The 225,887-nt window shown below is 40.5% G+C and overlaps 15 protein-coding genes across 28 annotated transcripts; 5 read left to right on the forward strand and 10 right to left on the reverse strand.

Annotated features, from left to right (window-relative positions):
- Positions 1-1,863: 1,863 nt before the first annotated feature.
- cald1b (caldesmon 1b) lies at positions 1,864-43,766 on the reverse strand. Of its 7 annotated transcripts, none has more exons than XR_013491593.1 (18): positions 27,126-27,332; positions 26,756-26,859; positions 21,044-21,169; positions 20,329-20,665; positions 20,203-20,244; positions 19,454-20,119; positions 19,008-19,043; positions 18,847-18,914; positions 16,982-17,222; positions 16,661-16,789; positions 14,837-14,880; positions 14,650-14,728; positions 12,785-12,916; positions 12,575-12,706; positions 9,969-10,040; positions 9,849-9,870; positions 8,002-8,036; positions 1,864-5,365 (listed from the first exon to the last, which is right to left on the reverse strand). XR_013491593.1 is itself a non-coding variant. In XM_078167770.1 (18 exons), the coding sequence occupies exons 3-17, from the start codon at positions 26,827-26,829 to the stop codon at positions 8,004-8,006; spliced, it is 2,211 nt and encodes a 736-aa protein (XP_078023896.1). In that variant the 5' UTR covers positions 26,830-26,859; positions 30,031-30,149; positions 43,664-43,721; the 3' UTR covers positions 1,864-5,365; positions 8,002-8,003. The 7 variants fall into 7 exon arrangements, 3 of the variants coding, with proteins under 3 accessions (XP_078023896.1, XP_078023895.1, XP_078023894.1); XR_013491594.1 differs by having other exon boundaries at positions 9,841-9,870; XR_013491595.1 differs by having other exon boundaries at positions 9,849-9,873.
- A 1,843-nt stretch (positions 43,767-45,609) lies between these two features.
- bpgm (2,3-bisphosphoglycerate mutase) lies at positions 45,610-49,050 on the reverse strand. Its single transcript, XM_033634079.2, has 3 exons — positions 48,934-49,050; positions 47,803-48,425; positions 45,610-47,233 (listed from the first exon to the last, which is right to left on the reverse strand). The coding sequence occupies exons 2-3, from the start codon at positions 48,401-48,403 to the stop codon at positions 47,058-47,060; spliced, it is 777 nt and encodes a 258-aa protein (XP_033489970.2). The 5' UTR covers positions 48,404-48,425; positions 48,934-49,050; the 3' UTR covers positions 45,610-47,057.
- Positions 49,051-50,343: 1,293 nt separating this feature from the next.
- LOC117262270 (troponin I, slow skeletal muscle-like) lies at positions 50,344-53,581 on the reverse strand. The gene is made up of 5 exons (XM_033635111.2): positions 53,423-53,581; positions 53,162-53,293; positions 52,331-52,420; positions 52,005-52,178; positions 50,344-51,391 (listed from the first exon to the last, which is right to left on the reverse strand). The coding sequence occupies exons 2-5, from the start codon at positions 53,270-53,272 to the stop codon at positions 51,305-51,307; spliced, it is 462 nt and encodes a 153-aa protein (XP_033491002.2). The 5' UTR covers positions 53,273-53,293; positions 53,423-53,581; the 3' UTR covers positions 50,344-51,304.
- A 1,861-nt stretch (positions 53,582-55,442) lies between these two features.
- Positions 55,443-59,519, reverse strand: LOC117262271 (troponin I, slow skeletal muscle-like). The gene is made up of 5 exons (XM_033635114.2): positions 59,366-59,519; positions 59,004-59,135; positions 58,819-58,908; positions 57,518-57,691; positions 55,443-57,419 (listed from the first exon to the last, which is right to left on the reverse strand). The coding sequence occupies exons 2-5, from the start codon at positions 59,106-59,108 to the stop codon at positions 57,330-57,332; spliced, it is 459 nt and encodes a 152-aa protein (XP_033491005.1). The 5' UTR covers positions 59,109-59,135; positions 59,366-59,519; the 3' UTR covers positions 55,443-57,329.
- Positions 59,520-63,600: 4,081 nt separating this feature from the next.
- Positions 63,601-68,231, reverse strand: LOC117262272 (troponin I, slow skeletal muscle-like). Its single transcript, XM_078167775.1, has 7 exons — positions 68,105-68,231; positions 66,586-66,739; positions 66,450-66,491; positions 66,203-66,334; positions 65,668-65,757; positions 64,210-64,383; positions 63,601-64,020 (listed from the first exon to the last, which is right to left on the reverse strand). Exons 4-7 carry the CDS (start codon positions 66,317-66,319, stop codon positions 63,934-63,936), a joined length of 468 nt encoding a protein of 155 aa, XP_078023901.1. The 5' UTR covers positions 66,320-66,334; positions 66,450-66,491; positions 66,586-66,739; positions 68,105-68,231; the 3' UTR covers positions 63,601-63,933.
- Positions 68,232-68,408: 177 nt separating this feature from the next.
- LOC117262273 (troponin I, slow skeletal muscle-like) lies at positions 68,409-70,698 on the reverse strand. The gene is made up of 6 exons (XM_033635116.2): positions 70,574-70,698; positions 70,329-70,460; positions 70,163-70,252; positions 69,900-70,070; positions 69,121-69,211; positions 68,409-69,023 (listed from the first exon to the last, which is right to left on the reverse strand). Exons 2-5 carry the CDS (start codon positions 70,431-70,433, stop codon positions 69,125-69,127), a joined length of 453 nt encoding a protein of 150 aa, XP_033491007.2. The 5' UTR covers positions 70,434-70,460; positions 70,574-70,698; the 3' UTR covers positions 68,409-69,023; positions 69,121-69,124.
- LOC117262269 (interleukin-17 receptor A) lies at positions 69,969-84,835 on the forward strand. Of its 2 annotated transcripts, XM_078167772.1 has the most exons (12): positions 69,969-70,108; positions 77,236-77,297; positions 77,409-77,430; positions 77,981-78,124; positions 78,282-78,406; positions 78,494-78,614; positions 79,303-79,350; positions 79,449-79,603; positions 80,413-80,487; positions 80,585-80,654; positions 82,008-82,103; positions 82,187-84,835. In XM_078167772.1, exons 4-12 carry the CDS (start codon positions 78,067-78,069, stop codon positions 83,203-83,205), a joined length of 1,767 nt encoding a protein of 588 aa, XP_078023898.1. In that variant the 5' UTR covers positions 69,969-70,108; positions 77,236-77,297; positions 77,409-77,430; positions 77,981-78,066; the 3' UTR covers positions 83,206-84,835. The 2 variants fall into 2 exon arrangements, with proteins under 2 accessions (XP_078023898.1, XP_033491001.2); XM_033635110.2 differs by lacking the exon at positions 69,969-70,108 and having other exon boundaries at positions 77,075-77,297.
- Positions 84,836-84,975: 140 nt separating this feature from the next.
- Positions 84,976-94,381, forward strand: LOC117261663 (uncharacterized). The gene is made up of 20 exons (XM_078167771.1): positions 84,976-84,993; positions 86,138-86,196; positions 86,284-86,386; positions 86,495-86,609; positions 86,691-86,865; positions 86,978-87,089; positions 87,418-87,524; positions 88,970-89,096; positions 89,197-89,317; positions 90,020-90,105; positions 90,272-90,396; positions 90,476-90,535; positions 90,633-90,696; positions 90,786-90,880; positions 90,981-91,109; positions 92,399-92,513; positions 92,607-92,744; positions 92,906-93,072; positions 93,157-93,239; positions 93,433-94,381. Exons 3-20 carry the CDS (start codon positions 86,308-86,310, stop codon positions 93,626-93,628), a joined length of 2,094 nt encoding a protein of 697 aa, XP_078023897.1. The 5' UTR covers positions 84,976-84,993; positions 86,138-86,196; positions 86,284-86,307; the 3' UTR covers positions 93,629-94,381.
- A 1,982-nt stretch (positions 94,382-96,363) lies between these two features.
- Positions 96,364-107,129, forward strand: cnot4a (CCR4-NOT transcription complex, subunit 4a). 3 transcript variants are annotated; one of them, XM_033635525.2, is made up of 13 exons: positions 96,364-96,596; positions 98,830-99,052; positions 99,380-99,577; positions 99,883-99,969; positions 100,319-100,420; positions 100,654-100,779; positions 100,901-101,025; positions 101,117-101,323; positions 101,633-101,690; positions 101,787-102,042; positions 103,220-103,729; positions 104,007-104,249; positions 105,371-107,129. In XM_033635525.2, exons 2-13 carry the CDS (start codon positions 98,879-98,881, stop codon positions 105,700-105,702), a joined length of 2,418 nt encoding a protein of 805 aa, XP_033491416.1. In that variant the 5' UTR covers positions 96,364-96,596; positions 98,830-98,878; the 3' UTR covers positions 105,703-107,129. The 3 variants fall into 3 exon arrangements, with proteins under 3 accessions (XP_033491416.1, XP_033491418.1, XP_033491417.1); XM_033635527.2 differs by having other exon boundaries at positions 104,007-104,240; XM_033635526.2 differs by having other exon boundaries at positions 96,588-96,738.
- A 3,915-nt stretch (positions 107,130-111,044) lies between these two features.
- On the forward strand, positions 111,045-223,192 carry ldhbb (lactate dehydrogenase Bb). 5 transcript variants are annotated; one of them, XM_033635456.2, is made up of 11 exons: positions 111,045-111,168; positions 118,775-118,901; positions 199,061-199,258; positions 215,522-215,743; positions 217,952-218,088; positions 219,019-219,136; positions 219,652-219,825; positions 219,900-220,073; positions 220,196-220,313; positions 221,078-221,201; positions 222,738-223,192. In XM_033635456.2, exons 5-11 carry the CDS (start codon positions 217,960-217,962, stop codon positions 222,903-222,905), a joined length of 1,005 nt encoding a protein of 334 aa, XP_033491347.1. In that variant the 5' UTR covers positions 111,045-111,168; positions 118,775-118,901; positions 199,061-199,258; positions 215,522-215,743; positions 217,952-217,959; the 3' UTR covers positions 222,906-223,192. The 5 variants fall into 5 exon arrangements, with proteins under 5 accessions (XP_033491347.1, XP_078023900.1, XP_033491345.1 ...); XM_078167774.1 differs by lacking the exons at positions 111,045-111,168; positions 118,775-118,901; positions 199,061-199,258 and adding an exon at positions 211,632-211,744; XM_033635454.2 differs by lacking the exons at positions 111,045-111,168; positions 118,775-118,901; positions 199,061-199,258; positions 215,522-215,743 and adding an exon at positions 217,248-217,558.
- On the reverse strand, positions 130,683-135,156 carry LOC117262467 (potassium voltage-gated channel subfamily A member 1-like). Its single transcript, XM_033635451.2, has 2 exons — positions 134,599-135,156; positions 130,683-133,979 (listed from the first exon to the last, which is right to left on the reverse strand). Exon 2 carries the CDS (start codon positions 133,720-133,722, stop codon positions 132,247-132,249), a length of 1,476 nt encoding a protein of 491 aa, XP_033491342.1. The 5' UTR covers positions 133,723-133,979; positions 134,599-135,156; the 3' UTR covers positions 130,683-132,246.
- On the reverse strand, positions 136,310-139,577 carry LOC117262468 (shaker-related potassium channel tsha2-like). The gene is made up of 2 exons (XM_033635452.2): positions 137,987-139,577; positions 136,310-136,839 (listed from the first exon to the last, which is right to left on the reverse strand). The coding sequence occupies exon 1, from the start codon at positions 139,446-139,448 to the stop codon at positions 138,018-138,020; it is 1,431 nt and encodes a 476-aa protein (XP_033491343.1). The 5' UTR covers positions 139,449-139,577; the 3' UTR covers positions 136,310-136,839; positions 137,987-138,017.
- LOC117262568 (galanin receptor 2a) lies at positions 162,126-165,423 on the reverse strand. Its single transcript, XM_033635574.2, has 2 exons — positions 165,321-165,423; positions 162,126-163,428 (listed from the first exon to the last, which is right to left on the reverse strand). The coding sequence occupies exon 2, from the start codon at positions 163,418-163,420 to the stop codon at positions 162,497-162,499; it is 924 nt and encodes a 307-aa protein (XP_033491465.1). The 5' UTR covers positions 163,421-163,428; positions 165,321-165,423; the 3' UTR covers positions 162,126-162,496.
- pthlhb (parathyroid hormone-like hormone b) lies at positions 167,924-170,274 on the reverse strand. The gene is made up of 3 exons (XM_033635458.2): positions 170,069-170,274; positions 169,737-169,853; positions 167,924-169,129 (listed from the first exon to the last, which is right to left on the reverse strand). Exons 2-3 carry the CDS (start codon positions 169,838-169,840, stop codon positions 168,739-168,741), a joined length of 495 nt encoding a protein of 164 aa, XP_033491349.1. The 5' UTR covers positions 169,841-169,853; positions 170,069-170,274; the 3' UTR covers positions 167,924-168,738.
- tmpob (thymopoietin b) lies at positions 206,390-211,371 on the forward strand. The gene is made up of 6 exons (XM_033635453.2): positions 206,390-207,025; positions 207,150-207,267; positions 208,207-208,362; positions 208,591-208,700; positions 209,106-209,206; positions 209,398-211,371. Exons 1-6 carry the CDS (start codon positions 206,792-206,794, stop codon positions 209,786-209,788), a joined length of 1,110 nt encoding a protein of 369 aa, XP_033491344.1. The 5' UTR covers positions 206,390-206,791; the 3' UTR covers positions 209,789-211,371.
- Positions 223,193-225,887: the final 2,695 nt, after the last annotated feature.

Consider the following 225,887-nt stretch of genomic DNA (forward strand, 5'->3'; position numbering starts at 1 on the left):
GAGGGGGCCACTGAAAATCTTGCAGTGACACCAAAACCAAAAGCCATAACTGAATTTCAGGAATCCTATTATGCTGTTGAAATATATGGGCTTGTTTAAAGCCATGCCGATATGGAGAGTTAAAGAATCGCTTACTGGTATGCTTTGGTTTCTTATTTAACATTTAATATGACAAACCATTTGGCACTGGACATCATTACGATGTCAGCTGGACAGATGTTAAATTTGGGTTGGGATGAAAAGCAGGTTGACGATTTTAAATATCTAACGATATTAGAATTACTTAACGATAATAGAATCACTTTGTGTTGACGTTAACATTATGACGTTTTGCAGACGTTAGGTTTTGTTCTCCATACCTTACAACTAAATGTCGTTTCTATACATCAAGATGACGTTACAGCTTTCAACCAACAAATTATTAACATTGTCTGTTTTCAGTATTCTGTGTCAAATTGCTGTTGGTATTAGACGTTGTCCTGACATTGAACTTTAGTCACCTGACGTCACAACCTAAATTCAACCTAATATCAACGTCTGACAACAATGGCAGCCCGCTGGATAATTATCTGATGTGCATAGAGTTATTGCGTTACCAGCATCGGTAACGTGTGTTTAGGTAATTAATTGTCCTTCCAATAGGCTGGTTGTCGTTCTCTTTAAAAATACAAATACACAACTTTAATTTGAAGAGGTACAATGTGTAAAATGGACAAGACATTTACAGGGAACAAGACTTCTCATGTTTAGGGAAACTCGTGGGTACCCATAGAACGAGTTTTCATATCTTGAGTTGAGAGTTCAAAGGACCCCTTCGAAAATGGCAATGCCTGTTGTTCCCTTACCAAGATTAATTCTGAATTTGGAGTAGTATTTAGCCCACTTCCAGACAAGCTATGCCGACATGGTTGTTGCAAATGGATGCCTTAGGGTGTCTAGTTTTACAAGATACACCTGCCCTAGCTTAAAGAATGAGCCACGGGTTCTTAAAAGACAGTAATGTCAGTCTTTGGTTATATTCATTAAGGGGCACCAGTGGAGGGGGCCGCAAGTGTATTAGGGTGGTCATGGCCCCCACTGGTCCCCCCTTGGGGGCGCCATTGTCAGAAAAGTAACCAGTGACAGCTGTCAGATCGTTTTGGTGAAATAAAAAGGAAATTTCCCCTAAAATGTGTTTAAGTTCTATAAAGTACCACAAAAAATAACTTTACCCCAGTGAAGTACAACTTTAATATTAATCTAAGGTTATTACTCTACAAATATTAAATTTACTTTGTGTCAGAGCAAGGTAGGTTTACTGTATGGCAGTTGTAAATACTAATCTATTAATTAACATCAGTACCACTATCATGAGGAGCAAATAATCTCAACCTCTGTGTGACAGGTTATAGACACAGTTCAGCCACATTAACAATCCAACAGAACGATCAAGAAATACTTTGTGGACAGCAATTAAATTTCAAGATTTATGACTAAACCTTGCTGTAATTTCAAGTATCAGCGCTGACATTAGAGTCCTTACCTGTGACCCAGACAGAGGGAGCTCAGAGACGAGCAACAGGCTTCAGCTCCTTGAGGTTCACAAACAGGTTGAGCATCAAGGATACATAGTCCAGCCCTTCTTACTCATGTGACTACAGCACCCTATGGCTGGTCAGTCTATTGTTAGACAGCTGGATGTTAACGCTCTGTCTCACACACACTAACACACACACACATTCTGCAGGTACATTCCCACTGTGGTAAAATGTCATATCCATTCAAGCTTTCAGCAGCCACTCACATTTCAACACTGCCATAATTTCACAAGTGGTTAGGAGGGGTAACATTTCATCCCAACAGCTAAAACCAAAGCAACAGAACTTTGTTCCTTTATTTTTTTTTATTGCTGAAGCAAATACAAACAATAATATCAAATATTCAAACAAAGCAACCCTCCGCTGAAACACTCACAATACATTTTGGCAGGATTCAACTCATGTGCACAGCTGACTGACAGGAACACCAGGATACAAGTTAAAGTTAATTACAGGCCTTGTTAAAACAGAGTGCACATTGCCATTGTCTTTTAACCTCTATGTCTGTTGCAGCTGCTGCAAATAAACTGCATTGTTAGTGGCACGTAAACAGATGATAGTAAAGCAAGACTGCTACCAGCCTGTTAAATAAAACAGTAAATTTGGTCACTGAATAGTTGTTACAGTGGATACTTGCTTACACTCGTATTCATAGACTTTGTTGGTGCTTATATTACACAATAATGTGATTTTTAAACTGCCAAAAGTTTAAAAAAGGTAACAAACCCATGTGTTGTTGACAGAAACATTGAACGGCGTGCACAGTGTTTCTCTGGCTGCAGTCCTGGGCTGAATGTGCCACTTCATAATAAGACACTCTTTATAAACTTAGGTGCTTATGGCTCTCATTTTCTAATAAGCAATTGACTCTGTAGTTAGAATTGCTAATAAGCCATTAATGAAGAATACTTTTACAATAATCTATTCAATTTGTATTATGGGCACTGAGTGGTCCAACGGTCCTTCATAGCTGACAGGACACTCTGTCTGCTCTGTGAGGCTGTACTTCTGCAGCAAGCTAACGGTTGCTGATTAATACCAAACACAAAGGTCAGTTGAGGCTGATATGAATATTATTTGTGCAGGTATTTGGTCATAGACAAAATGTTCAGCTGATGATGGCACTAAATGAAAGGCTGGGGTTACTGAAGTTCATTCCAAGGGAAACATGAATGTGCGTACCATGTTTTATAGCAAAACATAACATGTTCCTGGATCAACATCCCAAATTGTATTCCTGGACCAATATTACAATCACAATCACAGCCCTCTGACACATCAGTGTGCTGTGGGTTAGCTTGCTAACTAAGAAGGTTATGCTAACAAGTAGATTTGCCAATAGACTAGAATATTAGCAAGTTAGCTTGCTAATTCAGAAGACTATGCTAACAAGCTAACAGACTAGAATATTAGCGAGTTAGCTTACTAATTAGATAGAGTATGCTAACAAGTAAACTTGCCAATGGACTAGAACATTAGCGAGTTCGCTTGCTAACTAGGTGCTATGCTAACGACTGAGTTTATAAATAGGCTAGAATTTAGCGAGTTAGCTCGCTAATTCAGAAGTTTATGCTAACAAGTAAACTTGCCAATAGATGAGAATATTAGCAATATAGCTTGTTAACTGTGTAGGCTATGCTAACAAGTAAACTTCCCAATAGACTAGAATATTTATGAGTTAGCTTGCTAAATAGGTAGGCTATGCTAACAAGAAAACGTGCAAATAGACTAGGACATTAGCGAGTTAGCATGCTAACTGGGTAGGCTATGCTAACAAGTAAACTTGCCAATAGACTAGAATATTACCGAGTTAGCTTGCTATTAACATAAGCACTGCAGTCTTCATTAATAGGCTATAAAATGGAGGGAAATATGTTTATTACAAGTATTTGCAATTGAAAAATTATATTATCCGTACTCTTTGTAACTGAACAATAGTCTAGCTTACTGGAAAACTTAATTGTTAGCATGACCTAACTTTACCAATTTAGCAGGCTAACTCGCTAATACTGTAGCCTATCGACAAGCCTACGTAGTAGCATAGCTGACTTAGATAGCAAACTACCTGGCTTATATACTAGCCTATTGGCAGCTTACTTGTTAGCATAGCCTAGCTTACCCACTTACCAAGCCGCCTCACTAACCCTGGAGTAGCTCATAGAGGTTTTATTCAGTGTTGCTGAGGATATTGTTCAATATAACCAACCAACTTCAATTTGGAAAAATAGCTTAGAAGATGCACAAAGGAATTTTGAAGGAAGCACATGAGCAGCACACTGACAATGTCACAGGGCTGTGATTGGTTGATCGCAACGTGGGAAGTTGATCTAGGAGCATTTCCTACTTGGCAAAATCACATCATGCCAGAAGGCTTTACCCTCAGGAATGAGTGCCAATCCATCCATTATATTTTTGAGATATTTCACTGGATAAGTGAAAAGTTTGACCTGCTGGTGGCGCTATTTGAAGAGTCAGGGGATCATCACTGTCATTAGGATTCATCCTCTGGGCACCATGAATGTCTGCACCAAACTTCAAGGCAATGCATGCAAAAGACATGGCAACCCAAAAACTGCTCTCATTACTGACTTATCAACCACTATTAACCATTAATAAAGTCTTAAGTTACTATTCATAAACCCTTAATAAAGGCTGCCTTATTATAAAATGGTGCTGACTTGAGAAATGACTCTATTATGTACAGGTTCGTCACCCAACATCCAGCTCAGTGGCAGTTTAATCTAAGCGGTGAGATGCACATTAAACAGCCTTGGTTATCACATGGAGTCAAAACAGTGACTGTCATCCCAAAAAGCAGTGAGTGTGTATGACAATAAAACACAAATGCCTATTATTTGGATTAAGCTATATGACAATACACGACAAGAAGAGCAGACATGTCAGTGAGCAATATAACATTCAGGCACAGCCATCTGAAATTTGTAACCTTGATAAAATAGCTGGACACTACACAATCCTTAACCTACTAAGCATTAAACATGTGGCACTTTGTCCTGAAAAGCCTTACTAGCAGCCCAGTCAGCAAAAGAAAATGTTGGTCTATGTTTCTGCAAACTATGAACACGTTATATTTGCAAAACACCCAAATATGGGTGTTTTTAAGGATCCATCACTGTGGCTTTTAAGGCTCGAAGAGTGGTTGTTTTTTGCTGAGGCATTGCTGCTTTTCCGGCAAGAATAGTGGCACTAACGGTGGTTGATTTTCAACAAGACATTGCTGCGTTTCCAGCAGGCATAGTGGCAAAAAAGTGGTTGATTTTTGCAGATATCTCTGCTTTTCCTGCTGCGAATGTGCCCCCGAAACTGGGTATTTTAAGCCAAAACATAATCTTTTCCAAACCATAACCAAGTAGGTTTTGTGCCTAAACCAAACCACACCTTAACCACAGCATTGTTGAAACATATTTCCTACATAATGACAGACAAGATGTAACATATCCATGGTTTGCAGAAACGTTGCCAACATCTATTCTGGCGACTGGGTCGTCACTACGTATAAAATCGACTTTTAATTCCTTAGTAAAAAATCAAGTCAAGTCTGATGAAAACATAGTTTTTTTTTAACTTTTGAGGAAAAATCTCTGGAGACATTGATGCTGGGAGTCACTTATCCTGGTCCTTCGTCTTTTCCTCACTCTGGTGTGGACTTCATGCAAAGCACAGGTAAGTTGAGGGGAAATGGATGCACATACAGTAGCAGAGCCTTGTGTCTGGACAGGTGAGGCTTAATTTAAACGGGGATGTCAATGCTTCGGTTTTCACGCCTCCTAACAGAGAGAGACAGACATTAAAGATCTATCAGGTAATGCATACATCAATTTAGAATTGCATAACCTCTCAAAGTTTATTAGGTGTTGAACGAGATTATAGCGTCAGGGCTGTTATTCAATGTGTTTACCTTTATACTCTATGTATATGCTGTATGTGCATGTGTTTGTACATCAGAGGCAGTTCTACTGTTGCTGACACATACCAGGACTCTTTTATGTGTGATTGAAAGCTGTAACTTTGTCATTTGCCCTTTACTTCATTCCTCAGTGGTCTATTTCTGATGAAGAAGCGGGGATTGCTATTTAGGGTCTGAGCTGACACTCGACAAACACTTTTCCACTCCTATTGTCCACGCTCTGGCTCCAGCGTCAGGGGCTTGGTGTCAGAAGAAATGTGACTTTATGAGCATGGAGAAGAAAAACAGTTTTACTACGCCAACATCAGCTCATGTTTAATGTATTTTTTCATGATTAATGACCAATTAAACTGTCTCCACAGACTGCAGGGATACATATGGGGACTTTATCGGTAGCACTGAGTGAATAAGCCCGGTGATCGAGGCTGATTTGCTGCTTAAACCGGTAGTAATCCTCCCCAGCAGTCAGCTGTAATGTGAAAATCAAGCAGCTGCACTGTGGTATGCCTAACAACTCGCCAACACCGCGGCACTAGACAGCCCAGGTGGCACTGGGTGAACAGTGCACTGCAGAGACACGTCAGCCATCCCAGGAGTCTGGAAGGTTCTTTATACTGGGAAACAAGGTCAGGGTGAGGGTCTTTTTTTAAACACAGACCAGAGTGCCACAGAGCTGAGCCACTGCCCAAAAATCTCCCACAGCAGATTTGATTTAGTGTGAGCGGCCACTCTGGCGCAAAGGACAGTCAGTGGGTTGTAGTGATTATGAGTCCACAGAGGGCTATAAATCAGTCTTAGCCCGTCCCCACTGATTTAGAAAATGGTGTGAAGGACAGACACACCTCATCTAAACTCTGTTTCCTCCAAGATGGATCAGGATAAATCCTGGTTTAACATGTAGAATGTGCACATTGACAAGGTGGGTTCAGGTTGGTTAATTAAGTAAATGTAGAACTACATGAGTACACAGACACTTTATTATGCGTAAAAAAAGTTAAGTGTTATTGGCAGCAATACTCAGCTACAGTTTACGTAAGTTTGACATGCTTCTTTGATCTCTTGCCAAGAGTTAGATGAGAAGACTGATACCAATCTCATGTGCAGCGACCACTTGCCTCTGGCTGTCTCAAGATCAAGGTTGAGGCACAGAGGAGGACGTTCCTTTGTGGTTGTAGCCTTCACACCAAGACCCAGGATAGCACCGGGCTTCAAAGTCAATTTTAAAAGTGGCCAAACTGTGGTCCCGGTCCATCATGTGATGCCATAGGGCCCAGAAAGACTTTTTCCCATAGACTTAGATCATGAAAGAAATGTCTGTAAATTAGTGGACGCATTTTTTTTTAGCATCACAATCCACGTTAAATGACTTGTTTCACTATCAACGTTTGACCCATTTTGGTCCAGTAACATTTGGAAAGTCTAGAAGAGCTGCACGATTAAATTACTTTATACCCATTGAAGTTAGCAGAGTGCTAAACTGGAAGTAAGCTGCTTGACTGGCAGAGTCTCTAGTGCACTTGATGAGCCCCATGATGTGGGAGATTGTTCAGTTGTTTTTGGCTTCATGCACCACTGAGCAACTTTTAATAGGAATGTAGGTAGACCCACCTTTATTGCTCTGTCCAGTTCTCTTTATACATCCATTTCCAAACTCTGGAGCGATTTGCCTCTGCATGTTAGGCTGGCCCCTACACTGTCTGTTTCTAAATATCGTCTTTAAACACATCTCTGTTGCTTGGCTTTTAATTCAGTGTGACTGTTCTTTTGGGTTTTTTAACTGGTCTTTAGGTGTTGTATATAGTTTTAATTATTTTTGATTGTAAAGTACTTTACTAAAATGTCATTCTTATATGTTCCTTATAAATACATTTAGATTAGAACTGATTTTGGATGTTTGTCCTTTCAATATAAAGATGTAGCAAGTCACCTGTCAGTCTTGCTTAGCACCAATTAACTTAGACCTGGAGTCTTAAGTCAATCGACTCCAGGAAGTCTCACTGCCCCCAGCCAAGAATTCATCCAGCACACAACGCCCTGTAAAACTGCAAATCATTGGGGTGCCAAGTAGATCATTAGGTAGAATGGGTGCCCTGTTTACCCATGTGGGCTATGTCCCCTTTCATTCTGAAGCTTACCTATCAAAAAAGCCAAAAAATTGCAAATTGTTGTTTTTATACTTTACTAATGAATGAGTTTTGGCAAGAAAGCAAATACGTGTTTCCCAAAACGTCCCATTATTCCTTTAAAGAATGAAAAGTAAATGTACTCATTGTGCAGTAGAATGGCTCCTTTCATGTTGTCATTTCATGCTGATATTTCAGCTGTCAGATAAATGTGGCGCAGGAAAAATTACAGTATTTTCTTCTGATAAGTACTGCAGTGAAAGAATAGAATAATCACAAATACAGAATCTCTGAATTTTTCTTAAGTACAGTCTTTGAGTAAATGTACTTATTTACATTCAACCATTTTTACAAGTTTACTTAAGAAACTTACCATTAGTGAAATTTGCTCCTGACTCCAACTGCCACCTGGACAGAAGGAAAAAGATAGAAATAAAGGAAAGAAGAAAGAAAATGTTAACAAAATATGCAAACTACATTTAGTACTGCCTATTCTGGGGTTGTTTTTGAGTTTGGGTTGCGTCACTGAAGCAAATGGGGGTCCTAATAAAGGAAATCTTTTATAAAGCTTTGTTTCATCTGTGGATTCATCTTAGACCAACATAGGTGGGGTGGTGCAGTGATGAGATAAATATTTACTATATAAAACATGTCATAAAATAGCACTAACACTACATATATCAGGTATGTTACTTTATATACCATTTGACACTCTCATATGAAAAAACAGGGGTAAATCCTACATCAAAGACTACATTCAAACCACTCCTGGCTTTAAAAATAAATCATAAACAATATTCAAACATAACCTCTTGCACTCCACCATAATATCCTCCTAAAGCTGTGCACAGTGCAGCCACATGTCCTGTAGCAATATACAGATCATATTCATGTATGAAAGTCACCCATGTTTCAAAGGAAAAACCACATCAGAGCCAAGGAATACTATTTATGTCCTCAAACGCAGTGTGGGAACTATTAATAACCTACACATGATATAGTGCATATTACAATACGTATGTGAGAGGGAGGAGGAGGGGTAATACAATTCTGTAATACAGAAAAACACACCAGTGGCAGCCATCACATCTTCATCACATCAAATTCAGTTCAGGCAACTCAAAGGGAGGAGTTTAATTCAGTTTATGTCCCATTTTTAACAAGAAATAATGATCATATACAGGCTAATGAGTTACTGACTGTGTTAAAATGATTAAGAGTGGGGGCAGCAGGCTGACTTTATGTTTCAGTTTACACAAGCAAGGGCGTCCCTCAGTGTTATTCTCTTCCTTGGCTCTTCCCATTTACTGAGAGAAAAACAGCTACATCCTCCTTCCAAAAAAATAAAAATAAATAAATAGTAACAGTACTGAACTGATGCAGTAACTTAACCATAAAAACTGAAACATGTAAGATGGTGTCATCTGCATACGACCAAACATGTCTTTAATGACCTGTTGCACATTTAGAAAAATAAAAATGAAAATAATTATAGAAATTTAAGGAAACTCTGGAAAGTGGATAAGTTTAGACCCCTTTATTCACCCCCATTTTGTACAGTCCATTACTGAAACATAATGTGTAAGACTGTAATTGAATTATATGTTTACCTTTTGAATTGACTGAACTGAAGAATAAATAACCCAGACAGTGTTGCCAAATTTTAGAAAAGGAGCCCAATCTAAGACCAAAGTTAGCACAATTATCACATTTTTAATTATTATAACGTTTAATTATATGGATAAATAAGAGGATTCATAACATTAGATGAAATTAAGGTATTTTAGAAAGTATTACATTAAATGTTAAAGGTTTTTACTATTATAAACATACGCTTTCAAGTCTTTTGTCACAGAGGTATGACAGGATAGTATTTGGAGAAGGAAAAACATTTTATGATAGTTTTAATAAACTAAAACGACTCAGACAATTATCACTTAGTGTGTTGAGCTGAGCTGACTGAACTCAACTTTTTGTTGGCTGAAAACTGACAGTTGGAACAAAATAAAGCCCAAATGATCACAACTCCCTTAAACAATTTTATTTGCAAAGTTAAAGAAAAAGTAGCACCAATGGGCAAAAACTGGCCAATTTGGCAACACTGACCCAAATCATAAGTGTATTGAGGCAATATGAAAACATCACACCACACCACAAACACCACAAACACCAATCACTCTGTGTCGGTGAAACGTGCATTGAGTGTTCTCACCACATTACCTCTTTCACCCTTCTATTAGGTCTACTGAATGAAACAAACAAACAGGACCAGGTCACTGTAAAGACTTTAAAACATTAATCTGTCCACTCCTTTGCAGTACAGGTGTATGTATGTGTTACCTTGGCAGGTGTAGAGCTCTTCTTGGTTTCCCACATGCCACGCTTGTTACCGACGTCACCTGGTTTCACATCCTGAGACAAATAAGACCAACAATGGCCCTGTTAGTCTGATGCAGTGGTGGAGGAAATAATAAGATCTTTTACTGAACCAGTGGCACCCCCAGAGATTTTTCAAAGCTGACACTGGGCGAGAGGCGGGGTACACCCTGGACATATCGTGGGATTATCACAGGACAGACACATAGAGGAAGACAACTATTCATGCTCACATTCACACCTACGGGCAAATTTAGAGTCACCAATTAACCTGCATGTCTTTGGACTGTGGGAGGAAGCCGGAGTACCCTGAGAAAACTTATGGGTACCAATAGAACCCGTTTTCATTCAGATATCTTGAGGTGAGAGGTCAAGGGACCCCTTCGAAAATGGCGATGTTAGTTGTTCCCCCACAAAAATTTTGCCTAACCTTGATGCCCCCTTGTGGACAAGCTATGCTGACATGGTTGGCACCAATGGATGCCTTAGTTTTTCTAGTTTCAAGAGATACCACTACCTTAGTTCGAAAAATGAGTGCACCACAGCTTCTTAAAGACAGTCATATTGTAGCATCCCCTAACAATGAGGCTACAAGGCATGAATTCATTTTGCTGGCTTTTTATTCCTTCACTTTAACAAAGGGTATTGTGGGGCCATAGCCAACGCCAAAACAATAAAAACCTGTCTACTTTACAAGGAGTTCTCTGTATAAGCGGCTACCTCAACAACTCCCACTCCTCAGCTTACACACACACTAGCAGGAATAACAACAACACTACCTCCTCAAGCCTCTGTCAATCGATGTCATAGGTGCTAGTGTTGACTGACAGGCTTCCTAGCATCTAAAAACACACGTTCACTGACTCTACGGAAAACTCTGTAACTGCCATAACAGACCTTTTTACTGTGTAACATAACACATTCTTAACAGTGACAGAATCCATGCACTTAAAATCACATCACTCAGTCCGTTAATGTATATATATCAGCACTCATTTAATGTATATATATCAGCCTACGATTAATTACACCAGGGGTAATCAGTGGGAGGGCAGTGAGTTGTATCAGGGGGGCCGTGGCCTCCCCATCACCCCCTTGGGGGCGCCACTGTACAGAAGCAAATGTACCTAGACTGTAACCAGTGACTAACACTCTGAAGTAAATCTACTTGAGTAAGCAGTACAAGTTCCCTCTGAAATGTAGGGAAGTAGAAATGGAAACACTCAAGATACATACCTCAAAATTCTACTAGTACAGTACTGGAGTGTATAAGTTTTATTATTTTCCACCACAGGCTGTATGCAAATGTTTAGAAACCATGCTATGATTCTGATTATTAGTGGTGGTAGTAGTAGTGAAACATATGTAAAAAGATACCTTTACCAGTTTGAAGAGCAGGCAAAGAGACAGCAGAAGTTTAAGTGAGGAAAGCTGAAAAAAGCAGTGCAGTTGGAAAGAGGAAAGAAAAGCAGAAGAGAATTAAGCAACAACACAGTAAACACACAAAAGAGAATCCAGACATGAGCTGTTGGTCTGCTGTGCAGCTTCTTTCCATCAGGGGGAGGTGTTGCAGCATGAGTGAGGGCAAGGTTACAAGCACTCCTCTGCGAGACGGCCAAGACGTTTGACACTAAAGATATCTCGCTCATAAATTTCACGTTAGGACAATGTCATATGTCATCCAGCAATGCTGCTGCATGTGGACATCGTGTAATGTCTCCAGAAAACGTGGTAAGATTAGCAGCTGGTGTCCTACTTTAAGATAAGGACACAGTGTCCACCAAGCCCCCAGTTCAAAGCCCCATTTGATAATAAATAACTTAATCATACTTCTTACTTCTTTGGTTGTTTTGTCAGTGTTTTAAAATAGGATGATAATGTGTCTGTGTGAGACAAATGTGAACGGACCTGACCTTTTACCCTTGTCTGAAGGAGACTCTAAATATGGAGTCGCACTTAGATTAAAATATCTAGTTTTTTGGCTTCAAGTGAGTTAAATCCAAAAACAAAAAGTGAGATAACTGTTTAAAAGTACTGTATGTTTTATGGGTTATATGGGCTGTAATATAATCTTGAAATACCCACAGAGGCCAAAGTGATTGATGTACAGAGGGGTGTAGAAACGGCTGTGCAAGAAGGCACGTTGGCATTCAGCCACCTGACACACAACTGCTGCAGCTCACTGCTTTGTCGTTGGACTGTTGTAGGCAACAATGAAAGTAATATTCATCTTCCATTCAATGATTTTGCACATGTTTAGGGTACAAAAACATATATTAGAAACTTTCACATCAGGTAAAGATTAATACACAGAGGGTAGTTTGGGTTTTGGTCGCAGGTGTTGTTGAGTAAACTGTCCATGTGGTGTCACTAGACTCCAGACATGTTTCCCAGCCCCGGAGCTCAGATATATAATGGCTGCAGCCAACAAAAGACTGGCATGTGGGTGTGCAAATGAGCACATTAGCGTGTGCAGAATATCAAGGGATTACTCTGTTGAAGCAACACTGGTGTCTAATTCACAATAGTGTGTATGTGTGTGACCAAGACGAGGATTTATCAGGTCTTACTGCTGGCTTTGCTGGTGATGCTGCTGCTGCTGGTGCTGCTGCTGCAGGTGCTGCTGTCTTCTCCGCCTCTGGAGGCTTTGCCATCCAACTGTTGACACGTCCGGCCACGCCACCTTTGATACCAGCCACATCCTGGGGAGAAAAAAGAACATGAGATTCTCACATATCAGTAAAGCTCTCCATCCTCCCGTCTTGCTGTCTCGCTCTCACCTTGACAGTAGGAGCTGGACTTTCAGAGGTGTTGCTGATGTTTCCTTTCTCCCACATGTTCTTGATGCTGCGCGCGCCTCCTGTAGGAATATCTGCCACCGCAGACTTTGGGGATTTGGCATCTTTGGCTCCCTGTGGAAGTAGAGGGTGGATTTAAATACTTTTACATGAGAAAAAACTGCACAACACTGACTGAGGATCAATTCTGGAGACTTTTACTTTTAATCAAGATTTGTACTAGAGCTGCAATGATTAATCAAATAATCGATAAGTTGTCAACCAATATATTTATCGCCCATTAATCTGATAATAGATAAGTCTGTTTGAGTTATTTTTTAAGGATTCCAGCTTCTTATATGTAAATATTTTCTGGTTTCTTTACTCCTCTGTGACAGTAAACTGAATATCTTTGGGTCATGGACAAAACAAGACATGTGAGGATGCCATCTTGGGATTTGGGAAACATTGATTGACATTTTTGACAATTTTTTTTGACATTTTATAGACCAAACAACTCATCAGTGAATTGAGAAAATAACCAACAGAAAAATTGCCAATAATAAGCGTTAGCTGCTTTAGCTAATTTGTACTTAAGTATTTCCATCTTTATACGTTATATTTCCACTCCACTATATTTCAGAGGCAAATATTGAAATCTTTCTCCACAACCTTTATTTTACAGCTATAGTAACTAATTATTCTACAGATTAAGATTTTGCATAAAACATATAACAGATTCTGGGGCAGTTGTGGGCCATACCCGGCACAGACAAGGTTAATGCAAGTGAGTCTGTTGGTGAGTCTGTGCCTGTTGGGAATTATAGGCTCTGATTGTTAATGACGTCTGAAGGTCTCAAAGGTGACACAAGAAGGAAATACTACATGACATTTCGATTAACAGGATCTCAAATCATCAGCCCTTTTAAATGAAAATTATTGAATCAGTTAATCCTTGTTTTAAACTGCTTTTAAATGTCCTTTTATATTGAATTGCCTTTTCCGCTTTATGTCCATTATGTCTATTTTCATGTTTAGAATGTGCTATAGAAAGGTGTCATATAAATAAAGTTTATTATTATTGAATCTTATCATTATTATTGCTAAAGATCAAACACACAAACAAAAACTCTGTGCCTTCTTTGGTCTTCTTGTCTTGTTTAATAGGTCTGTGAGTTGCTATCAATTCTGGCAAAGACAGATTTGCTCTCTAAACAACTCAGATGACGTCATTTAAATAAATGTCAGAGGCACAAAGAGGAGAAATGATTACATATCTAACAAAACAAGACAACATTAAGTCTAATCACCAAAAAATTATTTGAATTGTTTGTTTTATTTTTCTACTTTCCAGCCTCATTAATCATCTCACAACCGCTCGGATTTATCTTAAAACTGTAGCAGTTAAAACCAACTGGAGCAGCTACAAGAGCAAAATGATGATGCATCAACAGTCTGATAATGTAATATATAAAAATATGTTTGTTATATTTTTTTAAGAACTTCTTGTACTTTTGATAACACTTCTGTACTTTAACCTCAGTAACATTTTGAATGCAGGACTTTCACTTGTAATACAGAATGACTGCATCAGGGAGCACTACTATTTTTATAAGATGTGCTCTCCTTTACTAATTATATAACCTATTGCTCTTAGCTGCCTATTTGCACTATTGTATTGTATATTGATAAATTATATGTTTAAATGATGTATTATGTTATGTGTCTGTATGTGCTTTTCATTTTTGCGGGAGGCACACTTGATGGACAATAAAATGACATATCTATCTACCCATAATGTATTTTTACATTGTTGTATCTGCATTTTTACTTCAATGATAATGATGACAGTGCACAGTGAGTCTCACCTGGAGGGCAGAAGTGTACTGCTCCAGTCTGTTGCCTATCTTGGAGACAATCGGAGTGTGAGACACTCTGGCTGCGGTGCTGTGTGGATGAACAACACATGAAACATTAGTGTGGCACACCAATATAAGAGTGTCTGGTTTATTAATTTATTCATATTGTAATGAAAGAATACCTTTTATGGCTCACCTTTTACTGGCTGATTTGCTCAAGAATTCTGCCTTCGCCCCGATCTGTATGAAACAGCATAGTTGAAGGTTATGACCTGTGGCTGACAAGCATAAATAAATACTAACATGGTCAAGCTGCCCTGGCCTCCTTCCTGTCTCCTAGACGACCTCACTGAGAGGCAGACCAGTCGGTCCCTGGGAAGGTCTCTCTGTTCTCTGTGCCTGAGTGATTGAGCACGAGAGTTTGCTTGTCAAGGAGCCAGGAAACACACACACACACACATGCACACATGTACACAGCTGAGACACACATACACACACTGAGTACTGCTGGTCAAAATGAATTATACCTCCGTGTATGCGCAGAGTTACACACACAATTCTCAACATTCCTCCAAAAATACTCCGGCAAAAAAATGTACCCAGTCATGGTCTTGTAAGAAAACAGCCATATTTGAGAAGGGCGCAGACGCTGGCTCACAAACCTTTTCTTATTCTTGTTAACTAACAGTGTATGGGTAATATCAGAGGAACTGAGATGGAAAGAAATAAACAACCACGTTAAATCACAAAACAGGGAAAAGGAGGATAACAATGCTTATTTTGTGACGTCTCACAAGTTGAGATAATATATAAAAACAGACTTATGGAGACAGCCATGAAGACAGTGGGAATCGGTCAATATTCCAGGCTACTGGTGTTTTAAAGGGTCAATTTGGATTCACCAAAGTCACACAATAAGGCAAACAAACTTCCACCAAACACTTACAGTATGGAACCTTTGAAACCAAAAGTAACCCTTCAGACATGGTACCTAGACCCTAGTGTTTCCACTGCAAACAGTACTCTTAAATATGGGCAGGGCTGTTGTCACTCACTGTATTTCCTCCTTTATCAGTCTGCAACTCATGAATCGTCCACAGAACAAGGCTGCATGCCAACATTTTCAGAACAAAATAAAACAGGCTGCAGTGAGAGTCTCTTTCAATGGGATATTTAGAAATGCTGAGTTTGTGCATTTAGTCCTTCTCAGGCAAGCTCAGGGGTTTAGTGTTGCTGGAGCCCACAGGAATGAATGTTCTTAAATGACTTACTCATTACTGAAAGTGTGTGTCATCCAAGAGAGACAATAAAAACTAAAGTATTGGTCAAGTTGTCACAATTTAAGGTGTGCTGATGGAGTCATGTCGTCAGCTCATACATTGAGTTACATTACAAGTTAACGTTCCACCTTAAAAGTTGTCGGCAGTCAGCCCAGTGAATTAAGTTATATTTTCTCCGACTCCAGCTGCTGCAAGAGGCAGCAAAACATCCTTTAATTTCATAGTTACAGTTTACTAATATATGTAAAACTCTCCATGTTAGAACAGTGGTTACATGAGCCTCAAAACCAACTACAACTCAGCCCTGAGCAGAGTGACCGTCCTCTATTGACCAATCAACAGACTGCAGTGTTCACAGCTCCACCTTTTAGTACGAGATCTGTGTGCTAGGTACCCCCAACAGAGGGAGGACCAAAAATGGGGACAGTACGGAATGGTTCTATTGGTACCATCCACAACTTTTCACAGTGGAAACGGAAAAACAAGCGTACCGAACTGAACTGAACCGTACTGCTCGGTGGAAACGGGGCTTAACTGAACCGTAAACTGGTAAATGGAATTTTGTTTCATAGCGTTAAAAAATTACATTTAGGAAATTCAGTATAGGGACAACTTTGTCCAAAAACATCATTACTCCTCTGGATCATCCTCAGAACATGCTGCCAATGAAATATGTCATTCCTCACTGTGCTGAAGCCGCTCTAGAACAACTCAGATGTCTGAACTTCTCCAAAACTCACCTTTGAGGAGCCTTTGGGACTGATAGCAAAGGCAGGTTTTGTAGAGTCTTCTTCCACCATCTGTTTCTTTTTCTCTGCAGCCTCCGCCCTCCTCTTCTCTATCTCCTCCTTCATTCTCTTCCTCTCCTCCTGTCACAAAAACCACCTATGCCTTTACACTTTTGTCACAACCAACAGATTCCTCCTCAGGTGAGTCTCTCTGTCTGATCCGTGATAAAAAGGCACATAACCAAACCAAATCAAAGTAAAATGATGCCTCCATTTCTTTCACAATGTGGAATGTTTCACTGATATAGTTAATCCCAGAGTGTCCACTCTCACCTGTTCTTTGGCTTTCTTGTCCTCTAGCTCCTGTTTCTTCTGCTTCTCCTCCTCCTCCAGGATCTTCCTCCTCTCTTCTCTCTTCCTCTTCAGCTCCTCCAGCTCGGCCTCTGCGTCCTGCTGCTTCTGCTTCATCTTCTCAACGTCCTCGCTTTCTGCATCGTTTCGCCGGCGCTTCAGCTCCTGCAGCTTACGCTCGGCCTCCTTTCGCTCCGCATCATCTGCCTTTGAGGAGGGAGCACTGTCCATGCACACACACACACACACACAATCATTTAATGAGAAATATGCATTAGGTCATTAATGTTAACTGAAACTAAAGTAAGAACTAAAATTATGTGTGAAAAAACTTTACAGTTAACTGAAATGAAAATAAAAACTAAGGACTTTAAGACAATAAGACAAAATTGTGTACTTAAAAAAAATAACTAAAATAAAATAAAAAAATACAGGAAATGTTTTGGTCTTTCTCAGTTTGGTCAAATTTGTCAGCACAACAAGCATGAGAAGGAATTGGTGCACATGTTTGTTGAGACTGTGATGTTGACATGACTGTGAGTCAACTGCCTTCACAAAGTGTTATGTTTGTATCATAATACCCCTTACAAATAACCCTATATAGTAATAATAACTAACGAAAAACTTAAAAGTAACGCTCGGGCCACGCTGTCTGTGTGAGCAGCATGTAACAGCTACTTCACTGAACTGCTGCGGCTCAGACAGCATTGTTGCTGTGATGCTGCTGCAGAGCTACCTGCTGCTATAACTACTGTATTTCCACAATTAACAGTTGATACCCCACTCATTTATGGAACTGTGCATGCCACTGCATTGTCAACAACACGGTCATGACAATATTTCACAATAAAAAGCCTTGTGGTCACAATGGAACATGCCACGCCACATGGAAAAGATGGGTGAGACTCCTATTCTCTAGATGTCCCACAGTTGAGCAGCAGCCTTGCCACACCTGAGCAACACTGCTCACGCTGGCAGTGTGGCTGCTCTAACCCAGTGGTTTTCAAACGTTTTGTGCCCAAGGCGCACCAATGGGCAAGCCAAATTCACACCTGTATTTTGTATCTGTGCACAATAGATTCCATAATGTGTGTTATTACTCTTTTCACGACAAAAGACAATAAATATAAGAAGAAACAAGACAGGTAGCCTTCGTGATACTGTCTACTGACAGTTTTTTCTTTCTCTTTTCTTTCAGTGGTGAAGGTCGTCTTCGCTGGTGCTTTGTTGTAATTTGCTCTGTACAATAAAGCAATCCATTGTCCCACTCTTAGCTTTCTCCTTTTAGATGTTACCATCCCTCACACTAGCTGCCAATCAGGGTTTTTGATATTTCACACACTTATAATTCCCACACACAAACAGTGACAAAAAGGTCCCCCATGCAGGTTTTTTTAATTAAATCAAGCTAGAATTTACCTCTTTATTAGGAAATGGGTGTGCACAACTTACTGATACAGTCAATTCAAAATTAATTCATAACTTTTTGTGTATGCTTAGTTGAATATTGCAATGACAATGTGTGGTATCACAAAATCCCACGGCACACCTGGATTGGCATCATGGCACACCATTTGAGAACCACTGCTCTAACCTGTTATATGGGCGGTGAAACAAATAGGTTCCATGACACAAATGTGCTGCTCACGCAGGCAGTGTGGCCCAGGCATAATACTAAAACTAATTAAAACTAAAAATGTTTAAAAAAAACAAACAAACAAAATGAAAACAAGAATTAAAAAATGTCATGTAAATAAAAACTGATTAAAATTATAAAACTATTATAATTTTGATGTTTACTAACTCACATGTTCCTCAAAATTTACTGATGAATTGAAAAGAATTACCTTGTTGTCTTCTCTGTTTTCTTAAGTTTATTCTCAAACAGCGCTCCGTTCTGTTTGGTTGGTTCAGTCTGGCAAACAGGAGAAAAAAATGAAATACCACAAACCATCTTCGGTATTTTAAAAGTATACATAAAGAATATTATATGACAAACTAATTTTACCTTTTCCTTAAAACCAAACTTCTTGGGCTTCTCCTCCTTCACACAGAAGACAGAAATGGAAGAAAATTAATAAAGTAATGTAAAACAGTGGCTCAGTCACAACACATGATGTAGAAAACCCACAGTAAAGCCATCCAACACTGGAGCAATCAGAGGCCGGGCAGTGAATGCAACACAGATGTAAACTGAAGCCACATCGGACTGTGACATCCTCGACACCACCACCTCTTTCATCCAAATTTATGTGGCAAATAAAACACTGTGACTGTGATCTGTGACCGCACCACAAAAACCAAATCATACAGCAAATATCTGCAGAGAGAACAAAGCCTTGATAAATCAAACATTGTGCACCAGTGTCACTTAATCTGGAGGATTACGGACTTGTCTTATTTTATAGATGTCTATATTTTGTTGGTGAAAAGATGAGTAAATCACACCAGTACCTCCTCTTTCTTCTTCTTCTCTTCCACCTCTCTCTTCTTACGCTTGTCCTCCTCCTCTTTCTTCTTCTTCTCCTCAGCCTCCTTTTTCCGCTTCTCCTCGTCTTCCTTCTTCTTCTTCTCCTCCAGCTCTTTCTTCTTCTGCTTCTCTTCCTCCTCCTTTTTCTTCTTCTCTTCCAGCTCTTTCCGGCGTTTCTCTTCCTCCTCTTTCTTCTTCTTCTGCTCCATCTCCCTCTTTCGTTTCTCCTCCTCCTCTTTCTTCTGTCTCTCCTCCATCTCCTTTTTCTGCCTTTCCTCCTCCTCTTTTTTCATTTTTTCCTCCCTCTCCTTTTTCAGTTTTTCTTCTTCCTCTTTTTTCAGCCTCTCTTCCATTTCCTTCCGCTGCTTCTCCTCCTCTTCTCTCTTCTTCCTCTCCTCCTCCTCCCTTTGCTGCCTCTCTTCTTCCTCTTTCTTGAGCTTTTCCTCCTGTTCCTTTTTTAGCCTTTCTTCCTCTTCTATCCTCTTCTTTTCCTCCTTTTCTTTTTGCTGTCTTTCCTCTTCTTCTCTCCTTTTCCTTTCCTCTTCCTCCTTGTCAACATCAGGAACAGCTTCCTCTTCGGCATCTTTCATTCCTGCATCAGGCTGCTCGGCTTCTTCTTCTGTTGCTGGAGCCTTTTCCTCAATTCCCTCCTATGAAATATGGAGTTGTGTGTTAGTTTCAGTGTGTAAACAACAAAATTAAGTTAGTAGAAAGCTAAAATATTTTACCATACCTCATTTCTCGTGCTCCTTGTTCTTGATTCGTCAACAGATTCCTGTGAAGGAAACAAAAATCATAAGCACTAAGAGAATAATCTCAACCCAAACAGTGTTACTCTCAAATAAAATCCTCACTTTACCTCCACATCTTCCTTCTTCTCCTCTTCCTCTTTCCTCCAGGAGTTGGTATCAGCGTCTGCCACCTCCTCTTTAGCTGGTTCCTCCTCCTTCTTCTCCTCTTCTTCCTCTGTATGCCGCTGTCTGCTGCTGCTGATGGAGGACTGCTCCTCCAGTGTGCTGTCTGTGCCGTTGGTGGTGCCGACGGTGGGGTCCAACTCCTTCTGTCTCTCCAGGGCCTCCTGCATTCTCTTCTGCCGGCGCTCCTCCCTCTTGGCCAGGCGCTCCAGCAAAGCCTGGTCGTCATCGGCACCTTCAGCAGTGGTGGTGGTGGTGGTGGAGGACTCTGTCTCTGTCATGCTGTGAGCAAATGAAATTCACTTCATGAGAGCAGCAGAGCGTGAAAGTCAAGTGGCAACTCTGTAATTCATGTGTGTGTCCTGTGTCTGACTGTGCTTCTGGGGTTTGGGGTTTCCAAGAACATACAGGCCTGGGATAGGAGGCAGAGTATTCTATTTCTGGACTGAGCAGTTAAATAACATGTACTTTTGATTGTTACTGCAACATCTCCCTTCTGCCCAACAAATAACATCAGCTCTTCTCACTGATTTGACCTACAGCTGTTTAGAGAGAACAAAACCACAGGTGGGAGTTTCTGCTTCTCTGTTATAAATCTTGCCTGCTTGTCTTTTGTTTATCTTGTTTGTCCCACAACCCAGCAACTCCTCAACATTGTACCTGTTGGTTTCAATCACATTGGAGGTTCCAGACTCCTCTAGTTCCCTCATCTTCTTCCTCTCCTCCCTTGCACGTCTTCTTTGCTCCCGAGCTGCCTCCTCATCATCATTGTTGGCGCAACCCACGCTGAAATATCACACATAGAACATGTTAATGTGTTTGTGTTTAACTCAAAAATGACACAGCCATTGGAAAACCAAAAATAACAATCCCTTTTCAAGCTTGGTTACTGAAGTTACATCATCATTTTCAGTTTATATATTGAAAGTTATGTTTTGGAGGGCATAATAACCAGTATACACATTGACTACTGCACTGATTTCAAGTAGCAAAAACTTACCAAAATGGACACCAAATAGATATAACTGCAAATGTAACACTTTTTGTATTCGTGGCTAAACATTTTAATTTCACCAGATAATCAGCCATGCTTGTTTCTGATCATATAGGCCTAAACATTAGCTTTAAAAGTAAATATCTGTTTTAAATAAGATCTGCTCATGTTATAACCTTGAGTTGTCATTATGTTAGAGGCTTTAAGGCAGTGGTTCCCAACTGGTCCAGCTACAGGGTCCAGATTTGTCCATGTCATGCCATGTCACTGAGCTAGTTTGCTGTCTCTGTTAAGTAGTTGTCTGTTGGTCACTCGCTCTACAGCAGGAAACCGCACTTCAAAATAAAAGCTCTGTGACAGAAATTCACTGTACTTAAAAATAAAGTGTGTTTTTTTTTACAAGCTTGACATGTTTGCATCACTTACGGTTCATTCAGAATGGAGCCATGACCCACTTTTGGATGTCGACCGACCAGTTGAGAACCACTGCTTTTAGAAATACTTCACCCACAAAATGACCATTTGTATATTAGTCACTCACCCTGTGGTACCTTGACTGCATGAAGGAAACTTTGGCTTTCTCTCATGCCTCCACAGTGAAAGGAGAATCCAAAACAGGTGAACATTCTTCATCGACTGAATTCATAATTGCACTTTTGCTTAGACCTTACTATTTCAAACACATCAGTACAAACAGTCTCATGCATGTGTCTTTGAACTCTGATCAAGCAGAGCTCATAAGCAAGTGCATTATTAGGCATGCCACTCAGGCAGAAGTGTTTTATATTGTAAAGTTTTAGTGAAAATGCATGTGTTTGGAAAGTACTGAGCATCCAGCTGTATAAACGACACCCGAATTCTACTGCATGGGTTGTGTGAAAATTTGTAAATTAATATTTTGATATAGTTTTGCTGTTGTTAAATGTGGACCCCTTTTACTTCAATTTATGAAGACCTTTTGTATTTTTTGGAGGCATACGAAGTTTTCTTCATGAGTTCAAGGTGAGGACTTGATATACAAATGGGCATTTTGTAGGTGAAGTACTCTTTTAAGAGCTGAAAGTATTGAGTGTTTCACAAGAAAAATAAGAAAAAAAGAGAAAAATCAAATTTTGTGTAACAGAAGTATTTGAGGACGCCTCTCATTTGGATTATAAACCACTGATATAAGCCACACTGTCTAAAGCTGACCTCATAAAGAGATGACGAAGATGAGAGATGCCACAACAGAGGGAAAACAGACTAAAGAAATAATAAGAAACACACACTGTACATGTGTCCGAGATCAAAATGTCACTTCGAAGAAACTGAGAGAAACTCCAAAGGGATGACCCCCCCTTGGCATTTATTAATGTGAAAAATACATTTAATGAGAGACAGAGACAGTGCTGCAAGAAAAGAGATGAAAAGAGAGGAAGATAAAGACATAAAGATGAGAACAAAAAAACTCTCATCCTGCCATTGACCTTCATCAAACTGTGAGTACGCCCACAGTGAGACTTCTGAGCATGCCAGGCTTCTATCTTTCCAAGCATTACCAGGCTTTATGAGGCACGGAGAGAGCTTGAAATGGCCCATTGATAGCGTATGGGTATTATTTCCCTCTGCTCTTCCTGAATCCGTAACACAATGATTTACAGATGTTGTGAGAGGAAGAGGTGATGGGAACCACAAGAGTCCTCTCTGTCTTTGAACCAAACCAGGCAAAAATCCAGCAAATCCTCGGGCAAAGGTTTTTGGGTCGCCCCGAGAAGTCACTGGGTAAGTAATTCAATTAGATATTACTCCACCCAAAGCTAGAGGGCTGCTGTCTCAATGTTGCAGTAACATTTCCAGATGAGCCCGAACTCGAGGGACGTGAAACATACAGTGATAAATGGAGGGAAAGATGATGAGAGCTTCTTGGCTAATAAGAGACTCTAAAACTCACTCAGACTGTCAGAGACTGAAGCGTTCAGAGCGGGCTATCTTGTGCTGAAATAGAAATGGCAGTCAAAACATTCCAGCGTCTGCAGCATTTCCTCGGGCTGTAGAAAGGAGCTGAGGGCAGGCTCGGCTGGCACTGCTGGACTGTGAGAAAAATTGCTCGGAACGCCTTTTTCCATTGGAGCTCTGATAAGACATCAGATATGACAGAAACTGACCTCTGAACTAGAAGAAAATAGTGTGTTTGATTCTATGGACATCTTGACTCGTCATGACCAAATTTCACCATCATCCCTGAAAGGAATAAACTGACAATATTCTATATTTGTAACAGATCCAATGAGAAGACCAAAACTAACAATGTGTTAGTCTGTGAGTCCATACTTTCCAGCAACTCCAATCTGTCTGTGTCAGCTCTAAGACAAAAAGGTTGTGAATATATACTCTTTAAAAAAGGCTAAAAGGTTTCCTAAAACAGCTGGGCACTGTATTTTTCAGCACACTCAAACAGGAGTGTAACTTCCATGTGTTGGGGACTACTTTCAGCCATGGATTTATATTTGGTACTCTAGTGAAGGAACATGTTACCCCAACCCAACTCCTAAGTTGTCGAAATCCGGCATGTGAGCAGTGACTTGCGGTGTCAGACAGCAACGAAAAAGCCATCCTTTACATCAGCATGATACACGGCTGTTCACCATTATAGTTTAATGGCACTTGGCAGGGAAACCTGACAGGACAAGAATTACAGTTAAGGCAGCTAGAGTCCAGGTAAGGCGGTCGGAGGGGTGGTGGATGGGTTCAACAAACACCAACTTTCACCCGGGTGAGCAGTGCTCGCGTCCAGTAAGATTATAAACCCTGTTGATTTTCTTAAACCGATGTTTTTGTTGCCTAAACCCAACCACATGCGTTTGATGTTGAAGGAAAGAAATGTCAATTTGTGTCATTGAACCGACGTGGTGTATTTATTTTGAAATCGACTGTATGTAAATGGTAAATTTCCTGTGAAAACAGAAGTGTATTTTGAAAGAAGACAATGCATGTAACAGGCAGAACTTGACACAGCGTCCCAGTATGTTAACAACCAACGCACCCAGGGTACCTTGCACGCCATATCTGGACATGGAAAGTCCTTATTCTGAAAAAGACAGGATACTTACTAAGCTATCAAAAAAGGGAAATCCAAGGCACTCTTCTTTAAATGTTTTAACTTTAAATGTTAAAACATGATGAAAGTGGGTTACAGCCTGTAACCCACTTTCATCATGTTTTAACCTTTTCTATATGAAATAGCCATTTTTTAAATAAAGGCTTTCTATACATTTAAAGAAGAGTGCCTTGGATTTCCCTTTTTTGATATCAACGTTCCCACCAAAGAGCACCTTCGTCACATGATTAGATGAACCTTCTGAGCACTCTGAACTTTTTTTGACTGAGATACTTACTAAGCTGTTTACATGGCTGATAAAAAGGAATATTCCTCTAATTTTCCTGCTTTCATGCAGCCGTGCATACGCTGATTAACTTGCTCTCCTAACATGTCAAAATATGGAAAAGTGAAATAGCTGGAGTTTTTCTTTTTTTGTATCAAAGCATGTTTTTTTAAAAAATGTTTTCCACCGGTGGCAGACTTGTTTGTCCATGCAAACACAGCCTCCCTCTTTCGATCCTTCAACCATCTTCTTGAAAGGTCACCATTACATTATGAGCACATATCCAAAATCTTTCAAAATGTATAAATGTATACGTGTTTTTCCTTCCAATCAGGAATGTTGGCTTTTCTTTTGGGCCTGTATCTCAGCCCTAGCTTGCAAACTGTTGGCTAGTTTGTTTGTGCGTAATGCATCCATGACAATGTACAGAAATGAATTTAAACAGGCAGGAGGGCGTATGTCGCAAACTGCAGTAAAAAACCCAAATGCCCTGTAAACATGTCCAAAGAACGCTCCTAAAACCAGAACAAAATCGGCATGTCCCATGTCTCAATCAGAAAATGACACATTTGGAATAAGGCCCAATAATTCAGAATCCCCAAATCGAACATGCTGTTTACATGACCCGTATCAACTTCGCAATATTGTCATACTTGGAATGATAGAAGAATATTAGTGTGCATGTAGACTTAGTCATTGTGGCCCATAAATGTCCAAAAGTGGCTTCAGCTTCACATATCTGGACTAAAGAAAATTACATAAGCAAGTTAATGACTGAGGGCTGGGATGGATATGACACTATATTGTGTTTTCAAATGGGCTCCATGTCTGTTGTCTGAAGTCTAAGTCTTGGTTGCTGAGCGGTTCAGATTTAAAACAATCTACTTAAATACAATTAATTAATTTCTCTTTGATTAACGTTGGGTGTTTTGGTTCCTCTAATCAAAACACATCCCTATTTTTGATCCTTATTTTGAGCTGCTCTGTAATCAAGCAGCTACAGGCGTCAGTGATTGTGCTGATTACTCAGTTTGCCTCCACCTTTGGGTCATGACATCTCATGACGTGTCCAGGTATTTCCTGTCCTGTACAAAAAGAGCTTGTCTGTTTATATTGTGTCACTTTGAAACTGCAGCTGAACTAGTTTTACTTTTAAAGATGTTTGAGTTGAAGTTTCACATCATGATAGATCATTTTCCTTTTGTTCTTGTGGTGTTTTGAGATACCATCCACAGAGTGAACCTGCAACTACACCCCACCATAGTGGATGTCAGCAGCAACTCTTTAACGGTACAGTAGTATTTATCTGAGCACAAAGCGAGAGGGGGGGAGAAGACAGAGAGCGACAGACTAATCCAAACAGCAGCACAGCCGAATGACTCCCTAATGAGTGAAAAAGGCAGAGGAGATCATTAAGCCGTCATCGCATGAGCGCCATCCAAGTCCTGTCTGCTTCATGTGGAGACACACAGGCACTCACAGATCCATCATGCAAAAGTGCAGAAACACAAAGACAGACACACAAATACAAACAGTAAGCCTTGATTACTGCATCCAAGACTTTACAAGATTAGAGGAGAAGCATCTTGAGTATTCAGAAACTCTTCAACACCTCTAAAATGTTTCACCAATGGTAAAGTTTGTCCCACTGCACCAAACCACACTGCACAATATGGATGGGACTTCCCTTTGAGCAGCTGGTGTCTAATATCTCTGGCACTGACTGCAGATGTGGTTTATAAAAGCAGGGGAATGTTAGCCCCCGATGGTCAAATATGGTGTACTGAAACTGAAAACGTATCAGGTTTGTTTTGTGAGTCATGAGTCAGACAGTCAAACAGCGATTAGACTAATGAGGCTTTAATTTAAGATGTGTCCTTTTATAGCATTTCTACAATTACACTCACTCTTTCTACTAAATTAAGCTGGTGTTTGAGAGTGTGCACGTCCATGAATGTGTGCTTCTGTGTGTGTGGTTTATGTGATATTTGTTTATATGTTCTCAGGTTCACTCACTTGTCCGCTTCGAGGCGCATCTGCTCTCTCCTCTGCCTCCTCAGCTCCATGCGGCGTTCAAAGTCATCGTCCATGATGCCCAAATGATTCTCCTCACTTTCTCACTGAAAGACATCAGATTAAGTGTGATAAATTCAGTACGACCAATCAACCCATGATTATGAATCTCAATTTATCACTAAGTCAGTTTCACAGCTTTGTGGGGTTTAATACTAAGTAACAAACTCTCACTGTGACGTGCTAAAAAATCATAAATGAGCTCCGAATCAATAACGCATCAAAGTTTAGGAGACCACCCAACACAGCTTCATGACATGGGTAGAAACATAAAACTCCACAGTGCCTGTTGGGTCCTGTTGGTTTACGGTACCTTAGCAGTAGCTGGAGTTTAGTCCATGGACAGTAGTGTCTCCCCTCTCTTCATATATCAACCTCTACAGCCTGGTTTATATCTCAGCCCGTCTGCAGCACAAAGAATTCCTGCTTGTTCTTTCAGCAGCTTTAACTACCAGAAAAGGCAAAGCCTGCCTCTCCGCTCCCCTCTCTTTCTCGCAGCCTCCCTCCTCCTCCTCAACCTGACTCCTGCTCTCTCCCTCCGTCTCACTTTCCCCTCCCTGATCTTTGACTCTGTCAAACTGTTTCCCCTTGGTTTGTCTTGTTTTATCCTGCTGTTTCTCTTTCTGTCTGATGTAATACAAAAGCTTAGTTTGCCACCAAATGTGAAATCCATCCTGATTGATCATGAATCAACCGATAAACCAGTTTAAGCTACATGTCAATAGAGTCTTCACTTGAAACCACAGGTCACTACTTGTAAGTTTGCCCAAATCATTTCCAGTGTCCTGGTCTTACCTCAGATTACATTTTGACACTCTCATCAGAAGAGGAGCTTAATTTATTCTCTTCCCCCTCCTCTTCTTTAATGGTCATCCCTTTGAACTGTATCAGTGTCCTTAACTACAGTAAGAACAGTTACTCAGGCACTGTTTTGCTACTTAATACTTTTCCACTTTCCACTCAGTTGCATCATAGATGGAGGAAAAGTGGGACAGATTACCCAGTGCCCCAGTGGGAGGGGGCCCATGAAAAGCCTGGAATAAAAAGTTTAGTTTTGTTTGTAATCTTTTATGTCTCAGTAATTAGCACCTTAACTAAATTAAAATTGGCTGAATAAAAAAAAGGTTGAAAGACTGGCTTAGTGGGTAGAGCAGGCGTCCCATATACAAAGGCAAAGTCCTTGCCACAGCAGACACAGGCTCAATTCCAGCCTGTGGCCCTCTGCAGCATGCCATCCCCTCTCTCTCCACCCTTTATGCTTAAACTGTCCCATCTGATAAAGGCAAAAAGCTAAAGAAAAAATCTTAAAAAAGAGTAGGAAAGACTGAACTTTTGTATGAAAAATAAGCTGAGCTTGAGCTGAGTGAATAACAGCTTATACTGATGGATCACTAAAATACACTGTCATGTTTTTTCCAGAAAAAGGGAAATCGGGGTTCCAAAAAAGAAAAGGTAGAAAGAAGGAAAAGAGAAAGAAAGTGCACCAGTCAAGTTTCTCTTACAGTTTACTATGAAAAAGTCAGTATCTGACTAAAATCTGTTCCTGATATGACACTGATTAACAGCCAAAAAAAAAAAAAGAAGAATATCAGAATGTCACGGCGAAGCTGACCTTTGACCTTTTGGATATAAAGTCATCTCTATATCATGATATCCTATTAGGCATTTGTGTGACGTTTTGTCATTATTAGCACAAGTATTCTTCAGCTATGGCCAAAAACATGTTTAATTAGTTTATTCTTCATTCCAAGGGGACATTTGTGCCAAATTAGGAGAAACTCCCTTAAGGTATTCTTGAGATATTGCATCCAAAAGAATGACACAGACAAGATCACAATGACCTTGACCTTTGACCCTTGACCACCAAAGACCTATCATTTCATTGTTGAGTCAAAGTGGTTTAATTCTATTTTTACTGTAACAGAAAAATGCACCCAGGGCCGGATCTCGCACATGTGGTGCCCTTGTACCCCGCCTCCCAAGATATTTTATTCATGCATTTCCTTAACCGCCTATCCTGTTGGGGTTCACAGGGGGGTGTGGAGCCTATCCCAGCTGACATTGGGTGAGAGGCAGGGTACACCCTGGACAGGTCACCAGACTATCACAGGGCTGACACATAGAGACAGACAACCATTCACACTCACATTCACACCTACGGGCAATTCAGAGTCACCAATTAACCTGCATGTCTGGGGAGTTTTTCCTTATCCGCTGCAAGGGTCCTAAGGACAGAGAGATGTCGTATGCTATAAAGCCCTGTGAGGCAAATTGTGATTTGTGATATGGGGCTTTATAAATAAAATTGATTGATTGATTGATTGATGTCTCTGGACTGTGGGAGGAAGCCGGAGTACCTGGAGAAAACCCGGGTCATGATAAAAAAACTATATTGGTTATTATTTGTCCTCTCTTGCAAACACTTGTACATAATCTTCTGGCTTTTTGGAGAGTCATTAAATCCTTGAAAGTTATTTCATCACCTCTTTCCCCTTGAAAAATCTGCCAGCTGATAATCAAGAAAAGAGATGTGAGAAATATTTTTATGATCTTGATCAATAAGTACTACTCGCTCAAACAAAGAATGCACAAACTACTCAACCTCCTTTCCTGATTGGAGATCGAGGTCTGTATATCCACTGCGCAGCCCTATTTATAAGACAGCTTTATTTATAGAAGCTGGACAGACATGATTGCACAACTCGTTCATCATAATCATCAGTGAACCCTGAACTTTCTATTTTTCATCTCTCAGACATCAGACATGACTATGTGCACGTAAAATGATAAATTTACTACTATGAGTCTGCCAAAGTATATAATCAATTCAGTGTGCATCTCCACCAATCAATCTACAACACAAAGTCTCTAATAAAGGTACAGTAAATCTGTTATTTTGTCTATACTGGTAGGGGGTAATTTCCAAAAGTTTATCATCACTGGTGTAATACACTTATGCACTGTGAAACCATAATATCCTGTGCCAAGCCTCTATCTGCAAAACTCCTGTCTGTAGAGCAACAGATTACAGTAGATACGTAATCTTTAATGTTCATAGATAAAATCTTTGAAAAAGGTTTGTGTACAGTCTTCGATGGCATATCTACTTCTTGGGCAGAAGAATTAACTCGATCATTCATCTTAAAGGTTTGAGGAGTGTAACGTTGTTGATAAAAACCTTTCATCAAATGATGTTTTTTCTTACATGGAACACTTACCAGCTGCTTCTGACCACCTTGTTTAAGTTTGTAAGAGAGCCAGCCAGTAACACCAGCCAACAGATACAGTGCCGAGGAACTCTGAGGAGTGATTTCAGGTTTAGCAACTCTGTCCCACTCTGAGGAGGAAAGGAAATGAAACCAACGAAGACTTTCGGACATTTTGCCTCAATAAGTCTGATTAAAATAAATTAATCAATTCATTCATTATACACTTATAATTAGCTGTGTAAATATCCCAAATGATTAAAGTTTCAGAGAGGGCATCAGTTTGCACTGTGTAAAACAAAAGATGCAGCATTTGATGCAACACCTGCCACAAAGAAGTCCATCAAACATGTACAGTGAGGCAAATGGTTGCATTTCATCTATCAGTCTCTGCATGCAGTGTTGACTTTGCGTAGATTAATTCAATTACTGGATGTATTTTATGTCAAAATATTGTATTTATTGCATAAAGAAATTGTATCAGATGCCCACAGCCACTATGGTTGGAAATGTTAAAAAATTTGAATAAATTAAAGTACGTAGCTTTGCCCATCTGTTACAAACAGAAAACTAACTTTGTACAGCTTCAGAATTCACTGTTGAGGTAGGAACACATGAAATTTATGAATTTATGTTGTAGAAAGAAGATCTGTATTAACAGCAAGTTCTGTATTAAAAGTAACAATGACAATCTGTGTAAGGAACTCAAGGCTCTAATAATAATCTGTGTTTTGGGGTCATAAACTGTGATGCTCCACTGTAATTCTATTGCATCCATTTACTGAACTGAGCTTGGGTAAGGTCATAATTTCACATCTACCCTCAAACACTGAGACATAAAATGTATCCAACAGTGCATTCTTCTCTGGGTAAATAGAAGGAATTGTACAAATCCTTAAAACCAAACTATTGGTTTTTAAGAGCCCTCCTGCAGCACAACACCTAATCACTCAATGGTTGGGTCATTCTGTTCCAGGAAACTTTGGCCTGGCTTTTAGTCTGATTTTTTTCTGTTGGTGGTCCTGTTCATATACTGAAAATCAGGCTAGAGACTGTGGCAGCAAGCAGACCTCCATCCAAAAAACGCAGTTGTTCGTTTGACATTTGAGAACATGCTGAAAGAAAACGATACGGTGAAAATCTCTCGCCTGCTTCACAAGCGAACTATGCATTCATCTTCTTCTGTAACAACATACCAAAGAATTCTGGGCACTGGGAAGACGTGAGCTTAGACTTTGTTCTCTTTATATCGTCTGTATTTCTTCACCTCACTTTGATGAGACATACGTGCACTTCAGCACAGCTAGCATTATCAGTGTTGATCATACAGTATGAGGTTATATAACACTATGCTGTGTCATTGAAAGAGAGCCACTTCAGTATCATCCCTTTGTTTATGTATTTGTATCTTTAGATCTGAAGAGGAGCCCACCAACAGTGAGCAGTCAGTCATTAGTTTAGTTTTTCAATGGCCGACACCATATACAGTCACAAGGCGAAAATAGGCCAAAATAGGTCTTTTCTAAATCATCCACCACATGGGTAACAAGACAGTTTGGAGCTTTCCTGGAAAAGGACGACACTCTTACACCTCTCTTTTCTGTAAAACAGGAAAGTGATTTATTGAAACTCATATCTGACTTTTGGACAAAACACTTGTGGAGGTTTGGAGAGGTGGTTGTTGCTGATGTATGAAACATAATAATCTGCAGAGTCCAGGAATTAAGAGCTTGAAACAATATGACGGTTTGGTCCAGACTTATTTATAAACAGCTAGTGAGTAGTGCTGATTGGGACAAATCTTTTGCAAACATTTATGGTTCCAGATGACGAATCCTAATATGTTTGATTGGCCCCTCAGTTTTCAACATTTAGTAGCTGCTTACGAGGATGCGCACTCTAATTCTTGCTGAGAGGATGGGCTGATTTTTTGGTATGAATTAAGCGCTTACACACATGGTTTTTCATCAAAGTACAAGTGGGGCCGTTTAGGACACAAAATCAGGCAGTTTATGTCCTCTTCAGATTCCAATTTCTGCCCACAGTCAGAACTGTAAGTATACTTTACGTGTGAACAATGTGTTGTTTCAGCTTCAAAATATCTGCAGACTCAGCACAGGATGCAGGTGTCTAAATAAGCACTCACACCTCCTCCCTACATCCTTCACATCTCTCATCGTTACACAAAGTGTCCCACACAGTGATGAGATCGTAGGTATTTCAGCTATGTGATCTCTGGTCTCCTGTACAGTACATGCAACACCGAGCCAACGTCAGTCATCATGTTAAGGGCACCTTGTGTCCTCTCAGCATTCACAGAGAGACACACGAATAGGCAACCACAGTGAACACAACAGGTAATTTTGTTACTGTCTTTGGCATCATCATCAGCATCATCATAAACAACCTAATTTGTGTATTCATTTTGTTGCAGTTCTCATTCCCATTCATCAAATATAGCCACTTGTTCAGTGGCCCTATGCTTCAAACTATGATGCTCTAGGTAACCCTCTAGTGTCAGTTTTGGATGTGTCTATTTCCACTTGTTACATGCATAGTATCTTTTCAAAATGAATTGGATATGGATAAATGGATCGGTTTAGGACCAGATTAATGCCAGCACTCGCCTCTCCACAAAAATAAGCTTCCTACCGATTCTATTTTGCAAGGGCACCATTGCTGCAATTTGTGCTTAGCGCCGCCCACATGATTGTGATTGGTTATCCATCCATCCATCCATCCATCCATCCATCTATCCATCCATTTTCAACTGCTTGTCTGAAGCCGCAGCAGGCTGAGCATAGCATCCCGGACGTCCCTCTCCCCAGCAACACTTTCCAGCTCCTCCTGGTGGACCCTGAGATGTTCCCAGGCCAGATGAGATATGTAGTCCCTCCAGTGTGTTCTGGGTCTGCCCCAGGGCCTCCTACCAGTGGGATGTGCCCATAACACCTGCTGCCCAGCAGGCATCCTGATCAGATGTCCGAACCACCTCCACTGACCCCTTTTGACATGAAGGAGCAGCGGCTCTACTAAAGCTCCCTCCGGATGTCCGAGCTCCTTACCCTATCTCTAAGGTTGAGCCCAGCCACCCCACAGAGGAAACTCATTTTGGCCACTTGTATCTGTGATCTCTTTCTTTCGGTGACCAGAGCTCATGACCATAGGTGAGGGTTGGGACGTAGATGGACTAGTAAATCAAAAGCTTCGCCCTCTATGGGGCGTCAGTGGCTTAGTGGTAGAGCAGGCGCCCCATGTACAAGGCTGTTGCTGCAGCGGCCCAGGTTCAACTCCAGCCTGTGGCCCTTTGCTGCATGTCACTCCCTCTCTCTCTCCCCCTTTCACGCTTGTCTGTCCTGTCAATTAAAGGCTTAAAAATGCCCCAAAAAATATCTTAAAAAAAAATAAAACTTCGCCCTCTGGCTCAGTTCTCTCTTCACCACGACGGTCCAGCACAGCGCCGGCATCACTGTAGATGCTGCACCAACTGCCAATCCATCTCACGTTCCATTCTACCTTCACTTGTGAACAAGACCCCGAGATACTTGAACCCTCTCGCTTGGGGCAATAAGTCACTCCCAACCTTGAGGGGGCAATCCACCATCTTCCGACAGAGAACCATGGCCTCAGATTTGGAGGTGCTAACTCTCATCCTGACTGCTTCCCACTCGGGTGCAAACTGCCCCAGTGCATGCTGGAGGTCACGGTGTAAGTTGTTTGTATTTCAGAAAAATACAAACAACCTAGCACGTTTTTTCCCATAGTGCAAAATTATGATGGGTGCTAGGTCTGGCTAGTGAGACTTGGTTAAAACTAGTTTAATGTCTTTTGGTTTAACATGGGACGTGGACAGCTTTCTGGGTAAAAGTCCAGTATTTGTTTGACCCATCAATCTAATATTGCCACAGATGTGTTAACAGTGGGCGTAGAGCCTGATGCATCTCATACAGATGCTGAAGGATGCCTTATGCATCAGTATCAGAGCTGAGGGGTGTGACAAAGACAACCTGGGAATGTGAACAGGCTGGTAATTTTCATCGACACCCACATTTCTTATAAAGACATTATATCTCACATTGAATGTTCTGCTTTCCATCTCTAATCTATGGGACATACTTCCTCTCACAGTCAAACATGAGACGAAATGTTATCCATCACTCCCTCACAGTTGTTCTCACATGGGAACAATTAAGGTCTCAGGATGACAAAGGCTGGTCTGTTTCTGTGCATTATGGACTCTGTGGAGCAGCAGACAGGGACTGACTGACCTGCAGGCTAACAGCTCACAGACATGTCAGAGTCATGATCCAGGTCTGCTTGGACTGGCTCGGGTCCAGCAGGGCGGGCGAAGTTATGCATTTCTAACGTTTAAAAACTCACCACTCTGGCAGCGAGAGACGAACACCTTTCAACCACCCACTTTGTTTACAAATGTGTATGCACACACAGAGAAACACACACCGAGTACAGACACTTACTTCCCAATAACAGCTGTCCCATCAGTCACCGGACAGATGATTTGTACGGATTAGAGGTGTGTGAATACTCGTTTTCTTACACTGAACTAATCCAAATGTAAAGACATAGGCCCCTTAAATGAGAGCACTAATCATTTGGCATTTTAATTTAGACAGAAATGTCTGCCTGTACCCACCCGTGACACAGAAACCGTACCTCAAAGCTCCTCAAGCTGCAGGAGATTCTTGTAATCTCCTCATTTATATGTGGACGCATGTTATATGTTGTTATAGCCTTCCGGTCATAAATCAGAATCAAGTTCACAAATCATTCCCACATGACGGGTAGCCGACACAGTTTCTAATTCATACATCTGTAGCTGATCTGTCTCATCTGGTTAGGCTCTCCCTTCTGAAGGGATCAAAAGCTGATGCAGCACCTCTTTCTCTTTTCCTCTGCAGGGTCTCTCTGCTTTCATGCAACTGGCAACTCATCACTGGTTTATCACAGGCCGAGCGCTGGCCCTAACACTCACCAGACACTGCTCATGAATATTCACATGGATGTTTGCAACAAATCGATTGTCACAAGAGGAGAAAGGCGGTGACGAGGACACAAGTCTGGCTTTCTGCTGGCTGCAAATGTAGACTGTGTGCATCCTGTCAAATGTCTAAATACAGCTTTTACACATTTCACAGCTAGCTACCTAGAGCAAGTTTTAGTCAGAAGTTCAGATACACAGGGGCACTATAACATAATATGGCTTTTAAAAGAGTAGCCTGACTATTGAAAAAATGCAGTTAAGCCTATTCACCTTTTTTTTCTTTTTTTTGCCGAGAGCCAAATTAAACAATACTACTCTCCTGTCTGTAAGTTAGCTATGGAGCTAGAGTCATGGGGCAGTTAGCTTAGCTTGGCATAAAGACTGTAAGCAGGGGTAACAGCTAGCCTGGTTTGGTCCAGTGTTAAAAATAATTTGCCTTCCAATACATCTAAACCTCACTAAGCAAAATGTTTACCATGTTTATTTTATTTGTTTATTTGTTTTATATGTATGGTCCTGGTACGGTGACAACAAGTACTATTCCCACCCGCAAACTGTCAAATTAAACAACATATAACATATTAATTATTAAACTTTGGACAGCACCGAGCTAGCTGTTTCCTCTTCTGTCAATCTTTATGCTAACATCTCCTAGCTGCACCTCTACCTACCCCAAGTGACTTTCCCACTGCACAAAAAACCTCTGGCTTTTGTATGTAACGAAAAAGGTCACACCAAGGTCAAATGACACTGCAGTGGTCATGGGTATTTATCGGCTCCTGCTTCAATCTGCAGTGATGGAAAAACAACACCTGGGTGAACATGCTACTTTTAGCAGCTTTATCTGAGCAATACAATGACACCCCACCACAAAATACTGTCCGTCTCCGCCCAAGTAGCGCTCAAACATCGTTCAAATTTAGCCTGCACCAAGTTTGAAAGAGAGACTGAAAAAGTAAGAGATATAAAGAACAAGTGAGGCCTGTAACATTTTCACTGGCCTCCATGCGGCTTGCTACTGTTTACTAACCTGTCTTCCGGCATGTCCTTGACGACCAACATGATACACCAATAGAAAACAAAACATAAAATGAACAAAACAGAAAGGCATACTCAACCGTGTACACAACTATAGTCTACTGCGAATGGGAAAGGAGTCTATAACCTAGTTTTAGCAGGTTTTCCGTGTTTTAAAAACCTACGTACTAGGGCTAATTTTGGTGGAAACAGACAGACAGACATGAGAGTGGTCTAAATTCTCTCATCAAGTTAAATAAGTTTATTTCCAAATGTTGATTTTTTTTGTTTAATTAACTAAAGAGCTGACTTTTAAGCAACTATTATGTTAAAAGACTTTCTCTCTGACCACTTCCAGGCCACTCTGCTATCTTAATAGTTCATATAATATCAAGATATAGCACAACCTCATAACTATAATATAAAGCTACAGCAGGCAGACAGTGAGTATTCTGAGCCAGGCAAAACACACTTAACATTTATACATCAGCTGCAGCTGGTAAAAAGAAAACACATTTTCTAAACCTGCCTTCAGTCTGTGTGTATTTTATCAACAAAGTCTTCTCATTTAAGTCATTAAACATGGAGATTAGACAGGGAGCGTATTCAGGAGCAATAATGGCACCAGCTGCAAAGCAGAAGAAAAAGCAGGTTTAAGGGAGTCTACTGAAAGCATGCAGGTTGCTGGCATATTTAGACAAAGACCACTGAATACATCATGTGTTATGATGTGATGTGTATAATTTAAAAGTGTGATCTGTTTTTATGATTGTTTTAACTTATGTACAGTGTCTTTGAGTACCATGAAAAGCACTCTATGAATAAAATGTATTATTATTATTTATTATCAGCGCAGTTCATACTTAGGCAGTGACTAATACTGGGGCTATGGATTTATGGGGCTATGACTAATACTGGGGCTATGGCATATTTTTAATATGCTGAAGTTAACAAAATGACATATTAAAGGTGATTGATACGCAGTTCAAAGTTTACTTTGGACGTCTCCAGTGCCAGTGTTGCCCATCAAAAAGAGCTAAATCACAGTGAGCCCACATCTGAGTCCTTTGTTTCTGAAGCCAACTTGGATTTAGCCTGAGAACTCCTCAAGTGGCCCACTGGAGTTAAGTCTTATAAGACATTAGTGCTCGGTACGCAATACAAAAGTTAAAAGCCTTCCACTAAAAGCCCCGCAATTACATTAATTGCATGGTACTTCTTTGTGTCTTCATACATCCCAGCATTGTGTACACACACCATGTGCTATTTGTATATTGTCTGGCTTTGTAATTACTGGCTCAATGATGGCGTCCTTACGGAGTGTTTTATATTGTATTAATCAGACATCAAAAGGAGCCAGAAGAAAAGCATTATGTTCTGATAAAGACTCATTCTGATGTACGATTAACATTCGGTTTGGCAACTTACAGTAGGGCTCACATCTTTAATCAGGAAATGTTCAGGAAAGACATGCAGGCAGCTAGATATTAGGAGATCTCTCTCCTTCTCTTGTAATCATTCCAGTACAGTTTGTGGATGCAACAGGGGAAACCAGGAAATATAAACATAATTTGTTCTGGTAGCGTATTTATGATCCCAGTGTTCTATGTTTCCCAGTTCATTATCCCCTTACTAAGACATATTAAGAACTTTCAAAGAGTTTTATATCCTCAGCAATGTTTTTTTTTTTGCCTTGGGTCAAATGTAAAATGTATGTTTCCCTCGATCAGTATGTTGAAATCACCCACCTACTGCTTATAGCCTGCTGATGCCTTGAATCCTATGCCCTAAAACTTGAAGGCAAGACAGGTCCTTTTTTTACTTTGATAACTTCACAGTGGCTGAACAGATTTTTACCATTCAAACGGTGTTTGAAACTTCAATCTCCCCTCATTTGTTTGCAATTTAGACTGTGATAGCCCTCACCGATGTCTCACAGTTGATAGTTAGTTTATATCAAGAACATAGAAGCCTGGGAACGTCAGGATGACCCTGCTAATACAGCTTTATACAAGAAAAGTCAATTTACTCTTGGGCTTACAGTTGTGTATTTTGCTCTTCTACTTTTACTGTGTGTGTTTTTAATGGGGACCTAAAAGAAAGGTCACCATTTGGGAAATAAAATTCGCTATTTTTTCCCAAGAAATGGATGAGAAGATTGATTCCACTCTGTTTGTGACAGGATCAATTATACAGCAGTAATATTAAGTATTATAATTACACAAAATTTGTTCCAGCTGTTATCACCTGACACGCTCAGGCCTCCATGGTCAATATGTGGTACGTTTGATACTCAGTTTCTGTACCCCTACGTTCACCTTTGGGGGTACCCCAACTGTAAAGGGGTGTCTCCTGCCTTACCTCTCCCTTTTGTTGAGGTAAGCGACATTGCCCTCTTAGTAATCTCTGCGTTTTAGTGCTGTTAAGCTACTTTTATAAGTTCATTTTTCAACCTAAACTTTTTAACATATACTACTATATACTATACATAACTTTATACTAACATATTCCTGTGTCACTTAATTTGTGTAGGGCCTCGAGTTATATGGTCGTAATTGATGGAGGTTTCAGTTTTTACCTCTTGCTGTCAGGAAATAAACTGAGATCGCCTCCAAAGATATCCACGGTCTGAGCCTCTTCATATCAACACCACGCAGACAACACTAGAGTCCACGGCTTACATGTGCACCAAATGTGAAAGTATCACCAGCAGCAGGCTAACTTAGCTTAGCCATATTACAGGGGATAACGTGCCAGACTATTTCTTGATCAGCACCAGTAACTTCCTGGAGCCTCCACTTGTTGCAGGCAAACAGTTCTTGACCAAGAAATAGTCTGGCACGTAGCCTAATCCCCTGTAAAACTGTGATGCTATTTTAACACTTTGGTTTTGGTTTTGAGAGACAAAATAACGTATTTGACAGTTATTCTATACTTTATAGGATCCATCATCATCAACACTATCATTGCATCTGTTCCCCAATACTGCTGATAGCTGTCTCTGACCGTTATTGGGAGTGTTTAGCTCGCTACTGTGCACTAACAGATATACACTGTAGTGAGAGTAACAAATATATAAACACAACATTCAGAATATTTGTTTAAAATCTAATTCTGTACGTACTTTCACTGTTGACATTATTATACTGGTTGATTGTAAGGTTGGTAATTCTGGAATTGAAAGAGATCCATTTGTTGCTCTCTCTCTGTAATCTGCAATGAATAACAGCTTCAGATTAATGTACGATCCACATATATGGGTCTTCAGATGACTCTAACAGCCTAAGATCTGACAAGGTTCTTGTTAAAAGATAAAGAAAGTGCTTCAACACACTTATAGGTAAACAGTTGCCTGAGAGGCGTTTGCAATCAGTCAAGAAGCCGCAGCCGCTTACTCCACATGACCAAACATGGTCACGTAAGAAAAAGTCCCCCGACCAGGATACAAATTCCACACAGTTTAGAAGCCACGACATACTGTAGTGGTGACCTTTTCTGCTGCTCATTAAAATGTTTGTGTACAGTTTGGTTGGAGAGGAGTGTGAGTTGTTTTGTAGTCGATAACCATCAGCTGGTAAAGAGGAGATTTGGAAGCATCTTATCATTTCTCTGCAAAGTCAACAGGACTCACAGACTCTTCAGCTCCTCACTCAGTGCCGTGCAGCTCAGCTTTGTTTGAATAAGCAAAGGGACACAAGAGGTCAACTGTACCTTTAAAAGATGAAAATTGTGCTTACTTGTTATTTTTTGTCCCTGATAACAACTCAAGAGTGTTAGAGATTGTTGAAACTGTAATAAGATATGTTAGGTGTCACAAGAGGATAGATTAAAGCAAATTCAAAGCTGAGTTTTAGTTTCCTCCTCGAGTGGGGAGTCAATGGAAATAGATGCAGCTATGTGCACTCCCTGTTCTGCATCCCATCAGCTGAGATGGTGTACTCGGCCTCCTTTTAAGGAAGTACACAGGCAGTGTTAGTTGTAGTGTCCCAGCTTGGCAAGGTGCAAGGGCCATGGACAGTGAGCATGGTTTACTCTAGGAAATACCTGCTGCTATACAAAGTGGCAATCCAAGAATAACTTATTTCCATTGTGATTGCTAATAATCACATTCCCATAATGCTGCTCTGAGGCAGAAAGTATGACTAGAGGGCTGATTGTCATTGTTACTGTCAATGAAAGGAAAATCACTATGGCTGTTAGAAGCTGTTTGACACAGTGGAATAGAAACAGCTGGACATCTAAACAACTTAAAGGAACAGTGTGTAAGATTTAGGGGGATTTAGTGGCATCTAGTGGTGAAGACTGCAGTTTGCAACCAGCTGAAACTTCTCCCAGTTAAGTGGATACGCTGCTGTGAGCATTCATACTTGTGCAGTGGTGTGTCTGTGTCACTTCCAAAACACTAGTGGGCTTAATAGAGACAATTTCAAATACACGAACACAAATTGCCTTCACTATAAATTGCAAGATTCACAGACAAACACTTGTCTTTATCTGGACACATTTTCCCCACAAATACAACATGCTAACTTTATTAGCACAAGCCTATGGCATTTTACATTATATAAATTAGCTTAGCAGCTAGCGATCTTCTTTTTCTCTTTTTATATAAAACCAGAGACAACAGCAACATTTAACAAAGGTAACAGTACATAATTTGGCTCCATTACAACTCACAAGGTTCACAGACAAAACAACTGTACTATACTAAACATTTTCCTAACAAATGCAACATGCTAACGTTATTAGCACAAGCCTATGGCATTTTACATGGCATTGTATGTTAGCCTAGCGACGAGCAGAGATTTTCTCTTCTCATATGAAACCTGGATAAATCCCTGAAGGCTAAATCACACACAAGACTTAAAATGCTATTTTGTGAAGGCTTTATTCTCTTTACAATATATTGCTTTTTATCTGTGAAATAAAAGTATATAAAAGCTTTGTTTCCACTGAGGGAAATGGTTTCAGCTTACAAATATAGACAGGAGGTCTACATCGTTTCGACGTGTAGGCTAGTTACATTTCTGGGGAGATGCACGTCAGGCTATGGCATAGGCTCCAGCGTCGGCTCCATGCAGAGCCTATGCTGTAGCTACGGCATCGATTCAACACAGAAGTATAAATTTCAGTGTTCATTGTTTCGGAGGTTTTCACCAGGAGCCGAATTATCTGCAGAGGTCTTAACCTCCCCAAAACAAATGGACCAGGTGATTAAAACCAGGAAAAACACTGACTAAAACAGTTTTATGTCACAAACCAGTGTTTCTCTGATGCTGTTCAGCCCATGGGAGACAGGCTGCTAGCTGTGCATTTGCCAATGTGTGCTCACCTATTTTTCTCTGATAACTTAAGATCCAATCGTTCAGGAGGTTTAAGGTCTCTTCCTCTCCAAAACAAACGCAACTGGTGATTTAAACTGGTAAAAACACCGAATAAAGCAGTTTTGTACCAAAAAATCCAACACTGCTGGTAGCAGATGGGCTGCTAACCACAGTGACTGACGCAAAAAGTGTGACTAGCCCTATCTAGAGCCAGAGTTTGGTTTGTCCGCTCTGTGCTAATGTAGAAACATGACGGTGCAACATGGCGATCTTCGTAGAAGGGGACGTGCTCCCTATGTAGATATAAACAGCTCATTCTAAGATACAGAAGGCACATCTATTTTTATTTTCAGGCTATTATACACCAAAGAAAACATACCTGTTATATTAAATTCCATTTCTTCGGATATATCTCCCTAGATCCTACAAACTGGATCTTTAATCCAACTTATAAATTATTACAATATTGATGTAAGGAATGTTATTTCTCCTCACATCTACTCAGACTTGATGGCAGACTGATTGCTGATGAATGACTCCATTAATGTCAGAGCCACTAACACTCACCTCTACCCCTCCTGTAATTTGCTCATGTGGAAAACCATTTCCTCTCCTCTTTAGAGTGTTCCACCTGTACAGCTACAGAGCAGGCAGCCTCCCGCTTGTTCCAATCACAGCGCTTTCGAGCCACAAAGACTCATTTGTGCTCAGACGAAAACATTAGCAGCTGAATCTCCCCTGTATTCGTTTCTCTTTTGGCAAAATTCATTCACAAACTCTTTTTTAATGACAACTCTTGAAGTCAAACTGTTTAAAAAGCACTCTTTGCTCTTGTACACAAGACGCTCTCTCTTGTCACAGGCACCATGCAGACGTCGGTGTTTGGATCAGGCTAATTTGATGCAGCTCTTTAAAAGGGAGACATACGTCCACTACAGCTAAACATGTCATTAAATACAAATCTGTGATCTTTTCTTCTTAACGTTGTTGTTGTAAAACTGTGTGTTCACATGAAAAACCTTTACACTTAATGCACAAACATTTCTCTGTACATACAAAGCTGTTTTCACTCTCATCATGCAAAATTATCTTGATTTCAAGTCATCAAGAAGCGGAGAGGATGCTCTAAAATCCCAGACACATTTCCAGTCCCCAGAGAGTCTGTGGTCATAAACTCACACACTCCATCCCCATGTGGTTGTAGCCTTTATCTTCAATACCATCTAAGGAATAGGAGTCTGACTTGGCATGTCCACCACAGCAAACAGCTTTTCCACAACCAGATGTCTGCACAGTGTTTCAGTAACAGAAACTTAAGTTAAATTATAGCTTGCTGGACAGAGCAGATGCAAGTCTTACACCTCAAGGACACCAATTTGCAGAGGCATAGCACACAGACAAAATGCACGTGTTTCAGCTTACAGTTGCTACATGTCATTATGTTAAAGCAGTGCAAGTCCTGCTTTTGTAATACCGTACCATGCAATGCCTTCAAATTTTGATCCCTCTGCAGAAGAATGATTCAAGCTTTATATTTTCAACCTCCCAAAAAATCTCATGAGGAGTAAACTGGATGCCCTTCACTGAAAGGGACTGACAAGTTTGCATTGGATCAAATTCAGTGACACTTTATGCACTGCAGAATGTTTGGATAAAGGAGTTACTTCCAAAGTACAATCAAGTGACAGTGTTAGGGGTAGAATATACATCTGCAGTAAAGAAATGATTCCTTAGTTGTCAGTATTTATAACGTTTGTGCAGAGAGTAAGCATTTTTCCGCCGTCTTGTCCAGCTGTTACTCTGCCCTAGGATGACCCCTCAAGCCAGTGCACACATTTGTATAAAGGGAGACATTTAAACATCCTCTAAAGTCATTTCACATCTGTTCATTTTGCTTTTTCTCTGCATTTTCTTTAAGTTCATGATGCATATGTGGATAATGCACTTGCAAGGTCTAGTTTGACACAGGTGTATCCAGATTAAATCACATGTAAAATATTATTGAGGTATCTGTATGACATATAATCCTAATTTCTCACAACGTACGAGTTACTGTCTGTTGAATTTAAAGCAGCTGTCCCTAATCTAAACCAGCTGGTTGAGTTTAAGTGTCATTAACGAGCCACCTTGTCATGACATCAAATGATGTATGGAGACCAGCGCAAATGCAGCAGTCATTAGAGCCAGTAATTATCTGCTTAACTCTGACTACAAATCTCTAATTCTTCCATATAAGTCTCTCTAAATATAAAAAAAACATTTGCAAGTTATAATATATACACATTATTATGATCAAACTCACCAGGCTGACAGACCAAAGTGACTGTTCCTGCTGGAAATCAGCAGAGGGAGAGCACCCAGAGGTTTATAAGCACATCATGCAGCGTACAGCCCCGCCTGCTCAAGCTGCAACTCTGAGATGTTCACACAGGGCTGACTGTGTGTGTGCATGTACAGAGTGTTGGGGAGTATTGAACATGGAATTAAATACGTAGTTTAACTACATTTTGCAGTAGCTTCATATTTGCATATTGATTCATGTAGTTACTCTTCCATTTCCATTTCCAAGTCCTTAACTACTGAAACTACAAACAACTGTGGGCCATAAAAGTAAATGAAGGATTTCTTTTCATGTTACCAGTGCTTCCTCACTGTTATCGAACCCCATTTGACCACAATAGTCAGAAGTATTGATTATTACTATTTATTAACAAATGTTTACAATGGTTATTGCATGCTATTTCAGGAGTTACCTGGCTAACTACGTTACCTGCTCGGTGCATTTCCCCCTCCTGAAGGCAGGTGACTGACTGATGGATACTGTACAAAACCAGAGCTGACATTTCTTGCACTTTACCATGAATAGTAGGGTATTTTATTGTTTTGGTTTATGACCTGTAAACAAGTGGGCACTTTTTGCAATAAACTCAATTGAATGGTAGTTTTTGCCCACATGTGGCTTTTTTTTTTTTTTTTTGTTATTATTTTGTATCACATGTTCTGTATTCATTTGTTTTGTTTTTTCACAAAGTGGTTCGAACTGCTTTTTCCAAACAGCTTTAGTGAATCAAACTAGAATTCCCCTTGGGGTAGCTTTGCTGTAGTTCAACCTCTTCCGGTGTGAAGTAATCATCCCTAAAGTTAAACTGTGTACATGCTGTGTTGGGGAAGCTACTATAAAGGCATACAGCTTCGCAAGCTACTGCATTTTTAATGCCACTGATTCCTGTAGTTTATACACAGGTAAATATTTCTGACATGAATTAACTCTTTGTACTATCAATCTTCTGTAGGTTCTATTAGGATTTGATATTTAACAGTAACAGTGAGCACAGCCTAAATCAGGACTCTTTAGTGTCTTTCAGGCAAAGGACCCCTTAGCTGAAAGGGAAGAGGAGGAGGGACCCCCTGCTAAATATTTTGTATAACATATAAAATTGAGTTGCACTTGAGATAACACCATAGAAGTCATGGACCCCCTGTTGAAGACCCAGGGCCTAAGTTAAAGTCTTTTTGAGAAAATTATAAACTATGTCTCAGGGTGGGATCTTTTCTACATGATCTTGCACCTCTAAACTGCTGTATGTAATACATAGAGGTTTTCTGGATTCTTAATAAAATGTCCTAAAAAATATTTTATATCACTTTCAAAGCAATTCATCAACAAGATTAATTCATCTTACACTCATTTTCCTGCTGTTGTGAATGCAGGTTTGGTTAAAAATGTAAAATGACAGGTGTACTTCAGATGCCTGCCTGAATGATGCACATCTGCAATGCAATGTTGCCCACTGTGGTTCATACAGTATAATGTCTACCAGGATACATGGTGCCATCGCTGTAACATAGATGGAAAACAAATCATGTTGGTCACTGTGTCCATTTAGAAGTGTTTCCATCCAATTAGAGGGTTTCTCCCTGACTCTGTCCCTCTGGTTTGGCCAAATGACAGAAATGGTTGAGAAATGAGGAGCCACTCCTCTGGATCCATCTGCGGTAGCCAGACAGAATCAGTTGTTTATTGTTCCCAGTGGGTTCCAGGCAACCAGAGTTGGAATTGCAGCCATATCTGTACTTCCAAAACATTATTGCTGTCTGTTTTCTAATTTGCTTCTGTTGCCCCATCACACAATTTATTACTAAATATGTGTCAGTGTGACATCCGACACGCCTTCCTGTTGCGAAACCATCAACTGTCTGATAACATGAAGCTTCACATTAACTCAAAACAGACAAATACAAATAACATTTTAGGAAATTTTGAATTCCCTTTTATTTCATCAAGCAGACTCACATGGAAGGTAAGGTGTGAACAGCAGGGAAGACATCTTCTTACATGAGATTACAAATATATCACTTTTCTACTCTTTAGTATCTACAAATGCATGTTCTTAACTTATCCCTTTTCCCCTGTTGACCTAACAGACCAGTGTTCAACATAACAGTGGCAGTAAAACACAACTAAACAAACATGAGACACAAATAATGCACATAGTGCTGTAAACCTACAAAAAGAGACAGGATACAACATACAGTACAATGACATGCCTGTGTCACACACAGCAGTAACGTAAGATGAAGATAGTGCTGTTATAAGACATATTTTTGTAACATTTCCTTACGTACATTAAGCAACATCAAATTGCACATGAATGCTAATAATTTAGAAAACCAATGGAAAAATTAACTCTATTTATGCAAAATAATGGTATTTACCATTCACAGTAGTTGCATTTAATTATAAAGGGGACTTAAATAAAATAAAAAACTCATAAAATTCCCAAAAAGTGCAAAGCATGGACCAGTTATCATACCAAATAGCCAGTGTTTTCAACTCAACCTATTTTGTGTCAGAGTCTACTGTATGTATAAACCTCAAACAAACAACTTCAGCTTTCTTGCTACTCTCACTGAGTACTCAAATTAAAAGTAAGAGTGAGTCATGTGTGTGGGACAGTGGATGATTTCTGTGGTGTTGCATATTTACAGCATGTCTGTGCCTCACAATGACCCCGTTCTTGGAATGAACAGCCTGGTTATCGATTTCTATGAGGTAAGATTTGTTAACTGAGTGATTTTATTTTTAAATAATAATCAGTAGACGACCTGTTTGATGCTCAACTCGTAGTAGTGGCTGAATTTGCGCACTACGTTAATACTGAAGGCACGTGTTTAAATGTAAGGGAATATTCCTAACGCTTATAAATGTAACAGAGAAAGCGTCTTTTAGAAAGAAGCGACCTTTTCCTCTTTCTGGATATGACACGTTTTAAGATATTTTAGCTTTAGCACATAACAATTTATCTGCAATGTGGAGTCAATGAGTCAATAAATAAATAACTTTAGGGTCTCCATACAGGCATAAGCAGGGACAGTTAGCTTAAAAAAATCAGTGCTTACACATTAAACAACTCAACACAGTACCAAAACAGTTACAGTACAGTACTTCCTCCTGCTCCTGTCGGACCATTCTAACCTGTGACACACTTTCTGTCTCCAGGCCACTGTTAGACATACAGCAACTCCACACCTATCCTTTAAATCTTATTAACAATTTGTTGTTGTCTTTATTGTTTGATGTTATATATTATCATTATTTGAGTATTTTCAAAACTTTTCACTGTGCCTAAAAAAGTGTGCACAGGCCAACAGTGCAGAACTCAGCTATGTTAATTTTTACAGCCAGTTTAATGTATTCAAGTTGACGGTATAGCTTTTCCCTGGTCCTCCACCTTTTTAATCGCTGCCTGAATCTTCGCCTGGTCTCCCAAGAGCTGTCGAGGTTTCACAGGCTTGAGGTTATCGTCCAGCTCAAGCAGCACGGGTATCCCCGTAGGCAAAGTCACATTGGCAATATCGTCGTCTGATATACCTGTTGAAATAAGGACAGTAATATTAAGATCACACTAGACAAACTAGCCACAACAAGGCTTGATAACCACGGATGCACCAATTCATATTTCCAAACGTCGCTATCTGTTGATATTTGCCTTGTCAACCATCATGGGCCCATAAAATGACATCTACCAATGGCAGTGGCTGATGTTTTTCTGTTGTGTCACCTGCTTAAAAGCAGGGAAAACATGTTCAGTATGAACAGAAATCTTCCCTGTATGTATATATCTTGTGCTGCATAATATTAAGTAACAGCCAATGTGTGTCCTGTGGCAAAATGAGCCTCCAAAGCTTACGAGTGTGATGAAAGGTCAGCGTGGATTGAATAGCCACAGCCAAATGTAACATAAACTCGCTGGCCTTTTTACACAAGTTCAACTTTCCATTTTAGGGACTGAAATATGTCACTCCAAATTCAGTGACCAACGACTGGAAACAGCAGCCTGCAGAGTCCAGAAGCTGTTGCTGAATTCAACTGAATGTAATCACTGCACAAACACAAAGGCTGAGAGAGAGCACTGTTCATAATAGCTTTCAGTAACATACCTTCCAGGTGTTTCAGCAGAGCCCTGCAGCTGTTTCCATGAGCCGAAATGAGCACAGTCTTCCCTTTCCTTATCTCTGGCACCACAGTGCTGTCCCAGTATGGCAGCAGCCTGTCCAACACCTCCTTCAGACTCTCTGCTCGGGGAAGCTTCTCCATTGGCACGTCACAAGTGCTGTATCTGCGGTCATTGTAGATTTCCAGGAAGTAAGGGTGGGATTCATCAATAGGAGGCGGAGTGATGTCGTAGCTCCTTCTCCACAGCTTCACCTTTTCCTCTCCATGTTGTTGAGCCATCTCCGCCCGATTCAGGCCAATCAGGGAACCATAGTGACGCTCATTCAGTCTCCAGGACTTCACCACGGGGACCCACTCCTGACCCATAGCCTCCTGCACCAGCCATGCTGTCTGGATAGAGCGGCTAAGTATGGAAGTGAATACTAAGTCGAACTTGTAGCCCTGCTCTTTTAGGAGCCTGCCACAGTCCTGGGCCTCTTTCACCCCATTCGGGCTCAGCTTCTGGTCAACCCAGCTGCAGAAACGGTTCTCTTTATTCCAGGCCCCCTCCCCATGCCTCAGCAGAAAGAGTTTGTACTTGGACATCCGAAGCACCAGCAGCAGAAACCTGCACACATACAGCAGAAATTAACAGAAAAGTTATGCAGTTAGTGATAACAAAAGTGAAAATCTATTATTTTAATAAAGTTATCTCCAGCTAACAGTGTATAGCCTCATTTAGACACAGTTCTGTGTGTCTGATCTGGGTTCAGGGACAGGTAGGTTACTTCTCAGAGATAGTGCTAGCAAAAGGTCAGAGGTTGTCTTAAAAAAGTGACTGGCTAAAGGCACATAGCTTCAGCAGCTATCCATATTAACTGGCTTTACTAATAAGCAGGACACAAACGGTTACAGATAACTAACGTTAGTATTATGCAAATATTTCACTGGATGCTACTGCAAAGCAAACCCATGAGGATGGATGGATGGACATGTTGCTATGTTAGTGACCGTTAATACAGTGCGTATTATGGCCTCTCAGACCGACATACAGACAAAAGCGACATATAAAAACAAAACTACATGAGGCAACATTATCCCAAAATGAACAGAATATAGTGAAAATGTCGTCTTACCCCGTGTGGGTTTTAAATCCGGCCTAAATGTAGCTAGTACAGTCGTCAGTGTTGACAGTTTGTGGCCGGCCACGTACAGCAGTTGTTCCCGTGAACATCGATGATTGACAGTCTGGTCCTCCAATCAGAATGGCGTATATCGCAAGTGGGCGGTTCCTTTGTCAAATGTTATGCCCATATTAGGAGTGTTAGTAACGGCCGGGCACGTTCAACGCGGAGGGAGAAGGAGGGGGAAGACGGGGAGTGACCGTTGATGGATGTTATGGAGAGGTACTGTGTGTTAGCTAGCTAACTGTTGATGTTTTGTCCTGTGGGCTTTGTGATTTACAGTTTTGAGAGGATTTGTGGTGTTTATAAGAGAAGGGCGGCAGTTTAAGACAACTTTGTCCACAGGCAGAGACAAGGGACACTTAATGTAAGCTTTTGTTCCCGCCTGAAATGATGCAGGTGTGTGAGAAAACAGTGGGAAGAATATAAATATGATAAAGTGGCTAAAGAACAGAAGTCATTTTCTACTAGTTTGGGTAAAAACAACGTTTTTCACCTCAGCATAATTTAGGTAAAAGTGAATAGTGTTTGAATGTTAAGTTACATTGAAGTCAAGTTTTGTTTAACCTGCCTGAATACATTGGACTGCTGCACCATTTTATATACACACACTTGCCTTTGTCATTTAAGTTAAAAGTTTAGTGGTAAGGATTTAGGGGGATATATTGGCAGAAATGGACTATAATATAATTAGTAAGTTTTCTTTCATGTATAATCACCTGAAAGTGAGAATCATTGTGTTTTCATTACCTTAGAATGAGCCGTCTACACAGAGAGTAGGCCTTTAATCATGGAGTCCACCATATTGCACCGCCATGTTTCTACAGTAGTCCAATATGGACAAACAAAACACTGGCTCTAGATATGGCAATTCAAGTTTATGAATCAGCCATGGTAGTAAGCAACCTAAAAAAATTTAATGAGTTATTTTTTTAAAAAAAATGTAAAACTGATTTTTTTTCTGTGTTTTTACTGGTTTAAATCACCAGGTCCATTTGCTTTGGAGAGGAAATTTTAATTTGGCTCTCAGTTTAAACCTTCTAAATCACGTCCAGATACGACGTAAAAGGTAGCCTGAGTGTGTTGGTTGTTGATGTTGTGGGAAGTTGTGTCAAGTAATGCCTGTTACATGCATTATATTCTTTCAAAATACACTTCCGTTTTCACAGGAAATTTACCGTTTATAGACAGTCTCTTTCAAAATAAATGCACAACGTCAGGTCTCACTCTGACACACCGACTTTCGCCTGGGAGAGGGGTGTTAGCTTCTTGTATGATTGTAAAGCAAAACCCTGCTCTTTTTTTTATGAACCCAACCACATGCCTTTGTTGCTGAATGAAATAACTGTCAATTCTTAGTGCTGTGCTGATGTTGTGCCTTTATTTTGGAAGAGACTGTATGCAAACTGTACATTTCCTGTGAATACAGAAGTGTGTTTTAAAAACAGACAATACGTATTACAGGCTGAAGTTGACATGGCGTCCCAGAACATCAACAACCAATGCACCCAGGTACCTACATTTGTCCACAATAATCTTATACACCAGAGATCTTACAGTGGGGGCTACCAATGAACAAAAGGCATGGCAAAATCTTCACTTATAGACATGACTATGACGATTTATACCATCAGATGTATACAAGTATATAAATACTTAAACAGTGCTGTAAGAAGAACAACATTTCAGTTTTAACACACAGAGGACCATTCTTTTTTGAGCAATACCATTTCCTTTTTATTCATTAAACTGTCTCCCCTCAACATAATGTCTAAAATTTATTGCCACATTCATTTTCACCGATTCTCAGTTTATGTGACTCCATGAACACTTGATTGCCAGTATCAGCTGCCCTTTGAATGTGTATTCATTTGATCCAACAGCCACTTTCTTGTCTTAAAAAACTCAAGAATACACAGAAATGTTGTTTTATGTTGTTATCTATTATTATTGCATATAGCAGAGGTCAAAAGACAAGCCAGTAACAATACTACAAGTGACCTGGACAGCCAGAAGTTGTGCTGTGTTTATGAATCATATGCATGCCAGGAACTACAACAGCAATACAGTGCTGTAATATATACATATGTTTTTCATAATACATCATACATTATGTAAAAAACTGTATGTATTACATAAATTAATGCAAAGTTAAACACCTGACACTTAATACAGACACTTGGAACTGTGCCAAAATGTATTAATTACCCTGATCTTCACTTCATTCACTGTCTTTATAAAGTGAACAGCAGTCACATGATTCAGTGTTTCCACCTGTTGCAGAGCAGCAAAACATCTCCACAAAAGAAATTCACCATGAAATCTACTGCCCAGCATCAAACAGCTTCTTTCTGCCCTCCATACCAGACATGGCATCCACGTTCTTACGCCAGTCGGTCACTTCCTCTTTCTGTGGGGTGAGAAGATGATGATTTTGAATTAGCTCAGTTAGATTTGAACACACCAGGATGTTTGGAGAATGAAATCCCAGCACTAAACATTGCACCCTCAGATACTGTATAATTGCATTCTTACTTCCACTGCATTTTTGGAACAAATGAAACCCTTCTCAGGTTGTTTTAGTCTACTTTCTAGTTCCTTTAAATGCATTTTAGTGTGTCAGGTTTCACATCATTGTTTCATTTTCTATCTTTAGCTTTATCATCTGTGTTAATATCCTGGATTCAGGCCGCTATGAGGTCAGCAAATTTCAATTTTTTGTCAAAAGTTTGGTACCCAGAGTTACATTATGTTATGCTTTTATCCAAAGTGGCTGACAATAGCCATGAGGGTACAACTCAAATAGCACATGAATCATGCAAGCATGTCAACTTCATCACATATGTTGATCTACATCCTTCCTGTTTTTGTGTGCTGTGTGTGTTATGTACACAGGACTTCCAGGAAATAGCAGATACTGAGTGGACTAACCTCAGTGAATTAAGTGAATTGAATTGAAGTGACACCACATGATGTATTAGTTAAAGCCAATACAAACTATGTTTAAGGCCAGCAGCCCTCACCTTCTCCTCCTCTTTCTTCACAGTCTTGAGGTTAGCCTTGAAGTCGACAGACTCTTTGACCTTAGCGCCCAGCAGAGCTCCCAACATGGCGTCAGCAGACACCCTCACCCTCTTCAGAGCCGGTCTCTTCATCTTGCCCTTCAACTCAAAGATCTTCTGAGACAGGTCCTGTATCTTTTGCCCACACAAAACAACACCAAACCACTCTCAGCATTACCTTAAAATGTTCCAATACCCAATGAATATTCTTTATATACACCCTGAACCCCTGGAATTTGTGTAAAAAAAGATATAAACCAATGGGGTTATTTACAAATATGACTTACCTCCCTGGTATTTTTCATCACTTTCGAATCAATGTCATATCGCTCTTCATCTACCACATCGATTTTCTGGTGAAGCTCCTTGCAAAGAGTCTGAATGGAAACATTTAGTATATTAAACTTGTTTAAGTACCGATTGCCAGAATTTGTTGGAGCATAACTGGTCTGTATGACTTCATGGAAATACTGACACAGTAAGGAACAATGCAAAGAGACAGTGCAGCATGGGCAGTGATTTGTTACTAGAATCAAAATTAAAACATGTCACAAAACCCTTCCTCAGTATACCATGCTTTACCCACCAAAAGTTTCCTGGGTACCACCCTTTTGAAGGCAATATAGTCCAAAATGTTTGAATCAAGCGTAGTGCACTGGAGAAGAATTGGGCAATGTGTTTTGATTTGATAGATTTGCACATTTCATTAAACACATGCAGCATTTGATGACTTTGCTTTGGGTGGTTTCATTGGAAGTAATTTCTGGTGGTCCCTATTAAAACTGTGGACTTTGAGGTCTGTGGATTATTCAGAATAACAAAGACATTGTTCTTGGCAGGAGGCATTGCTGTTGAGGTTTTCAGAGGTAATTTTTCAGTGCTTTCAGAACCACAAACTAAATTACATTCACCTTCATTGTCTTTAGAAGTCTCAGATATCTCAAAACCTCAAAACCAAAAGTAATAGCTTGTGGCTTGATACCACTAGGAGTTGGTGGGGAAAAGTGATTTGCATGAAGTGTTAAGACAGTTATGTGATTGAATGTTGACTTTCTTTTGAGCCAATACCAAAACAAATACTCTTTACGTGCAATGAAATGCTTGAGTGATAAATGTACCTGTAGATCCTGCAAAGACAGGCCTGACATTTGGAGTTCTGGGCATCTCTCAGCGAGGGTTCGCGCTCGTTCGTCTTTTCTGACTTGCTTTTCTTGATCCAGCATGGTCATGGCCTTCTTTAGCAGTTTGGTCTGGTGCACACACATGAACAGAATTACACCTCAGTCAATCAAACAATGTATGGTTTACAGTACTTAAAGTTTGTAAAGATTTGTACAGCATTATCATCCAAGTCTAACACACAGTTACACATAAAATACCTTCAAGAACAGCCTGCGAGATGCCGAGATTTTTGGCTTTGGTTTCTGTAAAAGAAAACAATATATGTGTCAGACTTCTGGTAAAACATGTCAAATATCCAACAGAACATAGTAAATTTGCTAGTGTTCATTTTTCTGTTGTGTATTGCACATTAGTCATGGTATGATTCCAAAAACAAAAATGATGGCACAAGTTGATTAAGGTAAGATAATTTGACTTTATCCTTTATATTTTAACTTTATACTTACCTTCTCTTTGGATTATATTTCTTGCAAGTGTCAAATTGATCAATAATGGGCTGGGCGATAAGGAAAAAATTAAGTATCACGCCATTTTTGACCAAATACCTCGATATCGATATTGTGATGACAGGGTTGACAATGAGATTTTTGATGAATAATCATCAGTAATGCGAATATAATGACTAAGTGGGTAAAAGCAGCCAGAACAGTCTGGTAAATTTAGAAATTACATCACCAGGAAAAGACAACAATTGTGATATTACGTCATCCAAAATCTAGGAAGATATCTAGTCTGGTATCAGAGTATTAATATAATATCAATTTATTTCCCAGCCCTACAATCAATTCCATGTACAATCATGGCACTTATGCATATTTGGTTTGGAGCGAAGAATGAATAATTCTCATAATCTAACACAAATGCCGTTTTTAGTCCCACAACTGACTCAAATTACTGTATATTTAGGACATTTATTCTGTCTCTGACAGGAGAATCAACTCACCGCAGTCCTATCCAGTTTGGGAGGTGATTTTTAAATTTCAAGAAGAGAAAGAGAAAAGATGCAATTTGTTACATTTGACAATTTCTTGTAATAAAATGTGAAGTTAAGGTGCTGTGAAAGTGAATAAGACAGGAGTACTTACCCTTCAGACATGGTTGCAGGTATGTGTGTCTCCCACTGTCTAATCTGTCTAAAAACAAAAGAAAATTATTTTCTTATTTGCTTTTTTTTTTACAGAAGAATACACATCTATCTCAGAACTGAAAAAGCTCAATTCATTACATGCAACTCCTACTATATACCATGGGTTGTCATTCCATAGCACAGGACACAAACAATGTGTGACATTGTCTGAAGGTCAGTGGCATAATGACTTTAAAATACTCTCTAAAAGAAAGCAAAAAGTACTTACAATTACCAGACAGTTATCAGTCGAGACCAAAAAGGGCAGGATTCATTTTATTTTTTTGATATAATTATTTTAACGTTTTATTTAATTATCAAGATATTCTTCATTTCCAAATCATGACAGTTAAATAACACTACAAAATTCTAAGCAATCGGAATGGGTTGCAGAAAAGAAAAAAAAAGACATAAATCAAATCCAGACTTTGACATGTTATTTATAAATCAGCCAGCTGATCTCAAACCTGAACGGAAAAAAAAAACTCTCATCCCAGACCAACATGTAAGAAGTTTCCTTTTTTTGACAATGAGATAATGTAATTTGATTTTCATAAAATGACATTCAGTTGTAAGAAATTATAACTGGTTTTTAACAAAAATGCTGTTTTAAGAGGAGAAATGCAGCTTTCTTTTTTAATACTCATAATTTGCAGCATCAGTTTTCTAACTTTTTAGCAAGAGTAAAGAATACAAAGCCTTCATTTGCTGTTTTATCCCTTCATGTTCTGTAGTATTTCAAAATGAAACTCCTTACCTTATACAGTAGGTGACAAATACTCACAGGCGTCTTTTTCTGAGACGAGAAGGGCAGAAAGAGGGTAGATATATAGATTCCAGCGCTCATGTGAGTGGCTCACTAAAATAGACCCTCTTGTCCTCACCATTCTTGCACTGCGTCTCTAACATCCCACATGTATGAGGTGTGAAATCTTAGTGGGACTGTCCACCTTTGATGCTTTCTTAGCGTTCTCTGTCTCTTCGCTAAGGAAGACGGGGGAAAAGCTTGACGGAACTTTAATTTAATATTATGTGTGTGAAAATAAAGTTGATCCCACATACAGTCACACAGTGAAGGAAAACAACAGCAGGATTGTTATATTTTTATTGAGAGAACATTGGTGGTTTCATGTTTGTCTCAAGTAAACCAAATGTGAAGATAACATACTCCCAGTGCAATAATCCTAACAAAGAGTGCAATCATACTATTTAATTAATAGCATCATAGCTTTAATGGGCTGTACACTTTGAGTGTCTGATAAGCCAGATGGCAGTTTATCACAGCAGATAACGCACTAGCAGTTGTTAATTTACGAGGGACAGTATAATACAGTAGCTCCAGAAGTGTCTGAGTGATAGTTTGAAAGAGTTATGCTGCCATCACAAGGCTGCAGACGAGAACTACTGCAAACAGTCACTGCATCACAGGCCCTGTTCTGACTGTCAACCCAAATCTGTAATTTGGCATATCCATATGTCAAACATCACATAACATTACTAACATTAAATATCTCTAGAAGGCTGCATTAGGCCCTGATAACACAGTAGGTGTTTTAGCAGCTGGAGGCGCCTTTTTGTAGATGTTTTTAATGAGAATGAAGCTTTTTGCTCGTGTTTTTTGCATTGTGACGTGCTTCATGTTTCAGCGCTTTATGCACCTGGCATTTTTGCCAGAGTGTGCTGAACTCCTTGAGTCGAAAAAAACTTTACCTCAGAGCGGAAATACGCCCCATGTAATCTCTTTTTTGTCATCTTTTTTTCCCATTGTCTAATCAGATGATTTGAGAGACGGGCCTTCTGTGGTAGTCACGACAACAAGTTTACAGTTGATAAACAATAGAGGAGAAACTGGTGGTAGGGGTTGCTGGATGCACAGAGCTATACGGCCCAATGATAGACAGCAGGTTATTAAACTGCCCCGAAGTCATCCTAAAATATGCCTGGAAACGGCCGTCATGGAGGCAAAGCTCCTGGACCAAGTGGTGGTACTCCACCCTCTTTTTTAGGGTCTCATGTACCCTCCACATCCCTGTGCCCAAAAGTTGCGTCCCTGTGCTGACAGTCTCTCTCCCTCAACCAGAGCTACAGCAAGCACCCTCTGCCTCAACATTTTAGAAACTAGCTACTAATAACTGTCAAATAACTAAAATAAATTAAAATGGGAAGGTTAGAATAAGGAGGGGAGTCCATGGTTGCCTGGCAACAATGAAAAGGCGCAGCAAGCGTGTTTTTTTTTTTCACTAGTGGCATTCAATTTTTTAAAAATAAGGCAGTGCAGTGCACCTTGCGTTTTGGAGGGACTTAATTTTGCCCAGAAGCTAATTTTTCCTTTCATACAGTTCCAGCGAAGGCTCTAGTGCGATCCTATCCCTTCCAGAAGCTTTGTAATCCAACTTTGAACTGCAGTGTCTTGTAAGAGACTCAGTAAAATAAATCCATATTGATAAATCCTACACTGAACGTCTTTGGTGATTATTTATCTTTTTTTCCATGTTGAAAACAGTCATTGTTCCTGTTAGGTCACATTTCTCATGCTTCTGCACTGGAAAGCCACATCATCAGCGTAGCTGCATAGTTACTGATGCCATGTTGTTACCACAGCAACCCGTGCAGATAGGTTCGTCCCTTGTGGACTCAAGAGTCCGATCTGATCACTTGCAAATAACAGTGTGGACAGTCTGTCTTAAAGATCGGGTTTGAGGAACAAATTTGATTCGTCTGCAGTCCGAACTTGGCAGTTCATCACAAAATCAGTGTACCTCAAATTTTCTATTTAACAAACCATTAAAGACCACCTGATGCCTACAGTCCCTCTGTAAATAAACTTTTTCATGATTTCAATAAAGCTATAACAAGCAACGCTGTCCTAGTTTTAAGTGTGTTTGTCCAATCTGTAATTTATAAATTAATATGGTAGTTAAGATAGTAAGTAAGGTTAAGAGTTTATTAAGATCTGCTTAACAATAGTAAGTGTTTCTTTAGTTGCCGGAGGCGTCAAACAGCTTCTTCCTGCCCTCCATACCAGACATGGCCTCAACGTTCTTACGCCAGTCAGTCACCTCCTCCTTCTGTAGGAAACATAGAGCCAAGATGAAACAGATCATTTGAACCAAAAATAGCTGTTACCTGAAGGTTTGGGAGACCCTAAGGCAGAAGCCAGGCCTACCTTTTCCTCTTCCTTCTTGACGGTCTTGAGGTTGGCCTTGAAGTCGATGGACTCCTTGTGTTTGGAGCCCAGCAGAACGCTCAGCATAGCCTCAGCTGAGATCTTCACTCTCCTCAGAGCTGGCTTCTTGAACTTACTCTGAATCTCAATGATCTTCAGGTTCATGTTCTCAATCTGGTCAGGGGAGTCAGTCCAGTACACCACATTAACCTCACTGCTTTTTGTTTATTTAATGAACACAATGCAAAAGGAAGGTCCTAAGATTCTTACATGTTTTCCCACCAGTTCACATATGGATTTATGAGCACTCTTAACCTTTTAATTTAATGTAAATAACTTAAGGACCTTCTTTTCCTGGTGCTTTTAATAAAATCTTGCAGTCTTCTTCAGCTTGTGAAATTTACCCAGATGAAGATGTGGTTAAAACCTCATTAAAAAGTTAATAAGTTGACCTTAAGTTAACGTTATTTTGTCAAACTAATCCTAAATTCGTCAGAGTTTGACTTGGATAACCGTATACAGTATATGTCGGTGAAGATTCTCAGTCATCCAGGTCATGGTAATCATAAGATCTATTTCGTAGGCAACTGGACTTACTTGCGTTGAAGTATAGTATACTGTATACCAATTCAAACCAAACTCAAAAGAAAAATGAACATTTGAACATCCATTAGTGTGATAAGAACTACTTAAAATGGCAAAAACCCTCTTTGGTATAAAACTTTTTTGAGATGTACTGACATTTTAGTATGGCCTATACTGCAGCTAGCCACCAGGGGGCAATCAAGATGTTTTGCATCACTTTTTGGTAGCCGTCATGTTGCCCTGCATTTGATATACAGCCAGTTTTGGCCCAGTTTTTTGTTGGTTAAACCCTAATATAGACTGTAACTGTTGGCCTCTGGGCTTTTGTGTTTAATTATACCAGTGTAATAATTGGCTCCAGACAAATTAGAAGTCCATACTTAACGTCTAGGCCAGTTAAATAATGTGACTCTTGTTTTATATTTGAAATGTCATGGATTACAAAAGAGCAGGCTGTGTGCTCACAGGCAAATCTCAAATTTACAGTTTCATCTGAGTTTACTGCTAAAGCTGAAAACACCAATGTAAACAGTGTGTGAGCTGTAACAGGCTTTATGGATAAAATTCTGTTATGTCTTCCTGCAGCCACTGGGAGGCAGTGTTTGTTCACTTTCAGCTCCTCTAAGTTGTGACCCCGTCCTCAAAGACACTGGGATGCCATAGCTTAAAAAACATTTCCACATGCATCACTTCCTGTTCAGTATTCAGCAGCTCACCTCCTTGTCGTTTTTGGACACCTTGAGACCGATATCATACCACTCCTCATCTACAACATCAATTTTGTGGTGCAAATCTCTGCAAAGATCCTGTAAAACATTAAAAGACATCTCCCACTGCTATCTGTACTTAATAATAAACTCAAACAGAGAGTGTATTTGAAGATTTGATTAAAGTTACATACCTGAAGTTCTTGCAAAGACAGACCAGACAGATTCAGAGGAGGAACTCTTTCTGCCAGAGCAGCTTCTTTGTCCTTCTTCTTCTGCTCCGTCTCTTCCAGCAGCATCTGAGCAGCGGTTGCCAACAGTCTAATCTAAGAGGAAAAAAAAATATGATTTTTTTCCCTGTCATTTGATGTAGGTGAACAAAAGTTCAAATTAAAAAGTTAAAATATGATTGTTATTTTTTATATATTTATGCACATAAACTTTATGTACAATTCAGTTAGCAACCCACTTAACAGTAGATTAACAGTAATGTCTCCTGTTAAATTCTTCATAATAGATAGAACTTAAAAAAACCCATCTCAAACAAAGTACTTACCTTCAACCCCAGCCTTCGAGATGAGGAGATCTTTGATTTTCTCTATAATTTACAATAAAAACATTAAATACCTTCCACTTATATATACTTTATATTGTTTAGCACAATACTTTTGCATATATATATATATATATATATATATATATATATATTTAAATTATTAGATAAGTAGAAGATTGAAAAAGGGTTTATTGAATATACTTTTGTACTTACAGGTCTGTTGGTGCATTAACAACAGAGAAAAAATACACATCAACATATTTGCATCATAAATATTAATACATACTTATACATTATATTCAAAGCCGTCAATGAACAAATTAAAATAAATCAAAGGCAGTTATACTCACAGCTCAGCCATGATTGACTTAAATTCCCCCACTAGAATAGGAAAAGTAAAAAAAAAATATTGAAAAGTGTCTTTGCAGAAAATGAACTGTAATCTTGTGAAATTCTAACCATCATGCAATTCACCTGTAACACCTGTTCAATTTAGCTGTGCACTGACGACTGATGATCTTTTAAACCTCCCTGATCAAAGTATTTCACCCACTCCACATACCAAATATTAATTGGCCCGTTAAAGCTGCACAACATTATTTGCTGTTCACCCAAAATGTTCCCCCAGTGCAATTCCTTATGTACCAAACAAGTAGTCATAAAAAAATCAAAGTAGTGTTGTACTTCACATTTTGGCTACTTTATTTAGACATGCAATCAAAAAACAATATAAACTTTTTTTACCTCATTCATGTGGAAATCAAATGAAAATTCAGTTGAATTAAAATTGATATTATTACAAATTTTAATGGATATTACAAGTAAATTAAATACAGTAATAGGTTGTGTGCAGACTTTGTCTTTTTGTTTCATACACATTTATTAGTACGAGGTAAATCTTTCCAAATTACTATAATTTTAAAAGCACTTATGTAAAGTTCCAATGTGCTGGGTCAGTGGACGTGTTAACATAACTCACAAGAGTCTCTGCATAGGTGACAGAAAAGGTGAATGGCCAGATAATCCACAGGCATGTAAACTGACAACGTTCAACTTGAGGTTAATATCAGTCGCAACATTATTCAAAAACAACCTTTTAGTTAACTGTTAGTAATTGTATTAAATTAATAGCATGCTGAGAGGTTAATTTTTATTCATGAAGTGTCAGAATTAGCACCTCTACCTCTCTACCTTATTGAAGCTGAACCACTCTTCGAGCCTCCAAACCGATGAAAAGTGTGTGTGAGGGGAGGCAGCAATCGACTTTCTGAGTGAGAAAAAAAATCAGATTTATAGTGTCAGTGTGTGAATGGCTCACTAAAATAGACCCCTGTCCGTCCACCAACAGTGACATTTACTGTTGCACATAGCATCCTGACAATATCACGCAGGAAAGGAGGTAATAAAACTTCATTTATAGGCTTAAACATTTGGGCATCTTGTGTTATTTGGAAAACACCTGTTGGAAGTGACAGTGAGAATTTAAAGAGACATTACCCACTGACCCACGTTAATGCAGGGTCAGTGTCACGCATTCACATTTGACCAGGGGCCATCTTGTTGGAGTTTGAATCAAGTTGTTAAGGAGTCAAACAGAAGGAAGAAATCAACAGTATTTACTTGTTCTCCCCCTTTATTTATAGAACAAATAGCACAGTCCAAGTGTGATCCTTGACCTTTTTAAGATGTCCAGCTTTAGGCATCTAACAGTGTCACCGACCGAGAGTGAAGAGGTTTTAACACCCTTTCACATGTCTGAACTTCTAGTGGCTGCATCAATTCTATGTACAATTTAGTGCAAAACCAGTGTTATGTAGATTTATGACACAAAACTGAGATTAAAACATTGAAATTGAATGAAACAACAGCTTTAAAATGATTTGTTTTACCTCCTTGCATCAATTCAAATCGAGCTATTTCCTTACTTTAACCACATCATTCCAAAAGTATAGAAGCATTATCATGTTCAGTGCACATCCTCTATCAATTGTACTGCAGAGACACCACCACTCCCTTGCATGTGTGTGATGACAGACTATTATAGTCCGATAACATATTACAGGACCACCTTGGAAGAAAGAGCAAAGCCAAAACTTAGTCATGTTGTATTTAGAGGTGCAGAGGAACAAGGACAGGTGCTGGACTTGATGGGACTTGATGGTTTGGAAACTGAGCCAGTCAGAGTTCAGTCTGTGTCATTGTTGTTACAAGGAGTCAGATGGCTCAAAGGGCTGCGACTCGTGCCCTCACCTAAGGATTGGTGGGGGGCGAACAGTTCAACAAGAATAGTAGACTACAAACCTCAGGTCAAGTAATTTTAGATCACGTCTTGCAGTACTTTATTTAAAGGAGTATTCAAGTGACACAGTATTGCATTTCCACACGAACGACAGATTAGCAAAGGAAAAACTTGCGCAGAAGAGGCCGGGATATCCTGTTAGTCTGTCTAATGAGTCAAGCTCCAAGAACACTGGAGCCTACATTTCCCATAATGCAACCCTGCTCAACTGGTCCCTACTGTTAACCTGTGTATATTTTTATGATCTATACTGGTAACTTGATTTTGGTATTAAATTTACACTTTGGATGTGCACCTTAATAATGTTATCTTAGACTTTTATATTCGCTTTCTTTATATTAGCTCTGCTCCTACTTTGTGTGATAACTGCTGCACAGTAATTTCTCTTGGGATAAATAAAGTTTTATCTTACTTGCTATGCTGCATTTACGCAATATGATGATTAGAAGAGGAAAACCACTTTATGACTTTGTTTGTGCTTGATTACCTCCACTGCTGGCCTTGTAATCATATTGAAATCAATAATAATAATGATAATGATAATAATAATGATCATTATTATTATTTTTAGGTGCTTTTCAAAACTCTCAAGGACACCTTACAAGACACAGTTAAAAACAAGCACCTATGTATCCACAGATCATAAAGTCAAACAGATCAGTAATATACAGTAGTAAGTAAATAAAATAACTGGACAAAAATCATGATTATAAAAAGTAGGTCAAATCATCATCATAAAGTCATCAAATTTTAATGTTTATGTCATCATTAGATCGGACTAAATATGCCAGCTTGAAAAAGGTAGTCAAGCAGGCAGATGGTGATGTGAGTTGGATTGCAGAAGAGCATCTAAGAGTACAGGAGGGTGTGTAGATATGAAGGAATTCAGAAAGATACAGTGGCTAGGTTATGAAGGGCCTTAAAGGTGAGAAGCAGACTCTTGAAATCAGTACAATATCTAATGAGAAGTTGCTGAAGACATTTTTTTGTTTACACATCTATAGTTCTTTTCACCAAGTAGGAGAAATTGTCACTGTCAGAAATTGTCGAAATCTGCGACTCTGAGGCTGACAGAAATATAAAATTTAAAATAAACTCCCTCATCTGTAAAACTTCACATTTCCAATTTGTACCATAGACTCTCTGTCACCAAATCTAAGCCTAGATAACCCTGATGACATCACGCAGACATCTTCAAGGGTCATTTTTTCAAACTTACTGTTACTTACTTACTGTTAAAAAAAGCCAAATGGCTCAAGCTTTGACTAGTGAAATGACTTTTAGGTTGAGATCAGTGTAGTTCTCACCATAATATACTGTGCTTTGTCTTCCATCATTACTGATTTACCACATTAGAAGCAGTGTTGAGAGAGATACTTGTACTTTTGGGTCAAGACTGAAAGGACAGCAGTAAAATACATTTACTAAATGGCATCCTGTTTTAGTATTTTACTCAATAGTCTGCTAATTGTTGTCTGGTTTCATTCCTTACATTGAAAAGTTTCCAGAGAGTCAATGTCTTCAAACTAAGTCTTCTAGATTAGTCCCAGATCTGAAGATATTTAGTTTGTCATCATATTAAGACAAAGACAAACAGCAAATCTGGAAGCAGCATTTTTTTATTATTATTTTGCTTTATGTTTCAATATCATTTTTGTCTTGTAGTGTTGATTGGTGCTGTGACTCAGCCTGTTCCCTTGTTGCTCTTTCTGAGGGCTTTATTGCAGCCCTGAACCTGCGACCTCTCTTATTTTTGGATGTTGACAGTGTTCAGTGTGACTGTTACGTCTGCTTTGATTTACAAAGATGATTCAACAGTTTTGTTCCCAGCTGCTTCTGTTGACAGTCTGGAACTGTCACCACCATCTGGCTGATGTTATGTTTCAGTACAGTGAATTGTAAAGTAGATATTTAAAAAGAAAAGTGCAGCACTGGATCTCTGTGTAGATAGAAGTATTTATTGTCATGACATAAACCATCTTCTCCAAGCATTTCAAGATCAAAACACACAGTAAATCTTACTATAAGTTTATCTGTGGTGAAAGTGTAGACAGTTATAAAAGTGCCAACACTACAACAACACGACAACATATGCAAAATATACACAATTTCTTTAATTCTGAATATTTTTATATATTGTAAATGTGAAGTCTATGTACACACTCATGCATACACTCTTGATTTACTGTTGTGAGCTGTGAAAGGAACATACTTTTCTTTAATTGTTGTAAAATGGCATTCATATATAGAATGTCAATAAATATAATGTCTATTGCCCGGCATTGAACAGCTTCTTCCTGCCCTCCATACCAGACATGGCCTCCACGTTCTTACGCCAGTCAGTCACCTCCTCTTTCTGTTTATAAGAAGAAAATAATTCTTAGTGATATTGTACTTTCACACCCCAAAAATAACATGACCAATACCAAAACGTTGTGCTATAATTCAAATTTAATCTGAGTTTAAAACAAGGAGTCAAGCCAGCTTGACATAATCTTGAAAACTTAAAGAACTATATGCTGTTATAGTTGCCGGCCACACTTACCTTCTCCTCCTCTTTCTTCACAGTCTTCAGGTTGGCCTTGAAGTCCACAGACTCTTTGACCTTAGCGCCCAGCAGAGCTCCCAACATAGCGTCAGCTGAGATCTTCACCCTTTTCAGAGCAGGTCGCTTCATCTTGCCCTTCAGCTCAATGATCTTCAGAGACAGATTTTCAATCTGCAGGAAACAATTTAAAATGTGAGTAAAAAGTTTGCAACATGACCACTTGAAGAAGCTAAGAGCTTAAATTCATTGCTAGGAAAGCTGAAAGCTAGACTGTAATGCTGTCAAAGGTGGAAGCTAAGATTTACTAATAGAATAGAATAGAATAGAATACACTATATCTTTGTTGTCCACTAGGGGTGGAACTATATCTTCTGCTTACCAGAAACAAGAAACAACATAATAAAAAGCAGACGAGCAGTCAGTAAAACAAATATATACAGTAGACAAGGTCATTAGAAGTCTTTTTAAGCTCTCTTTCAGCTTAAAGGGCTGAAAAGGGGATGTTTTGTACTTAAAGTATATGACGTGGCTAATTACAAGCATAAATGTCCTTAACAAGCACAACACTTTGACATTTGAATGGCCTCTGTAGCTGAAAGTATACAAAAGTAGTAGCTGAAAAATGTACGGGTGCAATATAATTGCTTTATGACCTGTTCAAAGCCTCAGTGAAGTCAGTAGATAAAAGCCTGGAGACTAGTGGAATTTCTAAGTGGAGTAGATTGAAGATTTAAAGACTATTGAAAATTTGAAGATGTGAATTTGATCAAATTACCATCTAGAGGCTTTTATTTTGAAAATCAAGCTTTGCCTGGGCCTCTGGTTAAACTAATATATTCATGGGGACTTGTATTTAGAAGGTCCAGCCTTGTCCAGGGGCCCCTGTGAACTCCTCTTACCAACTAGGGACTTTTATTTTGCAAATCCAGCCAACACCAGAGCCTTCATCGTGAGCACCACCTGGTTGATGCATTACCTAAAGAAGCTAAGAACTGAAAAACATTGCTAGAAAAGCTGGAGGCTAAACTGTAATACTGCCAGAGCAGGAAGTGGAGATGAATTGTCTAACATCAAAAACACACCAAGCAGTTGTGGAGTGTGGTTCACAATGAGCTGCCATGCAGTATCTATGGAAAGCTGCAGGGGCCACTCAAAGCTGCTGCTGTTTGATTTTGCGGTGAATTGCCGCCAGAGAATACCGGCAGCCGTTCAGGAAAAGGAGTCCTGTAACTCCTGTGATATGTTGACCTCTTACAAAGTATTTCTTCCTGCCTGAAACATAAACACCCGTCCAATAGTGTGAGTGCTGAATAAGTATTCCCACAATGATGATAAAGCTGAATGTAAAAAAACAGTTTTGTTTACTTGATCAATTAATGGTGAACACATCTATGAGGTAAACACAAAATTAAATCTACATGTAGATTAAATTAATACAAACAGACATAAACATACCTCCTTGTTATTTTTGGCCACTTTGGCATCAATGTCGTAGCGCTCTTCATCTACGACATCGATCTTGTGGTGCAGCTCTTTGCACAGAGCCTGCAGACACAGAGAAAGAGTCTTATCATATTTACTGAGCAAAGTATTGACAGCCCTGTAATCCTCCGGCTTCCTGTTCACATCTCAAACTCAAATGTTATTTTTTTTCTTAGTTATTTATGAACCATTACAACAGGAAGCCTGATGTCTTTTATCACTACTCTATTGATTGTTTCACACATTTTGAGTGGTTACTTGTGTATATAATGTGTGACGTAATAATAGTATGAGTTATTAAAGGTTGCTTTAAATAATAATGGCATCTAAATGCCCAAAATATAAAATGTAGACGTCAAGGCCCTTCTCCTCTTATGCACCTCCTGCATACGAACATACTGTATGCATGTCATCTATGAACATCAGAGGGATGCCTGCTTACGGAACATGTCAACCATGTAGTTTGATTGTAGTGTGATTGGTGGCTCACGCTGTGACCTGCACATACCTGAAGGTCCTGCATGGACAAACCAGACAGCTGAAGGGGAGGGACCCGCTCACCCAAAGTTGCTTCTTTCTCCAGCCTTTTTTCCTCCTTCTCCTTCTCCAACATCACAGCTGCCATTTTCAGCAGCTTGGTCTAATCAAATAAGAAAATGAGAATGGTCACTCTTATTTTGGGAACTTGTGGGTGGCGTCATTAAGTTTTATTTTTGCTGAATTATTATAAGTTGCAGTAAAGACAAACACAATACCTTGAGAGCCAGTCTGCGAGATGCAGAGATCTTTGATTTTTTCTACAAAAAAAGAAGCAAAGACAAAGTTTTATGTAGCAACAGTTATACAAAAATACATTTGATATCTAAATTAAGATATTTTTAGATAACATACCTGGCTGTGGTGGACATAATGATGTCAGAAAGTGAATGAAACAAGATAAGATTTAGTATCAACATGATAAAGATCCAAAGAACGTGATTTGATTTTACAAATACTGATTTACATAATTAGAAAAACTCACCCCTCAGACATGATTGGCTTTTGTCTGTAAAAATTAAGTCATAATAAAGTCAGAAAAAACACACTATTCAGTACATACATTCAGTATAATAGTATTTTTCCTGTTTAACATTAATGTTAAACATTTTACAAAATTACTTGTATTATTTTATACAGTTACAAGTATAACATTTTGTTATTTTGTGATTCATGAAGCCGTATCTTTATCTACCACTGTATGCTTTGTGCATCCACCTCTTGTTGACTGAGCCAAGTTAGTCATCCATATCTCGGTATGGTAACATACCAACATTAAGCCTTTAAATTAGCAACACTACGTGTGAGTGCTGCGGATTGTTTGAATGATGTTTCTATTTTAATCCCAGCTGGAGTCGATCCATTTTTTCAATCAGCCAGACTCAGAGTTTGTTTTTGCCAAATAAAACATATATGTAACAAAACTATCATCTTATTCTGTGTAATAGAAACAATTTCCCTGCAGCATTTGTTAAAATTATTGAGAATTGTATGGTTTGCTGCTACTGTATAGTGTACGTTGCCATTTTAATTATTTGATAAGTTAATTTAAACAATAAGAGGATGTAACAAGATGTAAATCAGGGTTCATGTGGATGCTCTAAAAGTCTTAAAGGGCAATTAATTTATTGATCCAAAAATAAGGCCTTATTTGGTATTAAAATGTCTTAAATCAATCTTTCCAAATTCTTAAAAAAGCTAAGACATGAGAAGCAGGATAGCATAAATCTTTTTTTCTCCTGACAGTGTGTTGTAAAATTAAAAAAAAAAAGGTAATATCTATTTGTCTTAGAAATACTGAAAAAATACTGAAAAAATTGCTGAATCTGGATCAATGAACAAGTTTTTTTTCATAGCAGACCAAATGGATAATTTTCTGATAATGTCTTCAACTCTAAATTATGTTTAGCATTTGAAGTAGATCATCTAACTTTTTGATATAACCAAAAAAGTCATATTTTCTGTTGCAATAAACACTCTGAGCAAACTTGTCCCTAACCCTAAGTAACTTTTATTTAATCAGTTTTGGTTGTTGGAAACTTGATCTTAAATTTCATCCAAGTGGCATCAAAAAGTTTTTAAAAAGTCTTAAATCTACTTTGCCCTAAGCTGTGGGAACCCTGTTAAAATGATGCATGTCCAGTATTGCAGATGTATAGAGATTAATGACTTTCTGTTATACTCAACCTAACCTGTGCAACTGTGTTAAATCTTGCATTTTCATGTTTATGCTTTTATTGGCCTAACAAGGCTCCTGCTGCTCTTTAAATTATTCCAGATAAATGCAGCAGGTGAAATTGTCTAATCCTCTTAGGACTTTAAAGCCAAATTACCATCATCATCATCATCATCATCATCATAAAAATCAACATACCTTTTCTATCTCTGCAGAAAACCTGTTGAGGTGAGCAGTGGCTGTCTTGAAATGACCAGAGGGGAACTCAAGTTAGATTTAATGGCTCCTTGTGCCTTCTGTGAGTGGCCATCCAAAATAGCCTCCTCTGTCTTGACAGCTAGTTTACTGTATATCACCACACTTCTATATGAGCTCCCCCAACACCAGTTTTACCACCATGCTCCCATTGCTCTACACCAAGAGCAGGGGGTGACAGGTAGTGATTAAGGTAATTATTAAATAGAATAAAAATAAATCCATTAATCTGAGTAAACCAAAGAAGCCAATCAGTAAAGTTGTTTAATCAGCATCACATGTATTACAGATAGTGAAGCAGCGCCATCATCTGTGTAATACAAATACAGCACTTTAAAAGACAAACTCATAAAGCTTAATAAGCCCTTCTTTAGCACAGTCTCAGTATACAAAGTGTACTGTATACTACACAATTTATTTTAGTAAATTCATGCATAGCTGCAGATTTCAGGAGGTGGGTGCAGGAGACACATCTCCCTCAACCCCCCAATATAAAAATGCAGTATCAGGGGACTTTTATTTTGACAAAGACATTTACATTATAAATTAATGCAGAAAAGGCACAGATTTGTGCATAAAAATTCACTAGAATGTGGGAAATTAAGTGCTTGATGCTCAAATTTTTCTTTTGCAGAGCCCCCTAAAACCTCCCATTTCATATGTGTGTCCCCCCAATGTTGAAATGAAACCTACACCCTCTCTTCCGTGGCATTCAGTAGTATATTTTACATACATGTTTACATTAAATCAAGGTTAAAACTATTTTAACACGGCATAATCTAAATGGTGCATTAATTTAATCTCTGCCTCAGTCTATACAAAACTAGCTTTAGAAACTCCTTCTTGAATTTGGATGATGATTCTGAAATAAAGACAAACAAAGGGATTTAATTTTGAAAAAAAAACTTGAACATTGTAAGGTTTACTTTAGGCAAGATGATGTGTTGCTAGTGTAGCACCTTTTTATTGTCCAGCATTGAACAGCTTCTTTCTGCCCTCCATACCCGACATGGCCTCCACATTCTTACGCCAGTCAGTCACTTCTTCCCTCTGCAAAGATAAAAGATTGTTTGTAATCTACTTTTTAAAGGACAGTTCACCCCAGAATAAAAAAACAAACATACATATTTTTTCTCTTAAATGTAGAACTATTTATCAGTCTAGATTGTTTTGGTTCGAGTTGCCAAGTGTTAGAGATATCAGCCGTAGAGATGTCTGCGTTCTCTCAATGATAATATCCACCGAACTAACCTGCCAACTGTATCATTGCGCAGAAGGAAGAGTGCAACTTCTCGTGGACAAGAGGCCTGTGTCAGTGTGAGATGTAAACATAAACAGCGTCCTCCTTGGGTGAGCCACAATGTTAGCTAGCTTAGCAGTAGATGCACACCTCCTTCTGTGTGGTGAAACAGTTGGTGGGTGTAGTTTGGTAGATGGAAAGTAGTTCCTAGATGAAACTGCTCACAACAAGCTCTGTGGATTATCTTGAATAACCAGGACATTATTTCTGAAAAGAGACATTGCTGTTGAGTTTTTCAAATCTATCTTTTGGTGCTTTGAGCAACACAAGCCGAGTGCCATCTAGTTCCATTATATTCAAGAGAATACAGACATCTCTACAGCCGATATCTCCAACACTCAGCAACTCACACCAAAACAATCTAGATTTATAAATCTAGATTGTCCCTTTGATGCACTTTCTTATTTTGTGGATGATTGTCTCAGCCCCCAGCTTTACCTTTTCTTCCTCCTTCTTCACTGTCTTCAGGTTGGCCTTGAAATCAGCCTTCATGAGTTTGGAGTTGTCGGTGCATGCGCCCAGCATGTCGTCTGTAGTTTTCTTCACCCTCTTTAAGCTGGGCCTCCTCGCCCCCTTCAGCCCAATGATCTTCTGATTCAGTGTCTGGATCTGTGCAACAAACATCACACGTGTCAACATCCTGACAGGTCAGTGAATGTCTGAGATATTATTTGTGAGCTCCTGATTCAGTTTAACTGTACCTCTGTCTCATTTCTGGACACCTTAACCTCCAGATCATAACGAGCTTCATCGACAACATCAATTTTTTTATGTAGTTCTTTGCAAAGATCCTGTGAAGAGAAAGGAAACAGTCAAGATGATGTAAAATCATACTGATTGAATAGGCATGATTTGCTGTGTCGGTACCTGGAGTTCCTGGACTGACAGACCTGACAACTTCAGAGGAGGGAAGCTCTCGTTCACAACTTTCTCCTTCTCCTGTTTCCTCTGTTCACGTTCAGCCACGAGCATAGAAGCTGCCTTCTTCAGCAGTTTGGACTGTAAGATAGTAAGGCGTCAATAAGCCCTAGATGAAAACTGAGGCATTCTTAGAGTGTGTGGCATACTGTTAAATACTGTTCACATGTGGCCTAAAGGTCTGTGAGACCTACCTTCAAATGCAGCCGGCGTGTTGCTGAATATTTTGGCTTCCTCTGTGTGAAGGATAAGAATACATTGTATATCAAATTGAGTCATTAGCATAACTTTTTAAATGTGATTGAATCAATATATCTTACAAGGCTCGTGAGCCAAAAATATATTGACTTGGGTTTCACGTGGTATGTCCGTATCGTCAGCGATTAAAAGTCTTTGTAGTTGCAAGTTGTGGGCGGAGGGGTCAGTTCAAAGTATGCCCTGGATAGCACAAGGTAAACGTACACCAGACTTACACCAACACTGAAATGGTTCAGTGCTGTCGGTAAATCCATTATAGTCATCAGATAACATGTCATGTAACTGTGTGTGTGCAGACTTTGTCCCTGCTGCAGAGCTCATGGATTGCCCCAGGAATAAGTCCTAAAACCTAGACATGAGTTAGCATTTTAGCACTCCTGATTTCCTAGTCTTGAAGTCAACAATGTTTTCTGAATAGGTTTGATGCCTGAAATAAGGTCTATGGTTAACACAGGCATCAGAGATTTTGCTCTACAACATAAAATATGTCAGTAAACACACCACTTATGTTTTTTTTTTATATTTATGTGTCTTAAAAAAGGGGTCGCTAACAAGTGGCTAAATGAGACAACATAATGTCATCACACTGAACATGCTGAATGGATGTTAAGTCATCCAACCGTGGTGTAGCTAATGTATAGATTAGCGTTAGCTTTTTACTTCTGGCGATTGCATTTAAGCAAGTGGTGTTCATTTATAATGATTATCTTGCAGAACAAAATGTGTAAGTATCGTAACCTTTGGTTGCTACAGAGCTTATTTTATGCAATAATCCAAAATCCAATGGAAAAACCCTATAGGTTGTTTGACAAGGGAACCAGGGGGACGCCAACTTCTGCGTCAGCTTACAGAAAACATCATCCCTGGAGCACTCTGTGCTGTCACTGCAAAGTTACTGTGGGCTGGTACTTTTCTTTCCTTGCCTATGGTTTAAATCAGTGGCCTTTCTCCCTCCCAAATATGATGAGACATATAACCAATAAGGGTGGAACTTTTTAGGCTAGCTAGAGTTAGCTACCCATATTCTAATAAAACCATAAAGTTAGAATATTTTAAGAGAAGGCAGATTAGATTAAAGTAAATTCATTACCACAAAAGATTAATCACTTGACAAAACTGAGTCTGCCTAAGTGTCTCTCCACACAACCATGAAATATGCAGGCTGTGCAACGAAGTGGCAACCATGCAATTTAAGGGGAAGTGCGACATCTAGTGGCTAATGGTCTCAATAGCATCTTTAAAGACAAGAAAAGAAATCAACTCACCGGTCTTCATCAACATGTGACAGAAAAGAAGACAGAAGATATAAAGATGTGTTATTATTCGATATGCAAATAGCGTATAAAGTTGTGTCTCCATTTATAAGATAATACTCACCCCTCAGACATGTCTGCAGTTTTCGGTACCTTTGGAGCAGAAAGAAAGTTCATTGCATGTGTTTTTAACACTTCTCATAGTTTATCAGACTAGACATAGTACTAATAATCAAAATGATTGTTTACTTAAGTCTCAGTAGTATTGTCTACAGTTAATGTGACAGATTAATTCATCCAGTAAACAGTTTACTAGTTTTTATTGTCCTCAGGGGCATTTTAGATACGAGTCAGTATTCCCTCAGAACCAGATAATCCTTTCTGTTGTTATAATGAGGACCCTGTTATGCAGCTATATTTAGCCACATTGCCACCATGCTTTGGTGTGTTTCTGCAGCTGTTGTGGCCTTGATGGTGCCACAGAAAGATTTGGCAGCCAAGAGACAACACCAAACCTGTTGAATATGTTAGGGTAATTAGAATTAGAAAAATAAATACATTTTAAAACATTATCAATCATAATCTTCCAGGATTGACAACATGGCTTATTTTATATTTTGGAAGATCTCGTTTTCCACATCTCTTCCCCTGTTCCTTCCTCTCTCTTTCTTTGACCTTCTCTTTGCAGCATTGACTTTTCAAGTACAATACATCCTATTTTTAGTTAATTTAACCACAGCATTATAAACCAATACACAGATATAGGTGAGGTCAATACCTCTGACACGACACAGTAATATATCCAATTTAGATAAAGCCAGCCTGACAGGGTGCGGATGTCAAGGTAACAAGCCAAGCAGCAGGCGGTTTTATGAAGCCCACAGCCTCCCTGCACCCAGGAGGTCGCCAGTTCATACGAGCGAGTCATCATCACTTATCACACCAGCTTTTCGGCCGCATCGAGGGGTCAAGAGTCCTCTTACCAGCCACCGATACTTTGGCAGGCAGTTCAAGCCTCGGGTTACATTTCTTCACTCAGAGGATCAAAAGATCTTTGAGAAGCTTGAGGTGTCGTAGAAGTCAGAGCTGGAGAGCCACGCTCAAGAAGTTACTTTAAGACCTTGACAAAAGTAGCCACATAGCAGGAATTCCCTCATATAAATACCAGCCATGGTAAATGTATCAAGGGAGTGCCGATAGACCGTCTTCATTACTTCCTACATTAAAGCCAGACTCAGCTTTACCTAAACAAACACATCGCTGTGGAGACTTAAATTGCAGGAGGACAAGAAGTTATTCTTGCGATGTCAGATTAAAGAGCGCCCTTTAATGACTATAATAAATCTGACTGACTTTTATCTTCTTGTGGTAAATAGCGTTGGTTGATTATATGAAACTTACCTTGAAGGTGAAAGGAAATCAGAGAGGGCAGTGACAGTAGTGAGTCAGGAAAACAAAAAGCACTTCATGATTATTAGTCAAAGATTTATGTATTCAAAGTCTCATGTGAATGGCTCGCTAAAATAGACCCCCTGTCCACCTGACAATCGCTGCAGCCACAGCGCAACCCTCTTTAATTTGCCCTCAACCCGTGACCTATTTGTCTCATGTGATTGCAATGCAGAAGGGCACACCTCACACGTCCCTCACCTAACTGACAGCTGACTTATCCGCTCTGCAGATATCAGGCGCCCTGAGCATGTCTGCTTTTTGAGTATGCGTCATGGGGTGTACTGGCAGAGACTAACATCAATGACTGGTTGTTTTAAAGGTGCCCTTTAAAGTCAGGTTTTAAAGAGTTAATAGGTGGAGGGATGGAAATGCCCTTTGTTTTGCAGGTTTTTGGTCAAAAACCAAAGAACGGGATCAATTAAAGGTACTGCATGTTACCTTGTACATGTATTAATCATTTTTTATTGCCAGTGGGAGACCAGGTTGTAATGTAAGTTTGAAACTGAGGCCTTCCCCGACTTTCTCAGTTGCCTATAACAGCCCATAGACTGACTATGTAAAGGTCTAAGGACGATTTTTTGACATTATGTGCATTCCCGTGCCTTTCCTCTCATTAGATCAACGTTAACAGTGTGCTAACATTATGAAATGGCGTACGTTAACATCAACAGATAACCGGCATACACCACAACAGAGTCCTCACATGATGTGTTTCTCTTGTACACATTTTGCAGTGGAGGTTCGGCGGAGACAGACCTTCACTTCACTCCCTGTAACAGCTCATATTTAGCCGCAGTAATACCAAGCACCAGGGGTCTGATCCTGAACTTTCCTCTCAACTGCACCGAGTCCCAGCTGGATCAGCAAACTTTTGTTGCTGCAGTTACACGGATTAGACCCCACACTGCTGTTAGCCACTAGCCTACTATGAACCCTGGGGCCGGGATTCAGTTGCTAAAGCGATACACTGTAATGTAGTTGTTAGCAAATACAAAAAAGCTTTATTTTTTTTTGTATTTGTCAACGATTGAAACTCCTCCTATGATGCATCTGAAACTGTCATATAAACAGTTAACCAATGCTTAATAAGACGGTATAACATATGACATGATTACACACATAAACAAGTGCTAACAGTGTCTTATAAAACATTAATTACCTGTAAAGAAATGGGTGCAAATCCCAGGCTGTTTAAACTCTATGAAGGCAATTTGTTGTATTTTATTACTAGTATGTTAAATCAGTGATCTTCAAAGTGGGGCCTCAGCAAATAATAATAATAATAATAATAATAATAATCATAAATGATAATCATTTATTATTATTATTATTATTATTATTATTATTATTATCATTGTTGTTGTTGTTATTATTGTTGGGGCCTGAGCACTATGTGGCGTGATGACCCTATTGAAATACAAGGAATTTTTATTATTATTACTATTATTACTAGTCCATACCCACTGAGTGCACAGTTGCCCACGTACAGTTTCACATGGTGTGTGTTTGGGATACAGGTCATAGGAAATTGCAGATTAAATAGTCAACTGAACCCATTAAGAAGAGCAATGTATTCAGACAGAGTTTTTGTGAATTTGATAGTACGATTGCTTTATTGAAAGTACAGTAGTACCATTGCCTATAGTGGGATAGTTAGTGGGCTAAAACTGTACATTAGTAGTTGAGGTAGCACGTTGAAAGGCAGATAGTTAAAGTCATTGCCATATAGAAGCTCAGTTTTAGTAAGTTTTCAACTTTTGCCAAGAGGGAACTTCAGAGTTTCATGCAGATCGCTCAAACTTCCTAGGAAGAGATCGATTTTAAGTGTTTTTCAAAAAAATGCAAAATGGAGGAAAATCTGTATAATCGGAAGTTATGGGTTCTCGAGTCATGAAGAGAGGCATCTCTGTGCAAAGTTTCATGTCTCTACGACATACGGGGCATGAGATATGCCCATTTAAAGTTTGCAATTTCAATCGGTTGCTGTAGCGCCCCCCTTTGGCCAATTGATGTAATACTGCTTCTTTTGCATCCTCCCATGACCCTCTACCACTGTGCCAAATTTCACATGGATTGACCAAGTCAGTGAGGAGAAAAACGTGGAACAGACACACAGACAGACAGAGTTTTCGTCATTGTATAGCAAGATATGCAAGATTATGCATTTATACAAATGATAATTCTTATTACATTAATTAATAAAGGTAAGGAAATATAATAAGAAGTTGGGTTTTTTTGTTGCTGGTGTTTTTTATTTTTATTTATTTTTGTTGTTGTTTTGTTTTCTCCTTTTTAGTATTTTCAAGTGGTTTTTAAGGACATTTTGCAAAAGAAGGGCTTCGGCCCTAAGATAATGCTATTACAGGGGCCTTGGCATTGAAAAGTTTGAGGACCCCTGTGTTATATTATGTTTACTTTTTTCCCGGTTCAGTTCAGAAGTACTTTGTTTGTCCCTCAAGCAGAAATTTTAGGCAAGAACTCTGCATGTTGATGTTATAAACAAAACATTAAAAGCATAAATAAAAAGAAAGCGACACATAAGCACATTTCAAGCATGTAGGAATTTCACCAGTCATGGATGCCTCATCAGTAGGAGTTTTAAAAAAAAAAAAAGTTCTTATATCTGATCACAGCTACATTACAGTGTGTTATAAACCATTTGAGTTGTTCGTCTACTGCTGATAAATGCTTAGTACTGAACAGATCACATCATGATTGACAGTAGCTGTGGTATATAAAGGTGTATTTTTATGTTTGGATCAAGGTGCCACCATGGTGACTGAATCACAATTCCCATGACACCACTCACCCACAGAGCAGAGATCAAACACAGCCTCTACAGTCTATTCTGGTCAGATTTAAGTGGCACATGTCTGTCTATCTTAGAGTTACGTAAGGTGATACAGAAGCTCAGTGTTCAGAAGTAGATGTAGCAACAGGAATTAACACATAACCACAGCCACTTTTTTGTCCTATAGAATATAATCCCTGGTAACCAAGCAGTGAATAGTGGAAGGTTTAGTGGTCGTAATCCCGGGCCCTCATGTGTTGATCCTCTGGACCAAGATGTTCTGGTGTCTGTATATTTAGGTGTTGATGCCTGGGGGGTTATGAGAGGTCAGATGGGATGTTAAAAGGGGGTTTAAGGGTTGTCCCAGTGGCCTATGGACATTTAAGACAATGATTTTGTAATCACAAAGTCTTAGTTTCAAGTCCAACAAGGGACCTTTGTTGCATGTTTGTCTCTCCCCTCATATCCTGTTACCTTTCTACTGATGGCTGACTAATAAAGCTAAAAATACCTACCAAAAGTAGTTTAGACATGTAAACAAATTCTGACTTGGTTCATCAACTTTCACTTTATAATATGACAAATTTCTTGTACAGTATTTTACTGTAAAACTGTTTCCAGCCACCCAAATTTAAACTGTGTGAACTGGACATTTCACTCTTATTAATTTGGCCCCTGCTGCCCCCTAGTGACTGTTTGATGTTTTGACATACTGGTTTGCAGTTTGCATCAATCCACAGACCTACAAACAGCAATAAAGAGGAAAAACTACCCTCTAGTTCTCACGTGGTTCTGCAGAAAATTGCAGATTAAAACAGCAGTATCTGCAGCCCATGCAGCGCTCTGCAGAGGAGTGGAAACTAGAAACCACATTTGATAAGAGCATCCTTTCTGCGTATTCAGATGTCAGTGCCTGATAAATATGAAACACTCTGGTTCACATCAGATCACAGTGAACCTTTTCTGCATTTGTTCAAACAAAACACTGAACCATCTTCTAACTGGAGTTGATTATTGTTCTCATTTATTCATGCTTTTCAACCTGTGTTGTGGAGCTACAGCAGAATGATCCATGTTCCCTTGTTTTGTTTTTGTTTGACAGCTGGACTATCAGTGTCGTCTTCTCTTAGGACTCTGGACAAGCGTCTGGACTGCAATCAGCTGGTGAGGATTTAATCTGTTACAAAACAAGCACTCTTATAAAAGAAGACAAATTTGAATTTACAGTCGTAGACTCATCAAGTCACTCCATTCTTCTGTTGTTTTTTTTTTCAGGGTCTTGACAACTGTAAAATTAGTAAGTATCTTATTTGTCAAGTCAGTAGAATAAAGTTCAAACACTAACTCAGTTTATATACTCAAGCATAGATTTTGTCTCATTCTTAGCACGGTGGAATGATTTGTGCAGGATATGACATTTTAATTTGACATTTATTTGCTCACACACTATCGTTGTCATGATACTGGAATGTTTAACTTCAATACAGTACCTTTAAAATGTCAATATTACAGTAGATACCATTTTCAATACCATGGGAAAATTGACATTAGGGGCACACAATTTGTGAAAACTCCTGATGTTATTACTGCTCAGAGAAAGAAGTTAGAGGTTGTCACTTGTTACAAATATCTCGGTATTTGGCTTCCTGTCTTTTAAACCTCAGGTTGATCATCTTAAAAAGCTGAGGCTGAAGTCAGAAACATGTCCTGTTTCTCCTCTGAGGCCAGAAAAGACTGGTTGCTGCTATGTTTTTACTGCTTCTGGATTATGGTGATTTGTTGTACATGTTAGATCCATAGTGTTCCATAGTTCACATTATAACTTATACACTTTTACCAAATGTCAGATAACTGCTCAGACAAACGCCCGGTCGCACCCAGACAACATGCTCCTGTCGACCCAGAATGGGGTCCTGAGCATGTGGGAGTCTGGATGGACGAACATGGGCCTGTTCCTGTTTTGAGTGTTACATGGAAAATAAAACCAGATGGTAAGTAATGCTAGGATTATGTATTTTAAAAGTACAGTATTGTTTATTGTAGCTCACATTTTAAAATGCATCAAATGCAAATTGTACACCAACCAGTCTTTCATCAAAGATGTCAGAGAAACATTCATATAAAATACGCATGATCTTCTATTCACAGGAAGTGTGAAAGCTCTTTGTGGATCAGAGATAAATATTAGGGATGAAAGTACATATCAATGTATGTGTGTGCAGTTTTCTTACAAACTCAACTCAAACCAACAGCAGAATCCAAAACATGAGCAGGTAAGACTGTAACACACCTGTTTATTTAACTATTATTGTAACAGTGGCGAACAGTATGGACGTTACAGACTTGTTTTTCTTTATCAGTGGACGTTTTCCTTGAATGGAGTCATAGTGGAGCCTGAGCATACATACATGGTGTCCGTTATTAATCTGCCAGAACCTGACGTTGGAGACTATGTAATAAGAAAGCAAATTACCATCCCAGGTGAGTTACCTCCACATCCCTGGGATTTGCATGTAAAACCAGGGAGCCATTTATTATAAGTTATATAAGTATTTAAGCTATATATAAGTTATATTGATTATAGTGATGAAGAGAAGAAGCAGCGTGATCTCAAACAGCCAATCAACTGATGGAACAACTGATTGATTGAAGGGAGTCAGCTGATAGATCACATGATTCCTTTCCATGCAACCAATTGGCGAATCTCATTCAAGGCGCCCTATTTAAACTGCTCTGGCCTGCCTACTGTTGCTACTTCCTCTGCAAGCTGCTTTGCAACCTTCCTCCACCCCAGCTCCTCCTTTTCATGCTGTGTCTGACTTTGTCATTGATGCTGCTGTTCTGTTCCAGGGGGTCTTTGCTGCTGCTCTCCCTGCCTCAGGCTTTCCATGTAGGCTCGTGGAAGTTTTTCTGTGTAGGCCTAGGAAAGGCAGAGAGGCCCCAGAACAGAGCCATGCTGCCAAATATAATACTGCAAATGGAAATTAAGTTTTCTTTGACTAAAGTGGTCCTGACTGAACTGATTGTCTCTCTTTTTGCATCTAAAAGCACCCTCAAATGTTCAGAATGATAACCACAATTCAGTGAGTTATCTGGTACTCGTAAATGCAGTACATAACAAACGTTACAGCTCTAATCATCTTCTTATAATATTTACTCTCATGGCCAGGATGTGGAGACAGAAGAATCCAAAATGCCGTAATATGTCTGGAAAATGGTAAATATACATTCTTTACATCTCAAGAGTTTTAATGGTCAACTGTGGGAGATCCAGGACTATGTCGACATTGTGCTCTGCTTGTTTTGATATTTCAGGTAGTGTATGGGATCACCACCTGACCACTGATGTGTCTCTGAAGGAACGTAAAACATTTTCCATTTTTGTGGGTTTTGAGGCTGCAGAGTATTCAGAGAGATACAGAGTCTCCCTCCAGAGTCATGGTTTCCATTCCTCAAAGAATGTCTCAAAGGTAATTACACTGAATTTGTCATTTATACGATCAATGATGATGATGATGATGATGGTAGAATAACTACGCATTGTTGGACTAAGAGTCTCATCCTACTCTCCAATGTGCTATGTGTGAGCTCAGTCCTGCGTGTTCTTTAATGAAGCAATAGGAGAAGATATTCGGTCTCAGTTAATATAGTTTATTAAGCAGTAAAGGAATAAAATTACAGAGCTCTGGGTCTCAACTTCACGTCCCTGACGAACAACAAAGGTGTGTCAGTTCACGAAGTCTGACCTCCTGTCCTTTCCCTGACCCAGTATATTTGAGCGTAACAGAGTGTCATTGTGCACGCAAGGCGCTGTCCTCTTCTCATTGGCAGTTCCATTTCCTCCTTCACCACACCACGCCCCTGCCTCATGTTAATCTGACTCCTTCCTGCTGGCGGTGGGGGCGTGGTTCCTGTTTTGAAAGACAAGAGAACAACACAACTCCCTACACGTGCTGTACCTTACTATCTGTATATCACTTTCTGTTCTTTTTACCATATATGAAACTAATTATCTAAGCATTGCGGTATGTGCTCCTCAGACTTCATGTCTCTTCCTCTCCTGTACTTCTCCACTTCTGCAAAGCAAACACATTCAGATCAGCTGAAATCATCTCAGTATTCTCATTGTTCACACATCTAAAACTTATATAGTGAAACACAACTTATAGTAAAACACATAAAATCATTCTATTCCCAACAGCATATGATTCACTGCTTGTTTAGGATGAATTATTATAAAATGCACACATGATAATGTTGTCATTTCCTTCCTCCACAGGGAAACACAGCATTGCTGAATGTGACATTTGAGTTTGGTTCATGGCAGATCTCACAGTGTAAAATGTTGTTAACAGTGAGTTCAGTTTTTTATTTAATGTCCCACTCCCAACAGTTGATAAAGTTAACTTACATGTTGAGATATAACATCAAAAGCTTTCCTTGTTTTTAAGATTCAGCCATTTTTTATTCGATGCAAGAATGACTGTCGGCGCCTCGAGGAATCAATCGATTTATGCCCGTGTAAGTATGATTTTTTAAATATAAATATATATATACACTGTGATAGGTTTTCAACAACGATATGGTGTGTAGAGTAAGTCAGTGGTTCCCAATCTTTTTGGCTTGTGACCCTTTTAAAGGTGCAGTGGGTCGTATTTAGTGGCATCTAGTGGTAGGGATTGCTGATTGCATCCAGCTTAGACTTCAGGGAGGTTCAGGAGGTTCCTAGCAGAAGCTGAATTGTCTGCAGAGGTCTCTTCCTCTCCAAAACCAACAGACCAGGTCATTCACATCGATAAAAACACTGAATAGAGCAGGCCAAGATCCACTTTTGCCACACATTGATTGATTCTGTAGTTGTCCTTCATTGTCACGTAACCATTACGTGATAGCTGACTTCAGACTGCAAAACTAAGGAATACTTCGTACATCTATTTTCAAACAGGTGCGCAGGAGAGGGACGAGAAGAATAAAACTTGTAGACTAGACGCCCACACACTGTCTAACTTGCAAACCTTGATTTCAGACTTTTCAGACTTTGGCCCATCCCAGTACCCCCCCTTGTCCACTACCCCTTAGCCCTTTGGTAGGCTAGGGGTAGGGACTAGCCATTGCCCACTACCCCTTGGCCCTCGAAATGAAGCAGCAAGAGGTAGGGGTTGAAATCTTTCCCTAGGAATTGGGATACCACTCACTCCGTCACCCCGTCAGTTACGTTCACGCATGATGATGGGGGGATTGCACATGCGCAGTAAAATCTGGTCTGCACTTCCTCAAAGGCTCAGTAGATGGTGTGAGACCGCGGAATAAAGGGGATGTGCATGCATGTCATTTTCACAGCTTATTACTGGACTGTCACTGGTGGCCTGCGTTGTGGGTGAGAATGACAGAGATGCAATTCGGACAACTTCAGGCAGCCGCCATCCAAAAGTCCAAGCAGACCGCACCAAGCGCACTCCTTGATCGCCTGAGTGGATCCTGCGCTTTTTATCTAACGCCCCTGCTGTCCCCCTCCAGCATCGCAGCTCAAGTTACACTGCGCATGTGCAATCCCCCCATGTTTGACCCCGTGTCTCAGCCTTCTCTTGAATAGCCTTGAAATACCCCAGGAAGTGAAGCACCTAAATCACACCTGTCTTCGATCAGAACTGCCCCACAGCTATTGGCTCATAGTAAGTGAATTCCCTCCACCCACAACACCACTGCACACACAAACCACTCCCAATCAGTGTCACTAGACTACAGTTCAGGTAGGATGAAGGTGCCGATACAGTCAGCCCCCCCAGGCTGGGAATCACTGGCATGATAATATTTGAATTCACTTTTTGCATTTGTAGAAGTATTAATCTAATCGTGTGTATTTATTTGTTTTAGATTATCAACCACGGACTTGGGCTATAAAGGCAACCGTGGAGCTGCTCATCATTGGTGTATTTCTTGGTTATTTACTGTGGAGAGCCTTTCATAAAGGTTTGCCTTTCTATAAATGCACAGTATTGGATAGAAAACAGTCTGAATTGATAATTAATCAATGGACTTCACCCTCCTCTCAGATCCTGTAAACACAACGTCATCTGCTGCCAAACAACAACCACAAGGTTTTCAAGTGCAAGAGAGAAGAAGAGTTCTCATCATTTACTCTCTCGACCACCCTTTATACAAAAACATCATCCTCAAGCTTTGTGCCTTCCTCTCAAACAAATGTGGCACTGAAGTGGTCCTGGATCTGCTGGACTCTACAAGACTGGGAGTTTTGGGAAGCATCCAGTGGTTGGACTGGCACAGAGAACAAATGGAAAGCTCTTCAGATAAGATACTAATCCTGTGCTCACGGGGAGTACAAGCTAAATGGAGAGCCATGTGTGGTGACAAACAGGTTTTTCTAAGAGAGGACGCCCGCTCACCTGTAGGCGACATGCTCAGTCCAGCCCTCAGCCTCGTGGTCCCCCATTTTATTCGATCGACGTCGTTTGAGAAATACATTGTGGCTTACTTTGATGACGTTTGTTCTGAAGAAGATGTTCCTTCACCTTTCAACATCACTGTACGATACAAGCTGATGAAACAGTTTGAGGAGCTCTTTTTCCGAATCCTGGACACTGAGAAACACGAACCCGGCAGAGTGAATCACATTAAAGGGTTTTCAGAGGGCGAGTATTGTCACTGTCCCTCAGGTAGAGCCCTGCGGGACGCCATAGAGGCTTTTCAGGCATACCAGCTGGAGCATCCACAGTGGTTTGAAGATGAATTACTGGAAAGCTCAGAGTTGAAGGCTGAAGAAAACTCAGCTGAAATCTGTGACAATACAAAAACAACCACAAACCTTACTGCATATCGTGGACCTGCCTCAACCATAGTCACCAGTCACGTAACAACACAAGAAAATGATTACACAGCAGATAGAACAGGACAGAACGTGGCTGAAGAGTTTCAAATGTGCACAACGGCTGAGGTCTCCCGCTTTAATACTGAAAACATGCAGTTTGATGTAATTGCATTTTTAGACATCTGTGAAGATCTTCATTTTTATGAAACTGTCAAAAGCCGATGTGATTCGTGCTCCACCTTTTAAGACAAATCTGCTGACAGAAATCATTAGTGGATACAAGCAGATATTAAAATCATATTGGAACAAGTCATCAGCTGATATGTGGCCTATGGATGTAGAAGATCTCGGATAAATCTGTGTAACGTCTCTAACCAGTTACCAGATTTCAATGTGAACTTAAAAAAAAAAGAAATATGTGGACGTTTTGGACACATTTGTTGTTTCTTTAATAGTTTTTATTTTATCTTCCATGTATCAACTAGTTTTAATATCAGTTCTGCAGTATTTTTGCATGTTGCATTAATGTTAAATATCCATTCACTCAGGAGACAAATTCTTAATATACCACTCCCAACCTGAGGGTCCTGACCCCCCAAATATTCTTGATTTTAAGGAGTGTACTGTAAAGCCCAGTTCAGACCAAATATTCGTGACTAGATGAGTTGAAACAGGCAGCTACTTGCAATGCGCCATTCTGCACTGTTCTAAAAATCTGCAGGTTCACACCAGTGCAACTAGATGAGACAGTGTATTGTCTCTATGCAACAACTCAATGTACTGTCGCTCCGTTTTTCAGCTTTTCAGGCTTATTTTGTGGCTGAATATAATTTGTAGCTTCTTAAAATATGAATGAGGATAGTGATAGTGAGATTCTGGCTACAGTTGCATTTGTAGTAGTGGTGAAACGGCGAAAAACAAACAAAACAAGCATCAGATGGCCTGTATTCATAATAGACACGCCACAATAATATAAGTAAGCAGCGCCAATTAATCAGTCAAAAAGTTTGTGGGGGGTGGGGGGGGGGGGGCATGAGCACATACAGCGAGCAGCACCCCACCGTCCGACACCGGAGCACCTGCCACAGCAAGCGAACACGCTGTCTGCTGTCATTTCGACTTGACCAGCAGACTTCACTACAAGCTGACTGGCTGTAGAAACAGGTGAAGTGCTAAACATTCTAAATCCAGCCACCAGCAGTTATACCAGCTGAGTTGCAGATGACATAATCTGCTGGCTTGAGTCAAGCTCAGAGCGGCCAGTTCACACTGCTGCAACTTTTCTCTGCAATGTTCTAAAACGGTTTTGTCTTGTTGGGAATCATTGGTCTAAACTGGGCTTAAAAAAACTTTGAGAAAATAAACAGTAGCCCTATATCTCTTATTTAAGATATAAACTTAAAATAATCTTAATATGGATAAGGGAACAGTAAAGACCTGAACACAAGCTATATTCACAGAGCTTTCACCCTCTGCTCAATCTGGAAATCCATCGGTTAAAAAAAAAAAAAAAAGGATTTTTTTTTCTTCCTTTACTCGACAATGTAAATTGCAGAATCTGTCTTGAGAGATTACCCCCTCTTTAACAGCAGTGAAAACAATCAAAGAGTTGATGGGACAATGGTCAAGCTTCAGTGAGAAGAAAACACTGGATTTGTCAAAAAAGAAGCCTATTAGGTATGTAAAAAAATTAAAGGTCCAAATAATATCAAGGAAACTCATCCCTGATGTACTATTCACAGGAAGTGATCTGCTCAAAATTCATCCAAAATTGCTAATTATAATAAAATTTCCTGCAGTTATTACATTTCCTATTTGGGTTTATTGTACAATTTATCAGTTTTTCTGTGCTGTCACTCAGTCAGGGGTCATCAGTTAACTCAATAATAGACAAGGGGTCCCTTTAGTGAAAAGGTTGGGAATCACTGGTTCAGGTAGATCTGCGGTTGATGCTTTCAGGCTGTGTAAACACAGTGTGGGTCAAAGTCCAATCTTCTGGGCAAAGTTTCTAGCATTTTTGTTGCAGTGGAGAAGGTAAGCACTAACGCCTGTTTGTGGGACACTGTGTTTTCTTTACAATGAGCTGATTGAATCTCAAAGCGTGGATTAGTTGATATTTCTACCACAGGTAAATGGTCTCCCTCCGACTGTTCAGCACGTTTTTCTAGAAATGAGTGATTTAGCTTTTCAGAATTGTAATTTAATTTGTTGGTGTGTCTGTGATCCTCTTAGAGTCTTTGATGAGATATTAGATTAAAGACTGGCACAAAATCAATCATCAAATCTTGACTAAAATGTTTTAAGAAAAGTGCTACACTTGGTTTGAGTGATTTGAGCACAGAAGGAGGAGCACTCAGCAGGTTCCATTTATGCAGAGAGGTTTTATTATTTTTTAAAGCAGGTTTCTTATTAGTTTTTTGGTTGCCTGTGTGTGTGTGTGTGTTTTCAGCTCTGTAAAGAGAGCGAAGTAATTAGCATTAACCAAAAAATCTCAACAAATATTGTGCCATAATAAGGTAAATCAAAGTTCTAAAGATGGAAATTGACTTATAGGACACAGTAATTGCATCTGAAGGACGTTGTTCCTTTTCAAGCAGGTGTGTTTGATTTATCCTCCCTGCCTCAGGAGCAGTCATGTGAGTCACTCATGTGCACAAATGCAGTGAAGTGGTGGGGGGAAAAAAGGACAACAAACAGTTCCCAGCTCTGGAATTTGGTTCTAAAGTTGTTTAAGTAAGTAAGTTTCTAAATGTTGCCCCAAAAGAGGGGGAAGGGCAGTGGGAAATTGTCCCAACTAACTGGAGCAAAGAAAATCCTCACAATGGCTGAATTGGACTTGAGCCTTGCAGTGACAGAGAACACACTGCAGGGTGTGATGCGACTGGGGAGCCTGTTGGATTTTGTTCTTCAGAGGCAGAGGTAATGTTGTTCAGGTTTGATTTTGACAGGGTCTTTGTGTGGGAAGACTGGTCTACAAAATTTAAGTTAGATGCACTGTATATATAGGAAATGTTTCTGAGGCTACAGGAGGGGAATTTAGGAATGAAACCAAGTCCCTATAGTAGTGTGTGGAGGTGTTTCTATCTGCAGAGACTCTGCTCTCCGCCTGTATTTTCTTATTTTCCTCTTATTGTCTGTGTTTGGAATATTTATGGGCGTGTACCCCCATGGTGCTCAGCTGAGGTCAGGGCTTTGAACAAGGTAGCGACCAGTGCCGGAAGAAGACCATAGCCTTTGGTAAGTTGGGCTGCAGCAGTTATAGAGACTGGAATGGAGGAGAATTTGCTGACGTGTTAAAACCTGTAAAAAAAAACATGTTTTCAGGGTTTTCCTTAAAGTCTGAGCAGAATGAGGATGCTGAAGAGAGCGTCTGCACTCATCCTGAGGAGAGGAATCACAACCTATCAGAGCAGACTGGTCAAAAGTGGTAAAGACATCCTCTCATTATAACTCTAATATTTATAAGTATTATGTGCACACAGTTCATAACAGATAGTGGTAATGATGATCTATGGATGTATCTATCTTCTCTTAGACAGCCTCTTCAGAGTTCATCCATCTGTATCTCAGGCGCTGGCAGAAAACAAACCAGTGGTTGCACTCGAGAGCACCATAATCACACATGGCATGCCCTATCCACACAACCTGAGGTACCCTGCTTAAAGTGTCAGTAAACTCTACCAGCAGCTGGGAGTTGTTTTAATCATTGATAATGAAATCCATTAATGCAGCACGGCGAAGGAGGTGGAGGCCATCGTGCGAGCTGAAGGAGCCACTCCAGCCACAGTCGGAGTGATCGATGGTGAAGTGCATGTTGGTTTATCCTCAGAGGAGCTCGACCACCTTGCCCGCTGCAAGAGCTCCCTGAAGGTGTCCCGTCGTGATCTGCCCTACGCCATCAGCAAAGTGAGACTGCAACACACTTGACTTGAAGGCAAACCTGGTGCCATCCACTGTGATTACCTGAGGCTGTCACTTATGGTGGTGTTTCGTTTGCTGTCGTGTGTTCTTCTCTTAGGGGCTCTCTGGGGGAACGACAGTGTCAGCCACTATGATTGCAGCACACCGAGCTGGCATCCCTGTGTTTGTCACAGGAGGCATTGGAGGAGTTCACAGAGGTGGAGAGAACAGTAAGAAGACTTACAAACAGCTGACACATACTGACACCAACTTATTACTCTTAACGAACCATGAAAACAGACTCACTGACTCACTAGTTTTGGCCTCCTTTCACATGGAGCGTGAACAGTCCTTTCATCAGGTCAGTCTGGATATTTTGACAAAGACTATGAACAGAGATGAGGGTGCAAATGTGATCCAGATTTGATATGAAAGCTTGGTGACAGGATAGTTCACTCTGAGTAAGGCCTCCATGTGTGAGGACACCAAAACTGTTAGGAAGAATAAGTTCATATCACCAGTTAGTCATCAGTGAGTAACCAGTGATTATTCCTCCAGGTCTGGACATCAGTGCAGATCTGACAGAGCTCGGCAAGACCCCCATCGCAGTCGTCTCTGCTGGTGTCAAGTCTATTCTGGACATCGGTCGCACCCTGGAATTCCTTGTAAGGATACTGAGATAATCTTGTCCCTGTACGATGAAACTGACACTGTGTTTCCCAATTTGAGTGTGTACTTTAGTTATCCAGATATTTATTAGCAATCTTTTCCATTTCATATTGGCTTGTAGTGACTTTTAAGATTTTACATAGATGGGGATGCTTATTTCATGACTTCAAGACTTAGATGTAGGGCACTAGCATTAGCATTGTTGCCTCACAGCAAGAGTGTTCCTGGTTCGAACCTCGGGGTGGTTCTTCTGTGCAGAGTTTGCATGTTCTTTCCATGTCAGCGTGAGTTTTCTCCAGGTACTCCCACTTCCTCCCACAGTCCAATGACATGCAGGTTAATTGGTGACTCTAAATTGGCCGTAGGTGTGAATGTGAGTGTGAATGGTTGTCTGTCTCTATGTGTCAGATAGTCTGGAAACATGTCCAGCAGGGACCCTGCCTCTCGCCCAGTGTCAGCTGGGATAGGCTCCAGCCCCCCTGCGACCCCTAACGGGATAGGTGGTTACAGAAAATTAATGAATAGGGCACAAGTGCAAGGTAGGCTGATACGTAAAACAGACCAGCACTGTGTCATTGCCAAGGCGACGTCCCATCAGCAGAGAAACAGGAGAATGCTGAAAAGCTGTTGTGTAGTGGGTTCACCAAGGCTTTCACACTGAGATTTGGGGCACATAAGATACTGAATATTCACTGTCAGTGAGGTAAATCACTAAATGGTGCTGGTGACAGTTACTACTGATGAATAGCTGACGTCAGCTTGAGTGGGAGGCTACAGTACAGTCACAGAGTAGAGCAGCATCAGAACTGTTCTCTCCAAATAAATCACAGCCTTTAGATCAAACAGCTGGTTATGAAGTGGTTGATTATTGACAGACAACACCTAAAATGATGATACCTGCTGATTCAGTCTAATATTGGGCTACTATGTTGAGTGATTGATCCACTCAGATGGAGGAAGACTGATGGGATGGTGATCAGCCTTCATTTGTTTCAGTATCATGTACACTCAGGCTTAGGCAAAGTCTCAAAACAAATGTGTGTTCAATGATAAATAAATCCATACAGACTTGTAAGAAAAAGTGTAATCCAAACATACGTCAGATCGCATTGACATCTATAGGATTTGTGGTTAAAGTAAAGTTAGCAAGTGCAATAATGTATGGCTGTATCGCTATACAAGTCAACCCATCATTTTAAACTACTTAAATAAAGTCATCAAAATGGGGTAAAATATTACAGAAAAATTATGGAAAAGTTTTGAAAATTCATTGGTAAAAATGTGTGGGATCTTTTCTAAATAGAAGAAAATGTTTTGTCAGGAAAAATTGGATGAATTGATCAATTAAAACACGCATACAGATGTTGGGCAGAGCTGTGTTTAAAGTGGACTCTGGAGACTGTGATGTATTTCTTTTCTTTATATTTGTATCTCTTATTAGGAGACACAGGGTGTCTGTGTGGCCACTTATGGAGGGTCGAGGAATTTTCCAGCCTTCTTCTCTCCACAAAGCGGTTTCAGTTCTCCATACCAAGTCTGCAACCCTGAGGAGGCAGCAAAACTCATCGGTACATCAACATTTCATATCTTTGCCTGTTAACACACAGGTGTAAAGATTGAACACTTAAACACTTTATGAATGTGATTTTTTTTTTTTTCATTGTTCAGTGAGCACTCTGTCACTGGGTGTCCAAAGTGGTGTCCTGTTAGCTGTGCCCATCCCAGAGGAGCATGCAACAGCAGGCCAGCTGATTGAGGAAGCCATACAGGCTGCAGTAACAGAGGCAAGGTACAGAGAGTCTCTGCAGCTTTTAATGTGCTGTCCTGTTAACTACTCAGCACTGGAGATACTGGTTCAGTAACATCGCAGGAAGATGTCTTTGATCTCTTTTAGGCTTTTCACACTGCATTCTCTTCGTTCAGCCTTTAGCTAACTTCGCCCCTTTTCACACATACATTCTGAACCCAGCGTTAACCTAAGCCCAGGGCTGTACATTTCACACTGCACTTCTACTAGCCCTGGGTTAAATGTCAGTTTGAATACCTAACTCACCTTAACATTCTCAAATTATATTGTTTACTTCGCCCTGTTTATTAATGGCAACTTTTAGCCCAGAGTTAAGTCCATTTTCAGGAGATAGCCTTGCAGACTCAAGGCTAACCTTGCTCAAGAGCAGGGTCAACAAGCCTTAGGCTAAAGTTTGGGTTAGCCCACTTCGAATATGTCAGGATTTTCCATCCACATATCAGGGGCCAGGTCACAGGGGCAGCAGGCTGAGCAAGGCACTCCAGGTGTCCCTCTCCCCAGCAACACTTTCCAGCTCCTCCTGGGGGATCCTAAGGCACCCAGGAGGCATCCTGATCAGATGCCCAAACCACCTCAAACAAACAGGATTGTGCTAGTGTAGCCTGGCCTACTTATGGTCGTATGGTCGACGCTTATCTCTGTTAGAAAAATTATCTCTTTCTGTTCTCTTTTTCATTTACTCAGTGATAAAGGTGTAACAGGAAGAGATGTGACACCATTCATTCTTCAGAAGGTCAGTGAGCTAACTGCAGGAAAGTCCCTTCAGGCCAGTATCCTTTGAAAATGTGAATCATTGAAGTCAAGAAAACATGATCATATCAAATTCTTTGGAAAGGGAAAACCACAGAGATTGATAAAGTTGTTTCCTTATAGGGCAGACAATGTCACAGTGCAGTGTATTACAACTAAAATATCCTTAACCTGTGATGTTCTGAGACATTGCTCTAATTCATAACAATGCTAAAGTTGGCAGTCAGATAGCCTGCGCACTGTCAAAACAAATGACCAAGAGAAAGACTCGTCATCATGGACAACACTCATCAGACTCAGAGTCAGATATTGTGAGTATAAACACATATAAGGGACTTGTTTAGTTACATACTGGCACAATACAGAACCCACAGTGCTGTTCTTTTACAGGTCGTCATAGGAGGAATAAATGTTGATTTTATTGCAAAAGGAAGAACCAAAACACTTCATGTAAGTATAGTTTAAAACATATTTATCCACACTACTACAGATCATATAAGGTCATATTATGTAGGTTGCTTCTAAGAAAACCTGTCGTCTCTTTCAGTTTGGACAGACAAACCCAGGAAGTATCTGTCAATCGTTTGGTGGTGTAGGACGGAACATCGCTGGTGTGTTTTTATCTGATTATGTATGTGCATGTTTGCATGAGTACTTCTAATCTGATTGTCTCATACTTCTTTGGTGCTTTTCCTTCCAGACTCTCTGAGTCGATTAGGCCATAAACCCCTGTTCATCTCAGCTACAGGAGCTGATTCTCACAGTGAAGCAGTGTTAAAGTATTGTGAACATATGGTATGTGAACATTAACAGCTGTTTACTACATAAGCATGATTATAATCTCTTTTATTTGAATATGTAAATGTTCTTGCCTTTTTTTTCTTATTTCTGTAAGAACACGAGTGGTGTGGCCCGACTAGAAGAGCAGCGCACAGCAACTTACTGTGCCGTTATCAGTGAGAGTGGAGAGCTGGGTCTTGGACTGGGAGATATGGATGTTCATCAGCAGATCACAGAGCAGTATGTGAGTAAGACTGATGGAGTTATTAATTTTAAGCAAAATTAGCCCACGATTTGTAGCTATTGAAAGCTGTAATCCTTTAAATTTCCATCACATCAAACCCAAATCTTGCAACTATTTATGGTTGGCATTTGTTCTGTTATAGCCATTGAATATATCTTTACACTTATTTCTTATCTCTCAGTATAGTAACTTGCAATGCCACCATTCCTGCACTGGAATGGACAGGAAACCACAAATGAATGTATGGGTGGGAATTTTAAAGATAAGAGCTGCTGCATGCAGACGTCACAGATAATTTGTGTGCATGCTCATATGTATAATGACGTAATGCCTTATGATGATCACGTTCCAGGGGGATCATGCTTTTAGTGTTTTAGCTCCAATGATGTCCAACCCAAAAAAATTTTTAAAGTAAAAATACCAAACATTCTCCAGATGCAGTTCTCAAATGTCAATTTTTCCTTTTTTCTTTCACTTCCAAAGATAGTAAACTGGATGTCTCTGGGATTTGCACTGTTGGGCTGACAAAACAAGATGTTTGCAGATGACAATTGGGGCTTTTTAATAGTGGGAAATTTTGAAATTTTATCAACCAGAAATGATTAAACAAGAATTAAAAACCTCAGATTATTTGATAACCAGTATTTATTAGTTGCAGCCCTAATTTATGTCATATTTACCAGACCTAACAACATTGAGATGACTGTATTGTTTTCACCTTGTAAGTCTGCGTGTGTGTGTCTCGCCATGCCAAAATATGGTCCTGATGACACCTATTGCGGTGGGAACCACCACAGAAGCTGTGTCTGTCTGTGGACAGATTTTTGTCAAAGTGATAATTTTGCAACTGTGCAAGATGCAGTCATGAAATTTTAGGTGTGTAGTTGAGACCAAAATGAAGACCGAGTGTGGTCCAAACAAGGGGGGCGGAAGTACGGAGGGGGCCCCTAGCCCCTGACTTTACACCCCTGGTTATGACACTTTACAAGTGTGTAGTTGAGATCACAATGAAGGCTGAGTTTGAAGATGGGTGTGGTCTAAACAAGGACGCTGGAAGAAGGGGGATAGGAAGTAGGAAAGGGATTATCGGCCTCCCAACTTTGCACCCCGAGGTCGCGGATCACTGTATTGCAGCTAAAATGGTCCCATAGCATAACAGTCTTTAGTATTTTTCTATATTTGAGCATCCCCTGACATCCTTGTTGCTCTTCTTGTTTTGACAGGTGCTATGAAAATAAAGTTTACTCACTATCCCCTCCCATATTCTGTCTTTGAATATGTTTTAATAGGTGTCACAGTTTGAGAAGCAGTTTTCATCAGCCACTCTTGTATGTCTCGACGGAAACATCCCCGTCTCCACCATCAACTATGTTTGCTCCATTGCCAGAAAATACAACATCAATGGTAAACATGGGAGATGGTCACTATATGATATTAAATGTTCATGGTCATGAGCTTTCATTCATTTTAATACAGTATAATCAATGTGTGTCACAGTTTGGTATGAGCCAACAGATTCAGATAAGGCTTGTAAGCCCTTCCTGTCAGACGCCTGGAAGTCTCTGTCGTATTCATCTCCAAACCTGGCAGAGTTGTGCGCCATGAACAAAACACTGGGCATCCCAACACCTGAAGGTAAACTGTATTACTTAACGGGTATTTATTAGTTAACCCCCTTTTTTTTTACTTCCTCGTGCTCTCAAACATGTTCTGACGTACATTTGTTGCTGTTGCGGTTCCTGTGAAAAATGCAAATAGTGTGATTGAGGATGTGGTTTTGTCTTGTGGGGTGGTAGTGCTGCCGAACTCTCTGGAGGAGGTGCTGAGTGTTGCTGTGGCTCTCTCACGCCCCCTACTGGAGCATCTCCACTGTCTGGTGGTGACTCTGGGGACAAGTGGAGTGCTGCTGTGCGGAGAGCATGATGCAGGCTCGGTCAACCTGCAGCCAAGAAAACAGAAGAGGGTAAGGCCAACTTATATTCAAGCTGATTATGATGATGATGACAACAGTGAAAGTGAAGATTGTTACTGCGCTGTGTGTTTGCAGAGGAGGAAGCTCTGTGCTGTTCACTACCCAGCACTGACTGTGACAGCAGAGGAGACAATGAATGTGTCAGGAGCCGGAGATAGGTGCTAAAAATTTACGTGACCTACTTTCTCTTCCCTTTTCTTATTTTAATTTCAAATGGCTTCAGTTTCGTCCACTTTTCATTTCCCATGACCTCTTTCTCTTCCTGTCCCTGTCACACTTTCTCTCATTGTGACACAACAACATTCAAGCAAAAAGAAACTCATCCCCACTCTGTCTGCTCTCTGTTTGCAGTCTCGCAGGTGCTTTAATAACTGGTATCCTTCAGCGGCGAGACACAGACAGCTGTGTTCGGATGGGGCTCCTGGCTGCACGGCTGTCGTTGGCATCACCGCACCCCATCGCCCCCACGCTCACCTTAGACTCTGTGGATCCCAACAAAGCCCAGACTCAGTGCTGGCCCAAACCCAGCTTCATGTGGATAGATTAATGATATTTTCCCCAAAAAATGTTGAGGCATTACTGAAGAAATTTGTGAAGATTGGGTCTATCGTGCCTTAGTCTGTTTGTCATTTTTAGCCTTAAAGAGGAACACCGCCTACATTAAGAACTCTGATATGTTATTTCTGTGGCCTAGGGAAGTTCAGTCAATATTTGTGAACGTGAGAAGTAAGTCTCAAACTTGTGATGTCATAGGGTATTAAGTCTGGAGCTGCTCAATAGACAGTGAATAGGAGTCTGATTTTATGGACCCACAGAATGTTTTGGGGTTTTTTAATACCCAAATTAGCTTTATTCTGTTGCGGTGATCTCAGCTCTGACACAGAAAAAGTACACATATACTCAGAACATCCCACTGGGTGCTGTCATTGTCATCTAAAACATCTTTCCTAATTCATTGTTTAAGGAGCAGCTCCAGACTTTATACCCTATGACATCACTAATTTGAGTTTACTCTATTACTCTAGTTTTTGGATTTGGGAGACAGTTGTTCATGTTTACTAATATTTTTGGACTGTCTTAGACCATAGGAATAACATGTCCGAATTTTGAAAATGGGTGTTGTTCTCCTTTAAAATATGTGATTGGATTCTTGAGAAATCAGAATGTAAGATAGTAACTTGAGTAAATGAATGTAAGAAGATGACACGTTTTACTAAAATCGTTGAATCTAAATTGTTTTTAATTTTCATGTTGTTCTTCTATTCTTTAAAATCAAATAAATAAACCTGTTTTTCCTAAACTTTGTTTGAGTTCATGATTATAAATACTTTTATAGCCATTATAACCAGGTACTCTGATGTTTTTAATTCCTCTAGTTTATTTTATCTTTATTTTCTGTTATTTTATCTTTATTTTAGTGTTTTTTTTAATCTATTTCATTTATACTTTTATCTTATTTTATCCTTACTGCTGCCTGTGCTTTTATTGCTGAGCTGACCCGTTCTCTTGTCTAATACATTTCTTTGCATGGTTGACCCTGTGTTAACCTACAAATGACTAACAAAGTAAAACTGAAACGAAACTGAAACTCAACTACATGAGAGAAATAAAATATTTAGTATTGTCGAACTTCCTCTTCAACAACACCACCAAGAAGTTGTCACATGATATTGTTCATTTTAACTGCAGAAAGATATTTAGGGATCTTTATTATTTTTTTTAATCTATTTAATTTTTACTTTTATCTTATTTCATTTCTTTTTTTAATCTAATTTTACCCTTATTTTTTTCTTATTTTATCTTTGTTTTTTTATTTATTTTATATTTTTTAATCTCATTTTATTTTTATTTTTAGCTATTTTATCTTTATTTTTTATCTTATGTTATCTTTATTTTATTTTATCTTATTTATATTTTTAGATTTTATCTTTATATTTTATCTTATTTTATCTTTATTTTTAGCTATCTTAAATTTATTTTTAGCTATTAACTACTTTACTTTTATTGCATCTGTGTAAACTTACAAAACTGATACAGTAAAAAATTGAAAGTTGAAACTTCTCACGTATGCAAAAACGTAGCAGAACTACAAAGCAACAATGCGAATGACCCCATCTGGAACGAGCTTCGATTTGTACGTTCTGGGCTACTGTAGAAAAATAATGGCTAGCTCCGTGGAAAAGGATCTGCCATGGATGTATAAAGACAACTGGATACAGTGTTGGAGGCGGGCCCCATTTATTCCAATAAAAGTTGCTCATTGAAACATGACGCAAAACTGCTGCATATTAAATTACCAGAATGATCAGCACTGTTTCCACATTGTGTGACCCACAGAGTAGGCGCACTAGAGACCTCCAGTGGCCGAAAACGTCTTAGTTAAGCACTCTGCTAACTTGAAAGGGTATAAAATGATTTGATCTTGCAGCACATCCAGACTTTCCAAATGCTATTGGATAAAATGGATCAAATCCTGATGGTGAAGTGAGTCATTTTGAGGGGGTTTGATTTTCAGTTATCTCTTTCAGCATGTTATCCAGTGGGAAAATGTCTTTTGGGGCCATTGGACATCACATGAAGGTGTAATTACACTGTTTGGCCACAACAATAATTGGCTACAAAGCCTTGTGCATGTCCTAGCAGCCTAGGACTTGCTCCATATATGGATATAAATGGCTCATCAGCTCAGGTAACAAAAACACAACAGTTCTTAGTTTCAGGTGATTATACACAAGTTAAAACATAGTTATGAATAGTTACATTTATGCCGATAGATTCCCCAAAATCTTACTCACTGGACCTTTAATGCCAGAGGTGGAGGAAGTACGCAGGTCCTTTTCTAATGTAAAATACTCCATTCCTAGTAAAAAAAAAAAAAAAGAAAGAAAGAAAAAAAAAGTGATGAACATGTGTTGAAAATTTTATAATGTTGCTGCTGGTCAAGCTGGAGCTCATTTTAACTACTTATTGTACTGTTGTGTAGTTTAACTACTAACAAAACTTTGCATTTTGTAACTTTTTAATAACTGAGTTTAATTTACAAAGTGACTAATAACTAAAGCTCTTAATGAATACATTAGCTAGAGTTAAAAAAAAAGATACACTACTTCCCTCTTAAATGCTGTGGAGTTGAACTAAAATAGAAAATAAATTGGCAAATGTCTATACAGTTAATGATGTGTCCCTTCCGATTTTAAGTCGCCGAAACTTCATTTCCCATGAAGCATTCGTCCATCTGCGCAGACTCAGTCGCACTGAACACTTGCCCCACTCCCTCCTCCCTACTTTAATGCTAGCTAAGATGGTGGTTTGAGCGTAAATTGTCTCCACAATACCAAGAAAAGAAAGGGGCAAAACATCTTTGTAGCCTTTTAATCACAACAGAACAACACAACTACGGTTATCTTAAGTGACCGGCTATAGAAATTTTGACATTTCAGACACATTGGCTCGCAGTCCCCGCCCAATTTGGTGTGACTCCCTTGGAGAGGAATCCTAAGCTAAATACGGACAGGGTAAGTAACGCTAACGTTAGCAGAGCTGCTAGTCGGGCTAGCCAGCTTCCATTCTCCCTTTATAAATAAAGGACAGTTGTGTCTGTCACGATTTTACAGACTGACACCAGAGTATCTTGGAGCTCATTGGATCACTGACCAGGTAATCTTAGTGTCGTGAGAGCAATGTCAGTTGTTTATAGTGCCAACAACTTGCTCCCAGTCCAGCGTTAGCTTGTGTAGGCCGCGTCGTTAGCTTGTCTCCAAGCCCCGTACATTTTGATGATAATGTAGCATGCTAGCTACGCCGATGCTAGCGGTTAGCATAAAGCAAGCTGTCAGTTAATATGTAGGAGAAGGCGTACCGTTGTGTCATACGTATTTTAAAACGGTTAATGGCAGGCATATCAAGTCAATATTCACCCCTGTGTGTTTTAGTTTTGTGATTGGCTTTACAATTGCTTCTAGATACTTGATACTAGTCAGACCGGCTTCTTTTACCAATTCGCGGCTAATGTTAGCCTAGCCTAACGTTAGTCGAATAACATCTGTCATAATGTACGATCCAGAAGACAGAGCAGCTAAAGTTACCAGCCTGGCTAACTAACCATGTATTCCAGCTTCATACACGACTTTACCATTCAGCTGATATGTTTGAGCGAAGAAGCAAAACTGTGACACACCTGTACATGTACATTTACCATCAAAATGCTGCCAAGTATATGAAACGTTGGCGTTTCTCTGTTATCGTGTTATTCAAGTTTACATTGTCATGTATTATCAATCTGTGTTTGTCATGAGCTCGCCTGCTGGCAGCAGTGTTGTCACGTAGAAACCAGGCTGGTGTCTTACTGCTAACATCATAAAGTTTCATTTGTATGTCAGTCCACTTTGTTGCGTTTCCCTCTAACGTCCATCATGACGATGTGTCTGCTGCTGTCATCCACTGTCAGATACCACAACATCCGCATTATCAAGTTAATGTGATGACATCTGTTTTTGACGTGTTTTCCAAGATGCTCAGTGAGTTGTCTTTAATAAGGCACATCTGTAATACAGTGTAATACAGTCCTGCAATAACTCAAGCCTTTATGGAGGTTATAATGGTTCATTTCTATTGAAACTGTTCCAGAGAGGTGTTGATTTGACTTCATGATCATTTTTGGAGGCTGTAGTTTGCGACCTGTTGCAGTTTCCCAAAGCCCAAGGTGACTTCTTCAGATTTCATGTTTTGTTTGAGAATTTGAAAGATATTCAGTTTAATATCAAAGAGGACCAAATATTCACATTTAGGAATGTCATTTTTTGGTTTAAAATGACTCATAAATTGATTGTCAACATACTTTCTGTCGATCATCCCATTGTTTCACCTCTGAAATGTATTGACAGCAATATACAATATTTAATCCATCCTCAGTGGTCTAAATGTAGCACCCACACCATTACAAACATCTCTGCCTACAGCTAGAGCTGGGTATTGATACCTTTCATCTATCAACCGAAATAACGCAGTACCAAGGAGTTTCGAAGCATCTCCAGTCAAATAGTACCTGCACTCAATCCTTTCTGTATGCAGATCTGGAAATAATGACTATTTGCACAGTATGGTTTTGCTTGCAGTTAATCACCGCAAGCGTTTTAATGGGATGTATAATTGGCCCACTACTGCAGCAGCTATGACCCATACTTTCTGTTGTGTGGTGAAATTGAGCGCTGTGTATTGACAGAGTTGGCAGTTAAGCGTGTTGAGATGCCACTTAAACGTTAAAAAGTGTGTCTCATCTTCACGGCTGTGTTGTCTGAAGGCAAACTGAATGCTTCCAATCAAATGAAGTATGCAGTCAAAAAAAAAGTACTCTATTGGTGTCACTTTAAGGGTACCAGTATTTTTAAAGAATGCCCAGCCCTACCTATAGCACAGTGCAGTTCACCAGCATCACAAACTACAGCCTCCAGAGGGACCATACATTTGAATCAAGACCTCCCTGAAGAGTTTCATCTAAGAACTAAACATTAAATCCATCATTAATGTAAGATGCATTGCATTAGACTGCAGTAGGTTAGCTACATCGACCTTATAATCTGGCATCTCAGTATTGTGTTTCATTTGCTGTTGAAAAGAATGGCATAAATACATTCTGGTGTGTTTGGTCTCAATTTCAGAAGCTGTAAGTGCCGGGACAAGTTCAGTTGATAAAATTTGTAATCATGTCGTGATGGAGCTTTTAAACTAAGCCTTTGTATGTTTTCTTAGCCCTGTGCTCTGTGACAAGCTTAAACACTCACCCTCGCCGCGCCATAGGATGTCCCACAGCCCTGAAATGAAGGACGACCCCATGGAGTGCCCTCTGTGCATGGAGCCGCTGGAGATTGACGACGTCAACTTCTTCCCTTGCACCTGCGGCTATCAGATCTGCCGCTTCTGTTGGCATCGTATCCGCACAGACGAGAATGGTCTCTGCCCCGCCTGCAGAAAGGTGAGGAGATGACAAGATGGACACAATAGCAGAGGAACTCCTCAAAACTGAGGGGTGATTTGTCTGCCATGACATAGGAGGGATGATGACATTGAGTGTCCAACACTCAAAGGAGGGAGATAAACTTTTGATCCCACCGCTAAAGTAACTTGTTCCTCATTTACAATTTACATCCTCAGCGGTTTGGCTAGCGATGCCTGTTGAGCTACCATGTTGACAGCGAAAGGCCTCAGTTACCCACGATCCTTTACAAAGCCACATCATTTAAACTAGGAGCGTATTTGTTTTGCAAATGTTGGATCATAGTTTTTTTGTGTTTTTGTGTAGCCGTACCCAGAGGACCCCGCCGTGTACAAGCCTCTGTCACAGGAGGAGATCCAAAGGATAAAGAACGAAAAGAAGCAGAAACAGAACGAGAAAAAGCAGAAGGTGACAGAAAACCGAAAGCATCTGGCCAGCGTCAGAGTGGTCCAGAGAAACCTGGTGTTTGTGGTGGGGCTCTCACAGCGACTCGCCGACCCGGAGGTGAGTACAGTTTCACCAGCAGAAATCTCAGTGACTCTTGGAATCTGTGACATTGGAGCGTGGGAACTTTTTTAGCTTGATGTGAATAAGGCTGTGACAGACAGATTTATTTTGAAGTTTTCTGTCAGAACAACATAAATACTTTTGATAGGGAATTATTGTAGTGCAAATTATAAATCTCTGTCAGTAAAACCTCCCTCTGAAGCCTCAAGTGTAATGTTAATGTTGAGTATAGTGTATAAGAGTTCACAGTGTACCCAAAACTTTGTGATAAGTCATATATGTTATTTGCTTTGTGCCCACAGGTCCTAAAACGACCAGAGTATTTTGGGAGGTTTGGGAAAATCCATAAAGTGGTCATCAACAATAGCACATCCTACGCAGGTTCACAGGTGAGAGGATCAAATAGACAGGATGTACTTGAAATTAATACAATTATGAACAGTATCATAACTTAATCAATATTATTTTTTGGAATAGAGGAATTATTTGTCTTCTACCAAGCATACATTTAAAACCATGTGAAATACCAAGATTTGTTTGTCTTTTCAGTTACATGTTATTTGGTTGTTTTTCCCCCACTACATATATTATTTTCTTAGTCATCACACTTGCAATATAAGCAGTAACTAATGCAAATGATTTTTCATTGCTGCCCTGGAACAACACTGTAAACAGAATTAAACTGCCACAGTAGATGTGTTTGACTTGTGTGTTTACTCTAATGTTCTGGTTTTTCAGGGGCCCAGTGCCAGCGCTTATGTCACTTACATCCGCTCTGAAGACGCTCTAAGAGCAATACAGTGTGTGAACAATGTGGTTGTTGATGGCAGAACACTCAAGGTGAGACGTGAACAACTGCTGATCTCATATATGGCTATGCTAATACGTTTTATTTGCATAAAAGCCACATGGTAGCATTACTGTATATTTTCTTTCTATCCTTTTATTAAACAACCTGCAGTGTCAGCCACTGCATTTAGACTAAAAGTGCTTGATGTAAGAGTCCTAAACTTTGATTTACTTTCATTTACAGATGTTGTCTCATTTCTCCTCTTTCCGTCCCTCTGTTACAGGCTTCTTTAGGCACAACAAAGTACTGCAGTTACTTTCTTAAAAGTATGCAGTGTCCCAAACCTGATTGTATGTATCTACATGAGCTGGGGGATGAAGCAGCTAGCTTTACTAAAGAGGAGATGCAGGTAAAATAGTTGTTTCTCCTTCTGAAATGTAAATTAAACACTCACTCTTTGCTTTGTGTGTTGATTGTGGTTCATGCTTATAACAAAAAGATAAATGTGGACTCATGTCATCTGTTTTTAGGCGGGAAAACATCAAGAGTATGAGCAGAAACTCCTCCAAGACCTCTATAAAATTAACCCTAGCTTTCTACAACCTCCAGCATGTGGAACAGAGAAGTCAAAGAGTAAATCCAACTCCACACAGAGGTTGGTTTGTTATTTATTTTCCTCTGTGTGCTTCCTTTTATTTCTTCCACTTGTGCTAAGCTTTATTTATTTTTCTGCTGCTTTGCAACAGAACCAACAGTAGCAATGGTAAAGATGGGTGGCCGACGCTGTCAGGACACAACAAACTGGCCAACGGGCTTTCAGAGGACCGCAAGTCCCCTCCGCTGCTAGACTATCTAGACCAAGAAGTTATTACTTCAGATGGGCTAGAAACAGACCTGGGTCCTGGTCAGCGTACAGCCCTGTCGCCCTTCTCCTCTAACTGTGACAGTAACAGGTAATATAATTTACTCCTCGACAATATGTGTCCTTAAAGAAAATTATTTTATTTATTTCTTAATAAGCATATTTTTGTCTTTTTAGTATCATTTTATTACTACATTTATTGGTATTATTATACAGTATATTTTTTAAAATTATTATTATGCATTTACTTCTACTTATGTTTTCATATTTATAACAACATTACTAATGTACTTAATTTATTTTGTTTGTATCAGTTTTTTATGTTGTTTACTGCCATTTTTACAAATAAAAAAAACATTGTGTTCATACGTATCTTAATTGTTCACTTGTTTATCTGCAGTCCCAGCGACAAACCTCCAGAGTCAATCGGTATGGTGAATGGAGAGACTTTACAACAGGTAAGAAGCCTCAGCACTCGTTACATGTAAATGAAGGTGAATCAGGTGTGACGATGACAGTCTCATGAGTGTTTTCCCCTCCCTCTGTGTCTCCAGATACCCACCAGTGACTCCCCCTCTCCTCCCCCGGGTTTAACCAAGCCCAGCCTGGTGGTGCCCATCAGTGTGTCAGACCTCACAGCCCGTTCACCCTTCGAGGGAGCGGCAGCTGAGTCCCAGTCGCTCTTCTCAGACAACAGTAACTTCAGACATCCTAACCCTCTCCCCGCTGGCCTGCCCCCCTTCCCCAGCTCCCCCCGTGGCAACTCTGACTGGCCCATGACCCCTGAACCACAGAGCCTCTTCACATCAGGTACAGTGGAGATTTAATCAGTTTGTGCTTGAGTGGTTGTGTTTGTGACCCACTGTGTTTTCATGATATCATGACCATCAGAAATATTGACTGTTACAGTGGTGTCTTGGTAATTTAGGTATTTTGTGCTGTTGCAAGTCATCAGTTATTACTAAGTGGTGCATCTCTGGCATCTATGTGGCATTGACAACTATGTGTTTATGAGCTTTGGATTTCAAAAGATCCTTTTGCATCATAGCATTCATCAGAGGAAGCACAGTGTTATCAGAGAGACGGTTTGAGTGTTCATTTAAATCAATAATATGATAAACTTTTATTGCCTAGCACTTGTCTTGGCAGAGCTACAAAGTGCCTGACATAAGAAAGAATAAAACAATATTAAATCACAAGAATAGAAAGGTAAAACCATAAGAAATTAAGTATTTACAAATGCTTTCATAGTGAATAATGATTGAAAGGATGTCACAGATATAGCCTGTCTGATCTCAATGAATGAAGTGTTTTAAAGGCCCTTTGTCACCAGCTAATCACCTGATCAATTAGTCAAAGAAATCCTACGGCTACTCGACGAAGGCTTCGCCCACAGGAACACGGGTATTTTTGAAAAAAGGAATTTCCCCTCTTTCATTCTCAAGAAAAATCCTGTTTACAAAAGCACCGATAGAAAAAATCTCTGTCACAACACAACTAAAATGCTGTCAAGAGCACGCCAAACCAACAGAGGGCAATATAACCGTAACCCTAAAGCCACGCAAAGAAGAATGTTGGTCAATCAGAAGCCTGAAACAAGCTATAGCGGAAGGCTACCTGGAGCAGTGACCTCTTTATGCCTCTGTTCCTAAATGTAGTGGAAGATTTACTGTACAATTATGTGTAAACATGACAAAAGTCCTGTTGGATATGTTAGAAGCAGCACTATTTTGGCCACGTCCACCATTGCACAAAATGTCGGATCATTTGCGATGCCTCACAAAAGCAGATAAGGACATGAACAATGATATTACGAGGCAAAAACTCAGTTTTATCTGTCTACACATCAACATGGCGTGGGTATGAAGGGTCAAAACGCATAGAAAAAGCTACGTTTTCAAATATAGACGTGACCATGACAACAAGGCCGAAGAATTGCTCACATTGACGACAGCCGCATTAACTTGTCTCTCTTCTTTCCTCACAGACACAATACCAGTGTCTTCCTCCACAGATTGGCAGGCGGCCTTTGGCTTCGGCTCGTCCAGCAAACAGCAGGACGACGACCTCGGCTTTGATCCTTTCGACGTCACTCGCAAGGCCTTGGCCGACCTGATAGAGAAGGAGCTGTCGGTGCAGGATCAGAGCCCCTTGTCCCCGGGGCTCTTCCCCCACGGTGGGAGCAATCACGGTCCCAGCCTGCCTCCTCTCAACCCAAATCCCGGCGCCTCACACCACTTCCCCAGCGGCTTACCACGCCTCCCCCAGCTCCACCACAGAGCCGTCTACAGCTCCTTCAGTTTCCCCGGCAGTCAGAACAGCCAGGCCAGTCAGCAGCAGCAGCCAGCCGCAGCCAGACACCCCTGGATGGGCGTCCCGACACGAAATAACCTCACACACTTGAACCACTCAGCCAGTGCTGCCTCACACAGTAATTTCCTGGACCTGAATCTGCCCCCTCAGCACAACACAGGGCTGGGAGGGATCCCCATCTCAGGTACCAGACACCTGGGTCACTGTGGCACCTTTCTGTGTCCTATAGAAGCAGCGCATGTTAACACAGAGAGCAGATGTGTTGCATAATGAAGTTATTTAATATCACACCATATGTACACAGTCACGCAGCATAGTGATACGTGTTTTAATTAGCTTTTATTGACCCTACAGAGGGAACGCAGGTAGATGCAGTTCTGCTACTGACCACTAGTCTGTGATCAAAACACCTGATGAGCTGACATGCCTGCTCTCCTCTCCTCTCCTCTCCTCTCCTGCAGAAAACAGTGGCTCTATAGACGGCTTAAATGTGAAAGAGTGGCAGGACGGACTGAGAGCTCTCCTGCCCAACATCAATATCAACTTCGGGGGCCTCCCAAACTCCTCTTCCTCTTCATCCTCCTCATCCTCCAACAGTGTTAACCACATCGGTGGGCCGGCGGGGCCTGCGGGCATCTCACACAGCCTGAGCTGGGACGGCACAGCCAGTTGGATGGACCCTGCTATCATCACAGGTAGAAATTGTTAGTTAATTTCATAATTATTGTTTCTCAGTCACCTTATTGATCTCTTAAGTTGTTGATAAAGCAATAATGCCAAACACTTACTAGTTCCAGCGACTGTTTTATAACATTTTAAAAAGAGTAAGAGCTGAAACTAGTTTTTGTTTTCCCTGTTTATTGCCTTGGTTTTTAAAAATGGAAGACAGAAGTCAAAAATGGCCACAGTTTCTTAAAGGGCTTCAAATATGGACAAATGGAAACTGATTCAAATGTTCAAATGTTTTGCATCTGTGAGGAATGACTTAAACATTTGTCATTTATTTAAAATAGTCGTCAATTAATCAACTTGTCCTTTCAGCTGTGAATATAATTTGTGTTTTGGATTTGATCTGACAAGACAAATAATTTAAAAAGATGTCACTGTGGCCTGGGTGTAGTTGTGATGGATTATATTTATTTCTTTTTTTCCTGACCCTTTTTATTGACTTGTAAAGAACAATAAATCTCAATAATGAACAGAAGTGGAATCACTGCTAAAAATATTTATTAGTTGCAGCCTCATTTACATGACAAGAGTGAGTTATTTATTCATGAAGATATTAGAGACCGTGAAAGTGAAACTTAACCGTTCATTAATTGATGCAGAAATAGAACAATGGATTTCTCTTAAAACAACAGCGCTCTCATTTTAGTGATGATCATTTTTCCGACCCGCTTTAGAGTCCAGCGTTAGGTGTAAAGGTTTGCTTGCACACACCTTTGCAGAGGCTGCTCCTCTAATCCATCGATCTGATCTGATCAGCTGAGAGATAAAAAACTCATGAAGAGTTAGGGGCCGTACACATGCTGCGTCTTTAACCGCCTGGAAAACGCCTTTTGAGCCAGAATTCAAGAGCACTAAGCAACATTAACAAGCACCGCATCAAAATCTCTTTACCTGAAATCCTGAGTGCAGAGCTGATCCTCTAGTTGCTGTTTATAAGTGTGTCAGTCAGTTGTTTATGCATTAGTTGACATGAAGTAACTTACAGTGTCTGTATTGTGTTGTTGTGTTGAAACATGTTTATTTGTCTCCCCCCTGAGTTTGTTATCACTCATGTGTTCTGTGACCTCTCCCTGACCCCCCCCCCCCCCCCCCCCAGGCATCCCGGCCTCAGCAGGCAACAGTTTAGACTGTCTCCAGGACGACAACCCACCACACTGGCTCAAGTCCCTGCAGGCGCTCACAGAGATGGACGGTCCGGCCAGCTCAGCAGTGCCCACTCCCCCCCAGCCCCTCCACAGCGGCCTCCTGGATGCCCACCTCCCCCTCCACCACAGAGCCGCCGGCGGCTGGGCTCCTTACCTGCCCCCTCCCACAGCCAACCCCGCCAGCCAGTTCCACTCCCCTCCCCCCGGCTTCCAGACCGCCTTCAGACCCCCGGGACAGCCCGCCACAGAGCTGCTACAGAGTGCTGCTGTGGACCGCCACTGAACACAGACTACAGCAGACACCCATCCATTCCCCCACTACCACTTTATACCCACTCATCCTGTACCCCACTCCCCCTCCCCCCCAACGCAATACACACCAATCTGCAGAGTATGAAAAATTATTAACAAAGTAACAAACATGCTTTCGTCTTTTTCTCTTCCTCCTTCCTTTTTGTCTACTCCGAAGGCCTATTTGTTTTTTGTTTGTGGCACACAGGTTATCAGTACCCTTTATCTGCTACCATCACCACTCCTTAGACCTAGTTCTGGGCGCCACGCGGGATTCATCATGTAGCTCGCTGTTAACGGAGAGCACAAGAAACAGTCTAGCATCGAGCGCCCGGTGGTGACACGAGTTAACTCCACAAACTGGCGACGAAACAAATTAGCTGAAGGGAGATCTTTTTTAAGAGTAACTAATGATTAAGCATGAACAACATTTGTGTTTTTTGAAAGTTGAAGTCACGATTAGTTTTCGAGGAATGAAGCAAGCTGTGAATCTGCTCATGAAGCTTTGCCCCAAAGACCCTCATCCTCCCCACTTTAACAGGAGACTGTGAAGCGGTTAACCCTTACAGCTAAGTTGTGAATACGGCGAGGTGAGAGAGAGAGAGAAAAGGGGTTGGCACTTAGCTTTTTTTGAGAGTGGTTTTTAAAAAAATGTTAAAAAAAAAAGAAGCTGAGATTTGGTGATTAGAGAGTGAATGCAGATGACACAGGGGAGTTGAGGGCACAGGCTATGCATGGGCTCCCTGTTAGGTAGGGACACAGATGGCCTGCTTGAGAGGCCACTTGGCCCACATTCCCTTTAGTGGAGAACTCCCACTGGCCCCGTCCTGCTGGAGGGAAAAATTTTGCTGAACCTCTGTATCAGAGGATAGAGCACTGCCTAACCGCAGGGCGCCAGGGCTTTGGGAGATCGTGGCACACATCCTGAGCACTAGGGTTAGACTCTTACTCACAGTGCCACTGTGTGGTACCTACAGTAGCTAGCCCTAACATGGACAGCCACCAAGCTGATAGGACAATGACTGGATGGATGAGGATACATCAGAAATACTAAAGAGGGTAGCACAGGGTTAACAGGTCCCTTTGTTCGACCCACGAGGGCTTAAACGAGGCCTTAACATGGACAGATGAGAGAAAGGAGCTCGAGTGATTGGAGGGGGGAGTCTAGCGTCAGTATGCAATATTGTATGTGACTTCAGCAGCTGTATGTGAGTGTGTGTCCCCAAAGGAGGGTGCTGCAAGACAATACCAAGTACTGTAGTAGTGATTTAAGGAGCTCTCAGCCTTTTAGGATTTGAGATTGACCTCTCCGACCACCGCCTTTTTTCTTTTTTGAAGTCTTAATTCTGATCCATGTTCGCTCTGTCTCTCTTTCTCTCTCTCTTACCCACCCACCCCATCCCCCCCCCCATCCCACCCCACCCCAGCCCCCACCCCCTCCTGCTGTTACCTATTTAACAGTATTCACAAAAATGAACAAACTCATCCAGGAGGAACCAACACAGAGTCATACCGTGGGTTTTAACATGATGTTGCGCGAGAAAAAAAAAGAAAACTAAATTGAGGCGCTTAAAAGGAAGTGAACTGTCCTCTGCAGGTCTGGAAAAATGAACCTTAAATAAAACTGAAAACTCAGAGCTGGTGTTTGTCTGCTGTTGTGTTCTCGGTACTCTGATTCAAACATGTGCACTTATAAATATTTAAGCTTTAAAGTACTCACCATCACACTGTGTAGATCTCCTTAGGAAGGTCACTATAAATCACTCCTGCCTGTTGTTCCAATGTCGTCCACTAGGGGGCAGGTCACTTTCTGTCAGTGATGAAGCTCTGCAGTCAAACTTCAGTCTAGCACACACACAAGGTTACACAGCAAGACTCATACTACTGTTATTTAAAATACACCATCTTTATTCTCCACAGGTAATTTAAACATTTCTAAGTGACTTTTAGGGAAAGTAAAAGATCAAAGTATGATGCAGTGGTATTAATCACATTCTTCAGTGCTATATATATATATCTATATGTCTTCAGTGGGAGCAGAGCATGCGTGCATATCGCAGCCCTTCAGTTTGCAGCTCTGCACTCTCCCTGGCCAATGCAGCAGTAGATACCTGCAGCAGAGACTGCTTCTTTTTTGTCCTGTGTGTCTCCTGACAGACACAGGGAGGAGCACAGTCGATACTCAGCGGCTTCACCATCTGTATCGCTAGATACCTGAATCAGATAACCAACTATACACCTGATCTGAAATCTAATTAGTCTGGTTGTTGCAGTGCCCAGGAAGCCCATTCAAAGTAAATCCTGGTCAGAGCTTCATTACTGATTAATGTTAAGGGTTTTTTCTGATTAATTATTTTGTCAAACTTGACAATGTGCTCCACCAAATACAGTTCCCATGATTTTGGGGACTTGGGGATGTAAACAGTAAGTGCAATGTTGCCATGGAGTCAGTTAATTAGCTGCAGACTGTATTTATTTACATTCTGAAAAATTGGCACCATTAAAAGTACACAGTGCCCCCATCCTATTTAGCATCTATAAGCAGTATAAATACAAATGTAGTTGAAGGTAGTAGCTATATGCAGAGATAAGGGCATGCATTTCTATTGTTTGTTAATATACAATGTTTGCCAACAATCTTAACTTCTCCAATGAAGACTCATTTTATATTATTGCTACTGTGTCACAACAAGATAATATCTGTTCACACATCAGCCTCCACCCATGGGTGTTGACAGAAGGCGTTACAGCTTTTGAGAAATACATTTATAAACATATCTGCTGAACTGTAAACCATTTATTAACAGTTACACCAGTTCTAAATGCTAAATAAGAGGGCCTAAGGTCGAGTTAACCAGCAATCAAAATATGAAACAGAGATAAGACGCACATCCTCACATTGGAGAAACTGAACCTGATATTTAGGGCAATTTCTAAAACTATTTTTGCTTATTAAGGGACTGAAACAATTATTCAGTTATCAAAAAAGCTGAAAAAATAGTTCATTATTTCATCTGTCAATCGACTTAATTAGTTAATTGGGGTATTTTACCGCTGGAAAATTTGTCTTTTCATAAAACTGGGCTTTCTATGTAGAAGAAAAACGCACATACTTTTAAAACTGGTGCAACATGTCCAGAGAAACAGAGGAAAACAGCTGTGGCATTTGCTTTTGCTCAACTACCAGAATGCTCTGCTGGACCAATAAACACTCCCTCTGGTGGGTGACATAGTACACGAAACAAATATTTAAAAGTTGCCACTAAAAAAATAGAAGTAAATATGACAGTAAAGTGTAGTAAGGCTGAAGTTAAAAGTATTATTAAATCTGAAATGATCAAGAAATGGGAGGAAGAATGAAACAGGGAAACTAAGGTAGGCATTACTACAGTATCTAAAAGAAAGAAGAAGAAATGAGAAAAACTAGCAGAACAAAAGAAGAAGATATAATTTTGAGGAGACAATATTTATGGAAAAGACAGGGATAAGCAGAAGAATATAATGTAGGCATAAGGCTGTTATGATCCACACTCTATGTCACAAGGTGGAGGTAGTGTGCCTAAAAGCTGTTTGCCAACCGCCATTAAACATCCTTAGAAGAAGAAGAGCCTGATACATACATGGGGTTTTAGGATTTCAGTGCCCAAAACAAAGTATATGATTTTTGGTTTTAAAAGAAAGTTACCAAATTTAGGGCTGAACTTATATGGGCTACAACTGGAAAAGGTGAAGGTTTTTAAATTTTTGGGTGTTTGGTTTGAGGAGCGCATGTCATGGGCTGTGCACATAGGTAAAACAGTGGAGAAATGTGAAAAAATCATTAACATCTTAAGAAGCCTGACTGGGTGTGAGTGGGGAGCAGTCAGGGAAACATTGCAACTAATTTACCAGGCCATGATTAGATCGGCTCTTGATTATGGGTGCTATGTGTACGGTGCTGTCTCAAAAACTGTGCTGGCTAGGTTGGATGTCATACAGGCAAAGGCCCTGAGACTCTGCTGTGGAGCTTTTAGAACCTCCCCAATCCCTGCACTAGTTGTTGAAATGGGAGAAATGCCCCTATGGTTAAGGCACATTAAGTTAGGATTACAGTACTGGATAAAAATTAGTAGGAGTGCCCAATCCTTCCCAGCTAGGTGTCTGTTACAAGAGGTGGAAGGAGGTAACAGGCATGAGCCATATATTGCCAGAATAAATCAGTGGGCAAGGAAACTGGGCATGGAACAGGGTGGCATGGAACAAACAAGCTGGTTTTCAATACCACCGTGGGTAATGCAGGAATTAAACATCAAGCTGTGCTTTCTTCAAGACAAGAAAGAGGTGAACAAAATACAAGAATATCTCAATTCAGTCAGGGAGGAGAAGCTGATAATATACACAGATGGTTCTAAGGATCCAGAGAGTGGGAAAGCAGGATTTGGGGTGTACATAGATCAGTTAAAACTCAAGTTTGATCATCGTATCTCAGATGGAAGTTCTATTTTTACTGCAGAATTACTGGCAATTCTCTGGGCTCTGAGATGGACTGAGGAAGAAAGACCAAAATCAGTTTTGATTTGCTCGGACTCAGCAGCAGCTCTAATGGCTATAAGAGGAGGAAAATCAAAAGCTCGGCCGGATCTTGTTAAAAAAATATTGTCTGTATTGTTTCAAGTAGAAAAGAATGGGTGTGAAGTCATGTTTTGTTGGGTTCCTGGACATGCCGGAGTTGAGGGAAATGAAATAGCCGATTCCATAGCAAAGGCAACCCTGCAGAAAAAAGTAGTAGACTTCAGTATATCTCCAGGAAGAGTGGAACTGAGAGGGAAAATCAAAGAGGGTGTGGAAAAAGAAAGACAGGAACTGTGGGAAAAGGAGACTAAAGGAAGGTATTACTTTTCTGTACAGCCTTTGGTTAGGAAAATTAGTTATATTTCTGCAACTCGAAGTGAATCTGTTAGAATCTGCAGACTGAGGCTTGGGCATTGTGGACTAAATCATTATATGCATATTATGGGGAAGCATCCTGATGGATTATGTAAATGTGGGCGGTCAGAAACAATTAAACATGTAATTATGGAATGTCAGATGTATAGAACAGAGAGGAGGGCTTTCTATAAGAAGCTGGCAGATCTGGGTGTGGAGACATTTTCTATTAAAGTTATTTTTGGCCAAGGTGAGAACCATGAGATGATAATGAAAGCAGCCTTACAGTTCCTGCGTGAAGCAGGGCTGTATATGAAGATTTAAATAGACTCTGTCCAGTGGAGGGCAGTGATACGCCAAGTAGCGTCAAAACTGCCGGAAATCGAGAAGAAGAAGAAGAAGAAGACGAAGAAGAAGAAGAAGAAGAAGAAGAAGAAGAAGAAGAAGAAGAAGAAGAAGAAGAAGAAGAAGAAGAAGAAGAGCCTCCTACCAACTGACAGAAAACAATATGGCGGCCGGCCGGAAACAAACGTTTTGGAATTACATTTAAACGGTAAGTTTTAATGTGTTTCTGTAAACATCTTAGAGAGAAATAGGCAGCACAGTGACAGAATATTGGTTTATATTTGATTAGCGCTGCTTAGTTTTACAGTTTAATTGGAGTTTGGCCTGAGTTTTAGAGACAGAGCGGTGCGAGTCTTTCTCTCAATCTGTTTCTGTACTCTTTGTCGATGATGGCGGCCATATGAAATGCGGAAGTACAATCTGTAGTTGGAGCAGCAGCCCCAGAGCCAGATACAATTTGAGCCTAAAGATGAGCAGGGGGATCTGGGCCCTGCTAAAATGGAGGGACGTTTAACACAGTTCATTTAAACACACTAGTACCAACACTGTTCTGATACAAGGCTAGTTGAAAACCAGAGGAGTATCCATGGTTATGCTTTCAGGTCTAGTTCTAGTGTGGTGTAACTGGGCATGTGGGATGGCTAGAGTTGCTCCCTCTGGTCTCAGCCCCTCAAGTTTCAGACCCTCTGGTTTCAGGCCCCTGGTTTTAGCCTCTCTAGTTTCAGCCATATCTAGTGTTGGCCCCTCTGATTCCAGGCCCCCTGGTCTCAGAGGCTTCAGGTTTTAGGCCCTCTCATCTGAGCCCCTCTGGTTTCACCCCCCTCTGGTCTCAGGCCTGTCCAGTCTTAGCCCCTCTGGTTTCAGGCCTCTGGTTTCACCCCCCTCTGGTCTCAGACTCTTCAGGTTTTAAGTCCTCTGGTCTCAAACTCTTTGGGTTTCAGGCCCTCTTGTCTGAGCCCCCTGGTTTTAGCCCCCTCTGGTTTCAGCCCAATCTAGTTTTGCCCCCCTCTGATCTCGGTCCTACTGGTTTTAGCTCCTTCAGGTTTTAGGCCCTCTGGTTTCAGTCCCTCTGGTTTCAGTCCCTCTGGTCTCAGCCCCTCTGGTCTCAGCCCCTCTGATTTCAGGTCCTCTGTTTTCAGCCCCTCTGGTACCGGCCCCATCTAGTTTCAGGCCCTTCTGGTTTCAGGCCCCTCTGGTTTCAGGCCCCTCTGGTTTCAGTCCCTCTGGTTTCAGGCCCCTCCGGTTTCAGCCCTTCTGGTTTCAGCCCCATCTAGTTTTGGCCCCCTCTGGTCTCACCCCCTCTGGTTTCAGGTCCTCTGTTTTCAGCCCTTCAGTTACCGGCCCCATCTAATTTCAGGCCCTTCTGGTTTCAGGCCCCTCTGGTTTCCGCCCCTCTAGTTTCAGCCCCTCAGGTTTCAGGCCCCTCTAGTTTCAGCCCCTCTGGTTTCAGGCCCCTCTAGTTTCAGGCCCCCTTGGTTTCAGCCGCCCTGGTCTCAGCCCCTCTGGTCTCAGCTCATCGGGTCTCAGCCCCTCTAGTTTCAGCCCCTCTGGTCTCAGCCCCTCTGGTCTCAGCCCCTCTGGTCTCAGCCCCTCTGGTTTCAGGCTCTGGGTGCTGAGGAGGCTCAAGCAGAGGAAGGTGAGTGTGTGTGAATAATGCAGGCAGGCAGCAGATTCAGGAGCTGTGACAATGAGTCAGCAGCAGTAGCACAGATGGGGGGGAAGCTCTGCTGAGAGTGTTCCCGGACCAACACACACTCATGCAGGCTCTGCACTGAAACATAATGGAGGGATCGTGGTGATGATGCATACCTGACAAGAATAGCATCTGTTTATTTTCTACAGCTATGGAACATAAACCCAGTGTTTGGGGCCTTTTTTTACTGCTGTAGTGGAGAAAACACTGGCACAGAATTTGCCTAAAAGCATGCCGGACTTAATTATTAAGTGCTCTGTGACAGACAGTGTTGCCTAAAACGAATGATTAGTTTATTGATTTGCTTGCTTTGCTGAAACTGCATATTCATGCTCATTATCATCAGGGTGAGAGGAGGACTGGGGAGTGAGGATGAATGATGAAGCAAAAGAGGTTAAGGGTAATTCACTGAGACAAATCTCCTTTTAGTCAAACATAAGCAGTGAATTATTCTTTTTTTAATTTTAAAGCACTAAATCGGGATTTTTACTGCATTAGGATTTAAATTCCTTCCTGTAAATGTCTAGATGAGCTATGCTGAGTATTTGCAAATAAATGTCCACAAACAGCATTTAACCATGGCCAGGTGTTTCATCAGGACAAGCAGAAAAAGCCCTGATATTTCACTCTGTCCTCTGCGGGGGTTCAGGCTGTTAAACTGCTGAAATCTCGCTTTCCTTGAGGACTGCAGCTATGAGGGCATGTGGAGAGGGCACAGTAGCTGCAGTGACTGCCATAAAGAGTCAGCTGCTTGTGCTGAGAGGCATGGATAAATCACAGATAATATACAATAATGTGACGTTTTGCCGTTGAACCAGAACTCTCAGGTGTGTGGCTGTATTTAATTCACAGTGGCTCCCTGCCACTACAGATCCACACCGACACTCCTCTGCACACATATTATACTAAATACTGCAGCACAGGTTACCGTGTCTTCTTAGGGGAGTGTGTGAAAATTATTGGTTTGAGGAAGGGGGTGGAAAAAGCAAGCCATCCCCTTTTACATAAAAAACTGCCGATACAGCAGCATCGATATCTCCATCAATTACTTTAATTAATTTGACAAGGCCTGACCTGGTGTGCCTCCAAACCCTGTTTTGTATTTGTTTGTTTTAAAGTCCAGTGTCTAGGATTTAAAGGGGCACACTAGCAGAAATTGAATATGATTAGTATGTTTTCTTTAGTGTATAATTACCTGAAAGTAAGAGTGGTTGTGTTTTGTTACCTTAGAATGAGCTGTTTATATCTGCAAAGGGAGCGGACCTTGTCCATGGAGTTTGCCATGTTGCAGTTGCTTTCCAGTTTAATTTAGCATGTTAGCATGCTAACATTTGTTCATTTAAACTAAACACAAAGAACAGCGGAGAAGGTAAAGGATCATCAAAGTATTACAGTGTATCCTGAGGCTAACATGAATCTAACTGTCATGGCAATCCAGTTGTTGTTGAGACATTTCACTTATAACTGTAATTGTCAGTCTACTGGTGGCGATAGAGGAAAGGTCAGGGGATCACAAAACTCAAAATGATTCATCCTCTGGGGACCATGAATGTCTGAACAATTTTATGCACCCAAAAATTGTTGAGCTATTTAAAAGCACAGTATGTAATTTTTGCTGCCAGGGGTCTCTTAATCAAAATGGTCACAAAAGACAGACTTTAAAGATGTCGTGAAGTAGCATGGGATCATTGGAGTAGTTTTAATTGTTAAACAACCACCGCTGCCGATCACAGATGAGAAAATGTATTAAAGTTTTACTCACATCACATTAAGTCACATTTTGTCATTTCTATTAAAATAGCTGCAGGAAACATTTGCTAGCTAAATGTTAACTTGCTAACTTATCATTAGCATTAGACAAGACCACATTACGTCAGTATTGGCCTCCCTCCTCTGGCTTCCTGTACGTTTCAGGATTAATTTTAAGATTTTAATGCTTGTTTTTAAGGTCTAAAATGGTCTGGCACCACCACGCACCTCTTGTCATTGTAAGCTCGATCGACATTGAAACATCATGTCAAAAAATTATGTCTCTACTGGATTTTTATTGCAAAATGCCATGCAGTTACTGAAAATTATGGTGCTTTATGCGTTTCCCTGGAAGTTGTAGCAAAAGAAGGAGTAAAGATTAGGCTACAAAATACTATTCACAGGCGACTGAATGAAATGCAGTTTAAAAAAAAAAAAATTACAGATTTCTCTGTGTTTGAACATTGTTTGAAACATCTGGGAAAACGTAAGTACACCACGCAACAGCATATATAGCCTAACCTTGGCCTATTCGTTTTTAGATATTTTAATGTGGAAATGTTACCATACCTTTAAGTGTGGACCAATATGGTGGATTGACCGACCGACCGACCGACCGACTGACCAGTGTTGCGTCCTTGGAGCCAGACCACTATCATGCCTCAGTGCTTTTAACTGTGCTCTGAGACTTTACAACAAGTAATGTTGAACACTCACTGAACAGGGTCAGTCACCCTGACCTCTGGGGCCCCTGGGCCTGCGCCCGTTCAGTATTTCATCCATGAGGAGCTGTGCAGCTTTTATTCTTCATCTTACCCAAACTGGCAGAAGTTTTTTAGGCATATAAGCAACCCCGTGGTTTCACACCAGACTGTTATGTGTGTCACAATCTGAGCTCACACTCTGAGGTTATGTGGTTTTCATATGACAACATTACGATGGTCGATGATATATATATAATTTCCTGGCCCTGGCCTGGCTGCCTGCATGGGAAACCTGTAGGGACGGCTCTCAGCAGAAAGCACTCTCTCCATTTGTCAGCCTCTGACAGGCTCTCCCACCAGGGGAGCTGCATGCACTGCAAGAAATTACCATTTTGACAAGTTATGTTGTCTCATATTCACATATTAAGAAAACAGATGAAACAATTGATCACTCAGCTGATTAACTGGTCAACGGAAAATTTATCTGCATCTCTTTCTGCCATTTTTCGAGTCATTTTAAAAGCAAAAGCTGAGATTATTCTCTGGTTTCAGCTTCTACAGAGAGAGAATGTGTTTCCTTTGACACTCTTGAGCTCTTTTTCACTTTTTTTATGTTTTATAAACCCAAATATGAATTGATTAATAGTCAGTAGCTTGATAAATAATTAGAATATGTAAGTAAGATCATTAAAACATCGACAACACTAACTGGAAAATGCTAATAAGACTAAATAATTCAACTTCTCTCAAGCTTTACATTTACTTTTTTGAAGATAGAGAAACAATAAAGAAAAGGGAAGATTCATAAGTTAATTGACACTCAAACTGTATTAAATTATTTCACCTATTTGTCTTTTTTTTTTTTTTTTTTTGCTTTCCAAACAATACAGTACATATTTAGAAAGACTCACTCCAAGATTAAATGACTGAATAAGGTGGATATTTCTTGCAGTGTGCACACGAGCCTTTACAGTAAACTCCACCAGCAGTCCAGTTAATGTGTCCTGGCCAGGAAAACTGACATGCTCCTTCATCATCGTACAGTATGTAATGGCCCTGATGTATGGAATCTGTATGAAGTGCAACATGGACAGCGGGTTATGTCCAACAATATTTCTGTGTCCTGACCTATAAAAGTCACATCCAGTGCATGTTTTATTTTCATCTTTGTTTCTGTAGAAGACATAACAGCTATTTATAGGTCATCAATATTTAACCTGAACATGAAAAATGCCTCACTGAGACATATCAGTTTTAGGATCTGTTTTCTAAGGCGCTGTGATGTAGAAAAGGATTTTAGGTGTGATAACAAATCGATAGAGCTCAGTAATGTGCTGCAGGAGATAAATGACTTTGAAGCTGTAGGTGAGATGTCCAGTTAAATAAAGGAGGGTAGGTAAGGTAGTGGAGGGATCTGGGCCCAGTGACTTTTAAGTGTAGTTTGACATTTTGGGAAGTTAGAGTAGAAGATCTCTACCAGTCTGTACTTTATAAGTATAAAGCTGGTGTCTGCAGCCAGTTAGCTTAGCTTAGCTTAAAGACTGGAAACATTAGGAAACAGCTAGCCCGGCTTAGATAACACAATCAGCCGAATAGCACCTCCACAGCTCACTAATGAACACATTGTTTATTGTTTCTTTAATCCACGCAAAGACTGTGTAAAGTGTGAAAATATTTATGCGATTGTTAATTAGTGTTATTTAGATTGTAGACCGAGCAGTCTAGCTGTTATCCCGTTTCCAGTCTTTGTGCTAAGCTAGACTAACCAGCCGCTAGCTTTAGCTTCATATTTCACATACACACATACAATATGTTAACTCTATGAAAGTCAAGAACTGCCATAGTTGCATTCTTTAATGCTGTTATCTTGAGATCACAGGTTAATCATTTCATTATCCCCAAAAAACAAGCTTTTTTTTGGTACCTTAATACTTACAAAAGCCCTTTCTACACAGAGATCCCATGACAGGGTTGCAATGAAGACCTTTCATGATGCTGACTTTGCATATTTTATACACAATCAAACAACACTCACAATGGTGACCCTGTGTGTGATTTTTAGATAGCATGCCAGCATTTCGAAAGCTAAAGAGGCATGACGAGCATGACATGTAACACAGCAACTTTGGCCTCGTGGATGACCTATAACATACGCTTCAGGCAGCGCTTTCCTAACAATAACAATGGCATGACATGGTAATCAAGAAAGGATGGCAGAGGAGAAACCTGCACACCAATGTAACTGATCCACTTTGAGCACCTTTTTTTGTGCACAGATGTCTTGTGGACCTTTTTGTGGCTCTCTAGCCTGGTTACAGCGGTGTGCGGGAATCTCCTCTGCCATCCTTTCTTGTTTGTCTATTGTTTATTGTTTATTATATGGTCTATTTGCCCCAAGTAGCTGTAGTTTTACAGCAGCTCTAAGACTTTGATAACACGGCAATAACAATCATTTACTGTCCCTGTTATATGGCAGTTGATCTCATCCTCTGCTTGGAGGGTGAGGAGCTCCCAGACCTCAAGTTTGCGAACATTTTCAGCTGCTGTTCTTCTTTAGATTAGCTGCTAACTGCTGCAAGCTCTTTTTTAAACCTCCTGATGGTGATGATGTGTTATCGCACACATAACACATCATCAAAACATCACACCCGTCCCATTCTGCTTGCTGTCCCTTTTACACAGCCAATTCTTTTACTTCTTAAAGTTGAGACAACTTCACCTTATCCACGATCGTACTGTTTTTACAAAATAGCGAGGCATAATAATGGCTGAACATTCCCACCTTGAAAAGGCAGTTTAACAGGGGCTAGTGTTTATCAGAGATCAGGAATGTCACCAGTATGCATGGATGGCGTCTTGACAACTGTAGGAGCTGATTTAAACTGAAAATACCAGATCAAGGAGTACCCATTAGTGATCAACGAATCAGACTGTACTTTATTTAAGGTCTAATGCAGGGTGAAATTGAATTGTGTCTTTCTGTCAGAAGTAACACTCAGACCAGTACTTGTCATTTAAGGAGAAGACTGCACTTTCTGAGTTCTCACAGATGGTCATGACAGTGATCTTCGAGGCTGAAATCAAGTGTGAACAAAAACAGACACTCATTTTCAAGTTGTCCATAATTATTCCATAATCTTGACAAAACAAAAGTAGTTTTCTTGTAATGAATTATCTTGTTATCGCAACAAATCAGCCTTTTGTTTTCTTGGGAATCATAAATTAACTCATTATCACGACAAAAAAAAAGCTTTGTTATCTTGAAATAACGAAATAATAACTTGTGAACTCAAGATAATGGCATTTAAAAATAAATAAATATTAAGCGTGACAGTTCACAGCTGCTGTGTAACTCAAATAACTCTTGGCAAGAAAACAAATCTACCAAAATGTTGAACTATTCCTTTAAAAGATCACTTCCCTCCCCACCGGCGATCCTGAAGGTCTAAACTAATAAACGCTCTTTCCGGCATTGCAGTGACCTTTGTTGGAGGTTCAGACCCTAGTCAGCATGTGTATCCCAGCACGGCCCTCGTGCCTCATGGTGATATCCTTTTGTGGTTTTGTATTTGCCAACCTCCTTGAGCGCTGTGCCGTGATGTAATTGAAGCGGGAAGGTCACAAAGCTGTTTTTCGTTGATGTAAAGTTTTGTATTTTTCTCCCCCAGACAAGCACGCTGACACTGCACACTGGGCAGGAGGAGCATGTAAAGTGAGATCCACATCGCCTGATACCACAAGGACACATCCAGACTGGGAGCATCAATAACAGATTCTACCTCAGCTGGAGAGATGGTACTTGAATCTTAAACTAACCAAACAAATCTACTATTAAGCTGGGCATATACTGAACGATGTGAGCCTATTTTAGAAATGTTGTTGTTTGATTCCAACTCCCACTGTACGAGTAATTCTTCAGCAATGTAAGGGCAAAGCTTACAATCTATGTGCTCACACTGTGCGCTCCGATCATCAAGCCACGACCTGAGTTCTTACAATAGACATGTAAAGTACACAATAAAATAGTCCGTTGACCCCTGCTGACTGTACTGGCTATGACAATTGTCAATGAAGAATCGTTTGAAAGCTCCAGGGCTGCAGGCAGGAGGAAGTTAGTTTGCTAGCGGAGGTACACTTGCACCATTAAAATTGCTGGGAGTCTTTAATACAATGTGCGGATCTCCTGTTTGATTCAACCACTAGCTGCTAAACATCAGCAAGTTAGTTAACATTGTCATCGTGAACGTGTTAGCATGCTGATGTTAGCATTTAGCATGAAGTCTGAGAATGGAGTTTTGAAGCAGTGAAGATGATCTTGTGGTCCTCTCACCTCTCCAAAGTTGAAAAATGAATCCAGAGCAAGAAGAGTTTTATCTGCTGATAAAGGAGCTGTAGAATTATCCTAATTGTGATTAAGTGACTTTTGTGACGTCAGTGGTCCAGTTGGTACACTGCTAGTAATATGGGAATCTCACATGTACAAAAGAAGAACACCAACTTTCATGATCCAGGTGATCCTGAACAGCAGCTGGCAGAATGTCAAGTATAGACACACACGCAAGCGTAGAGACTGATGTAGGAAAAAAAAGCAGAAAATCGAACCAGTTCTGAAAACTTTAATGACAGATTAAAATTTCAGAGTTAGGGTGTAAGTGTGATTGACAGCGTGAGGTTGTATCTCTTTTTAAACGTGCAACAATTTCAGACGAAAAATACATACATAGGCCCCTATGAGTGCTACTAGGCACTGCAGCCATTTTTTCCTAGTGGCCACTCGCGGTATTGCAGCAAAAAACCTCTTGCAGCCCAAAAAGCATTGTCCCATAGACCACCATTATAAAAGAGACATCTGTAAAACTGTTGACAGGACACCTCTGACTGCAAACATGTCAAATATGCCTCTTTGTATTCTGAATTTTTGATCCATGGTGGTTTTATATTTGTAAAACTTTCCTTGAGCCGATAAAAGCTATTTTAAAAATCTGTGACACCATCACAATGTAAAGTCTATGAGCTGAGTGGGAACTCATGGGTGGGGCCAGCGCGAGAACCACTATTGCACATATTCAGTGGGCTGCGTACCACGGAAGTAAACTTGGAACTTGCTGTTGGAGTGAATAGTCGCCATCTTGGCATCCAGTATCTAGGTGTTATTATAAATCTATGCTTGGTGTACAAAGGCATATATCGGTGAAAGCATTCTGGGGTGCAGCCAAAACAACAACAAAAACAAGCATTGTATTTTTTGTTGCTTTAGTAAAATATAGCCTGATGAATTATGGAAAAAACCCCTCTCCTGAAAATAGTATGAATCTGTTTTTTTTTTTTTTTGTGCACAGTTGTGCAAAAAAGCTCTGGACCTTGTCAGGTGTCCAGTCTTTTCTGTGAGTTGGCCTGAGCACTGCTGTGTCGAAGTCCAGCCTCACAGAGATTAATCTCTATAAACAGAGCAATAGCCGATGGGTTGTTAGATTGCACAGAGCTGGACTGTAGAGTCTTGTTCCAGCGCTGTTTCTTTTCATGGATGAGTGGATGAATAGATGGACTCATCAGTTTATAGACTGATTGTTTTATGAGCACATGGAGGGACGGTGGATAATCAGACGTATCGATGCTTGTTTATAGTTAATGCACTCCGTCATGCATTATTCCTAGAACACGGTGTGATGGCAGACACTCCACCACAGGATGTGTGAGTGTGTCTACGTCAATGGAAATTGGATGAACGGATCAAAAGATGAGTGGATAATTCATGATGAACTGATTCCTTCTGATCGTCCCGCCACCACCTTCACTTCATCTCCTCCGTATTGCTACACTACAGTGATGCAGGGCTGTCAGTGGCCCGAGGTAAAGAGGTACATTTAACTGGCCTGAGTTTCACAGAGACCATTTGTGGACTTCCACAAGGACGAGGAAATTATGGACATGCCCTTAATTATTAAACAAGTGTGTCAGCAGCCTGGCCTGATGGAGGTAATGCAAAGAGGAAGTGGGCCAGAGAGAGGGCCTCAGGGATCGAGGGGGATAAGAGAGAGGCTGGTGGGCTTGGACCTGGGGGTGGGGTGGTGTTAGGCCCAAGGGCTTTGACTCAAGCATGGGAGATCCGATAATGCTGTCAAAGCTATTTTGCACATTGTTAACATTCAGGACCTGCTGTAGCCTGTGCGAGGCTGCGAGAGGTGGACGACTGTGCATTTGGTTTTACACAGCGATAAAGGCGACACCAGAGGACACTTGTGATTTGATATAGAGTAATCATACGATACTGTGCATGCACAGCTGATTGGGCCACAATGAAAAGGCCCTTGAGAAACTTTTTGGATGACGTCAACAGGAATGGCATGGCATTTTTTGTACAAGGGATATGGGATGAGTGTCTGTCTTCAAAGAAATCGATCGGGGAATATCAAGTGAGCCAGAGGCCTGACTCAGGCAAATCGGCCATCCTTTGTGTATATATGTGTGTGTGTGTGTGTGTGTGTGTGTGTGTGTGTGAGAGTGTGTGAGAAACAGAATGAAAGACAGAGGAAGAGAGACATAAGCTCACACAGCCACAGTGCATTTGCACGCAGGCATGGCTGTAAACACTCAGTCCTTGATAAGCACACAGCTGACAGACAACTTGTGTTCAGGCAGCTGTAAGATAGAGAGAAGAGGGTGAAGGTGGAGGAAGAGGAGGAGGGGTCGGTAAACTCAATGGAGGCCTACTGCACCGCTGACCGACAGCACCTCAATTAGTTCAACACGCTGATCAGGGATTACCGAGACAGTGGCTTAAACCACAGTTTCAATTACATGCTTCTCATTTGTATGTGGAGGCTGACACCTGGGTGCACGTGTTGACCTGGAACATCCAATAAACATCCACCAGGAAGTGTGTGACATCAGCTGTCTAAAGAATGAGTCTGGTGATAATCTGTATCATTTCTTGATGTCAACAAATCCATAAAAAGAATAATAAAAAACAACAATGAAGTGTTTACTGTGATCTCACATGTTGATTTATCACTATAAACACAGGAGCTGTAGTTAAATTTGAGTCAGTCCTGCGTACACCACCACTCTGCTGCTGTCAGTACTCACTAGACCACACCATGCACCCAATCCTTAGCTGAAAATAGTCCAACTTTATCTTTGTGACTCATTTAAAGATTTACGTCTTCATTAGGTTTTTGGTCTTTTCGTGGAATTTGTTTACAATAAGAAAAACATAAAATACCACCAACATTGACCTTTAAACCTCACTGACAAACTGCTCTGCAGCCAAACGTTGAAAAGTGTCAGCGATAGTAAGTGAATCATTTGTATTTGCAACATGTAGAACAAAACTGAAAGTCAAAGCTGCATTGATACATTTCGTTTTGTTTTGTTTGCTGTTTTTGTTGTTGTTGTTGTTTTTTTGGCCACTTGGGGGCAGCGGAGAAAGCTGTAAACATAATATTGACATATTACTTATGACATCCAGCAGTTATTGAGCAGCATTAGCAGTCAGTTGTAGCTGTATTTTTGTATACCTGACGAATGTAAGTCCAATATTCACTCTACATTTAACTCTGCTTTGGTCTCCACCAACTTCAGATGGAAATATGTGAGTATTTAACTGTCAGAGGTCCACTATGTCCTCCAGCTAGATCCTAAATGTTTCTGCTGTTTTGTGCTGGATGAGTAGCGTACAGTGGATTTATGTTAGAGATGTTTTGTTGTTGTTGTTGTTGTTGTTGTTGTTGTTTACTAAAAGTAGCTACTGCTTGGGATGGGGTTGGTAAGAGTGATGAGACTGAACCAAAACCATTAAGTTTAAACAAAACAACGAGCTGAAAGATGCTAAATTGATTCTTAGAGCGGAGTCAGGTTATAATTCTTTTTGGGTTCAGCTTTTACGTCAGGGGTGGTCATTTATTCCTTTGCTAATATCAAAACACTGCAGAGCCTGGGAAGAGACATGGAGTATAAAAAAAATCTATGGTTGAAAAAAAAAGTACTTTTGTGAGATCTCACAAAAAAATTTCTTAAAGGTCAGTGTGCTTCTGGGTCAGTTCAGCACTGTGGACACAACCACAACAATAGAGTACACACACCTGTGCAAGACGTTCATAGAATTTCATTTTGAGATTAGCCTCAAATATAAAGACATTAAATGGCAGTGGGCACAGTAAGAAACATCTTAAGGGGACACTGTCTTCACAAAGCGTACTCTGACCAGGTGGTACTGGTCGAATTCATCAACAACCAACTGCAGTACTCTGGACAGCTTCACAGGAACCAGTGGATGTACGCTAATGTAGAAAACATGGACTACTTGTGAGTAAAGAGGACGTGTGCTTGGTGTTGATGGAACCGTGCTCCATACCCACAGTTACGTAGGTTAGTTTTGGGCAAGTAAAGTTACGTACGTTAGGTTTAGGAAAAAAATCATGGTTGGGTGTCATCATGTTCCGTACTAAATGTAAAGATACATAGGTAAGGTTAAGGCAAGTGAAGTTACTCATTTTAGGTTTAGGACAGTAAAGTTACATAGGTTAGGTTTAGAAACTAATCATGTTACATACTTAATGCAGTGAAACGTACTTAATGTAATGTGACGATGTTACAACATACCTTAAAATAACTCCTGGTTTCACACGGGACACCAACACCAGACTCCTGGGGGAAAGTCATGTGTTTATTTAATACATCCACCACCCCAACCTGTGTTCTTCCGCAGACTGTTTCCCTCTTTACTCCCATCGGTGCATTTGTCACGTGCAGCCTTCATGATAACATGGTTTACAAATGAATTCTGGTGCGTTACTTTTCTTAGACGAACCCACAAACAGTGCATGTGAACAGCCTGCCCCACGGGTGTAAGCGCTCCACTGTTGTGGTCATAAATTACTGACCTTATTGAAGAGGTCATGCGGGATCTCACAAAAGTATCTCCCTCCATGTCCCGTGCTCGGCCACGGAAGCAGTATATATAAGCATGTAGACTGTGGTCTGACAGTCATGTGTATGTGTAGGCATGTAGAAGATCAGTAACATCAGAGAGAGAAAACTGATAAAACCAGGTGTGATCTCCTTTACTATGACTGAGCTCCTCCTTTTCCGTATGATGCTGTGTGCTGTTACAGTCCAGTGGAGCTTTACGGCACTCAGGAGAGGGAGAGAGTGAGAAACAAAGACTGACAGAGGAGAGAACGAGAGTATGTGTGTGCGAGAAGAGTGGGACCAGCGCCAGCTCACCCCACCCTTACTGTTGCCTGCCTGCAGAGTGAAGAGTGCTGCATTTCCTGAGGGCAATGCAGAGGACAAGGAAGAAGAGGAGGCTCACTTCTGTTAAAGTCACCAAACAGCAAACACAGAGCCGGTCTGCAGACAACAGAGAGCCTGCGGCGGACAGAGACACCAAGAGGGACACCGAGAGAGAGACCGAGAGAGACAGATGGACAGATAGAGAGACAGATGAGCTGCAGCATTCAGCGTGATGCCTCTGCTGTCCAATGTTCTCCACAAATATTCAGCTTCACACCATCACAGCACAGAAGTGGGAATGAATCATTTTTCACACCCCGAAAATTGCGCCCACTTCTTTCAGTTTCATCGCTCGACTGTTCTATGATTGGATGTGTTTGTTTGTTCGCTGTTTTAGGGTTACTGCCCTCGACAGCTGCACGTATTTAATATAAAAAAGACCTCCTCATGATGAGGTTTAATCTGACATGTTGTCAAAATCACACTCTTAGAAACAAGATGCTTTTGAGTATGCTTGAAGAGGTTATATTTTAAGTAAACGGATGGCAAAAGCTTAACTCAGTGTCTCCAATTTACTGCGAGGCAACTATTTTGATACTTGATTTGTATTTAATTAATATTTAAAGCAATATTCTTTTGTAGCAGCTTCTCAAATGTGAGGATTTGCAGTTTTTCTTTGCCGTATGTGATAAGACACTGATCAATCTTTAGGTTTTAGTAGCTTGAAGACGTCACGTTGGGCTTAAGGATATTGTAAAGGGCCTATTTTGCTATTTTTATAGCTCATAAATAACATAATTGTTAGTTTCAGCCTGATGACTCCATAATCCCACACTTAGCAAATGCACAACATCTCAAGAGTCACGCTCTGATGGTTTCAAGTGTCCATGTGACTGCAGGAGGAGGTAGAGAGTGCAGGGGAGCTCCTCAGGCCCCCGAGGTGTGTAACAACTCGCAGGGAATGACAGAGGTAAGCGGGTTTCCCCTGGGACAGGAGGATTAGTGTGGAACCATTACCTTAGCCCTGTGAATCACCGCTAATGGCTTCAGTGAGAGGGTACTCTAGTACAGAAGTAGGACACGTTAGATCGAGACCTTGAGCTCTGCAACAATGCACACTGCAGCACATTTCTGCAGATGATTTATGTCGGTTTTTGTGCAGGTCCGTTGTGCAGCACGTAGCACCAAATTCTGGGCGTAAGTATTCTCTGTGGGCCCCCTGCCCCTCCTCTCTTGATTCACGCACCTATTAATTTTTTTTTAATAAAGTAAGTTGGCTTTATTTCCTTTCTGTTCTGAAACCCCAATGTCCCTTTCTTGGGTAAAGACATGACAGTGTACATTGGTGCTCCAGCAGCATAAGCAGTCACTCGGCTCTAGCTGCATTTAGAGACGACTCCTGGTGCAGGGGTGGACTAAACCATCGTGTACCTTTAAGGTCCAATATGTAGGATTAAGGGGGATATGCTGGCTGAAATGGAATATAATATGTATGTTTTCTTTCTTCCACTGTAATTAGCAGCATTTCCACGACAAGCAACATCCACAAAACAATGCTTTGTTACGGGAAACTGCTTTATTCTGTGTTTTTACCAGTTTCAATCACCATGTCCGTTTGTTTTGAAGAGGAAGAGACCTCTGAGGATAATTCAGCTCCCGCCAAAAATCTTATAAACTTCTGGATCTTCAGTTATCAGAGAAGAAAGGTGAGCACAGATTAGCAGGTGCTGGGCAAGCGACCCATCTCCAAAGAGCCGAACTACGTTGGAGAAACACTGATTCGGAACACGAAACTGCTTCTTTTAGGGTTTTTACCGGTTTTAATCACCTGGGGTCTCATTTATAAAACAATGCGTAGGATCCATACCAAAAATGTACGTACGGACAAAAGCCAGATATGGCGTGCGCCAAAAAATATTTGACGATTTCTACAATCAGGCTTCCACCTCACCATCTGCGTTGCCAATTTCCTGTCTCCAAAATCTTCATAAGCATGGGTCAAAGTTTCTCTGTTTGAATAGATCACAACTTCTGTGTGGGAAGTGACGTACTCCTCTTTCAGGTCTCTTTTTGTGCGTACGCAATGTTTAAATGAGACCCCTGGTCTGTTTGTTTTGGAAAGGAAGTAGCCTCTGCGGATAATTTTTCTCATGGCAAAAACCTCCGAAACATCTTAATCAGAAATAAGCTGAGTACACATCAGATGCTAGCAGGTGCTCGTCTGTGATGTGATGGACAGTGCAGAAGAAACACTGATTTGTAACGTGAAACTGTTAATCACCGGGGGTCTCATTTATAAACATTGCGTACGCACAAAACGAGGCCTGAAAGAGGCGTACGCCACTTCCCATGCAAAAGTTGTGATCTATAAAAGCAGACTTGATGGGAGAGACTTTGACCCATGCTTACGAACATTTCAGAGACAGGAAATTGGCGACGCGGATGGTGAGGTGGAAGCCTGAAATTGTCAAATATTTTTTGGCGCACGCCATTTTTGGCTTTTGTCTGTACGTACATTTCTGGTATGAATCCTGCGCACTGTTTTTAAATGAGACCCAAGGTCCCTTTGTTTTAAAGCGAAAGAGACACCTGTGGATAATTTGGCTCCCTGTAAAAGTCCCCTGAACACTAGATGCCAATAAATCCGCCTAAGTCTTACACACTGGACCTTTAAGGGGTGAGATGTGCCTCAGAGAGCTTCCACTAAGTTTAGTCTTTCAGCTGATTTATTAAGCTGATTTTAATTTAGTTATGGAACTAACTACTTAGAAATAAAAATTTGCAAAACCAAACTTTCATTCTAGGGCCCTGAGTGATCAGCCCCACTTTGCGACCCCTGCCATTGTGCAGATACAGCTACACCCCCACCCCGAGCCAAAATGAGCATACACCAGCAGATCCTTAAAAATTTATTGAAGTTAATGTAAGATGAAATCATAAGTGATATAAGAAAAAAAACAAATAACCCTTGCATAGATCACAGACCATGCCTTTGTCATCATCTGACAAACTGAACACATTGTAGCATAATCCTTGGTAAACACAACATGACAATGACGGCTGGATTAGATAACACAATCAGAGTTTGGTTTGCTTGTGGATGAAAAGAAGAGCAGAAGAGTTCAACAGTCCATTTTTTTTGCGCTTTGCTCCAAAACTTCCCTACAAGCAATTAAATGTGCATTCTTGACAGGAAAGACAAACTCAGCCATGACACTTCTAACACAAACAAGATCTTCTCGTCGACAGTCACCTTTGGCGAGTGAGGTACACAACATCCCGACATTTGATCCTGTTCAGTGCCTCCTCAGCAGGCAGAAAGCAGTCCGACACCTTTAGCAAACAAGAATGCCTTAAAACCAATGTAGTACAGAGGAGGGTGTGTGTGACACAGGCCCTGTTTAGACATGACGGGCACGTTTCCAGCAACACAGTATCACTACAGTCTAGACTGAGATAAGAATGGGCAAAATGTCACTTGAAAGAGCATTTCAGTCTTAGAATAGAGATAAAGTTTGAGAAACTAGCCCTTTATGTCCTCACTCACATTCAGAGCCTAGCGAGCACAACCTGAAAATCACACGCGGACGTTGAGCACGGCTCGGATACCCAACGCCGTCTTAGTGATGAGGTCAGCGCTAAGGTGCTTTTTAAGAAATCCAGCAGAGGACACGTTTCACGACAGTGTTTCTGAACAGGGCCTTACAGGAAGCCTTGGTGCGGATGAAAGCAAGGGTTTCTTTTTTAAAATGATGCAACTGTATTATAGTTGATCCACAGTTTTGAAAGGCAAAACTCATGCAGTCTTCCATCGACCATGCAGTTTTTTGCGATTAGTAGGTTTTCTGTAGAGATACATTAGAGCAGTAGGTTCAGCAGTGGAGATTGGAGAAATGTGAACATGGTGTTTGAATGATTTTTTTTTTTCTCTTAAAACCAAAAAGACAAACCATAGTTTTTTTATATAATAGTACACTTCTTGTCCATATCATTTAGTGTATAGCAATTGATCATAATACAGTAGATTCATTTTCATGGCTTGCCAGAGGAACATATTGTCTTTGATATTCCACTATATGGCATGTTCTTCCTAAATCGGTCATGTTACAGTGCCACCAAAACAAAAAAGGAAAATAAAGACACATAAAGTTGTTTTTCATAGGTAATTGTGGTATATAGTGGTTACTTTTCTCTATCTTATTGTAGCTAAATTGCATTTTGTTCTCATTTTTTTCTTATACTTTAATTAGATTAATGTCGTCATATTTTTTTTTAGATCTTCTCACTCGTGTTTGTTTGCAGAAGCATTAACATCTAAGCTAAACAAATGAATATGTAAAACAATTTAGGCACCTTCTCTGACTTTCTCTCACACGGCTGATCAGTCCGGTCAAACTGATGATAGATCCTCTCTAAGTGCATTATGGGCCGTTCCTTTGGGACTGTGTTAAAGGTTCGACTGAACCCTTCAGCAGCCTTTTGTTCCTGACTGCACAACCAACTCCAGTCCAGGTGGTTAATGGGGGACTGCCGCTATAACAAAGCCTATATTTGGATACGTCACGGGTTTCTCTCAGTAAAACGTGAGCCTCTACGTCTGACCACGCTGGCCTTACAAAATCACAGAACAGAGGGTAAAAGGTTGGTACATAAACAGCCCTGTTGTGAGTTATCTGTCAAGTGATCGCAGTTTCTCCAACATTCAAAATAGATTTTTTTTTTTTTTTTTTTTTTTTTTTTTTACAAAAAAGCATCTAAGAAACAGTTTATCTGTTATTCTATTGCTGTTAAGAATGCATGTTTCTGTTGGGTAAATGCATAGCACCATCCACACATGCCCTCACAGCACTGCTCCTGTGAGGGGTCATCATTTGTATTTTTCTTCACCTCACTTCCCTGCAGGACATGTTGCACACATCACTACTTTCAAGCATCAGTCGCACAAGAAACTCGTGAACAAAGCGATTTCCTGATAGCTGCATTAATGAGACTACTTTAATTTCCTTGTATCTATATATAGTAATATAATATATGGTACTGGGTATTATTGATGTCCTTCTGTATGAGAAACCCTATACAAATTGAAGATCCCTGACACGAATGTGTATCTTTTTTGCTCTCATGATGAGTTACTGACATCTAGCAAGGCTCTTGATTTTTTTTTCTTTACCTCACCTGAGGCAGACACTCTTCAGCGGTACAGTACAAAGATCAGTTCCAAATAAAATGACAAACAGTGCCCTAATCTATCCAACCAGCCACCGATAACAAAACAGGAACTAGAGAATGAGGAGACGTCTTGTCTGAAATAACGTGTGATGGTAACAAGACAACAATGGTAGTCCTGTACTAGCACCACAAAGGATAGCCATTGCACCAACAGAAACAACTGTATGACATTCAAGTAGCACTGCAGTGGAGTTTTTTTTAGTTTACAGGAAGTTGTCAGGAGAAAGCTAAATAACATAAAATAAATACAGTACATTGCAAAGTCTTACTATCATTTGAATTCATGTCAGTACTGAGTGTAGATTGATGTACAGTAGCTGGAGATTTTCAAGTAGTCGTTACAATTTGTCCAAATCTGTCTGCAGTTAGCCTGGCTGGAACAATATGCGGAGAAACATATTGTACACATTGAAGCAAGCACAGTGACAAAGAAAACAAATCAAGCAGCAGAACAAAATGATTGTGCAAAAAGGCGGGCTGCACTTCGCCGTGCATCATAATGCCCAAAAATCGCAAGATGACAGACTTAAGAACCATAACTCCACTGTCTCATACACGTGTGTGTGTGTTCAGACACGTTGAAGTGTGTTTCTGTGACGCGACAGTAACGTCTGATACCGTCGTCTCAAAGAAACCAACATATAAAACAGTCAATCTCATCCCGTTAGGAGAGCCAAGCAGTCTCTACAAACTCTCTACATATGAATGTTTGATTGTGCGTAGCTTTAAGTGAACAAAAGGAGCGGGATTGTGGTACACTATTTGTCCTAAGTGCTTGTGTAAAGGCTATACTTGGGGACTCTCACATTCAATGTTGCATGACTGCAGTTTACACTTAAGGTTCCATTTTGCATTATGGTATAGGAAGCCCTGCATTGAAGCTTGCAGCTCTGCAGCAAGTTTGCAATGACCTCACTGAGGTAGAGACCCTGAAAGGATGCACGGTGCATGAACAGAAACGAGACATAAATAAACTATGTTAAAAACCTATGGATATTCCCTTTTGAATTGGATTGGTAAACATGCAGAGTACAATACATCGCTGCTTAAGGGCATAATTAAGTGCGTGACAGCATGAAAACTGGGTTGTGCAAAACAGCCATGGATCATCTTTTGTTTTTGTTTTTTTTTTTTGTTTTGTTTTTTTGACCACAATCACCTGCTGTTTCAACCTTGCTCATCGGGCATCATTAACATCATAACCAACAGTGTATCAACACGAGAACAGAAGGTAAACCAGCTCTGCTCAACCTCGCAAATCCCATTGTACACAGAGGCACTTTCACTGGTCCTGTTGGTGAAAGGGATAAAGGCACTAGCAACTAATGTCAGAATAATTCTCTCTTAATATGAAGTGAAATTTGGTGTCAGTCCTTTTCCGTAGTGGATTTCAAACCAATATGTACTCAAATTTGACATGGAAATGGAAGCATGACTAATGATATGTTAATTTTTCTTGTTCAAAGAAGGTCCATGCACTGCACTATTGACGTAATACTGTAATTGGTGCTTATTATAATTATATGCATTTTTGATAATATTTATTCAGTTTCTTCAACTACTTTTAATTAGAAACTCTGCATCCTCAAGGTGGGTTTGGATATATTTGATCGCAATTCAGAAACATCCAGAATTTGATTTCCTTAGTTTCCCTGACAATAGGGCACTGCAGAGTGCCTGAATTGCAACAAGCTGAATACTCATGTCATGCATTAAATATACCAGGATACAAAAGTACCTTAGTCGATAGACCATAATGCAGGTTACTTTTTTCATGCTATGATCTCATTTATGTACTGTTCCCTTAAGTTTTAACATTCAATTTCTATACTTCTAAATGATTAGCATTTCAAATTAAGAAACTCATCCAGTGCACTCGTATGAAAACAGATGACAAGGAGGGGAGGGAGGATGGAGGCAGGTATTCAAAAGAACATCCTTTCCATTATGTGAGATATGTCTCATGCATGCCGATATCAAAATGGAAAGTCTCTAATCATGCTCGTGTGAAGCTCACTTTAACGTTGTGCTGTGTTGCATCTAAAGGGCATGGCATTGAATCACTTGGTGATATCACAATTACAGCATCTGCTGGAAAACAGCAGCATTGCGGATGTCCGTGAAGCGAGTAGATCACCATCTGTTTACATCCAAACAAGAGAGATCAGTCTTCCTCCTATAAGGTGCTTTGCTGAATAGTAGATATCCTTTGTAGGGAGGGAGGAGAGAAGAGGAGGAGGAGGGAGCGAGGAGGGGGTCACCTAACTTCTTGGCGCTTACCACTTTGGCTGCAGGTGCTTGCATGTCTCTGCAGACTTTTCTGGTGCATTGTGCAACTTGCTGAAATGTTATCTGTACTCCATGCATAAGATTTTAATTATCACGCCGTCATCTGATTAGACAGTGTGTGCTCTGCGTCCTCCAGGGAGCCGTGTAGATGCGTAATAGTTGATGTTTTCTTTTTGATGTACCTATATATTTGTAGGATCAGAAGAATTAATTATTCTATCTACCTGTCATATACTCTAAGATCTTTGATTTTCCTTTCTATATAGCTGAGCGTAGTTGTAGGCCTAATGCCATAGAGCGCTTTGAGGAGGTAAATGAAGCATTCCTAACTGACGGTCTACTCCACATATGACAGTCCCACAGAGATCCCAAAGTTCTTACCTAGTGTCTAAACATCTGTAAGCAGCTTGCTTTTATTTACACAGTTTTGGTTGGCTATAGTGCAATTGCCAGTTCTGAGGTTTGCCTCCCTAAAGTTGTCGATGCTATTGTTTATGTCTCCATCAATCTCCATGTACTCTGACTTGCTGACGGTGGACGAACTACGGCGGCTGGAGTTGGTTTCAGAGGGGATGTTGGGGTTGCTGACGTTGAGCAGCTGGGCCTGCTCTTCTCCCTCGGTCTCCCTGTGGTAGAAGTAGTTGAAGTTGGACACAATGACAGGCACTGGGAGCGCAATTGTCAACACTCCGGCGATGGCGCACAGAGATCCTACAATCTTGCCTCCTATAGTGACGGGGACCATGTCCCCATAGCCCACAGTTGTCATAGACACAACAGCCCACCAGAATGCATCTGGGATGCTGCCAAAGTAGGAATCTTGCTCCTCTGCCTCAGCAAAGTAGACAGCGCTGGAGAACAAGATGACTCCAATGAACAGAAAGAAGATCAGCAATCCCAGCTCTCGCATGCTGGCCTTGAGGGTCTGCCCCAAAATCTGCAGTCCTTTGGAGTGTCGTGACAGCTTGAAGATCCTAAACACCCTGACCAGACGGATCACCCTGAGGATGGCCAGAGATGTTGCCTGCTCCCCCACTCCCTCCTTTTCTGGGTCTTCGGCCAGCTCGGTGCCGAGTGTGATGAAGTAGGGGATGATAGCCACTATGTCAATCATGTTCATCATGTTCTTGAAGAAGGCCGGTTTGCTCGGGCACGCCAGAAAGCGTACAATCAACTCAAAGGAGAACCAGATTATACAGAGAGTCTCAATGACGAAGAAGGGGTCAGTGAGGATATTTGGCTTATAATAAACAGTAGTGTTACCAACTGTCACCATTCGACCCCTTGGGTCCTCTTTCAGCTGTGGTAAAGTCTCTAAACAAAATATGACTATTGAAATCAGGATTACCATCACAGACACTATGGCGATCCCTCTCGCAGTGCCTGAGCTTTCCGGGTGCTCAAACAGGAGCCATATCTGACGCTGGAACTCCTTCTCAGGTAAAGGACGCTCTTCCTCCCTGATGAAACCCTCATCCTCACGAAACTTCTCCATGGCATCCACTCCCAGCTCATAAAATTTGATCTCTTCTGAGAACATATCCAAAGGGACATTTACTGGTCTTCTCAGTCGACCCCCACTCTGGTAGTAATAGAGGATGGCGTCAAAGCTGGGGCGGTTCCTGTCGAAGAAGTACTCATTTCTCAGAGGGTCAAAGTACCGCATCCGCTTTTTGGGGTTGCCAAGCAACGTCTCTGGAAACTGGGAGAGAGTTTTCAACTGCGTCTCAAACCGGAGACCGGCTATGTTGATGACCACCCTCTCGCAGCATTCGTGGTCGTTGTGGTCAGGGGGGTAGGTGTCCTGAGGGTGGCCTGGGACAGCCGAGGTGTCGTCCATGTTATCTCCTGCTACCACGGTCATTTTGGGAAGGAGGAGGAGGTGGAGGTGGAGGGGGGAGGAGTTGTGTTGGGATCCCGGTTAGTCTAACTTAGCAGGCATTCAGGTTCGGGGCAAATTTTTCCACTCCTCAGCTTCCCACACCCCTTAAATTGTTGGAGACGTCCCCAGATACAAGGGGGCTGGTTGGCTGCTTTGCCTCAGTGCGGCTCCACTGCGGTTCTCGCTGACTTGACCATTGCTGCTCTCCAGTGCATCTGCTGCTGTTGTTACTGCTGCCTCTGTCACCCAGAGAGAGGAGAGGGAGAGGAGAGGGAGAGGAGGAAATAATGGGATCAAACAGCCAAGATATTTGCTGGCTCAGCATTTTTTGCAGTTTATTTATTTATTTATTTATTTACTTCTCTCAGCCTGCAATTAGTGCAGTTACACAGTAGTAAAGATAAAAAAACACCACCCCAAGGAAGAATCCTATAAGATAGACACCTACAATCTGTCTGTAGTACTCAGTCGTGAGTACATGATGATCTTCCTGCACCACATGGCATTTACTACATTCCTATGGTTATTTTTTCTCCTGTTTCTCTTATACACTCATTATATTTCTATAGGGATGTTTACTTTAGTTAAACGTAGAAATGCTGCGGTTCTAGGTCTTAAAGGAGCATGGGAATGATTTATCCTACGCCACTCTAACCAGCCTGAATTACGATGTGACGCATAACATCTGATACTGATATTACACCAACTGATGTTTCTACTTGTACACAGCCCACAGGCCTACAGAAGATGCAGAATGCACCACAGTGTGGTTGTTCTCTTCACGTCAACAGCAGCTGTCGAGAAGCAAAGCATCTAACCGATGTCATTATTGTATAAGTCAGCAGTTTGGAGGCTTACCGTGGGCTGATCTTGAAAGGTCTTGAATGCGTCTTATCCTCGAGTAAAATCATCCAACGACAGGGCAGCAGTGGGTGTCATGTGGTAACTTTACATTGCACCTACCACCAAAAAGAGCCTCACTGTGCTCATCGCCATCCTAACTGTGTCCGTCGCAAAGTGTCCTCAAATCTTTAGAAACGAGATGAAAATCAGGAGAGTCTAATGAGGAAAGCCTGAGATGGAAAAAGGAGCGAAAAGAGAGAAAGGCAGAGCTGCAGCGTCGGGAGCTGCTGGCGCGGCGGCACGGTGGTGTGAACAGCTTACAGTATACCGCAGGAGAAAATCTTGCGCTGCAATTCAGGAGGGGGAGATACATTAAGGGGCAATAAGCGAGCCCTTGACATTTCTAGACATCACTGCATCAGCAGAAATCTGCTTGCTTTTTTTTTTTTGCGAGTAGACAAGATGACGGGCAGAATGTGTTGCAGCGCGGCTCGCAGGGCAGAATAAAAGAAATCAAAAAATGAAACAGATGACAGTCAAGTAGCAGCAGCGACGTCCAAATGTTTTCTCCACAATGTCAAGCAAGTTTTTGCTGTGCATTTTTACATGCAAGTGCAGGGGAGGTGAGGGAGAACAGAGGAGAGGAGAGGGGAGGGGGAGGGCAGCAGGAGAAGGAGGAGGAGGAGGAGTTGGAGGGTTTCGACGCAATGCAGACCGGCTCTACTAAAGCACGCCGTGAGAAGTTCTCCACACACCACAAAAACAAGACCGCTTGTGTGCCAGCACTGGCGCAATCAGACTGCAAATGACACTTGGTAACAAAACCTCTGAATTTGCTGTGTTACATTTGTTAAATAATTTAGAAAACTAGCATGTCATTGATGTGGTGAGGGATTAAATGAGCTTTTCATTCCATCACTCCGGGATTTACACGGGCGTTAATTGGATGTGTCAATATCTGAGTCTATGTGGGACCAAATTAGATTTTGCAGTCCTCATCATTTTACAAGTGAGCAATGAGACAAAACCGTCCACAGTGTGTTTGCAGCCCTCATCGCATCAGTGTGCTTACATCCAGGATGTGCACGGCACACACCCAGTATCTTACACTTTATGCTGCTAAGTTATAATATGTCCCAGCCTCCACTCGTGGCTGCACACGGCTGCAGGAGTCAAACACATCTGAGACGAAACCAGGAATTTTTAGCATAACGCTCTGCAGAGGACGGAGGATCAGTTTCAGCACCACGGACAGCGCAGATGATTGATTCATCTCATAGAGGACTACTTGTACAAACCCCAAAACAAACACCAGAATATATATTACGACACAGTATCATAACAAATAAGCAAATAATTTGTCTATTGATGACTTTTAGGGCCTGTGTGTAGGTGGTTTTGTTTTTCAGGGCCTTAAAGTGAGGATCAAAGCACTGACTTTCTAAAAACACTCATTCAACACAAAATCAGGTCATCAGACTTCTTCTAATTTGTTAAAATGTGCCTCCAGCCAAATAAACCCTGCTACATTTATCACTATGACGTTTTATTAAGTTAATTGGTTTTGTGGCAAGACAACATAGTGTCTAGTTCTGCGCTTTTTTCTATCATTCAGCACCAAAACTAATATACAGTGTATCACACTAATTAATAGGCATGGATTTGTATCTTTAAATGAGTTCTTCTTTGCTTTCTGTGATACTGAGAGTGGAGAAATAACCAGCTGTTTATTTTCTGATTCATAATTTATTTATAAAAAGGTTTAAGTTAAGTTCACATACATGTTTAAATTAGAAAAATAAATATTTAATACATTTAAAGTTCATAATGCATTCGCGTCATGCAGTCATTGCATTGTAACGTCTCGAGCCATGTTGTTGTCAGCGAGCTGCAATGCAATCTGAATGTTTGTAACAACACTGAGGCAAGTTGCAACTGCATTCAAAGATGCATAAGAAAGGAGGAAATTCATAATTACAAAAAAAAAACGCAGTATAAACAATTTTATACAAAGAAAGCGTGGTCATTAATAAAGCCTACACAAAAGAATGTCGTTTCTTCTACTGATGATACACACAATGTCCATTAAGGCAGACTGAACCTTGTCCAGGCGTCTCCTCCACGAAAGCTACAACACTGGCAATGCACGAATACCCGTGAGAAAATGATCCAATACTCTGGAGAAGAAGAGAATCCCACGCTTGAAATTTGTTGCCACTCTGAGGGAGAAACAAGCTTCTCATGATCGTCTGCCTCCTGCAAGTAAGCAGAAAACAAAACTCACTGTGATTAACATTTGGAGTTGAGAGGAAGCAGTCGGGACTTTGCTGAGCTTAGTTAACCATCACAAGCATCCGGGTGCAGGCAAAGAGCGTGATCTCGGGGGGCTTAAGCCTGAAATCAGTTTAAGGTCAGCTGCAACAGTGCAGAGGTAAAGTTAAAGTGTTAATTTTGCCACACAGCAGAGCCAGAAGTGGTGTCTGCAGGGATATCAGTCATCCACAGAGTGGCGCTCAGAGCTCATTTGTTCAGTTTAGATTTATCCAGAAGCAAGCTCCAAAGAAAAATGAAGTGGGAGATGTTTTCTGTTTCTCAGATCTATGAAAACTATCCTGTGTTAACGAGATATTGAAAGCTGATCTCGTTACTATGGAAAACCATAGTAGACTGAGGGATAGAGCCAATAATCTTACAGTCCACACAGACGCAAACAAACTACTATGGCTACTAGTAGAAATTGGAGCAGCGACGTAGGTTACAACACACACACACACACACACATGACCCGACACAGACACACACAAGACCTCTATAAACACACAGTCTCGACTAACTCTTGAGTGACAGGGAGATAATTGTCTTGGTGTATGTGTCTGTTTGTCGCCGTGCGCTCCTCTGCGCTTTTACGCACGGCTTCTACTGTACTCAGAGCGTTGGTACTTGAGAATAGGCTGCGTGATTTTCTTAACAGTAGAACAGTTAAGTTTGGTTCGTGTGTAATCACCATTTAGAGGCTTTTAAAAAAAGTTCCTTAACTTAAAAATTAAAGATAAGAAAACGTCTCCGTTTTTTATTTGGTATTTCAGTTTCCCTTCTTAGACTGAGAAGTGTGTTGTCATATGGCTCAACTAATGCTGATGGTATTTCAAATATTCCGTGCGTAACCCAAGGGTTTCAAATGTTTTCATATGAGGGGTCCCATGACACTTTGGTGCACACTTCCCACTTATTGATTTCACCCTCTATGTTCAGGGAATTTAGGCCAGTCCTCACTTTGGTGGAGGTTTTACCATGAATGTGTGAGGCTCAACGTTTGGAAACCACTGCGTGAAACGTGCGTAAAACACCTGCTGCATCCGACACAGAGGAGCCTAAACTGTATGCGCACTGTAAGACGACTCACCAGAAATAAAACCGTCTTCCAGGGGTGTATTTCATACAACTGTCAGTTTCCCCGTGTATGTCTCCGCTTGGCATACGTTTGGATATGTCAACGTTTCCAAGTCGTCGCTTTCCTGATAGGACGCCGGTTTTGAGAGCGACTGGGTGCTTTTGTTTGAATCACATTCACCCAATGATGGCTGCGGCTGTCCGCATGTCACATGTACATACTGAATATTGTCATCATCCTCATTTTCTCTGTGGTAGAAATAATTGAAGTTTGACACTATGACAGGGACAGGTAAAGCTATGGTTAGCACTCCGGCGATGGCGCACAAAGATCCAACAAACTTCCCCCCAATGGTGGAGGGACACATGTCTCCATATCCAACCGTAGTCATTGTCACTACAGCCCACCAAAACGCATCAGGTATGCTTGAAAATCCAGAGTCGGGGTCTTCTGCTTCTGCAAAATAAACCGAGCTGGAGAATAAAACAACTCCAATGATCAGAAAGAATATGAGCAGTCCCAGCTCCCTGAGGCTTGCGTGAAGCGTTTGGCCGAGAATCTGGAGGCCCTTGGAGTGCCTGGAAAGTTTAAAAATCCTGAAAACACGGACCAGACGGATGACCCTCAGTATGGCCAGAGACGCAGCCTGCTGACTGCTGCCCTGATGCTCCGCGAGATCAAGGCCCAGGGTGATAAAATAAGGAGCTATGGCCACAACATCGATCAGGTTCATGATGTTTTTAAAGAAAGCTGCTTTACTGGGACAGGAGAAGAATCTCATGGTGAATTCAAAGGAGAACCACACGATGCAAAGCGTCTCCACCATGAAAAACGGATCTGTGAACGGACTGGGCTCTTGGCCGTGCGCACTTCCATTGACGGGATTGTCCAGTGCGGTGACTTCTCTAAACTCGGGTAAAGTCTCCAAGCAGAATATAATTATGGATATTAAAATAACCATAACCGACACAATGGCGTTAATCCGTGCAGGTCCTGAGCTCTCTGGATACTCAAACAGGAGCCATAACTGGCGTTGATACACATTGCTGGGCAGCGGGCGCTCCTCTTCCCTCATTAAGCCCTCATCTTCTCTGAAAAGGTCTATGACCTCTTCATCAAGTTCGTAAAATTTAATTTCTTCCAGGAAAATATCCACAGGTACACTGACGGGCCTCCGGAGCCGCCCTCCTGACTGGTAATAATAGAGGACGGCATCAAAGCTCGGCCTGTTCCTGTCAAAGAAGTATTCATTTCTCAGCGGGTCAAAGAAACGCATCCGTTTACGCGGATCTCCCAGGAGCGTGGTCGGGAAGCGGGAGAGGGTCTTTAACTGCGTCTCAAAGCGCAGACCTGAGATGTTGATGATCACCCTCTCGCTGCACTCCTGGTCCGCTGGTTCCAGGTCAGCAGCATCTTGTAACAAAGGAGTTACGACCACACTGTCGTCGTGGTTCTCCTGGGACACCACAGTCATTTTTTTTTACCCCTCCGTGGGTAAATCGTCACTCACCTCCTTGGTGGCTCCCTCTTGCCCTTTTGCCTGTGCGTCCTCCCAAATCTTTGTCTCATGCAGCCTCCCCAGACTCAGGCAAAGTTCCCCTTTTTACTCCAATAGTTTTGTTTGTTAATATCCAAAATCGTAGTGCAGTTGTTGATTTACACCGTCCCTTTGTCAGATTAGTGCCTCTGAACTGTCAACTTTCAATAGTGCAGACAGATCTCCACTTGCATAAGCTATACCGATGGCTATGGCTATCATATTCACACCATTTTAAACTCCAAAGCCCTCCCCAAGTTGGAAGACCAGATGACACTTGCTGCTGCTGCTGCTGTCCCTCTCACACTTACTCACTGTAGCAGTGCCGTCAGTTCCAAGTAAAGGGGTAGCCTTGCAAAATGTAATCTTTTTCATTTTAATTGCCAGTTAATCTCCTTTTTAAATACCTCACATCAAAGTCCTCTGTCTTGTTTATCTTCAAAACAAAGTCCAGCAAGTTTTCCGGATCCAGAGTTGACAGAGAAATGGCGTCTCTCACCCAGCAGGTCCCTCATTCATGAAATCATGGGGCTATTCTTGTCACAAGGGGAACCTCCAGGACCCGGCCCGTGTTGGGTCACAGCCCACAGTTTTAGAAACCAGGAGTACGGACAAAGGTGACAAATAGATCCAGCTTGTTAAGTGTAGTGAGGTGTTTTTTACCCCCGCAGCTACATATTAAATGTGTCTTGAAATAAAGACGATGAAATAACCTGAATGCTTTGAAGCACGGGGCCTCGTATAACCAGGGGCCCTCCTGGACCCAGCCAGTGGAAACTGCTGGCTTGACTGACACTTGAGTAGACCGGAGAGGATAGGGTCTTCAGGAAGCCGCAGCCAAAATAACATTCACCGTTCGTAGCACTTAAAGGGCTCAATTGTACAACTTGGAACATGGGGACCCCCAGAAGACAAGTGACCTGGCGTCAGGGTCACTGAGATACTGAGGTGTAAAAAGAAACAGCTGCATGTATTTAAAATTTCATTGGTTCATTATCAGGACCTGTAAATCCTCTGCAGTCGGGATAAAAGTCACAACACAATCTCACAGAAATACATGAAATGGACATGACCTCTTAACAACACATTATGTGGTGGTAGGCATGAAATGTGTTTAAATTATGTGCTGGCAACACAAAAACAATAAAGTCTATATGAGCAGTCACAGTTTGCTGAGGCTTAGGGAAGAAACACTGGGTTAGGTTTAGACAACAAAAAAATATTAAGGAAAAATCTTGTGGTGTTGGTCAAAATAACTACATATGGGGCATAAGTGAATAGCCTTACATACGTTGTGAAGTTGCATTAAGTAATAGGTATGTCAGCAGTTAACCTCCAGGAATATTTTTGACCAGTTACGCATGTCGGTCTAAATTAATTTTGCTACTCTTCAGTTTACTGCACTGTGCACCAACCAGGTCACATGGGAGCCAATTAGTTAGTGGCACCGCTCATTTGGCAATTACCACTAACAACACTGTCCTGACCCAACAGTGTTGCTGTGGAAACATTGTGCCCGCACCCTGGTCACCCACCAGGTTGCCCTGGTGAGTAAATGGCTCAGTTGTGAGCTGCTTATTTTGAGCCGCAACTTTGAGCTTCAGACCCCTTTAGTGTTGTTGTTGTTGTTGTTGTTGTTGTTGTTGTTGGCTCTGTTAGCCCAGTTAGCAGTGTTAGCGGAGCTGGTGGTGTTAACATAATTAACAATGCTAAATGGGTTTTGCAGCCAAGAAAGAAGCTGCTTACTCACCAGGGCTACCTGGGGGAAGACCAGAGAGTGGATACAATGCTTCTTCACCAACCACATCCTGCCAGCTGTGAAGTAATCTCCACATGACCAGTGCTGCTAGCTAGCTCACACCCAACCTGGGTGGTGCGCAGTTCAAAGTGGCCAAGGCTAACGTTAGCTAAACGGTGGAGAATGGAGGGTGGAAAGTGGGCACAATGTTTCCGTATGTTACACTGTCTGTCTGACTGTCTGTCAGCAAAGCCAACAGAAAATAAAATTAAAGGGAAGACATTTACATCACAAAACATTAACATTTCAACACCTCTCAGTGGTTAGCGCTTTGAAATGTGGCACTAAAGCTCACAGTCAATGGAACGCCAGGCTAACAGGAAAGGCCTTGTGTATTTCATGTCTTTTTTTTTCCCCCTAACAAATTAACCGGTTACTTATCGGTTGATGGGTGTTGGGCTATCAAGATCAAACTTAACTGAAACTGACACCCTTGTACCTACTTAAAGTACTTTGCATAGTTCTCTTAAGTCTGTAAAGTTACATAACTACATTGACTTTTGTTTTCACACAGGATCATCAACAGCGGTCTCCTGGTTGAAAGTCCATGTTTGTTTGACCCCTTGACATGGACTTTCTCGCTCTTAATACTTAATTCATGTGTCCACTGTGACAAATTGACTTTGCCTTGGCATTGTTCTCCTGTTGCCAGCACTTAATTTTAACACATTTCATGCCCACCTTCACGTAATCCATTGTTGAGATCTCATGTCCATTTCATGTGTTTCTTAGAGACCACAATGACACTTACGTTTGTCCAGCACAAAATAAGGATCCTCTTTCTCTCACGTTACAGTTTAATATTTCTATCACAGGTAAAGTTGATATAATGTTTAGAAGATGTGTCCTGGGTTTACAGAGTGAAGTTATATGTGCGCTGCAGCATTGTGATCTATTAATAGCTCAGTTTTTTCCACTTTCATTGCCTTCATAAAGCTGTATCAGGTATGTCAGTCACTGCCGTAGGCACAGGAGTGCAGCAATAATAGCCAGAGGGTGCTAATCAGTGTTACTAAAACCAACCTGGACGGTTTACATTATTACGTTGATGCACGCGTGTGTAACATGCCATCACAAACTTTTATATCAGAGAGGCTTTTTTTGTGGTCAGGTTAACAAGCACCAGCCCCCAGAGGAGCGCTGTTTTTTTGGCCTTTCCATTACTGAACAAAGGGTTGGATGTCAGAGTCAGATGTCAGTGTCAGGACACGGTGCCGCCTGCTGCGAATGTGTTAGCATATAGCGTTCACCAAATGACTGTATGGGTCAAGCCAAGGTGTCAGGCCTTGACCGTATCCAAGGAAACAAACAATAACAAACAAGCAGGAATGGACATGTGATTGTTAAATATTGGTCAGATGAAAAAAGAAGAATAGTAAAAGATTTTAAAATCCATAGCAACCTCTCTATGTCACCTTTATCCATCATTTCTCATTAGTGATAAATCTTTTCTTTGTGGGATCAAACATACTATCTGTATTATTCATATTATCTGTTTTAATTATTTATAAGAACATATACGGCATGCTCTGCAGCCATGCCTGGGTGATGAGTCTTGCAGTTGTGCCTTCTATAAAAATCGCCACACTTAGATATGCAGATAGATATGCATGTACGTGTGCATACTTTACAGTGACTGCCTGTACAGTAATGAGACGTAGCCTGGGAGACACATGCCGTAAAGCCTGCAGGGCGCATGAATGCTGACAGCGAGGAACCTCGGGTTGTTATTAATGGCTGGACCTATGAGTCCAGGAGACCCCCATGGAAACATGATACTGTGGAGTCACTCACAGCAAGAAAACATCTGCTTTCTCATCATTCCTCAGAAAAATCAATTCCTTTGAGAAAATCGGTGATTTGGACCGACATTTATTTGGAGGCAAATAAGAGATGTAAATATTTTAATTTTAACAGCCACTGAATATTTAATGTTGAATTATTTTACATAGAGAACACAGCATCTGAAGGTATTTTTTCTGAATTCACCTCTTTGAAATTATAATATGAAATGTCTTAATTTAATTTAATTTCTAAAAAAAAAAAAATCAGTATTCACAAATTCATATTTAAAAAAAATCAAGTTTCATGATTTAAAAAAATACATAGATTCAGGTTGCTCAAATACAACTAGTCAAATTAAAATCTAAAATTCCAATTTCAATTCTAAAAAAAATTGAAAATTCAAATAAAATAGTCAAATTCATTTGGTCAAAACATTCAGGCTCGATTGCCTATCCTGTCCTGATGTTGCTATTTGATTTTTTTTTCAACTTGACTTTTTAGATCTGAATTTGACTGACTGAATGTAAGCAACCTGAATCAATTTTATTTTTCTTTCTTTGTGAAATTCGGAAACATTAATTTTTGGATCTGAATTTGACCAATCGAATTTGAGCAGTCTGAGTCTATTTTTTCTTTCTTTCTGAAACTTGAATTTTTGGATCGCAATTTGTGAACACTGAAACAAACATATTCAATTGATATATTCAATTTCAGCTTTTGAAAGTGCAAATCAAGAGATTTTATATTTTAATTTCAAAGAGATAAATATAGAATGAATAAATTAAATTAAATTAATAATTTTTAAGTAAAGTATTTCAATGCCGTAAATTCAGTGTTGTTGTTTTTTTTAATTTTAACTAATCATTCTGTGGCTGTTAGAATTCAAATGATATCATTATGAATTAATAATTGATATGGATAAAAATTAAAGTTAAAAAAAATCAAATAGCAACATGTGGGCTACCCAGGAAAGAACAAGATGGGCATTCGAGCCTGAATGCTTTGACCAATCAAATTTGACTAATTTATTTGAATTTTTTAAACCTGAATTTTTAGATCTAAATTTGATCAATTGAATTTAAGCAACCTGAATCTATTTTTTGAAATTATGAAACTTGGATTTTTTTTATCTGAATTTGTGAACACTGAAAAATAAATTAAATATAAAAAATAAAATTTCATATTATCATTTCTAAGAGGTGAATTCAGAACAAAGAACTCAAGATGCATGTTTTTTCTATGATTTTTTTTTTTTTTTTTTTTTTTTTTTTTAATGCTATTAATTCAGGGGTGTTTAAATTTCAAATATTTGTCTCTTATTTGCTTCCATACATTTATATCATCCTGATTTAATAATTGAGACAGCATGATGATAAAAACATTCAAAATGACTGAAAAATTAGTTTACAGCACAACTTTCAGTTATAAAGTGAAAATTAATATTAATGCTATATAAGAGTTCTTCTAATAGAGCGATAATATTCAGATTCTGAAACACACTAATTACATTTCTTTAAAATATGATGTTTGTTGGCATATTTATCAATTGCAAGTCCTTCTCTGAAGCTTGTCTTTGTCTAAATATAGACAGAATGAGTTTCCTGCCTCGCCCATTACAGACGTGAGGTAATCACAGAAGCAACTTGTGTCAGTGACTCCTCTTGGCTTTCCTCCTCCCGAAACCCCAGGCCAAGTATTTACAAAGTGTGTGTGTGTGTGTGTGTGTGTGTGTGTGTGTATTTCTGTAAGTGTGTATCCGGCCTCGCCATTAGTACGATTGGTGAATGAACACATGTGCGTATAATGTTTGTGTGTGTGTGTGTGTGTGTGTGTGTGTGTGTGTGTGTGTGTGTGTGTGTGAGAGAGAGAGAGAGAGAGGGGGAGTGTGTGTGTGTGAGTGGGTGAGAGAGTGTGTGTTATAAATTGAAAGAGGGGTTTTTAGGAGGTCAGCCTTGCTAGTCAACAGCTCCTTTGGATCACATCGTTCTGGTGCCAACTACTCTGCTGGAAATGAAATAGGGGGCGTTTGACCCAGTGTGACGTGCTCTGTAGGGCGGGTGATGACAGTGTCTCAGACACTGGAATGAGTCTATAAAGGTAGAGCTATATCTGGGAAGCCTCGGATTCAAGCTGCTTTACCTACTTACAACTTTAACAACATATTACCAAAAGCGGAACTCAAGACTGGGATGGAAAACATTCTCAGTGAGCAGGTCTGCCGGGTTAAAAATAGGGTTGCACAATATGACGTTATATACCATGACACCATATAAATCTGTCTAGAGCTGTCACTTAAATATCTGTGGCTGTATTATGACGCTATGGGCATGTGTGCTGCAAATCACTGAGAAGGACAGTATTGAATTTTACATGATTTTTGCTTCAGTGTGACGAAGTGCTTTGATTTGTCAGGAATTCATGTGTGTTCCTGTCTGGTTACGCCACTATATCATGATATACAGTAGGTGGATTAGGGCCACAACTAATGATTATTTTCATTGCTGATTATTTTCTCGATTTCTTGATAGTTGTTTTGTCTATAAAATGTCAGAAAATGTTGATCAGTGTTTCCCAAAGCCCAAGAAGACGTTCTCTAATATCTTTTTGTCTGCAACCCAAAGATATTCAGTTTACTGTCATAAAGGAGAAACGAAACCAGAAAACATTCATGTTTAAGAAGCTGGAATCAGAGAATTTGGGCTTTTCTTTTTATTACTCAAACGGATTTATCGATTATCAGATTAGTTGCCGACTAGTTCAATAGTTGACAACTAATCAATTAATCATTGCAGCTTTTTTTCACTTAAATCTTTATTAAAACCGTTTTTGTGACATTGACATGTTGGTTACAACAGCATAATAAAATGATAAAATAATTGAAAAATAGTAAAAGCTAATGAAACAAAAACTGCTTGGGTAAAGACAGATTTTTACAGCCTTAAGGAGTAGTGTATATCTACTGATTATTAATCCAGTCCAGTGTCGCCATTTTCAATCTTGTATAGAGTAAATTTTTCCCATTTTCTCCCTGGTTGTGCTTCTTGTTGTCTCAGTATGTGTGTTAATTTCTCCATTAAAAAGAGTTCTGTCATAATTGTTATCCATAGGTCCTTAGATAAAGAAATTGTAATTGTAATTTGTAATTGTAAAATTGTAATTGTAATAAAGAAACAAATCAGATTTCAGGTTTGCGAATTCATGGTTGAACTGTGTATCTTCCACATATTACGGCAGTCATTGCAGCTTTAATATGGATATTGTGATATAAAATTACATATACTATGATCACATTTTGTACCCAGATTATTCACCCCTAGTTAAACATGGGCTAAATTTGGTTGATGAGTACAAGCTCGTATTTATCTTAGTATATAATGATGAAAACTCTGTCTGTGGGTGTGTTTGTTCTACATTTTTCTCCTCACTGACTTGGTCAATCCATGTGAAATTTGGCACAGTGGTAGAGGGTCATGGGAGGATGCCAATGAAGCAATATTACATCAGTTGGCTTTCTAAAATTCATAAAGCATTTCTGGGAAATTTCTGTACTGCAATTTATTGCTTGACATATTCAAAAATATGATATAACAGCAATAAGATAAAACAGGCTGATAAATCAGCCCCGGCCACATTACTAGAGTTCTACTACCTAGACACGAAGATGTTTTCTGACCTGCAAACTACCAACACCACAGTTGCTGGGTTAGATTTGCTTTTTAAAAAAGATTTATGTTCTGCTGTTGCAGTATAGGAATGTGACAATGGCCGTGCTGAGTCAATAACACAGTGACAATGAATACATCTTATCATAGATCTTAAACTCATACAGTGAATTTCATATGGGTCACACCATACACTTTTGTCTTCCCTCATCAGCTGGTGCATATGGCCGAGACGTGAGGAGCATGTGCAGCTGCATCTAATTAATAGTGTGAAAGTTTTTTGCCTAATAGAGCTTAGGTCCTTTGTCAGTGGTGTTTCTTTACCCCAGTACCTGGTAATAGCTTTCTCTAACCCTCTTTGCTGTGACGCAACAATGCTAACATGAGACATGAGACAACAGTGGTCTGCATCAAAAGACCTGCACTCTCGCCAACATTTCTGGCAACTAAAGGGATGCTTACTTGTCAGTTTTGTGTAATAAAGAAACAAATCAGATTTCAGGTTTGCGAATTCATGGTTGAACTGTGTATCTTCCACATATTACGGCAGTCATTGCAGCTTTAATATGGATATTGTGATATAAAATTACATATACTATGATCACATTTTGTACCCAGATTATTCACCCCTAGTTAAACATGGGCTAAATTTGGTTGATGAGTACAAGCTCGTATTTATCTTAGTATATAATGACGAAAACTCTGTCTGTGGGTGTGTTTGTTCTACGTTTTTCTCCTCACTGACTTGGTCAATCCATGTTAAAATTCTCACAGTGGTAGAGGGTTATGGGAGGATGCCAATGAAGCAATATTACATCAGTTGGCCAAAAGGGGGCGCTGTAGCAACGGATTGAAATTGCAAACTTTGAATGGGCATATCTCATGCCCCGTATGTCGTAGAGACATGAAACTTTGCACAGAGATGCCTCTCCTCATGAGGAACAAATTTGCCTCAAGAACCCTTAACTTCCGGTTATGTAGATTTTCCGCCATTTTGAATTTTTTGAAAAACACTTAAAATCGATCTCTTCCTAGGAAGTTTGACCGATCTGCATGAAACTCGGTGAATATAATCTAGGCACCAATATCTAAAGTTCCCTCTTGGCAAAAGTTGGAAAACTTACTAAAACTGAGCTTCTGTAAGACAATGAATATTGCAGAGGGCGTGGCTCATCACATAAAGGTGTATAACATCTCAAGGGTTTCACCGATCACCACGCAACTTTGTAGGCATATGACCACACATAATCTGAGGGGACCCCTCCATTATTGACCCCATCAAACAAAATGGGGGCGCTAGAGAGCTAATTTCTTATCTAGGCCTAACTGCCATATTGATTTTTACTAAACTTGGTAGATATGTAGAACAGGACGCCTCAAGGTGACTGGAGAAATTTAACTCTAATTGGCAACTGGGTGGCGCTATAACAACAGAAAAATGCTTAAAAATAGCTAAAATGTGACCGATTGCTGTGGCTCCCCCTGTGGCCCAATGTTTGTTTTTTTTTCTTCTAATAAGTCATGGTATGGTATGCTGTACATAATCACGGAAACTGTCAGTGTGTCATTCTGTCAGTCAGTCATTCTGTCTGTCCCACGTTTTTCTACTCACTGACGTGGTCAATCTATGTGAAACTGCACATAGCCATTGAGGATTGGCATAGGTAGAAGGTGACAAAGCTACCAGTGGGTATGGACTAGTTTATTTTATATTTATCCTTTATTTGGCCAGGAAGGTCCCACTGAGATATACGCTCTCTTCTTCCAGAGAGTCCTGGTCAGTTAACTGTGATTTCAACAGACTTTATATTTTAATGTGAAGCAGGTCCTTACTGCATGTTGAAATACAGTAACTGAAATGCTGTCAAAACAATGATGATTTTGGACCTAGGTGTCCAAAAGTATTATATTTTGAATAAAATTCAACCCAGCCTTATCTTACACAATATAGACCAGCCAGTACTGAGTTTACAGATACAGATGTCTGTTACCTACATTTTAAAAAAGTGTCTATTTGCACCCAAGTACGAATGGTCACACTGCAGCTTTTCGGCTTTTTACACCAAACCCTACGACCCTATGACACATTATTATTGAGTCCACTGTGTGCTGTGATTGGCCAGTAATCGTCATGTTGACACGTCAATATCAGAAGCATTTAGGATTTGGGGAAAGAAGTCATGGTTAGGGGGAATACTAGCCCATCTAGAATATTCTCTGAGATTAAAGCAGTAAACGTACAAGAAAGAAAGCACAAATGTACAGCCAGAGAGTCAGTTTATGTCATATAAAGACTCACAGACCATGGAGGGAGTAAGATGTGGTGGATGAATGAGTCAAGTACAGGATTTCACACAGGGGACCGGGGTGTGAGTCAATGTTGGCCTGTTATTTTTAGACATAGTTGACTTGTTATTTTCAGATTTTAGGATGTTTAAAGCTGCTGAATGCACACCGTGAACATAAATGTAAGCAGAATAGCTGAATAGACCCGTTTGTGTCATAGTCGTCATATTTCAGTGTTGCTAAGACACCCAGGTGTAAATAGCATTATTGGCTACGGACACCTGGGTGCTAATAGCATTTGCCTTTAAAAAAAAATCAATACGGAGATCAGCTGATTGTAATTTTGTTTATGAATGCATAAATTTTTTTTTAAAGGAGTCTTGTTAAATTAAATTTGTCTTGCTAGAGAATTGTCACCTTGAATATGGACTGTATGGGACATTATGCAGTTGGGAAAAAAACTTGTCACTGCCCTCTAGTTAACAAACAATGTAATAGTGATGCTTTCTAAAATTCATAAAGCATTTCTGGGAAATTTCTGTACTGCAATTTATCGCTTGACATATTCAAAAATATGATATAACAGCAATAAGATAAAACAGGCCGATAAATCAGCCCCGGCCACATTACTAGAGTTCTACTACCTAGACACGAAAATGTTTTCTGACCTGCAAACTACCAACACCACAGTTGCTGGGTTAGATTTGCTTTTTAAAAAAGATTTATGTTCTGCTGTTGCAGTATAGGAATGTGACAATGGCCATGCTGAGTCAATAACACAGTGATAATGAATACATCTTATCATAGATCTTAAACTCATACAGTGAACTTCATATGGGTCACACCATACACTTTTGTCTTCCCTCATCAGCTGGTGCATATGGCCGAGACGTGAGGAGCATGTGCAGCTGCATCTAATTAATAGTGTGAAAGTTTTTTGCCTAATAGAGCTTAAGCTGTGTTTATGCCGTCCCCATTGCCCGCAGTGCGAGCGAGCAGCGCACACAGCCTCCGCACCCTGAGGTGTCTGAACCCAGGGCTTCCACTCTAGAAAGTGGATACTCCAGCCAAGCTCCTTGCCAGTTCCTGGGTTTTGATATCCACCAATTTTAGCCTGCTGTCATCTGAAGTTGATGTTCATGTTTTTGCTGATAGGTAACAGGGCCTGCAGCAAGAGATGAAACTGGATACCTCAGATCCGGAGGACAGGGTTCTTTGGAATTACCTCTGCATGTCTCATCCCATGCCTACTTCGGATTACCGTTTCACTCCGTGATCGAGCCTTTCCCTTTTTTAGTAGACAGTGTCGTCCAAAATCTCGGCCGGAGGCAACTGCAGGGGGATCAGTTCACAGGAGAGCCACACATGGGTTATTAATCAAGGATGACTTCAAAGGTCTCAAAGTTTAATCTTTATTGCGAACTTTATGTTTATATGATTCCATTCTCACACTCTACACTCTTGGCATTTAGTTGCACAGCCACCACCAGGCGGACTGAGTTCCTGTCGTCTTTTCTCTGTATCAGTTTATGTGTGTAAGCCCTCTTCATGTTCAGTGTGCTGAGCCCCAACCGGAATTAATCTGCTACTATTTCGACTGCCTCTTAATCCTTTAAGACATTTAAAAGGCGGAAATGTCAAACATTCTCTGGTTCCACTTCCTCAAATGTCAGGATTTGCTGCTTTTTGTTGTTTAATATGAGTGTAAATAGAATAAGTTTGGGTTTAGAGTGTAGACTGGATAATGCAAGACATGTGAAGGGATTACTTTGGGGTTCTCGGGGGTTGTGTTGGCCTTTTCTTTTCTTTTTTTAACTAATATCTGACATTTATATCAATATAGAAGACTAAATGATTAATAAAAGAATACAGCTAAATTGATTGTTATGATAATAATAATTACTTGCTGCCTGAATGCCCAACATGCAGGTTTAGTTAATTGGTGACACTAGATTGGCTGTAGGTGTGAATGTGAGCGTGAATGGTTGTCTGTCTCTATGTGTCAGCCCTGTGACAGACTGGCGACCTAACCAAGGTGTACCCTGCCTCTTGCCCAGTGTCAGCTGGGCTCCAGCCCCTCTGTGCGACCCCTAACAGGATAGGTGGTTACGGAAAATGAATGAGTGAATGAGGATGCTGTGCGAATCCCCAAACCCCTGTGCTGCTTTGGGTCAGCACTTTGATGACTGCGTCCACGACACTGAGCAATAGAGAGGTGAAGTTCCTCCCCTTCTGGTTTCCCCCATGGGACCTTATTTCTGGAAAAATATGTAGTAGCCAACGACGAGAGACAAATATTTTGATCCCATTTAAGTTTTGTTATGAATTACATAAAAAGTATGATGTTTGTCAATTTAGAACAAAATTTTTAAGGCAAGAAAGTTGCAGTTTGTTGTAAGTTTGTGAAAGTAATATTTAGTTTAGTGTGAAACCGCTCAGTGAACTATACCTCGTCTGCTAGCTATCTTGCTAGCAAGCTATTGTTGTTGCATGAACAAGACTTAAAAAAAGAGAGACTCAGACATGGAGTTGCACATTTGAGGGTCTTTAAATCTCGAAAGAAAAACCAAAGATTGGGGCGCTGGTGGCTCAGTGGTAGAGCAGGCGCCCCATGTACAAGGCTGTTGCCATAGCAGCCCGGATTCGACTCTGGCCTGTGGCCCTTTGCTGCATGTCACTCCCTCTCTCTCTGCCCCCTTCACACTTGTCTGTCCTATACATTAAGGGTTAAAAAGCCCCAAAAAATCTTTAAAAAAAGAAAAAACGATTTGAAAGATTCGGTACATCATGCCAATTTATAGTGTGTCACAAACAAGCATTGTAGGTACTGTAGGTACTTTTTGAGTGTTATTTTTCTGCCATTCAGACACCCAGCTCAGAGAACAATTGATTCTCCCAATTTGGCCACAGTCATGTCAGAATAACAACAACAGTTTAAGCCAGGTCATCATCTACACAATACTATCTAGCCAGGTAACTTGGCTATGTTCCACATAGCAATGTAATGTTATCTCACTACCCATCGACGTCTGGTCTTGTCATCGGCCAGGAGTCGAAAGAACAATCAAGACCCGTTGCTCATGTGAAAATATCCTGGAATTAACATACAGGCATTGGAGCTTTAGCAAGAGAGAAAGGTATGACGTCACTTACGCAACTTGTGCAGTCACTATAATTATGTATTTTCACAGTCTTAAGCTTCAGGATGCGGCAGTAACTCAGTCTATAGGGACTTGGGTTGGGTTCAAGTCCCTGTTTGTGGATGACATGCAGCAAAGGGCTGCTGGTTGGAATCAAACCCATAATCGCTGTGGTGAAGACATAACCTTTAGTCATGGGATGGGACACACACTACGCAGTGAGCTTCTTGGCGCCTAGCTGTGACTTTATATCCTTGCGATATTATGTTTCGAATTGACAAACATCATATGTGTAATTTAGGCGTAATTTAAATGGGATCAAAAATTGTTTGTCTCTTCCCACCAACTACCCTAAGGTGTTATTTCTACTGGGGATGGTGGGGACATGTTCTCCTCCTTTCAAAATCCTTTTTGTGCCCCCCCCCCCCTTTAAAAAATGCATTTTTTTAACCACAAATATCATGTGTAATACACTTCTGTTTGGCCAGCCGTCAGACTTTGGCTGAGGAGTATATTTAGTACTGTTCTGGCGGAATTAAGTATAATGACCGACTTAATTAAGTTACGTCCTTGTGGATACCGTACACATTGTTTATAAAATAAGGCCTCGTGATGGTTTACTGGGAGGAGAAGAACTTCACCTCTTTATAGTCAAAATCATCCTCCATCTGCTTTAATCTGTCAGTGTTTCACTTACACCACCCTTCCTTAAGTAAAAAAGCAACCTAGTGATGTTGGTGACTTTTACACCAGCTCAGAAGGCTGATTTCTGCTGACATGTCTCTGCCATTACTGTCACACACAGTAACTCCTCTTCTCCAGATAGATGAAATGGATTTCCATCCTCCACTATACATCCTGACTGGTTTATTTTCTTGGCAGGCTGCTGAGGACTCTACAGCCAAATCATCAAAAAACATTCTGCCTGTACAAATAATTCCATCTGAAGTAAGTGCAGGTTTTCCTTTTTCTGATTATTTTCTTTATAGGAAGAACCGTATTTACACTGGCACTTACAAGGCCTCACTTGTTCAGAAGCTTGGAGGTTTACTCGGCATTAATTCAAACATTTTCTTTTTTTGTACCTCACCTGCCATGTCTGTACATGTTACAGTGAGCTCTACAACGTAAACAGACTGCTAAACTGATATTAGGTCAGGCCGAGGCTGCTGCTGACCATCTGGACTGCAGGTTGTTGCCATGTGTCTGATAGCATTTCTCAATACATAACTTCCGTGAAATCCGCTTACTTGTGCCTGCTCATTAATAAATCTTTCATTACGTCCTCGTGATCTCAAACATGGCCAATTCAAAGCACGAGGGCAGATTTCCCTCCATGTTTTTCCTTAACTTTATAATTAACTACTATTTATTTACTCTCATGTGTTCATTATTTTTGGTTGTTTTCCTATTGTGTATCTCCCTTAAAATTCACACATGACAATTTGTTTAGAGCGCAGAGGACTCCTCACAGAGCTCCTAATGCAGCCACTGTTAACTGGTTTCTGGCTGATGACAGCACATGCTGAGTTGAGGTGATTATGGGGGGTACTATTTCCTTCATAGTTATTTATATATTACCTTTCCACATCCACAACCTATTTTCATTCAACAGTTATCTTCCTTAAGTCCCTCACATTTCAATCAGCATACAAAGAAGAGAAATTAAAAGTCATGAGAGCTCAAAATGCAGCCTCAGCCCTAGTGTTTAATATTGCATTATCAACCCATATTTCTCTTTCTCTCTGCTTCAACTACTGTAAACACAGCACAATAAACCAGACCTATAGATTCACATTAAGAATTTATACCCATGTTTGTGTCTGTATAGATGCTGTATTTTCAGCTTCCACCAGAGCTGTAATTGAATCCAGCTCAAAGAGCAACCCTCTGCTGTGGAACCTTAGAGACTCCTATAAATAAAACAGGCAACACTCCTTCAACACTTGCCTATATGGCACATGGAATGATTAGCTCATGGCAAGAGCCCTCTGATCTTACAGTGTGTAGCCACAACTATTTTCTGTCAGCTATGTGCATTGCTTAACTCATAGAGTGTGTCAAGAATGTGGTCTCTGAAGAATTCACAAAATTTAGTTAGCCTATACCGCATTGGCTTTACATACATTTGTTAATGAACGTTACTGTATGATGTTGTTGTAACAGGATGATTTGTAAAGAAAACACCTGTATGTGAAGGGAATATGAGGGTAGACCAATATGGACGGTAGCGCAAATTACTATAAAATGCGAGTTCAGCTCAACCTATGTGGGGGTGTACTTAAAAGTCTAGTGTTTAAAATTTAGGGGAATTTTGTGGCATCTACCCACAAGAACTGCAGACTGCAACCAGCCATAGCTTCTCCCGCTCAAATTTCCTTCATTGTTTGAGAGGTTTTTACTGGAAGCTGAATTATCTGTGGAGATCAAAACAAAGGAACACAATGACTTAAATAGGTAAAAACAAATCCGTTTCACGTTTAAAAAATCAGTGATTTTCTAACATTGATTGTCACAGAGGGGCAGCTAACTACAGTGGCTGACGCAAAAACACGATTGGCCCTATTTAGTGGCATCTAATGGTGAGGATTTCAGATTGCAACCAGCTGAAATTTCTAGTGTGTGCCAAGCATGAACTTAGGCACACACTGGAACTTAGGATTCCTTCAGTGTTAATTGCTCAGTAGGTTTTTACCAGGAGCCAAATTATGTGCAGAGGTCTCTTCCTCTCTTAACAAATGGACCAGGTGATTTAAACTAGTAAAAACTCTGACTAATGAAAAAAATCAGTGTTTTTCCGTCTATCGCAGAGGGGCTACTAGCTACAAAGGGTGATACAAAAACGTGAATGTGCGAATGGCCAAATCTAGAGCCAGTGCTTGGTTTGTCTGTTCTGGGTTTCTGTAGAAACATGGCGGTGCAACATAATTATCTCCCTGGAAGAGGACCCGCTCCCTATGTAGATATAAACGGCTCATTGTAAGGTAACAAAAACATAACAATTCTTATTTTTAGGTGATTATACTCTAAGTAAAACATACGTATTCTGCCAATATATTCCTCTAAATCAGTGGTTCCCAACTGGTCCAGCCACGGGGTCTGGATTTCTCCTTACTCATTAGTTCAAGATCCACACAGTTTAATACATTCAGCGTCATACTTGCGTCTGCCCATGTCGTTGAGCTATTTTGCTGTCTCTGTCAAGTAGCTGTCCATTAGTCACTCACTCTACAGCAGGAAATGGCACTTCAAAGTGAAAGCTTTGTGCCGGAAATTCACTGTACTCAAAAATAATGTGGGTTTTTTACAAACTTGACACGTTTGCGAACCATTTAGGATGGAAACACAACCCACTTTTGGACTGGGACGCACCAGCTGGGAACCACTGCCCTAAATCTTGCAAGTTAGAAAATGATTATCTAATCAAACTAAATCAAATATATTTACTCTACTTTGCATTATATTCTGGTTAAATGGAGCTTCATAGAGTGTGCCAATAAACCCGGAACTCTGTTAGCGCTTTTAGCACTTCGGTTCTCTCGTCTAAAAGTCAGTACGTTTTTTGAATGGGATTTTGGTAAAATGCCTCAAATAAGGTCTGTGGTTAACAAAAGCTTAAGCGAGTTTCAGGTTTTGTTCTACAACATAAAACACGTCAGTAAATACCCTACTTGTGAATTTTGAAGCTTTTACGTGTCGTAAAAAAGGTGGTTGCTAACAAGTTGCTCAATACGACTACAAACCCTGTCAGGGACATTAAACGGCATCACCTCCGAACAGGCGAGAGCGCTGGCAGTCCGCCATTACAGCTTCTTATTTAGCTTAAACAGTCCGATTTCCCCATTATACAATGTTTTTAAAATAAAGCAGCCGAAATCAGTTGAAAGCTTAGTGGCGGTGACATCAAGAGTCATGCAACAGTAGAGTAGTCATGTAGTCCGTTAAAGCCTAACGTTAGCTTTTTACTTCTGGCGATCGCATTTAAGCTTCAAATGCGGTCTTAAAAGTGTTCATATGTTAAGATTATCTTGCTGAACAAAACCTGTAAGTATCATAAACTTGTGTTAGCCACAGATCTTATTTTCTGACATAATCCAAAACGCAATGCAAAAATCACATTCACTTTCTCTTCCAGGAACCAGCGCGATGCTAAACTTCTGGGTTTTGATGTCAGCCCTGGCACACTCTATTGATGCAGATAAACTCGTTAGGATTTTTACTGTATTTTTAAAACTTAACTATAACACTGGATTGCAGTGTAATTTGGAATATACCACTTAAATGACCCACTTCCTTTTAGTTTTAAATTCTGTTCAGCAATATTGGATTACTAGGAGGCAGACATGACATATACATTAGCACTGGCTTAGCTGTCACGGCTAACCTGCTAGCAAACTATGCCTACTTTAGCTTAAACCCTCAGCAGACACATAGTAACATTGGCATATATGTAATTGTAGTCATATTTTTGGCCACCAGATGAATATTGTCCAGTATTCACTTACCTCCTAACTATGTATTTGCTTCCAACAGCCACTGAAAATGTAGAGTAGGCTACGTGAGTCTGAAGAACCAAAACAAGGAGCTAAAGTGGCTTAACATTGGCTATTATTTGTATCCTTTCCAGTTTGAATTGTGTGAAACAGCGCCCCTCTGGGTTGCAATGCGGTGAACGATGGTATTGCACCTCAATAGATACCCAGAGGCCAGGTGAAGGTGGCAGTTTGCCAACCGCTATTAATCAACAGAAGAAGAACGAGAAGGTGGCGTCGGTTGATTAGCTTAATTACTGCGTTAACTTAATGTTACAGAGAGAAACGTATCTTTACTACTCTGTTTATGGTGGGCTCATATCAAGCTAAGGTACTGTGGCTTAAAAACTAGAGAAACCACTGGTAGTTCACTAACATTAGCAGGTTAATTCAAATTGACCAGTTAGCTAGTTTTCCATTAGTTAGCTAACATTAACTAACCGTTGCTAACCATTAGCGCTAACCTAGCACTGCAAAAAACAACTGTCTGAGAGTAGGAAAGAGGCCTAGCTACATCCAAACTGGAGCTGCGGAAAGAGGATGAAGTTGGCAGACATTTAAGAGTTGGATATTGTCAGTGGAATTGTCTGTGATGGAGGAGCTTAAGCCCTGTGGGAATATGAAGTGATCACTTTGCCACCATGTCTTGGACAGCGGTCCTCTTCAGGTAGGTGAGGCAAACACTCCCTGAGATAGTATTTGTTGTCCCAAGAGTGGTATTGGTTTATAATGAGTTCTGAGTTTTGCTGGCTCTGGCATTTTTATATGCCTGCCATCACGGATATAAAGAGTATGTTTATTTCTCTCTCCCTCTCTCTCTCTCTCTCTCTCTCTCTCTCTCTCTCAATTTAATTAAATTCAGTGAATTCAGAACCAATTAACAAATAAAAAATCATAGAAATACATTTTAAAGACAAAAAAACATTAACTGAAGGAGTTAATAAAAAGGCAGAGTGTGATCTATGAGGAGATTAACTGTTATGTTGTTGTGTTGGTTGTCTCTGAGGCTGTGACATGCACTGACATATCTTGCTCCATCTATGGTGCTGACACTATTTCTCCAAGTATATGTTGCATTTTAGTCAGAGAGGGTATCAAAATCTTGAAGTTTACATTTAATTTTTGTAAAGAACTTTGTTCTGATGTCTTAAATGTGCTCTATTGTAGCAGGAAATGTTGCTTTGTCTCCACCTGTCTCTGTGGACTGAGCTGACACAGCCTGTCTTCTCTAGGCAGCCAGGCCTGCCTGTGTCTGCCAGTCTCTATGGCCAGGTTGTAATCACTGAGTCTGTAAAACCATCTTTCCAACAGTTAAATACTTCTTTAAGCACTAGCCTTGAAAGAGTCTCGATTGTACACTTTCTATCTAATATCTAATAGTGCATAATAATGATGGAGAAGAAAGTGTAGTGACTGTCATCGTAATAAATTAAGATCTGTCTGGAAAGACTGTTTCATGTCGTAGATGCACTGTGACGAGGCCAAGAAGTTTTAAGTGACAAGGTTATTGAATTACATTGTAGCAGCATCTCCAGCGTAGATGGCCCTTCAGCCATTATAATAATTGTTTAATTGTGTGCTTAGCTAGATTTCCCTGATTCAAAGGTATTGCTGGCAAACACTGTATCAATTTAATATAAACTCTCTGGAGAGACACGCTGACTCGAGAAACTGAGGATGTGCGGGGCCAAAGACTTTTTGGGAATATTTTGTGTCAGATAGTTTGATGCAGACATGAGGATGCTTTATCACCAGCAGACATTAGAGATATATAATAGAAAATTACTCTGCCACCACCTTTAATTTCCCTACACATGAATCAGAACAAGTGTAATGCAAAATTTAAAGTCAGATGATGACCCAGAGGTATGAGTTTCTGCAAGGTGAATTGTTTTATTTTCACTGTTGTAAAAGATGCACTGGAACATATATCACACATCAGTTCATTACCAGTGGATCTGTCACAAAGGAAATAAAAGCAGAAGTATGGAGAGGTAACAAGTGAAGGGGAATCACCCTAGAAAAATCACATATTTATTGCTTTAATATCACCTGATTATCAAGCAGCTGGAGCACACCGCTGATTGATTTTCTCTGACAAGAAGGAAATTCCGCATGATGAGCGCCACAGGATCACAGGCAGTGAAGGAAAGGCGGGCAGCAGGGAGGGCAAAGTTCATAATGAATTAACTTTGACATCTTAGGGTTAGAAAATCACAGCACTGTAACCAGTCACAGCTGAGCTTTGTCATTTATGTATTGTAAATCAATTAAGGCTGCAGCTAGTTTCTAGTCCAAGGTGAAGTCTTAAAATATCATGTTTTGTCCAACCAAGCAATTAACAAAAAGGTATTCCATTTACTGTCATGAAAGACCCAAGAAAACCAGAAAATCGTGAAGCTTGAGAAGCTGAAACTAGTAGGGTTTTTTTTGTTGTGATTTTTGCTTTACTCAAATACTCAAGTGATTTATTCCTTACAAAAATTGTTGTCCATCAATTTTTTTGTCAATGGACTTAATGACTTAAGGTTTCAGCTCTAAAATAAATGAAAGTAAAACATTTATTATCTTAGTTCTGACAAAAACAGCGCTGTATGTGCAACAAATCTGCAACAACAATTGCATCAAACACAGACCTTTTTTTGGATTGACAAACATGGCTCTGCTAACAAGCACCTGTTTCTGTGAGGCGATGGCGTCCCCTAGCAACTCCCTGGTGGCCTCGTCACATTGAGGCACTCCAGTAGAGCTCAGTTAGTGAAAAGACAGAAAATTGCTTTTCAGCTGTCAGTTAATCATTTGAGTAATTTTTTTCTGACAAAAATACAGAGCATTATGTGTGTTTATATAATGTGATAGTAAAAATGAGTATCTTTTGGTTTTGAACAGTTAGTTGAACAAAACAATGAGTAATTGTGATAAACATTTGTTCACTGTTTCCGGAATTTTATGAGATGAGATGTTAAATTTAGACCTGCAGACAATGGGGTGCACCTCTGCAAACCGCTCACCTCAACCAGGTAAACTTCTTTTACCTGCCCTGATGGTGATGGAAAAACACATGCAGCAAAAATTACAGGAGACTTAAGCTGTGGATTGGCCTGCTGCTATTAAATGTCATTACTCAAGACGAGCCATCATCACATCACCTTCAAGTGGGCAGCCCTGTTGTGCTGGGCTGATGACCCAAACCAAACCAAACCAAGCCAAGCCAGCCCATGACTGCCAAAAAAAGCGGTATAATGGTTAGCATGGCTGCTAATGGTTGCTATTGTTAGAGGATGATGAGCATTAACAGATAAGAATTCTCAATCAGAGCACAATATTGACATGTGTTAAAAAAAAAAAAAAAAAAGCAAAGAATAGTTTGTTGATAATAAGCTGATTTTTAATGTTGGACAGTGTTTCAAAAAGAGCAGGCAACTGAAAACTTGTTGAAATGTATAGCAAGGGTGCATTTCACAGAGCAGTTTATGAGATTATTTGTGAACAGGCAGTTATGAGACAAATATTTGCATTGAATGTTTATGGATAATCTTGTTTTGTTAAGAGGTTGTAGAGCACTCTCTACACTCTGAGGTTTGTTCAGTAGGTTTTTTTGAAGCATCCAAGCACGTGTTCTTTATTGCTTCACCATATCCAACATGCTGATAGGCTACAGATGACGGTCTGTACGAGTCAGGCCAGCTGCCCTTGCTGCACGATAAAGAGAAGGCCAAAAGTCAGGGGGCGAGCTGACAGAGGGAGGGGCAGGTTGTCTCCTATTACTGAACTCAGCCAGACTTGTTATTCCCTTTCTCAGTCCCTTTGCTTTCTGTATGACAACACCTGCTGCATGGCCTTCTGCTTGCTCCTCTCCCACTCCAGCCTTTAGGTCTATCACTGCCTGAGAGGAAAGTGTGAAGTCAGGTGTGTGCTTTGATCTGACTTGTGTGTGTGTGTGCTGTTAGTGAGCAAAGAATGGCACGCTGAAGCTGGTGGTGTAACTGTTGATCCACCCAGGGGACATCCAACAGCTCCTGGGAGATTAAGCTAATTTCTAAAGACGCAGTCATCCCTAAAACACTTAGCGTTGGTGATGTGTCCTCTATTTGTGTTTTTCTTTGTCATGTTTGATGGTGTAGCATCTGAGTAACCCTGTCAACATCTGACTGGATGGTGTTAGGTCACGTTCAGTGCAGCCACAATGACGCGTGATAGCAGATTAAGTACTAAACTAAACTGAAGCTGCAGTTAAAAAAAAAAAAAAAGCAACATGTATTTATAACAGCGCAGCCCAGAGACAATATAACTGTATTTATAAGAAATATCTTTTAACACATGGATGCCTCCTGCTCCTTGATGGCATCCAGTCCAGGTAGTTTTATAATCAAAATACATCAGACCAATTCAGTATCCACATTTGTAGTAGCTATTTAGTAATGTGAAAAATACATACAACTTGAATAATACAACGACACCATTGTAATCACACTACTAGCGATTTGAATCTTGACATTCTCACGAGCATCAGATTTTGGCCTCTCAGCTGTTGAAATGTCACCTTTGACAGCTCTATTAAATTGTATGGAGTCTGAGAGGCTGCAGCAGCATACCCTGCGGTTTATCATTACTAGTTATGTAGTGTAATACTAGGGGTTCATACAGCTCATATTTAATGGCCGTTCTCTGCCAAGGTAACAAAACCTACTGATGGATTTGTCGCTGCTTGGAAGAATAACCACCTTGCGAAAGTTTGTCAAGTGGGTATTCGTGTGTTTTTTGGAGCTTGTTTTCTCTCAGACTTTCAAATATGACTAAACACTGCAACAAGGAGGGGTACAGCTGTGTTTTTAAATGTACTGTTGGCATGAAATGGAGGTGAAGGAAACAGAGTAGGGATATGTCAGTAGACCCACATCTTTATTACAGTAAATTAGCACAGCGTCAGATAGACCTGCTATCCTGTCCGGTAGAGAAAATGTCCAGGATTTTGTCTTGGTGTCACTTATGTAGAAACAAATGTACTCAAACACGTGAGAAACAGACACGGCAGAACCTCACATACTTTGTTAATATAAGGACAACACAAAGGGAAAAAGACAAGCCATACCACTAAAACCATTCCAGCATTGTTGTCTTTAAAGATGCAAACATTTGGACAGTTCACTGTATTCCTGCCATTGTGAGAAAAAGACAAGGTCTGTTTCTTGCTGTAACAAGAACATTGCCATTCAAGACACTGTTCTTTTACATCATAATTTATTTCATATCAACAATATTTTTTTCTCATATTGTGTTATTAAGCTACAATCATCATAGAAGATTAGAAACATTTCTTAAGAAAGATGTGTAGAAATAGAGGAAATGATCCAGTGACAAAGCTGGGGCTCAAGACACCAAAAATACTACATAAAATGCTTCATCAAGACTTTTGCTAGCATGTAAAACACAAGATAAAAAAAATCTAACTTACAAAAACATCTGGAGCAATGAAGAGAATCAAAGCAATGAGACTTAGCTGTAGTAATGGGATAATTACACAATATCCCTAAAAAGGCATCAGATTCAAATATAAAAATTCACTGCTGCTTTTTGAGAAAATATCATTGTAGTCAAATGTAAAAAAAATAAAAAAAAAAAATAAATAAAAAAAAAATTACATTTATACCTTAAATGTGGAAGGAGAAATCTGGAAGTAATCACAAACAACATCTGTCTTATTGTTCACATAAGCAGTATATAAAGAGTTAATATAAAAAGTGTCCCTAAAGTCACCAACTCATTGCTCAGTCAGCTGTATTTAAAAGCTGTCTGTGGTGACGCTGATGACCTGCGGCTGCACTCTGTTCCTGTTACAGCTGAAGAGCCAGGCTGCCCTCCTGTGGCGGTAGCGCTTTGACAGCAGCACATAGAGCACAGGGTTGATACAGGGGTGCAGGTACTGCAGCACAGTACAGGTGAAGTAAAACATCTCCCAAGCCTGTCCTTGGCGGTATAGCTCCAGGTACACACACAACTCCAGCACATAACCAGGCAGCCAGCACACTGAGAAGGTAGCAGCAGCCAAGAACACCATGACAGAGGCACGGCGGGTGTTCCTGGCACTGGACACCGACATTACAGGACTCTTGTGGAGAAAAAGAGCCAGCCGGACATAATTGAAGGCGATGACTAGCATTGGAACAAAGTAGTAAAGTACAAACTGGCTCAGGACCACTTGGTAGTGGTGCTCATGAATGGTTGGAAGGCAGAAGGTGAAGTTAGCCGGGCTCGGGCCCAGGCTGTCTTTGGTGGCAAACATACGCAGCGGCAGGCTGATGAAGAAGCTGAGGGCCCAGACCAGAACAAACATGAAGATGACCAGGTCCATAGTGGGTGGCTGGTACGGATTAGTGATAATCATGGCCCGAGTCACAGACACGGCACACAGTGAGTAGGTGCTGGCGGCCAGGCTGAAGGCCAGCAGGAACTGGTAGACCTTGCAGGAAATGTTACCCAGAGGCCAGGAGTGGCTGACGGAGGAGTGCAGGGTGAAGGGGATAAGCAGGAGGGTGAGGAAGTCGGCCAGAGTCATACTGAGTAGGAGGATGTCGAGGCGGTTCTTACGCAGCGTGTTGTACTTTGCAAACAGAGAAAAGACCAGCAGGTTGGCACAGAGCCCGATTCCCAGGATCACTCCACAGGTACAGGCAAAGATCAGCACATAGGTATTGGGAACAGCCATGTTTTCACCTTGAGAAAAAAAAAATCATTGGACGTTTAGGAATAGCTGATGAAAGAAAAATGTAATGCCTGTACACATACCCCATACTGCAAAAGTTTGATTGAGACATTTTGATTGTGCTTTGGTCTTTGTAATGTTAAAATAGTGAATTGACAAAATGATCAGCATTTTTTTAATAATATCTCAAAGGTCCAGTGTGTAGGATTTAGGGATATAAATTGTGTGTTGTTTGTTACCCTTAGAATGATCTGTAATATCTACACAGTGAGTGGGTCCTTGTCTACAGAGATCCTCATGTTGTACCAATGCCATGTTTCTATAGTAGCCCAGATTGGATAAACCAAACACTGGCTTGAGGCAGGGGTCTTTCATGTTTACACATCGGCCAATGTAGTTAGCGGCCTCTCTGTGATGAGCGGCATCAGAAAATCACATGAAACTGCTTCCCTAGTTATTAGACAAAAAAGATGAGCAAAGATTTGCAGGTAATAGGTTAGAGGACTGTGTCTGACATGCCAAACAGCGTTGAAGAAACACTGATTTGTAACGTGAGCCTGCTTTATTTCTGGTTAATATTGATTTAAATCACCGGGTATGTTTGTTTTTTAGAGAAGGTGACCTCTTCTGATAATTTGGCTTACAGTAAAAACCTCCTGAACAACTGGATCAGAAATAAGGTGCACACACATTAAGTCTTAGAGGAAATAGGTGAGCACACATTTGCAGATTCTGGGCAAGTTGGCCTCCTGCGACATGACAACAGGATAGGCGAAACACTGATTTGTAGCGTAAAACCTGCTAAAAATCTCCCGAACAATGAACACTGAAGAAGTCTTAACTGGGAGAAGTTTCAGCTGGTTGTAATGCAATACTTACTTTTACTTTTCTCACTTTTCCAGCAAACTTCTAAAATAAAAAAGCTTTTCAAGATGTAATACTTTTTTTGTCATATATGACTGCACACTTAACATTTACACAAAAAAGACATTTAAATGTGTCTCATGGGGCTTTGGGGAAAAAAGACATAAGGAGCAGGGTTTTAATTACTACTCTCTGATATTTTGTAGGCAAAACAATTGCTTCATTGAGAAATTAAATTTTGATAGAGTATTAGATAATGAAAGTCTTATTCATTAGTGAAAGTCCTATTTATGTTATTCCTAGTGAAAGAGAAAAGGTACGGTTAATCAGTTAGAATCTGAAAAGGCTTTTGTAGACCAGTGTGGGAAAGTAACTAAGTACATTTACTCAGGTACTTCCTTGAGTATTTTCATTTTATGCAACTTTATACTTAACTGTATCTCAAAGGGAAATATTGTACGTTTTACTCCACTGCATTTATTAACTAACTTACCTTGTAGATTCAGATTAATAATTCAAAATATATTTAACAAATGAATTATGATTCATTATTATTGGTTAAAATAAGACTTTGTTGATCCTCAGGGGAAAATTCACAAGCTAGCCAACAGTATATAAAGTAAATAAAACTAGCACCACCTTTACCAGCTGCAACATTAAAGTGATGGCCACATTAATGGATCATGCATTTGTTAAGCATTATGACTACTTTTACTTTTTTTCCTTCAAGTAAACTGTATTTTAGTTCTAATAATTTTGTACTTTTACTTAAATGAAAATTAACATCAGAATGTTTACTTGTAACAGTAAGATTACACTGTGGTATTGCTACTTTTACTTCACCAAAACATACAGATGATGTAATACCACCAATGTGGTCGTCTGATAAGATACAAAATATCTTTTAAGTAACATTTAGACTTTTAACTGCTGTATATTTCACCTTATAGTGCGATTACCTGGAGCAGGTGTTTGTCTGATCAGAGGTCATCACATTTTAAAATGTTGTCACAATTATCCATCATTTAGACGCACTCACCATAGTCGTTCCTCAAAGCAGTGATTTCAGGCTCATGTTTGTGAGTGAGCTATCCTCATATTGTAAACTTGTATTTCACCGTGTCCATCCTGTAAAACTGGACTGATGGAGGGAGAGGTGGCAGCCTCTCAGCACTCATTACAAAGTGTGATAGCTAAATGTGGTGGGAAGAAAGGCAAACATCACTTGGGCCAAATTGATTCTGGTTGATTTGGTTTAAAGAGAAACAGCCTCAGACCAGCTGCTCAGGGAACAGTAATGTATAATATATACCTGTTTTGTGATTCTTCTTAGATGATGTAAGTGTATCTTTAGTCTTTTTAGTTGCAGTCAATTTTAGTATCAGCTATGCTTGGCTTTGTGAAACTTTTTTTGAATCTATTGGTCTATTGGAAGTATAAAAACACCTCATTAACTGAGACTATGTTGCCGTTTGTAAAAACTTTTATTGACCTTTCCTGACCTGTTAAAACCTCTCTGTTTTGGGGGTTTATATTCATACAGTGTAAATTATATTTAAAAATCAGCCCCCTCCACGGAACAGGAGACCAGTCCATTGATTACACTCTCTGTTCCTCCCCTTCTCTGGAGATATTAATGTCTCTCTCCATTGTTTGATTGATTTCTTCGGTGTGAGCTGCAGGCTCCTGACGGCGGCTTTATCAGGCTTTCCACAGCGTTTATGACTCTGTGTCAGCTAATGGCCTTCGGTGTACACTGCTGCTCTTAGCACAGGATATAGCTGATGCTGATGCATTTGCAAACCCCTCCATTACCAGTGTCCGTGCCGTTCAGTCAGCGGCTGTTAAAAATGCCACATGTTCTCAAGTGGGACATTAACAGCTTTACTGTGTTCTGTCCATGCCCAAAAGTCAACAAAAACATTTATGTTTGACACCTTTTATGGCCTAGTAAATTTTTCAGATCTGTTTTGACACAAATCTTGCACTACTTATTTCTTTTCTAGCAAGGTTAAAGGTCAGGATGAAACATACCAACCAGCAACTCGAAGTCTAAAAGGGATTCAATGATTTGCTCAGAGACAGAGCTCAGGCCCATGGTCATTACAGCACCCTGTTGCCTTCTTTCTACCTTTATCTATGTTTAGCTGCTGATTCATCATGAAGAAGCAGGTAGTGGGTATACAGGTTTACTCCCTATCAACTTTAGATTTTAGGGAAATGGGTAACTGACCATGCTGCAGATTAGTCTGCTTTGCAGTCATAGGCTTGATATCATTTTACATACCATAAAGTTGAAATAGTTGGTCGACTAATTAGTTAGTTGCATAGGGCGGCTCAGGAAGTAGAGTTAGTCGTCCAGTAATCCTAAGATCGACGATTTGATTAACGGTTCCTTCAGTCCACATGCTGAAGTATCCTTAGGCAAGATACTAAGTGCCAAATTGCTCCCAATGGCTGTGCCATCACTGTGTGAATGCATGTAAATGTTTAACTGATGAGCAGCTGGCACTTTGTTTGGTAGCCTCGGCCACCAGTGTATGAATGTGTGTGTATATGGGTGAATGTGGCACGTAGTGTGAAACACTTTGAGTGGTCGGAAGACTAGAACGGCACTATACAAATGCAAGTCCATTCACCATTTAACAGGAAATTAACTGTCAACTACTTTGATAATCTTTTTTCAGTTGAATTTTTTAACCACTTTTTAAGTTAAAATTATAAACCTGATTCCAGATTCTCAAATGTGAAGCTGCTTTTCTAATTTAATTTAATTTAATTTAATTTAATTTAGTGTTTAGTTTTGCAGGGACAGCGCACACTATAAAGTAATCACATCAGAGTAGCTAATTTGTATCTCCTTCTTTGTCTTATATGATTGAATACTCAATATATTTGGTTGTGGACTGAATAAAACAAGCTATTTGAAAAGGTAACCTTGAGCTCTATCAAATTGTCATAGACGGGTTTGATTTTCTGTTATAGCATAGACAAAACGATTAAAATGTCTTGTCCAACTGTTAGAAGTAAAATAGGAAGCTGACTCTGTGCCAAATTAATCTGATTTGCAGTCGATCTATTTATTGTATCTTACTCTGAATAACAAAACTAACATTCAGTGTTTCATCAAAAACAGTTTTTTTGGCTCAAGAAGTCCAGAGGTGCTTATTTCCACCTGATGCAACTAACACTTAAGGTACACATATATGCAGTCATGGGACAGGGTAGAGTTTCTGACTTGTCGTTAGGGCTACAATTAACCAATTATTTTAATTATCAAATCATTTACAGGTTATTATTCTCATTTACTTGTTTGCTTTATAAATGTTAGAAAATAGTGAAAATGCCCATCATAATTTTTCAAAGCCCCACACTGACAACCACAAATATATCAGAATCCAAATATATTCAAATTTAGATCACAAAAGACAGTTAAAAGCAGCAAATTGAGATAATGTTTAGCATTTGCGCTCAATGTCAAAAATCACTTAAAGGATCAACCGATACTTAGAGTAGTTGCTGATGGATTTTCTGTCAATCAACTTATCACTTTAGCTCTGCCTGTCATAAATGATAAGTTTCATATTTGAGCCATAGGCTACAGGCCACAGGCTGGTGAACAAAGACACCATGATTCAAAAGTATTTCTAATGGCTACACTTTTAATGTTTGATTAACTGGAAACATGTACAGTATGCCCTCAGTGCAAGTGAAGAACATTAAATGACTCTGACAGCCCCTGACTCGGGCTTGTTCTATAAAAATAAACTATAATGTGAAATGGTTAGAGTGGGTTTGATGAAGCATCCAATAAGTTACAAGTCCACAAGGGATCTAAGGTGGGAAAGGAAAGCAGGACCATCAGAAAGAAACATCAAAATAAAACGCAACCACAAAAGAACATGTACAGGATATAACTAAAGTGCATTATGGAATTTAGTCAGCAGCACTGTGATACATTCACAAAATAAATACACACTCTCAAAGTGAAATAAATTATGGCAGAACAGTTTGAACAGATGTATGCAGTGAACAGCTTGTATGTAACTGTAAGCTCACGATAACAAAAGTAGACCACTTAGTATCCCAATTTTGTGAAGTTATATTACAGTCAGGCAATAAATAGTTCCTCCTATGATTTACTCCTGCACGCAGCTGGTTAGAGATGACAATGTATGGCTTTGTTTTGAAGTCAAGGTTACAGAGCACTACAGATGTTCCAAATAAATATGGATCTAAGAAGATGATATGATGATAGTTCACAAAACCTCAGGAAGTATGAGACCAAAAATACAAACACAGCAAAAATATTATCATACAAGCACACCCCTGTGGCTGTGATATGAAATGACTGAGTCAGCCATGTGTAGAGTCTCTCAGATCCCAGTCACATCAGTGTCTTAGTGCAGTACCATATAAAGGCTGTTGGGAGTCTCTTAGCCAAGGCACTGCGTCCTTCATGGCTCCTTTGTAGTGACAGACCGTGCCCGCCTCCGCTTCTTGTCACTCTCTCTGCGTCGGCCTAACCTCACCTTTTTTTTCCTCTTGGTGGCCACTTTTAGTGGCTGGTCCTTATAAGCCAGAGCCTTGTTGGTCTCCTGGGGCAGGTTAGCACCCTCTCTGTCCGGCTTGAACCTGTCAGGGAGGTTCTTGGTGGCCCCTGGGGGCTTCTCATGCAGGGCATTCCCACTGAAGGTTTGGCTCTGGGTTCTGCTTTGCACAGGTGGAGCTCGCTCGTCAGCGGTGTGCACCTCTTCCAGCAGCTCCTGCAGCCACATGCGGCGCTTGTACTCCTGCAAGGAGCGGCCCTTGTCATGCATCAGCTGGGCGTGGCTCACTGACCTCCTCCTTAAAGCAGAAAGTGATGAGACAGACTTAGGTCAGCGAGGAATGTTGCATAAAAGATAATAAAAAATCCTAAAACTGGATCTGTTCCCTTTCTCTAAGTCTAAGTGAGAAATATGTTTTTGTTTTGTTGTTTATCTGATTTATCCTAAATTAACACAGTACAACCAGAATTCCTCATTTTTGAGTTAGCACCAACAAAATTTTAATTTTTCTGTTTTGTTTAACAGTTTATGTACTTGCATGGTACACCACAGTGTTGAGTTTCTATGTGGAGCAGATTTAGAAGTGGTGGCAGCTGAAATGTAAGGTCAGGCACCAGGTAACCTCAGTACAGTAGGTGGCAGCATAAACAAGTTTGTGTGAGCCATCACTAATCCGAGCTCCAGACCCCCAGAAGCCAGAGCTGAATCAGAGAAAGTCTCCTGTACATTAATTTACATGTAAACTGCAGTTGTGTGTTTTATAAATTCAAGCAACAAGAATATTTAAAATGTGTTGCTTCACTACTTTTATTTTTGAACTCATCTTACATTTTTTAAAGTTCCATATTGCATAACATTAAATTACTTTTCTATGGTCATCAAAATTAATATAAGAAATAACTCACGTTCTGCTAATAAGTGCATCAACTGGTCTCCCATCAAGGCTCACTGGGGAGCACAGCAAGAATACAGCCAGACTCCACTGATGAAGCATGACTATAGAGCACATCCTCGACTAAGATCTGAAGAACACAAGAATTAATATATCAGTCACTTCAATGAATTAAGCAAAACTTTGTTTTAATGAATTTTATTAAACTATGTCTACTTTTCAATAGCTTTTCAGTAGCACTGTGGGAAGCTGAAAAATGACACCATTTCTGAGTACGTGAGATCTCCCAGGCAGCATTACTTGTGCCAACAAACAGTTTATTAAAGTAAAGAAACTTAGACTTACATGGTGTGACTCTTTACAGTGAAAATCCACAAAAAAAGCTCAGTCTGCAAGCTCTTAAGAGACGATCTTGTTTCAAAAATTTATTTACAAAGTTATAAAAATTATTCTGCCAAATACAATTTGGCCGGTTCAAAACGCGTGTCCAGATCCATTGGTGTGAAGGCAGCCTGGGGAAATCCCCCCGTCACTCTGCTCCATTCATTTGCCTCCCAACAGTGTGTGTCGAGCTATTTATTTCTCCCCAGCGTCCCAATTGAAAGAGAGATAAAGATGGAAAGAGCAGCAGCAGCAGCCCATCAGCTGCAGAGCTGCCACTCCACCCAGTGTTGCAGTAATCTCATGAAGAGTAACGATGAAGCATCTTCTCTGGTGGCCGCAGCCGGAGAGCAGAGCTGAGAGGGTTTTTACAGTCCAGCACTGTGTGAGTCTGTGTGAGAGAGGCACAGTGAGAAAGTCAAACTCCTCTTTGGGTGAAGATGCAGGCACTACCTTAGCCCCTACCCATTAAGTCCAGTCCTAACACCCTCCCCAACCTCCTCACCCTCCCCTCTCTCCCTCTCCCCCCACAAACCCTTCACACACACCTGCTGTGACAAGAAGGTGGCGCCCACACAACATCCAAACCACCACACAACAAAGAGTAACATAAGATTTGGGAAAAAAAGCTTAATTTTTTATTGATTTAAAATTATTTGAGCTGTACTTTGTAAATCAAGTCTACAAATTATTTCATCATAAAGAGGTCAGAAATGACAGGTGTGCACCAATGGAGGTAATCATGGGTTACCAAGCAGAGTGTATAAGGGGAGGGGCAGGGTTACTCCAAAGTAAACAGCCAGGCCTAACCACTTTCCCAAGGGAGAATGACCATAACCTCAGAGAAACCCAACCCACAGCCTCTCACTGCAGACCATTCAATTCACCTCCACTCTGCCTCAGCAAACCAGCTCACCACCGAATGGTTACAGTGGGCTCTGAGGTATCTCTCATATCCAGCTAATAAGGAAAGTGGAGAGCTTTGCATTGAGGCAGCCATATACAAGCCCAGCTTCACTGTGTACGTTTGGCCGATGAAACAGGTCTGATGTATCAAACCACATTTGTAATTTTACTATAAATGTAATAAATTCCCACATTAAAGGTCAGTCGTCTGATGTAAGAGGTAGCTCTGTGGCTAAATGTGTGTGTATTTTTAGTATCACATTGATTGACAGCACTACATGCCCGACTACAGTAGTATATGCAGCAAGGACAGAGACATTTTTTGCATGCTTCCCTCTGCGCTGTAATACGGTTGGCTGGTGTAGTATAGTAAAAGGAAAATAGTGTCTATATGAAACCGCTCACAACAGGGTCTGTGGATTATCTTGAGGAACTGGGTCATAATTTCTGGCTGTTGAGCTTTTCAAATGTATATTTTTTTCAGTCTAGATGAATAAGTAGCATTACAGGTCAGAGGAAACATATATGTTTTTGATTATGGGCAGGCTGTCTCTTGAATCACAAGGCCCATAAACTCTGCATGTTGCTCCACCTGTAAAACTTTGTGATTTTGACTCACACGGTTGGCAATTTCTGGACACAACTTTCATGTTTGGTACAAAACGAACATGCTGTTCTAGAGTTTGTTCAAACTGATCTCTGCTTAAGATTTAATTGGGCTCAAATGAAAGATAACGAGAAGAACAGGAACATGGCTGTGTGTGTACTCAGGGTTCATGAGAGTCCCTCAGTTGTGATTAAAGTTAGTTTAGGACAAGGAGCATAGTGTTCTCAACCCAGTTTAATGTTCCTGTGATTCATTTCTGGGTCATGACCCGTCAGTTGTAGAACAATAGCACAGCTTGTGCTGACACAGTAAGTACATTAGTATAGAAATTCTGCCACTGTAGAAACTACCAATGTCCTCTTTATTGTACTCAGCACCTTTCTAGACTTAACAGTATCCACTACTTTGGTCAAGACTGAAATATCTAGAGAACTATTTGATTGATTGCTGTTAAATTGTATACAAACATGTATGGTCCCCAGAGGATGGACCCTACTGACTTTGGTGATCTCTTGGCTTTCGATAGCGCTACCAGCAGGTGGACATGTTTGTGAGATGTACTGACCATTATTTGATGGCCTGCCATGAAATTTGGGGCACATATTTGTGGTCCCCAGATGATGAATTATCATGGCTTTTATGATCCCCTGATGTTTCTTGTAGTGCCACTCACAGGTCATTGTTTTCACTTATCAATGAAAAATTGGGTATAGATAGCCCTGGTTTTAAGATGATGTATCAATTACTTTGGCATTATAAAAAGATACTTCGGTATGTTAATTCATCAAAGGAAAAGTCAGATGATCCCATGACTTTTTCTCAGGAGTCACCATGATGTTGACATTTATAGTTTTGAGTGAAATGTCTTAGCAACTATTGCGTGGATTACCATGCCAAGTATGGTGCACACATTCATCCTTCGAGAGTGTGCATGTGCTGGCTGTGCATGCTGCTTGTTGCAGTTGAGCCTGCTTGTTTTTTTAACCCAATTTCCGTCCGACATCAATATTCAGTTTATCTGATTCTGATTTTCCTCTAGGGATGATTTGTAATAATTAAGTGATCCCTATGCACTCCCACAGTCATCAGGTTAACATTTCCAATAAGTTTAAGTTTATAGTTTATTTTAATTTATTAATCCCCCTGAGGGGAAATTCAATGTTTTCACTCTTGCTTGTCAATTACACACAGGTCCGAAAGACACACACACATGCACAAACAGGACCTATACATGCACAAAGTGGAGAGATGTCAGAGTGAGGGGGCTGCCCTTGGTCAGGCGCCCCGAGCGGATAGCAATACTTTGTTTTATGATCACTATACAAAACTAATGGTATCACTGTCAACTGAATATCATGTTTAGTGCTCCCTAGAGCTACAAGAATCAATGGATTTATTGATTAGTCATCAATTATGACATTAATCACCAACTAATTTGATTAATTCAATAATTGGTTTGAGATATTATTTCAGAAAAAAAGTCAAAATTCTCAAATTCCAGCTTCTTATATGTGGTTATTCTCTGGTTTCTTAACTTTATGACAGTAATGTGAATATCTTTGGGTTATGGACAAAACAAGACAGTTGCGATCGTCATCTATGACTTTGGGAAACACTATTTGACATTTTTTTAACTATTTACAGACATTTTATAGACCAAACAACTAATCGATTAGATTGACAAAATAATTGACAATGGACATTAGCATCCTAATAAGATAAAAGAAAAAAGAGATAGTGAACATGGTTAACATTAAACCTACTTAACATCAACATGTTAGCATTAGGGTTGCACGATATTGGATTTTTTGCCGATGTCCATAATGTGGATATATAACAACTTATTTGGCCAGTAACCAATATGGAAATATCCACTTTTACCCCACTTAATTTTAGTGATCATCAAGTCTCTTCTGTAGTGGAATTAACATCATATTATGCATGCATTCCTATTATTGTGAGCATTTTAGCATGTTAATGTTGGTTAGCATTTAGCTCAAAGCACCACTGTGCCTAAGTAGAGCCACAAATCCCTTCTGTTTTTTTATGTTGTTGTTTTTTGTTTGTTTCTTTTTTCCCCATTTAATTTCTTTTAGGTTTTTGATACTTATGAATCTACATTGCCAAAATGCTCCCTCTACTACATACAGTACTGCTGCAAGTTTAGCTCTCTTTCCAGTGTAACATGGATACAGTATGAATACACTGCTTCTTTGCTTTTTTTAGGGGATCATAGTTAAAATTGTTTGTGAGGTGACTAAGATGAATACAGTCCATTGAAAATCCTGAGTCATTTATGTGGTTACTGCACCTACTTGCACTGTTTTACTGGATGGAATAACTTGCATTTCTCCTCATGAATAAAACCCATAAATTATTGCTGTGAGCAGTGATGATTAGTAGAATCACTTCAGGCTAGACTGTAGACCAGTTGGTGGTAAATTACTTAATAGAAGGCTCAGTATTTTACAAGCAGTCATGATTCAATTCAGAAAGGGGTCCAGAAGGGGGTTGGGGCTGGGACAAATATATAGCAGACCCCCCCTGCTGTCTCCAAAACTCAGCTTTCTTCTGTTTCCAGCGAGTCTGCCTCAAACTTCCAACACTTTTAACATTCGGTAGGGAAAAAATACCTCATTTGATTCCATTCTGCAAAGACTTTACCTGCAAAAAAATATGAAAAAAATCCCATTTCCTGGCAGACGGCAGCGCAGGGAATGGGAGCCAGGAAAGCTGCTTTTGATTCATGCTAAATTGCACTCTCAACACAGAACAGTATTCCTGTCCGTTTTTCATCCTTTTCACACTGCACCTACTTCACATTCACACATACAGAACATATATACACACACACCCACCCTACTTTCCCAAGCATCCAGCTCACACACACTCTGCATCTCAAGAAACACCCTCATTTCATGTATAAAATCAGAGTTCAGCATCTATTTTTGGATGTGTTGTACCAATTCCCGCTTATTGGCCCACCCTGTTATGTCATAAATCCTGGCTTTAGTTGCAGCGACAGTTCCTGCTTTTGTTGTGGAGTCACATTCAAAGTCACTACTATGTATTTAGCATGTACCGGACATTAGTCAGTGTTAATTCCCAGACCAGTCACCCTCTGATGCTGTCCGCATTCTCTATTATTTCATTACTATTTAACAGCACCACTCCCCTTTTAACTCTGAACACTATCCCAGCTTCAAGTGAAATTTGAACACTACGTTAAAGTGAAAAGTGAAGACATGTACATTAAAACATCTAAAAAATAATAATTCAGTGCAGTTCCTGTTAAACATGACATTCAACGAACTTATATAACACCTCAAATGTCATCTGTGACCATATATTTAACTGCAAAGAACAGATTCAGAGGTTTTACAGTGTATTTGATAATGGTCCCTTTATGATGCAGTCAGGGCTTTGATCGGTTGGCCATTTGTTCACATGAGAACTTCAGGTTTGTTATCCTGGAAAACCTCACTTGAAAAATGACTTTTGCAGAGTTACTTTCCCCTCATAATGGTTTTTTAACGGTGAATTACTGTACGGGCCGTTTCAGTCGGTTCATGCTTTATAATGTCGTATTGTGGGCGGCTGGAAGAGTTTTCTTCTAATCATTCACACCTACCAATCATAACTGTCATCTGAGGAATGCTCTTTATTCCTCTTTACCTTCCTCTGGTTCAGCTATTTTCAACAGCTCTGCGACTGAGGCAGCGCTTTATTAATAAACTCCCAGGAGGTGAAATTTAAAATTGATGCGCTCTGTTTTCTTTTTGGCTAGTGGTTTATTGGTGCTTAAAATGTGTCACATTAAATCTGGATGCTCTACAGTGATGTGGAAACAGTGGTCAAAGAGTGGAGCTCTTCATCAAATTTACTCTGGGACACAGCAAAGTTAAAATACTGAACTTCAGGTGACTTTGTTTAAGCAGTGATTTATTTGGTTAGATAGAATACGCCGCAAATGGAAATCTGTGCAGCATCAGACTTTCGTTCAGTGGCTATTGTTAGCACAAAGCCGACACACAGCATTGAGTAGCAACTGTCAACAGGCTGGGTATCCAGTTTGGGCTTAAGACTGAAAGGTACGTTGGTGGCAGCTATTTTGCTTGTGTGTATATGAGTTATTTATTAGACTGAAAAAGCTAGGAGAGTTTGTGGAATGTAGCGAAGTCGCCGCTCAGACGTGAACATAACGACACTGATGCTATGCTATGCTATGCACATGTGCTCTAGTGTTAGTTTTCACATCGTGAGGAGGGTTATGTAAAGGATGGCTCCAGAACGTTTTAAGTCCACAAATCAACACTATATAGTTCCCAGTCTTTTCACATATCATCAAGTATTTATAACACATATACTGTGTTAAGAAAGAAATCTCTGATTATACTTTACTTGACTTTAAGTATGTGATAGTGCAGCCTTTCTTTTGTATATGCTGAGGCTGTAAAGTGTTTTACTGTATTGTGTATTATCTGTGAGCTTAAACAGACCTGTAAGGGGGTATTTTCATATTTTGAGACCAGAGTTGAAAACTTCAGGAAATGCTAGCAAGCAGGTTTTCAGTTAAGATTTTTGGCTCCAAAACACATTTTCCTTTGGCTAATAAACTATTTTTTGAACATATACAAATGTTTAAATGATTAAAGAAAGTCAGAGTGCATATTTTACATTTGCATTGTGACAGTGATTACATTTACAACTTGTAGCATATATACAATTCCAAAATATTTCCTGATTTCATGTGTGGTGTAGCATCATCATTTCACGTAGCATCCAGAATTATGTAACAAAATCTGTATGTAAGAGTGTTTTCTCCTTCTTGTCCCATTAAAGAATTGACATTTCTGATATTGTTAGCCACAGCAGTTATTATATTCATACTGGTTTAGGGCTGCATGTAACTGTTCTTTTCATTGGTTAATCTGCAGATTTTTTTCAATTAATCAACTTTTGTTTTGTTTACAAAAGTCTTCAGATTGCTTCATTGTTGAGCTTTCGATCTGTTAGACCTCCATCAGTGCATACATGAAGCATTAATGGACCGGCTGGTATTCTGCATCATAGTTCAAAACCTAAAAGTGTTAAGTGAACTATCGTATATGACAAATAACAGCTGGAAATCCCCCTCACATCTGCGTAGCTGGCACCAGTGAATGTTTAGTGTTTATGCACGAAAAAGTATTGAAAAGATTAATTCATGATCAAAGTAGTTACTAATTTATTGACAGAAAATTATTTGGCAAATTAATCCACCAACAGTTTTGGCTTTATAATATTCAAGAAAACTTCACATCAGCCATCTTAAGACCATCCTGATGATGTCATTTCAACATTTTGTTTTGCTGTCCGTATCAGTCTGCACTCGGTGTCGCCGAGAAATTAAAATCCACTCGGGGCCAATCAGGCATCAGCACCATAGTTGACAATGTAAGCAGCCAGTCAGGGACTGAGTTGTAGCTGATGACCTAAAATGCAGGCCCCCAGCATGCAGTACAGCTCCTGAAGCAGCAAGCGCTAACTCTAACCTCAGTAGAGGATACACTTGCAGAATTTCTCGGAAGAAATGACGTTATTATCACGCTTACGACTGGATTTTGCAGATGCTTCATTTATCAACTGGCTCTGTTGGTGATGAAGAAGATGTTCCCGGGTGTTTTCTTACCCTGATTGGCTGAAGGAGTTTGTATATCGAGTCGAGTACTCCCACCCACTGAAAGTGTTTGGGTTGGCACTGAGCCCAGACTGATACAGGGAGCAAAACAGAATGTTGAGCTCACGTCATCAGGTTGGTCTTACCAGGCTAGGAACAACCTGGATCTCACCAATACTGTGGAGGTAGCTCTTAGCTATTGAAAAAACACATTTCTCACAGTTAAAACAATAATGGTTAGCATAACATTATACATCTTTGCATCCGTTGTATTACACATGTTTAAATTTATGGGTTTTGAGTCGATGTTTCCAACAGCAAAAACAGACTTTTAGGTTTTGAGCCACAAAGCACAATGGACAGTTTAGTCAGGATGTCAAAGAGGGGTCACTGCTCCACACTTTAAGAGGCATACATCCTGAACATTACCTAATTCCTGCTCAGGGTTACCCAAACATGCCCTCCTCCGTCACGCATTTACTTGATCTGAAAGTAGCCGCAAGATTTGTCTGTTTCTGTTTCTGCTGCTTGATATATGATAATCCTCCTCAGGTAGCGCTTTGGGGCTGATTTCTTATTTACAACTAGAATTTTTTTTTTTTTTAACGTTAACCATAAATGTCAAGCTCTTGGAGACAGTGAGTCGGGGAGGTCTTAGCTGGACAAAAGCATGTTGTCCAGACTCAGTCTAGAGCACAGGTATATTAAATCATTATTTTTCAGACAGGAAATATCTGCCACTGGACATTTTGCCTGTAAAATGTATTTCTAAGATGAAATGATTCCTGCCTGGCACAGCTCTACTCTCATCTGAACCTGGAGTGTTTTTACACTCATCTATCCAGCGTTAGAGCTTGTTGCTAGTGAAAACCTTAAATGTTGTTCATCTTATGATTAAACCGTGTGTTTGATCATGCCCACGATGTGATTCAGAGTGATTCAAAAAGCAGAAAAACAAGTCCAGAGTCGGAGTCTTTGACCTGGCCTTATGAGGTGCCCACCACATTAGCATTTCTCTCTTGGCAGATGTTAGTGGTGGGGTGTCTGACTGTGGCCAGCCTCTCTGCAGTGGCCCTGTGCTCCAGGCTCTGGGGAAGGGGAGGGGGGCTCCTTACTCCTTACTCGCCCCCCCCAAAACCCAAACCACAAGCTGCCCCATGTCTGATGCCCCCCTCTCACTCTCCTGACCTCAGAGGCAGACCCCAGGCCAGCTGGACACAGCCTGAAACCCCACACAGCCACCACCAGTGGCCGCCACCCTCCTGCCCCTGACCTATCACCCAAAACATTACCATAAACTTCTGCCTGGCTGCCAAGCAACACACACAGCGGAGCTCACAGTCCGACTCTGCACTGCTCGTCCATGTAAAGATAGCTCTGTCTGAGGGGAGAAAGTGGAGCTGGTGGGTAGAGGGGTAAGCGCCCTCGGTTATGATGGCATTTTACACGCAGTATAAAACCTACTGTGGTGTTTTATGTTTTGTGGCTTGTGGTGATGCCGTGGCATTGCCTGTGGAACAGACTCCTGCCCGCTGCAACAACTACTGTGCAGTATTTGAGGCTGATGAAAAATGTGTCCGCCAGTGTGCGAACCGCTTTGAAACATGCCACAAGTCTGCGTGCTCCACGTCTGTTACACGCTCAACAAATCGTGCCGTTTCACGTTGCCCCAGCCTCGGCGAAAATTGAAGAATCAATAGAGGTCTGATTGAGAAGACCACACACACATGGTGTTACGGTAATGACGGGCTGAGTCTGTTTGTTTGCATAAGTGAAGAGCAGGCTCAAATCGTTAATGAGTGCTTTGCGTCCAGCGTGCAACCACAGCTAAGCCAGTGGGTCAACAAGGTTGGCCAGACTAACCACTGTGTGTGTGTGTGTGTGTGTGTGTGTGTGTGAGAGAGAGAGAGAGAGAGAGAGAGAGAGAGAGAGAGACTGTATATATATGTTCCTGTATGTCTTTGAAAAGTAAAAAAAAAAGTTTACATATAGAAACTGAAGTAATATCAGAATATTTTCAGACTTCCCTTGTTTTCCTTGCGTGTGTTAATTTGCTCTTACATCATCTATAAGCATTCGCTGTAATGTTTCTATATTTAACATCATTCTATATTTACTTGTGCTCTGACACACAGATACAGGCTTGTTTTCCCAGTGAAAAAAACACACATATGAGACATTTCAGTGAATATTTAAACACTGAAAAAAAAATGCTTCACTTGAAATTTCCAAATCGTTATAATGCACAGTGTGAGCCAAGTGCACTTCACCGACTCAAAGCTGATCCATTTACTGTAAATGAGCTTGTCTCTGTTGGTTTCCTGACCAATTACTGTACAGTGAACTTAGGTCCTGTATTTATTTATCCATAGGTTATTTTAAATGGACTGCACTCAATGCAGAGGCCTTGTTGAGCGGTCTTGTCCTCCCAGCCTACCCTGGGACATGCTAGCAGCACTTGGCAGACAGACACGGATGCTGAAGGCAGCCTCTGGACAGCTTTATCCTGCGTCGAGCGGGGCCACCCGCTTCGTGCTCACCAGGGCACAGTGACTGGCACGGCGTTCCCCTGCCTCAGTTTTTACCTCTCAATTTTCTGCTTCTCCAAGAGAACTGGAGAACACTGTGCACTTTTAAAGCAGTGTGACCATGAAAGGATATCAAGGCCAACCAGAGAATAGGAAGTCCAGAATAATTTATAAAGCAAAGAGAAAACTCACTCCAATGAGGGGATTATTAAGTGAATTATATACATTTAACCTGAGTGGTGGCCTTCATTTCAACATGCGTTAAAGTAATACAGTTGATAGAGTGAGAAGCAAAAATTATATTTACTAATAACTGAATATGTTTTGGCTTTCTCATTTATGATTTGAGCTGAAACAATTAGTCGATTAACAGATTGGCTGAAAAAATGAACAGCTGTTTAGATCATAGAATAGTAATTTTTCAAGCAAAAATGCCGAACATTTATTTGTTCTTGTCTGTCAAATGTGATGATTGGCTGTTTCTCTTCGTTCTATGTGATAGAAATACTAAATTTCTTTTGGTTTTGAACTATTGTTCAGAAAAAAACAAGCAATGTGACAACAATATATTGGGCTTATAGGGACACAGTGAAGGGCATTTTGAAATATTTTCTGTTTAAAGACCAAACGATGAAACATTCTATAGGTGACATTCAGAGCATTAACATAGCAAGGAACCACTGTTTGCTGTAAAGACAAAGTGGAATAATGGCGTCTTGAGCAGATGGTGAAGTCACTCTGCCTCTGTACGTGTTGTAATCTGAGCTTCTCTGTGTTTTGTTGTGCGTGCAAGTGAGTCCTGTGTATGTATCCCACTGGCTAGCTCATGGCCGCTGCTTTGCACTGCAATCATACAGCAGTTATTGCTGATATTATGACGGTGACATCACAGAAGTGTTGTCCCTATCCTCCAGTTACCACATGGTTAACACTGTTGGCTTTGTTAGCACCATTGCTGTTTTTTAGCACTCTGATTAGGGCTACTGCAATAACCACAATATTATATGTTCATGTTTTTATTTTTTTTTAACATGAATGCAGGATATTTACAGTCTGCTACAAAAGCCAGCAGCGTGATAAGCTGCTAAGCATTTATTTCTGTGCTGCACATTTGCCGTTTCTTTTCTGGTTGCTGAAATTTAAAAAGAAATATTTAACTTTGGGTAAAACAGTGCAGCTGCTCATCACTGTCACTTTTTACCCAGCCATCCAATCACAGTGGAGGAGGGGCAGGACAAATACCACAAAGACCAACCGTCACATAGCTGAACAACAATGAAGGAAACCAAAATGTTTCAGCTGAATGAACGCTGCACCCCTTAATACGCCTCATTTTGCTTCTTTGTGCTGTATTTAACAATGAACAAATATTTAATTTGTTTTAAAACTGTCATTATTGCCTTTTATAAATCAACAATATACATATGATATCCCAATAGTAAAGCTTATTTATGAAGCACTTAAGTCAGGATAAATGATTTAATTTCCCAAAACAACAACATCAACAACAAAAATGGTGGTAAAATTAAAGCGCCAAACTTCGGGGCTGAAAAATTAAGCCAGTGTAGAAGTGCCAAAAACTGCAGTTCATTGAATGGCCACTTGAGGCTGGCTCCAAAATAGAGTACATCCCCATAGACCTCCACATCAAAATGCCCAACTTTACAGCAGAAATAAACACGTTTACAGCCTGGTAAAAAAAACAGTTTTGGTCTCTATAGCTAATTTTAACATTCATTATGAAGGTATGTCAGTGAATTTCTTTTCCCACCTGTTTATATTTTATTAAGGCCCAAAGTTATGCATAATTAAGGGTTGGGCCACTTGAGTGACAGGCTGTCAGCAGGCGTAGCTGCACTCTGTGAGTCAGATCCACATCTCACACCTCCACAGCCCCAACCTGTCATCCAAATATACAAAGTGCCAAACTCAAGGCTTCAAAACGGCAGTCTACAAACCAGTGGGTGACGTGACAGTACCTACATCCATTATTAAATACAGTCAATGGTCATATTTCATATGGTGCTGTTTATCCACCCTTAATGCCCACAAGGGAAAACTGCTTCACTGCGACAGCCCTATATCTCATACTACAACTCATGTTCTGAGTTTCACATAGAGCCCTTTTCACCAGTTGATCAAAAATATAGTTGGAATAATCAATAATGAAAATAATAGTTAGTGTTTATCCCTATTTATGATGTTTAGGATGTTAATGTGCTACAAAAGTTGGATAAATCATCTAAAACAAAACTGGGTCACTGCAGCAGCAAATGGGATATACAGAGAGAAATACAGCACAAATGTTTCTGTGAATACAGCAAAGCAAATTTCAGAAAGAGACACTTCACTGTCAGACTCACTGGTGCTAAATACAGAAGGGATATGTCATGTTTAATAAGTTATTATTAATTGGTACGGTTCAGTGTGTGGTCTCGTTTAGCAGAAGCCTCTTTGTAAAAGGAACTGTTAAATCTGCAATATTCAAAGCTGGGATTTGTTATTTTATTGAAAATACATTCCAGTTGGTTTACGAAGTTAAAACAGTCAAATGTGGTGAGCAGTGACATCATCCTTTTTTTACAGGAGGCCACATCTTTTTGTTAGTGAAGATTTCACCAAACACAGACAGACAGACAATTAAAATTACAAGAGCTCGGTCATCTAAGTGTGTTTTTTTCTGTGAGACACTATAAATTAAAGCTGCACTACAAAAGGGACCAAATACCAGAGGACGCTGTTTAAGAAGTATGTATGTCTTTTCAGGTCTGCACTAGAAATTAACAGACTCCACAAACAAGCAAACATTTTAAGGCCAAAATAGCTGCATCTGAAAATAACTGCTGTAAAATCTCTTAGGGGATTTTCATATCAGGGACCCAGCCTGGATGCCAGTACACTTGATCCTAAAGTCCAGTTCGTTTGATTAGTGTGAACACGGTGTATCATACACAGTACGTGATCCGTGCCATAGTCCACTTGAAAAGGTGAACATGATTACAGTTCATGTGTACTGTGGTAGGCTATACATCAGGTTTGAAGACCAAACACACAAGTGGACTGCTGTTTAACTACTAACTATTCTACCACAAGGAGTATTTAACCGGTATTGAAACATTCGTAACCACTTATCCTGTTAGGCGTCATGGGGGAGCTGGAGCCTATCCCAGGTGACACTGGGCGAGAGGCAGGGTACGCCCTGGACAGGTCACCAGACTATCACAGGACACACAGAGACAGACAACCATTCAGACTCACATTCACACCTACAGATAATTTAGGGTCACCAATTAAACTGCATGTCTTTGGATTGTGGGAGGAAGCCTGGAGAGGAGTACCTGGAGAGAACCCACGCTGACACAGAGAGAACATGCAAGCTCCAAGAGGGGCTCCCCCAGCCTGGGTTTGAACCAGGAACCCTCTTGCTGTGAGGCGACAATGCTAATCACTGCACTGGTATTGAAACACTCTCAATTTAATACTGATGCACAGCCCACTGCACACAGACCCAGATCAGGCTTTGCTGCCACCTTTAACCTATAGCTGGAGCTCTGGCAGGAGGTGGAGAGTGGCCCTCCTCCAGCCAGAAGCAGAGTTTCGCCTCGCTGCTTCACAGGTCCCTTGACGGTCCCTGGGGCAGCATTGTCCATCTGCAGCCCCCTTTTCTACATTGTAGCCAGGGCGTAAAATTAACACCCGCCAAGCGCCAATGGTGGGTAAAAAATGAGTTTGGCATGTAAAACAAAAACACACACCCGCCAGTGGCCGATGGAAAATTTTGAATTGCATGTGGGTTTTTTATGTGCTTCGACCATTTCTGCCAGCTGTGTCAGACCATTTTGACCCTCGCGGCTTATTGTACGTGTGCCGGGAACACATGACATCAGCTACCGGAACCCCGGGCATTTTATGGTAACTTCTGAGCAAGATGTGGTGACACATTTCTGCCGTGAAGCCACCACCAGAAGAGGAAAAACGAAGATGAACATGATGGATTTGAACAAGAAGAACAGACAGTTAAACGGAGTACAAATGTCGCACTGCATTTTATTGAAAAATGGAAACTAGACAACGCTGGCTAGCCGCGGTCATGGCTGACCTACGACTCCCACACCAACACGATGAGCTGCAGCCTTTGCCGCAAGCATGCCAAAGAAACACGGAGGACAGGGTTGGATTTTCCTAAAGTTGGATTTTCATACGAAAAACGTAAGGTAATTATTTAAGTCAAACAAGGCATGATTTTTTTTATTTGGCTGGTGAAAAATATGTTTGGCCGGTAAATTTTTGGAGGTCACTAGCCAATGGCAGATGAAGTAAAAAGTTAATTTTATGCCCTGATTGTAGCACAAGAAAAATGTCACATAAATGATGACGCAAGTGTACTTGGGTACAGAACAACATTACTAATATAAAGGCTGAGTGGCAGGGGAGTGGAGAGGGGGGCAATCATACTTGGACACAGTACGAATCAATTATATAAAAACGCCCTTAGAAACAGACACTAAACAAAAACATTAAACACTGTAACTAATCAAAATTAGACTGATGCTGAAATCAAGACAGGAAAAATAAAAATTATAATGCACAATAAACATTGACGTATTGTCGAGCAGGCTCAGGAATGCGCACAATATATAGGTCAAACATCATGTTCTGTCCATGGAGCTCAGAAATCAACACTGAGCTTGTGATTAGTTTTGGATGATAGTATTTCACCACAGTATCACATTTATGGATTGATCCTTTAAAAGTGTTAGTAATGTTCCCTTTGAATCTTTATGAGGCTCAGTTTTTAGAGGTGTTCTGGTCTCATGTTGACCTTTAGTTGATGAAACTGGTTCTGTAATTCTATATTTTTCAGAATGGGTTCACGCTGTGAAAAATATCCCCACCCTCTGAGCAAAACTCTAAAATAACTCTTTTTTCTTAAATTGAAAACACGTGCTTGGCCTTGATGATGTAAATGTTCAAAAGTGTTAATTCACTAATGAACAGTGAGTCCATTAGACATTCGATTACATACTCTGGGCAGCAGATAAATCAACACTGAGCGTAATTCAAACATGGGCCCTGGCCAGGCGGCTTGTTTTCTGTCCGACTGTGGTTTCCCAACAGTCTAAATCCATGAAGCGGATTTGCTCACAACAGCCAACATATTTCTCCAATCTGCATCCCCTTGTAAAGCAAAGGAAGGAAGGCAGAGCTCACAACTGTTGGTTTTGTGCTGCCCACGGTCTCACAACCCTGTAACATAAGGCCGGGCTTTCATTGCCTCTCTCCACTGCATGAGCAAAAGGGAATTAGCTTTTAAAAGTTTGTTTTGTAAGAGTTGTAAATAAAAGCGGCTCTGATTCAGACCTAGATCCCCTTTCTCTCAGATGGGGTATGGCTTGTGTGGGTGGCTTTGGAAATACTGAGGCATGCCGAATGTGTTTATATTACACTGTCCCCAGGGAGAGTTGAGCTTTGTGGTGCAGATGGATTACAGGGGGAAAAGAGCTGTTGTAGGCCTTTAAAGTGTTAATGGTGGGAGTGAAGTGGCTGTGTAGGTGTGATGTGTTCATTTCACAGGTCGCTGGTATTTCTGTCCACAACGATGAAGGGTCAGGGGGATTCCCACAACACCACCAAAATTATGTTTTTTCTAAGGTTAAAGATACAGTTTGAAGCTCCTCTAATAACATGAATACTTGTATGTAAAAGGGGCCACGATTCTGCAGTTTTCCTCAGCTCTACAAAGCTTTTCAGTGTCTTTCAGCTTATTGTTTTGGTTTTGTGGGCTGCGACTTTACTGTTTCTAGTTCACTCTCACCGTCACACTCATCTACCTAATTTCTAGCTGCGGTAGGCTGCCATTTTCAATGAAAAAGACGCTGTACCTTGCCTGTGCACAGCCAAATACTGCATAGACAAAATTAGCAACTAGTTGGTGAACAAAATAGAGAATGTAACAGCTGAAAAGCCAGATATATCCCTTTGAAAGAATTTTTGGCATTTGGGGAAATATGCTTTCTTGATGAGTTCGATGAGAACATTGATACCTCTCTTCTTTGTCTGAAAGTGGCATCAGTCTTTTTGTCTGAGGGCAAGGGCCATCCACACCAACGATTACTATAAAGATAACGATAACCAGCATCCACACCGATGAACAATAACATTCTGTAAACAGTGGTGCCAAGCATTGGCTGCACACCCCAGCTGCTTATTAATATTAATCATATCCTCATTTTGGTTAATAATGATAACAAAATACTTATCACTGATTCCAAGGGTGAGTCCTTCATCTTGACACCACCTTTACAAAGACAGTTTGAGCCCGTTTACACCTGGTATTAGCATGCCTTTTGGTCATGCGTCTCCAGCTGACCGCTTGTGGTCAGATTTCATCACTGCCTACATTACTCAAGCTAGAAAATCCAAGGGCCCCACGCACAGTTATTACATCCACACTCTTGCTAGCTGCTTGCTGGTCACATTAGCTCGGTACAGTTTTAGATATAGTTGTTGTCAGCAGAATTCATCATGTCTCCTTCCACAGCGCAGTCATGCAACACTCTCTCCAACTTGTCGTAAAACTGGCAAGTTTTAGAGTGTTAATGTGCTGTCACCAAAACAGTCACCACATCCTGCACTGATGAAGTGGTCCTCATTTGGGACACAATAGCGTTCACAATACAGAGTGTCTTGATGGTCCTTTACACTTGTATTTAAGGCTCTATACGAGTGATTGGACTACCTAAGACATGTTCATATCAGGTTTAAAGAAGCTCTTTTTTTATGTCAAACAGGGTACTTTTTTATACCTCAATGATGACACTTTCGCCTGCCATGTTGAATGTCATGCCCTCTAAATTTGGATGGATTTTGATTGATTGTTAGTGTTTTTATTGTTCATCAAATCACTCTGAAAGTGATCCCAGTGATATAATTCACCACTGTTGTTGCTGTTAGAGTTGTTGAGTGGATTCCACCATCCCCTTGAGTCACAACCATTTTTAAAACAGTATATTTATTGTTACAGATATTGTTCTTGGTGTGGACCCTTAACTCTTGGCAAGAAGATGAATAAGCATATTTCCCAAAATTTGGAACTGTTCCTTTAACGAGTTGAAGGAGACCAAAACAGAGCTAAAAGACAGCCAACATTGGAATGGATGCTAATGTATCTCCTGGTCTGCTTGTTTTGTTTGCTAACATGTTCATCGTAACACTTTACAAGTGATTATATGTCACTGTTGTGTTTACACCTTACGTCAGTCAATGCAAGTTAAAAGTAGTTTCATTAAACAGAGGCCAGGAAAGGAAAGAAGTAGAAGGAGGGTTAAAACAGTAAAAGATGTTGATAGATTTATTTTAACACCTCCACAGCTATAGATATCTGTTCCCAATCAGGACTTTTCGTGTAAGAGCACACCAGCTCTCTGCTACAGTAATGAACCACAGCGAGAGCAGCCCAGTGCTGTTTGGATGGGAGCGTGTGTGTGTGTGTGTGTGTGTGTGTGTGTGTGTGTGTGTGTGTGTGTGTGTGTGTGTGTGTGTGTGTGTGTGTGTGTGTGTGTGTGTGTGGGCGGGCATGCCTGAGGTTGCTGAGCCTCGGCCTTCTCCTCAACATTAATAAGGACTTCCTTCCTACCAGACAGAGTCAAACACCTGATCACTTACCAAGGAGGACATGCCCACGCATCCCTCAGAGCTGGCAGCCTTCAGCCACTAATAAGGATCGGCCTGTGTTCTTTAGCTGCCCATCAATCAAAATGTTCACATGCTGGACATCCATACACAAATCATGTTTTCTCTCCGTACTCCACCCCTGATGTGTGAGAGTATGTTTATGTGTAAGCTTAGATTTAGATATCATGGGTGGCAACTATATCCAGGGAGACAGAGCAAGAAATAATCCCTCTCATACACACACACCACTTCAAAAATTACAACTTTTTCTCCAATGGCAATAAAGTTTGGCTTCTTCTTAAAAATGTCGAGCCAAGATACACCAGGTGAAATGTGCATTTTCATGATGTGCATAACCTCTTATTTTTCCTCCTTAAATATCAGGTTTTTGAAATGTTTTTTTCCGTAATTGAATTAGAGTGGCTAGTCACAACTGAGAACACATCGGCAGAGGTCTCAGCCCAGATGCTGTCAAAGAATCACTTGGCCTGACTAGTTGCTGAACAGAAAATTGTCTTATTTAAATAGCTCATCTTGAGACTGTAATCAGAATAACTCCAACTGCAATGTAATGATTAAATTATCGCATTTCCCTTGTTATTAGATTAGGGTTATATGATATCTCAATTGTGTGGGCCACACATGTTGGCTGTCATGAATCTGGCTGTGTTTAGGTTAGTGTTTCATGGTTCATATTCTGTCAACATACCACACAGGAACATAATGTTTCAGCAGTAAGAGCTGCTGTAGTCAGTTTGTGCTCAGCACTGCTGGCAGGGAGCAAAATATCCTTCAAACTAAATCAAAACCTACCGTCCTTCACTCCCTCAGCCAGGGAGTTTATCATTGTGAAGCTCAGCATAAATTAGTGGCTCAGATATGATTAATACACACCTTTTTAAAAAGTTCATCCAGTGTCATCTGGTGTTAATGTTCTCTACGCAACAGAATGATTATCAATAGATGAAGTACTCGCAGTCACTGTAGTTATTTTGCTCTTATGTTGCAAAACAGATGTTGTTTGACATATCCAGCATACAGATGTCCCATTTTAATGTTGACATAACTGTTGTTCGTTAGCATTGTTGCCTCACAGCAAGAGGGTTCCTGGTTCGAACCCAGGGTGGGGGAGCCCCTCTGTGCGGAGTTGGCATGTTCTCCCCTTGTCAGCATGGGTTTTCCTCCCACAATCCAAAGACATGCATGCTGGGTTAATTGGTGACCTGTAGGTATGAATGTTAGTGAATGGTTGTCTGTCTCATTGTGTCAGCCCTGTGATAGTCTGGCGACCTGTCCAGGGTGTACCCCACCTCCCGCCCAACGTCAGCTGGGATAGGCTCCAGCCCCACGTGACCCCCAACAGGATAAGCAGTTACGGAAAATGAATGAATAGCTGTTGTTGTTACACAACAGTAGGATAGCGTACATTTAGCCCCTTCAATGATGTTGATAGATTTTAAATGTAGTGAGTCCCTGGGACCTGCGGGTTGTCATTTGAGCAAGTCCCCAATAATGTTCATATTTTTTGATAAATTGTAGTGTTTAACTTGTGTTTGACGTTATTTGGTCATAATAATTATTGTACTCATGTACGCTGAAAAAGGATCAAATGAAATCCCAAATCTGAAAACTTTATTTACAAAACCATAGACTGTATGTATCTTTATATACACTCTATGTACAAAACATTGTACAAAGGTCACATCTACAGTGGAAAAAAGCGAGCACCAAAATTACAACCAGTATAAAGTTAATGAAATGTGATATATGATGGTGATATGTGATGATTCAGGTGTCAGAGCACTGGAACAAAAACACTGACATATCACCTACAGTATGATAATACATCCCAAACACTCTCTGTGGTTTCTCTGACATAAAATACTTGAGTTGATAGTGAGTTTATTGCTTCCCTTCTGATTTTAATTCATCAGGGATGCAGGACACGTACCTACAACATCACTGCCTCTTATTTTAAGGAAACAGTACATTTACTCAAGTACTGTGCTGAAATTCTTTGTATTTGTTGTTTGTTGATCATTTTATTTGGCACATCATACACTGCTGTGAACAATCTGTTACTAAAATCTGAGTTTTTGGTACTGCTCCTGCTAAATATCCTGTATTTATTCGAAATAATCCACTGTTTGGTCCAACAGTAGTACAAAAATCACTTCTTCTCGTTTTTTTCTTCATTGACGACCATTGCCTTATATCAACAAGCAGCTGTGTGGCAAACTGGAAATTATCACATGAAAATGTCATGGAGTTGATCCCTCCCATTTTCATCATGAGGCGGGTGCAGCTCAGGTGGTAGAGCTCAGTAGTCGTAGGGTTGGTGTTTTGATTCCCTGTCTACATGTCAAAGTGTCACGGAGCCAAAGACGCAAGAAAATGTAAGCCGTCTTGGACAAAGTTGTCAAATGCGCGTAATATAATGTAATATAGACATCCTAAATCTTGCATCTGGGCTGCATTTAGAAAAAATCAATCAGTTGCAGAAAGGAACTGAGAAATCAAATATTACAGCAAAATAGAAACTTTATATAACTTTCTCCAGGGAGCACTCTCTCTGTCCAGAGAAATCTGGGCATTTTGTCACTTTGGAAAGCATTACACTCAATATGTCATATAATTTTTGAGAAGTGATTTTCAAATAATTCCCATTAGCTGCCTAAAGTTGCACATTGCAATGAGATATTCCTGTTTGTCCGTTTGCGTCAGGCTTGGTACTTGCTCCTCTGTGTTCAAGCTGAAACCACAAAGCTCAATGGCACTATCAAAGACAAACAAAACAAATCTTTATCGAGCTCCATTTCCATAATGCCGTTTCTTTTTGAATATCCCTCTGTGTGGGTTTTCCACAGTACAAGTCTGAACTAATTCAAGCCCGACTATTCTACAGTGCTAAGGTCCTCAGCTCTGTTTGATTAGGGCAACACACAGGAGGTCCACTGCCACGGTGTTTTCTTTACCTGGGCCCATAACTCTTAAAAACACACAAACACTTGGGTTGTAAATGACCTGTTCATCACACAGTGACAGGAGAGGTGATTCTGGACTCTTGGTGGGCCAGGTGTGCAGATCAGGACAGCTGTGCCGTGCCAAGACCTGTTGGCATGGCGACGCGGGACCATGGAAAGTTCTGGAATCTGTCGCTGCTGGCAGGGCCGAGCTCCTGAACGGGACTGGTGTTGGCTTTGCCTCCAGCTGTTTCTTTACAGACATGCTGAACGCCAGCAACAGCCAGGGGCCAAGATCAGCCCAGCGAGTCTGGCCACACACAGGCCACTTACACACACACATATATGTATACCCCCACAGTTATACAAGCACACACAAACAAACACACAAGCATTTTCTGCAATAAGCCTGTCTCTCTGCCAGAGCAACAAAATGCAGCAAACATATTTTCACACGTCTGTTTTTGACACATTCCCATAACATTATTATTAAATGTCTACATGTAAATTTTATTTACATTTTACTCATGTTTTCTCTGGCACTTTTTCATCCATTTTTGAATGAGTTTTCATGTTAGTTTGTGTTTGTACTTCTAAAATCCTCATTTGTTTTATTAATTCTACTTTTTGCAGTGCAGGCTTCCAGGTTATATAATACTGCTCTTCTGAGGGAGTGTTATAAATCTCACCTCAATACCGGCTTATTCTCAGATACATTTTATTGATGCTTCTTTGCTTTGGTTATTCTTGAATAATTTGTGCTTGTCTTTGATTTAAATATTTATTCAAATCCCTTTTATTGCCTTTTCATGGTAATTTAAAGCACTTTGTAACCCTAGTTTAAAGTGGCATAAAAATATGATTGAACTTGACTTTTCCTTGTTTATCATTTTCTTTTTTGCTGTATGGTGTATGCAAGTAATCAGACTGAAGAAATCTTTGGGCCTTTTCACATTTGAAAGTCCGAACCAAGGTCTGAGCCGTAGACTGTATAAAATGATGGACATAGCTACCATGACATCATCCATTGGTTTGTTGACTCCTGTTTTGAAGTCTTGGATTCAGCATTTTGGGCGTCACCATCCTGGATTTTTGGAGCAAATATGACCAAACTTGGATGAGAATATGGAGCTGAAGATTAGTGAAGGGTGGATGTGACTCATAGACTGTAGCAAAGCTTGACAGGCAGCCTGTCACTCAAGCAGCCCTGTCCTTTAAATATGCGTAACATGAAGCATTAATAAAATATTAACAGGTGAGTTATAGAAAAATTCATCCTCTGTACAGTTGTCATGAAGAAGGCAAATCTCTTTTTTTGTACCAGGCTGAAAACATGTTTATTTCTGCTGTAAAGTTGGACATTTTAACATGGGGGTCTATGGAGATTGGCTGGCTTCTGGAGCCAGCCTCAAGTGGCCATTCAAGGAACTACAGTTTTTGGTATTTCTGTGTTGGCTTCATTTTTGAGCCCCAAAAGTTGCTGCTACATTTTTGTTACGTTGTATACATGTGATCTGGTAAGTTTTGGTTTCACATTACAATTATGCGAGTGCACTAAATGATTATGCATGACCTACCTATATCCAGTCGTCATCATCTACGTGAGCTGCGTCTCCCTATAGCTTGACATTAATTGGTTTATAGATGGGCTTTTCCATCCTCTCTTACCTCCTGTCTCTCATCCTCTCAGAAGATCTCAGAAAAGTATCTGAGTTTTTGTGAGTTTTTCCTGATCACCTTTTATAAAGTCTTCTCTTCCTCTCCCCATGTGCTACAGTAGCTTATTTTGTTATGTTGTATTGTTCATGGACAAACTCAAACCTACACTGTACTACTACTTGACAACTTAGGCCCTGTTTCTACGACAACGATTTCAACTGAAAACGGTAAACTTTAGTCACGTTTTGGCCGATCGTTTACACGACAGCGGCGTTTTGGGTGCCTGAAAACGCAACATTTTGAAAATGGGTTCCAGAGTGCAACTTTTTGGATATGGCAGCGTCTCCGTTGTCATGTAAACTTGCAATATGCAGTTCTTCTGAAAACGGAGACTTTTTGCACATGCGCATTAAGGTTCCAGTCACTAGGCATGCCGACCGTCACAACAACAATACCGAGCTCTGTTTGTGCTGCTCACCCTGTTGATTTGAAGTGAAGTGTAGATCTGTTACTGTAGCAACTCCACCTCGTCGTCCATCCAGACAAAGTTATCTGTGCATGCTTTCACCATTGCGTCTTCTTTGTTTTGGTTTGTAATCACCGCATTGTAAAGGAAGGCGCTTCAGCGCAGGCGCATGGCATCATGCCGTGGTGTTGCTTTGCAAATTTACACTGCCACCCATTGGCCTGGCGTGCATACTACAGCGTTTCCAGTAGATTTTGCAGCTCCGTGTGAATGGAGATCATTTCAATAACGCCGTCATATAAATGCAGAAGTTTTTTAAAATGCAAAGGACAGACTTTTCCGTTTTTTGAGAAACCGTTGTCATCTAAACAGTGTCTTAACTGCTAATTTCTCCTCTGCTCTGATCGCCAGCATCTGTCTGCTCTGAGCACAGCCATCATCACTCTTTCTGTCGCTCATCCACGCACACATACAACACAAAGAGACACTACACTACTCTTATCACTTGACGATAGACTGCCAGAATGTGTTATATGTCCGAAAGTCCAAACCATCTAAAAAATGCTTTCATATCAGAAACGAACTGAATTGTGGTTCAGTTTGATCCATAACAAGACCACCTCTTTTCACTAAACCAAGGTTCAGCTGTTTGGTCCGGACTGTGGTCCAGAAGAGGTTTCACACCTGTAATTTTAGTTTAGATCAAACTCAAAAGACCATAAGTTCAAGAAAAGGGCCTTTGAAAGAGTCTAGATGTGGCCATTGTGTCAAAGGTGTGGATCCAGGTGCTTTGCTGTAATAATCTAATCTTACCTAGATCACATCATGTTTCTTTGTGTACTAAAAAACAACTATAATTAACAGATTAGTAGCTTAAAATCATAAATTTAAACAGTATGCCAATCAGCTTTACAGCGCTGAAACCTTTCTTGAACAAACACTTTACAGATGTTACTTTGTCTTTGAAAAAATATACCTAACATACCCTTCCAGTTCTTAAATGATTATAGTGTGACAATGTAACACACAGTACTGGAATGTTCCCACTGTAGCTCAGTACTATCAGTGGTGTTAGAAAATTTTGATTGAGGAACCTTTGAAGGTGGTGTCAGTGAGTAATCGCTCCGTTGAAACGGCCCCACCACAGAAAAATAAACTTGCCGTCTTTTGTTTTCCTTGTGTGGTCAAAGGTAATTCATAGGGTAAAGAGAAATGGGAGGGAATTCTTTTGAGGCTTTTGTTTGCTAATTCGTTACGTTCTCAGGACCGGGGAAAGTGGCTGCGGAAATTAAAATTTATTGAAATCTATTTCAGTGGTAAAGTTGGCCATGTTTCTTAGAGAGTCAAGCTCTTTTTTAAACTTGCACAGTGAGTTTTGGTCAGTGAGAGGTGAACTGCCTTTGTGGCTAAGCTCGCAGGGAGGAATGTGTAGGTTTGTGGCCGGTGGAAACCTGCAGTTGGAGGAACTGGTCATGATGGGAAGTTATAGTCTGATCAGCAGTCTTTCCTGTTTAAAATGAAAACACTGTGATTCTTTTTCCTGCGGATAAGTGGCCAGCAGGGCATCACATTGACTTTCAATTTGACTGGATAATGGAGCGTGACAGCACAAAATGTGTCAATCAAAAGCATCAGTACAAGTAATGAAGAACAACGGTTATAGCTGTGTTAAGGAGGAATATTTAACAGTGCTTGCAGCTACAAGATATTTTGTGTTTTGACCCAACATGCCTCTTGTTTTGCTTTTACCTTCCCGTCACTGTCACTGGCTTTCTAAATCACTAAAGAAAATACTCGCAGTAATGGTAGTTTAAAGTGAGACTATGTAACCTGCATGGATCCGGGCACATTTAAATGGATCTGTATTGGCTAAAATAAATCAGATTAAACTATGGTCCTTTTCTTTTACCGTATTCAGCTGGGTTTTGTTCACCTTAGCCTGCAAGTACTGCAGTGTTGTCTCTGGAGATATACTTGCTTTTAATGACGTGTTCACATGCGCATGATAGTTGTCCAGTGCATCCTGTGTCTGTTTGGAGCGTTGGTTGTGCACATCATAGAAATTAACACAACACATCCACAAGATGTAGTATGGACATGTAGGGACAGTCTTGTCAAAACATAAGGAACATACTCACTATTGTCATGAAATGCTTGATCTGTGCCAGTGTCAGAATTAATGATATAGTAACCTCATTAGGTGTTGCCATGTTTAATGTTTATTTCAGTGGTTCTCAAATGTTTTTTTTTAAAAATGTACCTCCTTTGGAATATTTTTGAGCCAAGTACCTCCTGGCCAGCACAAACTATTTTTGGTAGAAACACACAGTGAACAATTGTAAACTAGATTGTGTTTGTTGCGCCTATTTATGGCCATTGAAGATTGCGTCGAAAAGAGGAATATTGACTATGAAATGTTGTATATCGAAATTACTCTTACAGTTTTTATTGAACTTGTTACAGTATGAGTATTTGAGGTAATTTTTTAATTTAAATGAACATCTTAAAGAGTCTTGTGTACCCCCTGCAGTACTCCAAAGTACTTTTCGATACCTGTATCACCATTTGACAAACGCTGATTTACATCGTCATTCCCCGGGCTGGGGGGGTTCGAACTCCAGGGTTAGGGAGCCCTTCTGTTTGAAGTTTACATGTTCTCCTTGTGTTAGCGTGGGTTTTCTCCGGGTGCTCTGGCTTCCTCCCACAGTCCAAAGACATGCAGGTCAGCTTAATTGGTGAGTCTAAAGTGTGAATGTGAGCATGAATGGTGGTCTGTCTCTATTTGTCAGCCCTGTGTGAGTTCTCTGGTATGGAAGTGGAATCCTCAAGACACACACCTAGTACAGTTGGCAAGTATGTTAACAATTGCACAACCATTAGAACCATCAGTGTCATTCACGCTTGTTACCATTTTGGGGGGAAATTTTTCTGGCTCTGGCCAAGGAAGTGACATCACTATTCTTAATTCTGCTCAAAACAGTCAGTGAGCCAGAGCTTAACCAGATTGTTAATGCTGAAAAAATGCAGAAGGCTCATTTTTGCTGGTTTTTAAGAGGTCAAACCCTATGTCATGACAATATTTTAACAAAAAGAAATTGCATAGTGAAACTGTGGTGACATCCTAATGTACAATGTTCTCAGACACCGTTTTGCTGCTTTCCTCCTATGCAATGTGCCACCAGCAAATTTTAGATGTGCAGACTTTGACTTAAAGCTCTGTCCATCGTCCAGCAGCTCCGGAGCCTGCTGAGATGAAGTACGACCTGACGGACTGAAAGACTTCCTCTTCCCTGTCCCTCTCACTGGGCACAGAGTGGGTGGATATGGTTAGCAGCAGTCATAACAAGCATTTTTCAAAATGAGCTTCATCTGATGACAACCTCGGACATATTGAATGCCTGTCAGTGTATTCCAGTCCAAGTCTCTGATGAGGCTGTCCAACAAAGACTTTGCTCTCTAACTGTATAGAGGGAGGAAATAGAAAAATAAATGTTTTTGGAAATGGAGCAGACATCATCCGGGACAGCAATGTTTTAAACATCTTACACACAGCTGGACACGAACTACTTCCTCAAGCTGCTACAAAAATTTTAACTGAATTCACCCCAAATCATTATGTTGTCACTTCAATTTCAGTCTCACATATGGCATTATATGTCTTAATGCATGTGGTTACTACACTTATTACTTTACCATAGTGTGTCCATCAACTTGCAAAGCTTCACCAATAAACTAATTTCCATTTACTGTCCACTGCGTCTTTGCTTTCCATATCCGTGGCGACTGCCAGCACTTGCCCAACCAACCCATCTGGACTCATTTTGACACCCGAGGTTGCCATCTTGTAAGTCAGAAAAAGTAAGAACTATAGAAAGGTGACAACAGTTTTCCCTCCTAGCTTACCTCCCTGCACCACACTGAGTCTGACAAGCTGCTGAAAAATAGGACCGGGTCACATTTCAGCCTCAAAAGAATGTGCAGGGGCTGTGAGTAACCCTGTGGTCTGCTTCGGCATGTTTGGTCTGGCTCCTCATAATATCATGTAGTGTGCCATTGACGACCGAGGGCATGAACACCAAAGAAAAGTGCCGAGGGCGTTCCTACTTTGGACCAAAATTGACGCCAAAACCTAATAGTAGCACTGTAATCAGTCTTCCCCCTAATATTAGCACCATGGCTTTTTTCTCCAGGGTGGCGGTTGGTGTGTTTGGCTCCGTGCATCCTCTTTGACCTTAAATTCAGTCCTGTGGCTTTATAAAGCACCTCTTGGCATAGTCAGCAGTCAGCACATTAATAAAATTCAGCATTAACCTCGTTCAAGATGCTTTTACCTGAAGATAATGATACCAATGATTTCAAAAACATCCCCGATTTCAGCACTGATCCTTCTTAAAAACAGAACATATTACTGAACTGATCCATTATGCTTCTTGGCATGTCAGATGTATTAACTTCTCGAGCTATTTTTGCCACATGGTTTTATCATTGAACTCAGGAAATCTAATGGAGCTGGTTTCTCTTTTATCAAAACCAGAAGTGCTGGCAATGACGGGCTGAAGCAGGCACAGAGAAAGAGTCCAGTTACAGAGGGAAATAAATTACGTGTCCCTAAAGGACTGGACATGGACTTAAAGATAGCTTGGTCAATGCACTTCAAATCATGGTTGATATTTTATATCACCCCCACTGGCAATTGTTGCACCTCTCACGCTGCAGGGTTGCCTTCAATACTAATGCACCTGTGCTGAATTTGCAGGAAAACTCACCCAAAAGAGAAGAGCTTGTCAATTAAACGAAAAGCCGATCTCTGGTCAATCAAGCCACCCAGTATGCGCTCTCACTGTGAATTAAAATTAAAATTGATATCCCCAGCAAGGCCAATATTTTTTGTTCTGCCACTAAATGTCGGCGATTTATCATTCAAACATCCCAGGGTTTTGTGTAGGTACTTCTGGACCTCAGGTTCAGTGGGTTTGATGCTCAGCCAGGGACAATATCGAATCCATGCCAAGAGTCCAAGCTGTGAACGCTTGTCTGAGAGTTACCGTAAATCCTTCTGCTCGCACCACTAAGAAGCTCAGAAAGCCACAGCCCTGCTATTTGCCACCCCTGTGGTCCTTACAGGTAGCCACTGAGACTCCCCAAATTATGATCTTCGTGTATAGGGGAGCAATGCAAGAACAGAGCTCAATGGATAAAGGGCTACCTGTTGCCCCTTATTTTCCTCAGTGGATAAGGACTGGGGCTGTCAGTTTTCCTCTGTGTTGATTAATCTGGCACTTTATTGGATATGATCCCGGTGATTAATGGCATATTATCCTGGAAAGGTTGCCCTTTTGATAAAAACGTTGAGATTTCAGATATTTCCTGGTTAAACCTGATATATGTGGCTGTTATTCCTTAACATGCTAAACTTACTGAATGTGATATACACATAATTCCAACCATTTACACTATCTTACTGTAGAAATTACAGTAATTTATGACTGTTCTAATGTCACAGTTGCTTAATTTGATTTAATAATAATTCCCTTTAGGCTTATGAAATACTTAAGGACATTTTGTCTGTTATTCCACCTAAAAGAAGCTCAAGGGAGCCTTTCTTCTGATTTAACCATAGTAATTTAAGTGTAATGGTTATTGTGTTTCAGCCCAATAGCCAGGATAAATGTTGGCATTGTCCTTTTCTGCAAACCACATTTGGACGTCATTATGTAGCGGATACACTGAAACTTTACATTTCAACAACACTGTAGATAATTTGTGGTTAGTTTAGGCAGAAAACCTACTTGGTTATGGTTAGTAAAAAGATCATGTTTTGGCCTAAAACACTCTGTTTTGGGGGCATAATCCCAACCAAAAACGCAGCAATGTCTCGTTAAAAAACAAGTACCAATCATGCCACTATCCCGTCAGTATATGCAGCGATGTCTCTGTGAAAAACAACAGCTTTTAATAGCACAATCCTCACTGGAAAAACAGCAATGGAAAAATCATCCAAGTTTGGGGGCAAAAAAGCCACGGGAAACGTAGCGACAGCTCGCTAAAAAACAACCAGTTTTGTTGTTTGTTGGTCTCATGCAGTGATCTGCAGCTTGGCTGTTGTTTTGCATAAGTGACACGCCATCCACCGTCCCCTCCGCTTCCTGATGACAAAGTCAGCTCATATATTACATCACTTTGGAAACGTTGATATAACACCTGCAAATGTAACATGTCGAGCGTGGTTTGCAGAAGTGCACTATGCCAATATTTTCTTCTGGTTACTTGGCTGTATATTTTCTGTTTTCTCATTGATGAATGACAGTTAAACTCTTCACATCTTAACCAATTCACTGATTAAGGTAAAATCATATCCATCACAGCTTCAAGTGAATCATGGTACATTAATGTTTGAGATCCTCCGTCCTGATAGTTTTCACTCGCAAATCATCATGACTTTGCATAATGCCAGTAAACATGATAATGTTCTTAATTTAGACTTCTTTTTCCAGATGGAAAATGGTCCATCGGAGGGGTCCAGAAGGTGAAGTCCAACACTGCCCCCACCAGGAGTTCCCAGCAGGGTTCTGGGATCACACATCAAGGTCTGTCGCTGGCCCTCGACCCCTGCTGAGGCCTCTGTGACGGGGAGGAGCCAAGATTGAGTGGGCCGGAGGAGACAACACACCATAGCTGTGTGCAACTGCACAGTGAGTCCTTTCGCCCGTTGCCATGCTGTAGCTGACCGCAGGATTGCAGTGTTTACTTAAGAGCCGGTGCATAAGAGAAAGGCGGACCACCGGCAGTCACCACCCGCCGGGCCCTGGGCAGGACCTGGGGCTCATCTTTGTTGAAAATGGCTCTGGAACCTGCCACCTCCCACCGGGCTGACCTATATTTAGCAACAAACTGAAAAACCTCTTCATTCTTAAAAAGCTGTTTAGGTTTCCATTGAGAAAGGGGTTCAGAGGAGGACGGGTGGTGATGCTGCACTCCTGTGGTCTGAGAGGTGCTTCTCTTTGCCCTGGACTCACCTGTACAAGACATTCATGTTAACAGCTTACCTGGGATGGAAATAGTCTATCTCCGAAGGACAGCCAAGTAAAATGTGGTAAAATAAGAAAACAGGTCCTGGGAAATCTAAAAAGAGACATCGTTATACAGCTACACAGTGGTGTAGAAAGGAGGTTGTAAGATCAATATAATGATGATAACAAAGTTTATTTATATAGCACTTTTCAAAATAGTGTTCCAAAGTGCTTCACAGTGAATAAAAGGGTATATTGGTCCAAAGCATAAAACAGCAAGTAAAATAGAGTTTATAACACAGACACTCAACAATAAAAGCAATATAAGAAACAGAATAAAATACAGATATATGTGAAAAATACATACATGTGTAAGCACACTGCCAATGCACCCAGTTCATAAGAATAGATATAAAATGAAATTTGTTCAGACCTTTTGACTCTAATTCACATGAAAGTGACATATGAACATATGAAACAGCTCTCAGTCAAGACCAACAGTACAATATCTGATGAAAAAAGTAAAATAAGATTGCACTTTACTGAAGGTGTAGGTGTGGGAAAGAACATTTGTCCACACACAAAATTTACAAGCTGCCTTTAATAGTCAAAACTTGGCGATTAATTACTAAAAGGGCTTTTTTTGTCAATGGTACCAGGCAATTATCAGAATATAAGATTTCTCCTCTAAATCCAGGTGTCTACTTTCTAAATGTGAGTTTCTCAGAAGTATTATTTTAAGCATCTGAATGTTTAATATTTGGCTGTTGTACTATTTTTGCTTCATTTGCTAAAGAAATCGGGTTGCATGTTTCCTCCCCAATGAAAGTGACGATTTGCTGACTCTGCCTTTTTCTGTTTGCATGCTGCTCTACTCTTCCCACTTCTCAACGTCTCATTGAACTCGGGAGGAGGGCAAATCCAAGACAGGACATGCGTATTACATGTTTTCATTTGCCCTCATATATGCCTGAATAGTGAAACAATCCCTCTTTTCATGCCCATGGTTTCATTCAGTGGGTGGCGAGAGCACCACTATGATTGAGGATGAGGGAGCTGGGTGATTTTTTCCAAGGTGAGCACCTCATGGGAGATGACTGCTCGCTGCCATTAGTTTAAGTGCAGGAGTGTCAGTTAACCCGACACTGGCACCAGGAATACTTAATGCCAGATGGAGGGAGCTGTCCTTGAAGTCGTAACAAGCAGGCACAGAGAAACAAGCCTTTATTCAGTGTGAGAGAACTTAGAAAAAATTGATAACTTAGCAAGGTTACCACAAAGTGTACGTTAAATCCCACATAGGAAAGGGAGGGATAAAGGAGATTGAAGGGGGTGGGGAGGGGCAAAAGTCCAAAGTGGATAAAAACACAGTTTAGATGTTGCTGACTGTAATTTTTGATTGCGTTCAAAATACGCAGGAATATAAAACAAAGCAGCGGTTGTCACGCTAAAGGGTCCAGCTGCTTAAGAGGTGTCAAATTATTGTACCTCAGCTGGATACATCGGTGTTGGAAGCCAGGGGGTGAGACAAGAGCCAAACCCAGCAGACTTTGGCACATTTGTCCTTCACCGCTGGCACGGATGAGCCACGCTGTGAGGCTTCAGAGCATCGATAGGCCCCCGGCGTTTTACTACCCAAAACTATGAGCTGCCACAAGAGCCGAACCATCAAGACTACCTCCTGGAAGGACAGTAAACATGACGACAAGTGCTTTTTCCACATAGTGCACCTCCTCGTCCACTGACCAAATAGTTCTGATGTAGGTCCAACTAAATAGCAGCCCATTCAGGTGGCGAGGCACACTGAGGCCTGAAAGTTTCAGTTTTCAAGATTGAATAAATAAGATCATATCAGCTTGAAGTACCAGGTTTTTGGGAATGTGTCCTGGCTGCAGTAGAGACAGAGCTGAGAGCTATTACTTAAAATAACTCGACACCAGAAGGACCTCAAATCCACCGGTAAGGAAATTACAAACACAGTCATGTCAGTCTATGGAAGCGCCTCACACAAAGGTCCCCAAAGAGCTCTCTTGTTGTCAGCTTTTATAAAATCCATTCCCTTTTCTTTTTTGGTACTTAATTGAAAATTGAGCTTGAGTCCTGCCAACGATTGCAATAAAATGCTGAATGCACTGAGCTGTTGGCGTGTTCCCTGATCTGGCTCTTGCACCCAGGAGTGCTGCTGAGTCTCTGTTGATTGTCTGCTTCTCATTCATTAGTACGGTTAATGCTGACGCTCCCGAACGGTGACTCTTTGCTTGAGTGATTGGCCCGTGAGCTCAGAGCCCAGGCATCCGGCAAAGAGCGGAAACAGTCAAGGGGCACGGCAGTGTCACAACCGACACATCACAGGAGGCTTTTGAGAAGTCTTTGGCTCTTCCCATACTGGTCCAGCACCAGTGCTCAGGCATGCGGACAGAAAAACTAAGCAGAGGCAGGTCTGTTGAGAACTTCAGCCAAGTTAAGCACGGAAATATTTCTTTCCTGTTAACTCAAGAGTCTGGCAGTAACCTGTGTGAGGTTGCCCTCTCCTGTAGTCACAAGCCACCGGCCGTTCGGTTCAGGCGTGTCAGACACGTTTAAAAACAAAGGCCAACCTGGTGATGAACCATGAGTTAGGTCAAATATGTGGTTTCTGATAACTTTACAGTGTGTTTACAGATTGTTTTGACACTACATTGCACTGCGTGTCATTGTCTCTTAACTAAGAAAATTTTCACTTTGCTGGTTGTGTTGGCTGCCACACATTCCCCCAATTGTTGAAGTGTAGAGTTGCAATGAGTTCCTGAAGGCCCTGTCATTGAGGAGCCAGGTCTGGCTCAGGAACAGTGGATACATTTCTGTTTTGGGCAAGGCTGGTGATTGTGTTTGGTGCACAGTAGCCCACTAGCACGCTCTCCTTTAACCCGCATTAAGTGATTTACTTGGCCACTTGGTTGCAGCAGAAATAAGCTGAGAAACACGACATAAACATCACCTTATAAATATTTGAGGAACTTGTTGGCAAACAGTTGCTTAGTTACACCTCCGGCAGGTATGAAGCAACATTTGCATTGATTTGAAGTTGTGTTTCTGGCCACCTGGTAAATGTAGGTCTAGTATTCACTCTCCATTTAAGGGAATTATTGGGCTCTTAAGCTGCGAAATGCTCCACTATGTTCACTAGCTAGTCACCAGCTAGTCAAGTATCGCAATACCTTGACATTAAAAACTGTACAGTACCCCATTTTGTTAGCACTAGTACTAGAGCCGTACTCTAGTGTGCTCACCTGTGTCTGTGGGCCTAATATAATGGTAGGGGAAACACTGAAAAGTAATCAATAAGTTGCATTACTTTGAAGTAAATAAAATAGTTAAAGTACTTAGGCTATTAGATTTTTAACAGCACAGCTAGTCATTTGTAACCTATTACATTTCAGAAGTAACCTTCCCAACACTGGCTTTCACTCCGCACAGTCTCCATGATCTCCTGAGGTGTGAACTGGATAAAAGATCCACATCGGTGAAGCTTCGTCGCGTTGTAGTGTATTTGCAGTGGTCCCTAACTACTGCAGCAGAGGCTCTTTCAGTGGCTCTTGCAGATCAAATTTGTGTTGATCCTTTTATGTCAGTGCATTACATTCTGAGGAGATGGATTGTCTACATTAAGTTTTCCCCCCAATGATCCAACACAGCATCCCGTGGGTGCCTCACTGTGGAGGCTTAATAGAAATTTTTCATTCACGACATGAAAGTTCACACACAGTAATGTTTGCCCTAAGTTCAGCGAGGACATGAGCAAGTGTGTCTCTGTGCTCAATGGCCAAATAAAACGGGAAAAGCCCAAATCATAATAGTAATGCAAATACATGGAGGAGTACTTATGATACAAACAGGCAGGTGGCCAAATGGACATCAACAAGGGCCAGGGAGGCAGTCTCATTTTTCCTCCTGACAGAAATGTCTACAACTAAGCGTGTGTCCTTAAAGTAGAGTTTGGATTGTCAACAGATGAAAATATACTGTGTGAGCACTACTAGATGGCTGTTCCAAGGCCAGGACACACAAATTTCAGCTCCTGTTAAATACACTGCTCCCACTGCCTGCATCCTAACCTCCTCTTTGTACAGGAAACTGCCCAAGACTTGATCTTAATTAGTTTGGCACTGTGTAACAACATCCTCTGAGGATTAGAGATTGTTGTGATAAATTAGTGCAGGAAAACACACCTTTTTTTAGTTTTGGATGCCACAACAACATGCGCTGGTAATATAAAAACTCTCAAATGTGAATTTTATTAACTAGATAAACTTAAACATACATACATACAATAAATTATATGTATTTAAGGCTAACTGTTTAGTTGTCATGCAAATCTGGACCAGGTAGCAGATGTGTGTCCATGAGGTGACAGGGCTGTGATCATACATTGTGCTAAAATTCCATAACTTTGATTAATTTTACAAGCATGTGTTTTGTTGTGTCAGTGGAATTGGATCGGACATCCTCTGGGTGGTAAAGGTTGACTTTTCCTAAGCTACTTCTGTGGTTGGCTCAATTGGGATTTAGAAACATTTAAAATCCAAGACAAACTTGACCGAGGAGTCTGTTCAACATTTTTCTAAGTGATCAGAAATCCACTTTTAGAACATGCATGTTTCAGTCTGAGATGTGCCGTCTTTTCCAAGCAGTCCATAATATTTCTTTTATTTTCCCATAAATTGATTTTTTTCTCTTTTTCTGACAGTTGTTTCATTTGTTCTCTAGATTTATTTTACAATCATCTGTCAAGAAATGTCGTCGATTATACTGACCGGTCAAAATCAGGTGGAGTGGTTTCATTTTAAATGAACTCTTTCTGAAAATGTGAATGTTGACGATTAAAGAGCGGGCTTTGATCATTTTTCAGAGGCCATGACTGTTATGCTTAAAGAGGCACTCTCTATGATTCTTGGCCCCTGCCTTATTTTCTGTATAAATTACATACAAAGAAAGCTTAAGAGGTGTTTCTCAAGGGCTCAACATTTTTTATGCTTACACTCCATTGGCAAATGCGCTATGGAAAAGCTGAACTGTACTTGAAGTGCTGTATTTTAGTGTGGTTTGGAGCTGAGGTGGGGATCAATTGCTTGGTTTCTGCAGCACCATCCCAGAAAGCCCCAGAGACGCAGGTCTGAAGGACAGGTGGGGAGCCACACACTGCCACCTCAAACCACTGTCCCCACGGCAGGAGGGGGGGAGGCCTCACCACAGAGTTAGAGACCAGCATGCCCAGAGACAGGCAGGAGGTGGTGGTCAAACACTGCCATGTCTGTGTGCGAGTGTGTAGGGCTGCAACTTGCAGTTATTTTCATTATTGATTTGTCTGTCACTTGTTTGCTTCAGTTAATCATTTAGTTCGTAAAATGTCAAACAATATTAAAAAATGTGCCCGGCCTCCAGGACTCTGAGATGCTGACCACGTCTCATTTGTTTAGCAATTCAATTAAGTGAAACAAAATGGCAAATCAGTCTGAATATCAGGCTAAAGAAATGTCCACCACAGTTTCCCACAGCCCAAAATGTTGTTTAAAACCCAGAGGTATACAGTTTGCAATCATATAAAAGTGAAAAGCAGCAAATTCCACAATGGCGCATGGGGGATAGGGGCATGCACAGGACATGTCTTCCTCAATATTTAGAGCATGTGCATTTGTCTCCCCCAGTAAAAAACATGAAAGTAACAGAAGCACAAATTGGTGCTTCTGTTACTTTCCAGAATTAAGGAAATCAAGTGTTTGATCTCAAAATATTCTGGCGGAGGACCCCCAAATTCCCCGTTTCAAATGTGTCCCCTCCAGTGTTGAAATGTAACCTACACCCTTGCACATTGGAGAGGCTACGAACAGTTTGGGTGTGTGCCTGTGTGTGGTGACGGTAGCTGGATGAAAGAGATTATCATCACCTTTTGTCCCTTTTTTGTGCTGTCCCGCTGTGTCCTTGATTTTATAATTTTACTCTTGACACATAAGAGAGTGTCTGACCACCTCTTTGCAGAGACGTCTAGCTGTTTTATGGTCAAGTTTGAAAACTAATGGTAATTGTGCTGGCGTTGTTGTTGCTCCTCATGTCTGGGACATCCTCATGTAAAGCCAATTCAGTGCACATCTCTAAAAAGCATTAAACCCATCTGTTTTCTTTGACTCGTCTCGATTTTATACATTTTATTTTATAGCTTGTACACTTAATTCTCCTCTGTCTCGTTCCTATTTTCTTCCCTCTGTAATAAACTTTAATTTCTGTGCTATATAACGTTAAATCTTACTTTATATTGAACGAGATGAAACCTAAAATAAGGCCTAACCCATGTGTCTTTTACATAATGTGGCTCATGCTGCCCTCTTCTGTTACAAAGGCAGAATTCATCTTAAGGGTTTAACATTCACTCACTTCCACATTATGTAATATGAAAACCACTGCTGATATTGTAAATATTGCTGTTAAACGCTAGCTGTTTTAGTAATGCATATACGAAACCTACTACACAGACTGAAACTGAAGGTGTGTAAATGCGAGTAACGGCCACAGCTATTATACCGCCATTAACGTTGTTGTGTTATCGCTCAATGCGACTCTACTTAATTATTTAAACTCGCGTTTTGCAACGTATTAAAGACAATAATGTCAACAACGCTAACAAATTGAAACAATAGTGGAAATATCGTCGGCAGGATTCATGTAAATCCGTTATCTTTAACGTCCGGCCTGCCGTTTCTTTGTGGCGGCTGCCTGCGAGCGTTCCATTCATAGCTAGCCAATCAGAGCGCAGCTTACTGAGGCCTTCCAGCCAATAGCGTGGCTGGTTCTTTTTCGGCCCTGTTACGACCGCGGACAGACAGAAGCAAGTGGACCGGTTTGAAGCTAAGCTAATTCAATCACATTACAGCGGGTTAATTTAGATTTTTTGCACTGGTTCCGTCAGCAGCACAGCCGCGTATCTGTTTGCGAAAAATCAAATCTACGTGTGGATAATTTCTCCGTCGGGCTAAGAAGCGGAACTGTGCATTTATTTTGGTAAACCGCGTCGGTGCTGCTAGCTGAGTTGGCGGCGGTTAGGCGCCAGTAGTGTTTGACAACAGCGCTATTCGGTCACGTTCCCGGTGTTGTTGTTTGTGGCTGCCGAGTCAACGAACTAATTTCCGTTAGGCGCAAGCGGCAAAAATAAGAAAGCTATCGGTCGCTGTATTAAAGTGAAGCATGGCAGAATTCCTCGAAGATCCGTCGGTCCTCACGAAAGATAAGCTGAAGAATGAGCTCACAGCCAACAATGTGCCACTTCCCAGCGGAGAGCATAAAAAAGAAGTGTATGTGCAGCTGTATCTGAAGAACTTAACCGTGCTGAACAACAAGAAGAGCCCGCCTGCAGACACCTTCTCCAGCGATGAAGAGTTACCTGCTCCCGTGGTGTCCAACAAGAGTCGGTCTGGAAGAGTAAGTTTGGGTTAAATGATTTTTATTGTGATTAACTGTAAGATGATGCTGTGATTGTCTGTACTGATAGAAGCAGTGTAAGTTATGACTCGATGTATGATATGTAACTTAAATCTTTCTACAGAAAGCTACCAAAAAGACAGACAAGCCTCGCACAGAGGAAGTGGAGGTGACAGATCTCAGTGATGAAGATTTAAAACAACAGCTGGCTAAACATGGTGTGGACTCAGGACCCATTGTTGGTGAGTTCCTTAAGGTGTCTCTCAGAATTTGTGGGGGGAAAACTTCCCAACAAGAAAAATACAATTACATTTAAGTTACACATATAAATCTGGACATTAAGTTTCTAGATATGTTAAAGGTGTGTGTAGATTTGATTTGATTTTTATATTAGCTTATGTATTTTTATTACATTTTTTATCAAGTCCAATTTTATGTACGTTCACTTTTTTCCTTTTTCTTTCGCTTCTGACTCTTCAGCTGCTGTAATGTGGGAATTTCCCTGATGCAGGGTTAATGAAATCTAAACTCACATATAAAGACACAAGCTTGAACAGTGTAAATATGAATGTAGGGAGGTGTAGAGGGAGTCTTTAACCATAACTGTACAAGATTGTACAAAAAGACTAACTGCACATAATGGTAAAAGATAACCAGATAGCTTCGGGGAGGGAGACAAAGTGAGAATGGAAAGAAACAAATGATTTAAGAGGCACTGAATTATTTACATGATGTTATCGTATGTGAATTATTAACATGATATCAATATTCAACTTTTAAATATCACAGATATCAATAATATCTGTACATCATGACACCATTAATATCAAATAACAAATTTGGGGATTTATTGGTTCCAAATTGGTTAACTAAAGCCTGGCCTACATTGAATGTTTGAGACTGATACCAATATTGGTGTTTGAGTTTGTTTGTTTGTTTGTTTTAAAAAACAACTTTTTTTGCAAAAACATTTTGGGTTTACATAATTTTTACCAGCTTGTTAGACAGGAATATAAAAAATATTTACAAATATTTCTCCCTAAAACAGTGCTATATGTGTCCAAGTAATCATGTTTCAATAATATGTCTTGATTGAACAAAATGTTTAAATCTTCAATGAGTTACATGCAATGTATTATGTGTGGTTTATCCTTTTTTGTCCCTTCCTCCCCTCCATTCAGCCTCCACCCGCAAGTTGTATGAGAAGAAGCTGCAGAAGCTTTTGGACCAGCCTCCAGCTGAACCTGAAGCTCCTACAGAAGTCACAGCACTCCCCAAGGCGGACAGTAACCAGAATGGCAACACAAATTCTGACCAGTACAGTGACAAGGAAGATGGTGAGTTCTGACCCCAAATTACCCCTGAGCCATCATTTACACTTCTTACCAAGACAAATAACATGACCCGAATGTGTTAGTTTGTTTTCTTTTATTCATAAAAATGATCCCGCCTCGTTAATAAACTTGGTTCTTGCAACAGGTCCCTGATTAAATATTGGAAAAACGCTGATTACTGTTCAGATATCATCGTGTTTCACTGCTGTGGTAATATTGTGTGTTTTTCAGAGGAGATTGCTGCCCCTGAACCAGAGCCAGTTCCTGTGGTAGAGAAGCCAGTGAGGAGCAGAGGGAAAGCTCCAGTTACTGTCAGAACCAGCAGCAGACGACAGACTAAGGTGAGGGACATTTTTCCATTTCCATTATTAGTGATAGGATTATATCTAGTGGTTCAAGCCTGAAGGGCTGAAACTCTGGTTTTTCTGCTGATTTCCTATTTTTCTTGAGAAGAACCATACAAAGAAGGTTTGGTTCAAAGAAACCACTAGGACACTAATAAAGGGTGGCAGCGTTGCCGAAAAAGAGTGTGGCCCATCACAGATTTGATCGTGAATAATTTAGCACCTGTTTGATTGTTGCAGACCTGTTAGTTGTCATTTGTGCAGGTGTTGGAAACTGTCAAAGGTCTTGATCCTTCACAGCTTTCAGTTTTTTACAGTCCATGTTGGCTTGATCCCCAGCATTGTTGCTTGTAGCCATATTTTAAGTTTGTATTAACATTTTTTTTTATATCATGCTGACAGGTGGTGGAGGAAATCGTTACTGAAGAAACCCCTAAGAAGGCCAGTGAGAGCGTTGTTGAAGATATCCTTGCCAATGAAATAAGCACACCAACAGGCATGAGGTAACAAGCACATGAATCACGTACTGTCTCCACAACAACTTAGCAAATTTTATCTCCTGAATTAGACTGTGAAATGCTGTTGAAAGTTAAAAAAAAAAATCTCGTATGCATAACTTGGGTGAAGATATTTTTTGTGTGTGTGTTTGTGTGTGTGGAGCATAAAAGATTGATTTTGTTGTTTCTGTGTTCAGTGCAACCTGCAGGCGTCCGATCCGAGGGGCAGCTGGCCGTCCATTAAAACCAAGTGAATACTGGCTGGATGAGTCCCGTGTACAGCGCAGCCTCCACACTGAGACCCGTTCTTACTCAGAGTCTTTCTCCAGAGGGGCCGGCTCCGTCTCTTCAAGCAAAGCGCCAGCCCGACGAGGCTTCCTGTCCATCTTGCTTAAGCTCCTGCTCCTTGTCGTGGTGGGCGGTTCTCTCTTCTACGCCTATCAGAACCTGGAGGCCGAGCACATCAACACTGTCAAAGGCCTCCTAGACAGCGCTGTCGTCCACGTTCAGGGCGCTGTGAACAACGCAGCCACCTACCTGGGCATTGGCAGCGACGGTGCCGGTGCTACAGAGACCACCGAAAAGTAAAGACCCTCAGCAGTCTCTTGCCATGCCCCCGCCACCTCCCTGCCGCCTACCACAGCACACCATAACTCAAGCAGTAAACTTGGCTCACCTCTTCTCTTTACCCACATGGATGGACAAAGGTTACAGATTTAATTGGGACGATGAACTTTTCTCTTCTCTGGACTCCAGCTTTCCTCCCATCAGGGGAGGAAACAGTAGCTTCTGGACAACACTGTTTTGTGGCACTCAGAAGAGACTCATTTTACTGTTGATTTTAATCTGTGAATTGTTTGTGTCTTTGTGTGTATTTAACCCTTGTATGTAGAAACGAGTGCAGAATGGAGAGGCCAGTTTATCCATGCATGGTTGTAGTTTTTGAAGGTCATACTGTAGTTTCTAACTCTGTGCCAGGTGTTTTTCTGATGGTGAAGTGCCTGGACACTCTTAGCACGTAGTGCCCTCCCATTTTCAAGCACAAAGCAGTGCTACTACTAATACCAGAATGTTACATGTGTTTCTGTATGAATTTAAAAAAAAAATTGCTCTGTAGCTATAGTTAGGTAGAGTGATTCATTATTTCTATGGTGCTCAGGTCGATTCAGCTCAAAGTTTTTAATGTGGTCTGTGCTGGGAGGAGACACATGGTGTAATCAGGTCACATCACTGCATGAGGAAAATCCGCCCACGTTCAGGTTGAGGTATAAAAACTTTTTTTCTTTTTTTCAGTGGCTGATCACTGCTTGAATCATTGTATATGGGGCTTTATGATTACGACTGAAATGAAGATTCTGGTCACTCTGTAATATCATGATTTTTACTGTTAGTGGATCGAGGAAGAAAATTTACTCTTGCATCTACATCCTCATTAATTTGCAAAGTTCTCAGTGATACAAGTTTATAGTTTCCTCAAAGAAACTAAAACTGCAGTGTTCGATGACAGAATATTGATTTTCCAGCCCTGCCAGTGTGCCCATTTGAGTTTACACGCTTTGGGTTTTAGTGCTCTGTTGTGCTTTTTATGTTCTGTTTTGATTAGATTTCTGATCCTTCAGTCCTTTATGCAGGATTGGCTGTTGCAGTGCACCCACATAGCCCGCCTCACTGACTGCATGTGTCCAGACATGGCAGATCTGCAAGAAGACACATGGAAAAAGTTAATTTTTGGGACAGTTAATCAATTTATTACCTTAAAAACTCTTTGACTACTTCTGCCTGAGCAAATTACCACAATTAAGACACTGTATGTTACGCTGAAGGGGGTTGTTTATCTGCCGGGAGGGAGGATGCATTCACTGGAGGTGATGTCGGGGATGGGAAGATTTCTGGGGCACTTTTGTTTCTATTTTGATATTTTTCTAAAACGGCGTGTTAAACTTTTTATAGCACATTTTAAGGTAACATTTAAAAGCAATATGTGAAACATGGAAGTGATACTGTATCTTAATTTGAACCTTGCTGACTTAATCCAAGTTGATTTCATCATCATCAGGCAGCTCTCCCACAACGGACAGAAACGACAGGGGTTATGTGGGTAAGGATTTTTAATCTGTTTATTTATGATAATGTAGGCATTGTATCATAAAATAAACGTGGCTGTTACCAGATATTTTTTCTTTTCTGAGCATCTTTTAAGGGCAGTGCCAGCATGTTTTAAACAATTTATCACAACACACAGATACATTACTACTAACCGTCTTTCCCAAGTAATCCATACTTTGTAGGGTTTTGGAAAAGTTTTCCATTGCTTTCCATTTATGTGAACATGGATGTGATTAAGAGTTTCAATTAACATTTTGTTAGCATGCTAATTTTCCTTCTATCCTCATGCCTCTGTACACCTGAATGTGTACACATCGTGACAGCTTTACCAGTTAAGTCCCTTCAGCACCCCGCTGTTCTCCCTGTAGGGGGTCTATAAGAAGCAACTCCTACAGAGGACACCTGTCCAGACTGGCAGCAGCTGCTGTGCCTAGTAAGGTAGAAACCCCCCTTTCCACCTTTGAATGAGAATTTTTTTGAAATCCACACAAGAGCACCAATTGTTACATGTTTCCATTTAAACATTGCTGTCTTGCAGTATAGTGAGTCCAGAGGTGTCTTTCGTCTGGTTAAAGAGCTGCTTCACTGCTTTATGTGAATGTGACAGATCCCCATGGGTTTTCCATCATACACTGAAATGCACATGGTTGTGGGACAGAGGAGTAGATTTCTGGGGGGAGAGGAACCTCCCCTCCACCCCTCACCCCAATAAAAACACTGATGAACTGCTAGATTGCAAATTATAGACACAACAGTCCCTCCACTAACATTGGTGGTGACAGTACCTTAAAAGCAATGGTTGCACTCTGCCATAGAGCTGAAATAAGATGAAGCAGCTCTGCACTATTAGGGCAGTAAGTATCATGACATTTCCACCATAAACTGATGCTTAAAATTGGGGCATAAGAAATTAACCGGAATACAAGAAATGAACTGTTTGATGCTTAAAATGTCTTGGGGGAGAACCCTCAGACCCCCCACTTAATATCTGTCTCCACCCAAATGTTGAAAAGAAAATGCCCTTCGCTGTGGTCTTCCTCTGAGCAAATACCTGAATGCTGCAAAGTGGCCTCACACAGGGTCCTACAGCATGATTGTTTGTGGAAGAGGCAAATGTAGGCTTTGCATATTTAACACCATAAAATTACAATGTTATCTGTGTCCTTTGTCATTCAGGACAGCCTCTAAAATTCTACCTAGATCATGGGACACTAAACTGAGACACAGATAAAATATATTCTTATGTTTGTTGGCAGTTCCTGAGTGCAGCCAGTAAAGTTGCTTCACTAATTTCAAATAAGCCTTAGGAGGGGAAAAAAACATTTTAAAGGTCCCATATTATAAAAAACATTTATTTTATTTTTTTTAAATTATTTTACAGCAGGTATAGGTGCTTTATATCAAAACACTCAATCCACAAAAAGCCCTCAGTCGGTATTCAAAAAATTTGCCTTTAAACAAGCTGTCAGGACTTCAGTGAAGTTGTGATGTCACAGCTATGCTATATAAAGGTAAAACTGCTGCCACAGTGCTGTCTCAGTTATTCTCCAACTGCACTGAGGAAGCAGACATGGAAGACCTGGGAACACTGATCAGAGCAGGCTGGGCTTTTTTGGGAGGGGACTTAAGGAGACAGGTGCTAAAATGGAGCATTTCAGACAGTGAGAGAATTCACGTATATTCAGGCAGACAGTATATGGAAAATAGTGTGTTTTATGGCCATTAAAGTATGTAAGTTTGTTCACACACAAAATACAAGTACAAACCTAAAATTGATAGTATGTGACCTTTAAAGCTTTTAGTCTGTAGGTCAGTCAGAAACTCTGTCATATTCTGAAGTGGACAGCATGACTTGATTGTGAGCAAATACTGACAGCCAATATGTATTTAAGGCTAATATTGATCCTGAGTATAGCTGACCTTGACAGATAATAAATGTCTTGTCATCCATAGTTTCTCTTGCAGTGGTCATACTCGAACAGTGATTCTCCCCCTGCTGGCTCTGTTGTGTCTGTGCTTTGACTGAGAATTGTAGCTCAGCAGTCAGGGTCCTCAAGACGCTCATATTTAAGGTTGAGTAAATGACTGAAACCTGTTGTCTGTCGTGACTCTGCCAATATTAGACTCACTCCCTGAAATCCATCTGTTCTGGAGCAGCTCAGAAGCCCCCAGCAGCTCTCTGGCTCTGAAACACCGGAGTCATTTTCATGTGAAACAGTCAGCTCAGCCAAAACACTGCAGTGGCTACTCAACTGGACCTTAAAGGGACAGTCCACCACAAAATCAAAAATCTATTTTTTTTTTTCCACTCACCCGTAGTGCTATCAGTCTAGATCGTTTGGTGTTGGTTGCAAAGTGTTGATGTAATAGAACTAGGTGGCACTCAGCTTGTGGTGTTCAAAGTGCAAAAAATATGCATTCGAAAAACTTAGTAATGTCTCTGTGGATTTTTTTCTTATTTCTACCGAACTACAACCACCAACTGAATCACTATATAGGAGGGAATGTTTATCTACTGCTAGCTCACCTAGCTCCACGGGGTTAGTTAAGTTACAACTCAGCCATTCATATTTGATTTGATTTGATTTGATTTTTATTTGTCTCAAACAAGCACAAGCATAAAAACAGGCAGTGTATGTAATAGAAAAAAAAACAAATGGCACACTGTGATAACGTGCAAGTTCGAGAAGGGGCTGAAGGAAGCAAAGCTGATTGTTTGTAGTTGTGTTTAAATTGTTTTAAGTTAATGCACATTTTTGTGTCCTCATCTAGTTTATTCCACAGTTTTACACCACAGACAGAAATGCACATGCTTTTCAGAGTCAAATGGATGGTAGGATGTTTAAAATTATGATTCCCTCTTAAATTGTATTTTCCCTCTCTGACCATGAACATCATTTGAATGTTGCTTGGTAACAATTTATTACAGGCTTTAAACAGAATTTGAACAGTTTTGAATTTAACTAGGTCCCTGAATTTTAAAATACCCGATTTTAAAAACAAAGGATTAGTATGATCAAGTTACCCAGCATGATGAACCATCCTTATGACTCTTTTTTGTAAAGTGCAAATCTTTTGTAAAGTGCTTTTGTATGCATTTCCCCATACCTCAACACAGTAGGACAGATATGGATCACTAAGTGCATAGTACAGAATTTGAAGTGATTTCTGATCTAAAATGTGTTTAGTTTTACCCAGTATTCCAATGCTTCTGGATACTTTGGAGCACAAATATTTGATGTGAGGTTTCCAGCAGAGCTTATGATCAATTAAAACACCAAGAAACTTAATTTCGTAGACTCTTTCGATTTCAACATTTTCAATTTCCAAATGTACTTCTTGCTTAATTTGACGATTTCCAAATATCATAAACTTAGTTTAGTTCAGGTTTAACGATAATTTGTTTACATCAAACCAACACTTTATTTTTTGCAATTCACTTTTGACCACCAATAATAGCTGCTGCAAATCCTCCCCGAACATAAAATATTTGTGTCATCTGCAAAAACCACCAGTTTTAAAATATTAGACACTTATTTAACATTGATAATGAATATTAATAATAAGTATTCATATTATTAATAATATGAATACTCGCATTTTGTGCTGTCATGAGCACCAGCCTCTCATTCATGAGTAGATGCACTCTTCCTTCTGCACAGTGATACGATTGGTGGGAGTAGTTTGATAGAAAGAAAGTAGTTCCTACAGGAAACTGCTCACAACAAGGTCTGTGGATTATCTCGAGTAACCAGGTCATGATTTGTGGAAAGACATATTACTGTGCAGTTTTCAGATGTTTCTGTTTTGTTTTGTTTTGTTGTGTTTTGTATTGTTTTGATTTGTTTTGTTTTTGAGGTTTTTTTGGCAGCCACAAGCTAAGTGCCATCTAGTTCCATCATATTTGAGAGAAGCAGACATCTCTATGTCCATCTCCAACACTCAGCAACTCACACCAAAACAATCTAGACCGATAAATAGCACTACAGGTAAGAGGAAAAATATGTATGTTAAGGGGTGAACTGTCCCTTTAACCAGTGCAGAGAAGCTATGAAGCAGGTGCTTAATTGTAGCTACAGATTAAGTCTCTAACATTGCGTATGTAAAATAGAGATGTTTTCTATGTGGAGTTGCACAGAGGGCATAGATTATCATAACTGTGAACTGGTTTGTGTATCATTTTTTAAACTAGCTTTTTTGTGTGTGTTGTTGCAGGTGGATGTGCACCAGCTGCCTGAGGTGACCCTTGCAGTGCCAAACTGAGACTTTGTAGGGGATGGAGAGGCTTAATCAATTAAATCCAGAAGGCTGCAGCCTGACAGCACAACAGAAAGGGGAGCAGGCACACGGTGCAGCACACCAAGGGTGAGTCTTACTGAAGAGTTTGAGAACGGACCAGAACTGACTCTCAGCGTAACTGGACCCCCGAGACAACAGGTGAACAGCCATGATTTTATTTGTTATATGGACATTTGAAATATCTGCAGGAGGCATGTAGATTGGTTTGTGGTGCATTTGTCTAACTGTGGGGAAAGTTATGCTTTGCAACCTTATTTTTATAAAGGGGCATTTGTTTTGTATGTGTCCTCTTCATGTTCTCTGTATCCCTGGTGCAGATTTGAGAGGCTTTCAGGCTTTGTAGAATTGTACATGAAATGTATTATGGCAATGTGTTTATCCACCATGTTTAATTAGGTCTGCATAAAGTTGCGTCATCACTAACTGTGACAGCAGTACTCTGAGACAACTACCACCTGAACCACTGAAAGGCCATGTCACTTTTCTATGATCAAGAACAAGAAATATATACTAAATATAAATTGATTTATAGTCATTTGCAGACAGTTTCTGTCTTGAGGTGTGAGTTGGTTGTTTCTTTTTAATGTAGTTTTGTCTGGGACCTTGAGGCTCAAATATTTACACATACAACTGGAAGGGAGGTTGTGAGACATTAAATTAAAGATTTAATTAAATTAAATTAAATTAAATTAAATTTAATTTAAATAAAATAAAATAAAACAATGTTCTCATGATGTTACAATTTTTTTCTTGCAGTTACGACTCTATTCTCAAAATCTTACATGTTTTTTTTTCTCAGTTTGACCCTAATTCTCCTTCTCAAGTCATAAAGAAGTGGACTGTTTTTGGATTACATTTTTCAAAAACAACGTTGGTGGTCTGCCATCAGCACCATATGCTGTTTGTGTTCAGGTTCAAAGGTGCCTTAACTTTCTCAGTAAACATGTAACAGGTTGAAACACAACAGCTGTCTCTAAAATGTTGCCATAAACAGGCAAATTCTCTTGATGATATTTGATTATTTAGACACCAACCATGTTTTTATTGTAGCGTAATTAAAAGTCATTAAACCTACTGTCCCTGCTGTGACCTTGCAGGCCAAGCCACCTCATTAACTGCTCGTGTTTACATCCTTCGAGCACACAACACTTTCTCTCTGTAATCCAGTTTCATTAGGGGCTAATGAATGGGCAGTTTACAAGTGCAGTTTCAATGGGACCTTTTACACTCATTCAGAGATGGGAAGTTGTCAGAGCGTTAGCAAAATCTTTTATTTTTTTGAATATCATGCAGTGATCTCTTGCACAGACAACAGTTTGAGCGTGCCTCATGTATTACGGCACCTAAAATCTGCAGGAAGAAGTAAAAAAAAATTCCCACATGACAGCTTGATCATACATAATTCAGATTTCTGCCTGTTATTATGTAACAGTGACGTTATTATAGCTGTGATATAGGATGTGTCATACTGCATTTATCTCAGAGAGTATTTACGTTACATACTTTGTAAAATAATTATCACACTGTGTATGATAAAAGTAATTAGTTATTGTTCTTTAGGGACATCCTATTAGATACAAGGTTAATGTTCATCTGTAGTTCAGCTGCAGCAGATGGCAGCAGCGTTAAGGGATTACAGTAACTCCTTTAACAGTCTGCAGTCAGCCAGTCAAGTTCGGCATCCGATTATAGTGCTCCGTCCTCCATTTGGGGAGGAGAGTGGAGGGGAGAGGAGAGGAGCCGGCTCTGAGTCACATGTGCTCTGTGCAGCCGCTGCAGCTGACCGGATACCTGCCTCAACTGTCTGGACTGCACAAACAGTGACTGTGGGAGGTGTTGTGGATGCAGGGGGTGCGCAGCTCTGTGGGAACACACCTTAGGTACCCATTCACTTTGCCATGCTGATTACATGTTGGTATTTATACCTCGCAGCTCGGAGCCTCGCCAAACAATGCAAGTATTGCTGCTGTTTTTGTGTCTGGCTGCTTGTCATTTCAAGGTGAACTCTGCAAAAAGATAATGTGTGGGACAGCGCTCAGCCAGTGTGTTTGCTCTGTGTTTAGGTAATGGATCTAGACGACAGCGAAGTCTCGCTTCTCTTAGTGCCACTGAGATAGATGTCAAGTTTGATGTGTAATCCCTCTACACTCAGAATATAAAATGTGATGTCCTGAATGCAGTATTTATGACGTTTGAGCACGCAGCCTGTTTTCTGGATGCAGGACTGTTTCCCTCAGCTGTGCAGAGTGTTTGCCTTTTGTCTGCGGTCGACATGTTTTCTAACCAGGAACACTCTTCTCCCTCTCTTTCTCCTTCCTCCTCTTATTTCATTTTACTCTCCCTCAGCACTGAACATGGCCTCAATTCTGCAGAAGCTGATCACCCCACTGTTCAGTGGTCCTCCTGAGCCCCCGAGGAATAAAGTGACAGTGGTAGGCGTGGGCCAGGTTGGCATGGCCTGTGCTGTTAGCATCCTGCTCAGGGTAAGAGCCACACTCATTTTACCTTTGCTCAGATTATCTTCATGCCTGCTGGTGTCACAAGACGGGGTAATACTTAGGATCCTCCGAGACTCACACTGGATTACTACTGATCTCTCAGTGTCTGATCTGTTATCCCTTCACTGTCCTTAAGGTGTCTGACAGTGACAGAAAACAACATTTTTCAGCAAAGGAGAACAACTATGATGACTTTCTATTACAGCAAATAAAAATGGACAGCAGCTTCCTGTCTGTTTATATCTACTCAAGAAGCGTGTCTTCTTCCATTATGTCCACCATGTTGTTTCTACAGTAGCCCATAACAGACAAACCGAACACTGGCTCCAGACAGGGCTGTTTGCGTTTTTTAACTCAGCCATTATAGTTCCCTACTACACACTTGGCACATGGGAGAAGTTTCTGTTCTTCAACTTCACCACTAGATGCCATTAGATCCTACACACTAGACCCTTAACTCCACTATGAGAAGTTTTAACACTCATTATACTCGTTGCAAAGCAGGTCAGAGTGTGCACAGTAGCTAACTATTGCCAACAGATACATACACATTTATGATCAGGTTTTGATTTGATTTGTGGCCAATTATGTGTACATTACATTTCATCTGAATTGAGTTTGAGGAAGTTTTCAGTCATTATTAATGCTCTAAATATAATAGAGTGTCATCTGTGTAAAAGTAGCCAAAGCAACATCAAATGTGACCTTTCAGGAAAACATACATGCAGACAACTGTGGTTTAAAATGACCAGTGGATGTGTTAATTATATATTTAGTGCCTAAAACAGACAGCTTGAACCTCTCTGTTGAGGTTATGTCATCTGGAACTTAAAGAACAGGTAGATTGGTGAATGACTGTACTGTGAGGGGAAGCATTGTTGTGTGTGTCGTTCTGAACCTCCCTGATGTGTACAGGAGCTGGCTGATGAACTGGCCCTAGTGGATGTGATGGAGGACAAGCTGAAAGGAGAGATGATGGACCTGCAGCACGGCAGCCTCTTCCTAAAAACTCCCAAAATAGTCGCAGACAAAGGCAAGTTTATACGTCAGACAGTGCAGGGTGCAGCTAACAGGCAGGCATTGTGACTAAACCATTTTTGCCCTCACTTGCATTTAAAATAGCTGAGATTCTTACCAGCTGGAAGGGTTGATAATTAAAAGATACCTGAGTTATGTGAAAAAATTGAAAGTGAAGATACTTAATGTTCCCATGAAATCAAAATAGATGTTTAAGGGTTTTTTTTTAATCAAGTATTTCACACAGATTGTCTATAAAATCTGCAAGCGTAGACAAAAAGTCCTCCACAACAGAGAGCAGGCTTTCCTCAGGTTGTTGTCTATGTTGAGCTAGTAGCTACTGTCAATCTGAAATTTGCCAGGGGGGCGTGCACATTCAGCACTATTGGCTACTATAAAAGCTAATCAATATCTGTGACAAGTCCCCCTCTAGCTTCCTGTTTTTACTGGAAACACATAAATAAGCAGAATCAAATAGCACTCTCCTCGCCGTTTCATTTACCTATTATGACACATCTCCTTCTCTCTCAGACTACTCTGTGACAGCAAACTCCCGCATCGTGGTGGTGACAGCCGGAGTCCGCCAGCAGGAGGGAGAGAGCAGGCTGAACCTCGTCCAGAGAAACGTCAACATTTTTAAACACATCGTCCCTCAGATTGTCCGATACAGCCCTGACTGCACCATCATTGTGGTTTCTAACCCAGGTACCGTCTCAACACGCATTCCTACAGACATACAATACGCACCCTTCAATAACTCTAACAATGCTTTCCAACAGTTGATGTGCTGACTTATGTAACCTGGAAACTGAGCGGCCTTCCCCAGCACCGCGTCATCGGCAGCGGCACCAACTTGGACTCAGCGCGCTTCCGCTACCTGATGGCCGATAAACTGGGAATCCACCCCAGCAGCTTCAACGGCTGGATCCTGGGAGAACACGGAGACACCAGTGGTGAGGATCTGTGGGACTTCTGTTATGTTTTATGACGTTATCGACAAATAGTAGTTCAGACTGTGACTGTGTGATGTGTGAAGCGTGTGGACGAAGGTCAGTGGTTTCAATGTGTGTTTCAGTGCCTGTGTGGAGCGGAACAAACGTGGCTGGAGTCAACCTGCAGACGTTAAACCCAGACATCGGCACCGACTGTGACGAGGAGAACTGGATGGAAACACACAAGATGGTGGTGAACAGGTAAAATAATCATCATTTTAAATATGTATAGTTTAGCAAAGACTGTCTGCTGCACTTACAATAACAGGAAAGTTATCAGGAACTTGATGAAAGTCTCTGTATTAAAATGTTGCTCTTGTTCCCAATAAATTTCCTATTATTGCAAGTGTAGCAGACAGGTTGTGGGAGTTCTTTGTTCTATGATAGTCAGCCGATGGTCCTCTCTGCTTTTTGAAATACATATAGTTTTCAGAATATTTTGTTTAAAGTTACAGGTCCTTACTCCAGTAAAACACTAAAAATGTTTTGTCTAAATGATATTATGCAATATTTCAACTTTCTTTTATCTGATTTTGAATACTGGCACTGTAATAATAATTGTCACTTATCAAAACAGAGACAAAGTGAACTAATTTTATCAGTATCACCTTCAGCTGTCACCTGTATAAGCTCATATTGTATTGGTATGAAAAAAGGAGAGTGAAAAAGTGAGGTCATCTTATATTTGAGGACAAGTAATAACAAATGTCATTATGCATTCAGTGCTGTCTGTCTCTGTCTGACTCTGAGACTGAGTCACTGTCTCTGTCTCTTTCATCAGTCTAGAGGACAAAAGCAGCCGTCCTGCTTCTGAGAGTGTTATTGTGTTCTATCAGTTTATTTTCAGCACCTCTCATCTGCTTCATCACCTTTAAAATCAGCTGTCTGCAATAAATCCAAACATGAAGCAGTCTGAAAACCGTCCCTCAGCCCACACCTTTTTTTGTGTTTGTTGTGTGTCTCAGTGCCTACGAGGTGATCAAACTGAAGGGTTACACCAACTGGGCCATCGGTCTGAGTGTAGCCGACCTGACTGAGAGTCTCATCAGGAACATGAACAGGATTCATCCGGTTTCCACCATGGTGAAGGTAAAGGCTGCTCACACACACTCAGATTCATTTTCACACACATTTCAGACAGAGCTGAAACAAATATTTAAACTATGACATCCAGAGCATTAATACAGCAGCAAACCACTTTGCCATGTATCGATAAATTGGATTAATGGTGTCCTGAGCAGATCATGAGGTCACACTACCTGTGTGTGTGTTGTAATCGGAGCTTCTCTGTTCTTTGTCATGGTAGACAGTCCGGTTGCGCATGCATGTTAGTGCTTGTGTGTATCCCACTGGCTTGCTCATGGCCGCCACTCTGCACTGCTCTCATACTGCTGATAACGCTGACAGCGTTGTTGAGAAAACACCCACCCTACAGCCAAGATACACATGTCACATAGAGCTTCTTTAACTTATAATAATAATAATAATAATAATAATAAAGCTTATTTATATAGCACCTTTCAAAACAGTTTCAAAGTGCTTTACAAAACAGAATAAAAGATAAAACAATAAAAAAAGATAAAAGCAGTAAAAATAGAATACATATACCAGAGTAAAAACACGCAATAATAAAGCAGTTAAAAACACCGAAAGGCAATTTGAAACAAGTAGGTTTTCAGAAGTGATTTAAACGATGAGACAGAGTTTGCAGCCCTGATCTCCTCAGGCAGGTCATTCCAAAGTCGTGGAGCTCTGACTGCAAAGGCTCTGTCACTTTTGTGAATTAACCTGGACCTCGGAACAAGAAGAAAAGATGCATCCTCAGGGTGCGAGAGGGAACATAGGGCAATAAAAAATCTGTTATATAACTTGGAGCAAGGCCTCGCAGGGCTTTGTAAGTAATCAATAAAATTAATTCTAAAAGCAACAGGTGACCAGTGTAGGGAAGCCAGGACTGGTGTGATGTGGTTATGTTTTCTAGTCTCAGCCAAGATTCTGGCAGCAGAGTTTTGGGTGTGCTGAAAGAGGGATTTTTTACTGATGCCAGAGAGCATGGCATTGCAATAATCTAAACGACTGGCTATGAATGCATGAATAACTGTTTCCAAACCAAACTGCCTTTGCCTGCAAACAGCATGTTGCTATGCAGCCTTGTAGCAGACATAATTTTTTTAATACATACACCAAAAATACCTCTAAAATGCAAATCAGCAAATTGTCATAATCCAATGCCACCTCTGGCTTTATCTGCCATTATTCAAAAGCTTTATAGACATTTGTATTTGTAGATATAAATTCCAATCCAAGTTCATTTTTCTTATACACCTACTGTATGAAGAACAAAAGATGTATATATATATGTATATATATATATATATATATATACTGTATAAAATATATTTTTTTCATTGGATGTGACATTTAAACAAAGGTGGACCAAATAAATGAAGTAATAGTGACTTTTAGTTTTAAGTCTTTGCATTCAGCTTCAAATTGTGGCTTTTCAAATTTTAGCACAAGAATCCACATTTTTGCAGTTTATGAAGTCTCTCTTCTGACAGTTGTCCCTGTCTTAAAGGTGTATGTTCTATTATGGACAGTAATGATGTTGTTGATTGTGCACAGGGCATGTACGGGATCAGCGAGGAGGTGTACCTGAGTCTGCCCTGCGTGCTGAACAACGGAGGCGTGGCCAGCGTGATCAACATGACCCTGACAGACGACGAGGTGGCCCAACTGCAGGCCAGTGCCAACACGCTGTGGGACATCCAGAGGGACCTGCGGGACATCTAACTGAACAGCAGAGGGCGACGTAGCTGTACCCTCCTGACGTATTATCACTCTGCAGTCACTAAACACCACACAGCTCCACCTTCCACACCTCCAACCCACTGCCCTCTGTAGATTCACAGGCGTACTGGAGTTTAATCCCGGCAGATTTAGCTGTAGGTGTCAGTTTGTGACACCGTCTGAGTGAAATGCTGCTCTGACTCATTTGTCCTCAGCTGTGTTGCAGTGTGAGGCCGTGTGTCACTCGTGTTGCTTCGGTGTGCAATAAAGCAAGTTTGTTGTTGCTTGAACAGGAAGTGCATGTGTTCAGTTATTCAGCTGTAAAGGGAACATCTCCAGGAGGGCTGAACCAAGGATGCACAATGGTGGATTTTTGCCGATATCTGATTTGCTAATATTTTCATTCTTGATTTATTTTGACCAACTGCTGATACAGATATATGCACATTTGTTTCTCCACCTAATTGCAGATAACATCATGTAGCACTCCTGTAGTCAACATATTATGCCTAATCTTATTGTGATGGCCCACAGGCAGATACAAACATAAAATACAATGCTTTTAAAAATGTACACATTCACTGAGCAAAATAAAAACCTATTAAAACTTAGGTTACATGTAAACATGCCATATTTATTTTTATGTAACATTTTCAAACAAATCTGTAAAATATATCCTACTAACAGCTTAGATGAAGCTCTCCCTGAGACAATCCTGACAGAAGTCACAACCAGGGCAAATTTCGACTCATTAAATTCACATACATAAAGCAGCATCTTATCAACTAGTCATATCGGCAGAAATGTTCATACATACGTTAAACATTTTATCTAGAAAGGTTGCCATGAAAAAGTTAAACAAGGTAATTTTACTGGGACGTGTGTGGATTTTCTGAACTCTATTTGAATGTGTTATCACAGAAAGAATATCTATGAGTCATTATTTTATGTCAATCGATGAACTCCTGATAAAAACTTTACTTAAAGGTCCAGTGTGTAGGATTCAGCAGCATCTATTGGCAGAAATAGAATTTAATAATCATAATTATGCTCTCATTTGTTTATAATAACCTGAAAAGACGAATCGTCGTGTTTTTGTTACCTTAAAACAGGCATGTCCAAAGTCAGGCACGGGGGCCAGTTGTGGCCCTCGGATCAGTTTTAAACAGCCCACAGCTTGTCTTTTAAAATATACTATATGTGGCCCTTCACACAATATTGGTTAATCAAGCAAGTTCATTTTGCATTCAAAAATGTGTGGACACCTCTGTCTCAGATTATGCTTTTTATGTTTACATATGGAGCGGGTCTTCTTCTACGGAGTCCGCCTTGTTCTACTGTAGCCCAAAAAGGACAAATCAAACAGTGGTTCTAGACGGGGTCATTTGCTTTTTTGGTTTTCACGTCCGCCAGTGTTGTTCTCCTTCAGTTTGATAGATTTTTCAGTTCTGCACCATCACCTCTAGATGCCACCAAATACTACACACCAAACCTTTAGTCTTTATTAGTCAGATTAGCTCTTTACTGAATCTATTTTAAGAATGTGTATAATCCAAACAAATGACAGGGACATTTGAACAATTAATATCACTTGTCTTGCTAATAAGGTGACAAAAGCTATAATGTTCTTCTCATACAGAAAGTCAGAGTGAAGGAAAGATCCTGAGTAAAGCTGTGAACAGGTACGATGCAACAGTTCCTATAGTAATATATAATATTCTCTCTGTCTACTCCTTACCTACGTCCTCCTGTCAATATAGTTAGTAGGCAAAACATCTGCTTAAGGTTTGCAGGGGAATGATGACATCACATTCAAAACCGTTATTTGTTCCTAAGGGGCTTTTAGTTTTGCTGCAGCAGCAAAAAATAAATATCACAAGGGCTAGACACAAAAAAAACATACATAACCAAACATAATAAAACCGTAAATACAGAAGTAAAAAGGTGAACAAATGGAGTACAAAAGTTAAAATATTGGCAGAGAAAAAGAGAAGAAAAGGAGAAAGCGGCCTGGTTGGAGATGTGCTGACGCTACCTGCGCTTGAAAGAGTTGAGCAGTGAGATGTGAGGGTCTGAAGGAGCTTATGCATCTGTTGGTTTTGGCTGTGTGTGCATGTAAGCCACTACACTGGATCCCCGTGCGTCTTGCCGTACACTGCCACCCACTGGCCAGGTGTTGTAAGTGCAACACAAATCTCTGAAAACCAAGATGGCCGACGGAATGGAAGAAATGTGCAGCTCAGGAACTTGTCGCCAATCCTACTGTAACAGGAGACCCCGGTAGATGAATAAATTTTGTAACCATCAAGTAGCATCCAAGAAATGATGAAGTTGTTAAAACTTCTGAGTATTGATTTCATGTTGGGAGGAAATTATTAATCATCTGTCCACTAAACTGGTCATCATGCAGCACTGGCTGTATTTTAACTACAATTATCACCATCACTGAAACCTTGTACTTCATCTGCAGGACTTTATGGGCTGTGAATACCTCAATGTATGTTATCAGAGTGTAGCTTGCAATTTTTGTGACAAAAACAATATTTTGACAAGATTTTTGTAGAAAACGTTAATTGAGAAAATATATATAGTTTAACAGGGAGGTTTGTGGGGGGCTGAGGAGTCAGAAGGTCCAACGCTTTTGCACAGGCACTGAACAGTATTGGAGTATATCAGAATATGTGAACACTCTAGTTTAACAACATTAAAAATATACATATTAATAGTTTTACCTATTTTTTTTCATTGGTTTATATTTCTTCAGTTGAGAACTTAAATACATGCTGTCCAACCAAGTGGACATGTAAAAAAAAAACTTGAAAAATGCTTTTTTCGTTCCTTTTTTTTTTTTTAAATGAACTTAAAATTTTTGTTTTTCATGCCTAAAGAGGAATATCTACACTTACATAATTCATAATTCATGAAAGGGTAAAACTCTAAGTGGAGGGGTCTGAGACATCGATCACATGTGGGGACATTTACAGA

Source organism: Epinephelus lanceolatus, chromosome 5, assembly GCF_041903045.1.
Source record: "Epinephelus lanceolatus isolate andai-2023 chromosome 5, ASM4190304v1, whole genome shotgun sequence".
Lineage (NCBI taxonomy): Eukaryota > Metazoa > Chordata > Actinopteri > Perciformes > Serranidae > Epinephelus > Epinephelus lanceolatus.

Bases quoted from the DNA above. Each gene is read 5' to 3' on its own strand.
- LOC117262270 (XM_033635111.2), bottom strand. From the start codon at position 53,272: ATGACCATGCTGGATCAAGAAAAGCAAGTCAGAAAAGACGAACGAGCG. The intron at 52,421-53,161 runs GTACATTTATCA...GTTTCCATTCAG, and splicing joins TGTCTTTGCAGGATCTACAG to ACTCTTTGCAAGGAGCTTCA. The intron at 51,392-52,004 runs GTGAGGGCTGCT...CTCACCCCACAG, and splicing joins TGAAGAAAGAGGAGGAGAAG to AAAGAGGAAGTGACCGACTG.
- pthlhb (XM_033635458.2), bottom strand. From the start codon at position 169,840: ATGTGCTCTATAGTCATGCTTCATCAGTGGAGTCTGGCTGTATTCTTG. The intron at 169,130-169,736 runs GTGAGTTATTTC...TTCTGCTTTAAG, and splicing joins GATGCACTTATTAGCAGAAC to GAGGAGGTCAGTGAGCCACG.
- LOC117262468 (XM_033635452.2), bottom strand. From the start codon at position 139,448: ATGACTGTGGTGTCCCAGGAGAACCACGACGACAGTGTGGTCGTAACT.
- LOC117262272 (XM_078167775.1), bottom strand. From the start codon at position 66,319: ATGGCAGCTGTGATGTTGGAGAAGGAGAAGGAGGAAAAAAGGCTGGAG. The intron at 65,758-66,202 runs GTATGTGCAGGT...CTGTGTCTGCAG, and splicing joins TGTCCATGCAGGACCTTCAG to GCTCTGTGCAAAGAGCTGCA. The intron at 64,384-65,667 runs GTATGTTTATGT...TGTTTCCTGCAG, and splicing joins TGGCCAAAAATAACAAGGAG to ATTGAAAATCTGTCTCTGAA.
- LOC117262271 (XM_033635114.2), bottom strand. From the start codon at position 59,108: ATGCTGCTGGAAGAGACGGAGCAGAAGAAGAAGGACAAAGAAGCTGCT. The intron at 57,692-58,818 runs GTGAGCTGCTGA...TCCCCTGACCAG, and splicing joins TGTCCAAAAACGACAAGGAG to ATTGAGAACATGAACCTGAA. The intron at 57,420-57,517 runs GTAGGCCTGGCT...TGTTTCCTACAG, and splicing joins TCAAGAAGGAAGAGGAAAAG to AAGGAGGAGGTGACTGACTG.
- cald1b (XM_078167769.1), bottom strand. From the start codon at position 26,829: ATGGACGATGACTTTGAACGCCGCATGGAGCTGAGGAGGCAGAGGAGA. The intron at 20,120-20,202 runs GTATGGTAAAAT...CATATTTCATAG, and splicing joins CAAGGAGCACGAGAAATGAG to GAGGGAATTGAGGAAAAGGC. The intron at 8,037-9,968 runs GTAACACATACA...CCTTCTGTCCAG, and splicing joins AGAGCTCTACACCTGCCAAG to GTGGCAGTTGGAGTCAGGAG.
- ldhbb (XM_033635454.2), top strand. From the start codon at position 217,504: ATGCTGATTACATGTTGGTATTTATACCTCGCAGCTCGGAGCCTCGCC. The intron at 220,074-220,195 runs GTGAGGATCTGT...TGTGTGTTTCAG, and splicing joins AGAACACGGAGACACCAGTG to TGCCTGTGTGGAGCGGAACA. The intron at 221,202-222,737 runs GTAAAGGCTGCT...GATTGTGCACAG, and splicing joins CGGTTTCCACCATGGTGAAG to GGCATGTACGGGATCAGCGA.
- LOC117262273 (XM_033635116.2), bottom strand. From the start codon at position 70,433: ATGCTCGTGGCTGAACGTGAACAGAGGAAACAGGAGAAGGAGAAAGTT. The intron at 70,253-70,328 runs GTACCGACACAG...TTCTCTTCACAG, and splicing joins TGTCAGTCCAGGAACTCCAG to GATCTTTGCAAAGAACTACA. The intron at 70,071-70,162 runs GTACAGTTAAAC...TTTGTTGCACAG, and splicing joins TGTCCAGAAATGAGACAGAG to ATCCAGACACTGAATCAGAA.
- LOC117262467 (XM_033635451.2), bottom strand. From the start codon at position 133,722: ATGACCGTGGTAGCAGGAGATAACATGGACGACACCTCGGCTGTCCCA.
- bpgm (XM_033634079.2), bottom strand. From the start codon at position 48,403: ATGTCCAAGTACAAACTCTTTCTGCTGAGGCATGGGGAGGGGGCCTGG. The intron at 47,234-47,802 runs GTATGTTACTGA...TTATTTCAACAG, and splicing joins TCTGCTGAAACACCTGGAAG to GTATATCAGACGACGATATT.
- tmpob (XM_033635453.2), top strand. From the start codon at position 206,792: ATGGCAGAATTCCTCGAAGATCCGTCGGTCCTCACGAAAGATAAGCTG. The intron at 207,026-207,149 runs GTAAGTTTGGGT...ATCTTTCTACAG, and splicing joins ACAAGAGTCGGTCTGGAAGA to AAAGCTACCAAAAAGACAGA. The intron at 208,363-208,590 runs GTGAGTTCTGAC...TGTGTTTTTCAG, and splicing joins GTACAGTGACAAGGAAGATG to AGGAGATTGCTGCCCCTGAA.
- cnot4a (XM_033635525.2), top strand. From the start codon at position 98,879: ATGTCCCACAGCCCTGAAATGAAGGACGACCCCATGGAGTGCCCTCTG. The intron at 102,043-103,219 runs GTACAGTGGAGA...CTTTCCTCACAG, and splicing joins ACAGAGCCTCTTCACATCAG to ACACAATACCAGTGTCTTCC. The intron at 104,250-105,370 runs GTTAGTTAATTT...CCCCCCCCCCAG, and splicing joins TATCATCACAGGTAGAAATT to GCATCCCGGCCTCAGCAGGC.
- LOC117261663 (XM_078167771.1), top strand. From the start codon at position 86,308: ATGAGGATGCTGAAGAGAGCGTCTGCACTCATCCTGAGGAGAGGAATC. The intron at 90,106-90,271 runs GTATCCTTTGAA...TGATGTTCTGAG, and splicing joins AGGAAAGTCCCTTCAGGCCA to ACATTGCTCTAATTCATAAC. The intron at 92,745-92,905 runs GTAAACTGTATT...GTGGGGTGGTAG, and splicing joins GGGCATCCCAACACCTGAAG to TGCTGCCGAACTCTCTGGAG.
- LOC117262269 (XM_033635110.2), top strand. From the start codon at position 77,199: ATGATCCATGTTCCCTTGTTTTGTTTTTGTTTGACAGCTGGACTATCA. The intron at 78,125-78,281 runs GTAAGTAATGCT...TTCTATTCACAG, and splicing joins ATGGAAAATAAAACCAGATG to GAAGTGTGAAAGCTCTTTGT. The intron at 79,351-79,448 runs GTAAATATACAT...TTGATATTTCAG, and splicing joins CGTAATATGTCTGGAAAATG to GTAGTGTATGGGATCACCAC.
- LOC117262568 (XM_033635574.2), bottom strand. From the start codon at position 163,420: ATGGCTGTTCCCAATACCTATGTGCTGATCTTTGCCTGTACCTGTGGA.